The sequence below is a fragment of the Mesoplodon mirus genome (assembly GCF_964341445.2).
Source record: "Mesoplodon mirus genome assembly, chromosome: 3".
NCBI classification, from domain to species: domain Eukaryota; kingdom Metazoa; phylum Chordata; class Mammalia; order Artiodactyla; family Ziphiidae; genus Mesoplodon; species Mesoplodon mirus.
Window position 1 is genome coordinate 82,886,352 of NC_138978.1, and position 288,358 is coordinate 83,174,709.

Genomic DNA, 288,358 nt, shown 5'->3' on the forward strand with positions numbered 1-288,358 from the left:
TTTTAGGGGAAAAAATCCTCTTTCTAGGTCTATTCTACAACTGCTGGTTGTTTGGGGTCATGTGTTGCCACAGAAGTTGGATTTTTTTTTAAATAAATTTATTTATTTTATTTATTTATTTTTGGCTGTGTTGGGTCTTCGTTGCTGCACGTGGCTTTCTCTAGTTGTGGTGAGAGGGGGCTACTCTTCATTGCGTGTGTGGGCTTCTCATTGTAGGGCTTCTCTTGTTGCGGAGCATGAGCTCTAGGCACTCAGGCTCCAGTAGTTGTGGCACGTGGGCTCAGTAGTTGTGGGTCGCAGGTTCTAGAGCGCAGGCTCAGTAGTTGTGGCGCACGGGCTTAGTTGCTCCGCGGCATGCGGGATCTTCCCAGACCAGGGCTCGAACCGGTGTCCCCTGAATTGGCAGGCGGATTCTTAACCACTGCGCCACCAGGGAAGCCCAGAAGTTGGATTTCAAATGGTGTTTATCTCCTTCTTGTCACGGAGGAGAAGCAAGTACTCCCACGAGTCTTTGCCTTAGAGCAAGTGGTCCACAAGAGACTAAAACACTCACTTGAGGGCCTCCCTGGTGGCGCAGTGGTTGGGAGTCCGCCTGCCGATGCAGGGGATACGGGTTCGTGCCCCGGTCTGGGAGGATCCCATATGCCGCGGAGCGGCTGGGCCCGTGAGCCATGGCCGCTGGGCCTGCGCATCCGGAGCCTGTGCTCCGCAACGGGAGAGGCCACAACGGTGAGAGGCCCGCATACCGCAAAAAGAAAAAAAAAAAAAAAACAAAAAAAAACACTCACTTGAGTGACTGCAGGACAAAATGATCCCAGAGGCTGTCATCCACAAATGCTTACAACCCTATAGGAAGAGCTCTTACTCAGTCCATGTAAAAATGGGAGTGAGGGTTTGCTGTGTGGAGGGGAAGAACTGGATGTTTGTCAGGCCCAAATGTTCCTACTGAGGGAATTTATCGCCCTTCTTCGGAAATGACTTTGCTCTAAGGAGGATCTTATGCTCCTTAGATCAGGACTACTTACTCTATATTTTCTGACTAATTTTTTGCAGTTAGTCAGACTTTCCTGGGATTAAGCCGACTTATTTGAAAGCTGAACACTGCAGTCCTGATCTCAGAACATTAAGTGGAGCTCCTTCTGGCAAGTTGCAGATATTATAAGTGTCCACTTGAGTTTCAGTGTTCACTGAGCAACCAAATGTGTTAGGAGCAGCAAAGAACCTAACAGTCGACTATGTCTTTTCCTGAAAACTGAATGGATATCACCAGTGTGGGATATATTCAAACACTAAATTGTACAGAGTAAACTTGAAATGCCATCCCTGTTAGAAGAATGAGATTACCTTAATCAGTTTGGGCTGCTGTAACAAAGCATCCAGACTGGGTGGCCAAAAAACATAAGTTTATTTCTCACAGTCTGGAGGCTGAGAAGTCCAGGATCACCAGATTTGGTGTCTGGTGAGAGAGAGCTGGCTTCCTGGTTCACGGATGACGTCTTCTTGTGTCCTTACATGGATGAAGGGTTGAGAGCTCTCTTGGGGCTCTTCTATTTTTATTTATTTTTTAATTATTATTATTATTATTATTATTATTATTATTATTATTGTGTGGTATGCAGGCCTTTCACTGTTGTGGCCTCTCCCGTTGTGGAGTACAGGCTCCAGACGCGCAGGATCAGCGGCCATGGCTCACGGGCCCAGCCGCTCCGCGGCATGTGGGATCTTCCCAGACCAGGGCACGAACCCGTGTCCCCTGCATCGGCAGGCAGACTCTCAACCATTGCGCCACCAGGGAAGCCCAATGAAAGGGTTTTTGGCTAAGATGGTGTTTAAAAATTTTTCCACTGTGGTTGCTTTTACATGGAGTATGCCTTGTCTCTTTGCCAGAGTTCTTATCACTCCCTATTAATTATATCTGACCTTGTCGTTACCTGCCTGGCCCCTGCTGCCATTTGAATTCCTAACACTTGACAGAGAGGAGGGGCAATGAGGGACAACTTGCAGTATCTGTGGGGTAGGCAGAGGAGAGGTAACAATGAAGGTTAGAAGAGAACTAGGAAAAAGTGGTGTTTTGAAAGCAAAAGGTGTTCTAAGATGGAAGTGAAATCGGTACAGAAAGTTCAAATAGAATGAGAACAAGGAGTTAGCAATTAGATTACTGTTTGAGGTGGGACAAAACTAGATTATAGTTGGGTTAAGCAGTGCAAGGAATTGAACTAGGACTAGTAGCCAGTGTAGTTTTGACTAAAAAAATAATGATTCAGACTTAGAATCCAACCTTCTCACTGAAATGCAGCTATCATCACCAGACTTATGTTTCTAGAAAAAAAACAATCTTTCATTGAATCTTAGCTACATTGTCATACTGACTCCGAGACTGATTGAAGGATCTTAACTAAGTCATTGGGGGAAACGAAAGAGATGCCAAGAACTAAACAGGTTAATTTCTTGGCACAAGGAAGCGCATGAGGTCTTCTAGAAGCCACTAACGCATTTTACATGATTGCTTAATTTCAGGAAATCCTGACTCATTGCCCCTGTAGAGTAAGAAGCAAAGGCTGGTCTCAGTTTACAATCCTGTAAACCAGCTTTGAGTAGAGCAGAGGTTATTCTTGGCAGAAATCTGTCTGTTTAGTGCCTATTTTAATTTGCAAATGTCTTGGTATGTGTATGTTTTATTTTCTTTGAGGAAAAAACAGGCTTTATTTGGGATGTTCTGGGAATAGTTAAGACTAAATGGGCAAGGGAACACCTTCTGGCTTAACTTTTGAATGGGAAATGGGGATACCATCATCAAATCTATGCAGTCAGACAATGACTGCCTTGATAAATGGCCCAGGCAACAATTGAATAAAGAAAATGAGACGTTAGAATCAGTTTGCTAAACCAGGGTGCCAGTGTTGAGTAATGCAAGAACTGGAATGCTACTAATAGTGTCACTGAAAATTTAACCACTTTCTTATATAATCCTCATAATAATGTAGAGTGTTCACTGTAGCTGTTATTAACCCTATTTCACAGATGAGAATAACATGAAAAAGAATAATTAGAAACTTGAACCAAACTCACACAGTAGGTTAGCGAAGATCCAGGGCTAGACTCCAAACAGGAGGATCAGTGCCACTCTAGATCTGTCCTTCATCTACTTCCTCTTCTGCATTCCTCAGCAACTATTCCAAACCTTCTCTACTAATCCATTACTCATGCCTTTGTCTGCTTTCTCCAGTCCTGATGAATAACCTTGCCTCCTGTGTCACTGAGAAAGCAGAGGTCTCTAAACTGCCCATATTGTCCTCTTACCATGTTAAGCCCTTGCCCATCCTCATGCTTGTCCTCCACACTCTCCCTGCTGCTTGAAGCCGAGTCTCTCCACACATGTATTTGACCCAATGCCTTTCTCCTTCATTTTACTTCTTCATTGGCATCTTCCCCTCTGTTTATAAGACCCTCAAGTTTCTCTCCTTTGACTCTCAAATCCAGTCTAGTTCCTTCCTCTCTTATTCAAGTCTTTCCAAACAGTTGTCTCTACTTCCTACCTCCCAATTTCTCTTCAGCTCACTTCTCCCCTCACTGCCCTGAAATTTGGTTTCGGGCAGTGTTATGGGCTGAATTGAGTCCTCCCAAATTCATATGTTGAATTCCTAACCCTCATTGCCTCAGCATGTGATGAGGGCACAGAAGAGACAAAGCTCTAATGCACCCAGTGATCGTGAGAAATCAACATGAGGCAAAATACTAAGAAGAGAGGGCAGAGGGACTACCTTCACGGATGGCATCAGGGAGTGTGAGACTGAAGCAAATGTATCATCTATTCCAAGAGACATCTCATGAAGGGGAAACAAAAGTCAGATGCCGATGGGAAAAAATGACAGGGAGTAAGAGAATCCCCAATTGTCGGTACATTTTCCCCTCTTGGCTACTCACCAACAAGTGCCGTGATTCTAGCAAGTCATACATGATAGAAACCTGAAGATGTCACTTGCTTTGCTCTATGGTGATATGATCTATTGAAAATAACTGAGAACAAATACCTCAGCATTCTTAAACGCACCCACTCAAAAACTGAGGTGCTAGATCATATTTTTTCCTAGTTTACAAATAACTATGTAATGTCAGACAGGATAAAATACCTGGCTACACTGAGGACAGATTACATCCATTGTTTCCCCTTGTCCTAGCAGGCCAATAACTCTGCCAAAAAGATTACATTGATTTGACAAGAGGTTTTTTCTTCCAGAGCATGATAGTTTACTACCCAGTAACTTTTCCCCTTCCGTTTGCAAATCGGTTACAAAACATTTTTTTCTCAGTATTGTTTTGCCTTTCAGAAACTTCTGAACCAACTGACATCACTGTTTACACTCAAAAGATGACTTTCTTCTTTGTGACATCTGTTAAGTCTTTTCCTGTAAACAGTGTTAAATGACTCATTTAATCAGCTTTGATGGTATATACTGTGTACAGTCAAACATAAACACAATCTCATGTGTTACTGCTAATGAGGAAAACACCACCACCTTGACAAAGACATTGTGGCTTAGGTGGCTATGAGGAGGAGCCTGTCAAGATTCTGTTAAAATTGAAAAAATGTCAGTCTGACAATCTCTGAACATAGGTTGTATAAAGAGCCTATAATAGTCTAGACTTACGTTGAGCCTTTCCTTGCAAATCTTTGTAAGTGAAAGTTAATCATTAATGCACAGAGTATTGCAAGATGTATATTAGAGTTCTCTAGAGAAACAGAATCAATAGAATCCCTTTTTCCCTCTCTATTTGTTTATACAGATATACAAATATTGAAACCATTAAGTTTTGGGATGGTTTGTTATCCAGCAATGGAAACTAGACCAGAAGAGCTTGGCTGGGATCTGGGGCTGGGCCTTTGGGATAAGATCTTCCTGATTCTGAGTAGATATGCAAGGGGTAAGGCTGGACAACGATTTCACTCTATATGGGGAAAAATGAAAGAGTCCTGTATTGTTGGGCTAAGATGTAGAGATACGTGAGTTTAAAAGTAGATGAATTAGTCATTGCTCACAGGACTAGGTTAGGATCTGAAATCAGATCAGAGAGTCTGGGCTATAGGTCCAGATGTTCAAGCCAGGAAGGAAGAAATGGAAACACAATTCAGGCCAGAATAGATTTCAAAATCTGGAATGGCAGATAGAGCTGTCTAGTTGGGTCATATAGGTATTCAGGATGTGGGAGATCAGGTAACAGGAGCCAGGGACTTGGGTCAAAAGCCTGAATGTAGGTAGGAGGTAAAACCAGACCCAAGAACCCTGGTACTAGTTATAATAGAGGTGGCGACAGAAAGACTGTCATAGATATTGAGTCACATAGTTCCAAGGCTGGAGCTTCATGTTCTTTCCTTGGAGCTAGAATTGAGATTAGTGCTCAGCTTAAAGGTGGGGTGAGGACTGCCTGAGTGTGGTGTGGATTAATAGGCACCTCCTATGAGTCCACATAACTAGTGAATATTCTAAGAATCCTTTGAGCATAGAAACAAATGAACATTGGAATCTCATAAAACATTTTAGCTTAGGCTTGACTTTTTGTTCTCAAAGCAAGTTGATGAGTAGTTTTTTTTTTTTTTTTTTTTTTTTTTAAGAGTTAAATAACTTTATGGATGTGTATTTTTTTTTAATTTATTTATTTATTCTTGTCTGTGTTGGGTCTTCATTTCTGTGTGAGGGCTTTCTCTAGTTGTGGCAAGCGGAGGCCACTCTTCATCGCGGTGCGCGGGCCTCTCACTATTGCGGCCTCTCTCGTTGTGGAGCACAGGCTCCAGATGCGCAGGCTCAGTAGTTGTGGCTCATGGGCCCATTTGCTCTGCAGCATGTGGGATCTTCCCATACCAGGGCTCAAACCTGTGTCCCCTGCATTAGCAGGCAGGTTCTCAACCACTGCGCCACCAGGGAAGCCCGATGAGTAGTTTTAAAGAGTGAATTGTATACTAGATGCTCCCAAAGAGGTTATTAGTGCACTAGATAAAGCACTTATGTGTTTACGTAGGCATAACAATCGTTGCTGACTGTGACATTTAGAGTTGAACTTACTGGATTTTGTCCCTCCCCTGCTTGAGGTTTTTTCCTTTTCTGGTTTTATTCTAAAAGCAACTTAGAATGCAGCTAAATTCTTAAGACAGCACCAACTGGGTCCTCCTTGCCTACCTTCCCAACCTCATTTTCTACTATTCTCTCCTCAGGCTCACTAGTTTCCAGATGCATTGGATTCTTTCAGGTGTGTGGAAATGCCTGACTTTCTACTAAGTCTGGGTCTTTTCATGTGCTCTACCTTCTAATTGGAAGGCATTTCAATTTATTCTTTGCCTGAATAGCTTCTGTTCATATTTCAGGCCTTGGTTTAAATGTCACATCCTTCAGAAATCTCTGAACTCACTAGTCCCCTTTGTAACTCTCTTCTAGTAACTTTTTTCTTCATTGCTTTTACCATAATTGCAATGCTGTATTTGTTTAATGGTTGCCTCTCATTTGTTTAATGTGTCCTCTATTAGATATGGGAACACTAAAGTTTTTTTCATGACTGAAGCTGGGGAAGAGAAAAATGAATTAAAATCCAGTAAAGTGACAGAAGGCAGAAGAGGCAGGAAAAATTGAGAGAATAAAACATACCATCTAAAGAATTAAAAGAAATTGCAGTCTTAAGACTATTTAGTGGAGGGCACAGTGCTTATTAACACATCTCAATGGCCCCTGATGATAAGACTAAAATGAGTACCCTTAATGAGAGATGAAGAATACAGGATGGGCAGAAATTAGAATTCTTGTACATTGCTGATGGGAATGTAAAATGGTGTAGCCACTTTGGAAAAGTTTGTCAGTTCCTCAAAAAGTTAAACATTGATAGTATATTACTCAGGAATTCCACTCCTAGGTTATGTATCTAAGAGAAACGAAAACATTTGCACACAAAAACTTGTTTGTCAATGTATATAGCTGTGTTATTCACAGTTGCCAAAAAGTGGAAACAACCCAAATGTCTACCAAATAATGGATAAAATATGGTATATTTGTATAAAGGAATATTATTCAGCCACAAAAAAGAAATGAAGGACTGATACATGCTATAATATGGTTGAACCTTGAAGACATGCTAAGTGAAAGAAAACAGACACAAAAGGCACATATTGTGATCCTGCTTATATGAAATGTCCAGAATAGGCAAATCCATAGACAGAAATCCATAGAGACAACCTAGACAGGTTGTCGGGGACTGAGGGTAGGTGGGTGTGGGATTGATTGCCGATGCATATAGGATTTCTTTTTGGAGTGATGAAAATATTCTAAATTCAGATTGTAGTGATGGTTGGATAACTGTGAATATACTAAAAAACCACTGAATTGCATACTTCAAGTAGGTGAATTTCATATGTGAATTATGTCTCAATAAAAATGGTAAATTAGTCAATCCTCATTACTTACAGTAGTTATTATGTTCTATAAAGTCACTGCAAACACTGAATTGGCGAACACAGAACCATTGCTCTTAGGGGATACAAAGGGTTAGATTCCTGGAAGCCTCTGGTCACATTTTTGCCAACCTATCAATATATAACCTTGTTTTATGTGTTTCTGTTTAAAGGCACCTTTTAAAAAATAACTGATTTACTATCGATGAACTCATGGCCAACAGCACTGTAACTCATGCCTGAACAAAACATCTAAAACATGTATTTTTCCCACAAGGCACATCGCAGCTTTCTTGCACTTATTAGTAACACTAGACAGCACTTTAGTACTATGCTTGGGGGCCATTCTAAAGAGCGAAATCACCAACAAAAAGCACAAAAATGCAAAAAATGTGGCATTAAATAGACTGTGAAAAGGACGCTTGTTCACAGCATGAGCTGAAGCAAGGCAGTGTCACTTTGTCTGACCTTGGCTGGGAATGTGTGCACTGGGGCACTCAAATTTTTCACTGCCTTGCGCATATCCGCGGATGACTTCAAAAGTGCCAAGAGTATTGTGACTGTGGGGTTACAATTAAATTTGAACAAGTAGGTGAATTTGCAAATATAGAATTTGTGAATAAGGATCAACTCTTAGTTTTTCTACCAAAATTTTTTTTTTTTTTATGTTTTGGATTTTAAGGTCTAAACTTCAATCTCTTCGTAATGGTAGATAAAATGCTGCACATATTCATAGTCTGTTTCAAGAGTGGCTCACAGGAAAGAATTAGTTTTAGAGGTCTCAGACAATTCTTAGTTTTATTCCTTTCGTATTTCTAGGTAATGTTTCATGTTACTGATTCCTGGGCTAAGGACCAGTTTGAAGGTAAAATGTTTATTTTAATCAGCAAAAGTCTAATTTGAATTCTGGATCACAAACGCAGACCCTCTCCTCCCAGAAAAAAGTTCTCTGTCACCACAGGATATAATTAAAAGATACTTTAATTTTCAAGTAAAAGAAATACCTAGCTGTGCTCATATCTGTAGTCTGTACTCCTACTTCCCATATTTGTAGACATGCTTTCACATGCTAGCTACTGCCAATTTTAATTTCCAAAGTTTTGCAGTTTTGCTTTCAAAAATATTTTATGCATTTTATTAACTTTAATTTTAGACTGGCTTTCAAGTCTCAAATCCTCTTAAAACAGGAAATGTCAGTTCTTGCTCATAGCTCCTTGTAAGAGGCTTTTGCCAAATTCAGGAATTTAGAAACTCGTTAACTGTTTTAGGTTATAAGTAACATAATTCTGGCAGGGGGAGCAAATTTATAAATATCAACTATTACATATCCATATTTGTGAACTTGAATAAGCTTAATCAAATGTCAAAATTCGGCTATAAAATGGTACTTTTTTGCCTCAGTATTTATACACCCCTTTCTTGGTAATCAAGATTTGTTTCTTTAAAAAGGTTTTAGCTGTTGATTGGAATTGGTGAAAAACAGTTGGATTGGCTAATTAACTCAAACCTCCCAATTAAAATAGTGGAGCTTGGTAGATAACACATTTATTCATCAACTCAAGAACTTAAAGCTTCAAGTTCTTCAAAGTTTAAGGTTCTTCAGCCTCTTTTGATCTCTAATAATAACTTGAATATAATAGACTTTTCAGGCTTCTCGCTTTAAATCCCAGTGCCAGATACTCATTTGATTGGCTCTTCCTGCTCAGAGAATAGTCCAATTAGTTTTCTATGCCAATCCCAGAAGTTCTGAAGTTTCACGCCTTCTATCCAACTATTTTTCTGTATGTGGCAGCAACTCTTCTCGTGCTGTTTTTTTCCCACTGTTCATGATTGACTTCACCTCCCTTTTGCTCTGAAGTAATAACCACCATTAGGGATTAATACATCATCCAAGGCCTTGTACTATCAAAGTGATGGCCCTCTCCATTACTATGGATGACCAAAAATAGACCACAGTTTGTTTGCCAGGACTTCTCATAGTATTTTTTCATTCTCAAGCTGGCTTAAAAAATGTCTTAAAATTTAAAATGACATGACATAAAATGCCAGTAAAGATGAATAATGGACATTTGCTAAATATTCTACAAACATTTTCTGGTAGAGTTGTCTTTAAGGCTTTCAAATATCCTTCATCAAGATAGTTTAATTCAAAATAAAAAATAAAAGTTTCCAGATTATAAGAATTTATCCTAAGACTGAGCTGACATAATAGGATATTAGACCAATTTGTTAAGTTAGTAAGGTTTAAATGACCTAAAGTCATTTGGATGAATGCTGTTCTTAGTGAATCACCCTTTAAGAAGTCACTTTCATCACATAGAAAGTTAAGCAAAGAAAAATCATTTAAAAATTTTGTTTTAATTTTTTAAATTTATTTTTATTTATTTATCTTGGGCTGTGCTGTGTCTTCATTGCTGTGGGCAGGCTTTCTCTAGTTGTGGCGAGCAGGGGCTACTCTTCATTGTGGTGCGGTGCGTGGGCTTCTCATTGTGGTGGCTACTCCTGTTGCAGAGCACAGGTTCTAGGCGCACAGGCTTCTGTAGTTGTGGCACACAGGCTCAGTAGTTGTGGCTCGTGGGCTCTAGAGCGCAGGCTCAGTAGTTGTGGCGAATGGACTTAGTTGCTCTGCGGCATGTGGGATCCTCCCGGACCAGGGATCGAACCCGTGTCCCCTGCATTGGCAGGTGGATTCATAACCACTGCGCCATCAGGGAAGTGGAAAAATCATTTTTAATAGCTCCTAGAAAACTATATATATATATATATATATATATATATATATATTTTTTTTTTTTTTTGCTTGTACGCGGGCCTCTCACTGTTGTGGCCTCTCCCATTGTGGAGCACAGGCTCCGGACGCGCAGGCTCAGCAGCCATGGCTCACGGGCCCAGCCGCTCCGCGGCATGTGGGATCTTCCCAGACCGGGGGACGAACCTGCGTCCCCTGGATTGGCAGGCAGACTCTCAACCACTGCGCCACCAGGGAAGCCTCTAGAAAACTATATTTTAAGAGAAATTCCTTATATGATATAAATGAAAATGTGTTCATAAATGAAAACACTTTGACAAATAAAAAAATCATAGGCAAAATAGTATTACCCACAATAAGTTAAGACATTTTAAACAATGTAGACATTTTAGTGTTTTTAGCTAAAAAAAAAAGGCTTATATGAAAAGAAAATGCACTGAGAAATATGTCATTTTTAAACATGGAAGAACAAATAGATTTCAAATTCAGATAGATTTTTGAAACGTTTTATTTATATTCTGGTCTTACAAATGATAATTTTTAACTTTACTCTTCTGTAAGAATGTAAAGCACAAAAATTTGCTAAATATCAGATCCACACAAATCCACAAAAAGGTTTTCTGTGTAGTCTTCATTAATGCGAATCTTTGTGTGAATGTTTCACTCTTACCGTAAATCTTGAATCTGTTTTACAATAATGAAGCCATACAGTTTTTATGCAGTGCATTCATTATAAGCTATAATGTTTCTATTAAAAGGAAAGCTGGGTAATACAAAAATATGAGAGGATCTGAGAAGCAGGCAATCTGTTGAGGCTCGGTATATCTTATTTGCTTTGTAGTTTTCTGTCTTCACTTTCAAAAAGCACACAGCACATGAGGCACAGTAATCATCTCCCTTATTAACCTCCCTAATTAAAAAATCTGTTGTTCGTAAAACTGGACCAATTATCACAAATTATCATTTGCATAATTAACCACAAGACTATTACAAAGCATTTTGTTAGTGGTATCAACAAATGGAGGATGGAAACTTATAAAAAATGGGTTTTGTTAAGCTTGCCAACTCCTTACATAACATGGATTGTGCTGCCACTTCAACTTTTAATTAGATGTTTAATGCCTCACAGTAAAAGACTGATCAATGGAAAAAAAGCAAAACTAAATTATTTTCTAGGTGCTGCGATATTTCATTTGACAAGGTAACAAAAGGATAGGACAAAATTTAAGCAAGATTTATATGCGTTCCAACTTTTCACTCAGGAATTCTTCTACACTGTCTGTGTTCCATTTGAGGATGCTTAGTTCTTCAGCAATGTTCCCATTGTCGTCCAAAAGCTTTAGCACAGGGTCTGAACCGCGAACATACTACAAAAAAGGGGAATATCATATTCTGCTTAGAAAGAGCCTTTTCAGTTTCAACCAAAGTCCAAATCAATTCAATCCAGCTTAATTAAATTTAATAGTAATAAGCTTTTAGACATAACATCACAACAGCTCTTAAAGGAAGTCTTTTAGAAAAGAGTGTAATGGGATTTCATCAAAAATGACAATTTAAAAAAATCACATTTTACTTCTGAAGAGAAACACCTGTTGGTATGAAGCAGTTTACCTGGGATTTAAGCTTATTCTTGAATGCAACAAGTATTTACTGCATACTTGACACACTCCAACTCTCAAATGAGTTGAAAATCTAATGAAGGAGGCAGACAAGTTCAAAATATTGAATGAGAATGACTCTTAAGAGCCATGTTGAAATAGGCTGTGCATACAAACTATCAGACAATTCTGTATTGGACTTTCATTAGATTTCTTAAACCAAAGAAAATTTATTCTGTTGTAATTGGTTTATAATTCGGCTGGATTCCTGAATCTTCAGACCTACTAGTGGGTTCCAATATTTCACCAGAGAGCTCTGAGGAATTCTGACTCTGGGTAAATGCGATAACAAACCTGATCCCATTCGTTAAGTGATCAATCTTCAATGCTAAATTAAGGACCATGTAACTAAAAATGCAGCAGTGATGATGAAGGGAGCAGAGAAACTCAGCAATTATGCTTCAGTTTTTCTAGGTCTTCTAGAGTTGTGAACTTTAGAGATGGAGACAAGCTCTGCTGCGATTATTTGCATTTGGTATATTCTCAACCCATTTCTGGAATTTAGAAATTGGCCCCCTAAGCTAATAAATCAATAACATTACTACTAAAATCTTTTGGGTCAGTTTATCTACATAAATTATTCTTAAAAATTCAATTTTTTATTCAAAGACTCATTTTAGTCCAAAAATTAGAAACTACATAGCCCATAGGTGCAAAAATGTTCAAAATATTAAATCAAATCCAACAGTGTATAAAGAATTATATACCATGGCCAATTTGGATTTACTCCAAGTATGCAAAGCTGGTGCAAAATTTGAAAATGAATTAACGTCATCTATTACTACCAACAGGCTAAACAAGAAATCTTATACCAACAGATGCAGAAGAAGCATCCTGTCACCTGCTACAACATGGATGAACCTTGAGGACATCATGCTAAAGTGAAATAAGCCAATCATGAAAGGACAGATACTAAACGATTCCGCTCATATGAAGTATCTGAAGTAGTCAAAATCATAGAAATAAAGTAGATGGGTGGCTGCCACGGGCTGGAGGCAGGAGAGAGGGGGAATTACTGTTTAATGGGTATAGAGTTCCAGTTTTGTGAGACAAAAAAATTCTCCATCTGTTGCACAACAGTGTGAAAATACTTAACACTACTGAACTGCACCCATAACATTTAACTTACCAGTACTGAAATGCACCCTTAACATTTAACTTACCATCTTAACTATTTTTAAGTTTTTCTTTTTTTACCATAATTAAAATTTTTAAAAGTGAGCAAAAGATCTCAGATACACCAAAGAAGATATACAGATGGCAAATAAGCATGTGGAAAGATTCTCAATTAGGGAACTGCAAATGAAAACAACAATGAGATAACATCACACACTTATTAGAATGGCTAAAATCCAAAACACTGACAATAACTCATGCTGATGAATGTGAAGCAATAACTCTCATTCATTATTAGTGGGAATGCAACATGATATAAGCATTTTGGAAAATAGTTTAGCTTTGTAAGAAACTGCCCAACACTCTTACTATATGATTCAGTAATCGTGCTCCTAGGTAATTACCCAAATAAGTTAAACGTATGTCTACACAAAAATGTACATAGCACTGTTGCTCATAATTGCTAAAAATTGGAAGCGACCAACATGTCCTTCCATAGATGAATAGAAAAGCAAACCATGGTATAACAGAATACTATTCATATTATTCAGCATTAGAAAGAAATGAGCTATCCAGCTACAGAAAAGACACAAAAGAACTGTAAACGCATATTAAGTTAAATCTGAAATCTGAAAAGGCTACGTACTGTATGATTCCAACTATATGACAATCTGGAAGAGGCAAAACTACAGAGACAGTAAGAAGATCAGTGGTTCCCAGGAGTTTGGTGGGGTGTGGAGCACAGGGAATTTTGGGGGCAGTGAAACTTCTGTATGATACTGTAATGGTGGATACATGACATTTGGTAAAACTCCTAGAACTGTACAAAGTATAAGCTCTAATGCAAACTATGAAATTTAGTTAATAATAATGTATTAATATTGGTTCATCAATTGTAACAAATGTACATCAATGCAAGGTGTTAATAAGGGAACTGGAGGGTGGGGGGTGGGAGTACATGGGAACTCTCAAATCAATTTTTCTGTAAACCTAAAACTGCACTAAAAAATAAAGTCAATTAAAATATCTGAATAATTTTTAATTAAAAAAAGAAAATGCTGGAAAAAAGGATCACATTAAAATTGCATTACCTTGATTTGTAGTCCTCTGAATAGTCTGGGTTTATCACTCCTGACGAAAGCTTAAAAGAAAAAAAGATTCAAAGTGTTTACTTCCAAATCCAAGCTAGCTACAAAGATCAACACAAAAAGTAGAAATAAACTCAATAAATAAAAAATTAGATCCTATATGGAAAAACCAAGGAAACTAAAACACATATAAAATGGAAAGATATCCCATATTCTTCAACGGGAAGACTAAATATTTTAAGATGTTGATTTTTTCAAATTAATAAAAATCCCAAATTACAATGGGATTTTGAGGGCTTGACAAAATGACAGTAAAACTCAGCTATACAAATAAATGTTTGAGGGCTTCCGTGATGGCACAGTGGTTAAGAATCTGCCTGCCAATGCAGGGGACAGCGGTTTGTGCCCTGGTCTGGGAAGATCCCACATGCTGCGGAGCAACTAAGCCCATGCGCCACAACTACTGAGCCTGTGCTCTAGAGCCCACGAGCCACAACTACTGAAGCCCATGCTCCACAACAAGAGAAGCCACCGCAGTGAGAAGCCCACGCCCCACAACAAAGAGTAGCCCCCTCTCACCGCAACTAGAGAAAGCCCGCGCGCAGCAACAAAGACCCGATGCAGACAATAATAAATAAATTAAAAAAATAATAATAAAAGAATAAATGTTGGAGAATAGGGCAGTTTAGAAAAAGTAAAATACGGGAGGATTTGTTCAATTGTTTATTGAGATACTATGTGATACTTATACCAGAATGATAAAACAAAGAAACCGATTAGGAAATCTAGGGAGAGAAAAATACCTGGATTTTTAATATGGTAAAGCTAGCAAACCATAGAGAGAAAAGAGAGAGAGATTATGTGTGCGTGTGTTATTCAATAAATACTTTTGAATATCTATTGTATACCAGATAGCAGATATAAAGCTATATAAAACAGACAGAATTCCTGCTCTTTCGGAGTTTATAGTCTGATGAGGAGAAAGATGATAAACAAGCAATCACATCACTGATAATTTCAGTTGTGATAAGTGTTTTTTAAAAAAAGATTCAGAATACTACCACAGCATTTAACACAGACAGCTTGGAATATGGAATATAAAATTCTTCTCTTATGCATGATCCTAAAGAAAATGCTTTATAGATGTGCCTATATAAAAATGGACACTCAGTACAGCAAAACACTACTATAAACAAAGTTAAAAGTAAAAATGACATACTGGGAAAAATTATCTCTTACACAGTATGCAAGAGAGCTTCTATTAATAAGAAAAAAATAAATACTAGGTACTAGAGAAATGAACTAAGGAGAGGAACATGTAATATACAAATAAAATGGTCACTAAACATTTGAAATAAATGTTCAATCTCACAAATAATCAAAGAACTGTCAAAACAATGAGGTAACCTCATTTGGAGTGGCAAAAGTTAAAAAGAATATTTAAGGTTAGACAGGGGGGTAGAGAAGATTTTGCCTGGGCTTAGTTGTGGGAGAAATATAAATGGACACATCCTTCCTGAAAGGTATTTAGCAAAATGAACCAAAAGTCTTAAAATGTGCATACTCTTTAGATCTGCAAGTCTCTTTCTAGGGACTTCTTTATTCTGAGGAAATAATTACACTATAATGCAAAGATATATAAGATCCTGCTAACCAAGTCTGGAGATCTGAAAATAATCTAAGTGTGTAAAAGGCTATTGGTTAAATAAATTAACATGGACCACTATGAAGTGAATCCAATCATTAAAAAATTATATTCATCTGTATTTAGTGATATAGATGCAAACTCATATATAAAGGTTTATAGATCAGTTTGTTCCCCATGGTTGTTATAAAAAGATAGATATATTGTTTTTATATATTTACACTAATGTTTTTATATATTTATCCATAAATATATATTTGCAAAGGAAAAAGCCTAGAAGCATTGAACTAAATCTTTAAAAAAATTAAGTGAGAAAATATAAAATACTTAGCACAATATACCTAACAGTTCAAAACAATAACTATTATTTTAACAGGGGTTATATCTGGAGCATAGGATTTGGGGAAGTTTTAAATAAATGTTTTCCTTTTTGGGTGGTTGTTGATCTACATTTTACCAAGTTTTTAGTAATGATCACGTCTAACTGTCCAAGTTAAAATATTTTAGAATACATTAAAAAAGATAAATACAAGTGGGATGTTTCATTTGGATACCTTAAATGAGGACAGTTCTTAATTCCAGTTCTGTTATCATTTGCAACAGCCTCTAATTAGATTTTATAGTGACACACATGCTTTTGAGAACTTAGTTTTTAAACTTAGAATTAACTAGCAATAGCACTATAGACATGTTTCACTATGAAGATCTTTATATATGTGCATCTAGGACAACTAAACAAAGATTAGTAAATGCTTTTTCTTTTTAAGGTTTTGCAGGCTTGTTGGAAGACACTCAGATATCCCATCTAAACTTCCCCTACTAAATTTAGTTCAAAATAAAACTGATTATATTATTCTGGCTTATTAGAATATCTTCTCTATTAACTTCATCATTTAAGAGTTGTCCAATACTCCTGAATCCCCAAACAAAAATGAGCTTATGATATGCTGTTGCATTTTATAACCATTCCTTTGGCAAATGCTATATGCACATCTGTGCAAAGCATAATTTAATACACAGTGTGGTCACTACTACATAAGAAACTTCTCTGGAGCAAAGAACTATTCTCAAGTATTTTTTTTGTATTTATAACAGAACCTATAACCTTCTGTCATTCAGAAGATTTTTTAACAGGCCGGAATGAGGGAATAAATTGAAAAGAAATATTAAGATGAGTCACTAATGACTATTTTCATCAGTTCTTTTCTCTTCTCTCTGCTACGTATAAATCCACAAGCTCCTAATTTTGACTGAGGGGAATATCTATTAAATACCCTGCGGTAGCAAATCACATTTTACAGGCAGTAAATTCATCTTTTAAAATATATTTGAATACTTACTATATACACATGGCACTAGGATAGGCTATATGAGCATATAAGAGACTTGCAAAAAAGACCTCAGTAACTTATTTTACTAGTTTTCTTTCTGCTGTTTTAAAAATAACTAAGTGATATCAGTTTGGAGATTCCTAAAGAGATTAATTCAGTCACTCTATTTCAAGAAAATGTTCTCATGCTAATTTAATTATTTGTCAATTACTAACGCAGATTTGTAAATAACACTTCAAAACGATCAAATATGCAGAAATGATTAGAAAACATTAAGTGTTAACATTGAATGTTTCAGTTTTGTCCTCAAGATTCTTATCAGCATGTCATTTGTGTAGCTGCCTAGGAGACCTTAGAGCCAAGTTTTGCTATATACACTGCTTAGAAAGTCATGGTACTCTTCTTATAAATCAGAGGCTCTTCAAAGTTAACTATGAAGAGTATTAAAAAATAAAAATTTATCTTCCTCCTCATTCCAAAAAGAGGATAAGTGGGGATGAGGGATAACAGGAAGGATATGTCTTGAGGTCAAAGAAAAATGTTTGAACTATGTTATTTTCAAAATCATAAACAAGTGAAAATATAGAGGCAAAATACACTTGGCTAGATCTAACAATGTACCTTTGGTCGCATTACAAGTAGTCATACAATGTACTCTATTGGTTTTAAGATTTAATAAATAAGGGCTTATGGCAGGTACAATTAAGATTTGTGAATTGCCATATAAAATTACATGGAATGATAATTAGATGTTTTCCCCTTGAGTAGAAATAAGTATATTTGAATCAGAATATAAACAAAAATGTCATATCATACCCAGAAACAACAATACAAAGAGAAGAGCAGCAGCAACAATAAACAACAGAACTGAATTCTCAATTGTGCTCAGTGAAAACTACTGGGTATCGAAGAGTATTTCTAAAACAAGAATATTTACTTACAAACTATCTGGAGTGCAAAATCATGAGTCATTTGGGTCCTCCCAACAAGACAATTTAAAAGCACTTAAAAACGTTCAGAGAACGGCAATTTAAATAAGAGAATTTGGGGAGACTGGAGGTACAATAATGAAGACAAGACAAACTAAAAAGATTATGACTTTTCAGATCAGAATAATAAAGTCAGAAAAGGATTATTTGAAGACTATAAATTCATAAAGGCTATATAACCAATGTAAACACAGGCTTTTCACCAGTTTCCCATTTGTCAAAAGTGGAGCCACCTTTGAATTAGATAAATTTAGCAAATCCATTCATTCATTCAATAAATATTTGAATTCCTCTTAATGTGAGGTGCAGTGTTAGCAAGATTTGGGATACATTAGTGATTAAAAAAATTAAAAAATTCTGGGCTTTAAGGAGTTCCTAGTTTGGTAGAGGCAGAAGACCAGTAAATTAAATAAATACATTACAATATTATGTGGGAACTGCTATGGAACACAAAGGGGAGGGTCTAAAATTCTGTCCAAAGCCAATCCCAAAATAATACTTGAACTAAATTTGGAATGAATAGGGGTTCGTCACAAAAATGGGTAAAGGCGTAAGTCAGGAAGAACATGCAGTGTGTGCAAAGACTTAGAGGTCAGAGTTCAGAGAACTGCAAATAGTTCTGCACATAAACTAGATATGTGAACCTAGAAAAGAGAATCTATGTCATGATAGGTCTTGTATATGATGCTGAATTTGACATTTATATGTTATGGGGAACTACAGGTAATTTTAAACAAGAGGGTCACATAATCAAATCTGTCTTATGGAAAAGGTTTTTTTTTTTTTTTGTAGTTGTGTAGAAGAGAGAATAGAAGAAAAGGGAAAAGAGACAGGCAGGCCAGATAATAAGTAATTAATCCTTCCAGATAAAGATGCTAAAAGGCTGATTAAAATCATAGAGAAGGGCAAAGATATGAAGGTTTATTAAGGAGGGGGAAGAGACACAACTTGGTAACTAACTGGGTATAAAGTGTGAAAGAAATACTGATCATGACTCTCGGGTTTCATGCTTATACTTTGCTTGATGATACTGCCATTTGTGGAAACAGGGAAGAAGATGGTATACTTTTATCAGAGAAGAGGATTAATTTAGTTTTTGAACATGCTGGGTTTAACGCCTCTCTACTAAAAATGTAGGCCACAATCTACAGGACTGTTAGAAATGTAGAATCTCAGGATGCAAACCAAATTTACAAAATTACACTCTGCATTTTAACAAGATCCCCAGGTGACTTATATGTACATTGGTTTAAGATACTATGAGACCATGCAAGTGGAAACATCAATTTGCAGTCAGAAATATGGTATCTAAAAAAAGAAAGATTTAATTTAAAGATACAGATTGGGAGTCATCAGGTGAACACTGCAGTTGAAACTGAGGGAGTGGGACATCATTCAAAAGAGTAAGAAAATAAGAACACAGACCCCGACTAACACCAATATTTGAAGTGTGGGTGGCAGATGAGATGCCAGGAAAGGAGAATAAAAAGACCTGTTCATACAAGTGAAGGGAAGAGTTTCAAATGCTAGAGAGTCATGTTATCTCATTTATTCCTCAAAACAGTCCTATAAGGTAGATATTAACTGATTTTACACCACCTATTAACCCATTTTATAAATGAGAAAATTGATGAAGATAGTGCTAATGAATCAGTATTCCTTCCAGCAAAACTCCAAGATAGCATCATAATCCTAGGCATCACTACCAGTCAACCAAAGTGGGTACGAGAGGCAAAAAGCTATTTGCTCTCAGTTCTACATTATTTTAAAATTCCTTTCTGTGTCTGAAGGTTTATGATTCTAATACGGAGGCTGGCAAACTATGGTCCATAGGCCATATTGGGCCTCCCTGATTTTATAAATAAAGTTTTATTGGAACACAGACACATGTATTCATTTAAATATTTTCTATGGCTGCTTCCATACTACAAAAACAAAGATCAATAGCTGCAGTGGAGACCTTGTTGCCTATAAAGCTGAAAATCTTTACTATTTGGACTTTTACAGAAAAAGTTTGCCAAGACCTACAAAATTAGGGAAAATTTACATTTTTTGATAGAGACAGACTACAGATATATCCTTATCATGGTAAGACTCATGCTTGAGAAGGAAAACATACTTACTTAACATCATTACTTTTGATGTCACCACAAGTGATAAAACACTAGGTCCAATATACAATGAGATGTTTTTATACATACTGACTTTCCTACTTAACCATAACATGGAAAATGAAAGTATTTTAGGAGGTATACCTGGAATTAGCTAAAGCATATGATCTGGGACTTTTTTTTTTTCATAAACCCTGAGTTATTCAATGTGGATAACACATTTCAAATTTTAAATCCTTTTCTCTTCTGGAATAATTTAACATTTTTTTCTTCTGTTTTATGATGTGGCTAATTTAAATTAAGTAAACTTAAGAAAATGTATTACTTTCTCATGGGCTCTGAAAATACTGGTATTATACATAATTATATTAAATATGGTTATGGACTGTGGAATTAAACAATCTTTTTAATTTAAATAAGCTCGTACTAATTAAATATTTATACATAGAATAAAATCCAATGTTTCAAAAGGAAAAGACAGTATGACTACAAATACCCACCAGTTTGATAATTTAACTATACATAAGAAATATATATATAGTTAAGTTGTAATCCAAGGATTAATAAACTTCATTCAATCTTTTAAAGACTGAACTAGCAACTGTAGAAATTATTACCATGGACATAAGAAAACCTGATATCACAAACAGGAGGGCTAATTGCAAGCTACTCTTGATCTTGTGAAAATATGAGTCACAAAAGATTATTAATAAGACAAGTCAGTAAATATGAATAATGAATATAATTAAAAAGCAAATGCCAAAACTTTTTAGGAATAAGAATGATCACATTATCATTCAGAGAACTGATATTAAAAAAGCCAAAACAACTCTGGTACAATACTGAGTTTAAGTGTTTGAAGCAAAATAAATCATACAGAGTAAAGAATTTTCTCCCTAAGCAGAAGTGGATGTTATATTCTGTACTACATCAGAATATGAGCTTATTCTGACAAAGAATGTATTTAATTAGATGTGCATCTGCTCTGGGTCTCATATAAAATGTCCCCAAGTCCCCAAGTTGCAATCCAAGGATTACATTTCCATGCCAAATGAGCAATATTTTATGATAAACAATTCTAGGTCAGCAATAAAGGTAATGTGCTAATACAGGCAATTTTATAAAATACTAAATCCAAAAAATTCTCTTGCCATTAAGTAAACAAGGCAAAAAATCATGGACAAGCAGCAGAAACAAAAACAAAATAAGGTATATAAATAGAGCACTTATGTATTTTAGTTAAAAAAAAAAAAACCAAAAAACAAAAACACAACTTCATTACCTTCATAAAACTGATTTTCAGCTGACATGCAAGGATGGAATAGAAAAGCTTTAGTCTAAGTCTTTTTGGAGATACAGAGCTCCATTACTGTTTGTTGTCAACCAAAAGAATACACTTTCACAATTGTCCTTTCACATATTTATCTTTAATTCCTTTCACATATTTATCTTTAAGGTGAAGATACACCTGTATGACCTCCTCTCTTCTACACCTCAAGTTCTATGGTAATTAATTTTCTTCTTGATGGTTTGTTTTTTGTACACGTCTACTCTCACTTAATGCAATTGTTCCTTAGGAGTTTTATATAAATCAGTTTACATTAAAAATATTATTTAGAAGGATTACACTTCCACCTGGTAAAAGAAAGGCTCTCATAAAATTTGTACTTAGGAAAGTCTCTTTTTTTAAGAAAATAATCACCTCATCATGTGCTGTATTTAAATTTCATATTTTATGCTTGCTTAGAGTCAAGTAACTTAGTATTCAACAATTATTATAAAACTCCACTCCCATGAAGACAAATGTAGAGAAAATTCATATACTGTTGAGAAAGTATAACCTTAAATATTCTTATTCTTGGGAGTATTTAATGAAATTATTTTTGTGAAATGTTGATCTTAAATTATTAACTGAAATTTTACTAGAGTTGATTTTATATACCTTGGACTTGAGGGAACCTCCCCAATTTTCATCCACAGACTTCAAGAATAGCTCCTGCATACAGCTGCAAAAGGAAAAACAGGAGTTTAAAAAACTGGTTAAAATTTTAAAAATGTAGTTATAAAATAAAATTTCATAGCACAAACATTACAGTTAAGCAGATATACAGATCAAACAAATGTCAGAAGAGAAAATGGAGGGCTAAGGGTATTAAATAGTTGAGGAGTTCAAGCCCTACATGGAATATTCTCAAACTTAGCCAAAAAGATTGAAGAAGATACAGAGACTTGACAATGAACTTGAATAGGTAAGCTGTCCTAGGAAGTTCTTCACAAAATTTTAAAGACTTCCCACAGTTTTTTTAGGATGCTAAGCTGAACCCAGGTATGTATCCATCTATTCAACATAAATAATGAGAATTCTTTTTGGTTGCTTTTAAAATTAAGTGATCAATGTTTTAAAACTAAACAGTATAAAAACCCAATACCTTTAAAAAGTAATTAGAGTACTAAGTAAAGATATTACAGAAAAGCCAGTAAAATCTCATTATAAAGAACATAAATGCAAATATTTCCCTTAATGAAATTCAGCTGAAATGGTAAACACTGCTTCTCTAGCTATAGAACCTGCATGTTGTCTTTATAGTAAAAGCTCATTATAAAAAACTCAAATGCAATTATTTTATTGCAATGAACTTAGCTGAAACAGATTTAGTAGTAAACATCACTTTTTTTGTGTAGGTAGGGGAATGCTGTGACTCCGGGAAGGCAGACAATCATAAGAACATACTATATCCATTTTTATTTCTTCTTAGCTTTTAGACTTTAACTTGTAGGTCCAAGAGCTAAAGATGGATTTTACTTTTCAAGTTCTAAAATAGCACAAAAAATCACATGCACTATGCATGTTTATTTTAGATACTTTGGCAAACACAGAAAAGCACAAAATGGAAATTTAAAAATCACCTTAATTCTAACTCCTCTCAAAATAATGACTTTTAAAAAACATTTTGGTGATTGTGGGTAGGTCAGTAAAGTTCTTAAGTTTTTGAGGGGCACAGATACTGAGAGTCTGATGGAATTTGTTTTAATTCAGGCTACTCATGGACTCTGAAACCACTGATGGATTTCAGATTAAGAACTGTGATGATCTCTAAGATTTTTAAATAAGATTTGGTTAATCTTGGTTAGACACCCCCCCCCCACATCTTTAAAAGTATAAGGCCATATTACCAATGAGCTCATAAAAAGATGTTTCACATCTCTAATCATTAGGGAAATTAAATCAAAACCACAATGAGATACTACTTCACACTCATTAGAGACTATTATCAAAAAAAGAGAAAACAACAAGTGGTTGGCTAGGATGTAGAGAAAATTGAATCCTTGTGCACTGCTGTTGGGAATGTAAAGCGGTGCAGCCGCTGTGGAAAACAGAATGGTGGTTCCTTAAAAAATTTTTTTAAAAACAGAATTATATGATCCAGCAATTCCACTTCTAGGTATATGCCCAAAAGAACTGAAAGCAGGGACTGGAATAGTTATTCGTATACCAATTATTATTCCCAATAGCCAAAAGGTGGAAGCAACCCAAATGTCTATTGACAGATGAATGGCTAAACAAAATGTGGTATATACATACAATGGAATAGTATTATTCAACCTTAAAAAGGAAGGAAATTATTACACATGCTATAACAAGGATGACCCTTGAAAACATTATGCTGAGAAATAAGGCAGCCACAAAGGATAAATACTTTTTGATTCCACTTATTGAGGTATTTCGAGCAGTCAAATTCAGAGACAGAAAGTAGAATGATGGTTGTCAGGGATTGGGGGGTGAGGAGTGGGGAGTTATTGTTTAATAACTGTGTTTCAGCTTGGGAAGATGAAAAAGTTCTGGAGATAGATGGTGATGAAGGTTGGACAACAATGTGAATGTACTTAATGTCAATGAATTGAACACTCAAAAACAGTTAAAATATTTAATTTTATGTATATTTTACCAGAATTAAGAAAATAAAAAATATAAGGCCATATTAAAATTTGGTTATTAGATTTATCTTTTATTTCCAAGTTTATGATCCCTTGGAAACTCTAAGTGGAGATTCCATTACCTGGAAATACGATGGCATTTCTCTACACTACTGTTTCCCAAAATTCTTCATATCTTGACACACTGAAAACGGTAATAATTGTTTGGAGCACTAGGGTAAAAGGAGGTGGCTGCTTATAACTGGAGATGACTAGCCTGGGGCCCTTGCTCACCCCAGTCTCCATTTGGTTGTCCCAAGGACTGAAGGATTCAGTATCCTAGCATACTTGTAACCCATTCTCTGCACCACAAAACACGAACTGATTAATTAAAAATATTAGAAACCTATTCTTTTAATGAATAGGCAGCTCAGTTGTGAGCTTCTCAAGGAAAATTTCTGTTGACCTCCTACTCTGTTAGGGACTTTCCTAGTAAACTTCCACAGAATTCTGCTCTTATCATAATGTACTATAAATATCCTATAACTTGACTGTGGACAGGAAATGTCTTATAATTCCCCCCAGAACTGGACACAAAGCTGTTGTTCAATATGTGTGTGCTGAATGGACAGAACTGTTCATTTAACGGAATTAAATGACTCTTTTTTCATCGTGTAACTTTAAAAATATTTCAAGTTCCTTTCACATACTTTGTAGATTATGCTTAGTTCCAGTCTAGGGTAAACAAGAAGAAAATGTAACTCAAAGCTGCCTAACATCATTAAAGTCAAATTCTAAAAGCATTAATTTGTGATGCTAGTTCAGCATTTTATTTATGATTTGTAGTGTTCATAGGAAAACACTTGTTTTTCGCAGTGAATAAATATGGTAAATTAACTACAAATTGTGGTAAATTTTCAATGCCTTATAAAGTATTCATAAGCATCTTTGGCAACACATACATTCATACACAAGGAAATATATGCTACTTAGAATTTATCAAGGGCATGAAGTATGAAAGGATTAAAAAAGGTTAAAACTTGAAATTTCCTTGAATTTCACCTTTAGCATTTTTACTTTTTAAAGTAACATCACTGGCATACAAAAATGCTGACCTTCAAACATTTGCGGAAAAATAACAATAGAAGAAAAATCAAAGAAGCAACAAGTTATATAACTTTTATATAGCAAACTTATATTTTTGATACTAAGTTGGTAGGCCTCTTTTCTATATGCATTAGAGAAGCCTTATTCGTACAGACAATCTAACTCTTGGCACTATTCCATTAGGATCATATTATACTAGCCCAAATAATTTAAATGGAAATATACAGATACCTTTAGAAAAATATGAAAATGATGCACAAAACTGAATTTGCCCCTTGGGAATTCACACCTATTTCCATATTACTCATTACTGCTAGTTTTCCTAAACTTCTCATAGTGTCCTCTGGGTGGGAAGCAGAAATATCTAACTACCTCAGCTCTATAACTAATTTACCTTATTTGTAACAGGGTCTTTGAATATGCTAATTTCCCTCTCATTTAAAAATAAGTGATTTTTAATTTATTATTCTTAAAATAAATTTCAGGTTTGTAGTTAGCTAATATTTTTGCAATTAAAAAATATATTTTAAGCATTACCAAGATTATTATTTATACCTATCTTAATTTTAAATTCTGTACAATTCATATATTTTCCTAATATTTTGGGACAATGTACTCCCTTCATTGTTGAAAGACTTCCCTGATAATTTACTTTTGGAATATAATGATTCTTTCCCACCTGACCAACCTCTTGTTATAAAATTTTAGTAAGGCTTATAATGAGGTTTTCCCATATAGAAAAAGGCCAAAACCTTTATTTACTTTGTGGTGATAACTTTGCTATAAGTCTATGTTGCTATAAAATGGATCAGATTAACAGCAAGACAAAAAAACTGGTCTATGCTGTTTTCTACCAGATAGCTAGATTCCTAGATAAGCTAACTTATAACACCAAACAAAGGCAACACATGTGAGTTACGTATATTTTCTAAATAATTTTTTAAAAGTGTTGTATTTGTTAACTTTTACTGCCACCATCATACCACCACCATCACAACAAATCTGTAAACCTGGTCCAAGTCAGAAATATTCTACTACTTTCCAATACTGAGCACTTAATATATTTCTGTTGGTGATGACACCCATGGCTCTGAAGAAACATGACAGTAAGAAAACCTTGAAATAGCTAATTATTTGAACTAAGTCAAACTAAATATCAAATTTTCATACAGCATGGTATTGTTAAATTAAACAAGGAGGCCATCACACTGAGGTGGTTCTAGGGCATTAGCAGCCTATGTAACCAAACCGAAACCTAAGCCTATAAATGCTTCAAAGTTAAGAAATAAAACCTAAAATAAACAATCACAAATAGCCAACTAGGCTTTCCCAAAAAAGGCAACCACTTAAGCTATAGCCAATCAAAAATTTTCCTTGCTTTGTTTCTGCATCTTATCCATAAGTTTTGTCCCTAATTCCTGTTGGTGGGGCGCTCCTAACCACTTCTAGTTTGGTGTTACCCAATTTGAATTGATTTTTGCTCAAATTATTAAAAATGTTCATATACCTCAGTTTATCTTTTAAGGTACAGTGAAAAGAGCTTAAGTTATAAAATCAAATGTGCATGCGGGTCCAATTCTGGTTCTGTGACTTACAGGCAGCAAGTCATTCTCTTTGAGCTTCAGTTTACTGTCTGAACAAGAAATATTCCCTACCTTCCAGAGTTGCTAAATGGAGTTTAAAAAAAAAAAAAAAAAAAAAGACAAAAACATGCAAAAATCCTGGATTCTTTAGATGCTCAATAAGTAAGAATAGTGAATATTATAATATTTTCTTTCACACTATTGGTTATGTTTAAGGTATGCACCCATTTTCATAGAGCTTTAGGTAGCCCTGATAGCCTATTCAGGGCTATCATTCATTGTTCCTCTGTTATTAGAATAGCCACTTCAAAATTTCTCAAGCTTTCAAATTCAAATGACCTTAGAGCAGAGTTTTCAACCCTTACTGTATACTTGGATTACCTGAGAAGATTCTGAAAATTACTGATCCCTGGAACCCATCCCAGTCCAAGTAAATCAGGATAGTTGGGTTGAGATCTAGGCATCAGTATTTTAATTAATATTACTACTTTTAAAGCTACCCAAGTGATTGTAAAGGGCAGCCAGGGATGCCTTGGACTATACTCAACTATTAATGAGGCAAAAATTACAAAACAATCAAACAGTAGAGGCTTTTGCTCAAGAGACTAACCAAATTAATTCTAAAAGGTAAACCAGGTAAACACTGACCAGAGCAAGACAAATGCTGCAATACTCTTTTTCTTCTCATATGAAGTATTGCTTGCAGCCATACATTCTTATTTTTGAAATCCTCTTTTATTTAAAGCAAAACTTTAGAAAAAAAACTTTGAATATTAAGTAGCAATATGATGAAAATGATCTAATGTTAGGTGAACAAAAGGAAAAATTTTGACTGCTGAACGAATTCAGATCTGAGAAGTAACTATTTTATAGCTCTTCTGAAGGTTTGTTCTTAAATAAAATGTAGGAATTTAAAAATAAGTAAGTATGGCTATAACATGATGAAAGCTAGGTATTATTTAGAGATCTTAAATGAAAACCTATTATGATACGTTCAAGTATATGTGAGCCACTCTTTAAACATTAATTATATCCAGTGTAATTTCTTAAAGTCAACTTTACTCCTTTCACATACATCTGGTAGAGGAAAAATATCAACACATCATGCAGAAGCTATTTTTTTTTAGCAAAATTTAGTCAGTTAATTCTCAGGGAAAATGTTTCCAACTAAAACTACGTCTAGTGATCTGCTGATGTTTTAAATTTTAATTCATTATTTATCAAGGTCATTCCTGTATTTTGTGATTTTTTTTTAAAGTGCCTGTAGTGATAGAAACAAAAAGCTACAATTACACATGGACAAATAAGCAGGGTACTAAATAGTTTGTGATCTTACAGTAAGCTTTTGTCAAGATTTTAGTTTGTCACCTTAAGTGTATAAGGCAAATAGTGTATTTATTAACATTTTCATACACACACTGACTGATGGCATTCTTGCATAGGAACGATGAATGAATATGGAGGAATAGGGAAATAAGTTGGGTTTTACAATTTTAGCAAACTAAGCTGGTAAATAATGCTCTAATATTATACCCCTGAGATTAAACTATTCATTTTTAGGTACTTTCTACCAAACTCTGAAAAAATATAAAACAACAACTGTGCCTAAGGAAGATCCCTAAGTTTAAAACTTATTCTACTACACTATTAAATTGCTATTCTTCTTTGAATCTCGTGTCTGACTTAAGATTGAGAAAACTAGAAACAAGCAAGGTAACATCTACCTTAATTCAAATTAGGCTCTAAAGAAAGTAGGAGTACACTGGGGGAATCTTTCCATAAAGATACAATTACTGTTCCACTAAAAAGCTCAATGAAAATGTACAAAACTAAACTAAAATAAAAATGTTTCTCTGACATCACCACAATCTAAATTAGACCATTTCAACTATGAAATTTGAGAAAAAAAAAAAAGAACGAGGCTTCTTTCAATACTGTGATAAGAACTAGAATTTGTATATATACCTAAAACAAAGAGAATTTCATCAGCAAGAGGTTAAGACTGTAACTATTAGACTTTCACCTGGAAACAAATACACCCACAGATACAGACACACACACATTCCTATACATACTTCAGCTACAAGTATGAATAATTCAGGGTATCATTTGGGAACAATGTATTCAATCCTACTAATACCTAGGGAATATCACACAATATAAAGAAATAACTTGACACAATGCCACTATATTTCCTGAGGCCAAAATATCCAAAGAATGGTAAAAATGACCCTAAGCTTGACTATCTTAGTAAGCAGTTTTTAAAATAAAACCAATTAGCTACTTGGTAACATGTGTAAGTAAAGAAAATGGTAAAAAAAATTCAATGTATTTTTGCTCCTAAATGTTTGAAAATTATAACGTATATCCCTGTTAACTTGAAAAACTGAGATCCTGTTAAAATACAGTTCAATATCCAACCATTCAATAGCCTCAAAAAATGAACATGAAAGTGCCATATATGGCAGGAAAACCTGCTTTTCAAAAGAGAATTCAATTCTTTGTGTTAGTGTTCCCACTACCACTCCAATACTGAACACTGTCATAAAAAAAGGGGCAATTATTATTATCTTTAAGAAAGGTTACAAATATCTGAAATAAAAAACAAGAGTTGGCTCAAATGATTTTATTCTATTAAAATTAATCACCTAATACATTTTAAGAACATATACAAAAAAAGCCATAATAATCCAAAAGTTAAACAGTACACAAAAATTAAGAGCAACAATATGAAATTAGAACAAAAGAAACTAGGCCATTCCACACATTTTTATTTTTTGTGCACTCTCTGACAAGTATACTATCTATTTTAGAATTGACTATGGTACCAGATAAAATTCATGGCCTGCTAAATTAAAACTTAACACTTATTTCTTCAAAGAGAAAACTGAAAAGGCAGTTTGGAGCTAAGGGTTGTATGCTGTATTAAAAATTATCCTCTATTGCTGTCCCTTTTCCCATCCACCACCATCGTCTTAAGGGGCTACCTTGTAGTTAGATGGAAGTCCTTTGTAGACTTATGTTGGGATTAGCAGTTTCTCAAATAAGAACACTGGAAAGCATCCTCACTCATCCCTTCCCCATTCCAATCCAGTCAGTCAATAAATCCTGTAAGTTTTATTGCCTAAATCTCTTTCAGATCTGTCCCTTCTCCATTTTTACTACCAGTGTGTTAGCTTAAGCCCCTGTATCTTGCCTCTGGAAATTGGCAATCTAAGTTCTTTTTCTGGCAACAGTATTCCCCTCTGCCCTGTCAACTATCATTCACAACACCAACAAAAGTTATTAAAATACAAATCTGATGTCAATTCACCATTTATAATCCTTATATTTTGTCCCCTGACTATAGGATAGAGTCCAAACTTCTTATCAAGGTACACTGGCCCTACTTACTTACCTATGATTATCTCTCCTCACAATAAGCTATCTGATTTATTTTAGACAGCCATCTCTCTCATGATGACCCTGTATCCTTGCATTTACTTTTCCTTCTGCCAGAGACGACCTTCTCCTAATTATTTTCCACCTTATTATAAGCATCAACTTCTACATAAGCAAGTGGTAATATTTACCTGGCCTGTCAAATGGTTATACCCTTCTTTTTACGTGCTTTCATACCACATATTTTGTTTACAGCACACATCTCACTAAATCCTTGAAAGAAATCAATGCATCTGGAAAAATAATAAAAGGAAACAGTACAGAAGGGTATAAAAGAAGAAGTAAAAATTTTCCTTTGCCTCCTATCTCATTCAATAACTTTTAAATTGTTTTTAGTTCTTCTACTGGTCACTTCCATAGTGATTAATATGGTTCTATCTATAGTTCTTGATTATGCCAACTTTAAGAGATTTATTGATTCCTTCCTCCTTCCAACTTTTATTTATTTTTTATTTCTAATTTTTTAGCAGCTATAACATTGGATATTATGCTTTATCCCAACAGAATATCCTGCCAACTGCATTCTAGTAGTCCAATTTCCATGTCTATTTCTTCATCTCCTCCAGGACAGTGACTATTGTCTTATTTTGGCATTCTCAGAGCCTACAGTAAGAAGTAATATTCAATATATAAACAGAAAGTTTATTTTGACTCTGAGGTAGGTATGTCTAGGAAAGGCAGTGGTAAGACAGCCTGGAGATAGATTATGAATTACTTTAAGGATTTATTTCCCTTTTAAATATTACAATCTGCAAAGGTGACAGAATGTTTTAACATGGTTAGATAGAAGCTGATCCTGATTTGTAAATACCTAAAAAAAATGACTACATTTAGTTTTCATATTAAAGGCAGAGAAATGCCACATCTAGAAAATATAAAAAATAAATTTAAATAATATTTTCAGTCCACTGAATAACTGCACAAAAGAAACTTTAAAACGTTTGTTACACAAATATATGACACGTATGTTTATTGCTACTTGTTAGCTGTATGACTTTAGGCAAGATCTCCATGCCCCAGACTCAGCTATTAAATGGAGATGATAATGGTAGTTACCTCACAGAGTTGTTGTGAGGATTATACAAGTTAATTCATGTAAAGTCTTGGAACAGCACCTTGATATTGTAAGAACTTAATGAATGTTAGTAGCTATTATTATTAAGTAAATATTTGGTCATTATTTACTTCTGTTGCTACTCAGGAGTCTTACTTAGTGATTCTCACACTGAATTTTAACTGTTGCCAAACATTATTCAGATTTGTTTTTCTTTAAAGCTTCTTTCTGGACAATGTTTTTATATTATAATTAGAATAAACTGTTGAATTAAATTTGTTTCCTTTGAAGAAATCAATTCATGTATTTGATGCTACCGACACTACAAAACTGAAGCTATTTTAAGCAACTGTGAAATTTCTTTAGCAACTACAATTTCATGCAGTTAGCTTAACCTCCATTTCATCCTTCTATGTTTAGACACCAGTAGCATTCTGCTTTTGATAAAAATTTGCCACTGTTTTGCATAATGCTGTTTAAGCTGACTTAAATTACTCTAAAGCTGGCTACAGAATTTCCATGTAAATTGAAAATAACAAAATGTTTCAATGCTCTTTTATCAGAAATAAGAAAAATTATGTGACTTACTTAAAATGTTTGGTTGGGCCTTCAATAAAGCCAAACTCATTAACATATTCTTCAAAAACACCAAGTAATGGAAGCCATTAAAGTCTGTGGTAAACTGAGGAGTAAAGATTTGGTAACTTCAAACAGAAACTAGCAATGGGACTGTGTTATTAAATTTGTTAACTATAAATGCAAAAGGGGCAGACCTTCAGAAATCCTGTCTGGTGTTTTACATTTAACTCATTCATTTTCCTACAGTAACTCTGTGAAGTAGGTATTACTATTAACATTTTCAAGATGGGAGGCAAAACAGTGTCGATGTTTAAAAACTTGGGGCTCTGGAGTCAGAGAGACTTGAGATGAAGCCAGGTTCTGGCACCAGTTTGGTGGGTAACGTCGGGCAGATTACACCCTAGTTCCCTCTTCTGTTAAATAGGGGTAATAGTATTTACCTTATAGAACTGTTGTGAGGATTAAATAGATAACATAGGTAAACCACTTTAGTACATAACCAAGGTAAAATAAACACTTAAAGCTGAGCCAATGTAATTATTACAACAAAACTGAAGATTTTTAAGGGAAATAAAATCCTTTTATCAAATACCTGAACTGTTGAGGTATTTTACAGAACCAGTAATGGTATAATTTGGTGATCTGCAGCCTAGGTTTCTACTGATATTCTGTAAATAAGACCAAGATGTTCCAAAATTCAAATAAAAGAAATCTCTTCTCAATCTGTAGAGTTTAAAAAAAAAAATTCACTTCTAAGTTTTTCTCTTCGAAATTTTCTTAAACCTTTGAAATCTGTTACTAAGTATTAGATTAAAAATTGAGCTCCACTTTATCAATGGTTTTGAATATTTTTTAGTAGCAAAACCTTTTCTCTTCAAATGCAATCTTTCATATGGCATTTTAAAATGATCAAAATGCTACACATTTTTAAAGTACAAATTTGCAGTATTTTCCTTATTAAAAATGTGTCAACCAAGGACTCAAAAAGTTGAAATCTAGGGTTATGTTTGACATAATTTACTTCTGTATTTTGCTGCACATAAGCAAGTAATTACAAATGGTCAAAGTTTTCATACTACTAATTATTTTATCATAAGATATTTCTTCTTGATTCAACTGATCCAAGAGTTTGAAAGTGGAATAATAGAAAATTTTGTTCCAAATTTTTATTACTCGCAAATCTAATAGTTCATGTTATATCTCTTATCTATTTTCTTTTACCCTATTTTTCTAATAGCAATAATTATTACGCTATCCTCTGAGTTCTCCAAATTTGCTGTTTCTTTCTTGTTTTTTCTTCATCAGCAAATCAGATACTACTACTATTACTGTCATCACCACCAGCCCCAAGTATTTACCTGGTAATTATTACATGCCAGGCACTATTTTAAGCAGTGTATGTATATTAACTTATTTAATCCTCAAACCACCTTAGGAGATAGGAACTATTATTACCCCCAATTTATAAACGAGGAAACAGGCACAGAGTGATAAGTAATTAGTCCAAGTTACCAGCTTGAGTAGCAGGGGATCTGAACCTAGGTAGTTTGGTTTCAGAGCCTGTGCTCTTAAGTACTACTCTAAACTCCCCCCCCACCCCCCAATACAATCAAGACTGAATGAACAGCAAATTAAGTTGAAATAAGTTGGTTATTGGTTCGTATATATAAGTAATTCAGCTAACTGGATTCTTTTCTCCCAAAAGGTACTCTGGTTCAGTAAGTAGCCAAACTTTCAGAATAGTAGTTCAGAGATAAAGTAGGTGTGAACGCAAAAGAATAGAAAGTACTAAAAACCAATTAAATAAAAATAATCTGAAAGAAGAAAAAAGCATTGGGACTATAAGATCTTAAAAAGAACAGGTACTAGCTAAGGAAATAGGGGCATATAACTAAGGAGAAATACAGAAGTTCTACAGTAACAATGTCTGGAAGAAGCTGAAATCATTAAGATATGAAAAGTTAAATGAGACAGGAAAAAAAAAGCACCTAGCTGAAAACATCAAGTTCAAATTCACAGAACTGGGAAGATTATAAAAATATGAGAAAAATAACCCATTTATTGAAATACTACATTTAACCTTATAACCCTTAGAAAATAGAAGTTAAAAAATTCTTAACAGAATCAAAATGATTTGATTGTTTGTTCTCACAGGAAAATCCCAGGAAACTCTTTTAACTGGATGGTCATGTACTCCTTGAAAAAGTGTCTATTAATCCTTGTGATCAGACTGGGAACACTAAAAATTTGTGCTAAATAATTAACATCTTTTTTAGATAGATTTGGGAAGCTTATGGTATCCTTATAAATAAAATACAGAAATGAAAATTCTATATTTATAGTTAGATGAACAATTAGTGTTACTAATAGACGACTGATATCATGAAGACAAACTTTCTTATTTTTTATATATTTTATAAAAATATATAAAAAATATATTATATATATATATTTTATATATTTTATATTTTAGGATATATAAGTGAAATACATGAAAAAGGTATTTAACAAGCATCTACAAAGTTCAAGTATATTTTCAACATAATTAAAAAAATGACCTTTTAAAACTTGTTCTTAGTAAAAAGAGCCTTATTCAAGGAAAAAAACTTATGAAATACTGTAAGCTAAAGGCTGGGGATTCAGAAACATAAAACATAGTTCCAGACTTCAAAGAGCATGAAACATTGGGAGAGAAAAAAAGCCAAATAACAGATACAATATAGTGGTGGTAAGTGCAAATCAAGGGTATCCTCAGGTGCTTTGGGAATACAGAGGTGTAGCTAATATAACTTGGAAGGGCCAAGCGTAGTGGGTAAGGAGGAGAAATTGGGGAAGAGTTCCCAGAATAGGGGACACTTGAGCTAAATCTTTAAAATGGCTCAAGGAGAAGTGATTTACTCTAGTAATTGAGGAAAAAAAAAATAGCCTGTTCTTTACCTAAGAGCTGCTTCATCCACCTGCTCCCTAGTGCAACTTTCCACATAGGTAGTGTGACAGCTAAAGGTTCTTACATTATTCCATAATCCTAGCTAATAACTGGTTAGTGACCCAACTTGAGCTAGTAACAATCCTTGTCTAAAATACTTCAAAATTGTAGATGGGGAAGAATTAGTCCTTTTCTGGTGGGAAAAGCTATAAGATAGAAGACTTAGGAACTGGCTGTTATCAATACTATGTTTTCCCACCACAAGGAAAAAGTCAGTCAGTAGTGAAAAGAAGAATGGTCCCTCCCATTCCATCTTAAGATTCTATATATAAAAAGCTGAAGTCACTTATCCTACTTAGTAAATATTAATAGCACCAAGAATTAAATATTTTTTCTTTCATTAGTTTACCTTTTTTTACTTTAAGCTACAAATTAGAACGCTCCTCATAATTCAGTCAACATCCTTACTAATGTTTGTAAACTGTACCTAGGTATGTATTTATGAGCAAAACTAGTTAAAACAGTAGTAAAATAGCTTACAAAAAAAATCTCCTTCTAGGTAGTATTTGTGATGCTTACTTAGGTCTTTTATGATCAAAATGGGGGGTGGGGGGAGAGAAATAAGACCAAATAAAAATAATAAAGGAATATCTATTTGCAGAACAAGGGATTTTGAAGACATTTTCTGCATTTATTATGAATAAGGTTTTTTGGTTTTTTTTAACAGCAAATTTTGTGCTTCTGCCTATCAAAGGCTAAATTCAGCCTGTTGAATGAGTAAACATTCGAAAAATGATTAGCCTCATCCCTGGACAGACCTATAAAGCATGCAACTAAGCAAGAACTAAAATGAGTATTCAGGTAACATTTATTATAAATTGCGGAAACATTCCTGCATATAAACTACAATTTTTCTCTTCTAAAGAATTTATATTCCCAATGATTTACACACACACACGGCCATGTTTAAGTATTTTTAATATTTTTGATGTAAGGCACTAGTCTACATACTGCATATTTTTACTTTTATTAAAGTAGGACTAAATTAAACTATAATTTCAAAATTAAGCCTTAAGCCAGAGTTGAATGAGACAGAAAAACTATTATATATATTGTTACCTATAATTATGTACCAATAATCCAGACAGCAATACTGTACAGATTAAATCAAGTACCACTTCTATACTTGAATGCATTTTGCATCTAAATGGAGGCTTGCCTGACATGCCTTACTTTTATATTTCCAGTACTATTTTAAGTGTTCTAGTTCCACTAGGCTTATTAAAAAAAACCATTCATTTATTTTGTACAACACTGTGCTAGCAAATGCTTAATGAGAAGTACATCTTAACAGATTATGGGCAAGGACTTAAGAAAAAAACAATGGGTACAGTATAAAAGGTATATTAGGATACAGGCTCACTTGCACTGAGATATAATAATCATTTCAGTTTGTAATTAGTTAGGTATATATTAAATGGTGGACTACTTGCCTACTATTATTGCTGAAGAAGCAATAAATAGCTCAGTTAAAAATGAAAACTGAACAGGAATATAATGAATTTGCGAAGTGTGTGACTGAAGTTTGGTTCCACTAAAATTATACCACAGGGACTTCCCTGGCAGTCCAGTGGTTAAGACTCCATGCTTCCACTGCAGGGGGCTCGGGTTCCATCCCTGGTTAGGGAACTAAGATCCCTCATGCTACACGGCATGGCAAAAAAACAAAAAAATTATACCATAAAACTGGTAATATTATAAAGAATTACTAAAGGGGCAATTAGTAAAAGCTTTTATATGCACTTGGTTTACAGTTTAGGCACATCTGATATCAGTCAAAGGGTAGATTTTCTCAACTTACCCTTAATTACAAAGCGGGTGTGTGATAAAGATTATTTATTATAAAACACCCCTTGTTATTCAATCCCTGTAAGTTTGGTGTCTCACAAATAATCATTGTTAGTTGAGTAGTTGTACAGACCATAGAATAATAGCCTAAAGACGAGAGGATGAATCACACTTCAGCAATTTGTCCCATGTGAATATGTCATTGATAAAATGAAACAAGAAACAAGAGGGAAGGGTCCTACTAAACTAGTTAGGTCCTAGGTCTTAAATCTATTTAAAATCAAGTTTTAAAAACTTGTTTAGATTTTATTTATGTGCAATAAAGACTAACTTATATGTATGGAAATCTTCTAAACATTAAAATATATCATTGGTATATGTGAACCAAGAAAATGAAAAACATGGAAGACTTGGAAGCCATTTGTGGGACATAGGAATTTCAGGTTTACAACTGAGAAATCAAGTGTAAATTCTGGTTGAACACTAACATGGTGAAAGCTTGTCGGCTTGTTTTTCTTACAGAACTAGAAAACTGTACTCAGTGTTAGAAGTAAACCTTTACTATCTAATAATGAGAAGATACAATTACTGTTTGAAAGCTTTACAAACCATAAAGCCTCAAACAGGATTCAGTAAGTACAACTGAAAGAGAATATTAAAAGGAAACAAAGCAGAGAGATGCTAATATTTTTTCTCAAACACAGGGACCTCATTAATTCAGCTTTATTTGGATGATATAAATGACCTTTTCAGTCTACTTTATAAATTAAAGAAGTCTAAGGGTTTAATGAAAAGATTTAAAAATTGAGCAAGTTTACTATTATTTTGAACAGTGGGTAAAATAGTAGCAGATTTTATTGGACTGTTAGAACTACCTACTCTTGGCTGTTTTCAGGTGTTAAAGGTGAGAGCAACTAAGCCCGTGTGCCACTGATACTGAGCCTGCGCTCTAGAGCCCGTGAGCCACAACTACTGAGCCCGCGTGCCACAACTGCTGAAGCCCGTGCGCCTAGAACCCGTGCTCTGCAGCGGGAGAGGCCACTGCAATGGGAGGTCTGCGCACCGCGGCGAGGAGTGGCCCTCGCTGGCCGCAACTGGAGGGCCCGCGTGTAGTAGCAAAGACCCAACGCAGCCAAAAATAAATAAATTAAATAAATAAATTTATTAAAAAAAAAGAAAGTTATAATTTATTGTTGACAATTATGTGCCAGATAATAGGTGCTTTACTTTCATCTCAAATTTCATTATAAGACTGGGTTCTTATTACAAATGAATAAAAGCACCTAATTAATTATTCTTTGGCTTTATGTGGCCAGAAGTTAGGAAGACTGGATAGATTTACAATCTAGGCATGCTATAGTAATTCTGGTTCCCTTCTGCTGGACAACCATGGTAGGATGGTATATCAATCTGTAACCATACTTTTCCTCCCTATTTGCTTTGATTGATCTAATGGGTCTGCAAGAAATCAGTTGAGTTTCTAAAACTACAGAATGTAAAAGCTAAAGACTTCTTTATATTTAAGTTGATTAAGCAATTTAACATTTTACCTTATCTCAACTAAACCATATAATGGAAGAGAGATACTATAAAACAATACCTTTTTGGTTTCAAATTGTGCTTCTTCCTGACAGCATCCTCTACAGTCAGGATCCAGTTGAAGAAGGTTGAACTGTCCAAGTAGATCACAGGAGCTGCACAGCAAGTTGCTGGAGAAGCCTAACTCTCTGCAAGACTCTGATGAAAACTCTGCCCCGAACGCAGAGACCTGAAAACAAAAAATGAGAAAAAATAACCCCCTTAACTTCATGTTTACATTACAAAGCTTCCAAAAAAGAGAAACTAGGGTTGTCAAAATCTAACACACTACAGACAGTTCGTGAAATGCCTCATTTGGAGACAAATTCTTAATTATTTTTATACTTTATAACTTTATATGAGTCTTTGGTTCTTCCCACATCCCCAACAAATTTTTTTCTTAGAAATTTGTCATACTGCAGCTTGGCTAAAACATGGATTAACAAAAAAGATCATATATTATTTCTTTATGATATATATATATTACATATCTTTTGAAGAAAAATGAATGTCCATTTCATTTTAAGAACTTAGCACCTGTTCATATGATGTATGGAGTAACATTAACTTCTAGGTCCCTTCTACACCCTACAAACTTATCTTCATTCACATCTAGCAGGGGAAGGGTACAGAAAGGGATGAAGTGGGGGAGAGCGGGAGCACATCAAAAATAAAACTGTGGGGTTTAGGTGCCAGTTCCACCACTTACAAGATGTGTGACTCTGGGCAAGATAACCTCCCTGAGTTTTAATTTCCTCACCGATAAAGCAAGAAACTTCCCACATAAAATAGACTGCAGTAAAGATTAAATGAAATGACTTATGTAAAGTAACCAAACAGAATGACTGGCAAAAGCAGGTTTCCAAAACTATTCTCTTCCTTTATCCATTCTTCTCTCATGTCTCAGTGAGTGTGGTATACCTACATCTGTCTAAGGTCAATACCTGTACCTCTGCTTTAACTTCTGTCTTCTGCCATCTCCACAGGGATTTAATTTCATTGATAACTCATATCTTCAGTGTACCCAAGACCCATAGTTCTAACTGCTCTCCCCACATTCTGTTATTTCTGAATTGTTACTACAGTCTGGTTTCTGATCCCACCACACCACTCAGCTAAACTTGCCAAAAATCACTAAATGCAATGGCATTCAAAACTCTTCTGCTCCAGCTGCTTCTTCCATGGCTTTCCCTCTCCTTCTTCTGCTATGCATCTCTTAAATGCTGTTGTTTCCCATTTCTATTCTTGGCTCTCTCTTTGCTTTGCATACTTTCTATAGAGAATTGCATCTTCTCCATGGCTTCAAATACTCATTTATTGAAAACTCCCAAGTCTTTTTAAGTGTCAAGTTTCCAAAGCCAACAGCCTACCTGAGATCTCATTTAGATGTTGTACAGGCACTGTAAATTCAAACTCTCCAACAGTGAAACATCTTTTCTCCTTAAATCTATTCCTTCCAATGTATTAGTATCTTGGCAAAATGACGCCATTTTCCCTGACCGCCTAGTTGCCCCGGTCAGTTCATCTTAGACTCCACACTCTTCACCATTCTTACAATCAGTCAATTAACTTGTTTGTTAAAAAAACAAGTTTTGACAATTCTGTCTCTTAAAGAGCTCTCAAATCTTTTCCTGCCTCAGGGGATTAAATGGTCAGCTACTCCTATCTCTCATTACGTCTCCAATCCCACTCTACTTTTCAGCTATAATGAATTCCTATAGTACCTGAGAATATAAAGCCCCTACTCAAATGTACATTTGCTCATACTTTTCTACTCTAAGGCTCTTTTACACTTTTCCACCTTGTTAAATTCTACTTATTTCTAAGAACCCGACTGGTATACCAGTCTTCTTAGGAAGCCTTCTCTGAAAAAAATCAGATCCCAGTATTTAGCCATTGTCTTTTCTGAGAATGAAATTTATGCACAGCTGTAAAATAGCACCACTCATGACACTGTACTATGTAAATCTAGGATTGTCGGATTCCCCGGTAATACTGTGAACTCTTTCAAGGGCAAACATTAAGTTATTTCTCTGTATTTCCAGCACTTGTGCTAATTCTCCTGTGTGTTAAGCAAATGAATTGGTCAAAACCACAGCCTCAAATAGGGGGCATTTCAGATTGTTTGACTGTGACTGGTTGATCTTCTAGACCAAGGGTTTGCAAATTTTATGTAAAGGGCCCCGTAGCAATTATGTTAGGCTTGGGTGGCTATATAGTTTCTGTTGGAACTACTCAACTCAGCTACTGCAGCACAAAAGCAGTCACAGACAATAATAAATGAATGGGTGTCTGTGTTCCAATAACACTTTACAAAAACAAGGCTTGCTGGATTTGGCCCACCAGCTGACTAATCGTGCAGATTAAAACCCAATGGCATATCCCAATGTGAAAAACTTTAAGTACTGCTGGCATACTCTTCCAAAATGCTGATCATCCCATTGACCTAACAGTAAGTCAACATCCTAATTTGATACATACATCTTTTACCTTATCTCAGTAATAATGTGGACTGTATATCATAATATATCAAAATAGATCAAGTATCCCAGTCTAGTGGGAGGGACTTAAGACTCTTGCTACTATACTAGCACTTTGAGTAATTTATTTACTAGTAAAGTGATCTGCTTGATCAATTTCACAGGTTAATTTCTATTTTTTTCCCAAAGAAGGCCACACCAATATATACACATCATCCCACGTGTGACTGGCAGTCCTCCACTGAGGAGTGGGAGTCTATGTTCCCTCCCCTTCAACCTGCGCAGGGGCTTGTGACTGTTCTGACCAACAGAGTGTAAAGGAAGTGATACTACATGATTTCTGAGGGTAGGTCTTAAAAAAGGAAACAATCTCTGCTTGGCTAGTACTTGCAGGTGCTGTTATCTGTTTCTCTGTAATACTCGACTTTGGAATTTAGCCACCATGCTGTAAGGTAGCCTAAACTACAGAGAGAATGTAGAGAGGCCCATGTAGAGAGCACCTGAGGCCTCCAGCTGACAACCAGCATCAACTACTAGACATGTGCGTAAAAAGCCTTCACATTTTAGTCCTTCAGTCTCAGGCGGAGGTCTGAGACACCATGGAACACACAGCCATCCTGCTGTGCCCTGTCTGAATTGCTGACCCATAGAAATTTGAAAGCAAAATAAACAATGGTTTTACACCACTAAATTTTAGGGTGATTTGTAGCCATGGTAACTAAAACAGGCGATAAAAATGAAATAACTTTGAAACTGTGAAATGCTTAACAAACATAAGAAATTGTTACCAAAGCATGTTTCACAAAACAAGAATCTCAAATGAATAATCATGGGATCATAATACTTGGTTTTATTCTGGCATTTACTGAGCACCTACTGACAGGCAGCATGAACATGCAAAACATGTATTTGAGTCTGATGACATCTTGATTCAAATATCAGCACAGAGCAACCTTACTTCTTAACTTCTGAATAGGAATAATTACCACTTACTTCACAAAGTTTTGGGGATTAAAGGAGAAAAAGTACAGAAAGCATCTTGTATTCTGCCCAGTACACAGTGAGTACTTAATAAATTTTAGAATTATTCCCACCTTCCACTGTGAAAGCACACTTAAAAACTACAAAACACTACTTATTTTTAAGTCATTATATTAGACATGGGGTAGAGATAAGCGCAGGGGAGATATAATGTATCTTTTAAATTTTTTAAAATAAATTTATTATTTACGTTTTTTAAATTTTTGGCTGTGTTGGGTCTTCGTTGCTGTGCGCCGGCTTTCTCTAGCTGCAGTGAGCGGGGGCTACTCTTCGTTGCGGTGCGCAGGCTTCTCATTGTCGTGGCTTCTCTTGTTGCGGAGCACAGGCTCTAGGCACGCAGGCTTCAGTAGTTGTGGCTCATGGGCTCTAGAGCACAGGCTCAGTAGTTGTGGAGCACGGGCTTAGTTGCTCCACAGCATGTGGGATCTTCCCAGACCAGGGATCGAACCCGTGTCCCTGGCATTGGCAGGCGGATTCTTATCCACTGCGCCACCAGGGAAGCCCTAGAATGTATCTTGAGTTCCATGAGTGAACTACTTTTTTCTCTTATGTCATTGGTTTTGCAGACTTAAGGCTTTGAATCTAAGAACATCAGAACATATTTTTAAGCACTTCATAGGTAAGTACCAAATTCTAAATAATATAGAAGAGTTCAAAATTATAAATTATGCCCACCCACCTTTTTATTATCAAAAAGTAATGAACAGCATTTAAATGTGCACAGTAAGGCCAAATATTAAATTTTATTGTTGCTTTATTATTATTTTTGGCCACACCATGTGGCTTGTGGGATCTTAGTTCCCCGACCAGGGAACGCACCTGCACCCTCAGCAGCGAAAGCTTGGAGTCGTAACCACTAGACCGCCAGGAAATTCTCCTAAATTTTAAAATAATTAGCCACCCTTCTAAGAAAGACATAGATTTTGTTTTTTTTGGCGGTATGTGGGCCTCTCACTGTTGTGGCCTCTCCCATTGTGGGACACAGTCTCCTGACGTGCAGGCTCAACGGCCATGGCTCACGGGCCTAGCCACTCCGCGGCATGTGGGATCTTCCCGGACCGCGGCACGAACCCGTGTCCCCTGCATCGGCAGGCGTACTCTCAACCACTGCGCCACCAGGGAAGCCCGAAAGACATAGATTTTAAGGACTGGGTGGGATAACCCTGACTGGGATAACCACTTAACAGTTTATGACTTCTCCAATTCAAAGTAGGATTGACAGGCTAAGAGACTCCTTTGCATTAGTCACTGATTTATTTTTCTGATATTACTGAGTTCTTTATAAACATAAGGGTTGTTGGCTGGGAAGCTGTAATAACTATAATGTAACATCACCTTTTCAGGCAAAAGCCTGGTATAGCTATACATTTTATTACACTTATACATTCACATGATTATCTGTCTCTTAACCAGTCTTTACTCAGAAAACTCATAGGTTTCTCATGTAATAATTCTGAACGGATTTCAAATCTGAGACGAAATATATGGATTTACAGACGAACCCCGTGAAAACAAATACCAGAAACATAGCCTTTATGGCAAGCTCTTACAAAGCACCAGATACTTTGCTAAACACTTTACATCATTATTCTATTTAATCTTATCCCCCTATGAAAGGGGTATTATCCTCATTTTACAGGATAAAAGGGAGAGAAGGGAACAGAGGCTTAGGACAGTTGAGGTAATCTACCTTAAGACAATACAACAAACGTTAGATGGCAGCATCAAGATTCTAATCCTGGCCTGCCCTCAAAACCCTTAACCACTGTTATTAACTACCACCTTTCACAGAATCCATGATACACCATTATTGTATGCACCACTAAAAATAACAAAAATGCTGACACTTGCGCCACCCATTGAAATAAGACCAATCCAGATGTTAACTTGTGAAGAAAAGGGGGTAGGCGTAGGGGATGGGGTGTGGTGTCTCAGAATCAATCATACATAAAATCATTTTATACTGCTTCCAGTACAGTACAGTGCCTTTCTTTTTAAATTAATTAATTTGTTTATTTTTGGTTGCATTGGGTCTTCATTGCTACACGGGGGCTTTCTCCCATGTCCCTTGCATTGGCAGGTGGATTCTTAACCACTGGACCACTAGGGAAATCCCTACAGTGTCCTTCTGAAAGAAGTAATATGTATGAGCTGAATGAAGAACTGAGTACCACTTAGTTCTGGGACACTCTAAAAAACAGCTCCTTTAGGCCATACGAAAATATTTTTTTCTAATGCTTAAGCATACTCAGAATGTATTTTCAATTAAATCATTTATATCCTCCCCGTTGTCACCTCATTGGAATATTGGTAACTATGTGTTGCTACTAACTTTAATTTAGAGCTATTCAGAGGCACAGACAGTAATAAAAGCTCAACCTGTCTAGTCTGAGGACTCAGAGGTGTGAATTAACAAAGTAGGAGCTAAGTCTTCTGCCGATACCAGTAGCTCAACCTCAGGGCACCAAGAAAGTCTTCCTTCATTCCCTTTTTATTCATTTGTCAGGTTCCAAAGCTTTGGCTTATTTTTATTACTGCCAGCTACTTATTCCACCTGGCCTTTCTTCCTCCTCAGGCTAACTGTGAGATGCAGTTTTTCTAATTTCTTAAGAGTTTTTTCAACAGTCCTCTGTACTTCTCTTTTCATTTTCAAGATTTTATTGCCTTCTTTTCTTAAAAACACTAGTCATTACAGAAGAAAGAGACAGGAGTAAGCTTTAGAGAAGTTAAAACAGTTCAACAAAAAGGTGAATTGCTCAGACCACCCTTTCTAAATATTTTCAGAGTCATTATGTATTTGTTGGAGTGGGTGGGGTTCATCACTGTTCTACATAACCTACTACAGATATCTTAATGACTTTGATAGCAAGGAACAAACACTAATGAACTAGAAGGCCTTTCAAACCTCTGAAGGATCTAAATGTACATTGAGGCACAATAAAACAATATATAAAAGAAAAGTGGCCCCTGTATTCTCTTTGGCTACACTCGGCATGGGAATGGAGGGATACAAACCACACACAGAGCTTTGGTGCAGTTGTGAATCTGTAATACAGCATAATGTATGACGACAGAATATGTAAGGGAGAGGGTATGTAAGACTTTGCAAATCTGGAAATGGGATGTAAGTTAAGCCTTGCATTTTATCTAAACACCTTACTTTAGGTCTGGTGAGAGGGAACATGGTGTGTGAGAGGTACTAAAATGACCCCAATTTTCCACCTCTACCATTTTGCTCTCCCAGTAGAGGTAAATGCTGGGAATTAAGCCTGGAGAGACAAACAAGTAAGTATTAGGTCAAAGAGGCCCTGTTAAGGCATACTGAAGATAGACTTCAACTTAAAAGCAACTGAGAGCCATTGAGGAGTTTTAACAATGACCGACCTAAGTTTGAGAAAGATGACTTGGATGCACTGCAGAGACTGAATTAGGAAATGGGGGAAAATGAGATCAGGAGACCAGTTACAGAAGCTGTTGTGGCAATCCCAGGCAAGCAAAGATGGGGCCTGAATTTAGGTACTACCTGTGGAGGTAAAATTAAATGAACTGGCTTGGAGATTTTTAAGGGTTTAATGACTAACTGGGGTCAGAGAGTGAAAGGAAAGAATTTAAAATGAATAATTTCTGGCTTGGGCAATTGGGAAGCTGGCAAAAACAACAGTTTAGATTCTGATAATTAAAGGGCGAACTAGGAGGTTGTTATTTCTAAGGAGAGAGAGGTTGGTGGCCTAAATAAGGGATTAATAATAAGTGGATGAATCTGAGAGATATTAGGAAGTAAAATCAACAAGACTTGGTAATTACCTGGATGTGAGGTATGTAAGAAAAGGTAGGAGTCGAAGATGAGACCCAAGTTTCTGGCTTGAATTCTGTGGATGGTCACTTTGGTAGATTGTTTAATGGGCATAAATTCCTCCTACCTTGGTATGTACACTTCTTTGCAATGTGACTATGTCACTCTTCTCATGCAGAGATGGAGTCCATATCCCTAGCCCTGAAATCCAGGCTGGTCTTGTGACTTGCTTTGACAAATACTGTGATGTGAAAGTGATGTATGTGATTTCTGAGGCTAGGCTTTAGGAGGCATTGCAGCTTTTGCTCTGTAGGAGTGCTGCCTTGAGACTGCCACGAAAAGAAGTTGGTCTGGCCTATTGGAGAATGAGATGTCACATGGATGGGAACCTAGCTGACAGACAGCACCACTAAGAATGAAGCCATCCTGGACCCTTCAGTTCAGCTGACCTACCGGCTCAGGACAGCTGCGTAAATGAGGCCAGAGGAAACCAACAGAGAAAATGCTCAGCAGACACACAGAATTACAAGAAATCGTTATTTTAAGCTTTGGGGGTGGTTACACAGCCACAGATAATGAAACAGTTAAAGAGAGTGAAATCAGGAGAAGGCAACTTGAAATGTTATTCTTTTTTATATTTTCGAGGTGGTGAACGCAAATTGCCTAAGACTGACAATAAATTCTTGAGTACGAAGTTTAGAAAGGGGTCTTCCAGTAATTTCTAAGGCACCAAATGACTGAATAATGGAGTATTGTAAAGCTAATTATAGAAGTAAAGAATCCACCTTTTAGGCAAGGTTACAAAAGGAAACAGGCAGGATCTTTAAACTCCTTGATTAAAGAAAAGCCCAGGTGTTTGTAGGGGCTTTCGGTATAGACCCTCACTGCTCCAAACCTTGGATAAATTAATTAAACCAGGTCTCTAGGAGAATACTTCTCAGCAGGCTCAATACAGAGAACTCCTGAAAAATTAGGCTGATAAAAGACACTTGTAAAAACTCCAACCATAGTGTATATTAAACAGTTTTATTATTCACATAAACATGGACTAAAAACTTCTAAGGAGAAATTAACAAACAGTAAGTTGTTTGTGAGTGAATAGGAAAATAAGTAGAATTTAGCCCTTCCCCATTCAAAGATAAAAAACGCATCTGTTCTATTAATTGATAAAAACGAAATAAAAACTTGGTTAAACACCGTCCGATTTTAAACGACATGAAAGGTATCATTTTAGAATATCAATTTCAAAAAAATTATGCTTTCGTATGAAATAGCTCCTTTTATTGCAACAATGTTGTTTAAAATCACAAATGGCACTGAGGTGTACCCAGCAGCATATGAATTCCACAGAACAGAGATTAAAGGCTGTCTAAAAGTGACATACAGAGACCACAAACAACTGACAGAAAGAAGTAAAAAGGAAGTGCACCCTGGACCAAAGACCTCAGGGCTTTAAGATTTGGGAGCCTTGCCACAAGGAACGATAGTTCCTTGCATTTCTGCCAATTTAAAAACAATCTTCATTCCTGTGCAAAACTTAGTGCCCTTTATTTCGTTCACGGTGTGTCTTACAAATTGTACTCAAGATAGTCTAAAATCAGGAGAAAAAACCGCTAGAAACCCGGGACGGGGAAAGAAGTATCAAACGAGGAATTAAGCCACGTCGCACTCTGGCCGCAGCAATCGCTGAGGAAGCCCTATCCTCCCACCCTTTTCAACTGTGGCTCCCAAACGGGACCGAATGTTCTGTCTTCCTCGGCGCAATCCCTCCCACTCGCCCTGGGGCTGCAGCGGAGGTGACCTGCACTCACCGTTTGAAGCACAGTCACCAGCAGCAGCCGCAGCCCAAAAGCCGGCAAAAGCCACCCATCCAGCCCGGCCGCCATAGTTGCCATCTTCCGTAGATCTCCGGCTGCCCCGAGGACCCCTCTGCTCGGGGCGTCTACTCCAGAGCCTGATCCAAAACAGGATGCTAAAGGCCGTTAACGTCAAGTCTCTTATTCTGCAGAGACGGGTGTTAACTAAGGGCATATGGAAGCTTAAAGGTGAATAAATACGTTTACATTTGATATAAATATGAAGTCGCTGGGTCCTTTCGATAACCCATTTCAGGCATTTTCCTAGACTCCCCAAATCTGTGTTTCCCCGGGCTCTTTCATTCACGACATTTCCTCAAGCAGCCAAGAAGCCCCGCCTTCTCCAGTTTCGGCCTGCCTCCTTCTCCAAGTTTACCCAATCGAATGCCGCTTTCGTTGACACCTTAGGCAAAGGAAACCAACCGTGACACGGGCCAAGAGCTAAGCCCTGGGGTTCTTCGGTCCAATAAGCACAAGCGAACGGGAGCAGTGGGCGGAGCCTCTGGTTGCTGAGCAGCGTACGTGGATGCGTGCGCATGGTGGCCGAGGGGGATGGGCAGGGGGCGGGGCCGAGGGCGGCGCAGCCGCAGCCGCAACGTTGGCGGAGGAGCGCGCGGCGGCGAGCAAAGGAGGGAGGGAAGGAAGGAAGAGAGGGAGGCAGGCAGGCAGGCGGGCGCGGGGCTCGGGGGCTGAGGCGGTAGAGGGAGGCGAGAGCCCGGCAGCCGCTTCGCACTGTGTTCGCTGCGCGGGCTTTTGGAGGGGCGGCCGTGGAGTCGGCCGAGGAGAAGCGGACACCGGCGGCGTTGGTGCTGGCGCCTGGGGGCGGGGGACTGGGGAAGCGAGAAGGGGGGTCGCTGCGGTGCTTCTCTCGCTGTCGCGCTTTCCTTGCCTTTCTCCCGGCTCGGTGGGCTCCTCCGGGCGTCTCCTTTGCCTCCGGGGCCCCGATCCCCGCCCCCCGCGGTATGTCTTGATCCCGAGCGGCGGGTTTCATGGGGCTCCTCAGGATTATGATGCCGCCCAAGTTGCAGCTGCTGGCGGTGGTGGCCTTCGCAGTGGCAATGCTCTTCTTGGAGAACCAGATCCAGAAACTGGAGGAGTCCCGGTCGAAGCTAGGTGAGGAGCCGTGCCACTCTGGGCTGAGTGGTGTGTGGAAGCGGCCGGGCCAGGGAGGCAGTGCTACCCGAGCAAGTGGGCGTTTGTCTAACCTGAGATCTGGCTCCTCGGCAGGAGGCTGAAAGAGGTTGCAAAGAGAGATGGGACTGGGGCCATGGAGAACACAAGCTTCAAGAATGGTGTGAATTAAGCTTGGGTGGTATGCTGGGCTCGCGAGGTCACGGGGCAGAGGTTGCAAGGTTGGGCTTCCCGGAGCCAAAGAGTTACCCCGAAGTAGGCATTCCATGGGGAGAGAGCAAGATAAGAGCGAACTCGTTGGGGAGTGGGTACTGACTGTTGGAGGAGACAGAAACGCTCAGGCTTGCGTGTTCTCTTAGAAGTCGTACAGAAAGCCTCGGCAGTGTCAGGCGAGGGGTATTCTAATTTGAGATGTGGGCACCTGGTTACGGAATCTTTTGGGGATGGGGAGGTTCGCGAAGGGATAGATGCGCAGAAATGGAGGGAGATGCTGGAATGACGGTGAGTAAAAGAAATACACTGTAGTGAGTTGCACTCTTGTGCTGGGGGCAGCAAGGGACCGCACAACTGACGGGAGAAATAGGCTGTGCCCAGGTAGGACAGGAAAGCAACTAAAAAGCTTCCGTGAGGTACTGAAACGAGGCATCCAAGCATTTAAATTCTTTTTTAGCGGCGCTAAACTGCCATTATTTTGAGCTTAAGAATAGGGATGTGTGTGTACGTTACTTCGCGGCAATGTTGGTGTAGTGAATTTAGGAGGAAAGGTTGAAGGGGAATTGCTTTAGTGAGATTTAAGTTTATGAAAAGAAGAGTGCAAAAAGTTTACCATAGGTTAAGTACCTTAAAGAGTTAACAGTGCTTACTTTAATTACGGAAGAGGTCTGAAGTACAAAAAGTTGGAGTGTGATGTTGTGAAAGACCCGAAGAATGCACAGATAATAGGTACTTTCAGATTAGTAGGGAACTTCGGCATTTGGGAAGAGCTCGGTGTGGGGAGGGAGTATTAAAAGAATGTCAGCAGTACATTTTGATTTAAAAACGTACATGGCACTGAAAAATCAGCTCAGGAGGCTGTAATTTGAATGTGGAAAAGTAATGTGAAGTATTTTTATGCGTACACTTTCACCTCAAAATCATTTAAAATACTTTTCAAAATGCAAATAATAAAATACCAGCAGCACTATAATTTAGACTAAGAAGTAACAGATGCTGCTGTGGGTGATGATTAATATTTAGGAAAAATGTATCAGAAAATAATTGAAATACTACAAGTAGTAGCTGACTATTTGCAGTTTTGATAGACTTTGCAAAAAGCCTTGGAGACATTTTAAAGAGCAGTGTATCAAAGAGCATCAAATAAATCTAGCTGAAGTGCAAGTAAATTTGAAGAGGAGCTAGGAATAATTCCACTCCTCAACTGTAGGGTAGAACTTGCCCTGTACAGTTTCGAACAGATATCCAATTTATTTACTATGATTTTATTAATATGAGTCTTGTATGATGGAAAAAAATTCACTTTAAATATTGAAGGTTGGTCAATATACTCTTTTTGTTTGTATCTATTTAGCAGCTTTGAGGGTATTGTGGCCTGATGAATGATCCAGCTTTACAGAGAAAAAAATGACTCCTCTTAAAGAAAGTTGAAAGTTATATTAAATTAAAATTTGTATTAATTCTTTGTTGTGTTGCTCTTTGAATTTCTTAGACACATTACAGTAGGTTGGGATAATTCAAATGTTAATTTTCCTTTGTTGCCTAACATTTTTTTTCCATAATGCTTGAAAGTGTTTTCTGTAGGCACAACCTTAATGATTTTAAAAAGAGTTATCTGAGGATGTAGAAAGCCACAGGTAGTAGTGTTTTTTCATGATTTTTTACAGGAAAGGAACCTTTATATTCCATTAGAAATAGTAAATATGGATTAAACTAAATAATTCTCAAAAAGGAGCCTCAGATACAAAACACTAGAAGGAGCTAATAATGGAGATTCAAAATTATGGCAAATAAAATATATAACTTCGTATGAGCAGTGTTTTGATTAAAAATAAGTCTTATGAAACAGGCAGTACTAAAACAGATGTTGTCAGTAATCTTCCTTAGGAAAGGAACACAGAAGGAGGCATATTTTGACAATCAGACTCTGTACTAGACACTTTCATATTTGATATTCTTATTTAATCTTCCAAGAACACCATAGAAAGCCATTTTTACAGATGCGGGAACAGGTTCAGAGGTTATATAACTTGACCACATAGCTAGTAATTGGCAGAGCCAGGACTGGAACCCAGGTATGTGTGATTCCAAATCAAGTTCCCCTTTAATTATACCAGGCTGCTTGGGACTTTATATTGACATTACACTAAGATGTAGCAGTTTGAATAGAATTTTTAAACTGTAATACCAATGTTTAATTGCATTTATTGCTAAGAATGAATGTCATTCTTAGAAAATTCAATTTCTGACACAAAGGAATTAGTTTAGTGTAATGTCTGTTGCTTGTTTATACCCGTGTAACGAACATAATTATATTACCCAATGAAAGGACTGAAATAGATAGCTTATTTCTGCTACAGGGGAAAAAAAACTCTGTGGTGGTTTTCTGTAAGTGGTAAAATCACAACATTAAAAGCATTTTTGTTTTGACATCAGAAAAACTTAAACACATCACTTTTCAGAAACTTTTGTGGTGTCATCCGTCACACAGAATTTTGACTTACAGTGTAGTCAAATTTATTAAACTTTGCATTTATGGCTTAAAAAAAAAGAAAAAGTTAAACATTTTGCTCTTAAAAGTTTTCATTGTTTATCTTTTCTGTTATAGAAGATTCCAAAGGATTGCATTTTCTGATAATGCTTTGTATGCACCTTGGTTTCAGAATATTTTGATGGTGAGATCTCTAATAGAGCGATAGTTGTATTCAAAACTTAGGTGTATTCATTGACCACTTGGGACATTAAGTATATAAACAGGAATTCCTAAAAACCAATGTCACATAATAGAGTTTTCTTTTATCTTTTTTTTTTTCAACGAATATTGGATGGCAGTATACACGTTACTTTGCATCTTGCTTTTTTCATTTAATATCATAGAATATCTTTCCAGGTCAATAAATATAAATTTGACTTACTCATTCTAATAGCTGTATAATATTCCATAGTATACATGAATCATAAATTCTCCAGCCATTATGCCAATAATGAACATTCAGTTTATCTCTCCCCCCACCACTTAAAAAAATTTTTTTTTTACCATTTTCTTTCTTGGTATTATAAACAGTGTTACAAGAAACATCCTTATATAAGTTTATTTAAGTCCTTATTTGTTGGTACTGTTTTCAGTAGGATAAATTCTCATGTTAAGGGATTACTGGAACAAAAGATGTGTGTATTTTATAATTTAACAGATCTTAAAATCTGTTACTTTCCAAAAAATTTATTTCCCAAGGGTTACAATAACCTGCACTGTCAACACATACAAGCCCTGGATGGGATGCTGTCAGCTTTTAATTTTTGCCACTCTGAAGCTGTGAAATGGTATGTTGTTGCATTGATTTACATTTCCTCAACTTCTAATTAGGTTGAACATTTACTTGTTCATTTTCATTTGTCTGTTGGGTAGTAGTTTATCTTACCAATTTTTAGGGTTTTGAAAATATATTAGAAGTATTAATCTTTTATCTGTTTTATGTCTTGTATCTGTTTTTCTCCAGTTTTGTCATTTGTCCCTTGATTTTATGGTGTATTTTGCTTATACAGAAGTTAAAAAATTTATGCAGTCAAATCTATGAATTTAGGCAAGTAGGTGCCTTACATTGCTTGAGAAGACTTCTCCCAACCAAGATTATGTTCATTCTCTATATTTTATTAGTATTTTATAACTTTTATTGTTTACATTTAGCTCTTTAAAGCAGTCATATGTTTATTGTAGTTTCTCTCAGTGAATGGCCACTTATGGCAAATATTATATTAATAATTTATCTTTTTTCCCCACTGTATGTTACAGTTCTTCTTTTTGTCATATATTACATTTTCATATGTTCTTGGATTAATTTTGGACTCCATTTTTTTCCACTAATCAGAGATTCTTTAGATCTTAGGGACCCATATATAGGCTTCAAGGCATCCATGAATTCCCTGAAATTATATACATAGCTTTCATCAGATTTGCAAAGGAGTATGCAGTCTCCTTAATGGTAAGAATCACTGATTTGTAGTAGATGGTTTATATTTAATGGAGTGAGTGCATTTTTTGTTTTTAATATTAACGTATTACAACATGCAACTTGTGAGTTAAATTTAGGTTACAAGCACATTAGTTATGAACAATTTCTCTGGGGTGTTATACTGAAAAAACTTTGTTAAAATGTATACAAACTTAATTTTTCTAATGAGGTACAGTCTATAACATGGAGTCAAAATGAACACTGTCACTTAGGTTACTACTTAGTTGCTTAGCTGTTACTTAGAACTCTGCATGTCAGAATTTGTTGCTTTTACAAAGTAATTCTTTCTGAATCTTGAGAACACACTGTTGCTAATGCTGGCTGGTGGAACAGTCAGTGAAACCTTTGTTATATAAATGTAAGAATTATGTGCCTGATAACTTTATTTTCTATATGGCCTAAGCATTTAAAATAATATTTGTTGTTCATATGCTTATAACACAACTAAATAAATTTATGGATGCATTAGGACATAATGTTTTAAATGAGGACAGTAACTCAGAATGGATATGTAGGTATCTTCATTGGTCAAAATTATGTTAACCCCTATGTTCTTTTTTTTTTTTTTTTTAAATTTATTTATTTATTTATGGCTGTGTTGGGTCTTCGTTTCTGCGCGAGGGCTTTCTCTAGTTGTGGCAAGTGGGGGCCACTCTTCATCGCGGTGCGCAGGCCTCTCACTATCGTGGCCTCTCTTGTTGCGGAGCACAGGCTCCAGACGCGCAGGCTCAGTAATTGTGGCTCACGGGGCTAATTGCTCCGAGGCATGTGGGCTCTTCCCAGACCAGGGCTCGAACCCGTGTCCTCTGCATTGGCAGGCAGATTCTCAACCACTGCGCCACCAGGGAAGCCCCAACCCCTATGTTCTTAAAACCCTCCTAAACTAATGAACTAATTCCAGGGCCAAGGTTGAGACTGCTGTTTGGAATTTGGTAGTTTTTACAAGTGCCTGAAACCATACATACCTATAAAATATTCCCAAGAATGATAGATTTCTCTACTTATGAAATTGTTTGCAAACCTTACAGTAGTTACTGTTTAGAGGACTTATGGTTTAATTGGAATGCAGTTATTCTAGAATTGCTAATTGGTGTCTCACTTATGAGTCCTAGACAGGTTATCTAGTGCCATGGAGTAGTCAACTGCTACAGTTGATCTCAATTAAAGTAATCCTAGGATATCTCTCTACCACTCTGTTAAGCCTTCTAAGAGATTTTGGCACTTAGTGAAATTGAAATAGTAATGAATATTCAAACACTGCTCTCCAAAATGACCACTTTTGAAGGGTGTACTTATAGATGGACTTTATAATCAATGGTTCACTATAGCCTAATTATTTATAATTATCTGCCCACCTACTAGTAACTGCGTTTCTGTACTCTGCCTTTCTGCCTGTTAATTATAGATTAACTGCCTGTTGGACCACTTGTGCACCTGATTCTGTTCCCTCACCTACTTAGAGACGTGGTTCCAGAAGTTTTCCCTCATTCTCCTATAGTTATCATTTCTCCCTTTCTGCTGGATTCTTCTCATTAGCATGTGAACATGCTATTATTTCTCCCAACCAGAAACAAAATGGTATTTTTCTCTTGACTCCTCTTTCTCAGCCAACCTCTGTCTCATATTTCAGCTTCCTTTAGCAGTAAAACTTTAAAAAATTGTCTATTCTCACTGTCGCTGATTACCACAATCACCAGTAACTTCCCTAAATCCTACGGTCAATTCTTGGTCTTCATCTTACTTGACCAATCAGCAGAACTTGACACAGTTGATCACTTCCTCCTTTTTGGTAGACTTTCTTTACTTGGTTTCCAATATATCATACTCTTGGTTTTCTTCCCCCATCACTGGTCATTTCTCTGTCTCCTGTGTTTGATTCTTTTTTTTTTTCTCTTCAACCCCTTAACATAAGAATACTCCAGGGCTCAGTCCTTGGAACTCTTCTCTATTTACTCTTCCTTAGTTGGTGACTTATATGCTGACAGCTTCTAAATATGTATTTCTAATTGAGCCCTATTTCCTAAACATTAGATTCATGTAAGTGAGCTGCCTACTTGAAATTATCTTTGAGTAATTAATAGACTTCTCAAACTCAGTATGGCCAAAACAAACCTTCTGATATCTCTGTACACTGCCTCAACACCGCCACCCCTCAAACTCATTTTGTCTCTGACCTTCTTTATCTCAGTTGATAACAGCTCTATCCTTCCATTTGCTAGGGTTTTACTTTCCTTTTTCTCATGCCCTGCATCTAGTCTGTCAGAAATATCTTGTTAACTTTATCTTCAAAATATTTCTAGGATATGACTACTACTCAACACTTCTACTCCTATCACCCTAATTCTACTCTTATCACCCTAATTCAAGATACCATCATCTCTTCCCTGGATTACTGCCATGTCTTAACTAGTCTGTTTGATTCCACACTTGCCTCCCTACAGACTTTTTTTTTTTTTTTTTTTTTTTTTTGCGGTACGAGGGCTTCTCACTGTTGTGGCCTCTCCCGTTGTGGAGCACAGGCTCCGGACGCGCAGGCTCAGCGGCCATGGCTCATGGGCCCAGCCGCTCCGCGACATGTGGGATCTTCCCAGCCCGGGACACGAACCCGTGTGCCCTGCATTGGCAGGTGGACTCTCAACCACTGCACCACCAGGGAAGCCCCAGACTATTCTTAATATAACATTTCGGGTGGTCCTTCTAAAATGTAAAAAAAATCATGTCACGCCTCTGCATAAAACTCTTTAGAAGCTTCCTTAAGAATTAGAGTAATGCTAGCTGCTTTTAAAACAAAGTCCACAATTTTATTGGCTAAACAAAATAAATGACCCCTTTTTTCCCCCATGATGTTTTAGGTGATCATTTTGGTGGATGGTTTTCCTCTTCACAAGTTATTCAGGGTCTTGGGTACTTTCTGTCATGTAGTTATGCCATCCCCTCTGGCTTTGGAGCTCTCTGCTGTCAGCCTGGGGAAGAAGCAAGAGAAGGGTGAGGAGGTGCATACCCCTTTCTCAACTTCTTTGACTTCTTTTACCCTCAGTCTCTTGATGAGGACTAGTTACCATCTATCAATATATGCAAGGGGGGAGGCTGGGAAATGGGTTTTTTAGCTGGCAGTGACTTAGTTGCAGCTGTGTCCTATGGAAGGTGGGGGCATACATTTGAATTTTTTGAATCCTTTTGAATAAATCTTACAATTTATTTAGACTTGTTTTGTGACTCAGAATATAAACTGTCTTGATTAATGTTCTGTGTGAACATGAAAAATGTATATTCTGTTGTTACAGGGTAGAGAATGCTGTAACTGTCAGGTCGAGTTGTTCCAGTCTTCTGTATCCTTGATTTTCTTTCTGCCTACTTGTTCCATTAGTTATAGAGAGAGGGGTTTTGAAGTCTCTGGTTATGATTGTGGGTTTGTCTATTTCTCCTTAGAGTTCTGTTACTTTTTGCTTCATGTTTTTTTGAAGTACTGTGATTAGCTGTATGAATGTTTAGGGCTGTCATGTCTTCTTGATTAATTAACCCCTTTTTCATTATGAGATGACAGTGTTTGTCCTTGGTAATATTCTTTGCTTGAAACCTACCTGGTCTGTTATTAATAGAGTCACTTTTGATTAGTGTTAGCGTGGTGTATCTTTCCCATTCTTTTAGCATTAATCTATTTAAAGTGGATTTCTTGTAGGCAGCAAGTAGTTGGGGCTTGTATCCGATTTCACAATCTCTCTTATAGATGAGGGTGTTTAGAGCATTTACTTTTAATATAATTATTGATGTGGTTTGAGTCTGAGTTACTGTTTGTTTTCTTTTTGTTCCATCTGTTCCCCTTTTTCTGTTTTTCTGCCTTCTATAAAATTAACTGAGGATTTTGATTCTATTTCATCTCATTTGATGACCTATTAGCAGTGCTGTTTGTTGTGTTTTTTTAATGGTTGCTTTAGGGTTTATGGTATACATTATACTACTTAAGGTATAGTATAAGAACCTTAGTCATTGTACTTCCATTTTCTCTCTTCCGGTTTTTCACTATTGTTATATATTTTACTTGTACATATTAAGTCCTGTGATACATTGTTATTATTTTTGTTTCAAGCAATCAGTTATCTTTTAAAAAGATTAAACAAATTTTATAGTATTTTATATTTACTCATACTTGTATCATTCCCAGTGCTTTTCATTTCTTTGTGGAGATGCAGATTTCCATCTGGTACTCTTTTCCGTCATCCTCAAGGATATCTTTTAAAATTACTTGTACTGAAAATCTACTTGGTGATAAATTATTTTCACTTTTGTATGTCTAAAAAAGTCTTTGTCTTACTGTGTAAGAAATTTTTGTTGGGGATAGAATTCTAGGTTGACATTTTTTCTTTCAGTACTTTAAAGATGTTGCTCCCTTGTCTTTTGGCCTGCATTATGAGATGAGAAGACTGCCATTGTTCTTACCTTTGTTAAGCTGTACATAATGCCTTTTTTCCCTTTGACTGCCTTTAAGATTTTCACTAAGTTTTAAGTAGTTATAATGAACCTTGCTGTAGTTTCTTCACTTTTTTGTGACTGGGGTTTGTTGAGCTTCTTGGATTTGTGGGTTTATAGTTTTCATTAAATTTGGAAAGCTTTGGACATTATTACTTCATATAGTTTTTATGTACCATTTCTCTTCTTCAGGAACTCAGATCACACGTATATTGGCTACATTAGCTGTCATAACAGTTCAGTGATGTTTTACTGATTTTTCCCAGGCTTTTTTCTTTTTGTATTGTTTTAAATAGTTTTTTACTGCTATGCCTTCAATTCACCAATGCTTTCTTCTGTGGTATGTAATCTGCTTTTAATTCCATTCAGTGTATTTTTCATCTTAGGCATTTCTTTTCCATTTCTAGAATTTCATTTTCGACCTTAAAAAACAAACAAAAAAAGACTTCTGTTTCTCTTCTTAATATGCTTTTACTTTATTTTGTTGAACAAATGGAATATTATTATAATGACTCTTTTGATGTTCTTGTCTACTAATTCTGCTATCTGTGTCATTTTGGGATTGCTTTCTATTGATTTATTTTTTTCTTTATTATGGAACACATTTTCCTGCTTTTTTTTTACATGCTGGTAAGTTTTAATTTGATGCCAGACATTATGAATTGTACCCTTTTAGGTGCTGAATATTTTCAGATTCCTAAACATATTCTTAGGCTTTGTTTTGGGACACATTCAACTTACCTTGAAACAGTTGGATCCTTCTAGGTTTGCTTTTAAGTTTGTTAGATGGGATCAGGATAGCCTTTAGTCTACGATTAATTTTGCCCCACTGCTGAGGCAGTACCCTTGCAGTTCATTTCAGAGTACTCTACCCAGTGCCCTGTGTATTACAAGGTTTCCCCACCCTGGCTAGTGGGAATGATGGTTGAGTGAATCCCAGAAATTTTTCCACCTGCCCCTTTCGGGTGACCTCAGTTTCTTCACACATATGCACTGATTGGTACTCTGCTGAAAATTCTCTTTTTTTGCAGCTTTGTCTTCCTTATTACTCTGCCCAGCAAACTCCAGCTACCTTGGCCTCCCTGAACTCCCAATTCTGGCTCCTTAAGTTAGGGAGACTGTTGGGCTCTGAGTTCCCCCTCTCTGTACTGTAGCCTGGAAACTGTCTTCAAACAGTCATATGACTCACCTCATTTCTTTTCTCTCTCTTAAGGATCACCATCCTGTACTGATTTCCTGTCTAAAGTTCAGTGCCTGAAAACTGTTGTTACATATTTTATCTGTTCTTTTTCAGTTGTTTCAGGTGGGAGGATAAATCCCCTGTTGCTCCATCTTGGCTGGAAATGGAAGCCAGGTGGCCTAGTTATCTTTGATTGTATATCCCTAGGTTGACTTAGGGGAAAGTAGTGAAGTTGGATAATTTGAATTACGATTGACAACTAAAACTAATATTATAAACTTAGGGGCAAAATAATGTTTTATCCTTCTCTGTTTCCTTATAATTTCTAGCATGGTGTTGCACACAGGCCCTTAGTAAATTGTTTACTCAAAGTTAGAGGCAAGTCTTACCCACAATAGCCATATCTCCTTCCTTCCCCATTGAAGTTTCAAGAGGACTTCAGTTAATTCTTTTGCCTGTTACCAATTTTACTCTAACTTCAAGAAACCAGTTCTTATTTCATCCCTTTAGATGCAGCTGAGCCAAGTGAAGCTCTTTCAAACTGGGCAATGAAGTCTCTGGCTCTAGAAGAGGTTTCTGCTTTTCCTGTCAGTATGGTTCTTGAGCTAATTGATCACATCCTTGCTGGGATGGGTGAATGCATAGTCCTTTTCTTTCCTGTATTCCTTTTGTAACACCCCTATTGGAAGCAAAGTAGTAGAGAAGGAAATCATAAGGGATGTTGGTACCAGTAGTAGTTGTGATCATTATGTTGCATCAACAGAAAACATACCTAGTTTACCTTAAGGTGAACAATTTTATTATAGTTACCAGATCTTCAACTTTGCATGATATAATTCTTGCTAAAGATAGTTATATTGTAATGAATCCCTATGGGTACTATAAAGTGTCAGGGACAACCATTTTTAATTGAAATTGTTGGATTCTCCTTTTGGGAGATAGTGATTTGAAAAATTGCAAATTGATTTGGTACTTATATAAGAATTTAAAACTGGATTTAGAGGGAAAGAAATGCCCATTTTGCTAAATTCCAGTAGAATTTAGGAATCATCCATTGTCACCTTATCACATATCACCTTACATGTTTCTATTCTTTATTCCTAAGTTTGTGACATAGCTAAAAATAAGTGATTTGTACAGTAAAGCACACAAAAATGAATTTAGAGATTCATTAGATGGTGTCTGAGTTGGAAAATACCTTAAAATTTTGCTCAGTATGGTTATGGAATGAGGCTAAGGGGTTATGCAGGTACAGACTAGCTCTTGGCATATTTATTTCTAATCATAAATTATGCTTGAGTTGATTAATGAATATAATTTAGAGATGTTATTGGTTCATTGATAACATGCTCCTGGTATATATATTCCCTTTATGCTTTGAAGCAAAACAGTATGGGAAATGGCCTGATCAATCTAGTTGATTTTTTTCCTGATAAAATAAGTCAGTAGGTGTTGGTATCCGGCTCTCCATAGTTGTCTTTATACAATGAATTCTGTTCTGAGTTCTCTGTTACTGTTGTGCTTTCAAAATAATGCCTTGTTACAGTATACTTTTATTTTAGTTAATAGTAACTTAAAAAATATATAAAGTTAAAAAAAAAACTAGCTGCACAGCATAAACATTATAACTAAAATCCTACTGCAAAAAATGACTTTTTTTTGGTCTTCAATAAAGAGAGTTGTAAATTCTCCATACTGCTCTTTTTTCAAAGAGCTTGGTGATTAAGTAGGGCTGTTTATGGTTCTTTACATTTCTAAGGTATGACAGAAAAGGACAATATCTTAAGAATTTAGTGATAAGAAGAATATTTTGAATATTTGGAGGAATATTGGAGCTTTGAGCAAATTGAGTTGTTGGATTTAAATAAAATCAATAAAATCCTCCTTCAGCCTTGCATTTGTTAGTTATTTCAGCTTTGTCCATGTCAAACTGAAACTAGTTCAGCAATCAGATTTGATACTAAGATTCTTGATCAAATATGACTGAGAAATTTATGATTATTTTGTATTTGGATGTTAGAAAGCTGCTTTCAGTTGCCAGCGTTTTTTATTTCACCATAGTTCTATTGCTTTTGGACAAAATGCACCCATCTCTTTAATAAAGTGTTAACATGTTCCCAGTGTGTTATACATCTGGCAGAAAACCAACTTAGCTCTGTTGTTTCCTGCATAGAAGAGCTGATTAGAAAGACTGACTTGACATGATCTTAAGGTATGTTTTAATAGACAGCTTCTTCATTTTGTTGAAGAGGATAGAATAAAAACCATTCATTTTTGTCCTCTAGACTATAAATATCGTATTTTCCCTTCATGTTTTGAAGGTTAAAACAAAGAAAAAAGGCAAACTTGTGATGCTATTTTAGTGTCTCAAAATACGAGGAAAATTAGGGGTATGTATGACTTTTTGCTTCTGAACCTGGGTATAGTTAGTGATGATAGTTTCTGTTTGACTTGGGATGAGCCTGTCCAGGAATGTCTGATCAATGAGATGTAATTATGTGCCTTTTTTGCCTTTGCGCTTGGTTGGAACTCTCTGACTAATTAAGCCTGTGACTAGTTATAATCTAGTCTTCCTCATGACCACTTTGACTTCCCTTTGGTCTTTTTTTTTTTTACTTGTTTAGAATCTTTCCCTACTTTGCCCTTGGACCCATGTTTCTTAAATGGTTTTCTGCCTTTCCCACCAATGGCAAGCCATCATGACCTCTAAACCTTCTACTGTAACAGGCAGTGATAACCAACAGTTGTTGAATACTAATTGTGTACTGGGCATATTTTAGGTATTTTATAAATTTGTAACTTACTTAATATGAAGGATGCTTATTCTGCTGTCCTCAGAGTTACTGGGAAGATCACATAATCTTCAAATGGTATAAGGAATGTGAAAATGTTTGTAAGATATAAAAACTACAATTTTGAGTTGTTGTTAATAGTGATAATAATACACCTGCTTTCTCTTTGATGTTGTCTTTTGGTTTAACGTAGTTTAGACTTTACATTTCTTCCTGCTGTAGGCTTTCCGCAGGGCCCTACCTCATAGGATCACAGTTGTCTGATAAGTGTTCAGATAAATCAAATGACAATGTTACATGAGTTATAGATTTGACATTCAGATTAGCTATTCATTTCTTTCCTCTCTTAGGAAGGAGTAATAATCACTGTGAATTCATATTATTATTTGCTCTTAAAGATAGACATCTGTTTACTTTCATGTAGATTATAGAATAGCCCTTGCCTTTTATTTTTATTTTTTTTTATTTTTTTTTATTTTTTTTTGCGGTATGCGGGCCTCTCACTGTTGTGGCCTCTCCCGTTGCGGAGCACAGGCTCCGGACGCGCAGGCTCAGCGGCCACGGCTCACGGGCCCAGCCGCTCCACGGCATATGGGATCCTCCCGGACCGGGGCATGAACCCGTATCCCCTGCATCGGCAGGCGGACTCTCAACCACTGCGCCACCAGGGAGGCCCACCTTTTATTTTTTATTTTTTAAATTTTTGGCTGCGTTGGGCCTTCGTTGCTGCACGCGCGGACTTCCTATAGCTGTGGTGAGTGGGGGCCACTCTTCGTCACGGTGCGCAGGCTTCTCATTGCGGTGGCTTCGCTTGTTGCGGAGCACGGGTTCTAGCTGTGTGGGCTTCCGTAGTTGTGGCACATGGACTTATTTGCTCCATGGCATGTGGGATCTTCCCGGACCAGGGATCGAACTTGTGTCTCCTGCATTGTCAGGTGGTTTCTTAACCACTGTGCCACCAAGGAAGTTCCAGCCCTGGCCTTTGCCCTGGCCTTTTAACATGACCAAACTTTCTTCCCTCTTTCCTACTAATCCTCGCCAGCTTGGCCGTTTGAGGATACATTTTTTTAAAAAGGCAGATTAAATTTGGTTTGTGAAAGGAATTTCAGTGTGTGTGTGTATGCACATATATGTATTAAATAACTCCTTAGCTTCTAAGTACTTTTTAAAAAAAAAGCATTAATGATAGTCAAATTAGTGAAGAAAAAAACCCTGTTTCTCCACTATGGAAAAAGTTTTACGTGGTAGTTCCTTTATTGTCAGTTATCCCACAGTGATTCATTGTCATATTCTCAAATAGAGAGAAAACATGTGCTTTGTATCCTTAGTTTTAATTTAGGAATTTCAACTTTTTCTTATTTTTTCACTTGTACTTTTATATTAATTTCTGGGATCATGAGAATCCCAAAGACCAGAATTCTTGGCTTATACAGAGTTTCAAAGGTTTTTCGTTTTCTGGTTTTTTTTTAAGTCAGGTCAACAATTACTTGCCATTCTGCAATCAGAAAATTTGGTAGGCCAGAGTGATAGAGGCTTTGAGAAATAAACTGGTGTGATCACCTCTTTCATCATATATTACTGCTATTTGTTTTTTCTGGCATTAGAACGTTATTCTTAAGTACTGGTCAGCCATGCTGAAGGTTTAACATAAAATTGCTATACACAATTTCATGAATAAGCAATGATATGATTTGCATATTATAGTAACTTTTATGTTTATGAAACATAAAACTTTTAATTTTCCTAATTAGCAGTGAAAACATTTTGACCAAGATGCTGAATTTGTTGGGGGCTCTATTTACTTACATTTTAACTGCACATTTAAGATTTTTCTTAATTTATTTCTTAGTGAGTTTGCCAATCCAGAATTGAGGATGTTAGAATTGAAGAACTCTGTAAACCTTTTGCATTTCACCTAACCTTCCCCTATCCTCGTATGAAGTTACTGTCTTTTTTTTCCACATTTATTATTTATTTATCTTGTCCTGAAAAATTGTTGAGGAGATTTACAGATGTACATGTAATATAGAAAGAGAGAAGAAGGCAGACTGAAGTAGGAAAAGAAGTATTTGTGTAAATATTAACTGCCATTTTAGGTTTTTTAGCCCATTTTCTTTTGGACATTGAGGTATTAAAATACCAGAAAGTTTTCTATAGATTGTCTTTTCAACAACAATGAAATATAATCCTTACTTCAGACTCTGAGATAAATTTTGGAGTAATAGCATATCTGCTGCCTTTTTATTTAAGGAGCCAGGGAAAGCATTTTCCATACTTGCATTTTGGTCACAGAATAAAAGTGGGAAAGTCTTATTAATTTAGTAATAACAAGGATAGTTTGGGAAGATCAGGAAACTAATTATAAGAATTGAGTCTGGGATATTGTAGCATAAATGATTTGTGATGATGCTGTTCTTACTGGGATACCAGAGGCTCTGATTGTGATTTAAGGTTGTTTTCAATGTGAAGTCCATCAAGGTAGAAATTTATATATTGATTATTAATTACATTTTGACAGAATTTAAGATCATGTAATTTGTAATTTCAAATTTGTAATTTGAAAAAGAATTTATGATATGTAAGTAATCTTTTTCTTTGATGGTTTTTAAGAAAATCTGATGAAGTAGTTTATGGCTGATTAATATAAGAAAAATATGGATTGAGTTGACATTTCTAAGCTACAGTATTCATATATGATTTAAAATAAGTGCTGTTAGATTAACATTAAAGGCTAATATGAAATTGCCAAAGCTTAAATTAAAAATAGTTTCGAGGAGAGCTGTTGCCTTTCTTTTTTCTTAAACATTCCTCTGGTTGTCCATGGTATAGTACATAAAATTTCACATGGTTAATGTCATATACCCATTTATTTTGTATTCAAAGTAATTGATCCTTTATTCTCTCCCTTTCCAAACTTTGGATGCTTTGTTTAAAAAAAAATGTATTAAGACTATTTTCATAATTTTCCTTAGATAGTAGTTGGCTTTTTAATTTGGTTCATGGTATTTTTATGCATGCAATAGATTTTGATTTTGATATAGTCAAAATCATTTATCCTTTAGGTTTTTTGCCTTTGGTTACATGTCTTAAGTGAAGATTAAATAAAGCGTGTGTGTGTGTGTGTGTGTGTGTGTGTGTGTGTGTGTGTGTGTGTGTATGTATATAAAATCTTCTCTAAATATGTGGTAATGGTATGTGGTAATGGTATTTTACCTTAATTTATTCTTTCTGTAGGGCTCTTCCTTTCTTTATGTAAATCTGGTTTCTGACATACATCATTTTCTGTCTCTCTGAAGAACTTTTAACATTTCTTGCAGGGCAGGTCTACTGGTGACAAATTCTCTCAATTTATGTTTCTCTGAAAAAAATCTTGATTTGTCCTTTACCTTTGAAGGATCATTTTGCTGGATACAGAATTCTAGGTTGGTATTATTTTTGTTTTGTTTGTTTCTTTGTTTTTTCCCTTTCAAGACTCTCAGTATTTCACTTCAGCCTGTTCTTGCTTGCATGACTTCTGAAGAGGATACTGGTATAATGCTCAGTGTTGTTCCTCTTAGGTAAGGTGTTTTTTCCTCTGGCTTCTTTTAAGATTTTCTCTGTATTTGATTTTCTGCAGTTTGAATATGATATGCCTAAGTGTAGGGTTTTTTGTTTGTTTGTTTATTTGTTTTTTGGTATTTATCCTGCTACGTGGTCTCTGAGCTTCATGGATCTGTGGTTTTAATTTTTATTTATTTATTTATTTATTTATTTATTTATTTATTTATTTGGATCTGTGGTTTTTAATATCTATCATTTATTTTGGAAAATGCTCAGCTATTAGTAGTATTTCAAATATTTTTTCTGTTTTTCCTCTTCTTCTGATATTCCCATTATGCATAGTTACACCTGTTGTAGTTGTCCCACAGTTCTTGGACATTCTGTTCTGTGTTTTTGATTTTTTTTCCTCTTTGCTTTTCTTTTTGGGAGGTTTCTATTGATGTTTCTTCAAGCTTACTGATTCTTTTCTCAGCTGTGTCAGCCTATTGATGGACTGATCAGAAGCATTCTTCATTTCTGTTACAGTGTTACTGATTTTTGTCATTTCCTTTTGACTCTGTCATAGGGTTTTCATGTCTCTGCTTACATTGCTTACATTATCTACCAGTTTTTGCATGATGTCTACTTTTTCCATTAAAGTTCTTAGCATTAATTAAGCATAGTTATTAAATTCTCAGTGTGGCAATTCTAAAAATCTCTGTCAAATCTGAGTCTGGTTCTGATCCTTACTTTGTATCTTCAGACTATGTTTTTTTTGCATTTTAGCATGCCTTATAATTTTTTTGTTGATAGCCAGACATAGTGTATTGACTGAAAGGAACGGAGGTAGATTGGCCTTTAGTGTGAGGTTTTATGTTAAATGGCTAGGAGTTAATTGTTTGCTGTAACTGTGGTGTCAGAGGCTAAAATTTCCTCTTTTGTGCTTGTTGTCTTTGGGCTTCCTTAGTAATTCCTGAGGCTTGTAGTTCTTCCCGCTATACTCTCTTATATAGGAGCTTTATTGATGGTAGATGAGGTGTAGAGGAGAGGAAGCATTCTATAATCCTATGATTAGGTCTCAGTCTTTTAGTGAGCCTCTGTTTCTTGGCTGTGACTTTCCTGAGTAGTTCTTAGCGCTCCTGTCCTCCTCCAACATTTAGGTGAGTCAAGAAGGCTAGAGAGGAAATTAGGTATTTTCCTTCCCCCAGGTTGGTTAGTCTTCGGTAAAAAATTTCCTTTGAGGGCAGGACTTTGTTATGGAGAACAGAGGGAGTGCTGGGCTATTTTAAAATAGTTATTCCCCCCTCTGCTAAAAGTATGAGGGGATTTTTCTCAGATCTTCATAATGGAACCTGTTGGTGCACCTAGAGATAAAACTCAGGAAAGAGTGCCCATTCCCTGAGTTTTTAGCTCTCAAGCTAGTTCACACTGAACTTTCAGCAAGTTGTCAATTATAGTTTAAGTGTTCCTAAGGATACTGGCCCCAAACTGTGGGTTTCTGATCCCTGTAAGCTGTGATTCTCTGTCTCTCCAGTTTTAGGGCAGCGGTTTGCCTTGGACCTCAATTCTCTGATGGATCTAAGAAGAGTTGTTGATTTCCGTTTGTTCAGCTTTTTTCTTGTCGGGAGAATGGTAGTAATGACTTGTAAGCACTTTACATGTCAGACCAGAAACCCTTAATGATATTTTATAAATTGTCATGTAATTTTATTCTTTTAGTTTTTGGCTTTTATTTTTCAGTCCATTTGGAATTTAGTTTTGTGAGGATATAGGGAATAAGGTATGCTTGTGGGCCATCCTGTTTCACTGCTTTGTCTAATAATTCTTGTTAGGGTTATACTACTTTCAGTTCTTAACAGTTTATATTCTTTAGTGCCTGATATGGTTAATCATTCCTACATGATTCTTTGTTTTACATGTCTGTTTATTATTCTAGTTGAACCTCAGAATTGTTTTGTTAAATAAAAGAAAAAAAATTAATATTATAAATAGAACTGCTTAAGATTAGTAATATGATTAGAATGATACTGTTATGTTTGGACTTCCCCATCTGTAAACATATTTCTCTTTGTTTATTCAGGTCTTCTTTTACATTTTGGAAGTTTATAATTTACTTTGTCTCAGTCATGCAAGTTTCTTGTGAGATGTATTTTCTGCATTTTAAAAATCTTTTTATTTTGAAATAATTTTAGACTCTAATGGAAGTTGCACAAATATAGTACAGAGTTCTTGTGTACCTTGTACCTAGCTTCCTCCAGTGATAACATCTTATAAGACTATAGTACAATTATCAAAGCCAGGAAATTGACATTGGTATACTATTAACTATAGACTTTACTTGGATTTCATCAATTTTTACATCATTCTTTAAAAAAAAAAAATCTCTCTCTGATATTATTGGAATGGCCGTCCACTACACACTTCTTCCCATCCGCACTCCCACCTCCCTTTTCTATTTTTTTCTTTTCCTTCTCTTTGCTGGAGAGTGAGAATATTATTAATTTTCAGGGAGCTGCTTTTTAAATAGATTTTAAATTCTAAAGGTTTTTCAGTTGCTTTCATTCTTAGGATTGTAATCTTCTCATTTGCTAATAATGTTATTTTTGTTTCTATAGCATGCCATCTTGCATTGGCAGGGTTTCTAAATTTTACTTATTTTGTGCTTGATTTTTACATAATTTTCCTTGGGCTTTACCTTTAAGGAATATTAGCTACAAATGTATAATACTGATTTCACTAATATCTGGCATTAAAATTAATCATTGATAGGTAATGAGTGCTTTTACCATGTTTCAGGAATTCTGATCACCTTAAATGAATCATCTCATTTTATCATCACAATTTCCTAAGACAGATGTCAACATTTCCTTATTTACAGATGAGTAGTAATTGGCTTAGGTTAAATAATTTACTTGCTTAAGGTCACGTTAAGAGGGGACTCAAACCCAAGTTTTAAAATTTTGTATTCATTTTGCATTTAACCATTCTTTCATATTAACCCCTACGGCAGTAGAAAAGATGAATATTAAGGTACTCAGATGAATTTGATTCTAGGGCATGCATTTATTCTATGGAAGTGGCAGAGAATTGAATAAATTAAGTTTTCTAGAACTCAGATTAAACACTTTTTACAAACTGATATTTTAATGTTTAAGTAGACATCAAAAATATATGTTTGTTTTTTAAAGGATGGAAGTACTTAAGCCTGCTCTCCTCTCCCTCCCTTTCTTCCTTCCACAGGTATTTGTTGGGAGGTATAGCCAATATTGAGTATCTAAATATGTCAAAATGTTTTTAGTTAGATGGGTGTAGAATTAAGTGTGGTAGTCCACTGAAATTATTTTATACTTAATTATGAAGAACAGTGTGTAGTTACCTTTTGAGGAACATTAAAAGTTAATTCCTCTGCGGTTTAAATTTAGTATGCATTCTTATTTCTGATGACTTCAGTTGATGTCAAGGTTTTACTGTGACTTAGAGTGAATGAATCATAAAATAATAGTATCTTTTATTTGAAAGGAGCCATAAAGGACGTTCTACTTAGCTTCCTTCCCAGTGTAGGAATGCTTCCTTCACTGACATTTTTTAGCTGTTATTTGTGGGAAAAGGGTTAATTTTTTATTTATAGTTGCAGTCTTTAACAGTTTTCTTAATTCTTTGTCACTCTTGTATTTGTCCTTGTCAGATTGTGTTTTCTTATATCTTGTGCCTATATATTCCTTTCAAATCTGAGCTGATAAGTTTTAGTGTAGCTATATTGTTTCCTTTGGGTAGCTTTGTCTTCTGCACTGGCATTCATTGGTACCTTCTCTTCTACCTTTCTTACATTTATTTAAGTGACTTCATTAGGTAGAAGCTGTAAAAACCACACTTGTGCTTACAGATCTTAATGTCATAAATTCTTTAAAATGCATTTTACTTCTGTCATTAACCTTTGTTACATGTGTACTCAAACAACAGTCATTCTCTGAGATCTAACTAGATCATTTATTAAATGTTCTTAGCTTTGCATGCTTTACACTGAGTTGTTGCCATAGCATTAATACTCAGAAGTCCTCTGGAAGGAAAGGTAAGATTATATGTTAATTTCTTCTGGTCAAAGGAAAGATACAGGGCTTCCCTGGTGGCGCAGTGGTTGAGAGTCCGCCTGCTGATGCAGGGGACACGGGTTCGTGCCCCGGTCCAGGAAGATCCCACGTGCCACGGAGCGGCTGGGCCCATGAGCCATGGCTGCTGAGCCAGTGCATCCGGAGCCTATGCTCTGCAATGGGGGAGGCCATAACAGTGAGAGGCCCGCATACCACAAAAAAAAAAAAAAAAAAAAAAGGAAGGATACATTGGTAGAACAGAGTGTATAAAGTGTAATTCAGTTTTATGTTTGAAAATAGACTGTATGTAGAGACATCTTTTTTCTGGAAGTTCTGCACTAAGTTAATGAGAAACTGGGTGAGCTTATTTACTTAGTTGTAAACAGCTTGAAATTTGGAAATTAAAGTGTATATAGATTTTTCTGTATGGGAATGGGATATCTTCTAGACTTGATTAAAGCACTGTTGCTTAATTTTTTAATGAGAATCTTTTCCCCTAATGCTTAAAATATCAATCACTTTCAATTAAGTTGCTGTGAATAATTCTTCCTGTCCATTTCTCTTCAGTTTTTCATTCTCTGCCCAACTGAGTTCTTTATACTTGCTCTCTTTTGACAGGTTTTTGTTGTTTTTTTTTTTGGTAGGTGAGGACTCCCTACATAGATTTTGTGGTACCCCAGTTATGAAAAACAGTGGGATAAATGTTCACATGTTATAACTTCCCTTTTTTTGGCTGGGGTGGGGTGGATTAGTAAGACAGAACAACAAAACAGTGAATGTTGGCAAGTGTTCAAATATTTCTTTATTTGTCTCATTCACCTTGGCTCAGTTCAGTAACTGCTTATGAGTAAGTTTTTCAGTCTTAGAAATAAGGAGCTGAGAATAATGTGTGGGTAACTGATTAGTATCCACCTCACAGAGATGTTGGATGGATTGATTCTTAGAGAGCCTAGGAAATGTCAAAACAGTATAAATGCAAACTACCATTATGACAAAGTAAAGGCTACTTTGAAAAAAAATGTAATTCAACTTGTAAAAGAAACTTCCTTTAAGGGAGAAGACTGGATTTGAGTTTCTGTATGGTCTTTCCTTCTGAATACTAATTAGTACCTGAACATACGTAAAACTTAAGTGTTGTTTTTTAAAAATATATATATATATAATTGTGAAGTGTGTATGCAAATAGATTCAATTTAAATTTCTTGCTGTATAAAATGTGTAGGAGGGCTTCTTGAGGTTTGCTTTCAGATGAGGTGTTTTCTCATTGATAGTGATGAATTTTCATCATTACCATCTGGACTTTTATCAACATTTCCGTTAAGGACAAGAGTCAAATATAAGTCCTTAGGGAAAATAAATGTTTCATCTCACACTTATTACAGGGTACAGACTAGTTGCAAGTCTATACAGCCATCAGTTATATAGGAAGGTGTTTTCATTCCTCCTAGTTTTATGGCTTATCTCTTGTATCTGATGGATTTGCTGAGAGTTTGTTTCTGTGGTGGGAAAGTTCAAGTTCATATGAGCTGAAGTATGTCAGGCTCACATAGACAAAAGTTACTGTGTGTTGTCCTACAAAAAAAGCAGACTACTTAATTTTTTTACTGCATGTCATGTGTGTGTTTGTGATTTCTCGATACCGAAATCAGGTGTATACTGTTAGGATCTCAGAGCTGTGGTTCGCAACCTTAGTTACTTGTGGGAATCACCTTGGAAACTTTCAAAAGTTTGCTGGTGCTGTTGCCTGGGTCCCACCCTTCAAAGATTGATTTGATAGGTCTGGGGTGTGACCTGGGCCTCAGTTCCCTCAGTGAATCTCATGTGCACATAAGGTTGAAAACCTCTATTCTAGAGACTCATACTGGACCTACTTGATTAGAATGCGTGCTAACTTTTTTTTGTTTTTTTAAGCACCTGAAAATTCTTGTCATAGTTACAAGACTAATATATCATGAATATTTTAAATTATGTTTTTGAGTTTACCATAGTCACCTTAAAATAGGCGTTGTTAATGCTACCTATATTTTGAAAGTTGTTTACCAGATATGGTCAAAAGACCAAAAGGCTTAACAATTAACTGCCTTTAATAGTGAGCTGTTATTTCCTTCAAAATACAGAAAGTAACAAGATAGGCAGAAAAATAACTGTTTACTTGGTCAGCCCCCAAACTTACATAATTCAGGGAGATGAATAAAATCCCAGTTAGTCCATTTCTTGCTAGCACTGGTTTTTCACAAGGAGTTTTGTAAATCGACTATGTACATTCTAGTCCTGTTTCTCTCATTCTCAAAACCTGAACAGAGATATTTGAAGTTGTGTGTGCAAACGTTACTAGAAAAGCTTCATCATTCAAATACTTAATTACTGCTTACTAAACGTATACATTTAAAAGCTTCTATACGTAACTTCTCATATGTTATTTTCAAATTCAGTAGGCTATGGTAGGAAGTCCAATTAGATTGAAAGTTATATTTAATGTTCTATGCAGAGTAATTGATGTCACTTGGGGAAAGGCTGGTGGCTGTCTTCTTATTTCAGCATATTTGGGTATGAGAAAATTAATTACACTAAAATTCTCATGATTTTGGAAATTGATGACTATTAAAAACACATTGAGACTACAGTCCTGCAGCCTGTGGACCAAAAACCACATTCACAGAAAGATAGACAAGATGAAAAGGCAGAAGGCTATGTACCAGATGAAAGAACAAGATAAAACCCCAGAAAAGCAACTAAATGAAGTAGAGATAGGCAACCTTCTAGGAAAAGAATTCAGAATAATGATAGTGAAGATGATCCAGGACCTCGGAAAAAGAATGGAGGCAAAGATCGAGAGGATGCAAGAAATGATTAACAAAGATCTAGAAGAATTAAAGAACAAACAGGGTTTCTCTGGTGGTGCAGTGGTTGAGAATCTGACTGCCAATGCAGGGGACATGGGTTCGAGCCCTAGGCTGGGAAGATCCCACATGCCGCGGAGCAGCTAGGCCTGTGAGCCACAACTACTGAGCTTGCGCGTCTGGAGCCTGCGCATCTGGAGCCTGTGCTCCGCAGCAAGAGAGGCCGCGATAGTGAGAGGCCCGTGCATCGTGATGAAGAGTGAACCCCGCTTGCTGCAACTAGAGAAAGCCCTCACACAGAAATGAAGACTCAACACAGCCAAAAATAAATAATAAATAAATTTAAAAAAAGAACAAACAAACAGAGATGAACAGTACAAAAACTGAAATGAAAACCACACTAGAAGGAATCAATAGCAGAATAACTGAGACAGAAGAACAGATAAGTGACCTGGAAGACAGAATGGTGGAATTCACTGCTGCGGAACAGCATAAAGAAAAAAGAATGAAAAGAAAGGAAGACAGCCTAAGAGACCTCTGGGACAACATTAAATGCAACAACATTCGCATTATAGGGGTCCCAGAAGGAGAAGACAGAGAGAGAAAGGACCCAAGAAAATATTTGAGGAGATTATAGTCAAAAACTTGCCTAACATGGGAAAGGAAATAGCCACCTAAATCCAGGAAGTGCAGAGAGTCCCATACAGGATAAACCCAAGGAGAAACACGCTGAGACACATAGTAATCAAATTGGCAAAAATTAAAGACAAAAATTATTGAAAGCAGCAAGGGAAAAATGACAAATAACATGCAAGGGAACTCCCATAAGGTTAACAGCTGATTTCTCAGCAGAAACTCTACAAGCCAGAAGGGAGTGGCATGATATACTTAAAGTAATGAAAGGGAAGAAACTACAACCAAGATTACTGTACCAGGCAAGGATCTCATTCAGATTCGATGGAGAAATCAAAAGCTTTACAGACAAGCAAAAGCTAAGAGAATTCATCACCAGCAAACCAGCTCTACAAGAAATGCTAAAGGAACTTCTCTAAGTGGGAAACACAAGAGAAGAAAACGACGTACAAAAACAAACCCAAAACAATTAAGAAAATGGTAATAGGAACATACATATCAATAATTACCTTAAACGTGAATGGATTAAATGCTGTAACCAAAGGACACAGTCTTGCTGAATGGGTACAAAAACAAGACCCATCTATATGCTGTCTACAAGAGACCCACTTCAGACGGAGGGACACATACAGACTGAAAGTGAGGGGATGGAAAAAGCTATTGCATGCAAATGGAAATCAAAAGAAAGCTGGAGTAGCAATACTCAGATAAAATAGACTTTAAAATAAAGAATGTTACAAGAGACAAGGAAGGACACTACATAATGATCAAGGGATCAATCCAAAAGAAGATATAACAATTATATATGCACCCAACATAGGAGCACCTCAATACATAAGGCAAGTAACAGCTCTAAAAGAGGAAATCGACAGTGACACAATAATAGTGGGGGGCTTTAACACCTCACTTACACCAATGGACAGATCATCCAAACAGAAAATTAATAAGGAAACACACGTGTTAAATGACACAGTAGACCAGATAGTTTAATTGATATTTATAGGACATTCCATCCAAAAACAGCAGATTACACTTTCTTCTCAAGTGCGCACGGAACATTCTCCAGGATAGATCACATCTTGGTTCACAAATCAAGCCTCGGTAAATTTAAGAAAAGTGAAATCATATGAAGCATCTTTTCTGACCCCAATGCTATGAGATTAGAAATAAATTACAGGGAAAAAAACATAAAAAACACAAACACATGGAGGCTAAACAATAAGTTACTAAATAACCAAGAGATCACTGAAGAAATCAAAAAATACCTAGAGACAAATGACAATGAAAACACAACGATCCAAAACCTATGGGATGCGGCAAAAGCAGTTCTAAGAGGGAAGTTTATAGCTATACAAGCCTACCTCAAGAAACAAAAATCTCAAATAAGCAATCTAACCTTACACCTAAAGGAACTAGAGAAAGAAGAACAAACCAAACCCAAAGTTAGCAGAAAGAAAGAAACCATAAAGATCAGAGCAGAAATAAATGAAATAGAAACAAAGAAAACAGTAGCAAAGATCAATAAAGCTAAAAGCTGGTTCTTTGAGAAGATAAACAAAATTGATAAATCATTAGCCAGACTCATCAGGAAAAAGAGGGAGAGGACTCAAACCAATAAAATTAGAAATGAAATAGGAGAAGTTACAACAGACACTGCAGAAATACAAAGCATCCTTAGAGACTACTACAAGCAACTCTATGCCAATAAAATGGACAACCTGGAAGAAATGGACAAATTCTTAGAAAGGTATAGCCTTCCAAGACTGAACCAGGAAGAAACAAGATATGAACAGACCAATGATAAGTAATGAAACTTTGATTAAAAATCTTCCAAGAAACAAAAGTCCAGGCCCAGATGGCTTCACAGGTGAATTCTATCAAACATTTAGAGAAGAACCAACACCCATCCTTCTCAAACTCTTCCAAAAATTGCAGAGGAAGAAACACTCCCAAACCCATTCTATGAGGCCACCGTCACCCTGATACCCAAACCAGACAAAGACACTACAAAAAAAGAAAATTACAGACCAATATCACTGATGAATATTGTTGCAAAAATCCTCAGCAAAATACTAGCAAACAGAATCCAGCAACACGTTAAACAGATCATACACCATGATCAAGTGGGATTTATCCCAGGGATGCAAGGATTCTTCAATATATGCAAATCAATCAATGTGATACACCATATTAATAAATGGAAGAAGAAAAACCATATGATCATTTCAATAGATGCAGAAAAAGCTTTTGACAAAATTCAACACTGATTTATGATAAAAAACTCTTCAGAAAGTGGGCATAGAGGGAACCTACCTCAACATAATAAAGGCCATATACGACCAACCCACAAGCAACATCATTCTGAATGGTGAAAAACTGAAAGCATTTCCTCTTAGGTCAGGAACAAGACAAGCATGTTCACTCTCACCACTATTGTTCAACATAGTTTTGGAAGTCCTAGCCACGGCAATCAGAGAAGAAAAAGAGATTAAAGGAATACAAATTGGAAAAGAAGAAGTAAAACTGTCACTGTTTGCAGGTGACATGATACTATATAGAGAGAATCCTAAAGATGCTACCAGAAAACAACTAGAGCTAATCAATGAATTTGGTAAAGTTGCAGGATACAAAATTAATGCACAGAAATCTCTTGCATTCCTATACACTAATGATGAAAAATCTGAAAGAGAAATTAAGGAAACATTCCCATCTACCACTGCAATAAAAAGAATAAAATACCTAGGAATAAACTGACCTAGGGAGACAAAAGACCTGTATGCAGAAAACTGTAAGAGACTGATGAAAGAAATTAAAGATGCTACCAACAGATGGAGAGATATACCATGTTCTTGGATTGGAAGAATCAGTATTGTGAAAATGACAGTACTACCCAAAGCAATCTACAGATTCAATGAAATCCCTATGAAATTACGAATAGCATTTTTACGGAACTAGAACAAAATATCTTAAAATTTGTATGGAGATACAGAAGACCCCGAATAGCCAAAGCAGTATTGAGGGAAAGAATCGGAGCTGGAGGAATCAGACTCCCTGACTTCAGACTATACTATGAAGCTACAGTAATCAAGACAATATGGTACTGGCACCAAAACAGAAATATAGATCAATGGAAGAGGATAGAAAGCCTAGAGATAAATCCACTCACCTATGGTCAACTAATCTATGAGAAAGGAGGGAAGGATATACAATGGAGAAAAGACAGTCTCTTCAATAAGTGGTGCGGGGAAAACTGGACAGCTACATGTAAAAGAATGAAATTAGAACACTCCCTAACACCATACACAAAAATAAACTCAAGATGGATTAGAGACCTAAATGTAAGACCAGACACTATAAAATTCTTAGAGGAAAACATAGGAAGAACACTCTGACATAAATCACAGCAAGATCGTTTTTGATCCACCTCCTACAGTAATGGAAATAAAACCAAAAATAAACAAATGGGACCTAATGAAACTTAAAAGCTTTTGCACAGCAAAGGAAACCATAAACAAGATGAAAAGACAACTCTCAAAATGGGAGAAAATATTTGCAAATGAAACAACAAAGGATTAATCTCTAAAATATACAAACAGCTCTTGGAGATCAATATCAAAAAAACAAACAATCCAGTTTAGAAATGGGCAGAAGACCTAAATAGACATTTCACCAAGGAAGACATACAGATGACCAAGAGACACATGAAAAGATGCTCAACATTACTAATAATTAGAGAAATGCAAATCAAAACTACAGTGAGGTATCACCTCATACCAGTTAGAATGGGCATCATCAGTAAATCTATAAACAACAAATGCTGGAGAGGGTGTGGAGAAAAGGGAACCCTCTTGCACTGTTGGTGGGAATGTAAATTGATATAGCCACTACTGAGAACAATATGGAGGTTCCTTAAAAAACTAAAAATAGAATTACCACATGACCCAGCAATCCCACTACTGGGCTTATACCCAGAGAAGACCATAATTCAAAAAGACACATGCACCGCAATGTTCATTGCAGCACTATTTACAATAGGCAGGTCATGGAAGCAACCTAAATGCCCAACGACAGACGAATGGATAAAGAAGATGTGGTACATATATACAATGGAATGTTACTAAGCCATGAAAAGGAACGAAATTGGGTCATTTGTAGAGATGTGGATGCTTCTGGAGACTGTCATACAGAGTGAAATAAGTCAGAAAGAGAAAAACAAATATCATATATTAAGGCATATATGTGAAACCTAGAGAAATGGTACAGAAGAAACCGGTTTGCAGAGCAGAAATTGAGACACAGATGTAGAGAACAAACGTATGGACACCTAGGGGGGAAAGCGGCGGGGGGGGGTGGGGATGGTGGTGTGCTGAATTGGGTAGTTGGGATTGACATGTATACACTGATGTATATAAAATGGATGAGTAATAAGAGCCTGCTGTATAAAAAAATAAAATTTAAAAAAAACACATTGAAAGGTAGAAAAGCTGCTCCCACACTGATCAAAAGTGTGTTGCCCAAACGTGTAATTTGCTGTAGAACTGGAAAAAAATTAAGGATAATTTTAGAAGCACCTCCAAGGATAGTTACTGATACAGGTACTTATTGGCAAAATTATAATTTGTTTTTAGTACTTGCCTGTTTTCTGGAGTCTTTCCTACTCTGTATGCCCTGGATTTGTCTTCCTATGTAATGTATAACATTTCCAAACCATTTCTTCTTTCCCCTTGACCACAATTGCTCTTAGCTATAGATTGTTCCTTGGTGGGGTGGCGGTGAGGAGCAGGGGAAGTTAGGCGAGTGGGTTGAGAGACAAAGCAATTTTTATCATTTTTCCCTCAAGCATATACTTAATTTATGGCCTGTTTACCCACTACTTGGATTTATTAAATAGTAATATATTTTCACATTCGTAATAAAACATTACAGGTATGTCAAAGCCTCTGGTACTTCTCACTGAACCCATTTCCCTCTCTTCTTCTGCACAGGTAACCAGTGTGTGGGGTTTATCTTTTTCAGAAATATTTTCATAAACCAAATCAATCTCTTAAGTAATAAATCAAAACGAGTGAAATTTAGGAGGGAAATGTTTTTGAGCAGAAAGTTGATACCCCACTAAGGATTTAGTGATGAAACCAATTCTGCATCTAGCCTTTTTCATCTTTCTGTATATGCATGTTCAGTACTAATTGTTTAAAAACTTTCCTGTTAAAAAATTGTAGAAGCTTGAGAACCTAAGCTATAGGGAGACACAAAGGGTTAATTCTACTTTGTTAAAATTTACTAATGTGTGTCTAAATGTGATTATGGCTTGTTAACAAAGAACCATTGGATGAACAGAATCCAGTGTTTACGGTACTAGGTTGTTGGCAGGCACAGTTAACAGTGCCTGCACACCAAAACCAGCCAACTCTTTTTTCTTTAGTAAATTCTCTGTCAAATAAGAGATCAGTCCCTTTAAATTTTAGATAATGAATAGAATTCATTTAGACTTTAATTCACAGTGCACAGTTAAAATAGGTTATTGTTGATTAGATTATCTTGGTTCTACATTCTGTTCTGTTTGGTTCACATGAAAAGGGCTGAAGTAAAGCTGAAGAGGGTCGAACAAAGATCATAAATTTTTTTAGAGTTCAAAAATATGAGCAAAATTATTTCAGAAATAATGGAAATATTTAGTATCATTCATAAGAAAAATCCTTTTGGGAGGACTTGTCACTAATTTAGGTATTTATTTTGTGGGAAATGAAAAAGGATCAATGTATGGGCTAGAGGCAGAGATTTCCTACTTCAAGCTGGGGCAGTGATTAGCTTCCACCCCTTCCACCACTCCCCAGCCCTCCCATTCATCTAGGAAGAGTGAGCTTTTCTTCATTCAGAAGGTAAGATTAGTGTCACACTCTGTTTATTTAAAACATCAACAGCAAAACAACCTTTATCTTATTCCACTCTTCCTGCCCCCCAAATTAGTTTCCCTTCTAAACTCTACTGAGCAATTCCTTAATATTTCCATATCTCTTTGACTTGAAAACTAGGAGTCATCCTTGATTCTTTTTCCCTTTATATATAGTCAGTCACCAAACTTTATGGATTCTACCTCTTTGTCTTTTCTAGGCTTACTTTGAGCCTTACATTTCATAACAAGTACGAGATATTCAAGGTTTCTTCCAGCTTTAAAATACTATGATGACCTTTAAGATCTAAAATTAAATGTTGGAATGTAGGGCTTCCCTGGTGGCGCAGTGGTTGAGAGTCCGCCTGCCGATGCAGGGGACACGGGTTTGTGCCCCGGTCCGGGAAGATCCCACATGCCGCGGAGCGGCTGGTCCTGTGAGCCATGGCCGCTGAGCCTGCGCATCCGGAGCATGTGCTCTGCAACGGGAGAGGCCACAGCAGTGAGAGGCCCGCATACCGCCCAAAAAAACCAAAAAAAAAAAAAAAAAAAAATGTTGGAATGTAGTATTAAAACTTCGTTGAAGGAATATTAATAATAAACTGTGAACAAAAAGTACAGATTTTAGATCAGATTCCTTCAAATGTATCCTAAAAAGTTCAGAATAAGACATTTAGAAATTTGTACTTAGTGTGAAGTCTTAGTATTAATATTACATATGAATCATTGAGTATTTATTAATATGGCTTAAGTGTCTAATATTGAGGTTTACATCTAACTTTTGCTGAAGAAAAAGCTTAGTTCTTATTGAAGAAAGAAGAGTAAATTTGGTATCTTAATCAGTCAGCATCTGGGCAGGTGGGACTAGACTTTCCAGCTACAGATACTGAGAGAACCTGGTGTGTCCCTAATGATAAAAATTTTAATTTAAATTTTTTATTTCTGAAGGCTTCTTACAAAAGACTTCAGAGTCACTTGGAAAAATTTAATGTCTGTCAGTTCTTTGGGGGATCCTAAATTATGAAAAGACACTCTATTGATTGGCCTTAATGCAAATACTATAAAATTGAGAAAGAATTTGATAGTGGAAGGAGATGTCTGGGAGAGAGGATAGTAAACATAAAGTTTTGAAGACAGGTAGCTTTTGAGGATTTGACTTTTGAGGTAGAGTAGGAGGTAAATTTGAGCATATAAATCAGAAAATATTAAGTGCCAGAATGACATAAAAACTTTTGACCTAGTGATTTAAAAAATGAAACTTTAGTAAAAATTGACACGTTTTTCTAAATGGTACCTTGATATTTAGGATTTTTTTTTTAATGTGGAGAGCATATTTGCTTGAAGGCTATAGTGAGTCTTTTTCTTTGACATAGCTATCATGAATCATGAAAAATAATATTTTTAATTTCCCAGGCTTTTTTCTTATATTCATCAACTCAGATAGCCATGAAGCAACTCCTGTGTATACTGGACATTCTGCTGTCTTTGCTGTGCTTTCATTATAAGTTTAGCTTCACAATGAAGATTTATTCTTTTGGCCTATTTCTAATGTTCAAGCTTCTAGTTTCTACTTTCTACAAAAGCAGCACCTGTTATCTCTTACAGTCTTCTAAATTTTCTTGGGGGTTAATAATTTGTTTCCTTTTGAGCACCAGCTGCAAGCCCCAGGAGTCTGACTGACTTTCTGAAAGGAGTAGGTATTTGAAGTTCTCTTGAAGGAGAATGGGATTTGATCAAGGGTTCTAAGAATGGATAAGAATTGCCAGGGAAAATTCAGGCAGAGAGTATGACATGATCAAAGCCATGAACATGGGGCACGTAAGGTATATTTAATATATGAGATGTGATATGGCATGTTAAAAATGTACAGTATTGTTAGGAAATAGTGGGATACCATTGGGAAGATAGGGAAAAGATCATGGAATGTCATAAATTCCTGGTCAGTTAATAATATTACCTATCATTTATTTACCTATCATGGAATGTCATAAATTCCTGGTCAGTTAATAATATTACCTATCATTTATTGAACGTTTACTATGTGTCCAAGTCTGTGTTAGGCCCCTTATGAAATAGTCTCATTTAATTCTTACAAACAGTCCTGTGTTGTAGATATTATCCTCTGAAGAAACTGGGGCTTAGGGAGGTTAAATAGGTTAAAAAGACTCAAACAGCTAATAAGTTAGCTTTGAATCCACATCTCTCTTAAAATGTGCTGCCGTATTAGTCCTCTTTAGCTGTTTGGTGTTGCTTTGCAGTGACCTGTGTATTTTAGACAAGAAATTTGCAACAATCTTGAACAGCTTCTTACAGACTAGGTGATTGCTGTTATATTGGCCTGAGGGAAGAACCATGATTATTAATGTGCCAAGTTTCAGAAGAACTTCAAATATAAATACACTGCTACAGGAACATGAGCTGATGGCCCACAAAAGAAGACTGAATTTATTAATATTTTGGATAACAAAACACCCTCTTGGTATCCAAGGCTCTTTAAAAAAACAAAAAAACTAGAAAGTCTCTGGGACAAATGCTCAAACTGGTATGTTCAGGGAGACCCTCATTATCTAGGCCATAAATATTTGACAGTTTAGGTCTGGTGAAAAGCATCTGGTTTTAATAATATTGATAATATGGCTACCTACCTCTTGGCTCCTTGGATTTAGAAGCTGATTCATATGTGTTTGTTTTAATTGTATTCTAACCCAGAGGTAGCATTGTATCTTAATGGAATGTCGAACTGAAGTATTTTTGTTATTGTTGTAGTGGGTGAATGTCTTCCATTGAATCACAGCAATTTTAGTAACTGGTAGCCTATGAATTAAAGAAATTTAGACGTGAAGGCATCTTAGTAATCGTCCAATGGTCTTCTTTTACAGGTAAGGCAAATGAAGCATGAACAAGAAGATGTGGCTGTAGTTGCTTATTCATTTAAGGCTGTTAGAACTAGAACTAGGACTAGAACTCTTTTTACCAAACTGCACTACCTCCAGTTTTTATAAGAGAGTGTTAGGTAGACTGTCACCCTAATAGTAGAAGTCTCTTACTGTTTATGAGGCTGGAGTCCTAAAGCAATGGTCTTACCTGGGTGAGATATAGGTAGCTGTGTATCAGAATTTCTTGGGCATCTTTCACAAATACATACATTGACTGCCACTTGGCTAGAGAGCCCATCGTATCAAGAGCACCTTTAATCATTAAGCATAGGTCCTGTGGCTAGAAACATGCAAAATATTCTTGTTTTGGAAATAGGTGTCTAGAAAACAGGTAGCTTGATAATCTAACTAATGATTGCATTGCAGACGGATACCATAAGGTTATCCTTTCCAGTGCTCACAAAGACATTTGATTGGATTATCATATGTTCTGAAAAACTAAGTAAAAAAATTTGACTTGTGAGACCTCTGATATTTCAACATGATTATGTTTATGGATATACAGATTATGAGATTTTATTGCATACCAACAAATTAGCCTGCTGTAGTTTCATGGAAGCTGGTAAGAAGACATGAGTATCAGCATTTTTGCACCGGTTTCCTGGGCTCCACCTACCATAGGTGACATGAAGTGGGCTGGATGACATCTGCACCTAGAGTGGGGTGCATTACTGGAGAGCAGCCTTGAGTTAAGGGAGCACAAATTTTTGCTCTAGAAGGAGGCACAATCTCTATCTTCCAAGGCTATTGCTTTACAACCACCCTTGAAAAGATAGTCTGGAGCAAAGAGCAGTCAGTGCCTCTGCTTGCAGGGCATGCAGAAATATGAGAGGCCAATGGAGAATTGTCTCCCCAAAGACATCATATTATATGAGACAAACTAGCTTATTGTCTATTTTCAATATAAATGAAATATGTTAAAAAATAAATAGGGTTTCAGAAGTGTGACCTCTGTGCACTTTGTTTTTATTTGGAGAGAAACTTTTTTGTTTGCATGTTACATGCCCCTGTAACTAAAGTAACATGAAAGTTAACTTGCTTAGTTTTGATGAAGGGTGTTCTGGTCAACTGGATTTTCTTTTAAAATATTCAAATTCCTTTATGCCAAAAGAACACACCCTATTCCTTTTTATCTCTCCTCCCTCTTTTTTTTTTTTTTTTTTTTTGGCGGTACGTGGGCCTCTCACTGTTGTGGCCTCTCCCGTTGTGGAGCACAGGCTCCAGATGCGCAGGCTCAGCGGCCATGGCTCATGGGCCCAGCTGCTCCGCGGCATGTGGGGTCTTCCCGGACTGGGGCACGAACCCGCGTCCCCTGCATCGGCAGGCGGACTCTCAACCACTGCGCCACCAGGGAAGCCCTCTCCTCCCTCTTTTTATCTCGAAACGATTTTCCTCTGTGTTGTTTTATTTCAGCAAATGCCTAGAGTGTGCCTGTCATGGACCAGATACTGTATACTAGTAGGGTATATACATGATTGTGTGTCCTTTATTCAGAGTTGTTATAGGCCAGGCATTTTTATTTTTATTTCATCCTCACACCAATCCTGTGCCACTTGAGAGGAGGAGACAGCATAGGCTAAAGGTTAGAAGGGTTTTCCTGGGAGAGTGAAAAACATTTACAAAGGGTTTACAGAAGACAGATAATGACAGGCAGCAAAGGATATTTCAAGAAGAGCAATATATGTGAAGGTCCAGAAGAGAGAAGGCAAAATTGTGAGTACTTCATGATACTGATACTAACCTTTTTTTTTTTAATTAAAGTTTCAAATTTAAACCTGTTGAGGTCTTTGCAGATTGTATTCTATCAGGGAGTGAAGTTCTGCTTTTATGGATCTTGGTAGTTGTGCTTATCATATATGAAACCTTCCATGCAGACTTCTAAAATATCTTTTTTGGGAGGGGAGGGTGGAGGAGGGGGACAGATATTTCACTGTATATCTTTTAGTGTTAGAATGCTACTGTGTTAAAGGTAGCAGTTTTTGGAAGAGATGGCTTATGAGTTTGCTGTTGAAAGCATAGTTTTCATTCTGATATAGTTGTATATCAGTAACACAGTTTTCAAAATAGCTTTCTTTAACCAAGCCTCTATATTTGTCTGTTGACCAGAATTGTGGTTTGTTTTTCATTTGAAAAGCTTATCACTTGCTCCAGGCACAATATGGTTCATATTCTTAAGTTATCCATGACATTAGAAATTAAATGAAGTTTCCCCAGGCCATTTATTTTTAATCAGGATAGTAAAGGTGTTGCTAACTTTTAAACAAACCTCTAGCTATTAGAGGTTTTCATTAGCTATTGGTTTCTTCCAACAAATGCTTTAACTCTAGTATTAAAATTTTTAGCATATTAAAATATTGATTCAATTAACAGTTTAACCCTAGTTTTTCTAAATAAATTTTGCTGCTCTAATTATGTGGTTAATTTCATCACAAAACATTTCTCAAAAAGGTATACTCTTGATTAGAGGGTCATAGTGAGGATTAAATGAAAATGTATGTAAAGTACCTTATATAAAACTTGGCATATAAAAAGTTCTCAAGTGATAGTTACTATTCCTCTTACCATGTTATTGTTTTTAAAAGCTGATTAAGTTGGTGTTGCATGCATTTGCATTTAAGTGGCAAATATAAAAAGTTTAGAGTGGAGATTGTCTAAGCCTACGGTAATACAGTACCAGTAGCCTCATGTGGCCATTTAAATCTAAATTTAATTAAAACTCCTGTTTTTTGATCCTACTAGCCACATTTTAAGTGCTTGGTAGCTGCATGTGGCTGGTAGCCAATCTTGATGGTGTAGGACATTTTCATTGTTGCAGAAAGTTGTACTGGATAGTGCTGTTCTAACCTAGTGGTTTTTAGTATTTTTTTCTCCCAATCAGTAGAACATTTTATTCATGAGATTTTAACCAGAATCCCATACAAAAGGTAGTAAGATGCAGAGATGCTCTTCAGGAGATCCAAGAATCACTCCACTACTCCACTTAATCTCCCCATGGCCCTCACAACACAGGGCCCTTAGGTACATAGTTAGAAAGTGGTCATTTGCTCTTCTTTTAATCCAACTCATAGAAGTGGAAAGAATTCTAGAAATAGAAAAATCTGTAAATAGAATAAGCACTACAGAAATAATTGATTGAGATAAGATGCTGAAACCGTTGGGTGAAAGATTTTTGGGACAGGATATGGAGAAACTTAGTTACCCAAATGATCAAACTTAACATTGTAGCATGAACTGGTATTATATGCATCTTGATGTGATGCACCAAGAAGAATAAAACTTCACCTGTGTGGTATTTCAGCCAATTTTTAAAAAATGATAATGAAGAAAAAAATCAGATGAATCCAAGTAGGGGATCTTCTACAGAACAATTGGCTTAGACTTTTGAAAAAATATTGGTAATATGAAAGACTAAATAAATAGGGAAATTAAAGGAGACAAGAGACATGGCAATTAACTGTGTGTTGGATCTTTCATTGGATCTTGGATTGGAGGGTAAGCCATATAGGACATTATTGGAATGATTGGAGAAATTTGAGAATGAATGGTATTAATAATGATAATAGTAATAATAGATTTTTATATGGTAATTTTATTGTGGTTATGGAAGAAAATACCTGTGCTCTTAGGGGAGTACGTATTGACATATTTAGGAGTGAAATGTCATAATGGTGCAAGTAACTTTCAAATGGTTCAACCAAAAAAAAAAAGTGTGTATGTGTAAAGAGAGAAAGCAAATGTGGCAAAATATTAACAATTGGTCAGTCTACATTTCTCAACCTTTTTGTAATGTTCAAAGATTTTTTTCACTACCACCCCCCACCCATGAACCAATTTTGCCCTTTTGGAGGCCTTATTTCCCCCACTGAGACTGAATGATCTAGATAAAGGATGTAAGAGTGCTTATTGTACTTTCTTACAACCTTTTTTTAGGTTTGAATTTTTTCAAAATAAAAGGTTGGAGTAAAAGAAGTTGCTTCTTATTCTGTATGCTTAGCAGATAATTCCAGGAAATGTCCCTCCATCTTTTCTGCTTTATGATAGCAGTGGAATGGATTTGTGAGGTTTCTCAATAGTCCTTCAAGGGAAGGTGGTATTGACCTGAATCTCTGATGAAGAGTTGCAACTTGATTCAACCGATTAGTAGGAAGACAGGCATTTCAGGCAAGGAAACAATGTACATAAAAGCATCTTACTTTATATGTAACATATATGTTTCTATGTAGTTTATATGTTTCAGTGTTTCTTTCACCAGAATTTATTCACAGTAGATTATTCAGATTTGTTCTTTCCTTTTATGGCAAATTGCAGTGCATATAAGAAGTATTTGCACATCAATTCACTTAGCAGCGCTTTCCAGTGACACAGATAGAGCATCTGAGTCTCAACAGGTAGGTAACTACAGGTAGAATCAATTAGAGGTTGCCTGTTTCCGTCTTTTTAACATTTTGGTGACCACCTAGATTCAGAAATTTGTTATAATTTGTAACATAATATCTGGTTAAGGTTCTTGAATTGTAATTTTAAGATCAAAAGACATTTATTTCAGAATAATGTCTCCATGAATAAATGATTAATTTATTCATTTAATATTAATATTATATTTATTAATATTTATTAATATTAAATATTAATAAATATAACATTAATATTTTGCCACATTTGCTTTCTCTCTTTACACAGGGCTTACCAAATTGTTTAGTTATACATTATTCAACTAATATTGTAAATTAATTATAAATATCTTGTACACTTTAAGCAAACAGTATGAATTTTATTCCCCTTCTCTAGGAAATTGATGATAATTCACTGGTAGGATTGGCTACCAGTATCAAAGACCAGGTCTGTTTTGTTCTGCTTTCTTGTCACGTGTGTTGCAAGGTGTTTTCAGGCTTCCTCTGTGAGTATCTTAATGGAAAATAAAATAGATGAAAAAAGGAATAAAGTTTTAGGATCAGGGAAAAATATAAATTAGAAAGTCAAGACTACAGGAACAGTTAGAACACATGTTATGTTAGAATTCTTGATCTTTTACTAAAGTTGAGCTGGAAAAATTTTTTGAGTTATAATTTACCTACAGTAAAATGTATAAATCTTAAGTGTATAGCTTGATTATTTGGGGCTGGGAATTTGATTCTGAGAATTTCCTTCTGTCTAAAGCCAAAAATAAAATGCACAAGTTTCTTGGGGGTGGCAAAACTTTTCCTAGTGCATATTTTTTTCAATAAATTTGTTTATTTGTTTTTATTTTTGGCTGTGTTGGGTCTTCGTTGCTGTGCGTGGGCCCCCTCTAGTTGCAGCAAGTGGAGGCTACTACTCTCTGTGGCGTGCAGGCTTCTCATTGTCATGGCCTTTGCTGTTGAGCATGGGCTCTAGGCACGTGGGCTCAGCAGTTGTGGCTTGCAGATTCCAGAGTGCAGGCTCAGTAGTTGTGGCGCACAGGCCCAGCCGCTCTGCGGCATGTGGGATCCTTCCGGGCCAGGGCCTGAACCTGTGTCCCCTGCATTGGCAGGCAGACTCTTAACCACTGTGCCACCAGGGAAGCCCACCTAGTGCCTATTTCTGAAGAAAGTTCACTTGAATGGGGTCTCATAAAGGGAGTATTGAATGATGTAGTGGGTTTCACAAAGCTCTTTTCTTACATCATCCTAGGTGAAAGCTAATGTCATGATGCTTAGGTGCAATTTTTATTGGGGGTGAATGTTGGGGAGCTAAATAAGTAATTTTTATTCAAAAATAAAACCTAGAGTGTATCAAGAAATGGTTGATCTCTCTCTCTCTCTTTCTCTCTACATATATATAGATAGATAGATAGATATAGATATACACATTCTCTCACATAAAATATGTATGTATATATATAAAGGTATATATATGTATAAAGGTTTATATAATATTATATATGCATATATATACAATTTCTTTAAATCTCTGTTGATAAGAATTGGGCAAGGAAAGAGCTTGAGTACAGTTATTTTGGGTTATCAACTAGGAGTGGATTTATTGCTTTAAGAAATAAATATGCAAGTGATAATTTCCTTTTCTGGAAATTCAGAATTAAAAAATTTTCCTTTTGAATCCAAAGTTGTCCCACATTCAGAGGAAAGTAGGCCATAAGAGAATCTGCAGGTTAAGCTAGGATTCTTCTGAAGGAACAATTCTTTGTCTGATTTAAAGTTGAAAAGGAATCAGTCAAGTCCTCAAAGTTCTTTAAAACATAGATGGCCTAGATACTTTTAGCTGGAAGATAGTTTCAAACAAATATTCCCAGTTGGCCATCATGGCTGTAGAAAAATATCAGTAATGCTCCCATAAAAATCTGGTTTTGAGCAGTGTGAACCTGCTGAAAAGGAACTGATGGTAAAAGGAAATTTTTTTTTCCCTTCAGATTATCTCCTTGTGATGCCTTTACTTCCAGTCAGTTTCTATGATCTGACTTTTTGCTCTGTCATCTTGAGTTATAATTAAGAAAACAAACAAACAAACCTATCAGTTAGGTGGAAAGGATTGGTGTCTTTACAGGGTGCCACTAAGAAGATTTTCCCACCAGGAAAAATACCACCTTTACTCTGTGGTAATCATCTCCATTGTAAATTATCCTGCATTTAGAGAGGTTTAAACTGCTGCATGATTTTTTCTCTTTATACTTTGAATAACATTTTCTTGTTAGTTACACACAGATCCTTGCTAGTTGAATTTAAGGAATTAGAGAATGTATTTAGAAACTGTAGAATAGAACTTTTCTTCTCATCCCTGAATCTTTGGACATTAAAAATGCATTTTATTTAACATTGAAGTCATTTATGATATTGTCATTTGAAATTACAGATGAGTAATGCTGTGAAAAGATCTGCCACATTTTGTTATGTTATGGGGGGGGATATTAACCTAAATTAGCAAGAGTTGTGGACTACAAGTTGTCAGTATGTGCAAAGTGAATTTTTAGGTAATGAGCAAATTTATGAACATTTAGAGTCTAAATTTTTTGAATAAAATTTGTTATAAAAATCAGAGACAACTGTGAAAGAAAAAAATTCCTGACTTTTATTTAAATTCTTTCCATGGATTAGATTATTTAATTTGATGACTTAATCCCCACAAAAACTTTATGTGGGTAAGTAATTAATTAATCAGCCCATTTTACACAGAAGAAAACATGGCTCCCATAGCATAAATGGCCCACAGTCACACATCTAGCAAGTGATGGAATCAAGATTTAAACCTGGGCAGTCTTACTCTTAACCACTATGTTATGCTTCTCAAAATGAGTAGAGTTAACAGTATTGTGATATGTTGTCTCCCACCTTTCTCCTGAGGCTGAATTGCCAAGGTATCTGCTCTTTCATTTACTTTACTTCTCTGTTTACTTTTAACCCCAAATTTTCTCTTGTTTTAATAGTAATAAAATCTAGAGGAAATAGAAGAAATGTCAAGAGTTAAATATACTTGGGTTTAAATACCAAATGACAAAATTCTGATGAAGAAAATGCAAGGTTTAAATAAAGATATTCCATGTTCATGGATAGGAAGACTCAGTATGGTTAAGATATCATTTCTTCCCAACTTGATCTTTAGATTCAGTGTAATCCCAATCTAAATCCCATGAAGTTCTTTTGTGGATATTGACAAACTGATTCTAAGTTTATGTGGACAGGTAAAAGACCCAAAATAGCGAACACAGTATTAAAGATGAACAACGTTGGAGGACTGACAGACACTATGGGACTTCAAGACTTACTGTAAAGCTACAGAAACCAAGATGGTGTAGTATATGGTGAAAAAATAGACAAGTAGATCAATGAAACAAAATAGCCCAGAAACAGACTCACATAAATATAGTCAATTGATCTTTGAGAAAGGAGCTGAGACATTTCAATGAGAAAAGGATAGTCTTTTCAACAAATGGTGTTGGAACAACAGGACATCCTCATGCAAAAAAAAAAAAAAAAAATCTATACACAAATCTTACATCTTTCACAAAAATTACCTCAATGTCGACCTAAATGTTAGCAAAAAACTATAAAGCTCCCAGAAGATGATATAGGAGAAAATCTAGATTACCATAGGTTTGGTGATGCCTTTTTAGAAACAACACCAAAAGCATAATCTATGAAAGAAAAAATTGATAAATTGGGCTTAATTAAAATGAAAAACTAATGGTCTGTGAAAGATACTGTTAAGAGATTGAAAAAACAAGAAAGTTTTTGCAAAACACATATATGATAAAGGACTGGTACCCAAAATATACAAAGAACCCTTAAAACTCAACAATAAGAAAATGAACAACCCAATTAAAAATGAACCAAATATCTGAATGGACATCTTACCAAAGAAGACATTCAGATGACAAATAAGCATATGAAAAGATGCTCAGCATCATATGTCATTAGGGAATTGCAAGTTAAAACAAAAATTTACCACTGTACACATATTAGAATTGTGAAAATCCAGAACACTGACAGCACCAAATGCTGGTGAGGGTATGGAGCAACAGGAACTCTCATTTATCGCTGGTGGGAATGCAATATGGTACAGCCATTTTGAAGGGCACTTTGGCACTTCCTTTCAAAATTACAGTCACATACTCTTACCATGTGATCCAGTAATCACACTCTTTGATATTTACTCAAATGTGTTGAAAATTTATGTCTACACAAAAACCTGCACATGAATGTTTATAGCAACTTTATTCATAATCAAAACTAGAAGAACTAAGATGTCCTTCAGTAGGTGAATGGAAAAACAAACTGTGGTGCAGCTACACAATGGAATATTGTATAATATTCCATTATACAGTATAAAAAGAAATCAGCTATCAAGCCATGAGAAGATGTGGAGGAATTTTATATGCATAAAATCTATTAATTAAAAATCTCCCTAGACTATACAAGCAATACACTGAACTATGGTGTAAATCCAGCAATGTAAATGAATCTTAAAAATATAATGTTGATTGTAAGAAAGCAAGGCAAAAGGATTCATAAAGTATGATGAAATTGTACTGTTTAAGGGTGGGTATGTAGATGGTAAAGCTATAAAGAAAAGCTAGGAAATGATTATTAAAAATCAGGATACTTTTCATCTCTAGAGAAGGGAGGTTTAAGGAAGAACACTTGAGAGGATTCTTCAGTACTGAAGAGTTCTATTTCCCACTTTGGTCATGGCTTATACAGGTGTTCATTTTATAACTCTACATTACACATATGGTTTTTCTTGAAATATGTATTTTTTATTGAAGTGGAATTCACATAGTATACAGTTAACCATTTTAAAGTATACAATTCAGTGGTATTTAGTGTATTCATAATGTTGTGCAACCAACAGCTCTCTCTAGTTTCAAAATTTTTTTTTTATCATCCCATAAAGACACTCATATCCATTAGGTGATCTGATTTTTGTCTCTGTGGATTTGCCCATTCTGAATATATTATATAAAAGGAATCACACAGTATGTGACCTTTTCTGTCTGATTTCTTTCACTTATAATGTTTTGAGATTCATCCAAGTTGTGACATGTATCCACACTTCATTCCTTTTTATAGCTGAGTAATATTCCATTATATACATATACCACAATTTGTTCATCCATTTATTCATTGAGGAACATCTGGGTTTCTACCCAGATAATATTATATTTAATACATATATTTTATTAAGTTTATAATTCTCATATAAACATTTGGAACATTTAGTTGTATGCACTATAATGTATGTAAGGTATATATTACAATGAAAAAGTAGGGGAAGGAAAAAGATCTTGCTGGGATCATGTGCTGTATCACCAATGGCATTATAAATATTAAGAGATGCAAAGAAGCATCTCTTTATATAAAGCATGAACTTTACTTCCAAGAAATTTAGACATAATTAAGCCTTTCACATTTTATTGTGAAGAGTTGAGGCTCCCCATGGAGTAATTTTAAGGTAGTAGAGATTGAGTTAATACAGTTATAAAATATGAAATTTATACACAGGTGATTGATATTAAGCTCACCTGGATACTGTGGTCAGCTAGGCATTTGTGATTTTAAGTGAATTACAAATGAAAATCTGTGATAATGATTTCTTCTCTTCTAAGGTTGTGATTCTCCTCTACTCCACAACCTGTAGAAGAATGAGGTGGTATAGAAAAAGGTGATTTTGTTGTATTTATTTTTGAACAAACTAAAGGGTAGAGACTACGTTTTTTTTTTTAATTAATTTTTATTGGAGTATAGTTGCTTTACAGGGTTGTGTAGAGGCTAAGTTTTTAGCTTAAAATAATAAGTTCTGAGAAACTTTGAATACCTTTCTATATTTTTTTTCTGTCAGAACATCAGAAAAATTGTGTTAATTAAATCCTAAAGCTAAAATATCTTTTAAAATACTCTTCAATAATTCTTTGTATTTTTTTTAATAATGAAAAAGTGACCATTTGTTTGCCAGTGTGAGTGTTAAAGGTATATATTGAGTTCAATTTTTTAATCTTTTTTATTGAAGTATAAATGACATACAATATCATATTAGTTTCAGGTGTACCTCATAGTGATTTGATATTTATATACATTTCAAAATGGTCACCATGATAAATCTAGTTCCCACCTGTCACCATACAAAGTTATTACAATATTATTGACTGTATTCCTTATGGTGTACACCGTATTTCACTAATTTATTTGTTTTATAACTGCAGCTTTATACTTCTTAATCCCCTTCATCTATTTCACCCCTTCTCCACCTCCCTCTGCTCTGGTAACCAGCAGTTTGTTTTCTGTCTCTATGAGTCTGTTTCAGTTTTGTTTTGTTTTGTTTTTTAGATTACACATGTAAGTGAAATTATTCACTAATTGTCTTTGTCTGACTTATTTCACTTATTTCACTTAGAGTAATACCCTCTAGGTCCATCCATGTTGTCGCAGATGGCAAGGTTTCATTCTTTTATTTTTACGGCTGAATATTTCATTGTGTATATACCATATTTTCTTTACCCATTTATCAATGGACACTTAGATTGTCTTCATATCTTGGCTATTGTAAATAATGCTGCAGTGAACGTAGGGGTGCATATATCTTTTTGAGTTAGTGTTTTAGTTTTCTTCAGATAAATACTTAGAAGTGGGATTGCTGATCGTATGGTAGTTCGATTTTTAATTTTTTGAGGAACTTCCATGTTGTTTTCCATAGTGGCTACACCAATTTTTGATTCCATCAACAGTGCACAGGGTTCCCTTTTCTGCACATCCTTGCCTACACCTGTTATTTGTTGTCTTTTTGATGATAGCCATTCTGACAGATGTGAAGTCCTATCTCATTGTGGGTTTGATTTACATTTCCATGATAATTAGTGAGGTTGAGCATTTTTTTCATGTTCCTGTTGGCCATCTGTGTGTTGTCTTTGGAAAAATGTTCAGGTTTTCTGCTTATTTTTTAATCAGATTGTTTTTTGGATATTAACTTGTATAAGATCTATATATTTTTTGGATATTAACCCCTTATTTGATATCTGATTTGCAAATTTTCTATTCAGTAAGTTGCCTTTTTATTTTGTTGATGATTTCCTTTGGTGTGCAAAGAAAGCTGTTTAGTTTAATGTAGTCCAATTTGTTTATTTTTGCTTTGGTTTCCCTTGCCTGAAGAGATAGTCCAAAACTATATCATTAAGATTGATGTCAAAGAACTTAACGCCTATGTTTTCATCTAGAAGTATTGTGGTTTCAGGTCTTGCATTCAAGTCTTTAATCCATTTTTACTTTATTTTTGTATATGGTGTAAGATAGTGGTCCAGTTTTATTTTTCATTTTTTTGCATGTATCTGCCCAGTTTTCTCAACACCATCTGTTGAAGAGGTTGGCTTTTCCCCATTTTATATTCTGGCCTTCTTTGTCATAGATTAATTGTTTGTATATGTGTTGATTTATTTCTGGTCTCTCTGTTATATTCCATTGATCTTCGTGTCTTTTTTGTGCCGGTACTATGATGTTTTGGTTAGTATAGTTTGAAATCAGAGAGTATGATACTTCCAGTTTTTGTTTCTCAAGATCACTTTGGCTGTTCAGGATCTTTTGTGGTTCCATACAAATTTTAAGATTCTTCATTCTAGTTCTGTGAAAAATGCCATTGATATTTTGATAGGGATTTCATTGAATCTGTAGTTTGCTTTGGGTAGAATGGGCATTTTAACAATATTAATTCTTCCAGTCATGAGTATGGTATATCATTCTATTTATTTATGTCACTTTCAGTTTCTTTCATCAGTGTCTTATAGTTTTCTGAGTACAGGTCTTTCACCTCCTTAGTTAAATTCATTCCTAGGTATTTTATTCTTTTTGATGCAGTTGTATGTGTGATTCTTTTCTTAATTTCTCTTTGTGATAACTTGTTATTAGTGTGTAGAAATGCAACTGATTTCTGTATATTTATTTTGTATCCTGAAGCTTTACTGAATTCATTTATTAGTTCTAATAGTTTTTTGTTGGAGTTTTTAGGGTTTTCTTTATATCAATATATTGTATTATGTCATCTGCAAATAGAGACAGTTTTACCTCTTCATTTCCAATTTGGATGCCTTTTATTTCTTCTTCTTGCTTAATTGCTATGGCTAAGACTACCAGATCTATGTTGAATAGAAGTGGCAGGAGTGGCCATCCTTCTCTTGTTCTCAGTCTTAGAGGAAATGCTTTCAGCTTTTCAACGTTGAGTATGAAGTTAGCTGTGAGTTTGTCATATATGGCTTTTATTATGTTTTATGTTTTATTATGAGGTATGTTTCCTCCATACCTACTTTGTTGAGAATTTTTATCATGAATGGATGTTGAATTTTGTCAAAAGCATTTTTTTTTGCACGTATCAAGATGATAATATGAATTTTTCCCCTTGTTTTGTTAATGTGATGTATCACATTGATTGACTTGAGGATGTTGAGCCATCCTTGCATCCCTGGAATAAGTCCCACTTCATCATGGTATATGATTCTTTTACTGTATTGTTGAATTTGGTTTGCTAATATTTTGTTGAGGATTTTTGCTTCTATTTTTATCAGTGATACTGGTCTGTAATTTCCTTTTTTCATTGTGGCTTTGTCTGGTTTTGATAGTAGGGTAATACTGGCCTTCAAAAATGAGTTTGGAAGTGTTCCTTCCTCTTCAATTTTTTGGGAATAATTTTTAAAGGATACATATTAACTCTTCAAGTGTTTGGTAGAGTTCACCTGTGGAACTGTCTAGTCCTGAACTTTTTTGTTGGGAGTTTTTAAATTACTGATTAAATTTCATTACTAGTCATTGGTTTACTCAGATTTTATATTTTTCATGATTCAGTCTTGGAAGATTGTCTGTTTTTAGGCATTTATCCATTTCTTTTAGGTTGTCCAATTCACTGGCATATAGTTGTGAATAATAGTCTCTTATGAGTCTTTGTATTTCTGTGATATCAGTTGTAACTTCTCTTTCACTTCTGATTTTATTTATTTGGATCCTCTCTTTCCTCACTTGGGGAGGTGGGGAGTGCTGCGGCCACTGGTGCTCTCCAGTTTCAGCGATGTGGTGAGATAGTGCCACATCACTCCAGGGAGCATTTCTATCATCCCCCACCCCTCCAGCTGAAGTTTTTAGTTTTGAAAATGACTGTCCTTCACATATAGTCTTGGCACTTTTAAAAACTGCTGTTATTTCACTGGGTTTCAGGGCATGAGAGCCTTTTAAGTGAGGAGTCTCAGTTTCCTATTACACTTTGGGACCCTTGGATGTCAGCATCTGGTTTTCTGAGCCAGACATTTTGGGAGTTTGTCTATATGGTGTAGATCCCAGGGGCTGGGGTGCCTGATGTGGCGCACCAACCCTTCACGCCTCCAGGGGGAGTGCCTGTCTGATGAGATCCCTGTTGTGTGCAGCCACAGGTGTGAGGGTTTTGGCAAGTGTTTCTCTGCCTCCCCTACCCATCTCGATGTGGTCTTTTTTACCCTTTATTGTGGTGCAGGTGCTCAGCTGGTTCTCAGGTTCTTCTCTGAGAGCATTGATCCATATACAACTGTGTATTTGTTGTGTCTGTGGGAGGAAGTAAGTTTAGGCTCTTTGCATGCCACCATTTGAACCCCAGTTTATTGTTTTTATTATGTGGTTAGTAGTAGAGAGATTACTAGTAATAGATATATTATCTTAATATATAAAGAATGATAAACTCTCCTGGGTGCTTAGAGCTGCTTTTTTAAGTAGTCATGATGGATTTTTTACTGGTACATTCACACTAGACCCCTTGGGAGCATCATGTATTTGCAGTATTACTGATAGTGTTTATAAAGTACTAAATGAACTTTTAAAGGTTAGATGAGTCTGGGTCATATTTTAATTGATTCCCTTAATCTCAGTCTAATTTCAAAAAGCATTTTATGCATTTTTCAGTGATACAATAAGATAATGTAAATAGCTAAGGAAATCTGTTTAACTGGAAAATGAGCATAAGGAAGATAAGTAGTTGTAAGGATGATATGAATCCTCAAAAATGTATGCCATGACAGACACCTTAAAAGACTCAGAAAAAAAAAAAAAACTCTTAAAAGCCCTGAGTTTCCTAATGGCAAATGAAAAGAGGGATTAGTGTTTAAAAGAGTAGTGGTGGGGGTCTTTTTTTTGGCTTTTTGCCAAAACGTATTAGGGTTTTAAATAGCTGTAGATTAGTGCCTAAATTAGAAGAGCTAGTTGTTGTTTATTTCCAAGCATCCTGTAGACGGGGATTATGAAGTCATATACCCATTGCTAAAGGTCATATGTTTTGTAGTTTCAATTTTAAAATGAGAATATATTTTTATTGTGGGTCACTCTGACATCTCATATTGGTTTTTTATATTATGCTGTCCACGATTGTTTTTAAGTTGCTCGTTTTATGCTAAAGCTATTATATTTTTGTGAATGCCAAAACCACCTCTCAAGATTCACACTATTTTTCAGTTCATCTGGGATTGTTATTGTTGAAGAAGGAGGCTTCAAGAAACTGTTCTAACTTCTGCCTTCGTATTTTGGAGAATTTCCTTCTGCTTGCCAGTGACTCTAACCTCAGTCTCTTCATTCATTGAGTGGTCTTTTTTGTGCTAGGTGCTTCTTTAACATTTTCAGGCTTTCTCTTGTTCCTTCAAATCACTCTTTTTGCTGGCTTATCTCTGCTTGGTTCCTTACCATTCATTAGTTCCCACTTGAGGCATGGCATTTCTCCCAGAACACGTGAATCTCTGTGGGGTCTTTCCCTGAGGAAGGGTCCTTGTTTTTCCGCATGTGGCTTTCCAGAATAGCTCCTTGCTGCCCTCTTCTGGCTGTGCCTTTAGTGTGTCATTGAGCATATTTTAGTTTTTAATCCTTAGAATTCTAGCAATATCTCGGATAGACTAGTGGTTCTCAAGATTAGCTGCACATTAGAATCATTTAAGGAAGTTTTTAGAAAAAACTACCAGTGCCTGGGCTCCACTTTTGGAGATTGTGATTTAATTGGTCTGGTGCAGGGTTTGGTGGGGTTGGGTATTGGTGTATTTCGTTTTTGTTTTTAACTCTCTAGGTGATTAAAATCTCCAGCTAGTGATTAAAATCTAACCACTGGGTTGTATGACCCTTGGAATCCTGTATGGCTTGAACTACTTAGATATAGTCCTTATGCTTTTATGTATCATAATGGATTAAAACATTTAAATTGAGGAATACAAAACTGTTTCCACCCTCTCTGGAAAGGCATGATTTAGACAAGGATATGATGTGGATAAGGCCTTATAAAATATAGGGTCTGTATAATATCTACTGATACCAGAAGAGATTTTTGGGTATATTCTGTTTTATCATTTTCCTATTTGCTTTTAGCTTCATCTCTCAATTTTCACTTCCTTCTTTCTGTCTCAAGGGCTCAGCCCATAGACTTCTGCGAGGATTTGGCCATTGGAAGATATTCATACTAATGAGTATGGAGGGATCCCTTATACTATTATTTCTTAGTTGGGTTAGAAACCTGATGGGAGGGACTTCCTCGGCAGTTCAGTGGTTAAGATTCTGTGCTTCCACTGCAGGGGCCATGGGTTCAATCCCTGGTCAGTGATCTAGGATCCCGCATGCCACACAGCGTGGCCCAAAAAAAAGAAAAGGGGGGGCGACCTGATGGGAAATACATATTTATAATGACTTCTTTAATAAAATGTGTTGTTAAATACCTTTTGTAATTAGCATCATTTTAATATGTCTTGTCTGGTAATTATTTTGTTAAGAATACTTTTCATATCTCTTTTGTTTTTACATTTTAACCCATGGTACAAATCTCTCTTATTAAACTTAAATTTGGATTATTTTTTAAAATAATAGAATGTATTTCATTTTTAGGCATTTAGGATTAGAACTCTAGTGTAAAGGGGAGTTACTTGAACAAGAGCCTCTGTTTTTCGGAAGGAAAGTTAAAGTAAATTATATTGGCTGATTAGTTAAAGCGTATTACTGAGAATTTATCTAATTGATTCTCTTGATTTTTTTAAAAAAATCATTAGGGTTCTTGAAAATACAATACTAAAACAGCCTACACTTGTGACATTTGCTAAGTTTATTAATATAATCATAGTTCTTAACTTAGTCCTGAATGAGTTTTAGGATTTTTAGTTTTTTTAAGTCACATATTAACTAGTTCATAAATACATGGCCATTTCACGTATTTCTTTTGCTGTGGGATTCATTTATTCAGATGTAGGCTTTGCATGATATCCAAAGCAAATATATACATTTGGTAGCAGAGTTCTTGAAGTCCTGGCAAAAACACTAGGTATTTGTATGGTTTTGGCTTAGGTCATCTTCAGATTACCTATTTCTTTAGTCTTTGAAATATACGTGGTTTCTCTAACCTCTATTTCTGTGGGCTGGTTTTTTTTGAATTTTATTTATTTTTTATACATCAGGTTCTTATTAGTTATCTATTTTATACATATTGGTATATACATGTCAATCCCAATCTCCTAAGATCATTCTCCCCCCGCCCCCACTTGGTGACCATACGTTTGTTCTCTACATCTGTGTCTCTATTTCTGCCTTGCAAACCAGTTCATCTGTACCATTTTTCTAGGTTCCACATATGTGCATTAATATAAGATATTTGTTTTTCTCTTTCTGAATTACTTCACTCTGTATGACAGTCTCTGGGTCCATCCACGTCACTACAAATGACCCAATTTCATTCCTTCTTATGGCTGAGTAATATTCCAGTGTATATATGTACCACATCTTCTTTATCCATTTGTCTGTCGTTGGGCATTTAGGTTGCTTCCATGACCTGGGTGTTGTTAATAGTGCTGCAGTGAACATTGGGGTGCATGTGTCTTTTTGAATTATGGTTTTCTCTGGGTATATGCCCAGTAGTGGGATTGCTGGGTCATATGATAATTCTATTTTTAGTGTTTTAAGGAACCTCCATACTGTTCTCAGTAGTGGCTGTATCAATTTACATTCCCACCAACAGTTGAAGAGGGTTCCCTTTTCTCCACACCCTCTCCAGCATTTGTTGTTTGTAGATTTTCTGACGATGCCCATTCTAACTGGTGTGAGCTGATACCTCATTGTAGTTTTGATTTGCATTTCTCTAATAATTAGTGATGTTGAGCATCTTTTCATTGTCTCTTTGCCATCTGTATGTCTTCTTTGGAGGAATGTCTATTTAGGTCTTCTGCCCATTTTTGATTGGGTTGTTTGTTTTTTTGATATTGAGCTGTATGAGCTGTTAATATATTTTGGAGATTAATCCTTTGTCTGTTGATTCATTTGCAAATATTTTCTCCTGTTCTGAGGGATGTCTTTTCGTCTTGTTTATGGTTTCCTTTGCTATGCAAAAGCTTTTAAGTTTAATTAGGTCCCATTAGTTTATTTTTGTTTTTATTTCCATTACTCTAGGAGATGGGTCAAAAAAGATCTTGCTGTGATTTATGTCAAAGAGTGTTTTCCTTTAAGAGTTTTATAGTGTCTGGTCTTACATTTAGGTCTTTAATCCATTTAGATTTTATTTTTGTGTGTGGTGTTAGGGAGTGTTCTGATTTTATTCTTTTACATGTAGCTGTCCAGTTTTCCCAGCACCACTTATTGAAGAGACTGTCTTTATTCTATATCCTTGCCCCTTTGTCATAGTTTAGTTGACCATAGGTGCGTGGGTTTATCTCTGGGCTTTCTCTCCTCTTCCATTGATCTATTTCTGTTTTTATGCCAGTACCATACTATCTTGATTATTGTAGCTTTGTAGTATAGTCTCAAGCCATAGAGTCTGATTCCTCCAGCTCAATTCTTTTCCCTCAAGATTGCTTTGGCTGTTCGGGGTCTTTTGTGTCTCCCTACAAATTTTAAGATATTTTGTTCTAGTTCTATAAAAAGTGCCATTGGTAATTTAATAGGGATTGCATTGAATCTGTAGATTGCTTTGGGTAGTATAGTCATATACTATTCACAGTATTGATTCTTCCAATCAAAGAACATGGTATATCTCTCCATCTGTGTCATCTTTGATTTCTTTCATCAGGGTCTTATAGTTCTCTGAGTACAGGTCTTTTACTTCCTTTGTAGGTTTATTCCTAGATATTTTATTCTTTTTGTTGCAGTGGTGAATGGGATTGTTTCCTTAATTTCCCTTTCTAATATTTCATTGGTAGTGTATAGGAATGCAAGAGATTTCTGTGCATTAATTTTGTATCCTGCTACTTTACCAAATTCATTGATTAGCTCTAGTAGTTTTCTGGTGACATCTTTAGGATTTTCTATGTATAGTATCATGTCATCTTCAAACAGTGACAGTTTTACTTCTTCTTTTCCAATTTGTATTCTTTTTATTTCTTTTTCTTCTCTGATTACTGTGGCGAGAACTTCCAAAACGATGTTGAATAATAGTGGCAAGTGTGGACATCTTTGGTTTGTTTTTCACCATTGAGAATGATGTTTGCTGTGGGTTTGTCATATGTGGCCTTTATTATGTTGAGCTAAGTTCCCTCTATGCCCACTTTCTGGAGAGTTTTTTTTTTTTATCATAAATGGGTGTTGAATTTTGTCAAAAGCTTTTTCTGCATCTGTTGAGATGATCATATGGCTTTTATTCTTCAGTTTGTTAATATGGTGTATCACTTTGATTGATTTGCGTATATTGAAGAATCCTTGCATCCCTGGGACGAATCCCACTTGATCATGGTGTATGAACCTTTTAATGTGTTGTTGGATTCTGTTTGCTAGTATTTTGTTGAGGATTTTTGCATCTATATCATCAATAATATTGGTCTATAGTTTTTTTGTAGTATCTTTGTCTGGTTTTGGTATTAGGGTGATGGTGGCCTTGTAGAACGAGTTTGGGAGTGTTCCTTCCTCTGCAATATTTTGGAAGAGTTTGAGAAGGATGGGTGTTAGCTCTTCTCTAAATGTTTGTTAGAATTCACCTGTGAAGTCCTGAACTTATGTTTGTTGGAAGATTTTTAATCACATTTTCAATTTCATTACTTGTGATTGGTCTGTTCATATTTTCTATTTCTTCCTGGTTCAGTCTTGGAAGGTTATACCTCTCTAAGAATTTGTCCATTTCTTCCAGGTTGTCCATTTTATTGGCATAGAGTTGCTTGTAGTAGTCTCTTAGGGTGCTTTGTATTTTTGCAGTGTCTGTTGTAACTTCTCCGTTTTCATTTCTAATTTTATTGATTTGGGTCCTCTCCCTCTTTTTCTTGATGAGTCTGCCTAAAGGTTTATCAATTTTGTCTGTCTTCTCAAAGAACCAGCTTTTAGTTTATTGATCTTTGCTATTGTTTTCTTTGTTTCTATTTCATTTATTTTGCTATGATCTTTATTATTTTTTTCCTTCTACTATCTTTGGGTTTTGTTTGTTCTTCTTTCTCTAGTTCCTTTAAGTGTCAGGTTAGATTGTTTAAGTTTTTTCCTGTTTATTGAGGTAGTATTGTATTGCTATAAACTTCCCTCTCAGAACTGCTTCTGCTGCATCCCATAGGTTTTAGATCATCGTGTTTTCATTGTCATTTGTCTCTAGGTATTTTTTTATTTCTTCTTTGATTTCTTCAGTGATCTCTTGGTTATTTAGTATTTGGTTGTTTGGCCTGAGGTGACCCAGCACTGGAGGCTACAGGCTCTTTGGTGGGCTAATGGCAGACTCTGGGATGGCTCATGCCAAGGAGTACTTCCCAGAACTTCTGAGGCCAGTGTCCTTGTCCCTGCAGTAAGCCACAGCCACCCCCCCGCCTCTGCAGGAGACCCTCCAACACTAGCCGGTAGGTCTGCTTCAGTCTCCTCTGGCGTCACTGCTCCTTCCCCCTAGGTCCTGATGCACACACTACTTTGTGTGTGCCCTCCAAGAGTGGAGTCTCTATTTTCCCCAGCCCTGTCTAGGTTGTGCAATGAAATCCCGCTAGCCTTCAAAATCTGATTCTCTGGGAATTCCTCCTCCTGTTGTCGGACCCCCAGGTTGGGAGGCCTGACGTGGGCCTCAGAACCTTCACTCCAGTGGTATAATTGTTCTCCAGTTTGTGAGTCACCCACCCACCCAGTGGTTATGGGATTTGATTTTATTGTGATTGAGCCCCTCCTACCATCTCATTGCGGCTTCTCCTTTGTCTTTGGATGTGGGGTATCTTTTTTGGTGAGTTCCAGTGCCTTCCTGTCGATGATTGTTCAGCAGTAAGTTGTGAATCCAGTGGTCTCACAAGACGGAGTGAGCACGTGTCCTTCCACTCCGCCATCTTGAACCAGTCTCTCTGTGGGCTGTTTAAATGTCTTTGGTTTGCTTAAAACAAAAAACAAAAAAAACGAACTTCACGCTGCTACACGTTAAGATTTAAGATGTTAAGAAATCATATATTTGGAAATTTAATTTCAACCCTGTTAAAAATAAGTGTAAACTGATTTTAATATCTTGATTGCATAGAGGCATGAATACAAAGTCATTAGTACCTTTTAGCTGAGTAGTGTAGAAAACTAGTTTTTTTCCTGAAGAAATTGAATAAAGATATTATCATCAAATTATTCTTTGTACCAATTTCGCGTAACTGAGTTTGTTCCAAATATACGATTTCTTGATGTATGTTTATCCTTTAGGTAGGAATGTCTATTTCTCATTTCTCATGGTTGCTGACAGGAAATGCTGAAAACTCACGTAAATTATTTCCTCCACCAGACACTCACTATTTAAAGCTGTGATTCTCAACCCTATTTCCACCTAGGATAACGTAAGAAATTGGAAAAAAAAAATTATGCCTAAGCCCCATTCTCAGATATTCTCATTTAATTGGACTAGGATAAGGATGGCTTTTAAACTAGAATTCTGGGGTTGGGACTTGGGCATTGGTATTTTTAAAAGCTTTCCAGATGATTTTTACTATTCAGCCAAGATTAAGAGCTATTGACTTAAAGATTGTTATAGCCTTTGTTGGCCATATCAAAGTTCTATGTAAGACCTCTGTATATTACCTTTCTTTGTTTTGAGTGAACATTTGGAATGGATGTTGCAGGCAAAGATTAAAAACAAAGTACAAGCTCTCCAAAATATTGACTATATAGTCCAATCCAATCCAGATAGTAACCTAATTTTTTTGCAGTGTTAGTTGCATAGCCTAATGGTTAAGAGCTTTGGTCCTGGAACCACGTGGACTTAAATCTTGGTTCCTTCCCTTTCTAGCCATTTGATTTAGGGTAAGATATTTTATCACTTCATCTCTAAAATGGAGAAAATAAACCTATCTCCATTATAGAGTTGTGGATTAAATGAATTGAAATATGTGAAGCACTTAGAACACTGCCTGGAACTCAGTAAGCATTTGAAAATTATTACCCATGGTGATTGTGGTGGTAGTGATGGTGATAATCATTAGTTTTGATTACCAGTCCTTATTATTAGACATTTTTATTATTTCCAGTTTTTAAAAATTATAAATAATGCTATGATAAAAAAATTTTCATAAATTATTTATTTATTGAAGTATAATTGATTTACAGTGTTGTGTGCCAATCTCTGCTGTACAGCAAAGTGACTCAGTTATACACATGTATAAATTCTTATACATTCTTTTTTGAATATTCTTTCCCATTATGGTTTATCACAGGATATTGAATATAGTTCCCCGTGCTGTACATTAGGACCTTGTTGTTTATCCATTCTAAATGCAATAGTTTGCATCTACCCACCTGAAACTCCCAAACCATCCCTCTCTCTCCCCCTCTCCCCCTTGGCAACCACAAGTCTGTTCTTTATGAGTCTATTTCTGTTTTGTAGATAAGTTCATTTTGTGCCATGTTTTATTCCACATATAAGTGATATCATGTAGTATTTGTCTTTCCCTTTCTGACTTACTTCACTTAGTATGATAATCTCTAGTTGCATCCATGTTGCTGCAAATGACATTATTTTGTTCTTTTTATGGCTGAGTAGTATTCCATTGTACATATGTACCACATCTTCTTTATCCATTCATCTGTCAGTGGACATTTAGGTTGTTTCCATGTTTTGGCTATTGTGAACAGTGCTGCTGTGAACATAGGGGTGCATGTATCTTTTTTGAATTATAGTTTTGTCTGGGTATATTCCCAGGAGTGGGATTGCTGGATCATATGGTAATTCTAGTTTTAGTTTTCTATGGAACCTCCATACTGTTTTCTGTAGTGGCTATACCAACTTACATTCCCACCAACAGTGTAGGAGCGTTCCCTTTTCTCCATGTTCTCTCCAGCATTTGTTATTTGTAGACTTATTAATGATGGCCATTCTGACTGGTGTGAGGTAGTGCCTTATTGTAGTTTTGATTTGCATTTCTCTAATAATTAGCAGTGTTGAGCATCTTTTCATATGCCTACTGGCCATCTGTATGTCTTCTATACAGAAATGTCTATTAAGGTCTTCTGCCCATTTATCAGTTGGGTTGTTTGTTTTTTGTTGTTGTGTTGTATGAGCTGTTTGTATATTTTGGAGATTAAACCCTTGTTGCATCATTTGCAAATATTTTCTCCCATTTTGTAGGCTGTCTTATTTATTTATTTATTTATAATTTTTTTATGGTTTCCTTTGCTGTGCAAAAATTAGGTCCCATTTGTTTATTTTTGTGTTTATTTCTATTGCCTTGGGATACTGATGTAAGAAAACATTTGTATGATTTATGTCAGAGAATGTTTTGCCTGTTGTACCTCTTGGTTTTGTTGATTTTTTATTGTTTTTTAATCTCTATTTTATTTATTTCCTTCTGGTCTTTATTATTTTCTTCCTTCTGCTGACTTTAGGTTTTGTTTGTTCTTCTTTTTCTAATTCTTATAGGTGGTAGATTAGGTTGTTTAGTTGAGATTTTTCTTGTTCTTTGTTGAAGGCATGTATTGATATGAACTTCCCTCTAAGAACTGCTTTTGCTGTGTCCCATAGATTTTGTATGGTTGTGTTTTCATTGCTGTTTGTTTCAAGGTATTTTTTAATTTCCTTTTTGATCTCCTTGTTGACCCATTGGTCTTTCAGTAGCATGTTATTTTGTCTCCATGTAATCATTTTTTTCTCATTTCTTTTCCTGTGCTTAATTTCTGGTTTCATGCCATTGTGGTGAGAGAAGATGCTTGAAATAATTTCTGTACTCTTAAATTTGTTGAGGTTAGTTTTGTGCCCTAGGATGCGGTCAATCCTAGAGAATGTTCCGTGTGCACTTGAAAAGAATGTATATTCTGATTTTTTTCCGATGTACTGCACTGAAATATCAATTAAGTGTAACTGTTCTATTGTATCATTTAGAACCTCTGTTGCCTTATTGATTCTCTGTCTGGACGATCTGTCCATTGATGTGAGTGGGGTGTTAAAGTCTCCTTTTATTATATTCCTATTGATTTCTCCCTTCATGTCTATTAGTATTTGCTTTATGTATTTGGTGCTCCTGTATTAGGTGCATATATGTTGATGAGTGTACAATCCTCTTCTTGTATTGATCCTTTTATCATTATATAGTGTTCTTCTTTATCTTTCTTTATAGCCTTTGCTTCATCTTCATAAATTTTTATAAACCTCTCTGATTCCTAGAATAGTATTAGTTCATCAATCTTATTTGAAAAATTCGGGTTGGGAGTAGGCATTAAAAGGAGATTCTTAGAACTACCTCCCATGAGAATTATCTTGTTAAGTTGATGTGGTTATTGTTAATCCAGGTTTGAGCTTTATGTTGGGACAACTAATTGGTCCTTAGAAAAATGCCACAGCAGTGTCTTTAAATAATGTAAAAAAATTCCCCTTACTTTATCTACCAATTAAAAAAAAAATCACTAGCCTGTATTGAAGACCATGTGCCAAACACAGTTCTAAGCCTTTTGCATGTGTTATTACATTGATATTTACAACAAACCTAAGAAGTGTTTACAGAGGAGGAAACTGAGGTATAGAGAAGTGAAATAATTTTCTTCTAGATTATACAGCTGATAACAAGGTCAACCAGGACCTAAATGCAGTTTGATTTCACATTTTGTGCTCCCAAATCACAAGTATAAAGAGGGACTTTTCTTACTTGACTCACAACAATTTTATTTTGATCTATCTGAGGTTTTTCTCTTAAAAGCCTGTTCATAAACAAAGTTACATTTATCTGTCAGGTTTAAAATTCTATTTCTTAATTCTATACCCAGTTATAAGTATCTCGGTTTCTTCTGTAACCTTACTTAGGATTTCTCTTAAGAATGAATATTCCTTCTGTGCATTTTCTTTCTGAAGCAAACATCTTAATTTGTCTAATGGAGCCCATTTCTCTAATTCTGAATTGCTGTAGTAGCTTTATAAACAACTGTGTGTGTGTACAAAGATTGTAGGTTGAGGGAAGATTGCAGCTGCAAGTCATTCCTTCTTAGCTAATTTCATATAATTCTTCCCAATTCCAAGGTTGGGATGATTTAATGGTGTTTTTTTCTAAAGGCTAGACTTTTATAATAAGGTTATATTTAAAAACATATTGTAAACAGATACATTACTCTTATAGGTATTACCAAAATTTAGAATTATGATCATGTGAAGTAGAGGAGCTAATTTTATAAATTTATAAACACAATTTGATAAATTGTTCTTTGTTTAGTTGGCTTTTGATTTTTAACTGTAACGATTATTAAACTTGTTCATTAATAAGACTGACATATAAAATCTTTTAATTAAGTGTTTAGTTATGGACATGTAATGTACAGCAAAGGGAATATAATCAATATTGTAATAACTTTGTATGGTGACAGAGGTAACTAGACTTATCTTGGTGATCATTTTGTAATGTATAAAAATACTGAATCACTGTGTTGTACACCTGAAACTTATATAATATTGTAAGTCAAACTTCATTTTATTTGTTTTTTATTTTTTAAAAGCCATTGAGCTGGACACTTTATTTTTTATTATGTATGTATGTATGTATGTATGTATGGCTGCGTTGGGTCTTCCTTGCTGTGCAAGGGCTTTTCTCTAGTTGCGGTGAGCAGGAACTACTCTTTGTTGCAGTGCACGGGCTTCTCGTTGCAGTGGCTTCTCTTGGCGTGCGGGCTCTAGGGCTCTAGACGTGCGGGCTTCAGTAGTTGTGGCACATGGGCTCAGTAGTTGTGGCTCACGGGCTTAGTTGCTCCGTGGCATGTGGGATATTCCCAGACGAGGGCTCAAACCTGTGTCCCCTGCATTGGCAGGCAGATTCTTAACTACTGCACCACCAGGGAAGTCCCCAAACTTCATTTTAAAAAAAAAATACTCCAAAAAAAGAGAGAGTATTTAAAGAAACAACTTTAACATTTTGTAACAGAATGATTAAATCCTGTTTAGGTTATTTGTTCTACCAATGGACATTTTATAATTAATAATGTATTAATGAAGATAAACATGATTAATATAATTTCCTATGTAAGCAGTCTAAATACTGAGAAGAACTTGAAGGAAATATAGGTCAGTTATGAATCAAAAAACTGAATGAATAAGTCTGCCTAATGAAATCCAAATTAAAAGATTTTAAGCCTAATTTTAGCATTTATATTTTTTATTCGATTTTGCCAGTGATGGTATGGGTGTTCAAGTTTAAAGTTATTTTGGTTCTCACAGAGCTTTGCCTATTATTTATGAGGAAAAAAAAGCATAAGAAAATTATACAAGTAAATTAAGAGATGATACGTACATACAAATTTAGAGACCTTAAAATGTATATAAAATTGCCTTTCTTTGATGTGATAGAATACTTTACAGGTCAAATATCTTAATATTTGTATATTTAATAAGTGCCAATTAGTACTTACAAGTCTCTCTTTTATGGAAAATGTCCTAAATTGACTTCACTGGATCACTTTATTGATCGAGGGGTAGATACCTGAAGTAAACTGGACTAATTCCATTTTCTTACTCAGGGATTACTTTTAAAACTAATTTTATTTGCTCATTTAGTCAGCAAATGTTTATTGAGGGCCCATTATATGATAGACATTGTTTTAATTTCTAGAGATACAGTGGTTGAAAACCTCTTCCTGCCTTCCTGAAACAAATAAATTGTAGCTTGACATAGAGATAGTGGCATCCGAGAGCAGAGGCTCATATGCTACTAAAGTCTACAGAGCTCCCCTGGTTCTTCCATACTGAAGCCTGATGATTTAATTCTTCAGTTCTGGGAGCTACCCCAGTATCCTTCTAATCTTTCCAATAAAGCTGACTGCCTCCCTCCCACTCTTATTTTTAATTTATTCAATTTTTGAAACCAAAAGAGCTTAACTAATATATAAGTTGGACCGGGAGCAGGGTTTTATGATAGAATCAGCTTTGGTCAGATGTCTACTCCTAGACCCGCCAGAATCCTAACCATGAAGATGTGGGATTTTAATACAAATGATAGCTTCTTTTACAGCTTCAATCTAGGGAAATGCGCATTTCACAGCAGGAAATTTGCACCGTTTTGACCTCTATAGACAAAGCAATTGCCCTAACGGTGTATATTCATCATATATGTTGTGTTTGGTTATGACTTTGAAATTTTATTCCATGGTATCATGTTTTTATTAAGAGCTTGTGGAATTTTGTGCAAAGAGAAGATCTAGTACTTATATTTAACAGACTGTCTGGAGTTGAATACTTCATTCTTAAGAGACTAAAAAAGCAAAATATTCTGGTCTCAGAAGATATGAAAACTATTACTTTTCAGAATAACTGATTTTCTGTTTTGGACTAGCTCTTTCAAGATTTTGGCCTTCAACCTTTTGTATTTGTCATAGCTCATTTATTATATCATAAATAGCTTGAAGGCAGTCACCATGTCACCATATTCTTTACCAACTTATAGAGAGTTGATGTTCAGTAAATGTTGACATGATTTGAATTTAATAAAAATTGACCAAATATAGTTTCATCATAGGTTTGGTTTAAATGCATTCATTATTGCAAGGTTATGAAGTATGTTTGAGTTTGACAAACAGTAGTCATTATTGAGGCCTGCAAAGAACAAGAGAGCTTTATTTGGGGTCTTACGAATTGCAGTTTGAGGCATAGATTTGGGTAAAACTGAAAGTATGTTCTGGGGAAGAGAAAGAGTTGGGCTTATAAGGGCAAAAGCCCCAAGGTTGTTAAAGTTGCCTGGTGAGAATTGTGATTGGCTCTGATGCAAGTCAGGAAATATTTAACCTTAAGGAATAACGAGTTATTTTGGGGTAGAGATCTGACAAGTAGATAGGCTGTCATGAGTTATTTTAGGTTAAGGGTCTGCTAAGTATCTTGAGGGGGACAATGAACGGTTTAAGGTCAGATTCTGTCCAGGCTGAGATGTGCATAAGTCACACTTTCTCATGGCCTCCCAGCTCCATTGTAGAGAGCTCTTTTAACAATACTGACTCTTTTAGCAATTTTTTATTTTCCTTTCACAAGTTGCAGAAGAATATTCAAGGCCCCTCCTATGTTAACTTCTTATTTTGAACTAATTTCAGACTTACAGAAAAGTTGCAAAAACAGTACAGAGTTTCCATGTATCCCTTCCCAGCTTCATCTGATATAAACATCTTACATAAGCATTGTACAGTTATCAAAATTAGGAAATTAACCTTGGCACAATACTATTACCTAAACTACAGACCTTATTTGAATTTCACTTGTTTTTCCACTAATGCTCTTTTTCTGATCCGGATCCAATCCAAGACCCCACATTGAATTTAGTTGTTATTTCATCTTTATTCTCCTGCAGTCTGTAATAATTCCGTAGACTTTGTCTTTCATGACCTCTATTGGATTTGTCCAATGTTTTCTCACGATTAGACTAAAGTTATGCTTATTTGACAAGAATACAGAAGTGATTTGTGCCTTTTATCGTGGTGTTCATGAAGTCAGTATATCTTACTGGTGATGTCCATCTTGATCGCTTGGTTAAGGTGGTTTCTGCTGGGTTTCTCCACTGTAAAGCTACTGTCTTTCCCATTGTAGTTAATAAGTTTCCTGGGAGATACTTTGAGACTATGAAAATAACGTCCAAGGACCCTTTATCTTTCTCTGTTCCCTTTATTTTTATTTTTTTATTAATTTTTATTGGAGTAGATTTGCCTTGCAGTGTTGTGTTTCTGTTCCCTTTAAACAGTGACCAAGACCTACTGATTTATCATTCAAAATGGATCTTTCTTTTTCCCTGAGTCCCATCTAGTTTAGGTCAGTTTCCTTCAATTCATTTTTCAGAGGCCAGGTATGCAAAAACGCTAGGAATGCAAAAATGAAGAAGACCCAAGTCCTATAATATCACTTAATAGTAGGCTTTGGCATTGGACACACCTAATTTCAAATCCTCAATTCGAATCTTGGAGTTGTGTGAAATTGTGCAAGTTGCTTGACTTCACTGAGCCACACATTATCTCACAGGATTAATAATAGGAATAAATATGAAATTCTAGAAAAGGCAAAACTAATCTGTAAGGATAGTGCATCATTGATTGCCTGGGGCCAAGGATGGGAAATTAACCTCAGAGGGGACTGAGGTAGCTTTTTGAGATGGAGGAAATATCTTATATCTTAATTATTTTTCCAAAACTCATCCTACTGTACATTTGAAATTAATATATTTATTGTTTTAAATTATACCTCAATGAAGTTAATTAAAAAACCGAAGTTGTTCTCCTTGGTTTTTTATTTAATAGCACAAAATATTATTTGGAATCCATAAAAGTCTTTGGGTTTTGGAAATCATTTAGCTTTTCCATAGTTCAGGGGAGCCTTGTGACAGCTTAGCATTTGCAGAGTAAGAGTTAAGGCCTGTAGTCTTCATGTTTTACCATATCTTAGGTCTAAGGCTCTTAAGTTTCTTTTTTTTTAAGTGGATTCAAACCCTTGGGATCTTCTTTGGTCTCCTTAGACTCCAGAGCCTTTGGTCTTCTTAGAATCTTTCAGGTTGGTTATTCTGGCGGTGGGGCTGTTGTTAATTAGGGGGTCAAATTGAAGTCAACTTCTTGGGACTCTTAGAGTACAGAATCTTATCCTTCCCTTTGCAACTCCAGAACTACCTGGATCCTGACAAGCTCCTGGAACTTCTTGTTTGGTAATCTGTAGTTTTTAAGATTGATTTTGTTGGTGTACCTCTGTGTGTGTGTGTTTGTGTGTGTGTGTGTATATATTTACACATATGTATATATACATATGTATGTGTGTGTGTGTTTATGCCTTACATTTAATTTATTCTCTCCCAGAGTACTTAAGGACTTTGATAGAGAAGTAATTTTTATGTGTATTTTAAAATCTTCTTGCTTTCCATATAATTTAAAAATCATATCCTATGGAAAGGAGATTGGCGTTTTGTAATTCTGACTTTTCTTATTTTGATGCTGGGCAAAGGAAGGAGTGCTGTTGGGATTTGTGGTGTTCAAAATGCTAACTGGCAATGTAGAAAAGACAGCTTAACTTTGTTTTTCCTGACTGAAGTAAACTTAGTTGGTAGCTCTTCCCCTAGAAAGATCAAAGGTTGAAAGGATGAGCACAAACAATGACATACAGTTTTTTAGATAGTAATATATTTAAATAGATATTCTGTGTCTGTAGATAAGCTACTAAATGAGACTGCTTAAAGAAAAGGGCAGAGCTTTTGAATCAGACATATAGTGGGTGTTTAATAAAATTTTTTTTTTGATGATATGAAGATGACCTTGAATTGTGCTGGATAAATTACAAATATGTGTTCTACATAAATCTGAAGAAAAAAATCAGGATTGGATTTTTAACTGAGTTTTACCTGAGATTTAGTTTCATTTTAAGGTACTGTATATTTTATACCTTCTGCCAAAATTGTTAGTTTTTTCAATGTAACTGATGGCATTTAGTAAATCTTTATATATAAGCATTATTGATAGAGAAATCTTATTAATTTTGTTCCCAGTTATATTCCTATAGGAACCTAAATTTTTTAAAAATTTATTTTTATTTTATTTATCTTTGGCTGAATTGGGTCTTTGCCACTGCATGGGAGGTCTCTCTAGTTGCGGCGAGTGGGGGCCGCTTTTTGTTGCGGTGTGCGGGCTTCTCATTATGGTGGTTTCTCTTGTTGCAGAGCACGGGCTCTAGGCGCGTGGGCCTCAGTAGTTGTGGCTCGTGGGTTGTAGAGCGCAGACTTAGTAGTTATGGCGCATGGGCTTAGTTGCTCCGCAGCATGTGGGATCCTCCTGGACCAGGGCTCGAACCTGTGTCCCCTGCATTGGCAGGCGGATTCTTAACCACTGCGCCACCAGGGAAGCCCTGGAACCTAACTATTTTAGTATGTGATACAAAGGGCTAATAAATAAAAATCCCATCCTTCACTAACTGTTTCTACAGGCTATATACCTTTTGATCAAATACTTTGGAGGATTTAAATAGCTCCCATGAGATCTGGCTTTACAAACCCCAAATTAAAATGTGATGGCAAATTTTTTGTGTTGTCCTAATTCACTAGAATAAAACCAAAATACACTTTTATTAAACACATGATTAAAATTAGATTCTAATGCTGCAATTTAAATATCTGTAGTTGAAACACAGTTCGGAATGATATATTTTAAGCTTCTGTTTCTGTTCAGTAATGAATAATTGTTATACATTCTAAGTTGGAAACCCTCATGGTGATAGATTTTGAGTGAGAACTTGTCAGTCATAGTAGCAGCTGCTTTTGACCCCATTTATATTTAAATAGGAGAAAGTGACCTGTTTAGAATTTTAAAAGTTGTTGCCACGGCAAAGTAACTTGCTATCTCATCTTTTATCTTTGCCATTGAAGTGATCTATCTGGCTGCTCATTCCCAGGAGTGGAAAGGATGAACTGTTGTGTTGGAAAGCTTTCATTAGGATAATGCTGAATGCTTCCTAATGGGATATAAGTTAGAGAGACTAAAGTTTTCTGAAACCATTGGCTTTGTTAGGTATAATTAGAATTTATTCTTCTCAATTAAAAACAGGCAAGATAAAGCTAGAACGTTTTTAAAGGAGAAAAATGTGAGTCTAATTTAACATTACTTTTGACTAGTTCAATGAATAACTATCCAAATTATGTCATGAAAAGGGTTTTCTTCTATTTGAATAAGTGTCATTTTTAGAGCATGAGACAATGTGTAATTGCTCTTTTCTATATACAGTTGTATATCCATATTTTTTTAAAAGAAAGTGACAATGCCTCCTATGCCCCATGGCCTCTTATTTTTCCACCTGTTCTCTTGAAAACTGTGGCATTACAATCTGGCTGGTATAAGTGATTTTTGAAGACCAACTGAATATTTTGTTTTACATTAACTTATTTCTTATAGGAAGAATAGTAATTCAGCTCTTGCCAGACCAATTATCTACCCAAACCAAAACCTAGTCTTTTTCTTTACTTGTTCTTGTCATCAGACAATGTAGAATTGCTGGATAATCTCACTTCATTGTGCGCCTTTGAAAATCACATTTTTTTATTCAGGAGGCCTTTGTTGGCAAACGACTGTTTGCCATTTGCCATTACCTTCAATTTGTGTGATTTTGACTCAATATACACATTGAGCTGTGTGCAGTGTCTGAGTGCATTGTGAGGCTAACAGACATGTCTTTGATTAATATGAAATATTTTGCATCATATTGGCATAGCAGCTTTAAGACATACTACATATTGCCGCTATTGCGATGACATTTACTGAGACAGAATTATGATTCCTTGGTCATCTGAGCATGTGAAAGACCATCTAATAAAATATCAAAAGTCTTGTATTTAAATGAGGTTACTCACTTAATACTTAAAAAACCTTTCAAATAGGAAAGGCCTTTAATCTCAAGGCCAAAAGAAAGCCAAGACAGTGTCATCAATTTATCAAGTCTTGTCTCTGTATTCTCTGAGCTATTTGGTAATGTTTTTAAGGATAATTACTTGAGAGAATGAATACATTACCTGAAGGTAACACTTTATTTTCTGTTTTTGAGACACATGGAAATGTAGAGGTGTACATCAGAAATTAAAAAGTAACTGAAGAAAAGTTCAGAGTTGATTTGTGTGTTCATATACATATAAAAGCTAATAAAAATCTTTGAGAACTCTATATTTTAAAGTTTTTAGAGAATTTTAAGAATTTATCAACTATTATACACGTTATATGTTTTAATCAATAAATAATATTGGTCAGTGTCAAAAGATGGAGCAAACTCAAATGTATCCATACTAGATTTTACTCTGAAAGGTAAGGAATACCTAGATTAAAAGGCAATTTTCTATTCTGTTTTTTTTTAGGTCTAGAATATCAATTTTGAAATCCTTGAGAGATTTTCTTTTCCTTACGTCCTATATCCATATCTGGTGTTAAAAAGAAATGACAGGCCCCAAATGGAGTCACTTCTGTTAAGCCCCATGTTAGCAAGCCAAGACTTACCACCTAACCTAATTGCAGTTATAACCTCCCCCAGGAAGGTATTCTTAACTGGTCAGTCTGAATCTTCTGATCAGCACCAATGAGATAATCTGCCACATAGCCCTCTTTTGTTTCCCATAGGTAGATTACATAAGCCTGAAGTAATCCACTCTTTTCCTCTTCTGCCTTTTGTACACCTCCTTGGAGTACCTTTCTGCTTGCTAGATGGGATGCTGCCCAATTCATGAATTGTTCAATAAAGCCAATTAGATCTTCAGATTTACTTGGTTGAATTTTTGTTATTTAATAACAGTGGCTAAGAGTCAGAATCACTGTATTTAAATACACTGGCATCTCAATTATCAGATGCTATTGTAGTTGAATGTTTAATAAATCTCCGGTTATATAATTTGGCATGTTGCAGAAGACCTGAACATTGAGAATATGTATTTTGTCATAATTACTTTCCTAACTGAATAATTATTCATGTATAATAATAGAGATGGAATTGTTTTTAATTGAGAATATAATATATTGATAGTGGTAAAATAGATATTGAACCGTATCTCAGTTCATTTCAACAGTGCTTTACTTAAAATATTCTAATTGGAAAACACTGATTCCTAGTTGTTGTTTTTTTAATGAGTCTATATCCTTATTTGGTTTTATATTTTTATTTTTTATTGTGATAAGATATATATAATATAAAAGTTTATCATTTTAGCCATTTTTAAGTGTACACTTCAGTGGCATTAAATACATTCACACATCACCACTATCACCAGAACTTTTTCATTATCCCAAACTGAAACTCTACACCCATTAAACAATAATTTACCATTTCCCACTTCCCTCTAGTCCCTGGTAACCTCTGTTTTACTCTCTGTCTCTATGAATTTGACTCTTCCAGGTATCTCGTATAAGTGGAATCTTACAGTATTTGTGATTTTGTGCCTGATTTATTTCATTTAACATAATGTCTCAAGGTTCATACTTATAACGTGTCAGAATTTCATTGCTTTTTAAGGCTGAATATTATACCACTGTTATGTATGTACTATGTTTTGTTTATCCATTCATCCATCAGTGGACACTTGGGTTGCTCCCACCTTTTGACTATTGTGAATACTGCTGCTATGAACATGGGTGTACAAATATCTGTGCAGGTCCCTGATTTTACTTCTTTTGATTATATACCCAGAAGTGGAATTGCTAGATGATATGGTAATTCTGTGTTTAAATTTTGAGGAACCACCGTACCATTTTTCATAGCAGCTGCCCCATTTTACATTCCCACCAGCAATACACAGGTGTTACAGTTTCTCCACATCCTTTCTAACACTTGTTTTTGTTTGTTTTGATAGTAGCCATTCTAATGGATGTCAAGTGTCAAGTGTATCCTTGTTTGTCTTTATTTCTCCTTCAGATTATTCCTCTTTGCAGGATTTATTGTTTTCCTTAGAAAATCTTTCAATATAAAAGGCAAATTACTACACTATATAAGCTATGGCATGAAAACTCTAATATATTGTTGCTTTAAAGGAGAAGAACTATCTCTAACAATAGGAGAATTGCTAAATAAGTTCATTCATTCACTCATTCACTTATTCAAAAATATGTATTGAATACCTACTTAGTCCATGCTGGGCAGTGAATATACAGTGATAAGTAAGAAAATCATGGCTGCTTCCCTGAGGTTACTTGCAGTCTAATGGGAGAGACAGACAATAAATTAATGAACAAACAAAATATAATAACTGTCTGGAATATATCTATAAAACATTGTGATTCCTAAGACAATGTATACAGTACTTAGGGAAAATTGGTGGTAATTGTAAATAAAGCATGAATATTATATGTTGTATGTCTACCAGTTATAATCTCATTTTTAAAAATGCTTTTGAAAAGAGACTTAGATAATGTCAAAAAATGGAAGCAGTGATTCTAGGATGATGAGCCATTTCATTGCTTTTTTTCCCTCAATTTCCTAAAATTTCTACAGTGTGTGTATATTTTTACTTTAGAAATTATAATAATTACATAAAGGAGAGGGATGCTGTTTAATTCTACTTTCTCTAATGTCAGTGGTGACCAATTAGTGAACATTTTGTTTACCTTGAATGTATGCCAAGTAAATTCAAAGTTTATTGTGATCAAAGAAAAATGTTAATTTTAGCTCAAGGAAAGTAGTTTTTATCTTCAGGTCATTTCCATCCAGCACTATCAGAATATCTTAGCCTAAATAAGAAGTACCATTTTAAAAACAGCTTAATTTTTATTAACGAAAACTTGTCATTTTATCAGTAGGGAACGAAATAGTGGAAAATTCACTGTAGGCAGTTCTTTCTGGCTTAAAAAAAGACATTAATAATATATATGACCATAAGATATTACTGAATTTTGAATTACCCTATTTTTCTGAATTGATGTCACATTTTGATTTGAAGAGTACCTCTCAGCATAACAGGTATAGTGTTCGCCTAGTAATAAAGTAGTGCTTCAGGAAGGGGCCCTGGAGAGGGAGCAGGGTGTTGCTATGGCAGAGGAGCAGAAATTGAAGCTATGGCAAGAATTTAAGCTTCAGATGCCTTTCAAGGAAGAAAGGAGAGCCAACCGGTCAGCCTTGACCCTCGCCTTCTCACTCCCTTTCATCCTGGATCTGGCATTCTGACTGTTGAAGACCACCACTGCTAGAGAACTTTTCAGTGGCCTCGTCCCCTCAGTTTTCCTTGACCAATACAGAAAATGCCCCTTCTTTAGAAATATGATTTCAACTGAGTAATAACCATTTATTAGGCACCTGATAATTACCAGGTACTGTTTGAACATTTAGCAGGCAGTGTCTCAATAAAAAGTAGATATTAAAAGTAAAAGTAGATATTACAGATGAGAAAACTGGGGCCTAGCAATGTTATTCGGTTTCTCTGAAGTCACCAGTGAATATTATATGTTTCAGGTTTGAAAAAACAGTTACTAAGAAACCTAAAATAAAATTTACAGGACTTCCCTGGTGGTCCAGTGGTAAAGAATCTGCCTTCCAATGCAGGGGACACAGGTTCCATCCCTGGTGGGGGAACTAAGATCCCATATGCTGCGGGGCAACTAAGCCCACGCACCATAGCTGCAGAGCCCAAGTGCTCTGGAGCCTGTGAGCCACAACTACAGAGCCCACGTGTTCTGGAGTCCATGTGCCACAACTAGAGAGAGAAAACCTGCATACCACAAACTAGAGAGAAGCCTGCACTCCACAGCTAGAGAGAAGCCCGCGCGCCAAAACAAAGAGCCCGTGCAACACAGTGAAGAGCCCGCGTGCTGCAACGAAAGATCCCACATGCCACAACTAAGACCGATACAGGCAAAAAAAAAAAAAAAAAAAAAATTTCCAATAAGGCCTACAAATGGATGTATTCATAGATTTCTGATTCATTCATAGAATATTTAATTCAAAACTACCAGCTACATATTGATCTAACTTGCCTAGTTTATGTGATATCTGGCTTTGAATTGATTTTATTACCTCAGCTTTCTCTAAGAGGAAGCTTTTCTCAAAAGTCACTGTCCCCTGTTACTGCATCCTCCTCCCCTCCCATTGAAATCAGAGGAAATGGAAGTTAGGTGATTAATTAGAGCTTGAAAACAAAGGAAAATGAGAGATTTAAGATATGCTCAGCTTAATCCTATTTTCTAATGGGATTTTAGTAGCTTGATTTGAATTAAATGTTTAAAAGAAATATGTCATTTCTTACAGATAATAGTTTAATCCAGTTGAATACAATAAATTGTTAAGTATCCTATTGACATTTGGAGGAAATTAAAAGATGTATAAAATTTCCACAGTTTCCTGCATGTTGATATCCATTCACTCTGTCTTACTAGTATTCCTAATTACCAGTTAAATTATTTTACCTATATATTTTTTGTGTGGATATAGTTATTGAAAAGGTCATTGAAAGATTGGTATAGAGACTCCCCTGTCTTAGCTTTGTCCATTAATTAATATTGTAAATTGACATTCTGGTGTATAAATCAGGTTCCTCTGTGTTTGCTTAATAGGAATTAGTTCCTCAAAGTTGTTTATTAATTTATTTATTTATTTTTGGTGTGTTGGGTCTTCGTTTCTGTGCAAGGGCTTTCTCTAGTTGTGGCAAGCGGGGGCCGCTCTTCATCACGGTGCATGGGCCTCTCACTATCGCAGCCTCTCTTGTTGCGGAGCACAGGCTCCAGACGCGCAGGCTCAGTAGTTGTGGCTCACGGGCCTAGCTACTCCGCGGCATGTGGGATCCTCCCAGGCCAGGGCTCGAACCTGTGTCCCCTGCATTAGCAGGCAGATTCTCAACCACTGCCCCACCAGGGAAGCCCCTCAAAGTTGTTTATAAATCTGTGTAAAACCAGTTCTTGGTTCATCTTAAACCAGTTTTGTTTTTGCTCTGATGTTCTTTAGATAAAGTGCTGGAGTTCCTTCCTTTAAACCTGTTCTACAATGTTGCTTCTGGTATTTGCGGTCAAATAGTTTCTAAAAGTATATACATTTTAAATACATTTCTGACACCGAATAATCTCAACTCCAATCTTGGTAGACATTTACAGTTGATTTTTTAAATGTGTTTGAGGTTAAATTTCTTCAGAATAAATAAATAAAACATCCTACGTTGTTTGCTTGACAAAATATCTGATACTCTCAGTCACATTAGCTTAGGGAAATTTTATAGGGTCAAAGCTTCTAAAACATTTTATAATATTTTACTGCATGTTTGTTTCCCCTTCCACCTTAAGTCATACTACTACTGATTTTTTTTAACATCCATCATCACACATAGTGATACTTTATTTTCCCATGTGATAAGATCTACTGTTAGCAGCTTTCAAATGTACAATGAAGTATTATTAACTATAGTCAACGTTACTTCCCCAGGACTTCTTTATTTTATAACTGAAAGTTTGTACCTTTAGATTACCTTCATGCATTTCGCTAACCCCCCACCCTGACCTAATAATTTTGATGGACAGCAACCATACAAAGGAAACCAACCACTTCTATTTACCTAGAAGGCAGGAATTGACATCTGTTTTTGTTTGTTTTTCTTTTTCTTTTTCTTTTTTTTTTTTAAAGAAAGTAACACAGTTTATTCTACTTCAATGAAATCATCTTAAATTGATGGACTTTACCTGGTATGTTGAGGTGTTTACCTGTTTGCAGTGCATTATTGAGCTTGGCTATATTTCTTCAAAAATTAAAGCTCCCTCCCAGATTTTTCAGAACAGCCCTAATTTCATACAATCAAGGATTATTTTCTCTGACATATTGGCTAAATATTACTTCACTTCTAAACTTATTTCATTAAGAGTGGTTCTTTAAATATGTGATTGAGGGTTTATGTCATTTAGTGGGTTTTTAAAATAACTTTTATGTAAATATGTATGTAAATTCACAAAAAGCATTCTTGGCCCATGTTTGTTACAGTTATCTTAGCTACATACTTTGTCAATTTTAGAGTTGAATTAGTTTCACCAAGTTGTTGTCATACTGCTAAACAATTTTTCATCCTAAATACACTGTTATCCAGCTGGTCTTCTGATTCTCTTGCCTGTGGTAAGCATAATAATGGTCCCCCAAGGATGTTTATGTCCTAATCTCTGGAATTTGTTTACATGGCCTAGGAGAATTAAGGTAGCAGGTGAAATTAAGGTTGTTATCAACTGACTTTAAAATAGTGAGAGTGTCCTGGATTATCCAGGTGAGCCTAGTATAAACACAAAAATCCTTAAATGTGGAAGAAGGAGGCAGAAGTGTCAATGTCAGAATGGTGCCATGTGAGAAAGACTTAACGTCTATTGCTGGCTTTGAAGATGAAGCTGGGGCATGAGCCAAGGATTGAGAGAAACTTCTATAAACTGGAAAAGGCAAGAAAATGAATTCTCTGGAGCCTAGAGGCTCTAGGAAGAAACGCAGCCCTGCTGAAAGCTTGATTTTCGCCCAGTGAGACCCGTTTTGGACTTCTTATCTTCAGAGCTATAAGATAATAAATTTGTGTTGTCTTTTGCCACTAAATTTATGGTAATTTCTTATGGCATCTATAGAAAAGTAATACAGTCTGACTCCAATGACTTTTGCTTTTTGTTATTCACACTAGGCCTAGTTAGATACTCCCTCTTCCGCCTGGAACTGCTTTTTTTCCTGTCAACTTCAGAGCTACAGTCCTGCGGCTCTCCTCTGTTATTAGGGTTATATTGGCCAGGGTAGTTAGTCTCAGACAAGAGAATCCACTGTAGCCAATTTTAGCACAGATGGATTTTTAAAAGACTTTATAATATAGGTAGTTGTTGGAGGGCTAAAAGGAACAGGCTGAGCTTCCAGGAAGGGCTCTCAAATGCACACTGCAGAACTAGACAGCCTAAGGAGCTGCTACCTCTGTTTGATCTAGAAGCCCCAGAATTGGGAGGCTGCTAGCACAACTGTGGCATTTTGCCTGTGCCATGACCTAAATCTTTTTTTTTTAATTTTTAAATTTAATTTTATATATATTTTTTATACATCAGGTTCTTATTAATCATCCATTTTATACACATCAGTATATACATGTCAATCCCAATCGCCCAATTCATCACCCCCCCCCCCGCGGCTTTCCCCCTTAGGGTCCATACGTTTGTTCTCTACATCTGTGTTTCATTTTCTGCCCTGCAAACCGGTTCATCTGTACCATTTTTCTAGGTTCCACATATCATGACCTAAATCTTATTGTAATGCACATTGCCATCAACCATCTGACCCTGCCATTACCTTTCTGACCTCATCCCCTGTTCCTCTGTCCCCATTCATTTTGGTCTAGGAACATTGTCTTCTTGCTGTTCATAGACCATATCAGGCATGCTCCCGCTGTGGGACATTTGCTGTTCATTCCACCTGGAAACCTTTCCTCTGAAACCTGGATGATTTACTTCTTCACCTTCAACTCTTTGGTTAAATGACACTATTGTAGTAAGGCCTTCCCTTCCTATCCAGTTTAAAATTACAATGCTAACCCATCTGAGTACATCCAATCCTCTTAGCTATGTTTTTCTTCTTAGTATTAATCACCTTTTACTATACTATGTAATTTACTCACTTGGATTTTTTAAAAAATTATCTTGTTTCATCCCACTAGAGAAATTATTTTTCTTTGTTGATATATCTCTAAGAGTGTCTGTAACAGTGCTGAAACATTATGGGTGCTTAAATATTTGTTGAAGAAATGAGTACACGTTCCTGAAAACGCTTTTGTTTTTTGCAGGAACTGGAAAGACTAGAGGATCCATTATGTCCTTTTTTTGTCCCTTGAGTTTCTTTGATTCTAAATAAGATTTCTACTGAATGTAGCTTTAATAATCTTTAATCTCTAGATTAAATGATTATTATTGTGAAATATAGCTTACTGGAGTGTTCCTTTGCTACAGGAATTACTTTCAATTTTACTTATACTACTATATTTACTGTCACGTGCATGTTTCATGCACATCTAAATCTTTCGGTTTAGCAGAATATGAGGTAACTTCTCAATCTTTGCACACAGCTATTCATTAGTATAAATTCTGATGTTCATTTATGATAGAATAGGAATCTTTTTACTGACATGATTTGTTCAAAAACATCATAGAACAGTTGAACATAAATTTTAAAAGATACCTTTATTTTTGATTTTTGTAAAGGGACCATTATTATTAGATGCAGATATTTTTAAAAATTGTTTTGCTTAGCCCAGAGGGAAAAAAATAAACACTACTGACACTTATTTCATAGTAGACATGGGAAGTGAACTCACTGTTTACTCAAAGATTGATTATCCAGTTGTAGATATTTTAAAACACAGAACCTCTCTTTCATATTCCTGTTACCTGGCTTTATGTGCTTGTCAGCATTTCAGAGGTTAGCAATGAGAGGTAGTAAGACTTAGATCAATCTTAGAACTTCTTAGGAACTGAAGAAAAGTTTGTGAGTGCTAAATTAGAAGATAATGGTCAGGATTAGAGGGTTTTGTTTATCTGTATGTTTCAATTTTTCAATTATACTGTATTCTCACGGATAATTAATTGAGTAGATGGTAAGAATCCTTACTAATGCTTTCTCCTTAGTTCCATATTAAAATACAACTCTTGAATAAAAGTGACAAAAGTGGGCATCCTTGTCTTGTTCCTGATCTTAGAGTGCTTTCCGCTTTTCACCATTGAGTATCTATGACCACTTTCTGGAGAGTTTTTATCATAAGTGAATGTTGAATTTTATCAGAAGCTTTTCTGAGATGATCACATGGTTTTTATTCTTCAATTTGTTAGTGTGGTGTATCACATTGATTGATAGGTGGATATTGAAAAATCCTTGCATCTCTTGGGATAATCCCACTTGATCATGGTGTAAGATCCTTTTGATGTATTGTTGGATTTGGTTAGCTAGTACTTTATTGAGAATTTTTTGCATCTGTGGTCATCAGTGTTATTGGCTGTCCTAGCCACAGCAATCAAAGAAGAAAAAGAAAAGGAATACAAATTGGAAAGGAAGAAGTAAAATTGTCACTGTTTGTAGATGGCACGATTCTATATGTAGACAATCCTAAAGATGCCACCAGAAAACTACTAGGGCTCATTAATGAATTCAGTAAAGTTGCAGGATACAAAATTAATATATAGAAATCTGTTGCATTTCTATACACTAAAAACGAAATATCAGAAAGAGAAATTATGGAAACAATCTCACTTACCATCACATCAAAAAGAATAAAATACCTAGGAATAAACTTACCTAAGGAGGCAAAAGTCCTGTACTCTGAAAAGTATAAGACACTGATGAAAGAAATTGGAATGGACACAGAGAGATATACCATGTTCTTGGATTGGAAGAATCAATATTGTTAAAATTACCATACTACCCAAGGCACTTCTTCAGATTCAATGCAATCACTATTAAATTGCCAATGGCCTTTTTCACAGAACTAGAACAAAAAAATGTTTAAATTGATATGGAAACACAAAAGACCCCAAATGGCCAAAACAATCTTGAGAAAGCTACAGTAATCAAAACAGTACGGTACTGGCACAAAAACAGACACATAGATCAGTGAAACAGTATAGAAAGCCAGAAATAAACCCATGCATTTATGGTCAATTAATCTATGACAAAGGAGGCAAGAATATACAATGGAGAAAAGACAGTCTCTTCAATAAGTGGTACTGGGAAAACTGGACAGCTACATGTAAAAGAATGAAATTAGAACATTCTCTAGCACCATATACAAAAATAAATTCAAAATGGATTAAAGACCTAAGTGTAAGGCTGGATACTATAAAAGTCGTAGAGGAAAACAGGCAGAACACTCTGACATAAATTGCAGCAATATTTTTTTTGGATCTGTCTCCTAGAGAAATGGAAATAAAAGCAAAAATAAACAAATGGGGCCTAATTAAACTTAAAAGCTTCTGCACAGCAAAGGAAGCCATAAGCAAAACGAAAAGACAACCTACAAACTGGGAGAAAATATTTGCAAATGATGTGGTTGACAAGGGCTTAATTTCCAAAAGATGCAAATGCTCATACAGCTCAATATTAAAAAAAATTAACAACCCAATCAAAAAATGACCAGAAGACTTAAATAGACATTTCTCCAAATAAGACATACAGATAGCCAATAGGCACATGAAAAAATGCTCAGGACTTCCCTGGTGGCACAGTGGTTAAGAATCCGCCTGCCAATGCAGGGGACACGGCTTCAAGCCCTGGTCTGGGAAGATCCCACATGCCGTGGAGCAACTAAGCCTGTGTGCCACAACGACTGAGCCTGAGCTCTAGCCTGTGAGCAACAACTACTGAGCCCATGTGCCACAACTACTGAGCCTGTGCACCTAGAGCCTGCGCTCTGCAACAAGAGAAGCCACTGCAATGAGAAGCCCATGCACCTCAACGAAGAGTAGCCCCCGCTCGCTGCAACTAGAGAAAGCCCACGCACAGCAATGAAGACCCAATGCAGCCAAAAATAAATAAATAAATTTATTTAAAAAAAAGAAAAAATGCTCAACACTGCTAATTATTAGAGAAATGCAAATCAAAACTACAATGAGGTATCACTTTGCACCAGTCAGAATGGCCATCATCCAAAAGTCTACAAATAATAAATGCTGGAGAGGGTGTAGAGAAAAGGGAACCCTCTTGTACTGTTGGTGGGAATGTAAATTGGTGCAGCCACTATAGAGAACAGTATGGAGATTCCTTAAAAAACTAAAAATAGAGTTGCCATTTGATCCAGCAATCCCACTCTTAGGTATATATCTGGAAAAGACATACACCCCAATGTTTATTGCAGCAGTATTTACAGCAACCAAGACATGGAAGCAACCTAAATGTCCATCAACAGATGACTGGATAAAGAAGATGTGGTGTGTATGTATGTATGTGTATACACACACATACATACCTACATACATACAATGGAATACTACTCGGCCATAAAAAAGAATGAAATAAGGCCATCTGCAGCAGCTTGAATGGACCTAGATATTATAATAGTGAAGTAAGAAAGCCAAATATATCACTTATATGTGGAATCTAAAAAAATGATACAAATGAATATATTTACAAAACAGAAGTAGACTCACAGACTTAGAAAATAAACTTATGGTTACCAAAAGGGAAAGGGGGGGGGATAAATTAGGAGTTTGGGATTGACATATACACACTACTATATATAAAATAAACAATAAGGACCTACTATATAGTACACGGAGGTATATTCAATATCTTGTAATAACCTATAATGGAAAAGAATCTGTAAAAGAATAGAAAATATCAATAACTGAATCACTTTGCTGTACACCTGAAACTAAACACTGTTAGTCAACTATACTTAAATTTTTAAAAAATTCAACTTTTTGTCCTTTATGTATTCTCTGGTAGAAGGAGCAGTCTGGTTTATCCTATTTGTTTTGCTAAATGTGTCTGCCCTGTAAGTGATGTTGATTTTTATAAACCAGGAGAATTAATGGTAGGGAACAGTTTTATTCCACTTCTCCCTAAACAACCTACATGGACCAAATAATTAAGCATTCAATATCAAGAGCTTTGTATTTCCCATACTAGTAACGAAAGGAAAGAGCACCAAGTGTTCTTTCCCTTGTTCCCATCACTGTTTTCAAGGCTAGATAATATTAACCTGAAGATTATCTCCTTTGTGGATATGGCTAATGGTGGATATATTGTTTAGAAAGCTTGGATCATGATTTGACTGCATCAAGGCTCCTGTGAGGGATCATAGGTGATCTCAGGCATTATTCATACAATATGTATTCAAATTGGTAGACCTACTTCATATTACTTGCAGTCCATAGATTAACCTCTGTGATAAAAGGTCCTGTTGGTAATTTATGCAACCATACTTAGAAATTTAGTAACCAAGAAGAGTCTTTGAGGGATGGGGAACGGGGGGAGTGATGTTCACCCCTGTATCTACTATACATGCATATCTAGTACTTAGACCAAAATTATTTTCCCTTGGTAAAAATACAGCAGTGTTTTTTTGTTTTTTGTTTTGCTTCTGTTTATATGTCTGCTAGAACATGCTATTTTAAAGTTTTGTTGTCTTTATTTCTAGATAATTTAAAAGTTGGTTACATACCCTCTTCTTAGGGGCTTATAAATGCAGTTTTACCACTAAGATATACATGCTTACTGTTTGACCCATCTAGATTCTACGTAGATGTCCTTTTATCTTAACAGTACTTAAACACACACAACTACATTGACACTTATAGTTTATAAATGTAGTGTTTTAAGAAGTATGTTAAAGAAGGGACCATTTATGGGACCTTTGTCCCATTTATGTCTGAATTACATTACTTGTGAAGCATCATTGCACATTTACATAAATGCACATTTTCCAAATTACACCAAGTGGGAAAACAATATAATCATTTCATAATCATATAATCTATTCAATATGATTGCATTTTCTCGATGCAATTTGGTAAAGTGTTTGTATAGATACAAAGTAATGTTCCACAGAATATGCAGTTTCATACATTTTGTTTTTCAGTGCTTTTCATTTGGGTGTGTGTGAATGGTGTGTAGAGAAATTGGATGAGGTACATGTTTTCTCTTCAATATGGGCAACAAAATTCCTTTGCTTTATTACATCCTAATAGGTCCCATAGTGACAACAGCTCCAAGTTGACTTTTGGCTAATTCTAGAGCAGCGGTCCGCAACCTTTTTGGCACCAGGGACTGGTTTCATGGAAGACAATTTTTCCACAGACCGGTCGGGGGAGGGATAGTTTTGGGATGATTCAAGCGCATTACATTTATTGTGCACTTTATTTCTATTATTATTACATTGTAATGTATAATGAAATAGTAATACAACTCACCGTAATGCAGAATCAGTGGGAGCCCTGAGCTCGTTTTCACTTGCCACTCACTGATAGGGTTTTGATATGAGTCTGCAAACAGTTGGTTTATTATGATCTCTGTGCAGTCAGACCTCTCTGCTAATGATAATCTGTATTTATAGCCACTCCTCAGTGCTAGTAGCATCACTGCCTCAGCTCCACTTCAGATCCTCAGGCATTAGATTCTCATAAGGAGCGTGCAACCTAGATCCCTCGCATGCGCAGTTCACAGTAGGGTTCGCACTTCTATGACAATCTAACGCTGCCGCTGATCTGACAGGAGGTGGAGCTCAGGCAGTAATGCGAGCAATGGGGAGCGGCTGTAAATACAGATGAAGGTTCGCTCGCTCGCCCGCTGCTGACCTCCTGCTGTGCAGCCCAGTTTCTACCAGGCCACAGACCAGTAGTGGTCCATGGCCCAGGGGTTGGGAAACTCTGTTCTAGAGTACTAAAGTACCTGTGATGATTAGAACTATAATGTGAGATTGAAATTTTCAAAACAAAGTTTCCCCCACACACTTCTTTGAGGATTCAGTTTCTTTAAAAATAATTTAATAATAGTGGTGGTTTCAGAGGAAAAGTGTGAAAGTGCACTGTAATCTTTGACTGTGAGATGTAAGAGTTTGCAGTGGGGTTGCAGTGATTAAGCCTAATGCTAGGACAAGTAAAGCTAATATTTTAGGCTCTTTTATTACAAAATGGAAGCTGTATTGTTTCTTGAAGAATTAAACTAAAAATGCATGCTTAAGAATTCTTAACACTTTGATTTGCAATATTTTGCTCAAATATCTTCAAATAATGTAAAGTACATACTTCTGTTAAATAATAAAGTTTTCTGGAATTCTTTTAACTGAGTAAGGGTACTTAGAATAGGAATGTGAATATTTCAGATTTCTAACTTTTTTTCTTTTTTCGGACATAACTTTCTTTGTAGCATTAACCATACTAATTCAGAATAAAGAATAAAGCTAGTTATTGCTTACATTTTAAAAAAATAAAAGGTGCTATATGTGTTAAAAATAGTAAGTTTCAATTTGAAACTCACTCAAACAAACAGTTGTAGGAAGTTTTTCTCCTTCTTAATTCTGGCATCTTATTATTACTCTTGGAGATGAAAGAGTCCAAACCTGTATGGGTATTTAACTGTTGGAGTTCTTGTTTCTTGATTGGAAATTTAAAAAAAAAAATTATAGTTGATTTTATAATTGACCTGTTTATTTTTAAAAGTATACATTTAAGTATAAAAATTTAAATCCATTGTAAACCTTTTACCCTAAGCATTAACATCTCTATATAAAAATCGCTACTCTTATTGCATGTGTGATTACCTTAGTGTTTAAGAGTTCCAGTGAGTATTAATCTGTTTACCAGGATATGATCTACAGTTATTCACAGTCTGATACTTGAAAGCTTTTAAAAACACCAACATTATATTTTATTTCTCTCTGTATTTAGCAGTTCCTTGGCAAACATAGAGATGACATGGAGAGTAAGATAAAGGGGATTAGGTTTGGCCACTAGAGACCAAGCTGTTAGAAATTAGTTTGTCTAAAGAGAGAAGTGAAATGGTTTCCCTAATCTAGATGATTGATTTAACATGTTCCTCTAATGAATGTTAGAACAACTATACTATATCAGTAACTGTGCTAGATAAATTCTGGAGATACAGTACTAAAGAGAATAACAAGTTTACTGCTTTGTTGTAGCTTACATTCTATTCAAGGGTAGCAAAAAAAAAAAGTAAACGAGATAATTTCATAGAGTAATAAGCACTATGAAGGAAACAGTAGAGGATGGAGTGATAAAGAATGATTGGGGGAGCTATTTTAGATTCAGTGCTCATGGATGGTCTCACTGAAAAGATGATAATTAAGATGATGAGAGGACATCAATGATGTCTGGTTTCTTAAAATGGTAAGCTAAATTATTTAGATCAACTTTTTCACTGAAATTAAAGAAATATGCTGGATAAAAAGTATTTTTAAATGCTTTAGAAATACTTGAGCTCTAAAAATATAGCCACTTTTTGCATAACAGCCTATAACTTAACAGGGACTGGATGCTGAGCAGAATAGGAGAATAAAACGGAAAGAGATTTTTTAAAGAAGTAACTGAGAAGTGTGGCCATAGACTGCCTTTCATACATATTTGTGTTGCAGGTACATGTAGCCCAATTTAGCTGGAGATGGTCCAATCTGGTCGTGTCTCCCAAAGCAAAATAAAGCTTCTGTAGCTGAAGCACGTTATCTTACAGTGAAACCCTGCAAATACATTGTCAAGCAAGTAGCCAAAGGTAAGGCACACGAAGAAACAGACAACTGAACAGAACCAGTGAGAATAAACAGCAGAATCAGAAGTCCATAGACTTCAGATATTGAAATTATTAGACACAGATTTAAAACAACTGTGCTTACAAGTTATGACACACGTAAAAATGTCTGCAAGGAAACCATAAAAAACAACACAGCATATTTGTAAAGGAACCAGACTAAATTTTTAGAAATGAAAAACACAAAAATTCAGTGAGCCTTCTGGTTCAGGCTTTGTTGATTAGTTTGTATCAAGTGAACCCTGCTACTGAAACCATTATAAAAGTTGAGCCATGTATATAAAACAACCAGTCGAAGGCCTTGGAGAGCAACCAGTGTAGGCTGGACTTGGGGGACTATGATTCTTGAGAAAAGGAAAGCTCATGAAGTGATCTTATTTATTCTGTTTTTTTCCTTGGGGAAATTTCCCAATTCTTAGTGCCGGATAGAGCTCAAGCAGAAAGTGGCAGTTTTACTGCCACAAAGAATCTGGGGACTGAGGCCAAATCCTGGATATGAGAGAAGTACAGAGAATTGAACATGCTACATATAATGTCCACATATAAACTCTCCCTCAAGTGTAGTCTTTAATAACAACCAGACCTAGAGCAGGACTTCAGACATCAGACAACATTGACTGTGAGGATAAAGAGCTGAGCAGAAGTTTTAGCAACTTTGGGCGAGACATATTTGGGTTCAAGTACGTCAAAAACTAGTAAGAAGCATACTTAAGCCATTAGCTTACAAAAATACACACACACGCACACACACACACACACCTCCAGGATATATTCACCTGTGTATATTAATAGTTCCTTTGTTTTTAAGAGCTAACAATGAAAGAATCTGTTTAAAGTAATACAGTAATAGGCCAGACACTATGATCTTTTATCTTATAAAATATGGAAGAGTTAGGCTGTGTCCCAAATGCAAATACTGCTTTGAGTATTTAGACTATGAAACAATAGATCTTTGGGTCCTAACTGTACATTATCTGAACAGTACTATCAATGTATGATTCTTACTAAATTTCCTTGCTATATGCGATTGCTACAGGAGGTAAGAAGTAATCAGAGGTCAAGAATACCATTGTGTTGGTCTATACATAAATCTTTAAGTCATTTTTTTAAATTAAGTTTCCAATTTATCTTTGCTTCTTGTATACAACCTACTTTTAAATGCTTAGGGAAATTTGATGTAAGCACTAAAATGTCCTCGGGATTGAACAGCGCAGTTAATGCATGACCAAATGCATTCAGTGTTCACAGGAACATACAGCCCTCAGGAGCATGCTTTTTGTAGGTCAATGAATTTTCTACAGAGCTATTGCTGAGAATTATTTTTAAATTACCTTCTCAAGTATGCTTGTCTAAGTCAATAAGCCTATTGTACTAGAAAGTTTCCAGGCGATACATAAAGCAAAACACTAAGTAAATTGTTATTCTCTCAAGTGACATAATGTCTCTATTTTACTTACTGTTCACAATAATTTTACCACAGAAGCACAAAAGTCATTCCAGTTTTCTTCTGAGTGGGAATTATTAATTTGTTGGGTTTTTTTTTAATAAGATTGATTTAATTAATTGGGTCTTGAGGTCTTGAATTCTCTTAGGTTTCTTTTTCCATACATACACTCACAAATTTAATACAGCTTTTAAAAAGTGTTCTTTCCATCAGAATTTATTTTTAACATGTTTCAAGCATCTTGTATTGAACTTTAAAGTGAAATTCACTAAGTATTTTGTTACTTTCTCAAAAATCTAATAGCTGATTTTTGGAAATTTACCTAAAACTTTGCTACTTAAACTGTGGTCCTTGGAATAGCATGTTGTGGCCATCACCTGGGAGCTTATTAGAAATGCAGAATCTTGGGCCTTATCCTAGGTTTACCGATTTATAATCTGTATTTTAATAAGCTCAAGTGATTCCTGTACACATCAAAGTTTGAGAAGCACTGATCTAAAAGCTTGTTTCCTAGTGTTTATATTTAATCTACCTAACCCTTAAAAGGAAAGACCCCTGTACAAAGCCCAATAAAAAATCAAGGTGTTCTAAAAGCTTTCAGGGGATATCTCAGAGGCTGATGTAATCTGTACTTTTTAGAAAATAATAATGTTTATTTTGTTCCTAGTGATTGTACCATGTCATTTATTATACCCTCTTCCTTTCTTTTTGCTTGTCTAATCTAGTCTGGCATCTTTAGCTCTCAGCTCTTTGCTGTACTTTTTAAACTAATATCAGCCCTAACTTCTTCACCTGGGCACTTATCTTACATTTCTGACATTCATCGTGTCCCAAATAGTTATATCATCACCCTTTTCAGACTATGCTTTCTTTCCTAACTTCCTTTTGTTAATTATATATCTGTTGTAGATCCAGTAAAGTCTCACATCTTCTGAAGCTTTTCACAGTTTTTCTTGTATACAGTGATTTCCTCCTTGCTTTATTCCTGTAACCCCTTTTATCCCTTCTATAAGAGATGGAGATGGAATTCATGTCTTCAACACAACTCCCTATTTCTGTATTACTTCTTCTGTAAATAAAGTTTCTGGCAGAAAGCAGTATTTGGAATGCACCTTTTTAAATTAAAAAAATTACTCTAGAACATTAAGTTGAAAATAGCCTGCCAGCAAGTCCATCTTGCCAATTGGCTGACTGTGGATATTAGTTTTTAAGTTTCTGTGTTTTACAGTTAACAAGGTTTCCATATTATGTGGTAACCAACTCAACAAATTTTGACTCATCAAAAAACAAAACTAACTGAAAACCCCCAAAATGGAATGGTTCTTATGAAGCAAATAATCAGTGTCCTCACCCTTAAGTACATAAGAAGAGTAATTAATATTTACATATGATTTCTTAGCATAAAGTGGACAGGCAGTTATTATGGTTGAATTAGATTATACAGAAATTAGAAACTAATAGATACTAACTTAAACACAATTTTAGGATGGAAGAAAGTTAAAGATCCTGACCCCCTTATTTTATATTAAAGGAAACTGAGACAGAACTTAAATGTTTGCTTCTACTTCATGCCAAAATAGTATGCAGAGCCCACCCCTCAGCTTTTGGGTTTCAGTCTAAAGTCCAGAAGCTTGAAGATATAAAATTTCCAAATTATGTTCACTTTCAATTTGGAATAAAAGGTCAGCTCTTGGATCAAATGACAGCCTTTGGCATCAGACTGTGCATATGACTAGTTTTAACACAAAGACTTCATGTTCTAAAAAATGGTCCAAGGGTAGGAGATATTTAGTAGTTTGAGGTTAATGGATTATTGGGGACATCTAAAATTTGTGTGTTTAAAAGCTCATAAGATTTTGCCAAGTTTGACTCTATGCATTTTTTCAATTGTCTTTTTTCTTTATGTATGGCAAGCATTGTACCTTTTATAGCTTTTGTATACCTCAGCTATATAGCACAGTGGGAATGTATTCAATTTTGCCTTGCGAAAATACTCCCCTCTTTTCTGGGTTATAGCTGCTGAAACAGTTTTAGCAATTTTACCCTCAGTTGTTTTTATTGAAGATTAGCCACATACTACTACTATTTTAAAGATATTAGTGGTAAAGATATTACCACTAACTCAGAATCAAAATTAATGTCTGCAATATATTGGTTTCCAGGGTTTGTTTCCTTTGTTGTTGCTGTTTTTTTGATGAGGTGGGTCAGTCTTTATTAGTGGGGGGGTGGTGAGGGGGGCAGTACCCATATGAGCCTAGGACACTGTGAAGAGGAAGAGAAGCCTCAGTCCCATCTGGGGAGGGGGTTTCTGTAGTCGACATGAGCAAAGGCCTGAGTCACAGTAACTCCACTTGGAGATGGTCATCCAGACCCTCCACCACCTAGGCATATGGAGGGCCGGGGTAGTGAGAGGTACCCAGTGGAGCAGATATGATAGAAGCTCGGTTTTAATTATAGTGGGGGGAAATTTTTGTTTTTGTTCAAATGAGCATAACCCTGATAATCTTAACTATATTAATTTGGGGAATAGGAAAAATAGATGAAAAGCTGGAGCAAAAATATTTTTTAAAAACTTGTTTTCTTGAAATGCTAAAATGTTTAGAGAGGACAGTCAGGAGAAGAGTGGTGCTGTATACGAATACCTTTGGATTTAGTGTAAATAGGCTGTTTCTCGTAATCTGTTCATCTTTTTTGAACCAAGTTCCTATCTCTAAAACATATCCATATAATCTCTGAGTTAAATTTTGTTAGTATCAGGAGATTCAAATCTTTATTTCCTTTTGGGAAAAAAAGTCTGTTTAGTGGTGGTTTTATAAATCTTCCTTGCTGTTCATTTATTGATTCAAAAAATATTTATTGAGTGTCAGCCATATATCTCGAACATTTAACTTTAGAATCTAAACTATGATTATATGTCATTATTGACTGAGGAGATGCTTCTCTGTCAGAGTAGTACATCTTATAGAAAATATTGTTTACAAGCTTTTATAAAGGAATATTTACTTCTGTATTGGAGTCACTATCATCTGAAGAATGACAAAATAAAATTTTATGTACCAATTTGAGTATGTTCCCTGAACTAATTTATACAGAGTTTGACATGAGAACATACAAGAAAACAATATCCCATCTAGGAATCCCCCTAGCAGGGAATTCATGATGAACACTAAGGTGCTGTAGAGCTTCAAGTTTTTCAAAGAATATCAAGAGTTGGAATGAGAGTTAAAAGTCACATATAGTTTACCCTCTCAATCAGTGTAGAAATCGACTCCATATTGTTTCTGATAGGCCAGCATCAGTCTTCTACTTAAAATTTCTAGAAACAGTAACATAAGTAAAGGATAATCAATTTCATTTTTTAGTAACTCTCATGATTGGAAAATTCTTTGTCAGTTGAACGAAAGGTGCCTCTTATTTTCCATTCTTCGGTCTCAGTTTTGACCTCTGTAATTAGCAGTTTAAGCCTAATCTAATCTGTCCTTCCATACATGGCAGTTGATAAGTTTAAAGATAGTTATCATGTTCCTTCAAGTAAGCTTTTTCAAAAAAATACCTAAGTGTATGTCTTTTGCTGTAAAACTCAAATTCAGAAGAATCATTTATCATGAATGAATTCTCTTTTGCCCACTTAGAGGCAGAATCCTCTTCTGTATATGTTGGCTTTGTCATTTTTCTTGAGCTTTTCATGTTTTATGCCTTCATAGTTTGAGAACTTTTAGGAAGTATCTGATCCTATAATTTTTCTCAATGTTCAAATAAATCAATCCTGATAACTTTTTAGGTAAACAAAATATTTTAATCTCTTCATGTATTTTAAAAAACTGACCCTTAAGAGCTATTACATTTAATGATACAGTGAATAATAAGGTATAATCTTTAAAAAATTAGCGACAATAAAAGTCAAAATTGAATGATATTAGAAGCTCTGTGTTTAAATAGATGTCAGTGATTTATACCAATTGGCAAAATAACTCTCTGTAGCAGTCCTTATATTCAATAATTAAAGATTAAATGAAAGAATATTTTTGTTACCGTTCATTAATGGAGAAAACTAGGGAGAAAAAAGATTCTAGGAAGATGCAGAGTAGCTATAAAGAGAAGAATCTTAAGAAAAAAAATAGTAACAAAGTTAATTGTGTTGAGGCATTAATGGCAAAATTCTGTACATTTGCCTTTGATGTTTTTCCAGCCCACTCAATCATAGGTTGTACAACAGGAGTGAGATAAATATTTTTAATGTTCTTCCATTATATTATATATTATTACTTGCTGGGTATGTGAGATTTAGATTATTTTTGTTGCGTGTTTAAGAGATTCTCTTTTTCTAGAAGAACCGAGACACTCCTGAAATTTAGTGAATGATATCACATGACAATCTTTGTTCTCCTCTAATCAGATTACCAAAATTTAGTGTATTTGGAAGAATTCTCCTCTAGTGAAATACATTTTTATAATAATGCATTAGGATGAGTATAACTGCAGAAAAGGATGGATTTCTAATAGGAACTTTGTGAGCAGTGGAAAATTACATGAACTTTGCCTCTACTTCTTTCCATGTAAAGAAAATATCCTCTTTCATTTTTAATTGAGGGAAGGGAAAGATGTATTTCTAGAGTTATATTATTTTGTATAAAAATATGGTTTTTCATAATATTTTAAATATTAGGTAAAACAAATTTTTGTCTAATCTGTTATTAAAACAAAACTTTAGATAAATATTTTTATAAAATTCTTGAAAATGCTGGCAAGTTTTGTAATAGGCTATTCAGTGTCCCAGTGAGATTTGGGGAAATGCTTACTGTTTTTCTCATATTGTTTTCCATTACCTTAAAATGCACCACTAATGCCTAGGGATAATAGTGAATTAATGAAAAATTTTAGCATTGACCTAACCCACTCAGCTTAGTTTTTGCTGCCAAAATATCCAAGAGAAGACATTTAGTAATGCTGTGAGCCACAGGAGTTGCTGAGGTAGTTCACTGTTATGGCACTACCCAAATATGCAGGGAATCCTTCTTAAACAAAGGGCATCAAAGTAAATAATGCACACAGAGCGCTTAGTGGTCAGCAGAGGCTGGTTTGCATATATAGACAATGCCTGCCTACTGATTGATGAGGCCTATTACCATGAGACTATATTTATTAAAGACAACACTTCAGTAATTCTATGCACAAATGATTAATAGCTAAATGATTATTGATTTTAGTTAATTAGAAAGGTCAAGATGAAAATTCCGAATGAAATAGAATCATTTCATTATATTGACTTATTCTACTTGAAATTATTAAAGCTTAAAATTACTAAAAGTTAAGTCACGCTATGAATGTTCTAAGTAAAGTTTGAATGATTTTAGTTCTAATATTAACATATTATGATTAATCTGAAATGAATTTTCAAATATTTGCTAACATAAGATATTGGCTTAATGTCTTCATAAGCAAAAGTTTTGCTCACTAGCAACTGCTGAGTTAAAGACAAGTCAAAATTATTAACATTCTGTTGTATAATTTCTCTAGTCCTTTTATTATGTTGTTACTAGTATTTTTTAACTTAAAACATTTTCCCCCTCTACAATGAAATAGCAATCTTATAAAAGGGAAAGGATTTTACAGTAGGGCTTTTCAGCTAAGTGAGTAATGCTGTCCACTGCAGTTAGGAGGGTTAAATTCTTTTCTAACAATAACATAAGAGCTTGTTGGTCAACGAAAATTCTGTATGGATTGTACCTAAATAATCTCTTAATCTCCTTCCTTCAGCGCCACGGGCACACCAGAAGCTGATGGAAATCATTTAGGAACTTGGATTTATCGGAGTTTGAGACTATTTTGTTCTAGTTTAAAAAAAAAAAGCTATATTCTCGAATTCAGTTTCATACACATACCCTTACACACATGTATTCATGTAAAATCCTAAGAGATACAAATTTATGTAGGTGGATCTTTCCATCTACTCCAGATTTTCTGGTCCTTGGTTTCCTAGCACATGATAAAGAGGTCTACCAAATGTTTAATTTGAAGATCCTGCCAAGATTCCCACAATGATTGACTTGTGCGTCTGGGTATTATAAAGAATAAACAGAAGGACATGAACTCGAGAAGTATGAGACAGTGTTACTGGTACTCTGCACTGCTGTCATAGCACGGCTGGTTAGTATGTGATAGAAGAAACCATCTCTTCTGTTTGACTTCTCGCGTGTTATTTTTTACTCAAAATTTTTTTCACCTCAAAATACTTGGCACTCGTCTGACATCTCCAGTGACATGCAACTATACAGTATTTTTTCCATTCTAAGCCTACTGCACAATACATGGCTTTTTAGTGTTTTTTGAGCAGTATGTTATAGTGTGGCATAGTTTATCATTTATGCACAATGTTAACACATAATACCATACTCTTGGTGCCCACGTTCTTGCTTCTCTTTCACTTAAACTTGATGGCATAGAATTCTTCTTTAAATGCTATACTTAGGATTTTTTGTGTACTCCTGTGCATCTATTTTTAAAACTGCCAACAATCTTAACTATGTTATCTTTATTTTCGGTAACATAAAATGGTATAAATCATTCTACCTCCTAACCTTATTTGCAAAATTAATCTGAAAGTAAAAGTTGCTTCTTTAAATTGTAGCATGTAATGACTAAAAAAAGTACTCAGATTTCTGAATTGTGGAGAGAGGAAAATAATACTGTATCAGAAAGAGGGTTACTTAAATCGGGCATTCTTGGGCACTGCTTTAAGTCTAGTCTTCCTGACAAGTGGTTTAAATCAAAGGTCTCCTGCATTAAATCTCAGAGAAGCCAAGTCCACTTACCTAAAATCGTCCCTAGGTAGAATCAACATATACGGGGTGACTAAAAAATAGTTAAAGTTCATGTCTTACAGGGAAATCTGTTTCATTATTTTTCTTTTCATAACTCATGTTCTTAGGACAAAATAATGATGACACATTATAGGACGTATACCATTTGTTAATGGCTCATAGTTGAAAATTGATAATTAAGTCATATCTAGCACTTTAAAAATGAATACGATTGCTTGTGCCATGTTTTGGCAAAGCATTTATTCACTGTAATATTTTGAAATACAATTGCTGAGCAAGAATGACACGTGAATGCCTTGTTTAATTGCATTTACTCCACTATCAGTTATCTATAAACTTCAACACAATTCTTCAGTGAACTTTCTAAATTCATCAGTTAGTAACCTTTTTAGCCCAGTGCATAAAGTAATGTTTTGACAAGCCTTTTAAAAAGGCAAGTAGGTGAATTTATTAGGAAACAATGCAGAGTAAAATTAAAAAGATTTTGAATAGATGTAATTTATATTTGGCTGGCTCTGCCTGAACAAGGTTAGGCAACTCACATTATATTAAAAATTCCTCATAACTAATATTAATCTAGGTGCTAATTCTATAACTACCCAAATGCAAAATGCAGAAGGAGTTTGAGATTAGGAAACAACTGTGTTCAATATTGCTAATGTCCAGCTGACTGGTACTACCGGCCAGTTTTGTACAATGTGTATTATGTGTCTACCTTTCCCCATCCTCTTACTCTGTATCTAGTATAATAAGTGTGATTGTTGCCCTTCTGTAGTCTTTGGAAAGTAGTGGAAAGAAAAGGTAAGCAGGCTCAAATTAAATGCAATCATAGGCATCAGAGGGCTATCCAAGAACATGGGAGCAACTGGCCTTTTTATGCTAGCCTCCTGACATTCAATTAGGCTAGTACTTATGGTCACAAAAGGGCTTCATGTTGCCATGGATAGGTACCATTTGTCAATTTAATGTCTATATTTATAATATTGGGTACCTCTCTCACGCCATAGATAGGGTGTACTGGATAGCTTTCGTTAAACTGTAACAGCAAAAAACTCCAGAAGCTCAAGTGGCTTATTTATTCTATTCTCATTTATACTTTGCAGATCTGCTGTGGCTTTGCTCTATGCCCTCTTCCTGAGACGTATGAAGGAGAGGGAAAAAGAGTGATGGAACTTGTATGATGGCTCCTAAAACTTCTGCTTGGAACTGGCAGATGCCACTTTCACATTTCATTGGTAGAAACAGCTCAAATGGAAGCAGGAAATATAACTCTCCTCTAGAGATAGGCCTGGTAAAGGAGGGGCAGCTAATATTAGGCTGGTAATAAAATCTATCACATAGGTGTTAACATTTCTGTCTCCCTACCCTCACCAACCACTGTCCCTATCCCTACTGTTTATGGTAGAGAGGTACAGAAATTTTTTTTAGCTTTTATAGATTGATTGTTTTTCTTAGTTACTATTTATATATTATAGAACCAAAATTAGGAAGTAACAGTAAAATCAGTGACACTGGTGAATGTAGAGAGATTAATTTAGAGAGCATATCCTGTTATTCATATTCATACTGGTGACCTCTTCTGAGTTACTACAAAAATAAAAAGTTGACAGTAATGCAGAAAAAATTACCTTTTCCTCCTCTTTCCTTTTTGATAGAGTACCTTTCAGGAGATTAAGGAACCAGTAGAGAAATTTAGATGAACAAATTACTTTGTATTATACATTTGTATATCTCATGTTAGATATTTTCTTAAGTAGACTAAAAGTAGATGTTCTGCTTTTGTATTCATATGGATATAAATTTGAAATATTTTGAAGTTCCAAAGCTTTTAAAGTAAGGTTTCTTATTTGCTATTTAAAATGAAATAAAAGCACATAAAAATGAAAATAGACTTCCGTGCTTTCACTTTGGTAAAAGTAATATACATTTTCTTATTTTTACTGTTAGGTATTTGGTTTTTGTATTGCCCTCCATAAGCCAACTTGCATTCTGCTTAATACTTAGTTATTACTGTAGAATGTTATTGTGGTAATGTGAACTGACTTCAGTGTATTGCGTACATATTTTAATGAAATATTCTGCCTGGTCCTGATCAGAAAGGAGGTATATTTACATAATGTTAATCAAGCATTTGTTGCAGCATCTGGAAAGGGCAGTACTGTAATTTTAGTGGCTACATGTATTATCTGTCACACAAATTTAGCAACCAACTGTCTAAAATACAAATCACTGTATCCTGGAAATTGTCAAGGTTAATTATAAGTCCTATTGCCTTTTTATAAAAAGCATACCTTATGATACATCTTAGTATATTTTGGGTCCCATTTCATTTGTAGATTGTGGAGTATTGTTTTTTGATATACTAGAATAGTTCTCTGCATTGTTTGTTCAGTCATTTCCTGCACCTGGTTTGTATATGTTGAATTTATTTTTAATTTAAAAATTATTTTTGAATTTTGCTTGGTTTGCATTTTTTGGTTTAAAACCAACTGTACATTTTGGAAAGTAGACCCTTTCAAAAGTGTTTTAAAAAGCAAAACCATTCATTCATTCAGCAGACTACTGACTGATTACAGTCTTTTAGGTCATGGGATGTTCTCTTGAGAAAGACTGATAATAAATATACAATATAGGTTCTAGAGTGGAGGTTTGTACTAGTGATTTTATATGTTATAAAGCCAGGTTCCGTTTCATTTATTAAACTGTTTCTGGGGATTTGGTAACATTATAATGGTCTTATACTTCTGCATGGGCTTCTTGAGACCCAGTCTTTAGACTAACTCATTAAGAACTTACCAACACCAGATCTGAAACAGTATTCTTGCATACAAGTTTTCAGTACATTTCCCTCCCCACTGTAAATGGAAAAAGTGATTCTTTTATCCATACAGATTAATGGGATTGTTGAGCTGAACATTATCTCATTGGAACAAAGTCCAACAAAGCCTAAAGGTTACTCCTTCCTTATATAGTGACAGGGACTTGGTATTGATATTTTTTCAGGCTCCTCTCCTGCTCATCCTTTACTAAAACAGATAGAAAATAGTGCTTAATTAGTTTTTCAGGCAGTTTACTAAGATTAGAAAATTGGTCTCTAGGTACTAGGTATAGACAGAAGACAAGGTGGGAAATTTGGTGTTGTCAGAGTGAACCTTAATAAACCACATATTAAATAGATGGCTTCATAGTGGCTGTGCTCTATTTACAATAGCCAGGACACGGAAGCAACCTAAGTGTCCATCGACAGATGAATGGATAAAGAAGATGTGGCACATATATACAATAGAATATTACTCAGCCATAAAAAGAAACGAAATTAAGTTATTTGCAGTGAGGTGGATGGACCTAGAGTCTGTCATACAGAGTGAAGTAAGTCAGAAAGAGAAAAACAAATACCATATGCTAACACATGTATGTGGAATCTAAAAAAAAAAAAAATGGTTCTGAAGAACATAGGGGCAGGACAGGAATAAAGATGCAGACATAGAGAATGGACTTGAGGACACGGGGAGGGGGAAGGGTAAGCTGGAACGAAGTGAGAGAGTGGCATGGATATATATACACTACCAAATGTAAAATAGATAGCTAGTGGGAAGCAGCCGCATAGTACAGGGAGATCAGCTTGGTGCTTTGTGACCACCTAGAGGGGTGGGATAGGGAGGGTGGGAGGGAGACGTTAGAGGGAGGAGATACGGAAATATATGTATATGTATAGCTTATTCACTTTGTTATAAATCAGAAACTAACACACCATGGTAAAGCAATCATACTCCAATAAAAATGTTAAAAAAGATGGCTTTTTTCCTTTTTAAAAAAATCCTTGATGATTTCTAAGTTGTCAGCACATTTCAGATGTTATGATTGTAATAATAAATGCTGTGTTTAGTTGCTAGAGTGATTGAAACAGAATTGTTAGTTTACTCTATGCAGTCTTCTCTCCAAAATTAAATCATTAAATTCCAACTCTCATTTTGCATCACTGCAGAATATCATCCAATTAATCCAAAATATTTGTGGAAATTTAAAAAATGTTTGAGTAATTGTATTTAATTTGTTTTGCTTTTTAACTGTTATTTTTAAATAGTTATTTATAATTTCCCTGAATATACAGAATTTGAGGCAGCTTACAGTGGGTAAAACATTCTGGACTATAAAAAAACATTAATTAGAGTAAGAGATAAAGGGAAAAGAAAAGACTGAACGTGTATGTAAACCGTAAAGGCCACATTATTTATTATATAGAGCTTTTAAGAAAATTAAAAACGGGGGTCTAGCAATTTTAAAATTGCTTTCGTATTAATATGTTAAGTGTTATATGCTCTATTATTAACAATGCTGGATTTTCTGCTTAGAATTAGAAACCTATCATTAACAAATATTTGCCACCTAATGAATGTAAGGGACTTTGGATGACAGGATGTGGAATTACAAAGTGATATTGAGACAATGACAGGATGTGCCTGTGTGTGTATGTGTGCATGTGTGTGTCTGTCTAGTATCATGTGTCTAGTGTTAGCTACATTGGGGAGGATTGGTACAGAAGATTGGTGCTAGGTAGGAAAAAATAATGAAATGCTAGCTAAATAGAATGTTAGTTCAACTAGAACATAATATTCTAAAGACTGATAATTCTCACCTTTTCTATTAAGTAAACAAAAAATAACTATAATTGTATTACCGTTTGTTGGCGTGATACTAAAGCTATCCACATGGCTGAGATTATCTGTGTCATAAAATAATGGAACTAACAGGTTACACCAGAAATTAATAATATATGAATATTGCTATGTGAATATTACTAAACTATTAATTATGTGTGACTATATAAATCTATATAACTGTAACTAACATATCTGTCTTTATAGTTTACAGTGCACTTTTATATGTGCTATTTTATTTAAGAGAATGTTGGATTTAGGATAGAGTTTGATAGTTTGTGTATGGTCCCAAGTTACTTATTCTTCTCTGTTAGAGAATCCATGCCAGCACTAAAGAATTGATATCCTCAAGCTTGATGATGGTTACACTGTTCTCACTAAATCAAATTTCTTAGTAATTTTTGGCTTAGATACTAAAATAGGGTTTGTTTCTAAAAATTCCACGAGGACTTTGACCCTTCTCACTTAAATACCCTCCAGAATGTGGGATATTAGTTCCTATCTCCTGCCTCTCACCCTCCCCTCACCCCTGCCTTATATATGGTTTCTTTCTTTGTGGTTACTGCACGGTGAAAATGAGCCTCAGGCTCCTCTCAAGTGGATAGGTCTATCAATCAAAATAAATTTTCCTTTCTAGTTTCTGTCTGCTCAGATTTTAAGTATGCTTCCTTATGTTTACATATCCTAACTTACCTTAATAGTAACTTGACAAAGTCTTCATTCTGGTTAGTATTTCTGCTCTGGAAGTTGTGTCTGCTTACACTTTTTCTTCTGATAAAATTATACACTTCAGTTCCAGCAACCTTGAACCACCTAGAGCAAGCTCTTTGCCTTTTCCTGAGATAGTCTGTATGTACTCCAACAGAGACGTCATGAACATTGTAGTTGGTTTTTCTGTTTGTTTTTGTGATAAAAAACATAACATGAGAGCTACTCTCTTAACAAACTTTTAAATGTGCAGTACAATATTTATAGCTATAAGGACAATGTTGTATAGTAGAGCTCTAGAACTTTTTTATCTTGCATAACTGAAATTCTATACCCAATTGAACAGCAGCTCCCCATTTCCTCCTCCCCCCAGTCCCTGGCATCCACCATTCTACTTTGTGCTTTTATGAGTTTTACTACTTTAGATACCTCATATGAGTGGAATCATGAAGTATTTGTCCTCCTGTGACTGGCTTATTTCATAGAGCATAATTTCCTTCAAGTTCAGCCATTTTGTTGTATATGCAGGATTTCCTTTTTTTTTTTTAAGGCTAAATAATATTTCATTATATATATCACATTTCCTTTGTCTGTTCATCCATTAGCGGAATCAATGGATATTTAGGTTGTTTCCACCTCTTGGATATTGTGAATCGTACTACAATGAACATGGGAGTGCTATTATCTCTTTGAGATCCTTATTTCATTTCTTTTGGATAAATACTCAGAAGTAGGATTGCTGGACCATATGGTACTTCTGTATTTAATTTTCTGAGGAATCTTCATACTGTTTTACATAGCAGTTGCACCATTTTACGTTCTCACCAACGGTGCCAAGGGGTTCCAATTTCTCCACATCTTCACCAGCATTTAAAAGAAAATAATAGCCGTACAAACAGGTGTGAGGTAACATCTTATTGTGGTTTTTGATTTGCATTTCCCTGATGATGGGTGATGTTGAATATGTTTTCCAATACATGTATGTCTTTTGTATGCCATTTGCATGTCTTTTTTGGTGAAGTGTGTATTCAAGTCCCTTGCCTATTTTTGAATTGAGTTATATTTTTGCATTGAGTTGTAGGATATTCTTATATATTTCGGGTATTGACCCCTTATCAGACATATGATTTGTAAATATCTTCTTCCATTCTGTAGGTTGCCTTTCACTTTTTAAATTTTCCTTATGCTATGCAGATTCTTTTTAGTTTGGTTTAGCCCTTGTCTATTTTTGCTTTTGTTGCCTGTCTTTTGGTGTCATATCCAGGAAATCATTGCCAAGATCATTGTCATGAAACTTTTTCCCCTATGTTTTCTTCTAGGAGTTTTATAGTTTCATGTTTCACATTTAAGTCTTTAATACATTTTGAATTGAGTTTTGTGTATGTGTAAGGTAAAGGTCCAATTTCATTCTTTTGCATGTGGATATCCAGTTTTCCTGGCACAGTTTGTTAAAGAAACTATCCTTTCCCTATTCTGTAATTCTGGCACTCTTAGATCATTTGGCTCTATATGTGCACATTTATTTCTGGGCTCTCTGTTCTGTTCCATTGGTCTATATGTCTGTCTTTATGCCAATACCATACTGTTCTAATTACTGTAGTTTTATAATATGTTTTGAAATTGGGAGGTGTGAGACCTCCAGCTTTGTTCTTTCTCATGGTTGTTTTGGCTATTGGGGGCCCTTTGAGATTCCATATGAGTTTTAGGATTGTTTTTTCTATTTCTGTAAAAAATGCCATTGAGATTTTGACAGGGATTGCCTTGAATCTGTAAATCACTTTGAGAGATTTTAACAATATTAAATTTTCCAATCCATGAATGTGGGATGTCTCTTCATTTATTTGTCTTCTCTAATTTTTTTTAAAGGACTGTTATTATTTCCAATTTTTATTTTTTTTAATTTTTTTAAACCCACATTTGTTTATTTATTTATTTTTGGCTATGTTGGTTCTTCACTTCTGTGCGAGGGCTTTCTCTAGTTGTGGCAAGCGGGGGGGTCACTCTTCATCGCAGTGCGCGGGCCTCTCACTATCGAGGCCTCTCCCGTTGCTGGAGCACAGGCTCCAGATGCGCGGGCTCAGCAGCCATGGCTCACGGGCCCAGTCGTTCCGCGGCATGTGGGATCCTCCCAGACCAGGGCTCGAACCCGTGTCCCCTGCATTAGCAGGCAGACTCTCAACCACTGCGCCACCAGGGAAGCCCCACTTCTCTAATTTTTTTCAACACTGTTTTGTAGTTGTCAATGTACAAGTCGTTTTCCTTCTCGGTTAAGAGTTAGGCAAGACAGAAATGAGTCCCTCAGGTGTTCTTTCCAAAAAGCCAGAACCTTGGATGCACTTCTGTCTCCCACCCCTGCCCCCGACCAGGAGAAGTTCCAAGACAGGGTGTTCTCCTGGGCTGATCTGTTCTGCCTTGATGGAGGAACTGTTGCTGGTATAGTGAAACTTTCTTCTTACCCATTTCGCTGCAACTCTTCTTGGCTTTGTGCTGCCTGGGGTACTGCAACTTCTTAACTGGAATCTGGAAATCTTTTAAAGGTATTTTGGTCTTTATGTTGTTGTTAAATTGGTGTTTCCATGGGGAAATGAGAGCTGGGATATCTTGTTCTACTGCCTGGCTAATGTCACTCCAACATTGTACTCTTAACCTTATAAACAATGAACACTAATCAAGTACCGACTATATGCCAGGCTCTCGTTTAGAGTTTGGGTTATAAAGATGAACTAGCTGTGCTTGTTATCCTTAAGGACCACCTCTGGTTTGGAAGACAGACATGTAAATAGTGAATAACTGTAAAATGTTTTCTGCTATCATCTAGCAGAAAACTAGATGTAACTTAATGTAACTTAATGTCTAGAGGATGGATGTTTTCAAGGAAGGTGGGATTTTAACTGGACCTTGAAATTTGAGCAGGAAGTTTAGAAAGGCATTCCAGGGAGAAGGAACAGTAGTTAAGAGTAGCGGGAACCATATATGACTGTGTAAAACAGGGAATAGGGAGAAATCCACCAAGGAGAAGGAAATGGGCATAAAAAACTGGAAGTTGTTGTTTGGGGCTTGATTTACTAAGAGCTTTGTTTGCGAACCTAAGGAGTTTGGACTCGGCATTGAGAAATTTTTTATAAATTGGATAAAATAATAACCTCCCTCACTCTCTCTGTTCATAAAATTCTATCTCCCTTGTGGAACATGAACAACAATTAACAGTTAATGCATACTGCATTTAGGGGAACCAGTTGCAGCATCCAAGTTAGAGATGAAAAAAAAGTGAGACCATGACATTGGCCTTATAGATGGAAAGACAGGCTTTCACAGAGATTTCTGGGATGAAGCCAAGAATTAATAGTCAGATGAAAGTAGGAAGCAAGAGAGGTATTAAAAAGGTACCTTATAGAGTCATAGGCAATTAGTAGAGGCAGGAAAATGCAGGATAAGAAAGCGACAAAGTAAAAAACAGATTTTAAAATATCAGAGATAGACACATTAGAAAAAACTCAAAGTTTTGTTGCTTACTCTAATTCTCGAATTTTGTAGAGTCTTCAGAGTGAAAGAAAACAGAAGGAGGTGAATTGTGAATTAGTATTTGAGCCAAACTTAATTGAGTTATGTGCCTGCTAAGCTCAAAAGCATTTATTTTACTACAATGCCATCCTGCCTGGCCCCGCTTTTTAAATTTCCTGCAGACATCTACCTGTGTTTTACTCCCCACAATTATGCATCTAAGACAGTAGATGTGATGAAATATAGAATGAGTTTCCAAATTACAAAAAAAGGTTTTGTTCTGTGAAATTCATTATTTATTTGTAATTCGGAGTTCGTTTTCATGTGGAAATTACATTTAATGAACAATATCAACTCACCCAGAAAACTAACTGCTGTTGACATTAATTACATGGCATAGATAGAAACCAGACACTTTTTATCTTAGGCTTATGTCTTAGCTCTGTTCCTTACCAGCTTTGTCATCTTGAACAACTTTCTAAACCTCTCCATGGTATAATTTCCTCATCTGTAAGAACAGTACCTACTTTGTAGTGTTATTGTTAATATCTTTGAGCAAATTTTTAGACAGGATACTGTCCTGGTGATGACCAAGTGAAATAAAAAATTACCTTGCATAAAAATATATTAGGATATGTGGGAATAGTGACAGTATGATAATCTAGATTTATTTTCAGGCTTCTTCAAATCTGTTATAGAGAAATATTAATGAACAGCAAATTATTCTGAACATGAAATAGAGATCCTGAACTTCTTTTCTGTCAAGTCAACAGGGCACCAGTTCCATTATATTTTTGTTCAGTTAGTTATTAACATTTACTTTGACAAAAATTGTATCCCTAGTATTCTTAATACCATTTGAAAGGTTTAATTCCGTAAACATGTTCTTGTTTCTTTTCATTCCTCAATTCATTCAACAATAATAGAATTACGGCATTAATTTATAGGACAGCCATCTGTCTTATCTAGCAAACTCAGCATAATTTAAATCTTAATATGATATTAAGCACCTCTATCAGGGTAGACAAGAATTTTCTTATTTGATAACAGTACCGTCCAAAGCCAAAAGTAGGTTGTCAGAATGACAGATTTAGGTCTCAGGTATGTGCTTGGAGGAGCTGATGCTGTAACTTTCCTCTTTATACCTGATTTTGGAGGTGCAAGTAACATACCTAGGACATATGAATTTATATTTTTTTGTGGCTGAGGAAAGTTGACTTGAATTCTTACTCAGTTCATGTTTTGTATTTGCATAGTAACATAATTATCAAGGTGTTCCTTCAGTATATGTGCAATGCATTTATTCATAACTAATTGATTCACACCTCTGCACAACGTTGTCTTGCAGTGCTTTCAGGGAATAGAAACTGCCAGTAATGTTTGGAAGTTTCCCACATTTCTTTTCTTCATTTGGGGATTTCTTCCCCATCAGTATTCTACCTTTTTATTGGCACTTGTATTCAAATGATAAATTTTTCTATCACTGTCAACATGTTTTAACTCAGCAATACCTTCCTTTGGTATCACATTTTTGTTAGGTGTTTTCTAGAAGGACATTCGGAAGAAAATGCCGTAAGGCGGCCCATCTTACTCACTGCCTGGTTTAGAGTGATACAGTTTTTTTTGTTTTTGTTTTTATTTTTTTGTGGTACGCGGGCTTCTCACTGTTGTGGCCTCTCCCGTTGCGGAGCACAGGCTCCGGACGCGCAGGCCCAGCGGCCATGGCTTACAGGCCCAGCCGCTCCGCGGCATGTGGGATCCTCCCGGACTGGGGCACGAACCTGTGTCCCCTGCATCGGCAGGCGGACCCCCAACCACTTGCGCCACCAGGGAAGCCCAGTGATACAGTTTTGAATTCGAAAATTCAAACCCATGAAAAGTCATTTAGCTCTTTTTCTCAGTGAGAATGCAGGTTTTTCTAGTTATTATATCTTCATTTAATTCAGAATTTAAAGCCAAATGTGCCAACCCACTCTGGATAGACCCAGTTAAAAACAGAAGGCACAGCTTTTGGAAATCTTAGCTTCTCATTGGTGATATTTAATCTTAAGGTCGTTACCTTTCATCTCCCATTAGAAACCTGGATGGGAGATGTCAGTTTTAGGGAAGTTGGTATATTGCAATTGTTTTCCAAATTAATCAGTCAGACAGTTAATTCATTAACCAATTCATCATTCTTACCCTCTTTTTCTTCTTTTCTGTCCCCCTCACTTCCTCTCTTTTTTTTCTTTCCTCCTCCCCACTTTCCTCTTTTCAGTAGAGTTCTTTTTCAAATAAAATACAGAAACACAGCACAATGTATTCTATTACAGTGTCCATTTCAGAGAATAATTTGGCTTATACACTATTGGCACTTAAGGGAATGATGTCAGTACAATATGGAAGTAGAATTGGTTTATAGTGGTATTTCCCAGCACCTCCAAATTGTAGCAGGTGGTTACAAAACAGACTGAACATTGAGCCTGAATGCCTGCAGCCCATTCACTGCACATCCTGCCTTTTCGTTCTCTTTGACTACACACTGTATCTTAGAAGTATTTATTCTCTGTGCTTCACAATTTTCATTCACTTTGCCCTTTTCTCCATAATCCAGCTGTTTCTTATATCCCCTTCTGTCAAACTCTCTTTACTTCTATTTTAAAAACAATGCTCTATATTTACTAAATATATTTATAGTGTGTGACTTTGCAGAACGCAAGGCTTGTTTGTAGGAAATACAATCGGCCCTCCTTATCTGTGGGTTCTGCATCTGTGCATTCAACCAACCAAGGATGGAAAATTTTCAGAAAAAAAAAATTCCAGAAAATTCCAAAAAGCAAACTTGAATTTGAAGCATGCTGGCAACTATTTACATGGTATTTACATTGTACTAGGTATTATAAGTAATCTAGAGATGATTTAAGGTATATAGGAGGATGTACATAGGTTATATGCAAATGCTATGCCATTTTACACGATGGACTTGAACATCCTAGGATTTTGATATCTGTGGGAGTCCTGGAACCAATCCACCGAGAATATTGAGGGAAGACTGTAATACCTTATAACTTAAATGCCTGTATTTATTTATTTAAATTTATTTGTTTTTATTTTTGGCTGTGTTGGGTCTTCGTTGCTGTGCACGGGCTTTCTCTAGCTTTGGTGAGTGGGGACTACTCTTCGTTGCGGTGCACGGGCTTCTCATTGTTGTGCCTTCTCTTGTTGCGGAGCACAGGCTCTAGGTGCGCGGGCTTCAGTAGTTGTGGCTCGCAAGCTCTAGAGCACAGGCTCAGTAGTTGTGGAGCACGGGCTTAGTTGCTCTGCGGCATGTGGGATCTTCCTGGGCCAGGGATCGAACCCCTGTCCCCTGCATTGGCAGGCAGATTCTTAACCACTGTGCCACCAGGGAAGCCCTGTAGATGTCTTTTTAAATAAGCTTTCTCTTTGGGAAGAGAGGAAGTGTATAAAAACATTCAGTACCTAAAAGTAAAGGAGTTGGAGACAGAGAGACTCATTTTTAGATTCTTTAATAATCTGGGCATGAGATGACAAGGGTCTGTTTTGGGGCAAGGAATCAAATAGAGAGCCATTGTATTTCTATTCTAGTAACAGAAGCACTGTGGAGCTATGATCAAGAGGAATTGGATGACAGAAAAGTGAGGAAAAGTGGAAAGTTCACAAAGATCTATATAGAAGTTTACATGTATATATCTGATTACCTGAAACACAGGAGGAGGAATAAAATTGAAGACAAAACTACTAAATTTGGTTTTAGATAAACTAAGCTTTTGGCATGCATTGAAATGGTAACTTGGTTTTTTCCTTTAGTCTGTTATTGTAATAAATTACACTGAGAAGTTTTCGAATTAATAAACTATCCCATTATTTCTAGGATAAACCCTTCCTAGTCTTTTTTCCAGCCTTATTGAGATATAATTGACATATAACATTGTATTAATTTACATTATAGCATAATGATTTGATGTATGTATATCTTGTGAAATGATCACCACAGTAAGTTTAGTTAACGTTCATCACGTCACAGTTACAGTTTTTTGCCTTAACTTACAAGTTATGAGAACTAAGATTTACTCTCTCAGCAACTTTCAAATATACAGTATTGTTAATGCTAGTCACCATGCTGTATATTACATCCCCAGAGCTTATTCATCTTATAACTGGAAATTTGTTCCTAAAGTATCATTCTTTATCAGCTAGAATCATATCCTACAGGTAGATCAAAATAAGTGGTGATATGGTTTGAAAAAGCATATTGTTTCTAAATCTTAACTACTGTAACCCTTCTTAGTCTGTACTAGTGCTACTACTATCAACATTACATTTAAAATCTTCTAATGCTTTGAATTTTTTACGTCTGTGCTTATAAGGTATATTGGTCTATAAGATTCTTTTATTGTACTACGTGTGTCCAGTTTTATTATTAAAATTGGTATAAAGGTATCAAATGCTTCATGGCATTTCTTCTTCCTTCTATAATTTGACTCATTTTAAAAGACAGAGTTTGTAAAACTCACTGGAGAACGATCTGGATTGGATGACTTTTGAGACAAGGTATGTGTTGATGTAAAGATGGTGGAGATTTTTGACTACCAGTTAAGTTTCTTTCATGGTTATTAGTTTGTTTTTTTTTTTTTTTTTCAGGTTTTCTTTCTTTGACAGGGGAGGTGGGGATGTCAGTTTTTATCACATATTTTCTTGGTACTTGGTCATTTCACATGGTATGTTGTGTTTAAGGTGTCTGAGAGTCTGGAATTTAGGAAAGTTAGCCTGGAGATAAGAATTTAGTCATCAATGTGGGAGTGAATAAAGTTTCTAGGCCAAGACTCTAAAATTAAGAGTGAAGGGAACCAAGAATAAAATTTGCATTAGTAGCTTCTATGTCTTTCTCTCTTTTTTAAATTACCGTTTTCTTCACTTTTATTGTGTTCTATAGTTTAACCATTATAACCAATATGTTATACCTACTTGGCAAGGAGAATATTCTAAATATTAACTCCTCTTGCTTGGCAGTGCTTGGCAAGCATGATAGCAAAAGGGAATGGTGGGCTTCCCTGGTGGTGCAGTGGTTGAGAGTCCGCCTGCCGATGCAGGGGACACGGGTTCGTGCCCCGGTCCGGGAAGATCCCGCATGCCGCAGAGCGGCTGGGCCCGTGAGCCATGGCCGCTGAGCCTGCGTATCCGGAGCCTGTGCTCCCCAACGGAAGAGGCCACAACAGTGAGAGGCCCGCGTACCGCAAAGCAAAAAAAAAAAAAAGGAAACAGTCATTAGGTCAACAAGAGGTTTCAGTGAGAGTAGACTTGATGAAAATAGTTCTTTGCGTATTACAGTATAAGGTACATGTTTTTGTTTTTGTTTTTTTAGCCAGTGTATCCTTTCCCCCGTCTTATCCTAAGTTTCAGAGGGAAATCAGACCCCAAATCTGAAATCTGTATTTTATTAATCTGTCCCACTCAAATGAGACAAATATGAATGGTTGTTCCTTCATTATTAGGGAGACTGAGGTTCAAGGAATGAATTTTATCTAAGGTTTTTCCATCCTTGACTCTTTCACTTATACTTTTATTTTTAGTTTTCAAGGTAAAATGTACAGTGGTTTGGAATTCTAGCTGAGTGTTCCAGTCATCATTTTATTACGTCTCAACTCTGTAGGTACCCTTCATTGGCTGATCTGGACAAAGGGAGATGAACCCTTTAAATGTTTTTCCTTTGCCTGCTGGCACAGCGTCAGATCTTATCAGGTGAGGGTGCTGGCACAGTCTCACTGAAGGAGGAAGGGGTCTTCTTTCATGGTCCTGGAGTGCTTGCAGCTTCCCTGGCTCCTGCCGTGCATGATGGTCAGCAACACCTAATAACCAGGAGCTTCCTTCTGTACCCTGTACCACTCCCGCCTCCACACACCTGACAGTTTTGTAGCAGAGTGCCTCTGCTGCTACCACTGTTGCAGCAGCAGTGTTTGGCTTCTGCAGTATATGGCAACCAGCAGCTTCTGGGTGGTTTCATAATGGACTACTTGCTGTAAGGCACCTCCCCATGAATGGCTTTCCTTAGCACCCTAGAGAATAGATCTTCAGCAAGTTGTGCTGGTGCAGCACCACAGGAACTTCTTTACCATCCAGCGAGTCATGTGACCTTTCCAACAATATCTGGATCTTAGCGAGGCATGGGATGTGGAGTTCTTTTTTGGTCACTCTATTTCAGTCCTAGGGGTAGTGGTTGCTCCTTGTATCTGCTACTTTTATATTCATTAGTGTTTTCTTTACTTCTTAATAATCAGTCTCTTATGTGATCTTATGTCATGTTGTTAATAAATCAGATGTCCTTCTACTAGTAATGAGTTTTAAAAAACCCTCCGTGGAATTAAAATCACTTTGCAGTATATAGTACTGGGCATAAATTTATTAATTTCTTTAGTAATTTTATGAAGTAGGTTGTAAGTATCATCACCCTATTTTCTATAGGAAGAAATTAAAGCTCTAAAGTTCAAAGAGTATTCCTTAATACCTTTGGCTATTTCTTAACTCAGTGGTAGGTTCACTAGCACATATATCACTTGATCTGTTGAAACTGTTATGCACAATGCCAGGCATATCTTTCATAGATATCTTACGTATCATCCCTTCCCCGAGCCCTGCTCCCACACCTCACTATCTTGACTAACTTTGTGAGGTATCATCAAAAACCACCGTACATTAAGTTGAAGGCATTTATATTCCTATGTCACATTAGCATCACTTTAGCTTACTAGATAGTATTTTGTTTTTAGTTGATTGCAAATGTTGATTTCTCTTTTTTTCAGTTTGCAAAGCTATATGACAGGAAATCGGTAGCTAAATATCACTTTATGATTTCCATCTGTTCAAGTACAATAGTGTTTATAGCACAGTCCAGATTGCAGTATGATAGAAATGTCCTATTATAGCAGAGAGAATTTAAAATAATCATTGTATATTCTAATGAGAAAACATTTTTAAACAAGTATTTCCCTTAATTTCAAAGCAGAGTAACTGAATGCTACAATTTGATGACAGCATCTGCTCTTCAGTGTGTGTCTTTGCTGTCAACAATAAAAACTTTTTTCTGACTCCCATAGAAATTGATCAGTTTCCTCACATGTATACTAATAATGGAAGCTGAGCAGTCAGGGAGATTGTGTTAAGTCCATTTGACTATCTTAAAAATTTTTTTTTCTATTACCATGGAGAATATCGTCCATTATTTTGTGTGGCTTAACTATGGGGGTGGGATGGGGCTGTGATTTTGAGTTTCTTATTATATAACAATATAGTTTTTGCTAAATTTTATTCTGAGAGTATGTTCACATTTACTAAATAGAAATAATTTTCCTTATCACATGGAACTCTAGCCATTTCAAATCTCTTTGGCTCTAAAGTTGAGGGATAGAAGAAAGGAGATAAAAATGATGATGGTCCTTGGAGTGTCATAAAGTGTTGAATAATTCCATCGTTTTTAGTTCTCACGATGTGTGTTTGCCTCTATTCCACTGTTACAAATGCGTCTCTCCTTCTCAGGTCTGATCAGCCGCAATCTGGTCATTTATGTATTTTTTTCCTACTCCAGTAGATGCAGTGCTAAAGTGAATCAATGTGCTACAGCACTCTTAATCACAAAGCAGCACTATGTTTCCTGAGTTTTGAACAGATTTTAGATACTGCAGTTCTTAATTTGATTAATTATTTTTATTGTCCCTTTTCTTTAGGTCTGTTTTAGTTTGCTAGGGCTGCCATGACAAATTACCTCAATATGGGTGGCTTAAACAACATGAATTTATTTTCTTACAGTTCTGGAGCCTAGAGGTCTGAGATAAAGGTGTTGGCAGCATCGATTTTTTTTTTTTTTCCTGAGGCCTCTCCCCTCATCTTTACGATGTCTGTCTTCTCCCTCTGTATTCATGAAGTGCTTGTCTGTGTCCTAATCTCCTCTTTTTAAAGAGACACCCGTCACCTTGGGTTAGGACCAACTCAAATGACCTCATTTTACCTTAATTACCTCTTTAAAGACTCTATCTCCAAATCCAGTCACGTTCTGAACTACTGGAGGTTAGGACTTTAACATATGAATTTGGGGGCTGTAAGCAGACAACTCTTAGGCTTTCTGTGCTCTTCCACACTACAGAACTGATTCCAGGTGTGTGAGTTTGTTCACACCAACCAGTTTTCTAACTCCAGACACCAGCTGGGTGTTGTAAAATTCAGTTATGAAACTAGTTTCCTGGAGTTAGCATCAGTCCCACAAGTCTGTTCCCACCCACCTCCCCCATGCCAGTCAAAAGTTCACTTGTCACCTATGCTTCTGACCAAACAGCTATAGATTAGAAGTTGCCACACCCCCTCCTCAGGTTTGATAATTTGCTGGAATGGCTCACAGAACTCAGAAGAAGTTGACTTACTAGATTACTGGTTTATTATAAAAAGATACAATTCAGGAACAGCCAGATGGAAGAGATACATAGGACAAGGTATAGGGGAAGGCATATGGAGCTTCCATGCCCTCTCCAGGTGTGCCACCCTCCCAGCACCTCCATGTGTTCAGCAATCTGGCAGCTGTCCAAAACTCCTTTGGTTAGGGTTTTTTTTTTTTTTTTTCAAAAAATGTAGGCTTCATTACATAAGTATGAGTGATTAAATCACTGGCAGTTACCTCCAGCCCAGCCCTCCCCAGATTCCCCTAACCAGGCATCCGTCCTGAGGTTGTCTAGGGGCTTTCCAAAAATTACCTCGTTAACAAATACTCAAATGTGGTTAAAAAGGCCTTGTTATGAATAACATAAGACACTCTTTTCACCTTTATGGCTCTGGAGCTGTTTCAGAAACAAAGGACAAAAGATCAAATATAACAAAAGATGCTCCTTTCATTCTGTTCACTTAGGAAATTACAAGGGTTTTAGGAGCTCTCACCAGGAGCTGGGGTGAAGACCAAATATATACAGTTGACCCTTGAACAACATGGGTTTGAACTGAGCGAGTCCACTTATATGCAAATTGTTTTCAAAACGAAATGATACAGCACTACATAATTTGTGGTTGGTTGAACCCATGGATGCAGAACTGTGAATACAGAGGAACACAGATAAGGAAGGCCGACTTTAAGTTATGTGTGCATTTCAACTGCACGAAGGTTCAGTGCCCCTAACCCCCACGTTGTCCAAGGGTCAATTGTATTTAAATTTATCATATTTAAATTACATTATCACAGGGAGGACACAATTCAGCCCATAACAGGATCTTTAGACTTCATACAAATGAAGTGTGACCATAAGCACTTTTGAGCATCATTCTATAAAGAGGCAACAAAGAGTCTTCTCCCCTAGCTTTAATACTAAGTTCCTTTGTGTCCTAGCTGCAGCTCGCCTCCCAATTAGGGTGCCTTTTTCCCCCTATCCCAGATACTGGCTAAGAAGTTAGTTAAGGGATAATTTAAGGGATTTAGTGGAGAGAGCTTATCTGAAGGATTCCACTGATTTGCCTTTAGTAGCATGTTCTTTCATTACATACAAATAGATTCCTCATAGGCCCATCCCACCAGCCTTACAGATATTCCCTCCCCCCATTCCTGGCATACTTTTTTTGAGTTTGCAAGAAGCACACAATTTAGACCTCGTTCAGAGACTACATGATACTGAGTCCTCCTTTCAGCCAATAATTGCATGCTCTACAAGGATTCCATCTTCTTTGATGAATCCCTTTTTGGGGATAATGAAGAATTATAGCCTTATAAGCCAGAGTACTCAGCTTGCTTGTCAAATTCATAATTTTCAAACAAAATAAGTCTTATCTGAAAGTTGGTAGTTGGCATATTTTTTTTTGTATAAATGGTGGTACTACAGATCCATCAACTCTATATTTCAACCAAAATTTCTCATTTATTTTATACCAATTAGAAGATGGTGTCCTGCTTCTTATGTGGAGTTCAAGATCACAGAACTGTCTGTTAGTAACAGTTTTGTGCTTTGAGATAATTTATATGTATGGAGGGAGCAAGTATGCTGTTTTGGCACAGGATTTCCAAAATTCTTAAGTAGAATTCATTAAGTAGTTTCACAAAGTAGAAAAATAGATATTTTTCTTTTTTGAAGGTAATCTTTCTTCATATTGAAATTATAATTTAAATGCAAGCTAACCCTAAAGTACATTTTACCTATCATGTTAATAAGATTTAAAATATTTCCAACACACAGTTTTAAGGGGTATGGGAAAATAGACATGCTCATACATTGTTATGAGACAGTACAGTCAATTTTGCCATGATTTGACATGTATTCCTAAAAATCACTGCACTAGGCAAACAAAGGGCTTGTAAGAAAAATGAGGTTAGAAGCACAACGCTCAAAAACTTCATCAGTGGCACACATAAAATATAAAAGATTCTAGTAAAATTGTAACACAGCATTGCACATGTTAAACAGTTAAACTACAATAAATATGGCACTTTATGTTGAAAAAGACATGACGCTTGCTTGTGAAAGTGGGTCTTGGAAGAGTTGCACCTTGTGAGTCATTGTGAAGTGGTGGAAGGAAGGTTATCTGAAATGGGATGGAAATTTGTAACGTCAGGTATAGATGGGTGTGGCTTATGACACAGGCAGTAAACTGAGGTAGCTGGTTGATGTTTAAGGTATGTGTGATTTGTGTATTCCTACCCTGCTTGGTTTAGCTGGATGTATTTTCCTGCATTTATCTAGAGCTTCTTGGGGATGAAAGGGCATAAGCAAATGCAAAATCTGTGTTGTGCTCAGATTGTTCCCAATATATCAGTTGTGTTGGAACAAATTCACATTTCAAAGTGAACTTTACAGCAGAACTGATAAATTGGTGTAACTTTTATGGAGAGTAACTTTAGAATATATATCAAATTTTAAATGTACATACCCTTGTACCCACAAATTCTAGTTATCCTAGAGATAAATAAATACTTATGCAAAATGATCTATTTACAAGGATATTCATTGCAGCAATTGTTTGTCATAAAAGAGATTATAAATGTCATTATATGACATTTAATCTCCTTTAAATGTCATTAACAGATCAGTGGTTAAATAAGTTATAGTTCATGCATTCTGAGGAATACTGTGCTGCTGTTAAGGACAACCACTTATACAAACTGATGTGTAATGTTTTCAAGCTATGTTTTAAAAGTGGGGTTTAGAACAGTATGCATAATGTGCTATCACTTGCATAAAAAATAATATATGTGTGCTTACATGAACAGAATGAAACTGAGGCACATGCTAATACATTGATAATGCCAGACTTTGAGTTTCTTAAGGGCAAGAACTTGTTTTAATTATATCTCTCTCCTTAACAGGCTACATAGTCCCTCATTCTTACTAGGTGCAAACTAAGGATACGTTGAATGGGATAAATGAATACGTCTCTTAACATACGCGTCTGTAAGAAAATTTGATACACAAAATTCCAAATGTGAAACAGACTGAGGATGATTGAATCGCAAAGTTATTCATTTGTGTTACTGTTTTCTTCAAGCAGTGAGCTTTTTCCTATACTACTTAGAACATTATTCTGTTTCCAGGATTTTGATTTAAATGTATCTTTTGGGGTCATGCTACAGGAACATGTCCATCTTGGAGAAACTAAGTGATGAAGAGGCACTGGAGAAATTAGAGGAGGGGGAAAACAGGACAAAGGGCAGACATGTTAAGTCTTTAATATTTGAAGAGCTGTCATTAGGAGGCGTTAATTTAAGTTAGTTCTGTGTTTCTCCAGAGGAAAAAAAATAAGGCTAATGGATACAGAAGATACAGGGAGACAGATTTCAGCCCAACATGCTAATAGCTATTAACAGTTGAAAGAGCATTGTCATAAAGGCATTTGGTAGCAATAGTTTGTACAGAGATTCCTGTCAGGCTTAATGGTGAAATGAAGAGATTTGTAGTCCTTTTTTAGAATCAAGTAGATCTGGATTTGAATGCTCTGCTACTTAGGGAGTGTTGTGACCTTGAGCAAGAAACAACTTAAAAAATTCCTTGACTATGAAACAAGTATAATGTATCTTATAATATTGCTGTGAGGATTTAGAAAAAGTAAAGTACCCAACACCATGTTATATTAGACTCTCAATTAATGGTCACTGTTGCCATTGAAATAGGAACTTTTTTCAGTACAGTGTTATATAATACTATTTGGTTTCTAAGTTTCATTCTAAAGCTGATATTTTGTAAGTTTTATTTTACATATTTTAAGTATACATTTGTATATGTCTGATTGAATTATCATAGCAAAAATGTAATTTTGAGTTGTGAGAAATTATTTAGTAAATGTCCCAATAGTGTGCTAATCATGCTTAATGTATATGTTAATAATGAAAAGATATATTTTGCAGTTATGGTAATTACCTAAGGTTAAACGGCAACAAATATCACAGTAGAGATGGTATCAGCCAGGGTTCCGTTAATAAAACAGAAAGTCACTATGCATTTTAACAGAGGGAATTTAATATAGGTAATTGGTTACATAGGTATTAGAGGGTTGAATGAGCAAATGTCATTTGCAGATCTCCAGCCCGAGGATCACAGGGCAGAGTATAGAAGGGTAAATTTGGAATTAAGAGACAATAGCCTAAGAAATGGCACAGAGATCTGTAGATTATCTCTATTATTGTATTTTAATACCACATTTATATATTTTTTTCATGCTGAAACTTGCATTTTTGAAATGCTTTTGTCTCTAGAAGGGACTTAGCTGTACATGTACTTTTCATCAGTGATTTAAGATGTGTTCTTTTCAGAAAGGATGACTGTGTTCACTAAAAATTCCACACAACTTACGATCCCCCACCTCAACTCTTTGTTAAAAATTTGACGTAAAGTTTCATGAGTCTCTAGAAAACCTTTCCCTTCTTTATTAAATGGGATTCTTCCAGGTATTTAAGATTTTCAGAATGTAACCTGAATTAAAAATTATGACCTGAAATATGACTTCGTTTTTGCAATCCCAAACTTATGACTTGAGTAAAATTACTAGTGTGGGTTTTTTTGTTTCTTGCAGTTAGAGCAGGGTGGACTTGTAGAGATAAGGCTGTCTTTATGATTTAAAAGATAATGTGTTTACTCTATGACATAAATCACAATTTAAAAGATAATGTGTTTACTCTATGACATAAATCACAGCAAGATCCTTTTGGACCCACCTCCTAGAGAAATGGAAATAAAAACACAGATAAACAAATGGGACCTAATGAAACTTCAAAGCTTTTGCACAGCAAAGGAAACCATAAAGAAGACCAAAAGACAACCCTCAGAATGGGAGAAAATATTTGCAAATGAAGCAACTGACAAAGGATTAATCTCCAAAATTTATAAACAGCTCATGCAGCTCAATAGCAAAAAAACAACCCAATCCAAAAATGGGCAGAAGACTTAAACAGGCACTTCTCCAAAGAAGATATACAGACTGCCAACAAACACATGAAAGAATGCTCAACATCATTAATCATTAGAGAAATGCAAATCAAAACTACAATGAGATATCATCTCACACCAGTCAGAATGGCCATCATCAAGAAATCTAGAAACAATAAATGCTGGAGAGGGTGTGGAGAAAAGGGAACACTCTTGCACTGCTGGTGGGAATGTGAATTGGTACAGCCACTATGGAGAACAGTATGGAGGTTCCTTAAAAAACTAAAAATAGAACTACCATATGACCCAGCAATCCCACTACTAGGCATATACCCTGAGAAAACCATAATTCAAAAAGAGACATATACCAAAATGTTCATTGCAGCTCTATTCACAATAGCCCAGAGCTGGAAACAACCTAAGTGTCCATCATCGGACGAATGGATAAAGAAGATGTGGCACGTATATACAATGGAATATTACTCAGCCATAAAAAGAAACGAAACTGAGCTATTTGTAATGAGGTGGATAGACCTAGAGTCTGTCATACAGAGTGAAGTAAGTCAGAAAGAGAAAGACAAATACCATATGCTAACACGTATATATGGAATTTAAAAAAAAATGTCATGAAGAACCTAGGGGTAAAACGGGAATAAAGACACAGACCTAATTGAGAATGGACCTGAGGATATGGGGAGGAGGAAGGGTAAGCTCTGACAAAGCGAAAGTGAGGCATGGACATATATACACTACCAAACGTAAGGTAGATAGATAGTGGGAAGCAGCCGCAGAGCACAGGGAGATCAGCTCGGTGCTTTGTGACCGCCTGGAGGGGTGGGATGGGGAGGGTGGGAGGGAGGGAGATGCATGAGGGAAGGGATGTGGGAACAGATGTATATGTATGACTGATTCACTTTGTTATAAAGCAGAAACTAATAAAAAAAAATTTTTTTTTAATAAAAATAAAAAGAAAAGAATAAATAAATAAATAAAAGATAATGTGTTTAAAAAAGATATGTCCTTATCCTCCTTTTCAAAAGTGAGCTAATAGATTACGGATTGCAATTTTATTAAGAATAGTTTGGGGGGCTTCCCTGGTAGCGCAGTGGTTGAGAGTCCGCCTGCCGATGCAGGGGACATGGTTCGTGCCCCGGTCTGGGAAGATCCCACATGCCGCGGAGCGGCTGGGCCCGTGAGCCATGGCCGCTGACCCTGCGCGTCCGGAGCCTGTGCTCCGCCACGGGAGAGGCCACAACAGTGAGAGGCCCGCGTACCACAAAAAAAAAAAAAAAAAAAAAAAAAAAGAATAGTTTGGTATTTTTGAAGAAAGTAATTTTTTTTTCCAGATACTGGTATCCATAGTAGGTGTGCTGATATAATTAAGACACGCAGCTCTGTTACAACTAGACATGTCCATTAAATTTCAATTAGTTATACAGTTTCCACTGAAGCCACAATTGTTTGTTGGCCCTTGCTTTCACTGAGATATGTTCTTGTTTTCTAAAGAGGAATACTTGTAGTTGTTCTAAAAGCATGCTTTAGCATGCAGCTTTTGTAAAAATATGGTAGGACCATACTTTTAAAACACCTTTTCTTTTGCCTGAGGGCAGGCATTGGGTGAATGATTGGTCACACACAGCACTGTAGTGATGTATAGTTGTTAAGTAAATGTTCGTAAATAGTCTTAATACTTTTTAAATACCTTAATACCTTTATTTAAGGAGGTAAGGTGTTACATTATTAAGACAAATATTCTAAGCTTTTTACAAAATTATTCAAAATTTATAGTCTTCATTAAATAAGGAATATCTTATTAAATTAAAAAAACCCACACAAAAAACATATTGACAGAGTTTCTGAGAAGTCCTTTTTGATGGTCCTTTCTAATTCCCTGATAACCTCAGTGGCATTTCAGGTGTGGAGTTTAGGGGATGTTTGGCAGCTTTAGATGTGTGAAGCCTGCACTACAACCTCTGGATGAATGGCAACATGAAACTAGAGTCTTCAATTACCAGCTTAAAAGAAAAAAAAAAAAGATATTAGGGATAAAAATCAGAAAATTCTTGATTAAAGTATCCTGAAATTTAATGGAACCCATTCATTAATATGCTGATTTTAATAGTGAAATATAATGTCAACTTATTTTTCTGATTTATGTTAATCATAGTGAATCCTCCACAACAATATTACATATGTTGATAATAGTCTGAAACAGACTGAAATGTGTATAGAAACATTTTTCTTCATATTTCTAACATCGGTGAAGATGAGGAAAGTCAATTATGTAACACTAGTTGAGAGCAGTGCAGATTCTTCGTTATGGAATGCCATCAGAATGCCAGTGTCAGTATCAAGCACTGTATAGCTCCCTATGCTAACCCTTTCTTCAACTGGAATTCTGTCTAACTAATTGGTATTTATTCCCATGAGCTGCTTCCACACCCTTTATATGCTGTCTACTTTTTTTGATCAAATAAGGACAATTGCATTATTAAATTATTGTGGTTTTATATACTAACTTACTCAACAACGTCTTGGAGATTTGTAAGAAAAACACTATAATTAAATCACTTTACTACCGATCAGGATATAGTAGACAACACGTTTGAAAATTATAGGAAAGAGGCATGATTTTGGAAACATGAATGGGGACTCAACATATAAAGCTTAGATCATTCTTTATCAACTAGAATCATATCCTAGAGATAGATCAAAATAAGTGGTGATATGGTTTGAAAAAGCATATTTAACATGATAGCATAATTTTATATTGGGAAAATGAAAATAAAAGATATTGTTTATAATACAGTCCACAGGAGTAATGTTCAGTAACTGGTGGTGATAAAATGTTATAGATCCTCAACTGAGAAAGGTGGCAAAAAAATTTTTTTTAATGTTTATCAGAATAAGACATCAGTTTTGGGGTTTTTTTGGTTTTTTTTTTTTTAATGTTTATCAGAATAGGACATAAGTGTTAAGAAATATTGCCTTAGATTATATCCGGATGTTCCTGGCATTAACTGTTACCTCCTACTTCTGCCAGGTCTGGTAAGATTCCTTTGAAAGGCCAAACAATAGAGAATAACAACAGAGAATATCTACTTTAAGTAGAACATTCAGACATCTCTCTTAGGCAAGTGATTTTCATGTCAGGAGAAGTCCAGATTGAAACTCCCAGCTGATGTAAATCTGGGCAGTGATTTCTAAACAGTACACCAGGGAACTTCAGAGTCCCACAAAGGTGCTTCAGGGCCAACTCTGAGAGCCAGGGGACAAGCCTACTGGGCTTTGAATCACCCTTCAAATCAGAGCACTTTCACATTTTTGTTTTTGACTTACTTGATTTATTTGCAAAAGACTTTACTAGGGGAAGAAAATAATTCCACTGTCTTTAAAAAACTAATACGTTGTATAAGTTTATCTTTATAAAGCAAGTGTTTATAGCTGAAATTGTACAGTGTTGCTGTCTTTAAGCTTATTTTCTATTCTTTTCCTTACTATTGTTTTTTTTTTCTACTGCACCAGTGTTTTGTAAATTGGGAAAAAAATCATCCTGATATAGCCCACATGTTGTTAAGTCACTGTAGACAGTAGTAGATTTTGCTTCATGTTGGCCTTAAAACCATATGCAATATTGTTATGTATTAAAATATATATTTTTTTGATCATTCAAAAGATAATAATAATTTGGGTAACCACCGATGAGCATCCCCACAGATAACACCATTTTGCCTTTTATGGTTGGCACACTCAGTTTGGGAAAATTTATTTTTCTAAAGAGCTTTCACTTTCTGTTCTTCCACGTGGAACTGACAGCATTGTTTTACTTACCATCCTGTAAATAAATTGTGGGAAAATTAGAAAGTGAAATAAAACCTCTCATTTTTGATATTTTAATATGGATATATGCTATATATATATATTGGATACACACACACTTGCAGAGACTAGCAACATATTCTTAAAGAAATTTCTAAAGAGTGGGTACTCTATTTGAGTGGAACAGACTATGACTACCGTTATTGCTGTTCTTTCCCCAGGGCTAAAGTGATACTGGCCCACCAGTTTTACACTGGGTGGTTGAAATGGATTATATGAAACAAACCAGTGAAACAGGAAAACTGACATTTCTGAAGTTTACTGCCACCATTTGTTTAACAAACCAGTGAAACAGGAAAACTGACATTTCTGAAGTTTACTGCCACCATTTGTTTATTTTTCTACTGAAAAATGTTTTCTCTGAAAAGTACAGTTTGGGGTTTTTTTTAACCTCTACTGAAATCAGAGGCTATTTTTTACAAAAGTAACAAAACAAAATTTGCCCTAGTGTTTTATTCCTGGATGAAATAACCGTATATCCTTAGTTTGGACATGAGAAAGAAACCTTCCTAAACGTTTGGGTTTTTTTAAGATTGAATTCGTTGTGGCGGTAGTGGTGCAGGGGGTGCTTGTAGGTTTTTTTTGTATTTTGTTTTGATGGTGTGATAGGATGAAGATGATGTTTGAGAGAAGTCAATCAAAAACAAGTCTTGCCTGTGAAACAATAAATTATCCAAAGAGTTCCTGACCCTGATTTTCTACCTTGAGATTATTCTATAATTTCCTTGACATCTGATAGAAAATTATGGGTTACAGTGTGCTTTACATCTCAGTTCATACTTTTCCCTAGGCCACCTGAACTCTAGGGTCTCTAGGGTCCCTGTGTACAGAGTTAACTATGGGCACACGTTGGTTTAAAATTGTTATTTGGGTTTTTTTTGGTTTTGTTTTTTTTTTTTTTTTTTTTGGTAACACTTTTGCAAGCCGTGCTGCACAGTTTTGCCACACTAATCTTAAGAATGTTTTCCTGGGCCTCCCTGGTGGCGCAGTGGTTGAGAGTCCGCCTGCCGATGCAGGGGATACGGGTTCGTGCCCCGGTCTGGGAGGATCCCATATGCCGCGGAGCGGCTGGGCCCGTGAGCCATGGCCGCTGGGCCTGCGCATCCGGAGCCTGTGCTCCGCAACGGGGGAGGCCACAACAGTGAGAGGCCCGCATACCGCAAAAAAAAAAAAAAAAAAAAAAAAAAAAAAAAAAAAAAAGAATGTTTTCCTTTTATCACTGCTCTCCTCTGTAACATTTGCTATTTCCTTATTTCCTGCCTAATCAAATCTTAAACTAGGCTTCTAGACCTTTCATAATCCTTCCCATTCTTTTTATCCCCTGAATTTTCTATTGTATTCCAAGATTTATTGGCTCTAAAGAAGCAGGTCTCTGCCTAATTCCACTGACATGCCATATTCATTACCACCCCAATGCTTTCACTACTGTTATTCCTCTGTTCTGAAATGCCCTGTGCTATGGACTGAATTGTGTGCCCCCCACACACATTCATACACTGAAACCCTAACTTCCAGTGTGTTGGTTTTTAGAGCTGGGACCTTTAGGATGATTAGGTTTATATGAGGTCATGAGGTCATTAGGTTTATGTGAGGTCATGAGGTGGCGCCTTCATGATGGGATTTAGTGCCTTTTTAAGAGAAAGAGACACCAGAGCCTTCTCTCCACCATGTGGGGACACAGTGAGAAGGTGGCCACCTTCAAGCCAGGAAAAGAGTTCTCACCAGGAACCAAGTTGGCAGCACTTTGAATTTGGATTTCCCAGCCTCTGGAACCATGAGAAATAAATGTTGTTGAAGCCACCCAGTCCATAACATTTTGTAATAGCATCCTTAGCAGACTAATAACCCTGCTGAATTGCTTTCCTCCATCTTAAAATTCTACTCATTTTTCAAAGCCCAGCTCAATCTTAACTTCTATATAAAAGCAATCCAAGGTCTCATTTATCCCCCTTTCTTCTGAAATGTATAGTTTTGTTATCTGAGCCATACAGTTGTATACTTGGTTATATGCTGCTTTATATTTTTAATGATTCCTTGTACCCTTCTTATTAAAATGGGACATCCCTCTGTATATTGGAGGCTAAAATAACAAAAAGGAGAGGGACCCAATTCAGCAGAGGCACTACAGACAGAAAGATGATATTAGGGAAAAGTGGCTGGAAGATCTATCTAGATGAGGAAGCTGAAGCTCCAAAAGGTGAAGAAACATTTCAAAGCATGCATACAAATGGGTATTGATGAGGTTTAAATGTATTGGTCTTATAAATAGAATTGAGTTTGACTTATAATAATAGGCACTCTACATTTTGGTTTCATTTTAGAAAAAATGAAAACAAATTAGTGCACACTTTTTCTTTCAAATGAGGGGGAAGAAAAACTCTCCGGTAGTTACAAATGTTAGTCCTACCTTGTTCCCATCTATGCTTTTGCTGGTTTATAGGGCTTACAGAAAGAATTACAAATCCCTGGGCTCCTTATTTAACAAGTCCCTATCACTGACCAGGATGACTGATTAACTGTTTTGCAGTGAGCATTAAATCAGAAGAGAAATACACAAAAGTCCATTTGGCTTTTATGCTCACAGAATCTTTCCAAATTCAGAAAAAAAAAAATATATATATATATATATATACACACACACACCTTTCCACTTGATATTAAAACAGTCAAGTTAATTTGCTAATAGCTTATTCAAAAATTGATAAATCAATATTTTGAAGTAAGTCACAGAGTATTTAACTTATCAATATCTCTTTTTGAATTTTTCCTAAGTAACAGAAATTAATTTATTTGTATCTTAAGGAAGATATTAATCCTTAAGTAACCTAAATTTAACCATGCAATACTTACACTTTACTATTCCTTACTTTATTAATAAGAAAACAAAAAGTTTGTGTTTTTGTTCCCCAGTATCCTGAATATAAAATAGTGCTGTAATAACTGTAACTGATCTTATGTGTGGGGTATAGTGGGAAGTGTATTGTATTGAAAGTCAGTTCTTTGATTCTCAAGTCTCATAAACTGAGAATAAGTTGTTTGTTTCTCTAAGCCTCTGTTTTCACCTGCAGAATGAAATACGCCTAGATCAGGAGAAATACTTATGCCCCAGCCCTTACCAAGACCCATTAAGTCAGAATCTCTGAAGGTGAAGCCCAGGTGTTCACATATTCTAAAGCTTCCCAGATGATTCTCATGTGGAGCCAGGGTTGAGATCTACTGAACTAGATGATCTGGAAGACAGTGCTAATCAGAGTGTGGTTCATAGACTGCCTGCCAATCTTTGAAGTATTTATTTCCAGTCCACAAGGATATGTGGAGCTTGTGCCAGAATGCAAATCAACTAAAGCACTAGTACACTATTTAATTTGGCTGAATTTTTTTTTTTTTTTGTAGCAAGACTTGATTAAAGAAGTAGTGAATTTAATTTACACTCATGCACAAGGTCCTTATTCTCAAATGAGCGCTTTGAGTAGCACTTCTTTAAGATCTTTACTAGTTCTTAATTCTGTGACTGAATACTTAGTATAAATTTGTTTAAAAATTACTGATTTAACTTGTTATTGCAGTATTATTTAAGATGATAATGAACAGAAGAATGTTACTTAGTGGAAATGGCAAAGTTTGAAAGGCTAAAAATGTTGTGTGACCATTTTTGAAAGAAGAAATTAGAAAGTTTAGGTGTCAGCCTTCTAAGATGGAGAGTGTTCCACTCTGTGACCATGATATAATTCTAATATTTTATGGCATAATTTACTGCTTCAATGCACCATTTTTTCTTCATGGTCACAAGAGATAATTGAATTTCACATGGTTAATTATTAAAAATGATTGCAAAGCAGTTTTAAAATGTAAAAAATTCTGTGATGTATTTAAATAGGACTCCAATAATGATAGCTGGAGAAAATTAAGAAAATAATTGCTCTTAAATGTATTAATCAATAAATATTGTTCTGCAAATAGCTCATACCAAAAGGTTTGTTCGTGAGTGGACTGAGAATACCAGGCTCATGAGAAAGTTTTCAGTATTATAGAGAAACCTTTAAATTGATTGTATGATGTGAAGCTTATAAATTTATAAACTTCTTTGTATTTGAAGATAGTTTAATAAACAGTATTGGATGAAAATCAATCTATTTTGGAATAACTGTGGTATGTCGGTTCTCTTCCCCAGCCCTGCATAATTTTGTACGTTAAAGCTCAAAAATGGGTCTGAATATTAAAATGCTAATTTAATTGAAGGTCTAATTTGAGCCATTAACTTTAAGACAAAGTTAAGGTCATATTTATTTCTGTTATTGATACATTTGAGACTTTCTTTTTTGTTGTTTTGATTCATTTATAGATTATTATAATGTTATTTTATCTCAGATCAAATATTCATAGATTATTCTATATTGGTAGTGACAGCTTTTTAGTGGCAGAGGTTAATTTCCAAAGTAATCAGGATTCTTTTTATCCATGGTCCTGCTTACTACTTATCTACTCTGAGTCCTTGTTTTTAATAAAAATGCATTTGGCTTTTCTTTTCCTTTTATTGCCTTTTTTTCAATTATTTTGACAGTGAAAGCAGTCTCAATAACAGATATTCTTGGCCTAAAGAGCTATGAAATGTATATATGAAAGACCAGTGTAATTTAAAAGTTTTGAATAGGCTCCATATTAACTCCCACAGATTTTCTGGATGAACAGCTGGTTCAATTTGACTGTCTATGATTACTGCCCTTTATAAAAATAATTTCCTTCCTTTCTTCATTCCCAATCTTTGGTTTTTTCTAATCCATTTAGTGTGTTGTAAACCCAGTCCTAATCATGATGAGCCTCTGGGTTGAAAAATAATGATAAATGCCATTATTTCAAAGTTTTAATAAATTGTGGAACCTGAGATTATATATATTTTTGAGTAACTAGGGACGATATACATAGCTAGGATAGTAAAATGAACCCCTATACCACCAAGCTACAGCAGCTAATCAGCTCACATACAATTTTACTTCATCTATACCTCCCCCCACTGTAGCAAGTCTCTAGACGTCATATCATTTTAACCATAAATATTCCTCTGATGCCTGACACATAATTGGTGAGCTAGAATGGATGAAAGTCCAAGAACCCCACTGGATACTCAGAAGTAATAAGTAATGAAAAATCTTTGCTAAAAGGAAATATGAGTTTTCTGCTGGAGTTCAAAGACTTTGTCACATGGTAACTACTAAGACTCTTCAGTGTGAGTATGAAATGCCCTCACAGCAGCTCCACAGTAAACCTCTGAAATTATCTTCTTTCTCTGACTCTTCAGTGCAAATTTTAATTTAAAATGGTAAATTTTTTAGTTTGTATAATGCCATTACTGTGTTGATTGGACTTAAAATTCCTTATAATGAATAACAATATTCAGTACCACAGTGAGCAATTATGAGCTTAATCATGACAAAGGAATGGAAAAGTGGTAGTTGAAAGATTGCATTACCTATCTAGTAAGTAATATTTGGCAAATATGAAAGGATTAACTTTCAAAGATAAAAAAATAGTTCTTAATCTTGATCAAAGCTGAAAATTGAGTAAACCACCTACCCTTTAATTTGTTTCAAAGTGTTGAAAAAAAATTGAATTTGTGGTAAGAACAGCTTAATGAGATATCAGTGAAGGTCATAGTAAGTTATGCCATGATAAATGAAAATGTGAACTCTTTAGATTGCAAATATTAGTATTACAAGAAAGTAGCCAATATACAGTATATACTGGGAGAATCATTATTCAGGAGCAATTGGGCATTGTTTTCCTTCAGTTTCTGTGATCTATGTTCCCCAGGGTAACTATTATGGTCTTCCCAGATTCTGAAAGGGAGAAAATAAATTAATAATGGGTTGATAATTTTATTCTTCAAGCTGTTGTAATTCTTCTTCTTAAGAGGTTTTAAATTATTCACTAAAATTATCCTCAAGTTGTAAATGTGCTAAGTGTGACTATTTAATGAACTAGTTTTCAAAAATGCAAATACAGTGTGTTAGGCTAGTAGAACGAGGCTCTAAGAAATCAAAATCTCATTTTGAAAAAATCTTGAAGTTTCAAAACCTTTGAAATCCTATCAGTTGAGAAACTATTACTTATTTTACTTTGTATTTATGGTAAGCTTTTCCTTTTAAAAGATTATTTAAAATTGGATCAGAGAGTTGAAGTGTCAGTAATCTTTGCAAAATTAAAGAGATAAAAATACCCATTGTGGTAAGCTGAATAATGGTCTCCCAGAACCAGAGAATATGTGACTTTATGAGACAGAAGGGACTTTGCAGATGTGATTAAGTTAAGGATCTTGAGATGGGGGGATTAACCTGGATTATCTAGGTAGTCCCAGTGTGATCTCAGGGGTCTTTGTAAGAGGGAGGAAGGAGTGTCAGAGTCAGAAAAAGAGATGTGATGATAGAAGCTGGGGTCATAATCAGAAGGAGATTTGTAGATGCTATGATACTGGCTTTGAAGGTAGAAGTAGAGGCCATGAGCCAAGGAATGCATACAGCCCTTCGAAGGTGGAAGATGCGTCTAGGGAATGGATTTTACCGTAGAGCCTCCAGAAGGAATGCAGCTTTGCTAACATCTTAATTTTAGGACTTCTCATATCCAGAACTATAAGATAATGAGTTTGTGTTCTTATGAGCCACTAAGTTTTGTGGTAATTTGCTACAGGAGCAATAGCAAACTAATATACCCATGAACAATTTTCAACAGTGACACTGACCTCTTGGTATTATAAACATTCTTCTAAAACTTTTTAAAAAATATCTTTCCTTAAAAAACGTATTCTCCTTTGAGATTCAGACTTTTCATGTACTCAAGGAAAATAAATGAGTCCTGTTCCAAATTATTTTTTTCTCTTAGGGGTAGCACACATTTGAGTTCCATGGCCCAGAAGATTTTCTGATGTTCGTTCCTACATGACCGTGAAAGAATGATATTATCGTGATAATTTGGCAAGTGGCTTCTTGGCTTGGTCTACTTTTAGTGTAGATCATAATATTTATTAATTTTTCATGCATCTACTCTGTATCTATCATTGCTGTAGATACCTTATATACTACTCTGAGTTCCACAATAACCTTGCAAGTTTGATGCTATCTATATTTTACGAGTGAGTATCATGAGTATGACCCTGTTACTCATTAGTTTGGAATCAATTAATATTTGTTGTGTAAATCTTCACCTCCCAGCAGGATTTAAAATTCAACTTCCAGTACTATTGTAAAACAGGTTGCTCAGGAAAGTGAATATCTTACATTTTTAGTACAGTTGATTTAAATGGGAAGATAAGAAATACCATTCACAATATAGTTGAGATTTGAGATGGGCTTTGAAGGATGAGTAGGTTTCTGACAGTAGTTGGAGGGAGGATATTCCAAGTGGAGTGAATACAGAGCAAAGGCTTGAAGATGTGAAAACATAGACTAGGTTATGGAGACAAAATAGTTTGGCTAGAAGATTTATTTAGGGAGAAAGTGGGAGATAATACAGGGATGAAGTGCTTAGATATTTTCATTTTTTGGTAGAATTTTATTTTTAATTCAGTTGGTGAACTAATTGTAAAATTATCTTAATCAGACTATTTAATCTAGAATATCTGGATTGCAAGCTCTTTGAAGACAAGTCTAATTTGCTGAATGAGTGAGTGAATGAATGAATGCTGGCCTAGAGTTTTCAGGGAAAACCTTGGATATGTTCGACATGTGTTTTAAACCACAGTGACGTATGTGATTTTTGAGAGATTTTCATCTGAATGGTTAAATTAAAAGGTTTTGATTTTAAAAAGATAAGCTCCAGTTATCTAGAAAATTCTCTTGTATATGTCACTTCATTTCCCAACAATATTTGTTAAATGAAGTATTACTCATTTGGTAATTGAAGTGTTTTTTCTTGTTCCAGTGAAATGAATACTATAATGCATTTGTTTCCCTGATTGTCTAATTTATCACATTCATGGATACTGACATTTTCTTTATGTGCTCCAAACTTCTGCTTTTTTGTCATTTGAATGTGCTCATTTTCTGGTTGTAACAGAAGTACCTGAATGTTTACTAATTATATAATATTGTGAATTGTGAATATCTTGGAGATAATTCTCTTTTGCTTCAAAAATGAAAAATATCTCTCTGTGATGTGAGATAGCCGTTGAAGGTTGCTAAGTTGGCTTGAGTTGGGTAACTGTTATAATTACTCAGTGTATCTTGCCGTTGAAAAGTACAGGTTAAAATAACTTCTATTCATTCCATTTATTCTGCATGTTTGTAATTATAATACAAAATAAAATTCTCTGGCCCAATAAGACTGCATAAGTTGTCCTCAATATTTTTCTCTTAAAGACATTTTAGAAATTAAAAGAATACAGAAAAGTACAAAGAACGAGATAAATCACTCCTGTCAGAATTATCAAATATTAGCACTCAAGCATATTTACTTCCAGACTTTTAGACATAGCTACATTTTAAAAAATTATTTCTTAAAATACAGATAATTTCAAATAAAGCTAAAGTTCCTTTTGACACCATCCCAATCTCTCTTATAGAGATCTCCTTTGTCTCTTTCAGAAGTAACATAACTATTGTATATTGGATGTGTATTTATCTAGTTTTTTTTGGTAAATATTTTTATTCACATGTATGTAACCATAGAAAAAATATTTTTATTTATTTGCAGAGATGTTTATCATAATGTATGTGTGATTCTATAGTTTACATATTTCACTCAATTTTAACAGCTAGCCATGTTGATATTTATAAATCTAGTTCTTTTAACTACTATGTTATATATATGCACTTTCATTTATTCTGCTGATGAACTTTTACTTTCTATCCAGTTTTTTAAAAAAAACAAATTCTAAGCAATTCACCTGTCAATATTATTGTTCGTGTTTCTTTGTATGCACGAGCAAAGGCTTTTCTAGTAGGTGCCTAGAAATAAAATTGCTTCCCACAGGACACGCATCTTTATGTTGCCAAAATGCCCTCAGTGATTGTACCAATTTTCACTCACAACATGTTGTATGTGTTTGTGTGTATGTGTATAATTTTTATTTTGAGTAGAATTGAGATCCTACTATCTGTATACTTTTGTGTCTCCACTTAACATTTGATTGGGAATTTGTTTCTTGGTCAGTGTTGTATTCATTCATCTAGTAGCATTTGACTTGGGATACTTTTAATGGGAGAAGAATGCAATGAAAAGCTTTATAGAATTAGTGATTAATATACTTTATTTTCACCAATGGAATTTTAGTTATAAATAGCCATAGACTTAACTATACTCCCTCTTAATATTACAGTTTAAAAAATTGTCAGATTATGTTTGGTTAGGTCATGATCATCCATTTGATCAAGATGGCTTTGGTCTGTTCTTTGACAATATGCTGTGTTCTTAACACTCAGCAGTTATCTCATATTGAGTCTTTTACTACTGTGGAAAATAGTGAAATATATCAACGAATGTACAGATGAGCAAAGTCCATCACTATCAATGAAATAATTATTTTAAGTACATGAGATATTTAATAGTCCATGCATTTTCTTTTGAGTTTGGAGTCCCATCCTGGAATCTCAACATACATGTATGTAATTTACTACTCTTATTTATTAATTGAACATCTATCTACCTTTAGGGTTACTGTCATGAGGACGTTTCAAAATTAAATGTCAAATGAAAAACATAAGTTCAATAAAGGTAATGGAAAGGTTACAAGACTAAAGCTAAGAATATTGTATGTGACGTTTTCTGGAAAATCCAGTAAAAATTATGGTTAGAAGAGACCATAGAGATAATCCAACTGTAACCCTCCATTTTATAGGTAAGGAAAAATTCTGTTGAAGGGTGTCAGCCAAATCTGTTGGAAAAAAAGGTTTCAGTGAAGGCTTCTGCACTCTTACTCTTGTTCTTGAGGATCCAAAAAGTTCCATAACTTAATGTATGTACCAGGTTTATCAGAATATATTTTTATGGCCAAAGAAAAGAAACCAGCTAAATGTCCATCAGTAGGATTGATTAAATAAACTATGGTACATCTACACTGTGAAGTGCCTTGCTGCTTAAAGAACGAGGAAGGTCTTTATGTTTCGATAAGGAAAAACCTTTAAGATATATTTACGTTAAAAAGAAATAAAGGCAAGGTGAAGAAAGTATATATTATCTGAATATTAGTGTCAAAAAAAGAGGTATTTAGTTGTTTTAGCTCATATATGCATAAAATGATCTCTGAAGGGGTAACTAATAACAGTGGTTACATATTGTGAAGGGTGGAAATTGGGTAGATGGATACAGGACCTTTTAAGACTTTTTGTTGCATAGTCTTTTAAAAGTACTTCTTCATGTTTGAAGCTTTTTTCCTTTCAAAGTAATCTGTAAATTTAACATAATCTCAGGTACATACAGTTGTAAATTGCTTTTAATTTTCTGATGGAAAAAGTAAATTGGTAAAAATAATCATGAACCTTTTTTTAACCCTCATGGTGAAAAAGTATGCAGTACATTATTGTTAACTATAAGCATAATTGTTGTACATCTCATGTCCAGAACTTTTTTATCTTGCATAACTGAAACTCTGGACCCATTGAACAGCAGCTCCCCATTTCCCCTCCCCCCATTTCCCTGGCAACCACCATTCTATTTTCTGTTTCTATCAGTTTCACTATTTTAGATACCTCATATGAGTGGAATCATGCAGTATCTGTCCTTTTGTGACTGGTTTATTTTATTTAGCGTAACATCCTCCAGGTTCATCCATATTGTCACATATGACAGGATTTCTTTTTGTTCAAGGCTAAGTAATATTTGTGTGTGTGTGTGCATGTGTGTGTGTGTGTGTGTGTGTGTGTGGTGTATATAACACATTATCCATTTTTTCTGTCTTTGGGCATTCAGGTTGTTTCCACCTCTTGGGTATTGTGAATCATGCTATAATGATCATGGGAGTGCAGATATCTTTTTTTGATCCTGACTTCAATTCCTTTGGATAAATACCCAGAAGTAGGATTGCGGTATCATATGGTGCTTCTATATTTAATTTTTTGAGGAACCTCAGTACTGTTTTCCATAGTGACTGTACTGTTCTACGTTCCCAGCAACAGAGCACGAGGGTTCCATTTTCTCTACATCCTCATCAACACTTGTTATTTTCTGGTTTTGTTTGTTTGTTTGTTTTCCATAATGTTCATCCTAACAGGTGTGAGGTGATAGCTCATTGTGGCTTTGATTTGCATTTCCCTGATGATGAGTAATGTTGTGCATCTTTTCCTATACTTGCTGTTTACTTGTATGTCTTTTTTGGAGAAGTGTCTTCAAGTTCTTTGCCCATTTTTAAATGGGCTTTTGTATTTTTGGTTTTGAATTATAGGAGTCCCTTATATATTATGGATAATAATTCCTTATCAGATATATGGTTGGCACATACTTCCCCTGATTCCATAGGATGTGTTTTTACTCTATTGGTTTCCTTTGCTGTGTGAAAGCTTTTTAACTTGATATAGTCCTACTTGTCTATTTTTGTTTTTGTTGCCTGAGCTTTTGATGTTATATCCAAGAAGTCATTGCCAAGATCAATGTCATGAAGATTTTCCCCTATGTTTATTTCTAGGAGTTCTGTGGTTTTAATTCTTACATTGAAGTCTTTAATCCATTTTGAGTTGCTATTTATTTTTATAGCACTTATTTTAAAAATAAACATGGAAAGCCCATTTTCAATTTATGCTCTTCTTAGTATTTTTGGATAGATAGATTTTAGCTGTGTTAAATAGAGAGGAAGTGCTCTCTTGCATTGCCCACCAAACATGCCTAAACACATAAACCTTTTTCCTTCAAAACAAATTAACTTCCTAATAAAGAGAGCCTACATAGTATTTAGTTTTGCCAGAGAATCAAGATGATAAATATATCCTTGGAGATTATGTATTTACATAGTCATCATTGAATAGATTCTAATGGGCTATATTTTGTAGTACTATATGTTTGAGAATATGTTAAATAAAATACTGTGTAAAAAATATATGATTCATAGGAATTTCCTTCTCAGATTTTTTTTAAAGCTTAATGTCACATGGAAAATTAAATGACTACATGTTTGCTAAAAGCAAGTCCGAAACCCTGCTGTCTTCACTGTGGCCATTTAAAATGAAGGTGAAGGGATTCCCTGGCGGTCCAGTGGTTAGGCCTCCAAACTTCCACTGCCAGGTGGAGAGTGGGGGGTTCCGTACCTGGTCAGGGAACTAAGATCCCACAAGCTGCATGGCGTGGCCAAAAAAAAAAAAAAAAAAAGGTGAAGAAGAATCATGTTATTATTTTATTCTCCCTCTTTTTCCCCCTTTCAATATTAAATTTTTCCCATGGAATAACAGACACATTTGTATGAGGGGATGCATATAACAAATCTTTCCATATAGAAAACAGTTCCATTAATTATACCTTCAATTCAAACTATGTTAAAGGGGAAAGAAGTGTTGGAAGGCAGGATCTCCATGATAATTTAAGTACTGTTTTGTGGGGAGAGGGGCTGATGGGAAGGGTTAATAACCTAGATCTTTATCCTCAGAATTAATCCTATTTCCCATTGATGATTCTGGGTAGAAAGCAAGAAATTTTGAAAAATCTAAGAGCTGTTAAACTTTTAAGTTTAGCATTGTATATGTTCTATGTGGTTACGTTATAGGTAGCTCTAAGTTAAGCCTTTAGCTTGAACTACTTTATGAGATCAAATAAAACTGTTTAAATAACTGACTTAATAATCAATAAAAAATTTCATCCTAAATATATTGTAAAGCAAAACAGGTACTGGATTTATTTATTTTTCCTATCTCAGAGAACCAACTGATGGCAATTTGGTGCTTACTATATCCTAAAGTAGTTAGACGTATAAGTAAATAAAGACATATTCTGCATTGATAGTCTGTGCCCTGCTTTGAGTGTGGTCACTTGGAACCAAAATGATATCTTTCTCATTGAAAAAAAGTGGATGTGTATGTTTTTATGTGCATAAAAACTGCTTTTAAAATAGGACTTTACCAAATGCATCAAGTCTTTGTTTCTATATATCAGCTTTAGTATTTATCAACAAATGTGTATATGTAGCCACAAAATGCATGTATAGAAATGTATTTTTTTAAATTTTAGTTGGGTGACTATATTTGTGCTATAACACATTCTGTGAGACTAAATATTCTTCGGATTCCAAAAGTAATATTTATTTTAGAAAACTTGGAGATAACTGAAAAGCACCCTTATATTTTTAAGTCTCAGAGCAATTAAGGTAAAATGCTTTATATGTAGAACCATTGAAAGCTGGGCTTAGAACAAATCTTTGGTAAATAATCAACAGGCAAAAACACTCAGCAAGGGAAGCGTTCTGTGGCATTAATAACACTATTCAGTCATATAATTTTGAAATGTGGCATTACTTTTGTTATGTGGAACTAGAAAATAAGATAAAGGCCAACAAGAAAAGAGCAGTTACAGTCAATGCCCACATTTTTGGACATTACAGCTCTACTCGTTCTTAGCTTCCTAGTTGGCACCATTATTACTTCTGTCATCTTTATTATATATATTTTATTGATTCCCTAGAATGAAAACATAGGAAAGCAGCAGCTAGATACCAGGCATGAAATATCAGGATATACTTCTGTCGTACACAAGCGAATGATGTTTTTGAAACTCCATATAAAAAACTCCACATAGGTAATTGGTTTTACTGTTCTCCTTTGAAGTGTGAAGTACTTTGATAATTACCACAGGTTGTTATTTGAGTTAGCAGCAATTTTCTGGTTGTCTTAGTCTCTCTGAGAAGCTATTCTTAAAGATTTGAATAAACTGAGATAATAAATGAGACTAAAGGGGAGAAATAATAGGTCGGGCCTTTTTTTTAAGGAAGGTAGCAATTATTTATTGCCTATGATGTCTTCATCGGGAATCCAATTTTTAGCTCTTCTTAATCCATATTATCTTTGATTCCTACTTTTCAATTCAAGAAGGGAAATGAATGACATTTTTTGTACCTCAGTATAGACATCAATATGTATATACTTGGCTTTTGTACTTTTAAAAGCCTGTACCAGCTGCAACTATTCAAAAAAAAAAATGTTTTCAATAATACGGGAGAACTAGCAAGTTTGTAAAGTTAAGGGGAAAAGGCAATATACAAAAGTGTTCTCATTATGATTACTGTTCTTAAAAAGTGTAGGGAAAAAAAAAAAAAACAGTAAAGAAATATTCCCAGATATCCCCAGTGGTTACATTTGGATGGTGAGATTATATGTTATTTTTCCTCTTCTTTCTGGTTCTGTAAATCCATCTTTTCCAGGAGTTTATTAGCTTTTACATTAGAAAAAAAAAAAAAGTGAATTCAAAAGACCCTAGGAATCCTTCTTATTCAATGGGATTAAGCTCCTGTTTTGTTGTTTGATGCATGTGGGAATTGTACCTTAAATATTTTAAGTCAAAATATATGTGTGCATTCATTCATGCACATATCAAAAGTGTAAAATAATTCTTTTCCTTAAGGATGGGTCTACCTATAAGAGTTTTAGAAAGCCCACCCATAATACTTAATCTGTATTCACTTTGGGCTTCTTTAAAATGTAACAAAGAAAATTAAGACCTTTGCAAAGCAATCCTGATCTCCAGATTTTTTTCTTCAAGTCTTTTGGGTTGTTTTGTCCATATCTGATCCAAGAACAATTTTTACTGGGTCTTCCCAATCTTCCAATTTGATTTTTACAAAAGCAGCAACCCTCTTACTTCTGGTATTCATGTATCATTGATTTATGCAATTACACTATTAAATATAACTAGTGTAAACCAGTTTGGGAACAAACAGTTGGCTGAACTTTATGAAACTAGCACCTTTGTGGTTCATTACTCTATATATTACACGGTGTATACTCTTTGAGGGGGAGAGAGTCAGAGTCTGGTTTCTTAGTGTGATGATTTTGAGATTCATACATGGTATATATATATGAACAGGTCTTTCCTTTTATTGAGTAGTAATCCATTGTATAAATATACCTCCATTTGTTTAGTCATTTACTTGCTGATGGACATATTGGTGTTTCCCATTTGGGGCTGTTAAAAATAAAAGTGAATGGGCACAAGACTTAAGGGGATATGTGTCTTATTTATTTTTCTTGGGTAAATACCCAGGAGTGGAATGACTGGGTTTTATTATTAGATGTATGTTTAACTTTTTAAGAAACTGTCAAACTTTTCTAGAGTGGTGGTCCTCTTTTATATTCCCACCAGCAGTTCATGAGAATTCCAGTTCCTTCACATCCTTGTGGAAGTGTCATATGGTCAGTCTTTAATTTTTGCCATTCTGTAAGTATGTGTGGTATCTCATTGTGCTTTTAATTTTCTTTTCCCTAATGACTAAGAATTTTGAACATCTTTTCACATTCTTATCTGCCTTCTGTATCTCTTTTTTTGGAAAGTGTCCAAATCTTTTGTCCATTAAAAAAATTATATTGATTTTCTCTATATACTAGGTGCAGATCTTTTCTTGGCCATATATTTTGCAAATATGATCTCCCATTCTGTGGCTTTCTTTTTGATTTTTGTGTCTTTTCATTTCAGTGAAGTTGAATGTATTGATTTTTGCTTTTGTAGTTCTTGTGTTGCTTTCAAGAAATTTTTGCCAAACCTAGGATTACTAGAATTATGTTTCTTCTAGAAGTTTTATTATTTTAGTTCCTACACTTAGGTCTATGATCCATTTTGAATTCATTTTTGTATATGATATAGAGTAAGAAGGAAGGTTCTTTTTAATTTTAAAAAATATATGGCTATCAAGTTCTTCCTATACCTTTTTTTAAAAAAAGTGATCAGTTCTTCTATTAAATTGCCATGCAAACTTTGTTAAAAATCAATTGATCATATATGTGTGGTTGTATTTCTGGATTCACTGTTCTGTTCCTTTGATTTTGATGTCTGTCTTTATACCAATATCACACTATCTTGATTACTGTAACTTGGTTATAAGTCTTGAGATGAAGTAGTATAGGTCCTCCAGTTCTGTTCTTTATTAAAATTGTTTTGGCTATTTTAGATCATTTGCATTTGTAGATAGGTTTTAGAATTATACCAGATATTTATACCAAAAAGTCTGCTGGGTTTTGAACGGAATTGCATGACATTTATGTATACATTTGGGGAAAATTGACATCTTAACAATAGTCTTTAAACGGTGAACATGGTATGTATACTTCTCTAGGTCTTATTTAATTTTTCTCAGTAATGGTTTATAATTTTTACTGTAGAGGTCTTGCATATCTTTTTGAGAATTTATCCTTGTTAAAATACTATTTCAAATGGTATTTAAATTTCTAAAATTTCTGATTATTAGTATATAGAAATAAGTTAATTTGTGTATATTGATTTTTGTATTCTGCAGTCTTGCTTAAACTCACTTATTAACTCCAGTAGCTTTTCTGTAGACTTAGGAATTTCTACACAATCATGCTGTCTGTGATAAAAGACAGTTTTACTTCTTGCTCCCTAATCTATATGCCTTTATTCATTAGTTTACTTTTTCTTACCTTACTGAACTGACTGGAGTTTCTAGGACAGTGTTGCACAAAAGTGGTGAGAGATGTTGCACAAAACATCACCTGATTTCCAATCTTCAGGTGAAAATATGCAGTCTTTCAATAAAGTATGATGTTAACTGTGTTGTTTTTTTTTAAAGATACTCTTTTATCAGTTTGAGGAATTTTCTCCTATTCCTAGTTTGCTGAGATTTTTATCATGAATGGATGTTGGATTTTGTCGAATGCTTTCTCTGCGTATATTAAGATGATTACATGGTTTTTCTTTTTTAGATGGTTAATATGGTGAATTTCATTGACTTGAATGTTAAACCGACCATATGTTTCTGGGAAAAACTATATGGATGATAATTATCCTATATATATTGTGTTCACTTCACTAAATTTTGTTAATTTTTGCCTCTATGTTCATAAGGGATTTGGTCTCTAGTGTTGTAATATGTCTCATTTTGATATCAGAGTAATGCTGGCTTCATAGAATAGGCTGGGAAGTGTTCTCAGTTTTCTTTAAGAGTGTGTGTCAATTGGTGTTTTTCTTTAATGTTTGGTAAAATTTCCTAGGGAAGCCACCTGGGCCTATTGTTTTATCTGTGGGAAGTTTTGTTACTTTGTTTTGTGGGAAGGTTTTTATCTATGAATTTAATTTCTTTAGTAGATAAAAGGTTATTCAGTTTAGTTATCTATTCTTGAGTGAGCTTTGTTAAGTTTTGATTTTCAAGGGATTAGGCCATTTTTCTAAGTTGTCAAATGTATTGGCACAGAGTTGTTTATATAATATTCCCTCATTTTCTATACTGCCTTCTCCTTATTCCTGATATTCATAATTTCTGTCGTTTCTCTTTTTTCTGTATTAGTCTAACTAGAGGTTTATCAATTTTTATTGTATTTATTCAATCAATAGATTTACTCAATATGACCCAGCTTTGGTTTTATTGATTTTTCTGTATTGTTTTTCTGTTTTCTATTTCAATGATTTCTGCTTTTGTTTACTCTTTTTCTGTTTTCTTAGGGTGGAGCTTAATCCATTGATATTAGATCTTCCTTCTTTTCTAATATAATCATATCATGGTATTAGTTTTCCTCTAAGCACTGCTTTAGGTACGTCTTACAAATTTTGGTATGTTTCATTTTTGTTAGGTTCAAAATGCTTTTCTAATTTCCTTTTAGGTTTTTCCTTTGTCCTGTGGGTTACTTGAAGCATATTATTTAGTCCAAATATTTGTGGGCTTTTAAAATGTCTTTTCTGTTATTGATCATTTAATTCTGGTGTAGTCAGGGAAGATACTTTGTATGATTTGAATCTTTCAAATTTATTGAGCCTTGTTTTATGATTCATAAAGTTTCAGGTGCACTTGAAAAGAGTATGTATCTGTATTCTCTATTAGTCTATAAAAGCCAATTGGCCAATTAATTGATAGTATTGTTCAAGTTTTCTATATCTTTACTGATTTTCTGGCTATGTATTCAATTAGTTATTGAGAGAATAATGATGAAATCACTGATTTTACTTGTGGATTTGTCTATTTTATTTTTAGTTTTTTGTGTAGTTTGAAACTCTCTTAGATGCACAGATAGTTAGGATTGTTATTCCACTGACTTCTTTATTATTATGAAATAACCTTTTTTATCCCTAGAAATATTTTTTGCTCTGAAATCCATTTTGTTATTAACATGGTCACTCTAGTTTTCTTTTGAATTTTGTTAACATGATACATTTTTTCCATCTTTTTAGCTCATTTATTCCTGTCATCTTAAAGTGAGTTTCTTGTAGGCAGGATATAGTTGAATCTTACTTTTTTTTGTCCAGTTTGACAATCTCTGTCTTTTCATTGGGTTGTGTGCACATTTACTCTTAATGTGCAAATATCAATTTTTGTAATTATAAATGATTTAAGAATTATAATAATTGTTACATCTTATTAGGTAACCTTGTTCCTAAATTTTAATTTTCCTTAAAACCACTTTGTTGGGGCTTCCCCTGGTGGCGCAGTGGTTGAGAGTCTGCCTGCCAATGCAGGGGACACGGGTTCGTGCCCCGGTCCGGGAAGATCCCACGTGCCGCGGAGCGGCTGGGCCCGTGAGCCATGGCCGCTGAGCCTGCGCGTCCGGAGCCTGTGCTCCGCAACGGGAGAGGCCACAACAGTGAGAGGCCTGCGTACCGCAAAAAAAAAAAAAAAAAAAAAAAAAAAAAAAAAAAAAACCACTTTGTTTTATTTAGACTTATTATTTCCAGTTTATCTTAACCCACTAAAAAAAAAAAAAAAAAAAAAGCCAAAATGGAGAAACAAACTGGAACTCAATAAGAAATACAGTGGCCTCCAAAGATGAGAAATTATGCTATGCAGAATTCTTCCATAATATCTTAGTTATGTATGAAATGGAGAATGATACCTCTAGGGTCATAAACCAGAGTTAACAAAAATGTATTTGCTAGGTTCCAGTGTTGTTCTAGTATGCCTTGTACTGTCTCCATTTGGTACAGTTTTCAGGTCACTCAGACTCATATCACCTTGGGAGCTTTTGAAAAATACTCATTCATAGTACTTTCCCAGACCTTCAGAATCTATTATGCCCTAGAATCTTTTTTTTTTTTTAATGTATTTATTTATTTATTTTTGTCTGTGTTGGGTCTTCGTTGCTGCGTGCGGGCTTTCTCTAGTTGTGACGAGCAGGGGCTGCTCTTCGTTGTGGTGCGCGGGCTTCTCACTGCAGTGGCTTCTTTGTTGCAGAGCACAGGCTCTAGCTGTGTGGGCTTCAATAGTTGTGACACACTGTCTTAGTAGTTGTGGCTAGTGGGCTCTAGAGCGCAGACTCAGTAGTTGTGGTGCACGGGCTTAGTTGCTCTGCGGCATGTGGGATCTTCCCGGACCAGGGCTTGAACCCGTGTCCCCTGCATTGGCAAGCAGATTCTTAACCACTGCACCACCAGGGAAGTCCCTAGAATCTATTTTAAGATAACATAACTCTCCTTATGACTTGTGGGTTCATCTCAACTTGGAAATCATGGTTCTACTTGTTATTTGACTCCTTTAATCTTCAACTTCTCTGCTCCTTATCTTCTCTCACACAGTCTTGGCACCATTAGAGGAAAAAAACTCTGAGGGTAAGCTTTGACCATGCCATGTGTGACACTGATTCCTAGGTTAGTAGGGCTCAAATCATATCACACATTCATTTCTTTTTTAAAATAGTTCTTTCTTGGATTGCTCAGTGAGGAACTCTATCTTCTGTATGCATTAATTTAGTAATACCATATTGTTTTCATTAAGCAAATTTATTTCATACCTACTCTATGCTGGGTAATGGTCATCACCATTCTTTTTGAAAAAGAAGGTAGCTTTTTAAAAACTTGTGCTACCCCCTTTCCCCATTTAAAAAAAGTCACATTAAATCTACTGTGATTTTTCAGTTTTCTACAATTTCACTGATCCCAGTGTGGAATTAGAATGTACTTATTTTTGTTACCTGTTTGAAATAGATTAACAAGGTTATAGAATAAACAGTTTTGAGTACTTGTGTGTGTTGCCTCATCTCCATTAATTTCATCAGCTCATACCTTTACATAATGAATATAGTTTTATTTTTGGCATAGGAAAATAAACCCCTCCCCCACATTAGTGAACTGGAAAACTAATATGGGATAGGTGCAGATTGTTTTACAATAACTTATTTTAAAGTACATATTAAAATGACCATTAACAGTATTGTGTAGTAAATGTTGAGTTGTTGGCAAGGTAAAGAATGTTCTACTTAATTGAGAATTTTATCTATATGATACTTGGATTATCAGTGTTTCACATAATTAAAATACAGTAAAACACACTTAAGATCCAAGTGATCAAATGTTAGTCTTTATCGATTGATATTACTGTCTAGAACTGTCCTGTATCTCAGATCGTTACTGAGAATACCAATCATCATTACACTATGGGCACGTGGAATACAGCAGAAACTAACACAACGTTGTAAAGCAATTATACTCCAATAAAGATGTTTAAATAAACAAGTAAATAAATAAATGAGTGTATAAATGGGGGAAAAAAGAATTATAGTTAACAGGTTGCTGGATAATGACTGTTTTTTGTTACTTAAGACATAATGCAAAAAAGAAGAATTTTGGAAATTGGCATTTAAAGATGAACTTCTCTAGAATCTTAAAACCTGTAACTAATTTTTAAAGACCCATGAAAAGCATGAATCCAACTAAAAAGCTATAATGTAACACAGTTTCTCAGAAGATATAAAACTCCAAAACACAAAAATTACTGTTAAATTTTTTTCAGTCTTGACAATGGGTAATGTGTATTCTACCTGAACTTAATTAATATTTTTGCAAGTTAATACTGGAAACTGTAGTCTGATCAGAATTTCTTCATGCACAGTAGAATGCTGCAAAATGAATACCTATGGTTCTTGAATTAGTGGTTGTATCCAAAAGTAATGGTATCAGACTAAAAGGGTAGGAAGCAGTGAAGGTCAGTCAGAATTAATAAATGCTGCATATCAAAGAGTTACATAACAGTTTATTCTCAAGAACAATTTAAACATTTCATTTGTGCATCTATAATGATGGTTATAGCATCCTTGAAGGAGGAACTGCCACCCTTAGGAGAATGGTTGGTAGAGAGCCATGAAGGCAATGGCACACCCACCTAGCCCAGCAGAATCAGTGCCATGAGTTAAAGGGTAATGTATGTCTTGAGTAGAACCCTCTCACAACTAGTTTATATCAAGAAATTGAGTAGCATTGTTTTCTACCTATCTAAACTATATTTAAAATTACTGTAAATTCCAAATTAATAGGGATACTAATTAATTAGTTACCTAGAAAAGAGAATATTCTCTGCCTATCTTGTTAATAAACCAATAGAAATATTCTCTAGAATACTCATTCTCAAAGTGTTCCCGGACTATCATGTCAGCATCACCTGGGAACTTGATAGAAAATTATTGGACCCTGAATTAACAACTGGAGAAGGTGGGAAGTCAGGAATCTGTATTTCAACAAACTCTGCAAGTCATTCTGATGCATGCTCAAATTGAAAACCACTGCTCTAGAATATGGCATATATCAAGCTCCAGTGAAGTAATGGCAAGTTTTCAGCATCAGTAATTCTCATTTTCAAACAGCTGCTGCATAGGTTTTAGTTAATGATCTCCAAACCCAGCTGGAGTTGATTCATAGTTACTCCATATTCTTTTTGCTTACTAGTCAACGGAGCACTAGGTGCAGTTGTTGAAGTGTGAAAATAATTCAGCTTTGCAGAAAATATTGGCATTTCTTTTTTGATTTTGAAAATGCTTTAATCTTTTTGATATGGTATTTATTTCAACAATCAAAGCACATCTTTTTTTTTTTTTTTTTTTTTTTTTTTGCAGTACGTGGGCCTCTCACTGTTGTGGCCTCTCCCGTTGCGGAGCACAGGCTCCAGACGGGCAGGCTCAGCGGCCATGGCTCATGGGCCCAGCCGCTCCGCGGCATGTGGGATCTTCCCAGACCGGGGCACGAACCCGTGTCCTCTGCATCGGCAGGCGGACCCTCAACCACTGCGCCACCAGGGAAGCCCAAAGCACATATATTTTAATGGCAGTTTGAACCTCTGTTAAAAGTTGAGGAAGTCTCTGAACCTTCCTGCCAGTTTAATATCAAAATTAATGTCTTAGCTGGATTACAAAGCTTACGTATAATTAGTCCTGCTTATTGTATTTTTCCTCTGGTGTTTACATTTTAAGAACAATTTTTAAGTCTCTTCTGTGAATAACCTTCTACCTTCTTCACATCTTCTACATTAACACATCTTCATTTTTACTTTAAAGAAGAATTCTAGCAGAGATTTATTTTAGTTAAATGTATTCTATAGTAGTAAGGCTCAAATATGTGCTTTGTAAATTACAAAACTCATCAAGCTCTCAAGAAGCATTCCAAAGGGGGAAAGGGGGAGAGGGATAAATTGGGAAACTGGGATTAACATATACACACTACTATATATAAAATAGATAACTAGTAAAACCTACCGTATAGTACAGGGAATTCTACTCAATACTCTGTAATGATCTATATGGGAAAAGAATCTAAAAAAGAGTAGATACATGTATATGTATAAATGGTTCACTTTGCTGTATACCTGAAACTGACACAACATTGTAAATCAACTATACTCCAATACAAATTAACTTTTTTAAAAAAAGCATTCCAAAGGCATATCAGTAAGATGTGAAGGAAGGATATATATGTCTTACAACTGCTTTACATGTTGAAGTGTACTAAATATGGGTATTTAAAAATGGACAACGTGGCCAAAAAAAAACACCTAAAATGTTCATTAGTAGGTAAGTTCATGATCTTGTAGTGTATTGCAGAATTGTTTTTGGTTCTATTGCACATGTATTATAGGTAAAAGAGATCTTTAGATCAAAGGATGGTGGTCTCAAAATCCTGTTTCGATGTTCTTGATTTTTAACTCTGTAGTTTGCCTTCATGATCTCATTCACTCCTTTGACATCAGCTGCTGCCTTTGTGTTATGATTCCTAAATTTCTATCTTTAGTTCAGGACTTTTTCCTGAGATGTATGTCTTCAGCAACTTATATATTACTACCTGGATGTTCCATAGGCATCTTAAAACTCACTATGTCCGAAAACTGATGATCCAAGTTTCCCTCACAACAAACCTGTAGATGTATATGGAATCAGAGTTACATAATAACCTGTTTTTCACTTGGTCTTGATCCCATATGTTCGCCCAGTACCTCATTCTCCATTAATGCCATTCTGATATTTGTATCATTGTATCATTATATACTTTACCACCTTGCACTCACAGTTACCAAAAAGCAAAAGAAAACAAAAACACTATTTTCATATGAGAATGTCCTTTATAAAGCAGGCAAATCAATTAGCTTTATTAAGTCTTGACTATTTAGTGATGTCTTTTTAATATTCTGTGAAAAAATGGAAAGTACATCAAGTGCTTCTGCAAACCAAAGTACAACGGTTGTTTTGAGGAAAAGCACTTGTGTTGTTTGAGTTGCAAGCCCAATAAGCCACTTTTCCACATAGAACACTGTTTTAACTTGAAAGAATGGCCAACAGATAAACTGTTCCATTTATTCAGTCTTGGGTAGTTTGCAGACATTTTCTCAGAAATAAACAAAATGAATATGTCACATAGAGGAAAACAACTGATAATATGTGTTGCCAATTAGAGAATCTGAGAAAACTTGTATTTGTTACCAATATTGAAAAGACTATTTTGATGAGATTGGTGATGATATAATGAATGTGATTTTTTTTTGGAATTGTATAATTAAACATGTTAACATTTGGAGGATCTGCTAAACTTCATAAACTAGTATTTTTCAAATGATGGTACAAGATAGATCAATATAACAATGTATAAAATGTTTACTAATATTGTTTTATATTATATATCATATTACAACTAGCCTTTAAGAAATAACACTTATTGAGTTTTAGTGTAGTGTCAAAAACTTATGTGAAAAGATTATTAAAATATTCCTTTTTCCAGCTGTGCATCTGTATAAAATCTGTGTAAGTCTGATTTCTTCATAGACTCCAACCCAAATAATATATGGTAACATTTTGAATGGAAAACAGTTATGAGAATCCAGTTAACTTCCATTAAGCAAGACATTTAGAAATATATGCAAAAATGTTAAAAAGTTATTCTTTTTACTAAATTTTCTTTGTGAAAATAGTATTTTCACAAAACTGTCATTTATGCTAACATGTTTTATTATATTATTATTTTTGAATCAATTAAATATTTTTTAAGTGTTACAGTTTTCATTTCTAATATGACATTGGTAGATATAACCCACATGAATGAAAGCTCTTTGGAGTCCCTAATTTTTAAGTGTATAAAGAGAGAGGTTCTGAGACTAATAAGTTTGAGAACCGCTGACTTACAAGATACAGTTCATATCCCAGTATGATGATTAAGACGCTGTGTCTCAGCCTCTACCCACTTGTCTGCCTCATGTTTTACTTTGCCCTTACCCATTCTGTCATATTCTGAGCTTATCAAGAACCACATTTAGGGTCTAAATGCACCATGCAAGCACAGGGAGGTCAGCTCGGTGCTTTGTGACCACCTAGGTGGGGGGGATAGGGAGAGTGGGAAGGAGGGAGACTCAAGAAGGAAGAGATATGGAGATGTATGTATATGTATAGCTGATTCACTTTGTTATAAAGCAGAAACTAACACGTCATTTTAAAGCAATTATACTCCAATAAAGATGTTAAAAAATAATAAATAAATAAATAAATGCACCATGCAGTATTATGCCTCCAAGGGTTTTGCTCAGGCTTTCCCCTCTGCCTAGAATGACTTTCTTTTTCTACTCAGAAGATACTTTCTTTCTCAATCATCTCCTCTATGAGTCCTTTCCTAACTATCCCATTTACGGGACCTCCACTGCATCTTATAAAATTTTATTATAATGCCACGCCACCAAACTCTCCAAGATTAGGCTTATCTCCAGGACATGGTGCAATAACTATAAATTAATAGATTCTCAGTGAGTGTTTATGGAATTAGTTAATGAATCCAGTGTGAAGAACTTCATTATAAATTATCACAACATTCTCATTACTTAAAGCTACATAGTATAGTATGAATCTGCTCATTATTTGAATTTTTGCTGTAATCATAAGAGATATATTCTTTGTCTTTCTCAAGGTAAACAAGATATACCTGTGTGTCACTGAATAAGACAGGATTATGGGAAGAGTATGTAAGCATTCCACGCCCTGTTCTTGCTTAATTGTCACCGGCCTGCTTCTGTCTTTATTTCTGCTCTTTCCTACATTGTTAGAGGCTAGGTGGAGAGAATCCTTCAAAACAATCTATACGCTAGCAGAGAAATTGATATCATAGCTTTACAGAATTTACCTAGTGGTAACTGACCCCAGAGGTCCTGTGGCTTCAGCTCTCATCAGTGCAGAAATCCTTTCTACATCATCTTTTGATGGGTCCTCATTGCAGCCTCTAGATGAGTATCTCTATAGAGACTGATAGCTTACCTCCCCCTAAACTGCATATATCTTTTCTTCGCACTACTAATTATTTAAAAGCCCGTTCTCTCTTGAGCCATAGTCTATCTTGTCTTCTGGAGTAATTCTATAGAAAGGGTGCCTCTTTTTCACAATAACTTTTCAAATATTTCAAGATAACTTTTAGTACTTTTATGGAATTTCTCCTCTAGCTAAGTGCACTGGGTTTTTTAAAGCAGTTCTTTGTGTGGCATGGTCCATCCAGCTCATTCCCATTCTGAATGTATTCTATTCTGTGTGTATGCCAGAAATGATACATAATATTCCCTGTGTGACAAATATAGATTCCCTAGGAACTGTGCCTTCCAGTGGTTTAAAACAGTAATTACTATGTTTTGGTTAGGAATATACACTTTGGTATCAGATTGACGGTTTGGATTCCGACTTTGTTCCTAAAAACTCTGTAACTAATCTGAGTCTATATTTCCATATTATTACCTTATAGGTAATAGGTATAGGGTTACTGTAGGAATTAAATGAAATAATATATGTTTAAACACACAGCAGCATTGCTTCTGGCCCATAATAAAGGCTCAATAAGTGGAACAGTTATTACTATGATAATTATATGCTTATCAGTATAGCTACAATTGTCATAGATTTTTTTAGCTGTTTCACACTACTGTTGTTAAATAATTTTATAATCAAATTATACTAGTGTATTTGTTATTTATCAGCTTAGTCACTCTGCAGGCTTTCATGGCTTCCCCAATGACCCATCTCCATATTTTGAAACCCAGCCCCATCTTTTCAAGGCTCAGTTTATCCAGTGTATCTTTCTCGATAAGTTTTTTACCCCAATTCTTGGCTTCAAAAGTGTTTTGCTCTCTGTTATGGCATTTATTACAATGGCATTTGTTTGATTTTGTATGATGGAAATTTAAAATACGAATAGATTACTTGAGAAGTATGTATTGATAAAAAAGGTGTGAGGGATGTTTTGAGATGTCTTATCTTGGTAAAGCCTGAGACAAGGGAGAAGTATATTGGTTGGAATTCCCATTTTCTATCAGAGTATTCAAGTGATTGAGATATGTAAAGAATGAAGTCTTAAAGTCAGCTCACCTATGATTTTTAACTATAATACTCTGTATTTTAAAAACAGGTACTAGCAAAAAAAAAAAAAAAAGGTACTTCTATAATATCATCATGCCGTATTTAACTGTGCAGCTCTTCTCCTTCCTCATATAGAAGTGGACTAAATCTCAGTTGACAAGTATAAAGTGGTGCACAGGCTCTGGAGTCAGATTGACCTTGGACAGTATCCTGACCTTAGTATTCAGCTGGTGATCATTTAACTTCTTTGAGGCTCAGTTTCCTCATTTAGATGAGAATAATAATAGTGCCTCTTAGGGTTTTTTTTAAAAATCAAAACTTGAGATAATGCATATAAAACGCTGAACACAGAGCATGCATATAATAGATGATACATTTAAAATACACAGTGAGAACTCACTGTTAGCTATTAGCAATATTATTATTTCATATAGGTGATGAATACATTTCTCAGATTGGTAACAAAGGAAGGCTGTTATAAGAATTTCACGTTTTAAAATTTGTGTAATAACTGTACAAAACTGTAATCAAGTTTGAAAAGTATATTAAGTAAAATATAATGCATATTCCTTTAACTTAGTAACCTTAGCAATAAAAAGAAAAGAATTATATTGGTGGTTATTGGATCAATGGGATATTTAACAGCTACTTTAATATTCTTACCTAATAGATCCTCTTAAGAGCATTAACCAATATATTTTTAGTAATAATTCATTAGTGAAATGAAATTTGGAAAGAAAGTTTTATTTCTACTTTGCGATACATTTTCATTTATGTTAATAATCAGTGTATAATTAATGCCCAAACATAATGTATATGTAAAACATGTATCTACAAGGGTCTAGAAAATTCATTGCACATGGGGTCACAGGTCTTTTACCTCCTTATATAAGGTTATTCCTAAGTAGTTTATTCTTTTCAATGTAATTGTAAGTGGGATTGTTTCTTTAAATTTTTCTTTCTGATAGTTCATTGTTGTATAGAAATGCAACAGATTTCTGTATATTAATTTTGTATTTTGCAACTTTACTGAATTCATTAATGAGCTCAAGTAGTTTTTTGGTAGCATCTTTAGGATTTTCTATGTATAGTATCATGTCATCTGCAATGAATGACAGTGTTATTTTTTCCTTCCCAATTTGAATTCATTTTATTTCTTTTTCTTGTCTGGTTGCTGTGGCTAGGACTTTCAACACGATGTTGAATAAAAGTGCAGAGAGTGGGCATCCTTGTCTTGTTCCTAATGTGAGAGGAAACGCTTTCAGCTTTTCACCATTGCATATGATGTTAGTTTTGGGCTTATCATATATGGCCTTTATTATGTTGAGGTATGTTCCCTCTATATCTACTTTCTGGGGAGTTTTTTTAATCATAAATGGATGTTGAATTTTGTCAAAAGCTTTTTCTGCATCTATTGAGATCATCAGATGGTTTTTGTTCTTCAATTTGTTAATGTTGTGTATCATATTAATTCATTTGTGGCTATTGAACCATCCTTGCATCCCTGATATAAATTCCATTTGATTATGATGTATGATACTTTTAATGTATTTTTGTATTCAGCTTGCCAATATTTTGTTGAGAATTTTGCATCTATGTTCATCAGTGATATTGGCCTATAATTTTCTTTTTTGTGGTATATTTGTCTGGTTTTGGTATCAGGGTGATGTTGGCCTCATAGAATGTTTGGAAGCATTCCTTCCTCTGCAGTTTCTTGGGATAGTTTAAGAAGGATAAATGAGGCGGGTCCAGTGACTAGAGCAGGCTCGCTGGTGGGTGGGGCTGAGTCTCAGGGGATTCTGGGGCTATTGTCTGCCTACTGGTGGGCAGAGCTGGTTTCCTGTGTCTCTGGCTGCAGGGCTCTGGGAGTTCTGGGTCTAGTGCCTGCACACTGGTGTGTGCAGCTGGGCCCTGGGCCCTCTGGTGGGTAGGGCCATGTCCAGGGGCTGCTGTGGGCTCATGGGTGTTAAGGTACCCTGTCTGCTGGTGGGTGGGGCTGTGTCCCCACCTAGTTAGTTGCTTGGCCTGAGGAGTCCCAGTACTGGTGGGTGGGGGTGGGGGGAGCTGGGTCCTGACATTAATAAGCTAGAGGGAGGATTCCAGAATGGCTCTTGTTAACACCAGTGTCCACATGGTAGAACAAGCTCCCCAAAATGGCTGCCACCAGTGTCTTTGCCCCAGGGTGATCTCCAGTTGCCTTCTATCTCTCTTGGAGACTCTCCAAGATCAGCAGGTGGGTCTGACCCAGGTTCCTTTCAATTTACTGCTTCTGCCCTGGGTCCCGGAGCAGGTGAGATTTTGTATGTGTCCTTTCAGAGTGGAGTCTCTATTTCCCACAGTCCTCTGGGTCTCCAGAAAGTAAGCACCACTGGTCTTAAAAGTCAGATGCTCTGGGGGCTCATCTTCCTGGTACAGGACCCCTGGGCTGCAAAGCCCATTGTGGGGCTCAGACCCCTCATTCCTTGGGGATAACCTCTGCAGTTGTAATAATTCTCCCATTTGTGGGTCACCCAACCCAAGGGTATGGGCCTTGACTATACCACAACTCCACCTCTCCTGTCCATCTCATTTTGGTTCCTTCTTTATACCTTTAGTTGTAGAAGATCTTTTCTGGTAGGTTCTGGTCTTTTTCATCAATAGTTGTTCTGTAAATAGTTGTAATTTTGATGTGCTCATGAGGGAAGGTAGGCTTAGGGTCTTTGTACTCTGCCATCTTGAGAATTCCTCTTGCTTTATTTTCATTTTCATTCACTTCAATGTATTTTTTTATTTCCCTTGATACTTCTTTTGTTTTCTGTTTTTCTCTTTTCTTTTTTCTGCATTCCTGTGAATTAGTTTTATATTAAAAATTACCTTTTGATTTATCCATAGTGTTTTTGAGTTTAATGTCTTTGTATAGCTTTTTACATGGTTGCTTTATGTATTACATCATATAAATATCACTTTTCACAGTTTACTGGTGTCATCAGTTTACCAATTCAAGTGAAGTACAGAAACTTTACTTTCATTTACATCCCTTTACTATCTGCCACTTACAGTATAATTGTATTAAATATTTACACTGCATACATTTAAAATCACATCACATCATGTTACAATTTTTGCTTTGTCTGTCAAACATATTTTTGAAAACTTGAAGGGAAGGAATGTTTATTGTATTTACCCATGTGTTTATTCTTTCCTTTTTTTTTTTCTGGTGTTTTAAGATTTCTTCTTTTGTCTTTTTTTTTTTTTTTTCCTGTCTAGAGAACTTCCTTTAATCAATCTTAGGGTAGATCTAGTGGCAGTAAATTACTATAGCTTTCTTTTGTATAAGAATATCTTATTTTCCCCTTCATTCTTAAAGGTGATTTTCTTTGGGTATAGGATTCTTTTATTTAACCACCTGAAAAACGTTGTGCCACTTCGTTCTGGCTCCATGACTTCTGATGAGAAATCTGCTGTTATTCCAGTTTTTTCTATAGTAGGCTTCATTTTCTCTGGCTGATTTCAAGATTTTTTCTTTATTTTTAGTTTTCAGAAGCTTAATTATGATGTATCTTGCTATGGATGTCTTTGGTTTATCTCATTTGGAGTTCGTTCAGCATCTTAAATCTTTATGTCTCTTGTCAAATGTCAAGTTTTCAGCCATGATTTCTTTGAGAACTCTTTCAGCCCTGCTTTCTTTCCCCTTTCCTTCCAAGACTCTGTGACACCAATGTTAGATCCTTTGTTATATCCCACAGTTCCCCAAGGCTCTGTTCCTTTTTTTCCTCCCAGTATATTCTCTCATTGTTATTCTGATTGGGTAATTTCTTTTATTCAACATTCTAGTTCACTAAATTTCTCTCCTTCCTTTCCATTCTGCTATTGATCCTATTCACTGAGCTTTTCATCTTGATTATTTTGTTTTTGAGTTCTAAAATTTCTATTTAGTTCTTCTTTATGTATTCTATTTCATTAATGAGCTTATTTGCTGAGGCTTTCTATTTTTTCATTTGGTTCAAGCTTATTTGTAATTGTTCATGAAAGCATTTGTATCACGAATGCTTTAAATCTTTGATAATTCTAACATCTCTGTACCCTTGATATTGTCGTTTCTTGATTATCTCTATTCATTGAGTTTGAGATCCTCTTGGTTCTTGATACGTTGAGTACAATTTGATTGAAACCTGGATGTTTTTATATTATGTTGTGAGACTCTGGATCTTTTTTTTCTTTTAAATTGAATGAAAGATTCTTTAAATTCTGTAGTGCTTTATGGTTTTCAAAAGTTTCACACACATGATTTCATATAATCCCATAAGAACTCTTTTTTCCCCCTTACCCCTATACTGCCCCTCCCCCTTTCCCTCTCTCCACTGCTAACCACTAGTTTGTTCTCTATATTTGTGGAGACTCTGAATTTTATTTAAACCTTCTGTTTTAGTTGACTTTTTCCAGTACTGCTCTGGCAAGGGAAGGGGTGCTGCTTTGTTACTGCCAAGTGGTGATAGAAGTCCAGGTTCCCTTGTTGGCCTCCATCAACACCTGGTGAGCTCATTGTTACCGCTGGGCAGGCATGGGAGTGGCCTCCTTATGCTGGGGGATGGTGAAAGTCCTGATTCTCCACTAGTTCTCCTCTGACACCACCAAGTGGGGAGGGGCGGGGGCCTCTCATCACTGCCATGTGGAGGCAGGCTTTCTGATTCCTTGCTTGGTCTTCCCTGACACTGCAGACGTGCCTTGTTACCCGCTGCCTGGGATGAAAGTCCTGGCTCCCTACTTCGTCTTCCCTGGCACCACTCCATCAGGGATATTGGGCATCTGATCACACCCTTGTGAGGGTGGAAGTCTAGGCTACCCACTGGGCCTGTGCGAATGGAAGTGGGACCACAGTCTTTTTCTGTGGAGTTTGACTAAAGTAGAGTGATTATTATCTAAAGTTTTCTGTCTTACTATACTGTCTCTTGGTGCTTTGGCAAGAGAGAGCAGGCTTTTGTTGGGTTTCTTTTTGTTTATGCCTGCTCCTCGGTTGCTCGCTTCTACTGCTCCAAGTCTGGGATATATGAGGCTAAAAAAACTTAGGGAACTCACCACTGTGTCATTCCTTGGGTCCCAAGGGCCCTAAGTAGTCTGTTTTCTTCTCTCCAGCTTTTAAGTCTTATGTTTGTCTTATATATAATGTCCAGGGTTTTTAGTTGTACTTCATGGGAGGAATAGCAAAACATAGGTTTACACTATCTTCCTTGAAGTGGAAGGTGCTCTCAACTCCTTTTTATAGGATGACCCACTTAAACATACTTATAAGTTTTAATGATAACACATGCACCCTTGCTGACTGCCTGGAAACCACACAAGAAAGCATTTGCCAGTGTTGGGAGTCCAGCCTTTAGTCATCCATATAGAAATTTATTTTGTCAGTCTCCATGGTGATTGACTTCAAGGAGACTGACTCAAGCTAAAAATATTCATAAGAAAGTGATGTATATAATCAGGCAACCAATTTATTTAATTCATAATGATTACAAAGTGCTACTTCCATGAGGATCAGATAGTGTCTGGCTAGAAAGTACATTCACAGTAAGTGGTGCTGCAAAAGGAATCAGTTAACCTTATAATAGCTTTCTTTTGGTGCAACTTTGTTGCTTCCTACTTCTCATTATAAACACAGTTTATGGGGAATAAATTATACTTCAGAACAGTATTTGGGGATTTACACAACTCAGGATTTATCCCTAGAAAGTGCTAAGGATCCACTTTAATTCAGATATTTGATGGCTCCAAGCTCTTAGAGCCCAAATTATCTAGCTCTGCAATAGGCACACTTGCCAGGGAGTCCTATCAGGTCAAGTTTTGTGCCAAGGCACCCTCTCCATAGACATTTTTTCAGTAGATGCTGCCAGTTTCCTCTGTTATTTCTCTTTGCCTGAAATTCTTACTTGTGAGTAACCTCTTTTTTCAATATACATACTAATGCTTCTAGGCAGTTTACTATCAGGCCTTACTGTCCAAGAGCCATTTTTTTTTTTAGAAGTAATTAAACTGGGGTCATGGAGCCCCCTGCCGATATTTGGGCTCTAAGAGGAAGCCCTGAAATGCACAAGTCACCCGTACTGGAGACAGGGTCCATAGTTTTCATAATATTCTCAAAGAGGTCTGTGACCCAAAATATCATTATGAGCCACTAATGAATATTTTTGCTCTGTTCTATTATACGTATGTAGTGTAAATCTGTTACAAACCACCTTTATTAACTACTGAAATCTTAATATTGTTATTGTCAACTCCTATGTTTTCTTTCTATAATTATATATAATAAAAATTTTGTCTTTTTTTCTTTATGTTCTTTGCCTTTTATTTATTATTTATTACCTATTATCTAATTATATATTTTTTACTTTAACATGCAGAAGTTTCAGTATTTGAAAGCAAGGCAATTTACTGGTCTTTCCATTTGCGTTTTTTTTTTTTTTAATCCCTATAATCCTAAAATGTTACCCACTATACAGATATACTACACATTTTGAACATTTGTAAAATGTTTATTTTCTGCTGAGACCATTGCACAATTGAGCTTTGGTGGGGGCAGAAGATTATACTCATGGGTCCTTTAATTTGTGCAGAATACAAAACATTTCTCTAAATTATTTAATACATTGAACATTTATTTAAATGTTCAAAGAGAAAAGGTGTTTCCCCAAATAATGACCTTAATGTTAAAAAAAAACTAGTCAAAGAATATGTTGCAATTTTTAAAAAAATCTTTTCTTCAGTTATTTTTCTTTTTTCTGTAGTCTAATATATACATCTTTGTGACTTTAATCCTTTGTAAGACTTAGGTTGGTATATTTAATGCAGTGTTTTATACTTAGCTTGATCATTATGTTCTTTCAATAAATAAGCCTTTAATGCCCTGTCAATGCAGAAATAGGTAATTATTGCTATTATGAATGGCCTTTTAAAAGACTTGTGTTTGTTGGTAGTCTGCCGTGTGGAAAGGTCACTGAACTGAGATGTATGCCACCTTCAATCGGAGCCTAGAGGAACTAGAAGTGCCATGAAGTTCAGTGTCCATCTTCAGTGTTTGGAATATTAGTGCCAGTTGTGCTTGGCCTGCCTGTAATATCATGACTCAGACTGCACTCCATGTTATTTGCAGGCTGTACATTTTGTGGTAGTTCTGAAATAACTTGCATAGCAGATTCTCTATAATTCATTACTCAAACATGAAAAAAGCATTACTTCAAAATGCATCTTTAGTATTTTAAATATGCTGCCTACATTCTCTAAGTGTACTCCAAATGTGCTGTAACTAATAAAGTTCCCCACTGATTTAAGAGAGTCTCAGAAGTTATACTAACTAGGTAAAGAGCTTCTTTGATTAAAAAAAAAAAAAAAAAAAAAGGAACTATTGAGTACTTACTAAGTAAAGAAAATGGCCATATTGCAAACATCCTTACTGGTTTTAAGTATTGTCACAGGAGAAAAGAGATAGTAGTTCACCATTAACAGTAGTTACTGTTATTTTTCAACTAAGTGAGATTTGATTTTATAGACTAATATTACTAGCAAAAATTATATTAATATTCCACACTATTTTTATCTTTTTATGTAGTTTTAGGCATAACACTACATTAGTAATTATCTTGTTTGCTTAAGCAAAGTAAAAACATTTGAAAAATAGAAAATGCATATAAATGTATTATTTGAATAAGGAAAATAGTTACCTGAATTTGCATCTTTTCATAATTTAAGAAACGTTTTAAAATTGTGTGAAATATACAGTTCATATGCTTTAATACACATAGTGAACCAAGAACAATGATTAATTTTTAAAACATGCTAGTTTCATGCTCCAGCTAGAGTTTTAGCACCTTAAAAAATAAAAAATCCATAGACTAAATAATAACTTCTTTTAAAAAAAATAACAAAATTGTTTCTTTTCCAAATGCTTGATTTCAAAAAACTAGTGAAAGTAAATTCAGCATTGTTGGTTGTAGGTGTAGCCATTAAAAGTATAGGTAATTTCATGTATGTCTGGCGTGCTGTAGGAAACCTCTCACACTTCTGTCAGCCCTTAAATGACAACAGTACTGTTTTATTTCCCTTAGTAGAAAAAGGAGGGTGTATGGACGTAATAATACCATAATAGTTTTGGACTGTGGTGACAGTTTGAGGTTGTTTGGAAGATAAAATTCCTTTAAAATTATTGAATATAATATGCTTAGGCTCTCCATAAATACATGTTGAATTTAATGAGACAGCTTCCATATCCTATGGAGATGCTTGAGCAGCATACATTACCTTGATTATAGATTCATTTGCAAAGTACTGTCAATCTGAAAAATATTATGCTTTCTAAACATGTGGTATATGTTTCTTAAAAGTCTGTCCAGATTTCTTTTTCTTTCTATTTCTTCTTTGTGTTTTTCTATACATTGTCTTTTTTTCTTGGCCCTTAAATGTTGGTATTTCCTAAGATTCTGTTCTAAGATTACTGTCTCTTTCCATGCTGTGTATTCTACATTATCTAGGTAGTTTCATCCATTCCTATGGTTTTCCCAGATGTCTTTCTTCTGCATGAACCTTTATTCTCAGCACTTGACCTATGTGCCCAATTATCTTTATCTCCTGTGTGTCCCGGACAATCCAACAGTATGTTCAACATTAAGCTCATCTCTTTTTCTCCACATTCCCAACTAACTCTCCCCCATGAAAATGGATACACTTGTATCCATATATGTGCTTCTCTTCCTGCTTTGGAAAGCACACTGCTAGTAAGCAGCAGGCCTGAAACTTTAATTCAAGTCTTCTGAATGTGAATCCTCAGCTCAGAGCATACTGTATTAACATAGTGGCCATATCTTCTGAACCAAAATTTAAGATGCATAGTCAGACAATATTTGAAGCCTGAACTTGTTATTGTAATTATACCACATTGCTTTTTCATGTCACTCTACTAAATTGTCACCAGTATGGTAGGTAGATGCTAACACACATATAATGTAAAATTGCAATTATGTATGAGACATGCAGTATGAGGTATGTACACATATTGTGTGTGTGTGTGTGTGTGTGTGTGTGTGTGTGTGTGATTTGACCTAGTTAGGGAGATTAGATGATGCTTCCCTTGCAAGTGATGATTAAATTCAATGTGAAGTTTGAGGAGTTCACTAGGTAGGGTCGAGGTTGAGGGAGAATGGATGAGGGTTCAAGGCAGGTAAGACAGCTTGCACAGAGATCTGGTGGTAGGAGGGTGCATGCTGTGTGTGAACAGTTGTCTTTGTGCAAAGTAACTTACAATCTTGTTATTTTTTTCCCCTCATTTCTTCCCCTTTTCTTTCTTTATTTGAAGCTGAAGTTTTCGAAAGCAAAATGTTACTGCTTTTCAAACTGCTTGGTGGACAGTGATTTGAATTAGAGGAACCATGGAATTTAAGGAATAAACATAACCAGGACTTATCTGTAATGCAACACCAAAAAGAAAAAGGTTTTATTATGGTGTTGTTTCTACTGTTGTTACCTAAAAATCACACCAGCATTTATAATCACTGTCCTGCTACATTTTGATAAAGCAGGCAGTAACTACATCCTAAGTAATAAATTTCAAAATCATTGCCTAAATTATAAGTAATTTATTTTCTAAGTGTATTTTTTACTGTGAAGTTTAGTATTCTATTCATTCTGTCTTTATGTGTTTGAAAATTAGTCCAGGCTGTAGAAATTCTATTGGAATGAAAAGTGTCTTTTGAACTACACTGAAGAACTGTCTGGTCTGTGGAGTTCTAAACTTGATGACTGTTTATTCTTTCATTCTTCATATGCATATGTATTATCCTTCAGAGGTAATTCTGAACTTTTGGCCCTCAAAACATTTTTTCAGCTGCTCTTAACCCAGTTCTTGAATAGGAAAACTATGTTCCAGGAATAGGAAATTATTTTCAGTGTTTACAACTTCCTTATAGTGTCTTTTAAAACTAAGTTCATAATCTGTTTTTCTTTGCAGAAAGGGCTATTGCAAGACATGAAGTTCGAGAGATTGAGCAGCGACATACGATGGATAGCCCTCGGCAAGATGCAGCTTTAGATGAGGAAGAAGACATGGTGATCATTTATAACAGAGTCCCCAAAACTGCAAGCACCTCTTTTACCAATATTGCCTATGACCTATGTGCAAAGAATAAATACCATGTTCTTCACATCAACACTACCAAAAATAATCCAGTAATGTCACTGCAAGATCAGGTAAATACCACGTAGGGGATGCGTAATATTTTCTGACACTTCCTAACTCAAATTTTTTATCTCAAGGAGATAAAGCATTTTAAGGGATATATATGCTGAGCCCAGTGGATTGTAAGTTTCTTGGGGGAAAGGACCAACCGAACTTACCTATAATTTTACATTCTTCACATTCTTGAATTTTTGAAGAGAATATTGATGCTCTTCAGTATGGTATCCTTTTAAAAGTGTGAGATATTTTTAGCAGATGCCCCGCAATAAAAATCATTATATTGTCTCCACTTATGATTGAGAAATCTTTATTTGATGAATACCTATATTCTATATGGTTCAGTTTTGTGACTCCTGCATTTCATCTTATCTTTACTATAATTTATGTAAGTATTAGCTATAAACGCCTGACAAACAGGGATTGCGGCTCATATTTTTAACATAATCTTGCCTTTCAAGTTGTTAAGAATCTTTAGATAAACAGGTAGATAGATAATTTTATGAAATGGTTTTAAGAAAAGTGGAGCAAGTTATCATGAAATGAAATTGACTCCCCTCTTTAGCAATAGTTTCAGATATTTTCTTCACACCTGGAATTCTGACTATAATTATAAAGTTCTCTCTACAAATACTGAAGGGAATGGGAATTGGGCCCCATGAGACGAAAAGATAATATTTGAAAAGACTATGTAGTATCAAATACCATATTGAGGTAACTTATTAAAAAGGCATTTGTGATAGTCATATAGTTAGAATGTATTTATCTGTTTGAAGATAGCTGAACTTGTTTTATTGTCACAGAATTGATTGTTGTCCCACTATTTAGCATACCTATAATCCTCGCACTGAAGCAAGAGAATAACATTGATACACAAGGTTAGGGTCACTTTCTTGCTAGAGAGCTATTTTTAAAGGCTAATTGTATATGGCATATCATCTGCCCATGTAATTCTTGGCTCTCTGAATTATCCCTAATTACTCTTTTTTATAAAACCAAAAATCTACATTCATCAGCCAAATCAAATAACTCTTCTGTAAATGAGAAGAAACATGAGCTTATTTAGCTAAGTGGGTCATAAAAACTATTCATTATGTAATATTGTATATCTCAAGGGCAAGTATCTTAAATCATCAGGTTTTATACAGTGTGTAGTAGATTTTAAGTGTATTTGCATGATTGCTTTTCAGAATATATCTTGGTTTAAAAGGAACATTTCTTAGCACTCACATAATAATTTTAGATTTCTTCAGTAGTATTGTTTAGAAAAATAAAGTCAGCTTGTTTGTTCAGATTTTTAGAATTGGTGTCCAAATTTTCTGTCCAGCATTACAAAGTTGTCTGGCAGCTATGAGATTTCTGAAAATGACGTTGACCTTTTTTTTTTTTCCTCATGAAATATAAATCTACAGAAGCTCACCACATAAGACATTTATAGGCATCATGTAGTGGTACATTTCCCCGGTTGCATTTGGATGAGATAAAAGTTCTGTTTTTTTTTTTTTTTTTTTTTTTTTTTTTTTTTTTTTTTTCCTTTTTGCTGTATGCGGGCCTCTCACTGTTGTGGCCTCTCCCGTTGCGGAGCACAGGCTCCGGATGCGCAGGCCCAGCAGCCATGGCTCACGGGCCCAGCCGCTCCGCGGCATATGGGATCCTCCCAGACCGGGGCACGAACCCGTATCCCCTGCATCGGCAGGCGGACTCTCAACCACTGCGCCACCAGGGAGGCCCAAAAGTTCTGTTTTTCTTTCAATAGCTTGTCATGTTTGTTTGTGTGTGTGTGTGTGTGTGTGTGTATGTGTGTAAATATATGCAGCAAAAGAGAAGCGTAAACACTATCTTAAAGGCAACTGGATTACATAATGAACAACACTTAAAACATGTTTGGGCAGAGTAGAAGAATAGTCTTAATCACTAGCTGGCATACTTCAAAATGTCAGCTGGTAGTTCAACACCTGGTCTTAATTAGGAATAGCTTATATACCAAATGTTCTCTAATATACCATATCTAAATTATTTGCTGGTCTCTTGTTCTGTGTAGAAGCAGTTCTTCAAACAACTCATAGGTATCGCTTCCCTTCCCTTTGCATGACATATTAGATAGTGTTTTAATTTCACTTTCAATCTAGTAAGTTTCATTTAGATGTGAAGTTTTGAATTACTAGATGCCTTGAAAATAATTTTAAAAATATCCCCTGAACCCCATCTTGTATAACACACTTGATTTTAATACCATATTTTTATTGTCCTTGTGAACTGTTCTCAACTGCCCTATTATTTATATAGGAATTAATAAATGACCTATTTTGCTCTTCTTTCTTCTCTGAGAAATAGTTTCTAATCTGTATCTAACTCAAGTGAGACTTAAAAGATGAGATTTTTATTAAATCTGCTGTTGTCCCAATCTTCCATGTAAAGCCCAGTTTACTCATAAAAATATTTTGGGATGTAATAGGTGATTACACCCTTTATTCCCTCACCTTCCAACCTCAGCAGTCCAGTCTGCTCAATATCTATCTGCCTTTAGCCCCAGCTCTTTCCTAGATGTATTTTGTACTGGGGACTGTGCTAAACTGTTTACATGCTTAATTATTTCTCACAAAAATTTTAGAGGCGAAGCCCAAATGTTTCTAGTCTGGTATAAAAGTATTCAATGTGTAACAGTTATGGGTATTCTTAGAAACAGTTCTCAACCCTGCTTGCAAGTTTTCATTTATTTATTGCGTATGTAATGTATACAGAGATTATGCTACATTCTTTGAGGAATTGCCAAAGAAATAAAAAGCAAGGCTGTGTCTTTCAAGGAGCTTATTTATAATTTACTAGGGAATGTAAAACATAATCGCAGGAACTATGAGTACTATTCAAAGAAAACATCAATTTATGGTGTTCTCACCAAAATGTTTAACCTGGACCTCATCTTGAGAAAACAGGCAAATCCATATTGTAGAACATTCTCTAGAACAACTGTCCTGAACTCTTCTAAAGTGTCAATGTCATGACAACCAAAAAAAAGGGGTAGGGGGAGATGGACTAGAGGAGACTAAAGAGACATGAAAACCAAATGTAGTTTGTGACCCATGATTGGATCCTTGATCAAAAATGTCTGCTACTTCGATTCAGAAACAGATAAGTGTGCGTGTGCATAGAGAAAAAGGGGGAAAGAAGGAGATAAACAGAAGTGACAAAACGTTAACAGTTACCCTTGGTGAAGAGTGTACAGATGTTGACTACTATTCTTTCAACTTTTCCGTAGTTTAGGAATTTTTCAAAATTAAGGAGTTTGAGGAACAGTTAGAACAAGGAGATTTGAGAATATAAGGCATGAGAAGACTAAGTGATAAGAATGAGGTGGACTCAGTCATGAAAGTTATATTTTTGAGATACGGGCTTTACTCCATTAATAGACAGGAATTGGCAGGAGACAGGTAATCAGCTCTTCTAGTTGGAACATGAAGTTTACTCTGCTATCACAAAATATCTCTGTATTACAGAACATCTTGCCTTTAAAGTAACTATGCAAATAGGTGTAAGTGGCAGCATCTTTTATGATCTTTCTTAATTCTTTTCTGCTCTCACATATTTAGGTCTGATCATATTTAAGATCTTTCTAAGAAACTGGAAATATCCAGAATTTGCATTCTCTGTAGAACAGTGTAGTAATTTTTTTTTCTTTTTAATTTACTGTTAAACCAACTTCTGGTCATTTGCAGTAGCGCATATGGTTTGATATTAGTTGCAGATACTGACTTTTCAGAACAACACTTTAGATGAATGCTTCTCAACCTATAATGTGTATACTGAACACCAGTTAAAATACAGATTCCTATTCAGAAGGACTAAGATAAAGCCTGATATTCTGAATTTCTAAAAAGCTTCCTGTTAGTGCCAAAACTGATGCTTCTGGTCCTTGAACCAAAGTTTGAGTAGCAAAAATATAGAATAGGATTCTCAGTGAAGTGATGGGAAGATGCATATTATAATCTTCACAGGATGGTGAGTTACTTATCTTTAAATTCGTATTCCTACCTCCACAGGAAAATCCAAATTCCTTATCTAGGCCAACAGGTCCTTCTTAATCAAGCCCTTGTCCATTGTCCCTTGCTTCAACCTCTAATTTACTAGCCACACTGGCTTTTTGGTTCTCTGAATGCACCAAGCCTTTCCCGCTTCAAGGCCACTATACTCGTTTCCTCTTAGAACACACTTCTCCTGGCTTCTCACAATTGGCTTCGTGTTATCCATTTAAGGTTTCAGCTTAGTGACCTCTTCATAGCAAAACCTTACTTGGCCATCCTATATATTAAATACCTCTTCCAAGTTACTGTGTACCATCATTCTTTCAGTATCTTTCCTATTACTTATTGCTTTATTTGTTTACTGTCTTTTTCTCTATTATAACTTAAGCTCCTTAAGGGCAGGAACCTTGCCTTGTTCACCTTGTATCTCTGTGCTTAGAACCGTGCCTGAGACATAGTAGATACATAAATTTTTTGTTGAATGAATGAATGAACAAATGAACCCATTTAGATTCTGAAGGCAGTTCTTAGCTGAGCATGATGCCATGATGATAACTGCTGGCAGAGGTAGCCCCTCTGACTGATAGCAGTATGAGCATGAACTCTCCTTACCTCAGGTGATTTGGGACACATACACCCCCTCCCACAAAAAAAAAAAGTGATTGAACAACAGTTCTGAATTTTAGTGAAGACAGTATATTATGTTCTATTGCTGCTGAACCTTTCTTATATTTTATCCAACTAATACTCAGTTTTTCTCTTTGCATAGAAAACTTTCTGTCTAGTGTAGTCTCATAAAACTACCCACAGCTGTACAATGAATGTTTACTTTAAGTATATGCATGAGTAGGAGTTTGGTATGTATAATTACCCAAGTTAATAGTAGTGTTCACTCAATAGGTAGTAATTACAAAGATGGAATTTGGCCAGGATGTTTGGGATGACATTCCTACTTGTAGATAGTGAAAACAAGTTATTTTGTGATCACAGATAATCATAATGTTGAGATTAATCTCATTAAGAATATAAGTCTAGATATAGTGTTAGTGCGATGGTGCTTTCTCAGCTTTTCCTACAGCACTGGTTCAGGTCTGGTTCAACTAGCAAATAAATCACAACACCACTCCCTGCGTTGTTGCTTGTGTTTTCCCTAAAGGCATCTTGTGGTTACTTGCTAGCCTGACTCTGCTTGAGTTATAAAATCTGACAAAAATCACAGTTTAGAATCTGCTCCAGGCTAACCATAAAAACATCTCTTTTCCTGTACTATATCTAACTACTACTTCTGAAACATCTTCTTGATAGCCTTGTGCAATCAGAGTATGGAAATTCTCTTTGGATAAGGTCACTATGGTGACTTTATTTCTTTTCCCCAAGAGTTTTCAGTGTCTTCAGACTCAACCTCATTTGATACTATTAGCTTTGCTCCTTTTTGCCTCTCACTTTATCGTTCATTAGGGCCAATTATCCTAGTCAGTAAGAATCTATAAAATGAACTGAGTAAAAGCTTGCTCACCTGATCTGCATTTTCCCCTACTCCTCTCTATTCCAGAGCTTTATCTCAAGGCCTTGGGCAGAATGCTCCACTGTAGAGGAAAACCAGTAGAAAAACTGAGAGACAAGTGGTACAGAAGAGGCGAAAAGGCAGAAAATGACAGGGCAGGAACTGCAGCTAGACTGGTGAAAGGGAACAAGCGAAGATGAAGAGAGGAGGGCAGGGAAAACTATGGAGATAGTTTTATTAAACTATGTTTATTAAACATGGCTAAAAGGAGTAGTGGCTAAATTAATACTTTGAAAGGAAAATTTTAAAAAATACTATTCTTCAAAGGATTAATTAGATCGTTATGTCCTTGGAGATCACTTTTGAAGAGATTAGGATGGTGTAGAATTTCAGTTGTATGTAAATCACACTTCTAAATGCTCAGACCATTCTCCAGATTAGTGTGAACCACCACTTTAACCTTATTGACAGCATTTGTTTGCTTAGCACTTTTTTCTTTCCTGTGAAGGGAAGGTAAATCTCAGCTCAGCATCTTTTGATTTATTGCAAATTGTAAATCAGCCACAGCTTTATTAATGAGACTTTAACAGATTGCCTGAGTTAAATGTTGATGAGATGAAAGAAAAAAAATACATATACGTATATATTAAGTACGTAGCCTTCAGTATTCTCTTAGTTGGAGATTAGAGAAAGATTCTGTGGGCTTTGGAGACTTAGCAATAATATAGTGTAGAGAATTTAAAAGCAATAATAACCCACCTGAATTTATGTCAGAATTAATTTAGTAAAATAAAATTCAAAATCCTACAGAGGGGCTTCCCTGGTGGCGCAGTGGTTGAGAATCTGCCTGCCAATGCAGGGGACGTGGGTTCGAGCCGTGGTCTGGGAGGATCCCACATGCCGCGGAGCGGCTAGGCCCGTGAGCCACAACTACTGAGCCTGCGCATCTGGAGCCTGTGCTCTGCAACAAGAGAGTCCACGACAGTGAGAGGCCCACGCACCGTGATGAAGAGTGGCCCCCGCTTGCCACAACTAGAGATAGCCCTCGCACAGAAACGAAGACCCAACACAGCAAAAATTAATTAATTAATTAATTAACTCCTACCCCCAACATCTTCTTTAAAAAAAAAAAAAAAGTTAGAGCCTCCTGACTTTAAAAAAAAAAAAAAATGGTCCTACAGAGGCATTTAGACTGGATCTCTTAGTTTTGACCAGATGTGTTCAACCCCTGAGGTTACCCAAGACAATAAAAAGGCAAGAGTAAGTCAGCGGCCATTGTTGAAAAATGGTTATTCAGTATGAGCAATATGAGAGTAGTGAACAGGGTGGATTGGAAGTTGAGATTATAATGAATGTAATGAGGAAAATAAACAATTGAGAGAGATATATCAACAGAGCTTTGAGATCTTGGAGGTTGAGGAGTTTTGAATGACTGGATCTCAGGGGTTTCCTGAGCAGTGGATAAAGCCTGAAATTCTCAGTGTCCAAGTTTGTTGATCAGAATTATAGTACAAACGATATCTGTCTGCTCTTCTTTCAAATCCTTCTGGTTCCCCCCTCCCTTGTTTAAATTGGACAATAATAGATTAAAGAAATTAGCTAGTGGTATAGAAGGATGATTGGACCAAAATCTGAGGTATGTGGTTCTTGGGCTTCAGTTTCTTTATCTATAAAATAACAAGTACAGGATATCCTGGGCCCTTTCACCTCTAAAATGCTGATTCTATAAACAAGAGAGTTTGAGTTTGGTGACAGCAGTAGAAGATTCATGCCTTGTTCTGTTCTGTTCCCTGAGTCCACCTGGAGGCATAACCCTTTTACTTATTTTGTTACTTTTTATACTGTGTTTCTTGGCATGCTTTGGTTCTGATGTGCTTCAGGCATCACTGTGTGTGGGTAGATGAAGAAGACTGAGTAGCAGGGTCATTCTGCTCCCATCCCCCATTCTTTTTTATATATTGTGGTAGCTTATAAGATAATCTTTAAAAAATTGTTCTATTTCAGTATACTTTTTTCCATATCACAAAAGCAGTGACTATGAGAATATATCCTTGCTAAAGAGCTTCTGTAGACCTCAAGCCTCCTTTGCAGATGCTGCGGAAACAAGCTTCACGTTGATAAAACCAAGAGCTAGGTCCTGGGCCCACACACGCTAAAGTCTTGTTCCTTGGTGTGGCCCATTGACCTGGCCATCACGTGGAAACTTGTTAGAAGTCCAGAAACTTGGGCCCCACTCCAGACCTTCTGAATCAGAATCTGTGTTTTAACAAGAGTCCCACATGACTCATTTGCACGTTGAGTTTGGGAAGCCCGGCAGCAGTCCAGATCTCATCCAGCTTCCTGGGCTCTTCACCTCACATCGAAGGACACGTGGCAGATGAAGTGTGTCTTTAGGAGGATTTAGTTTGATCTTGACTGTTCTTTGGAAGGGTGGAGGAAAAAAGGATACTTGAAGTTTACACCTAAGTCTTTCATCACAGTGTACTATGATCCTCTAACATTTGGCTTATATAGCACAGTTTTGTCAGACTTCAATCTGGCATCTCCTTTCATTTCCCTCTTACACCATCACATCCATATTAAATCACCTTCTGGAAAATAGAGCTGAGTTGTAAGTATGTCTTAAGCACCGTTGAACCATCACCTACCATTCCTATTCTCTTTGCCTTCTATTTCTCCCTCATTTGGTGCTGAAATACTGAAACTGATTTTCATAGAATCAAAATCTTGTTTAATTTACCATTAAGTGAAAATTATAAGGATTTTTCATATTCAACATGTAAAATTTTTTAAGGATTCAGTTTATGGGTTATATAATTTTTTATTTTCTGTTTCTTTTTCACTTGTCACTTGATATTTTTATTCTATTTGATGCCTAACTTGAAGAAGAAATAAGAAAGAACCTGGGAATCTCAAATCACACATTTGTTTGGCTCTTCTGTTTTGGTGGGGAAAAACTGCAAATATCTGCAAAAATATAATTGTGTATTCTCTAATGCAAAATAATTTTGTTATCTACATCCAATTTTCAGATGTTAAGGATGTGTGTGTGTAAGATAATAACATAAGGTTCATTTCATTTCCCTTCTAAAAACTCTATTATTTTTCGTAGTATATGAGTTATTGATGCTTCCCCTGAAAAATAAATTCTACTTCCAGAATCTTCCATTTTTCCTTAGTTCACATCCTCCGATATAAGGTTGCTTCTGCACTGTTTCCCTTCTCTGTCCTTACCAATGGGCCTTATCCAGGAGGTAGCCATTATTCATGGCTATTAACTTATTGACTGACCTGGTAAGAAGTGCTCCAGAATATCTCCATGTGACTAACTCTATTCTAAAATGTAAATGAAAGATTGATAAATTGTCAAAAGTATGTGATTGACAGTCCTGTGTGTTAGAGGCTGAGGTCACAGCTTGCAGATGCTTTCAGTGCAGCAGGGGACACTGGGCCCCCAAACCCTCACCCATCCCCACCCTGTCTTTAGTCTCCAGAAGAGATTCTCAACCACCTACTGTTGATCATGCAGAGATTTTCTTATCAGAAATTTATACCATTTTTCTTTGAGAAATTATGTATCACTGCCTTGCAGCTGGTTTATAAAGTTCTGTATTAACCAGTTTTTAACATTTTTATAATATATTTACAGTTAAATAATTTTTATATTAACTAATCTTTTGTATACATTTCATTCCAATAGATTAAAATAGTAATATTTAGATATTTTTAAAATTTTATGTGTATCACACCCCTAATTTTATTAAGCTTTTTTATCAAGTTAATGATATCAGCTCAAGCTTATTATATCTGCTCTTAGCTCTTTAAAGTCTTCTGTTTTTCATCCTTTCTTTAGCCATTTGGATTAAGGATTAGTTGATATTTGTTATTTGTGAGTTATTAATAAATGAGAATTTTTATGAATAACAAGTCTCTGAGAAGAATACAGATTTGCATAGACTATCCCCATACTGAAGTGCTGCCTGCTTCAGCTTAGGTGTTGGTACCCACCCTCCCTTCCCTTCCCTTCCCTTCCCCTCCCCTCCCTTCCCCTCCCCTCCCTTCCCCTTCCCTCCCCTCCCTTCCCCTCCCCATATAAATGTACTCACTATACAGTGTCGTAAATGGTTGCCTTGTGCAGTTTTGTTTTCAGGATCCTCTTTCATTCTTTTCTGAGTGTGGTGATAGTAGCTTCTCTATGATGAATTAGCAATTACAGGTCACACTATGCTTTCCTTAGTTGAAGCCTGTATTTCAAGCTCTGTAATCGTCAGAGTGGTGTGATTGCTTTTGAATGTCTAAATGAAAAGTATTTTGCTATCACCAAACTTCATTTTCTTTAAATTGTACTTAAATAATGAGTATGTTCTCCTTTTTTAGGTGCGCTTTGTAAAGAATATAACTTCCTGGAAAGAGATGAAACCAGGGTTTTATCATGGGCACATTTCTTATTTGGATTTTGCAAAGTAAGTCATATCTAAAATGATACACGAAAGAATGCTTTGTACTATAGCAACCTAAAAAGGAATCAATTTATTAAATTATTATGATTTTGATATTAAAAAAACCTGGCTTGTGTTTGCTACTTTTAGATATGTAATTTAAATATACCTTCTAGTGTTTTACTGCCCTCTAGTGTTCATAAATTGATAATTGTCATATTAATTTTAGAAATTCAAGGTAGATTAAATTTAGGTAATGCCCGTTAAAGTTATTTATTATTATTATGTTTCTGCTTCCTGTACAGTCAAATGACACTATTTTAGGAGAGTCCCAAGTTTTAAGCTAGAGGCCAATCAGAGTATGACTTACCACGTCACTAACTGAGAACAGAGAAAGCAAAGGAGCCATTACTCAGTTATTGGTGCCCTAAAGTGTCTGCTTCTCAGCCAAGACACATTTCCCCTTGGGCTACCTTGTTTTAGCTTTTAAAATGAGATATATTCTAAGGAAACTTTTTTCTTTTCCTGAGTGAATGGCGTTTTTGGTTTTTTTTTAACATCTTTATTGGAGTATAATTGCTTTACAATGATGTGTTAGTTTCTGCTTTATAACAAAGTGAATCAGCTATACATATACATATATCCCCATACCTCCTCCCTCTTGCATCTCCCTCCCACTTTCCCTATCCCACCCCTCTAGGTGGTCACAAAGCACCAAGCTGATCTCCTTATGCTATGCAGCTGCTTCCTACTAGGTATCTATTTTACATTTGGTAGTGTATATATGTCCATGCCACTCTCTCACTTCATCCCAGCTTACTGTTCCCCCTCCCCGTGTCCTCAAGTCCATTTTCTAGGTCCTGTCCTGCCCCTAGTTTCTTCAGAACCATTTTTTTTTTTAGATTCCTTATATATGTGTTAGCATACAGTATTTATTTTTCTCTTTCTGACTTACTGTATGACAGTCAGACTAACTCTGTATGACAGTCTCCAGGTCCATCCACCTCACTACAAATAACTCAATTTTGTCTCTTTTTATGGCCAAGTAATATTCCATTGTATATATGTGCCACATCTTCTTTATCCATTCATCTGTCAGTGGACACTTAGGTTGCTTCCATGTCCTGGCTATTGTAAACAGAGCTGAAATGAACATTGTGGTACAATAATTTTTGAATTATGGTTTTCTCAGGGTATATGCCCAGTAGTGGGATTGCTGGTTTGTATGGTAGTCATATTTTTAGTTTTGTAAGTAACCTCCATACTGTTCTCCATAGTGGCTGTATCCATTTACATTCCCACCAACAGTGCAAGAGGGTTCCCTCTTCTCCACACCCTCTCCAGCATTTATTGTTTGCAGATGTTTTGATGATGGCCATTCTGACTGGTGTGAGGTGATACCTCATTGTAGTTTTGATTTGTATTTCTCTGATTAGTGATGTTGAGCATCCTTTCATGTGTTTGTTGGCAATCTGTACATCTTCTTTGGAGAAATGTCTATTTAGGTCTTCTGCCCATTTTTGGATTGGGTTGTTTGTTTTTTTGAAGTTGAGCTGCATGAGCTGTTTATAAATTTTGGAGATTAATCCTTTGTCAGTTGCTTCATTTGCAAATATTTTCTCCCATTCTTAGGGTTGTCCTTTCGTCTTGTTTATGGTTTCCTTTGCTGTGCAAAAGCTTTTATGTTTCATTAGGTCCCGTTTGTTTATTTTTATTGTTATTTCCATTACTCTAGGAGGTGGGTCAAAAAGGATCTTGCTGTGATTTATGTAATAAAGTGTTCTGTGTTTTCCTCTAAGAGTTTTATAGTGCCTGGCCTGACATTTAGGTCTTTATCCATTTTGAGTTTATTTTTGTATATGGTGTTAGGGAGTGTTCTAATTTCATTCTTTTACATGTAGCTGTCCAGTTTTCCCAGCACCACTTATTGAAGAGGCTGTCTTTTCTCCATTGTATACTCTTGACTCCTTTATCAAAGATAAAGTGCCCATATGTGCGTGGGTTCATCTCTGGGCTTTCTATCCTGTTTCATTGATCTATATTTCTGTTTGGGTACCAGTACCATACTGTCTTGATTACTATAGCTTTGTAGTATAGTCTGAAGTCAGGGAATCTGCTTCCTCCAGCTACATTTTTCTTTCTCAAGATTGCTTTGGCTATTTGGGGTCTTTTGTGTTTCCACACAAATTGTGAAATTTTTTGTTCTAGTTCTGTGAAAAATGCCAGTGGTAGTTTGATAGGGATTGCAGTGAATCTGTAGATTGTTTTGGGTAGTATAGTCATTTTCACAATGTTAATTCTTCCAATCCAAGAACATGGTATATCTCTCCATCTGTTTGTGTCATCTTCAATTTCTTTCATCAGTGTCTTATAGTTTTCTGCATACAGGTAGTTTGTCTCCTTAGGTAGGTTTATTCCTAGGTATTTTATTCTTTTTGTTGCAATGGCAAATGGGAGTGCTTCCTTAATTTCTGTTTCAGATTTTTCATCATTAGTGTATAGGAATGCAAGCGATTTCTGTGCATTAATTTTGTATTCCGCTACTTTACCAAATTCATTGATTAGCTCTAGTAGTTTTCTAGTAGCATCTTTACGATTCTCTATGTATAGTGTCATGTCATCAGCAAACAGTGACAGTTTTACTTCTTCTTTTCCAATTTGGATTCCTTTTATTTCGTTTTCTTCTCTGATTGTTGTGGCTAAAACTTCCAAAACTATGTTGAATAATAGTGGTGAGAGTGGACACCGTTGTCTTGTTCCTGATCTTAGAGGAAATGCTTTCAGTTTTTCACCATTGAGAATGATGTTGGCTGTGGGTTTGTCATATATGGCCTTTATTATGTTGAGGTAAATTCCCTCTATGCCTACTTTCTGGAGGGTTTTTATCATAAATGGGTGTTGAATTTTGTCCAAAGCTTTTTCTGCATCTATTGAGATGATCATATGGTTTTTATTCTTCAATTTGTTAATACGGTGTATCACATTGATTGATTTTCATATATTGAAGAGTCCTTGCATTCTTGGGATAAACCCCACTTGATCATGGTGTAGGATCCTTTTAAGGTGCTGTTGGATTCTGTTTGCTAGTATTTTGTTGAGGATTTTTGCATCCCTGTTCATCAGTGATATTGGCCTGTAGTTTTCTGTTTTTGTGACATCTTTGTCTGGTTTTGGTCAGGGTGATGGTGGCCTTGTAGAATGAGTTTGGGAGTGTTCCTCCTTCTGCTATATTTTGGAAGAGTTTGAGGAGGATAGGTGTTAGGCCTTCTCTAAATGTTTGATAGAATTCGCCTGTGAAGCCATCTGGTCCTGGGCTTTTGTTTGTTGGAAGATTTTTAATCATAGTCTCAATTTCAGTGCTTGTGATTGGTCTGTTTAAATGTTCTATTTCTTCCTGGTTCAGTCTCGGAAGGTTGTGCTTTTCTAAGAATTTGTCTGTTTCTTCCAGGTTGTCCATTTTATTGGCATATAGTTGCTTGTAGTAATCTCTCATGATCCTTTGTATTTCTACAGTGTCAGTTGTACTTCTCCCTTTTCATTTCTAATTCTCTTGATTTGAATCTTCTCCTTTTTTTTCTCGATGGGTCTGGCTAATGGTTTATCAATTTTGTTTATCTTCTCAAAGAACCAGGTTTTAGTTTTATTGATCTTTGTTATTGTTTCCTTCATTTTTTTTTCATTTATTTCTGCTCTGATCTTTATGATTTCTTTCTTTCTGCTAACTTTGGGGGTTTTTTGTTCTTCTTTCTATAATTGCTTTAGGTGTAAGTTTAGGTTGTTTGCGATGTTTCTTGTTTCTTGAGGTAGGATTGTATTGCTATAAACTTCCCTCTTAGAACTGCTTTTGCTGCATCCCATAGGTTTGGGGTCATTGTGTTTTCATTGTCATTTGTTTCTAAGTATTTTTTGATTTCCTTAAAGGCACTTTTTTTTTAAGTGAATTTCCTTTATAGTGATTTGCCTGAATCTGGACATAACTAACTCTCATTTTCCATGTTTTTGGGGAGGCATGGGATCAAGTTATTCCTATCATAATTCTATGAAGAAAAGTTCATAAAACAGGCTTACATACAGTATCCAAGCACTATGGGGCTCCCCCTAGAGTCTGTGCCGCATTAAGTACTAATCAGAAAATTGGTCAAAAGGAATATTTTGTAAACATATGTGGCTTGGTGAATCCATTTAAACGTTTTATGTAACACATTGAGTATCATTATAGGAAAACCTCAAATGCAGATCTTTTCCCTAAGAAAACTCTGCACTAACTTCAGAAACATTAAAAATAGATTTTTAAATTATTTAAGCTTAGACATGTTTGCTCAGTCATTGCATTAGCAGTCATGACTTCAAAGTAATACATCCTCATGTATTCGTCAACTTGAATGAGCATTCTGTGTAAAATCCAAAAATTTAATTGATATCCCACTGTCATTTTAACTTCTCAATTTTGAAAAGGACTTGAATGAAATATTACTGATTCACATTGATAATAAATCCGAACTTTTTTGAAGAGCCCATAATTAAAAGGAATCTCCCAAATATTACATACATAGAACAATATATTCTTATTGCTAGTTTCTTCCACAGCACTCAACATCTTACAGTAAAGTGGTTGCTTTAAAGTTAGATATACATTTTTCTTTAAATAATTCATACAGCAATATTGAAAACATTTTATAGGCAGCTTTAAAATAAACTAATTATTTTTTTTTACAGAGGCATTGGACCAATTTCATAAACTTCATTCATATGCATATTTTCCCTCAGGGCTGCATTATCCTTCAATTGAATGTTTGTTACCTTTTCACCTAAATGATTTATTTTTTCCACACACAGCTTGGTTTCTCATACTTGAGGTTTTCATTATTAAAATAATATATTGAGTGCTTTTGCTTTGGGCAAAAGTCTTATACTTAGAATGAAGCTCTGGTGTATGCTAGGGTTTTTGCAGTTAAAAAAATATAAAGGTTCTTGGAAAGATTAATCTCATTTTTTAAATATTAACATGAACATTTAAGGGTTTGAATATTTTCCTAATGTGTTTGATTTTATTGGAAGCAATATGTATTGTGAAAAACTTTAATAGACCTTTACAAGATGTTAAACAAATACCTTAAAAAAATCAACAGGCGGAAATGTATTTTGATGTATATAGTCACAAACTATTTTAGATGTAACTGCTATCTTTTAAAATAATTTTTAGTTTGTCATACTCACCACGAATGAGTAAGGAAGAGGAAAGGAACATCACTTTACCAATGTTTTAAATATTTTATTCTTTAAAATATATCCTTGACTGGTGTAGTACTTTGTGGAGTCCATTAAAATACTTGCCGTCAAATTTGATGAAAGAGATATTTAGTCACATAGCTTTTCAATTGCCTTAGCAGAAACACTAAAGAGAGTACAAACTCAGGATACCCCAGGAAACCCAGGCAGTAAGATAAAGTATTAAAAGTGGTTTCTAATTTAGACTGATTACTAAGAAGCACACATTTTATTTGCAAGCTTATATCTGCTCAAGCTGTGTTTTGGTTACAGTTATCTGTTTTGGTTTATCTGTTTTTATTCAGAACTTTAGAATAATAACAAAAATATCTTCTTGTTACATATTTGCATTCCTGTCCTGTCTTATTCCTTTTTGTCTTAACTCTATCCTTATTTTTTTAAGCACATTTCTTAGTTCTTCCTTCCATTTTTCCCTTTAGTGTTTAATTACTGTTTTTTTTAAATTGGTGAACAAACCATTTTAAAATAATGCAGATATGCTAACATCATAAATTCAGAAATTTTCCAGTGGAAAAAACTTGTGTAGGTTAGACATTTTCAAATTGTCCTAGGGTGCAGGCAATATAAAGTTGAATAACTTGCAGTTCTTGTCCTCAGTGAGGTCACTGAAACCCTCTTTTTTTACTATTATTATCACTTCATTATGGTTCATTATAAACAATGAAAATATTACAGATTATTCTCCCTTTTAAATTTATACCACTCATTTATCAGCAGCATCTGTCACTCCCATTTTGATTTTCTTCAAATTTTATACAAAAGAAAAACATTTGAACATCTCTTACAAAAACCTTTTTCAGAACATTTTCCTTTATAAAGGATAATGTCCAGCTAAAAGAAAACTATTTTAATGCTGTTTTTGATCAGACTCTGCTGAGTTTTTTTAATGATCTAGCTACCTAGGGTCATATGTCAGCATCCGGTCTTAGAAAGATATTTGGAAATTATTCTTGATCCAACAGTCGGTTTTATTCAGGTCCACGTCAGGTGTGTACCTTTGTGGTCATCCCCAGGAATGAGTATGGGTTTTCATCACCATCATTTTGGTTTCTCTGTATCACCCCTGTTGTCTTTTTCAGAACAATTGAGGTAAATCAGTAAGGAAACAGATATGTCAGGACAAGTTTGGTAGTATGTAGATTCATGTGAGATTGTCCCTTTTGCCTTGTACTTATCTTCTGAACCAGTTGAAGTTTGCACCACTTTCTACAACTTTCAACAAATATGTCACAAATACTGTAGAAACATTTTTAAAATTATTTTAATAATTGCAAGTAATATGCGAGAGTTGGCTTTTTATTGATTTGTATTACTAGCTCTTTCTGTAGCATTGATCCTGTAGATGCTAAGGAGTAATCTCTCAAGTCAGATTTCTAGTTAAATCCCCCTCAGTTCCTTCCCAGCTCAGCAGTCTCAGCCACATGACTTCGGATCTTCAGTTTCCCCATTTGTAAAATGAGGATAATTAAAGTAACTACTTCATGGGTGATTGTGAGGATTAAATATGATAACGTATGTGAAGCAGTTAGTTTGTGACTCACACAGAGCCGTGTTAGGCTCTTTTAAAACTCTGTCTTCATTCAGTTACCATGTTGTCTTACTGGTGTTTTCTTCTCCCTGTCTGAGCCTGTGCTGGCCCTCCTTATTCCCAAGTCCTAATAAGGCATTGCTCAAGATTCTCTCTTTGCCTCCAATGTTCTCTTTTGGGAAGTTTACCCATTTTTATTTATCAAGACATCCAAGCAAGAAACTTTAGAGTCATCTTGAACAATGCTTTTCTTTGCCACATATATCTAGTCAGTCACCAAGTCTTCTGAACCTGGCTTCTTTCACTTAGCATAATGCTTTTGACATTCATCCAATTTGATGCATGTATCAGTAGTTAGTTCCTTACTGAGTAGTAAGGATGGAGGCACCACCATCCTTACTGTCCATCTACCAGTTCCTGGATACTTGGGTTGTTTCCAGCTTTTGGTGATTATGAATAAAGTTGTCAGAACATTTGCATACAGGTTTTGTGTGGACACAATGTCTTCATTTCTTTTGGGGAGAACCTAGAAGTGGGATTGCTGGATTGTATGGTAGCTCTGTAAGACACGGCTAAGCTGTTTTCCCAAGTGGCTTTATTATTTTGCAGTCTCACCAAAAGTGCACGAGAGTTCCCGTTGCTGTGTATCCTTATCAGCCTTTGGTATTGTTGGACCACAGTCCCCCCTTTTTAAAATTTGGGCCACTTTAATAGATGAATGCTCTTTTTAAGAGATAAATAATTATTTTAAAAATCTTTTATTCTTAACATCGTTATCAGTGGGACCAATAAATACCAACAGGTCATTCACTGTTTTTGAAACAAGACAATAGGAACTTACCACTAGAAGGATTTGAAGCTTTCTATGAACACTTTAGGGATAAGAGAGTCCAGAATAAATATGTACAGTCCTCCCTTGTTATTTGCAGGTTCCGCATCCACAGATTCATCCAACCACAGGTTGACTATATAAGATATCTTTGTTCCCCCTGTGAGACTGCTGATTAACTAGAAGTGTTAAATCTGGTATGAAGCAGAAATCTCAAAGCGTTAATGCTTCCCAAAGGCTATTCAGCCCTCCTTCAGCTTCATCATCTTCCATTTAGGCTTTGTCTAGCCAGTTGACAAGGTTCCTTTCAAAAGTTCTGAGTGTGCACTTATTCTTTTAGCTATTCTTGCTGTTCATTCATCTATCTAGGCTATACAGAGTGTGGGTGTAAGGAAATGTGCCTGGTTTGTCTCTGTTGCTGTCGTACATGTATACTGACATGGCAAGAATAAGGTTTCTTACCAACCTGCTGCTCAGATTATATCTTTTCCCTTTTGATCGCCATATAACATTGCAGATTCCTACCAAATCTGCTGTTCTCTTCCTAGGAAGATTATGTTCTAATGGGTCAATGATAGTTTAGTTTCCTGGAGGGAAAATGGCTTTTCTAACTCTTCCATCTGAGCCCTCCTGAGGAACAGCTCAGATGACTGACCAGGGTTAAAGCTGGAGTCTGCAACTACAGAACGTATTTTTCCACTGGTACAAAACTACCTGTTTGGCAAAAGTTTTAAACATACAAACTTAAGAGGATGCTTGTTTCCTAACTAGCTGAGCTGAATGGCCTGATGCTCTTTTATCAGGCCTATTTTCAGTTATAATTCCTTGCCTTTATGTCTATACAGCCATACCCTAACTTATAAATAATAGTTCTTATCCATTTTCAGAATAAGTTCACATAGGTTATCTCATTAAAATCATGTTTCATACATATAAGCACCACCCAAAGCCATGCCCCAGAAAGTCATATCCCAGACAGCAGCAAGAGTTTTGTCAAGTGCCATATCCCCCTTTCACTTCTACTTGGTAAGAATTGCTATCTGTTCCACATGTCAGGGACTAGCAGAAAGCAAAAAAGAAGAGGCATTGGTAGGAGATGTTCTGGGACGAGGTAATTCCCAAGGGAATAGTTAACGTGGATCAGTGGCTAATAATGGAGATGATAAAGGAGGTTCCCAGGGAATCCCACAGTCTTAAGAATGGAGTCATTGCCCCACTGCCCTGTGCTTCCCCCTTTTAGATTCCTCTTACAAGACTCAGCTCTAGCAGTTAAGGTAGCAACTATGTATCCCTGATACCTCCCTACCTACCCTCTTCTCACTAGTGGGTGCACTGTCCCACAAAAAGGCTTTTTTTTTTTTTTTTTTTTTTGCGGTACGCAGGCCTCTCACTGTTGCGACCTCTCCCGTTGCGGAGCACAGGCTCCGGACGCGCAGGCCCAGCGGCCATGGCTCACGGACCCAGCCGCTCCGCGGCATGTGGGATCCTCCCGGACCGGGGCACGAACCCGTGTCCCCTGCATCAGCAGGCGGACTCTCAACCACTGCGCCACCAGGGAAGCCCCAGAAAGGCTTTTGTAAGTGGCCAATTAACAACGGTCTATTCAACCTAATTTTAATATCCAACACCTATGTTTCTGACACCTTACTGAACACTAGTGATAAAACCAAGAACAAGAGAGAAACAATCCTCTGCCCTCATGGAGCTTCTACCCTGATACCTAATTTAACAGTGCCGTATATTTGCAACCATACTGTTTCTTCCATTAAAAATTTGTGAAAAAAATTTTTTACTGAATTGTTGGTTTTATAGGTTTATGAGTTGTTCAGTGAAAAAAAAATGTCCCAAGTTCTAATAAACCAACTCACAAATTTAATATAATAATGTTTTACCAAAAAGTTCTGTGTAGTTGTCAGTATTTCCATATGTACAAAGGATTTTAGTGACTTAGACTTACACTTACTTAATGGTGAGAAAAGGACTAGAATTCAGGAGAGTTGACCCCTTTTTACACACAAAGCAATTTTATAGAATACAGCCTGTTTGTAAGTTAGGACTTCCTGTTCAGTTAATTTACAATAATTCAGAAGCTAAAAGAATCGAGATATATCTAGGCACCTTGCTCTTCTCTCTTCTGTGGTCTCTTTTCACTACTCATTTGCTTAAGCATTTAGTATAAAACATTTATAGAATGCCTGCTGTGCGTAAGACATTCATTGTAACAGGCAGAAGTAAGGGGAAAATGTGAAACTAGTTAGGTTAGCTGTGTGCTTTTTAGTGCCTTTGAAAAAATATTTTAGTAAGAATGGAAATTTGTTATAAGCAGTTAGCTAAATTGAGGGTTTCTGTGGACAGACGAGTAAACATATCAAGATTGTCAAGAGAATAAGCAACTTTCACTATCTCTTAATGAGTCATACAACTTAAGCTTACTTTTCTCATTTCTCACTGTGATTCCCAGTTTTAGAGAGATTGCTGATATTTTTTTAATCTTTCAAATAGTACTAACCAGCGGGCAAGTATTTATGTATACCAGGCCCTGTGAAATATATAAAGGAAGTGTGAAGCACTGTGCCTACCCTCAGGTGGCTTATAATGCTATTGGGGAGGAAAGAGTTATAAGAGAAACACTAGCAGGACAAGCCAAGAGTAAAACTGCCTGATAGCAATAGCTCCTGGGTGCAGGTGTCAAATGAAAGCAGATAGTACTGTATGCTGGAGTCATCAGAAAGACTTCCTAGACTTCACAAGATTTTGTTATTGCCTGCTTCAGTTTATTCCAAAACAACAGCCAATAACCTTTTTTCCCCCAGCTTTATTGACACATAATTGACATATAACATGGTGTAAATTTAAGGTGTACGATGTGATGATTTGCTATACACATATATTGTGAGATGTTTACCACAGTAAGGTTAGTTAACACATCCTCACCTCACATGAGTACCATTTTGTTGTTGCTGCTGTCGTGATGAGAACATTTAAAACCTACTGACATAGCAACTTTCAAGTATACAGTATGTACAGTATTGTTCATTATAGTCACCATGCTGTACATCAGATTCCATATCATGACACTTCTCTGCTGACTCAGGAAGGCCTCCCTCCTGATACTTAACATGCTCTACAAGGTCCACGTGATCTGCACGTCCTCTACCACCACCCCCATCTCTCCACTCCCATTCTCTGTTACTGTCCTCTTCCTGATTCTGCTGCAGCCAGATTGACCTCCTTGCTGGTTCTCACAAATGCCTGGCACTTAGTTGCTTTGGGGCCTTCATACTTTGAAGTCTTATCTTCCTGAAACACTTTCTCCTAGACATCTACATGGCTCTCTTCTCATCACATAATAATAGTGCTGCCTCCCTGGAAAACCCTGTTTTGAATTGTACTCTCCCCACTTCTCCCTATTGCATGCACTGCATCATTTCTCTCCTTAGTATTTTTACCATCTAACATATTTACTTATTTATTGGTTTATGTTCTGTCTCTCCCAAGGAGAATGTTAACTCCAGAAGGACGAGGAATTTTGTCCTTTTTTTTCACTGCTGTTTTCCTAATATTAGAATAGTTCCTGGCATATACTGGATACACAAAAAGGTACTTTTTGAATGAATGCATGTAGTAGAAAGAATAGGAAAATGAGAAAGGCATTCTAGTTAAGGAAGATAGAATGAGCAAAGGCATGTAAGGAGAAATAGGAGTTGTTGGGAAGCAGAAGAGGTGGGCCTAACTGTAACAGATAGATGTTTCTTGTTTGAGGAGAGTTGAAAATAAAGTTAGATAAGTAAGGTGGAACCCAAGACATAAGGCAAGCAGACATTAACAACCAAACAAAGGAGTTTGGGTTTGAAGTCAACATAAACAGTAGGGGTATTTCAGGTTGCTAAGAAGAGTGATCTAATAAATGAGGAAATATCAGTTGAGAATTGGTATGAAGGTAGACTGAAAGGGAGAGAGACTGGATGCAAGAAAACCAATTCTTATTATTATAAAACCATCAATTATTGCAGTAATCCAAGCAAGAGGCCTACAAAGAGGGCAGTTGTGACAAGAAAGGAAGTGAGGAAGACAGGTCAAATCTCTGAGAGAGCCTACAAAAGAAAAAATCAGAAGGACTTGGTAACCGTGCTAAAGAAGAATAAAGGAGAGTCAGGATAATGCTAAGGTTTAAGGCTGGGATAAGTGAGGATATTAGAACAGGAATCAGCTAGACAATTCTAGGATCTGCAAGGGTGGCTAAAGTATACTCCTTCTGTGTTCCTCCAACTCTCTATCATTCCCTAAGGAAATAATGCTGAAGACTTAATGTTTTTCACTTCTATCTTGTCTTTAAAATTAGCGTCACAGAAGTTAGGCTCAAATGATCGCGCTTGTGTGGACTTCTGCTGTATCCATTGACAATGTTTATCTAGTTTGGTGGGTCAGAAGTGAGAAGTCATTGCTATGTGAAATTGAAATGCTTTATGTAATTCTTGCTAGTAAAATTTAAAATTATTTGTCACTCAATTTTCCCTTCTCTCCTTTATCTTCAGCTGTAATTTTAAAATTCTTATTTCTTATTTACTTTATTGTAATATAATCTTAAAATATGTTCTAATCTCCACATACTGTATTTTATTTAAATTAACTCATGTTTTTTACCATATAGAATTAATACCTCAAACTTCAATTTCAGGACGCCCCAAACAGAATGAAAGGGTTGATTTCACCTTCTAAATTTTTCTCTATTTCAGATTTGGTGTGAAGAAGAAGCCAATTTACATTAATGTCATAAGGGATCCTATTGAGAGGCTAGTTTCTTACTATTACTTTCTGAGATTTGGAGATGATTATAGACCAGGGTTAAGAAGACGAAAACAAGGGGACAAAAAGGTAATATTTTAGTTTTAGAATTTTTATAAAGCTAATTGTTTATGAAATGCAATGAACAGTGAATGCTTTTAAAATTTATTAATGATTGTAAATATATTCCTTGCTTATTGTGGAAAATTTCAAAAGAACCCAAAAGTATGAAGAAGTAAAAATAAAACTACTTTGTAGTTGATATTTTGGAGTATATATAATATTTTGTCCTTTTAAAAAATATTTTACTTTTGTTCTGGAGCTGAATATTTGTTTTATTATAGCCCTATTAATAATTTTCTATGAGATCACTATAATAATTCATTAATATGATATATTTGTGTACATAGTTTGGTTCTCTTAATCTTGATGATGGCAGTTTACGTTGATTTGTGATCATCTGTTTAGGGACACTATTTTGTTAAAGTAGCTTATTTTTTCAGGCAAGATGAGAATAATAGCTTAACAGGGTTCTTACTTAGCAGGTTCAGATTTGAGTTGTCTTCTATTTAAGTGCGTCCTCCAGAGTAGCCCCAGACTTGTTTTTCTAAGAAACCAAACTTTGTCACTTTTCTGGTGGAATACCTTTACCAGGACCTCATTGCTCACAGGATTGCCCAAGGCACAGGAGACGCAGTCTGACATAGCCTGAAACCTCCTTCTCCTGCCTCATTTTCCCCTCAGGCACCTAGTGCATCACTGGGTGCCTTACCTGAAATGTCACCGTCCTCCAAACTTATTACTTCATACTTTTGCACACGTCTTGTTCCCTATATTTAGAATGTCTCTCCTTCACTCTGAAAACTCTTTGTTCACCTTTAATATCCAGCTCAAATGTTACCTCTTTCATAAAGTCTTTTCTGGCAGTGAGCCATGTCCCTTTCAAAGTTCCCAGAGCACTCCATTCAAATCGCTATTTTTAAAATATTTATTTTGTGGTATTTGAATTATTTGTTTACATATATGTCTACTCCAAAAGGCTGTGAACGTCCTGAAGCAGGCGCTATATTTCCTTCACCTTTGTCTCCTCCATATCTAGTACGAGTACGGTGCCTAGTTCATCTGTAAGCATTCAGCAAATGGCTCAGTGAGGGAATTCTGCACCTTTTAAACCAAAAGTGTTGCGTAGTGGTGATGCTAGATACTTGATGTATTATAGTAATTAACACCCAACAATTAATCTTTTTCTAAGTTGGATGTGCCCTCTGTCACATGAGAAGGCAATGGTCCTGTTGTTTTATTTACCTGTTTATGTTTTCTAGAAATTGCTGTTTTATTCCTTAGTCTCAAGGCTTTAGACAGAAGGTACTGATCCAAACAGTACCCTTTTTTTTCAGCATCTACTCATCTCTTAGTATTATATAATCTTCTAGAAAAAATATATATAATTATATTATTATGGAGGGTCTGTAAAATTTTGTAAAATCTGTAATATAATGCTTTTGTGACCTAGTGCTTTAAAATTTATTGTTAGTTATTTCTAAATTCACTTCAATGCTAACTACTTTCTTTTTTAATTTTAGCCCTATCATTTATACTAGCTCTTATTCAGTAATTGTTAGTATCCATCTCCCTCCTTCAGCTAAAGGAATGTTAGTGTTGGTAAGGAAAAGATTCACAGTCACGTAGGTTCCTACATCTGTCACGTCACGTCAGCCCTGGATACCGTGGTTTTGTGGTTGCTATCCTATATAGTTTAGGGAAATAGGTAAAAATAATACTTAATATAACAACAATAATAGCTCACATCTATTGAGTGCTTCTTGTTTATCAAGCTCTGTTTTAAGTCACATATTATGTATTTTTTCAGGTGGCCTGTACAACAATTTTATGGGATAGTTGCTGTTGTTGTGTCCATTTTACAGATAAGGAAACTGGGGCACAGAAAGGTTAAGTACCTTGCCCAGTGTTATACTACCAGTAAATGGTGGTGCAGGAATTTAAACCCAAGCACTCCAATTCCAGAGCTCACAGTCTTAACCTCTCTATACCCTTGAAAAAGGAGGGAGGGAAAGCAACATGTCACTCGATATTTTTGTATGAGAGATGTTCCAAAGTTGTATATTCAATGCTCACAGAAAAACCCAGGCAGATATTTTAACATAGTCTCCCTTTCATCTTTGAAAGCTTTAGGTAGGTATGCCCTCTCCAGCCTGGAGATTTAACCATTCTTCACCCTAATGATGATAGGTCTTGGTTTGTTTTTTTTATGTCATTATAAAGTACATATTAATACACCTGTTTATTTAGATGTAGTATTAGTAACATCAGCAAAATACTATTGTATTACCTTAATTCTCATGAGGACAGGGCCATCTTCAAATGCTTTATCAAAGTAAAGAATTACTTTGTTTTGTGATAGGCAAAATAGACCTTTTCAGTCTTGAAACATATTGAAACACACGTTTTTAATAATTTGGTTTGTTTCTCATGATATAAATGTTGGTAACATTCTGGCACCTAATAAGTTAAATAAGGTTGTTATATTGCAAATAATTCCATAATATCTTTAACTGGCAAGAGTTTTCTTTAATAAACTCATAATCTGTAAAGTTGGTAAGACTTCATGGCATATAACATTTTGGAAGATGGCAGGGTATTTGAAGATAACAGGGATTAAAAAGTGGCTATGATGATGCAGGGAATACCTGGCAAAGACTAAGCCTGGAAATACTTTACAATGGCTTCATTTCCAATTTCTGGTTACACTGTCAATAATTTCAAAGCCATTTTAGTCATATGTATATGCCTGTGATAGCTTTCAGTTGATCTTGTAAAGAACATAAGCTTTGTTTTATTTGGGAGATTTCAAATACTGTTTTTCAAACTTTATACCTAGAGTTTTGCGTAATTTAATCTCTGTCCCAGTACCTGGAAAATAGGGATATTTAGTAATCCAAAGGTCAGCATTCAAGAACTACAATATATAAATCAGTGGTTCTCAAACTTTTTAATCTCAGAACTCCTTTTACTCTTTTTATTGAGGACTGCCAAGGAGCTTTTATCTATGTGGGTTATATCTATTTCTGTTAATATTTACCAATATCAGTAAATTTGCCAATTGACTGAGAAAAATTTAAAATAGTAACTAATTTAATAGTAACAGTAGGAGACCATAATATGGTAACATAAATAATATATTTTAATGCAAATAACCATTTTCAGAAAAAGGTATAAATAGTGGCATTTTACATTTTTACAAATTTTTTAAACACCTGATTTAATATAATATAGACAGCTGGATTTTCATATCTGCTGCTGAATCAGTCTATTTAATACATTCTTTTGGTGAAGTGTATGAATAAAATTCAGCTTTACACAGATATGTAACTAGAAAAGGCAGTATTTTAATAGCCTTTTCAGAAAATTGTGGAAATTCTTCTTTAATATTACACTAAAACTTAACTAGTAGTAGTTTCTTAAAGTTATTGAAGTGTGGAATCTGAAACCATAGCAGTTAACCTTTTATGTTCTGTTGCATTAAAATCCACTGATATATTTTATACTTTGAATGGATTTTTTAACCAAGCATAATTTTTTAACCTCATGTATTGGTCATTTGGAACACATTAGTTCACTGAGTTATGTGGATCTTCCAAGTGTTGGCACATTTTATTATACAATATCAAAAATTCACATTCGTTAATGTCACCACTTATCTCAACAGAAAAGTCTTTAAGTATTGGGAAACTGTCAGGCTTATGGTGACAGATGAAGTAAAAATAAATTTAAATTTTTATATTTTTTAATTTGAAAGCTTAGCTTTTATCACTGGCACCCACAGGATTTCTCCACCTTGACACTATTGTTGCTTTTGGCCAGAGAATTCCTTGTTGTGAGGGCTGCCTACACATTGTAGGACGTTTAGCAGCATCTCTGACCTCTACCTAGTAGCATCTCCCCTACACCCCCCAGGTGTGAGAACGAAGAAGGTCTCCAAACATTGCCAGATGTCACCTGGGGGTCAAAACAGCGCCAGTTGAGAACCGCTGGGCTACTAAGACTGTCAGTTATTTTCTTTCAAGTGGCAGGCCCACTTTGTTCATTTTGAGAAAACATTAACCAAATACCCAAGTTTGAATAGTTTGTCTCTCAGGCCTTCTTTCAGCATAGGCCTTCTTATAGCTTCCAAATAACTACACCTATAATTCTCATCACTCACATTTTCTAAATATGTAAATATTTATCTTATGAATATTTCAGTTTTGTACTATCCTATAGATTATTAAGCATTTTTATTAATTATTGTTTTATTAGCAGAACACCAAGGGGGTTATACTTATGGAAAGAGTGTATAGTTACATGCTGTAAATAACAATCTAAAGGAGAATCAGTTTTTGCTTAAGAAATACTCATTGATCTCAGAGATCACAATTCCTACCCCAATTTGCTTTTCGTATTTCTTACTCTAAACTAACTAGACTTATTGACAGCTGTAGGAATTATAATGAATTCAGAATATTATACCTAAAAATATGTATTAGTTTATAAAAGATATTAATGAGGTTAGAAGAATTCCATACTTAGCCACTACCTGATCCTACTACTGGCTTACAAAATACTGCTTCAGTAGTCCTTTGCAATTCATAATCCCCTGACTGTGGTTTGCTTATGGAACATGGATTTTACACAAAAGCATTTGAGAACTTATTACTGTTTGCTTAGAAAGTGTTTTATATGTAAAAAGCACCACAGGAAAGCAATATATATCTTTTCAGTTCATATTTAAAGGTTTGATAACTCTTTGTTGTAGACCAGTTTCTTTATCTCAGTAAAAGGTACAATCCAGAGTCAGCCTTGACCTGTCATCTTCCCAGGCTTCTGATCAAACTACTATATATGTGGTTCCTTTCACCAAAAGAGAGAAAATGGAAAGAAAAGTTCGTTGTAATGAAGTTGAAGAAAGAGATGATGAGTTCAAATTGGACATTATTTTTAGTCATGTATAAGCAGGTGGAAATATCCACTAGAAATGTATTTGTGTCTCAAGAAATAAATCTGAACTTAATCATAGATTTGGGAGTCATCAGAATTAGGTGGGAGTTGAAACAAGGGATTGAATGAAATTGCACTTGGGAGACATATAGAGTATGAAGAGAGGACCAAACGAAAAAGGAAGAAGAAGAAGAGGGGGTGCAAATATGTAGCTCTGGGGAATGACAACATTTAAGGGGTAGGCAAAGGGAGGGAAGCACACCAAGAAGACTGAGGTTGGAGAATCAGAAGACAAACCTGGCGAGTCCTTGAAATGCATGGAAAAATAATTTCAATCACGAAGAGGTTAGTGAATTGAGAACTTAAAACTTTCCCTTAGACTTGTCAATGGGGAGGTCAGAGAAGGTGTTTATGTGGAATCCAAAGAGTTGAGGAGTAACCGTGAGAAGTTAAGACTGAGAGGAAAGACTACTCTTGAGATAGAAGTTTGGCTTTGAAGGGAGCAAAAAACATGAGAAATGTTTTACTAAAGAAGACAGATACTTGGGCATATTAATATACCTGAAGAGAGCAAGGGGTGATGATGGAAGAAACTGGAGGAAAATTGGTGAAGCAGGGTCTCAGAAGGGAGTGAGAAAGGGTATTTAAAGATAGGAGGAAATACTTTTTTACAGATGAGGGCAGTAGGGGCTGCAGATGCAGATAAGCTTTTATCTGAGCAGGAATCAAGGGAGCTCACTCTCAGCTTCAGTTTTCTGTATAAAATATGAAGCAAGGTCATTTGTAGAAAAGGGTTTGAATGTAAATATAATTGCCATCACTATCAAGCATCAAATTTTGTTTATTTTAACCTACAATTCTAGGAATTAAATATTTAAACTAATAATCTAAATAGTCTAAAGAATATTTTGATATTTCCTGTTTTTAAAAACATTTGTATGTAGTTCACAAAACATTGCTCTTTCTAAGCATAGATGGTGTTTAAGTGAAAAAGCTGATCATAACTTTTTGTTTCTCTGGTGTACTGAACTGAGTTTTGTTTTTGCTTTTTATTTTAAGAAGAAATTTTATAAGAGAAAAACATTTATTTATAGAAAATTCTATTTCTGAAATGTGGTCAGAATGTTTAGGAGAAGGTGAATAGAAGTTAGCAAATGAGTGGGAAAGTTCTGGTGGTCAGCACTTGATTGACAATTGTCTTCTGTGCTGTGAGTAGAGAAGCCCAAGGGCTGATGTCACTGTTGGAGTCAGTGGAGAAGTTCATCTTGATTAAGACGCCAGTGGATTGATTCATTGAGCTGTATGCGGTCAAGATGGTATTGAGTTTCATTAACTTGATTTCACTCACTAGGAAATGCTTGGTTTACTTTATGCATCACATATTTATAGAGAAAAAGAGGGACTTCCCTGGTGGCGCAGTGGTTAAGAATCCGCCTGCCAATGCAGAGGACACGGGTTTGAGCCCTGGTCCAGGAAGATCCCACATGCTGCTGAGCAGCTAAGCCCATGCACCACAACTACTGAGCCCATGTGCCACAACTACTGAAGCCCTTGAGCCTAGAGCCTGTGCTCTGCAACAAGAGAAGCCACCGCGATGAGAGAAGCCCGCGCACCGCAATGAAGAGTAACCCCTGCTTGCTGCAACTAGAGAAGGCCCGCACGCAGCAACGAAGACCAAACGCAGCCAAAAATAATAATAAATAAATAAAATAATAAAGTATGAAAAAATTTTTAAAAAGGAGAATTTCTGTTTTACATTAAGATCTAGCACACTCATGTATGTTTGCCAATTTTTTGATTATTTGTATTTGTTTTTTTTTTTCTTTACATCTTCCTTGCTATGGCCTATCTTTGGGTTGTTTCTTTTAAGTTGATAGGAGTGAAACACCTCTGCCAAATGATAAGAAGGAACTATAAAGGAGGCAAAACCCAAACTATTTTTCCACTTTTATATTATCTAATAAAATGCTTGGTAGGTGAATTAGGGTAGATGCTTCTGAAACAAAGAAATTAAAATGCTTAGGTAGATTTTTTCTGTCATACATAAAAGCCTAAAGGTGAGGGGCCCAGGATTTTAGAGCAGCTTTGTTGCACACAGTCATTCAGGGAGCTGGGTTCCTGCCATATGGTTACTCTGCTACCCTTCAGGGGCTTGCCCTTGTGTGCTCGGTTTAATTTGGGTCACCACGACATCTGCCTTCCAGCTCATGGGAAGGAGGGAAGTTAGAGGCCCACCAATTTCCTTTTAACCAAGTGACCCAGAACTTGCTCACATCACTTTTGCCCCCAGTCTCCTGGCAAGAACTTAGTCATATGGCCATACCTAACTGCAAGAGAGGCTAAACTCTATGACTGTGGAAGAAGGGAAGAATGGATTTTGGTGGTAACTCTTATACTGCCAGAGTAGGCTAGCAGATTTTAAACTACTGGCCAAAAATAAACTTGAAGATTATCTGCAGATTTTGTTTGAAATACTAAAATACTTTTAGTATTTTAGAACACAGGAAGAAGGAGTTGGCTAACTAGAGAACTTGGGTCAAAATAGCCATCCTGCATGCTTATTCATTAACCAGTTTTAATTCCAATAGTGGGTATTTAAATTTCCAAATTTTTCCATATAGTGACTCTATGGAAACTTTTAATACTGAAGCCTCTTTCAATGTCCTATTTTCTTATTGGGTTGGCCAAAAAGTTCCTTCGGTTTTTAAGTAAAAATATTAGACACATTTTTCATTTTCACTGAGAACTTTATTGAACAATGTATTCACCCTTTTGTTCCACTACCTTCTGCCATTTTTCAGGCAACTTCATAATTCCATCTTCCCAAAACTTTTTAAAGAACCATTCTAGGTGCCTTTTACAGTCTTCCAGGGAATTGAAATTTTTTGCATTAAGAGAATTTTGTAAACACCAGAATAAATGGGAATCCAAAGGTGCAATGTGTGGTGAATACGGTGGGTGAATCAGAACTTCCCAGCCAAGCTGTAACAGTTTTTTGCCTGGTCATCAAAGAAACGTGGCCTTGCCATATTCTGATGGAAGATTATGTGTCTTCTGTTGACTAATTCCAGACGCTTTTCGTCGAGTGCTGCTTTCAGTTGGTCTAATTGGGAGCAGTACTTGTTGGACTTAATTGTTTGGTGTTCCGAAAGGAGCTCATAATAGAGGACTCCCTTCCATCCCACCATATACACATCACCTTCTTTAGTTGAAGACCGGCCTTTGGTGAGGTTGGTGGTGGTTCATTTCACTTGCTGCATGATCTCTTCCTTCCATATTATTGTACAGTATTCACTTTTCATCGCCCATCACAATTTGTTTTAAAGACAGAACATTTTCTTTACGTTTAAGTACCAAATAGCATGAGAAAATATAGTCAAGAAGGTTTTTTTTCGCTTAACTTATGTGGAACCCTAACATCAAAGCGATTCACATAACCAAGCTGGTGCAAATGATTTTCAGCGCTTGATTAGGATATTTTGAGTATGTCGGCTATCTCCTGCGTGGTATAACCTTGATTGTTCTCAATTAATGTCTCGATTTGATCACTATCAACTTCAACTGGTCTACCTGACCGTGGAGCACTGTCCAGCGAGAAATCTCCAGCACAAAACTTCGCAAACCACTTTGGACACATTCGATCAGTCACAGCACCTTCTCCATACACTGCACAAATCTTTTCTTGCATTTCAGTTGCGTTTTTACCTTTCTTGAAATAATAAAGCATAATATGCTGAAAATGTTGCTTTTTTTCTTCCATCTTCAATATTAAAATGACTACACAAAAATTCACCAATTTTGATGTTTTTTAAAAATGCACGCTGATATGACAGCAGTCACAATACAATTTAACAAAATTGTTTTGAATGAAGTTAAAGACAACTAAGCACTACTAGAGCCATCTTATGGAAAAAAACGAACAAACCTTTTGGCCAACCCAATACATTTAAGCAAAATCTTTTTAATGTCTTTGAATCTTACACGCACACATACACACACACAGTGGTGGTACAGTTTATGAGTTCACTCACAATCACCTTAGTAATTCATTTCTTTTTCATCTGATACTCTATTCAGATGGAGGTATAATGAAGCAGAGCACCTCTTCTGAACTTCAGAAGCACTGTACTGTGATTTAGGATTTGTTTGAAATTGATTAGGCGTGAAATCAGAAACCTTCTGATATATCACCACAGGGTTTATTGGAACCTGAGATACGGTAGAGATAGATACATAGGTTGTTTTCTTTTTATGAGCTGCAAGGTGGCATAAATGATAATAAAACCACTTTTTAGAAAGTGACTTAGACCAGCAAATCTAAATCAGACCATCTAGTAAATTTCAGACATACTGTAATGGCCATTGCAATGGGGTGGATTGAGTGTTAAGTGTAAACTGAGATGTTTTCACTTAAAAAAATAGATAGATTGATATGGATGTGTGTGTGTGTATATATATATTGGGGGGTGGGGTGAGGGGGAATCCTAAGAGAATTTGAGACAACTCTAAGGAACTGTCAAAATGCTTCATGAAAAAATTTTACTGCCCCTGTCTTCATCTCAACTAGAATTGTACCTTTAATGCTCATGCAAAATCTCCGAAGTGCGGTCTTTCCAGCCATTTACAAATATTGATTATGCAAACAATTGATATAACAATGTATTGTATGCTATGGAGGACACAATGATTGTGCAAACAGTTGGTATAGCAATATATTGTATGCTGTGGAGGACATAAATGCATACTATACTGCATGATCCCTACAATAAGTGTTTCTATAGTTCAGGAGAGAACATAATACAATTTTTTTTCCGAAGTACATGAAGCAAGTTATATAAATAACATACCTGGGTCCTAAGAGCTGGCTATTACAAGGCAGTATTTAATTCATTTATATGAGTTAAAAAAAAATGAGTGACTTTAGGCCAGAGTAGTCATTGGAAAGCTAGTCTTCATGTAAACTAGATTGGTGGAGGGAAGCACTTTCAGAGGAAGAAAATGTAGTCAGCAAAATATATGGATTTGCAGGTACATATGACATGCTTGAGAAACTGTAAAACAGGTTAACCTGGTAAAGATGGAAGTTATACATGGAGATAAGGCTAGACTTGCACACTGAGGTCAGATTATGAAGCATTCTTTAAAGCCAGGATAAAGAGTTTGTATTTCTCTTTTTAAAAAGATATTGGAAGCTATTGAAGTTTTCTGAGTAGAGGATGTTAGAAGTGACTACTTAGACTAATCTGGTAGTCTAAGAGCAGATTGAAGGAAGGGAGGGAAGGGAGCCCAATTAGGAAGTGATTGTAAGAATGGAAACATGACATGGTAAGATCCTGATGGAAGTAAGATTGGGAAAAAAAAAAAAAGATGCATTGGAAAGACATTACCTCAAGGATGTTAAGTGAGGGAGAGGAAAAATAAAGAAATGTTCTGAGATCTTGAGTCTGAATTACAAGGGGCAATGTCATCCTGTTGCCAGAAATATTGAATATGAGGTAATACTGGAAATTCAAATGAAAAGGCATACTAGGTATCAGAAGATAGGTAACAGGTGATGGATCTAGGGGTACAGATTTGGAAGTCTTTTGCCTAGAAATTATAAATGAAGCCAAGGAAGTGTGAATAAGCTACGGAAGGGAGTGGGTAAAGAGAAGACAGCTGAGTTTCCATACTTGGTAGAAGGACCAAAACATGCCTTAAAAGAAGATAGTGATAGTACATTCAGAAAGGTACAGAGAACCAACAAAAAGCCAAAAAGGGGAGTGTTCAAAGAAATAGACAACGCTGTGGAGGTCAAGGAGAACAAGAACCAACAAAATATTGTATTTGACTATTAGGGAGGAGTGGTGGGGAGAGAAAGACAGACGTAGACACATCCCATTTATTGAGTGCCTACAGTGAACCACTCTTTGTGGTAGATTCTTTTATATCCATGATTTTATTTCTTCCTCAAAGTAAGATTATGTCCTCCTTTTTCAGATGAGGAAACTAACACAGAACTTACATTTTTCTGGGTTCAAGATTCAAACCCAAGTCATAAATCTTTTTCCTATATCATGGTGAAGGTCATCTGTAAAAGAAATGGGCAAATCAATTGTGGGCTGCAGTTTGCTGTTGCCTCTTAAATGTTGCCAGAATAAAGATAATTATTCCACTATACCTCTAGCCATAGTCAGATCTAAGGGTTTGGGGTCCTATTCTTACTAGATTTTTGGTTGAAAGGGACCTTTGAATTTATCTAATTTTATAGATTAGAAAGTGAGGTTTGGAGGCCATAAAGACTTACTCAAGATAGGGTCACACCTGGTTCTAGAAACTCAGGAGTCTGGACTCTGGATGCATTCTCTTTCTACTTTTATGTACCCCCTCTTCTCAGAAATAACAGGTGGTATTTATAGATGTCTACTCCAACAGCCTGAGCTCTTAAGTTTGTTCTCTAGCATCTTAATATCATTTCAAATAGATAACGCCTACTGTAAAAATGCCTGTGACAGACAGTAAGTACTAAAGAAAGTGAAGTTGATTTAATTTTAGATCCATAACCTGTGAGTCTCTTTCCCTTTTAATTAATTTAGTTAGATGCATTTGGAGAGGAGGGCATGCAAGTCATAAGTATCCAGGGTCACTTTTGCTTTGTACAATGATTTTTTTGTTTGTTTTAATGAGAAAAGGGGAAAAGACTTAAGTGTAGTCCTACCTTACATTCTTTTCAAATAATTGTTTCACAAAGAGTATCTTTAACCTTGTTTTTATTTAATTTACTTCAGTAAGGGGGTAGAAAATATAAATACACAAATTCAACATAAACCAGTACTTAATTTCAAGGATAAGTTGTTATCTGGGGGATGTTCCATTCATATAGTAAAAGAATCTTATAAACACTGGTATAAAACAAAGATGAGAGAATAACCCATGTTTGACTTTGCTCAGTATCTCAAGTATGTTTTTGTAACCTATCACTTTAATTCACTACTCGTCCCATCCACTGCCATTTATTTAATAACTTACCACATTAAGATATTTGGTAGGTGAGACTCGGGTTTATGGCTCACATGTGCTGCTTTGTCTTTTTTCCAGACCTTTGATGAATGTGTAGCTGAGGGCGGCTCAGACTGTGCTCCAGAGAAGCTTTGGCTTCAAATCCCATTCTTCTGTGGCCACAGCTCGGAATGCTGGTAGGGAGATAAAGCTAGCTTCAATCAGTAATCTATTTATTATCTCTATAATCTGTATTTCACAAGGGTGAGGGCTAGGTGTAAGGAAGTTCGTGAAAGACCAGACCAAAAATAACATGTAATTAAGTAATACCTAGTTTTTAGTTACCTTTAAGTGCGTTGAAAGATTCTTCATGTAAAACATGCTTGCAATGATTTCTCAGATGCTGGTTTTTAAATTTTTTTGTTTTTGGTGTTATGTGTCTTGCTATGTTCTAACAGTGGTCTTAATTAGAGGTCAGGGGTCCTTTCATAAACCTCATTTTCTCCTAAGCTTATTGTTTGAGCCATCCATTTTAGATCAAGAAGAGGCTTAGTGGGTAAATTATTCACCTGGATTTCCTGTTACACTGATTTGACTTTGAGAGAAGCCAAGGTAAAATAAAGATATTTTATCTTTAATAGAGTTCATTTCCTCAGAATGTGCTGAGTTTTCAGTTTAAAAAAATAATGGTATGTATTTGTTCTAATCAATCATTTTAATAGGAAAAGTAGAGAAAAACAGGAACACATTCAAAGTTAGTGTCTTCCTTAAAACCATGAGCGATATAAGGAATGCCTTCTGTTCTTTCCATCATTATTTGAGATATAGTATTAGATTACTGTGAACCTTAAGGTCCTACTTAATAGATTATATCAACGCATAATACAGTTGACCCTTTGAACAGCACAGGTTTGAACTTCGCGGGTCCACTTACATGCAGATTTTTTAAAATAAAGATGTATTACAGTACTACATGATCCGTGGTTGGCTGAATCCTCGGATGTGGAGCTGGGGATATGGCGGGCTGACTGTAAAGTTATATGCAGATTTTCAAGTGGGGAATGGGGGATCGGGTCTGGTTGGCACCCCTAGATGCTCGTGTTGTTCAAAGGTCAACTGTAATAACGTAACAATTGGAAGCTTAGAAAGAATGTCTTCTCAATTTTTAATCATTTCCTTACAACAGGGATCAGTAGATTACAACCCGGACACCAAATTTGGCCCATCACCTGCTTTTATAAATAGTTTTATTGGAAGACAACCACATCTATTTATTTACTTATTGTCTGTAGCTGTTTTCACACTGCAAGAGCAGAGTTAAGTAACCAAGTGACCAAGACTATATGACCTGCAGATCCATCTCTGGCTTTACTCTCTGGCTCTTTAGAGGACAGGTTGCCACCCCTACCTTAGAGCAGTAGAGAGTATATCTCTCCATTGGGCATTACTGAGGAGATTTTAATCACACTTCTTTAGTATGCCTCCTCGATTCATAGAACTGGGAGGCACCTGAGAAATCAACTCATTTGCTTCCCCAGCTTCCCACCGCCCACGCCAGCTTTTTAATGGCTGAGAAAACAAGCTCAGAAAGGTGAAGTCATCAGCTCAATATCACACTGCTTAAAGGCAGAGCTTGGCATTAGGGTTAGGGAATGTCAGTGCTAAAAAGAACCCAAAGGCATAGTTTATTTAGGGCCAAATCTCTATTAACAGCCATTAGCTAAAAACATGAAAAATAAAAATAAAAGATTCTTAGCAGAGCCATTTCTTATCTTATTTCTATTTTTAAGAAATATCAGAAAAACCTAAACTCATAAATTAAATGAAGATAATCGCTACACAAAATTGCTTAGAACTTCCTAGAGAGCTCTTAAAAATGAACGAAGTTTAGAGTACAGTTGACCCTGGAACAAGGCGGGGGTTAATCCCGGTATAATTTATAGTTGGTCCTTTGTATCCACGATTCCTTCGATCTGCGGATTCAACCAACCATGGTCCATGTAGTGCTGTAGTATCTACTATTGAAAGATATTTGTGCAGGTCAAGCCCATGTTGTTCAAGGGACAGCTGTAGTTAACAAAAATTAAATGCACTCATACTAAATCAAATGGGAGGATATGTATACACATTTCTTAACTGTTCAAATTAAGTGTCCTCTACTAAAATCTGAGTTAGCCCTGCATAGTTGAGCAGAAACTGGGGACAGAGGCAAAGGAAATCAGAAACAGGTGTACCTCCCAAAGGACATTAATAAAAAGGCATTAAGGCTTTGGATGGACATGTGTTTATCTGTTTTTTCCATAATATACAGTGTCAAAGGCATCAAAAGTATTTAGCAGATTTCACAACCAATTTTTTTATTCCTTTTTTTGGTTTTAGGAATGTAGGAAGCAGGTGGGCTATGGATCAAGCCAAATATAACCTAGTTAATGAGTACTTTCTGGTGGGAGTTACTGAAGAGCTTGAAGATTTTATCATGTTATTGGAGGCAGCTTTGCCCCGGTTCTTCAGGGGTGCTACAGAGCTCTATCGTACAGGTATATAAGGATGGGTTTCTTTTTCAAGCTGTCCTTAACTTTGTTTGCCACTTGCAAAATATGTGTGATTTGAAGTTTGTTGAATAAAACTCCAGAAAGGCAGGTACGTTGTCTGTTTCTCCTCACCATTTTCAATACAAAACAGTACATGGCACACAGATGGTATTCATTAAATATTTTTTAATGAATAAACATGCATGAGATTATAATTAAAAGGCATTGTAGGTATAGTGGAAAGATACAAACTACAGGGCCAGCCTTAGAAATGTGTGATATTCAGTAATGCCAGCCATACATTCCACCCTTTAGACATGTCTAGTGCTATTTAGGTAGGGGTAGGATGGGGAGACTGAGTCACATTGATAATGATCCTGTGCTATGTCACAGTGCTCCTAAAAAAATGCTTCAGCAGCCGTGACAGTATTACATATCTGAAAGTGACCGTGCTGGTCCAATCTAATTCTGATTTTTTTTTTTTTTCTGTTCTTTGGTAAGATACAATCAGAGGAACTCTTTTACTGGAGTATGCATGTGCCCTAGCTTTTAACACATAGGTAGGTATAGAGAATAGGTTATGATAAATCAGCACTAAGTTTGAAAATGGGTATTTTATCATGTCTTTAAAAACAAACTAGTCAGAGCACCAAGCATTTGAAAATACATCATGTAAGGTGACAGCCTACACTTTACCAAGTGGCCATTCTTACTTTTTTTAAAAATAAATTTATTTATTTTTGGCTACATTGGGTCTTCGTTGCTGTGCGCGGGCTTTCTCTAGTTGCAGCGAGCGGTGGCTGCTCTTCGTTGCGGTGCGCGGGCTTCTCATTGCAGTGGCTTCTCTTGTTGCGGAGCATGGGCTCTAGATGCACGGGCTTCAGTAGTTGTGGAGCATGGGCTTAGTTGCTCTGCAGCATGTGGGATCTTTCCGGACCAGGGCTCGAACTTGTGTCCCCTCCATTGGCAGGCAGATTCCCAACCACTGCGCCACCAGGGAAGTCCACGATTCTTACTTTTATTATTTGACATCTCATTAAGTCTTTAACAAGGGTAAGGATTTGCATTACAAAGGAATAAATCACAGTTCTAGTATGATTAGGGCACTGTTTTTGCCTGAATGATATTAATACAAAACAATTATGCTCTTCCATGTGTCATATTAACTTAAACCATCTCTTCAAATAAACAGGCATTGATCTTTTGTGTGTTCTCAGAATTTATTTACCTTTTCTCTTTTTCATTTGTAAGTAGGAAAGAAATCTCATCTTAGGAAAACCACAGAGAAGAAACTCCCTACTAAACAAACCATTGCAAAACTACAGCAATCTGACATTTGGAAAATGGAGAATGAGTTCTATGAGTTTGCACTAGAGCAGTTCCAATTCATCAGAGCCCATGCTGTACGAGAAAAAGATGGAGACCTCTACATCCTTGCACAGAACTTTTTCTATGAAAAGATTTACCCTAAATCGAACTGAGTACAAGGTGTGGCAGTTAGATTCTTGAACTACAACTTTGACCCTGTCTTCACCTTAGTTCTCAGCTCCACAACTTGGATTGCTGATGGGTGTGTAAGATAATTTGTATTGAACTGAGTTAGGATACAGATAGTGACGTCAAGGAAGTAGATTCTGGCTGATATGTCAGTGGTCTAGGAAGTTTAAGTTTCAGCCTTTTTTTTTTTTTTTTTCTGGTTAAATTTTGGTGGGAGTTATAACCTCCTGCCTGGACAAAACCTACACATCACCTAAAATAAACACATAGCAGGTCTAATTGAAGGCTAAATAATGAAATACAATTTCAGAAAAAGTTCTGATACTCTGTTTTTGATAAAGCATTTTTTTTTCAACTAACCATGAATGAAGATGAATCCATTTGCTACTTCCACCTTCACCTGGAGGTTTGGGTTATACACCTCTACTGGATAGTGTTATTAACTGTTTGGCAGTGTGTACTTTGTTTTTGTGGATCACGTCCCATGAAATTTATTGAAATGTTTGGTCACGTTTGCTAAGACTGTATCTGCTGTAGTTGGAACTGCCCATATTTATGTAGGTCATTTTAATTTTCTTAAAAAATGATTATTAGTGTTAAAAATCAATTTAAATCATTATTAATACTGTAAAAAGAATCAAAGCAGTATTTCTCATTCCTGTCTCCCCAGTATCTAAGATTGGGGAAACACTTCAAAGAATATTGACATTGCCTGAAGTTTTGGTTAAGGCTTCCACACATTAATATCAAAAAAGTAAGTTTAGTATTTGTTTCTCCATGGGTTATTTGTAAAGGTGTAAACTGAGGTATTGGTGAGTCCATATTATAACTCCATTTAGTGAGCTGTGGTATGGGTAGGATTTTCCTACTTCTTCTGTACTTTGACTTGTAGACTATTTTTACTAAGGTGCTTTATAATGTGTTTTAAAGCATTGCATTTACAAAAAGAAAAAAATGGAAAATGCTGTAAATATTGCATATTTTATGTATTTGGACCAAAAGATTATAAGTAATTAGACAAAAGTGGTTTTGCACCAATTTTATTATGTCAAGTAAAACCATCAGACCTACTGTTCTTGTATTTCTCATTTAACTTCACTGTTAAGACATCACTGCAATGAACTTCAATAACCTTTCAATTTTGATACACAGTACATTATTCATAATTGGGGGCAGTAGTTATAGTGGAAAGAGTACTGAATGAGGAGTCAGAAAACTTGATTTCTTGTCCTGGCTCTGCCACTTACCAGCTGTGTGATCTTGGGCAAGTCACTTAATCTCTCTCTGCCTCAGCTTCCTCATCCTGCAGTGAGGATGATAATACCTGTCCTACCTACCTCACAGGGGTGTTGTGAGGATTAAATGAGATGGCATGTGAAAGCACTTTGAAAACTGTAAGACGGTATATAAATGTAAGGTATTATGGAAACATCTTTAACATATAGTTTCATACCATTCGTTTTTTAACAAAGAAAGAGAAGAGTCCACCTATAAGCTAGTTGAAAAAACAGTTAATCTCTTGATATAAATTTGTGTTTAATAAATATCTTCTCAGTGTTTTATCTTCCCTGTTTCAACAACTATTGAAATATTGAAACACCTGTGAACTCTTACAGTTTCCTGAGCAGCTGCTTGAGTTCAGGAGGTTCCCTGTTTGAAAAAAGATTTCATTAGCTGACTCAGGGCAAGGGAAAATTTGCTCTTCAAATTTGGAAGATTTTTCTGTTTTTATTTTACATTACCGTTCAGAAAGGGTAGCTATTTTATACCTCTGTTTTTTAAGGTATACTTTGCAGAGTTTGATTTCCCTGTGCATTCTTTACCTTCTTCCACTTCTTAGAGTAGCAGAGATAAAGAATTTTAGAGACATTTTCTAAAAGGATAATCTTTAATATGTTTACTTTAAATAAATATCCCCAAACAAGGCCTCACCAAACTATGTAAGCATTTTAGTCAGGTGGCTTTAAAGGTTATTAATTGCATAGAAGGAGGAGGGAGCACTACTTATCAAAAGACATTTATAGACAAATTTAAAGAAAAGCTGAAGGAAGTTGACAGAAAGAGTCATTGTAGCACCCTTTCCCCCCAATAATAGGACAATATTAAGGGAATATCAACAGGCATACTTTTCTTACTTGGCTTTCTTTTTGGTGTATTTAATACCTTTTATAGGTGTTTGTTGAGAATATATACAAATGATTTCCTTGCCCAAAGTAAAGCACCACCTCAGGATGGGGCATCTGACATTTGTCTGCTAAGGAACCCTAGTATGCAGGTTATTCTTGGAGTCCAGCTAAAATCCTCTTGAGGTGCATCAACTCTTTTAGGTAACTGGAGTAGCACATAGTACACTAGATCTGGGGTCAGTGAACTTTTCCTATAAAGGTTCAGGGAGTAAATACTATTTTAGGCTTTGCACACCATTGGTCTCCATCACAACTACTCAACTCTGCCATGCTAGTACAAAAGCAGTCATAGACAACACATAAATGAATGAGCATGTCTGTGTCCCAATAAAACTTTATTACTGAAACAGGTGACATGCCAGATATGGACCATGGGTTGTACTTTACAAACCCCTGTAACAGATTATTATTTATGGAGAAATCACTTTTGAATCTGTACTCTAGTGGCCTAAAAGAGTTTATATACTTCCAAAAAAAGCTCCTAACTTCTATCCAAAGAATAGCTTTCTGATTCAGGCAGTTTCTCCCACAGTTTCATAAACTTTTATGACTTCGATTGCTTCCAGGTGGGCGTGTTTTCTTTCCCGGTTTAACAGTTCAGAATAGGGGCATTTATGCTATCATCTTTTAGGGTGGGTTAAAAGTATCCTTCCTGGAGACTGAGGAAGGGTTAGATTTAATTCCATGTGGTCCAGTACAGTCCTAGGAATCTGACAAGTGCAGAGTCCTTATAATACCTAACATTATAATCAAATAAATAGAACCACTGAAACAATAATGTATTTTTTTAAAGTGGCAAATGTGGTTTTCTTTTTTCAGCCTTTGTGCTTTTTCAGTATTTTGAGCATAGGGGAAAATTTTTTTTTCTATAATACAAAAGCAAATTAACCACTTTGAATTTTAAAAGATAATGTTATATGTGTATGTGTACATATATATATATATCTATATATGTTTATTTCCTAAAAGAGGAAAAAGTACCTTTTTGTTCAACTTGTATCAACTCCTATTTTCTAATTGCTGTGAAATGGCAACTGTTGATAAATTATTGTGACTGTTTTAAAATGTAATGGGGAGGATATATTTTCATTTTACCCAACTTTAATCTGTAAAGTATCACTTAAATATATCTGATAGCAACACTTAAAATATTGCATGGGGATTACTTTTCTATCATCCATACGCATTTGTGCAACTTTGAACATATTGGGTGATTCTGAATTCCTGATGATTGGATTTAAATTACTGAAAATCAGAGAAAAACTTACTGACTTTTAAACTTTGCATTTTATTTTTTATTCTTAAAATTCAATTAATGCCTATAATTTGAAGTCCGCTGTTGCTCTTTCTCAATATTATGTCCTATCAGAGATTCCTAAAATTGTTAGTGCCATCAGTGATTTACAAACAGTATTTTGATATTGCAGATTATTTGCTCATTGTATTTGCATAGTTAGAAAGAAAATAGTTTGTAGACAATAATTCTCTTTTTCTAATAAAATGAAATAAAAATTCTAAAAGCACTAAAGAATTTAACTAAAGGCTGGTTCCCAAATGCATAGCTGGTATTTTAATTTACATTCAAATTCTACATAGAGAACATCTGTGTAAACCATCTCTCTGGGTTTTCCCATTGATCATTCTCAAACACACCTACGGTCCTGGAATCCTTTATTATGAGAAGCACCCGGTATTGTAACCTTTTATGAAGTTTGTCTTTAAGAGGCCCAGGTGCTTCTACTTCATGAGTTGAAAATTCGACTCTTCATAAATTAGTGCTATTTGCTCTGAGAGGAAGCAAGGCAATTGCTGTTAAATTTTTGCATCCATTTATGCAATGCAAAGCTGCTGGATGATGCCAACTAAACTGCTGCTCAGGCAGCCTTTTGAGGGAAAAAGCAACCCTGTTTCAGATGCACTGCCAATTCAGCTCCTCTGGAGTGGAGCTTGCTTTCTGATTTCCTGGAGTGGGAATTTTAAAGAATGAAATGGGCGATCAGTTAGATTTATTCTACAGTTTAAGTTCATGCAACTTTTTGACCTTTCCAGTACTATTTATAAAAGGACTCTGATGGTGATGATCTCTTTAAAACACATCACTGGTAAGCCTATGGTTTAGACACACTGGTGCTGTCTTATTTTTCAGACAGCTTCTTTAGCTTTCTATTGAGAGTCAGGTGTATGAGCATCTCTAAAGCAGTGTCAAATTTAATTTTGACAAACATGGATTGTATATTTTGACTTTTATTTTATAAGTACACAGACAGCTGAAGAGTGCCTTTTTTCCTCACAATCCATGTTGGAAGATGCTCACCCCTTCCTCTGTCTCTGCTTTCTCTTCTCTCCCCTTCCCCTGTTCAGTTGATTCATTTATGCAATACTGTTTCCAACTTGAAACCATTTTGTCACATCTGTTGGAGAGATAATCACTCCTTTTCCTTAACATTCTGCCAGCTTTCTGTTGTTGAAGTGTTTCAATTGATTACCTGATGCAAAAGCTATAAAATAAACACTCAGTGGGAAGGGCAAAAATGGTTTGGTGTCCTGTTTTAATATTTCTTCCGCAGCCTTGTCGCTGAAGGATATTTTCCAAGTGGACTCAGTGTTCAGCGTCATCAACTTAACCCTCAGATATCACCGCCACCAGAGAGGTACGCATCGTCACTGATCTGTCGTGGTTTTCTGGCTTATTTGCGGACTGACAGGTCTTTGCTGCTTTTTGCTTTGTACTCCACCATTGGCAGTGAAATTTCAGATAGAAGATTTACAAGGTATACTTAGGATATACTCTTAATTAGAATTTAAAAGGAAATGAGGAAAGGGCTATCGACTTAGAATAAAAAGGAAATTTGAAAGAAAAAAAGTTAATCTGATTAACATTTATTGCACAGTTTAGACACGTCCATAATATTTCTTTGAGAATACACATTTCTGATAATTATGCTTTTCACCCTTAAAGGAGGAACTCTCAACATAGATTTCCAGTTCTCAGCCACTGACTCATTGTTCTAAGCAAGTATCGTATGATATTGGGTTGAATAAAATACCAGTTCAGTGGTACATTGTCTAAACGGAATTTGGTCTGTACCCACAGAGGCAGAACAGAGAGCATGGATTTGAGAGTCAAATGGACCTGCATTTAGCAGTGTGACTTCAGTCAGTGGAGAGAACAGTATCGTTGTAAAGGTTGGACAAGGTAGATACAAAGTGCTGGCCCAGGGTAGACTAATAACTGGTAGCTTTTATAGTCTGGGTTAGACTATTGTCAGGAAGCTGACCTGCCCTTCTGACCCTGCTGAATACTGGTTGTCGCTTTAGAGAAGATGTTTTTATAAATATTTTTGAATACCACTGAATTTTACTTTTTTACTGATAACCTACCAGTGCCTTTTACTTACGTCAAGAATAGCATAGCTATTCTTGATTCTGATACCTGCTGTTGTTTCCACCTACAAATTTTCTGTGAGAAAAGGGGGCGTGGCTGATTGTTCTAAAGGAGAGCTTGCTTGTTCCAGAAGTGGCTGTGTCCACATATTATTATACTTGAACGCTGTGGACTGCAAAGTAGCACATACATAAAATCAGGATACCTGGAATAAAATGATTTGCATTCTTTCAACTCTGTGAGAAAAGAGGACATTTGCCTTAGTTATAAATTAATTAATCATGTTAGAATTCCAAGTTTTGGGGATATCTGAAAAATAAACTTAGTACATAATCATTGTTGCCTATGCATATGCATATTTTCACTGTACTCTTATCATCACTAGCTCTTTTTTAAAGCAGCAGTTGAACTTTCTGAATTTTCTTCCAGTAGTAACTAGTGCAAAATGCATATTCCGAATCACTGTCCCCTTGTTTTCTTTCTCTGAAGGCACCTGCCCACCCGTTACCTAGCCTTGCCTCCGTTATACCCTGTCTCACCTTTGTTACCACAGAGCACAGGGTGGCACCCTGCAACAAAATAAAAAAATAATAACAGCATCACAGCAAAATTGACTTCAAAATGCAAGTTTTTCCCCTTTCTACTTCAGGAATAACCAGTCAAACAAATAAGAAAACTTTATAAAGTCACTATTTGTGGTTTGCTGTATTTCTTCTAGTAGCATGAGACTAAAAGTTAAAAATATTTCAAGGGTCTATTTAAGGTAAAATGGATTTCTTGATAATATATTTAGTTCCTAAGACCCGTGAGGGGGAAACAAAAGGAAAAATGTCCGAGGATTTTTTTTTTTCCTTTCACCTGTTTCATTCTATGAGAGAGAATACTAAGTCCCTTGAATAGATTATTTTTTGGTCTGAAAACAAGGACAATGGGAATTCATGAAAAGATCATCCCTAAGAGTTGGCTAGTTGTTACTCCTTTCTTCCCACCTTTTGGTCCTATGTTTATTCAAAACCAGATGACCAGCTTGGTGAGATCACCATACCCATTTTTGTAAACCTTTGTTCTCTTTGCGTTTTACCTTGAAAACTGAGGTCTCAGACTTTATTTGATTTCCCGTATTTCCATAAGAGTCAGTACTTGCCTCCTTTTCCCCCAGTCCTTCACCATATGCATATCGCTTCTGGAGATTCTCGTAACTGGACAACTGAAAGTCACTTGAAAGATGCAATCACAAGGTATAGAGAGTTCTATGACTGGCTGTGAGAAACGGGCAGTTTGTATGGTGGTTAGAATAAGGGCTCTGGAGCACCACCACTTACTAGCTATTTGATCTTGAGCAAATTAACCGTCCCCACGTCTGAATTGTCTCATCTGCAAAATGGGAATAACACATATCAACAGTAAGCGTGAGGACTGAGATAATATATATGTAAACGTAGTACTTACTTGGTTCCTGTTATATAGTAAGTGTTAAAGAAGTGCTAACATTTAAATAAGAAAGCAAAAGATGAGGAACCACCTATTTGGACCTACTGTGTTGCATTGTGTATCCACTCAGTCACTCATTAACATAGGCCAGGTGTGAGGAATAGGAAAGATGAACAAAAGAGGCATGGCCTTTGTTGAGAAGAGAGGGTGTAAAGAAGAAATACAAAGCATCGTGCAAAAATCTCATTCTTACCTTACTGATAAACCACCTCTTTTTGTGGTTGAGGATACGTAACCTGCACCAACCCCCAGTCCCCTGGACCTTTTAAAACACTTAAGAGCTTCATCTCTTAGTTATAACCTTGCAATAGCAGAAAAACCAATCTCACCCAGGTAATCAAGGTCTAGACGCCTAGTACCTATTACTTTGCTCTAAAATGTAGATTTCCATCTTCATCTCTACGACAGGCTTCATTTCATGACAAATGAATCTGTCCTCCCACTTCTCTAGACGCCTAATTGGGTTCATAGGTTAAAATGATAAGGTTTTACTGAGAGGCATTGTTGATCTTCAGACATAATTTTTAATTCTATTACGTTTTAATTCCAAAGTCATTTAAACAATGAGAAAGACAAATAAAACAATGCTTTATTTGTGGTCCCAATCTAACAAATGGGTTGTATTCTCAGAATTCATTATAAGCTGGTTGTTTGAAATCCATGTGGAACCAACATACATGTGGGCCAACCTAACCCACAAAAGTTAGTATAATCTAAACATTCAAGGATTTATCCCTTCCTTAGAGCAGAGGAACCTGAGGGCTGTGTCCTTTGGGGAGATTACTGTGTTTTTCTGCCGTTTTCCCCAAGGAGATTTTTCAGTCTTGAGTCCTAAAGATAAGTAGTTCATATTTTAACCTGTGCGGGCTGTAAGCAGAGGATGAGGTAGTCACTTTTGAGTTTTGTTTTGTTTTGTTTTGTTTTTTATAAATTTATTTATTTTATTTATTTATTTTTGGCTGTGTTGGGTCTTTGTTGCTGTGTGCGGGCTTTCTCTAGTTGCAGCGACCGGGGGCTACTCTTTGTTGCGGTGCACGGGCTTCTCACTGCAGTGGCTTCTCTTGTTGTGGAGCACTGGCTCTAGGTGTGCGGGCTTTGGTAGTTGTGGTGCACGGGCTCAGCAGTTGTGGCTCGCAAGCTCTAGAGCACAGGCTCAGCAGTTGTGGTGCACGGGCTTAGTTGCTCCGCGGCATGTAGGATCTTCCCGGACCAGGGCTCGAACCCGTGTCCCCTGCATTGGCAGGCGGATTCTTAACCACTGCGCCACCAGCAAAGCCCGACTATTGAGTTTTGAAAGATCGTTGCAGCAGTGTAGAGAACGTGCTCTCGGGCTGAAAGCTGGGGACATGAGAACCTCTAAGGAGTTTACTGCAGTTGTCAAGGAAGTGTTGATAAGGTTGGGGAGAAGCAGTGCAAAACAGCGTCTGTACAGATGCTCAACATCCTTTGCCTGTGCCCCAATTATGCAATGGTGATTGTTTTCCAGGTGAAAGTTTATAAAACAGACCAGTGTCTGCCCAGAGAACCTTGCACCACAAAGACAGATTCACTGTCTCACTGTTAAATGCTTCATTCCCATGCCTCTTTTTGCTCATTCAGATTTTGTGACCTGGGTTAGGGTTTGGCAAAGAATTTCCCTAAAAGTACCCGTACTGCCCTGCGGTTTGATGTCAAAGGCATCTAGTGAAACACACCAATCAACTTTAGCCTCTCCCTTATCTGTGTGACTTCCCTAAAGCTGAAGCTTCAAAATTAAAGTCATGCCTGGAAATGTTTCACATCATTATCACTGAGAGAGTTTGTAGGGAAATAGAGAAAACCTGGTTGGATTGATTTTCATTTTAGGGTTTCAGTCAAAGGTTTGGGCAACTAGATTACTAGAGCTGTCAGCCTAACAGTGATGCTGGAAAAGAAACAGAATGAGCTCTAAGCACAGTAAGACTGACTGTCCAGATTTTTTGCTAAGTACTACCCCTCCTCCCCGCCAATAAGCAGGAAACATAATGACACATATTTTGAACTATAAGAATGTTAAGAAATTCCTCTCCCTGAGCAGTCCACTGAGAGGCTGGAGTCAGGCAGATCCAAGACTGATTATCCTGGGATTCTAGAACCACAGTTCCGTTCTTTCTCCCTCTCCCTCTCCCTCTCCTTCTTTCTTCCCTTTTTCCAATTTAAATCATTCTGTCTCTTAGTAGAAACTTGACATCAAAGAATTTCTTGACACTTAAACACTCAATTTGTGATTTTTGAAAAGATTGTACCTTCTTAAAGTAGAAAATTAAAGCTTTAACCTGTATCTAATTGAGTGTTAGAATCTGGCATAGGTAGACCTACAGTACCCAAGTGATCTGGCATCAGACCTCTGGTTTTACTTCGCAAATATGAACCAATTTGGCCTACATCAGGGTATTTCACATAGCATCCCTAGAGATTTATTTATAGTGTTTGTGGCAATAACATTCAATTTGTATCTGTTTTACTGATTCTGGGTGTTCCCTTAATAACACAGCCAGACTGAGATATAAAAAAAAAACCAATGCAGAGTGTTTTCAGAGTCTTATGTGTTAGAAACTGATATTTTTTAAGCATCTCTCAAAACTGACTGGCTGAAGTGTACCTTTTCTGGGTAACAGAGCTCACCAGTAATTCCATTTGAAGTGAGCAGAGCCTTTCTGAAAATGGCTGAGGGGAAATAAGTAACATTTTATTCAACCAAGAGTAACCAGAGACTTTTTTCTTTTTTTCCTTTAAAAGTAATTTAAATTCTCCAGAGGACTGGTAATTAGGTCTCTTGGCAGAGCATGCTTATCTGATCAGACTGTCATGCCCGTAAAACAGTGAAAATGCAAGATGTTGATTCTTTCGTATGTGTTTTTAAAGGAGGCGATGGACTTTAAACTCCCTTCTTGCTCTTTCTCACTCGTGCTCTGTTTCTGTCTCTCATATGCGGGCTTTTCAAAGAAAACTTTAGACAAGAACAATGTTTAAAAAGTGGGCCAGTTATATTTTTGCTTCTCTATTTCTACCATGCTGATGGTCCCCTACTTGATTATTTAAACACTGGTCCAAATCCAGATGGAATTAGATGCCCCTTACTGCAGTCAGACAGTCTGTAATGTTTGATACGGATCTTCTGAGTGGACAAGATGAGATTAGATTGGTCTCTCTGGGAGCCAGCCCTATTCATTTTGTAAGAAAGTTATCCTGGAGGCCTGAGGACTGCCAAGAGCAAAGTGGAAACAGAGCCCAGTCTTTTCCTCTTATCAAGATCCACAGTTGGTTCCACATTAAGCAGTGGAGCACTCGATGGTAAAAGGATTTGAATAATGAATTGGATCAGAAGCCAAGAAGGAGGTCTCCGCCACCCACGACTGGAATATGAATTTCATGTGTTGTAACTTTATTACCATTTTTTGTTTAACGTATGACAGAGACCTAAATCTCTGGCATGGAGTCAGTGGCTATTTTTAGGTATTGGGTTTTTTTCATTTAATTGATATTTATTGAGCCCCACTATGTGCCAGTCACTGCACTACAGACCTCTCCGTGCACTATGAGCTTTAACTCTTAGAATAATCCTCATATTTAATTCATCCTTTACAATTGTAGAGCATGTTATACTTTATGAGGCACTTGCATATTTATCTTCCCATTATACTCTCACCTGAAAGGTGGGTATCATTGTCCTCATTTTACAACTGAGAAAACTGACACAGCTAGTAAGAGGAAGAGGGGCTAACCCAGCCCTCATGATTCTTGCCCACCAAACTCTGATGTCTTTCCTGCTACGTTCCTGTCTCTCCCAAGTGAGCAAAGGCTCTGATACAGATTAACAGTTAGTTGCAGTGGTTCTCGAAGTGTACTCCTATCTCTGGACCAGTAGCATCAGCATCACCTGGGAACTTGTTGAAAAGCTGATGCTTAGGCACCAGACCTTCTGAGTAGGGTCAGCAATCTGCGTGTTAACAAGTCCTCCAGGTGGTTCTGACACAGACTAAAGTTCAAGACCCACCGGGCTAGAGCACTGGTCTAAAGATGAGAGGACAAGCTCACCTAGGTTAAGTGACCTGTGAAAGGCCTCTCATAATAAGTTGTAAGCTAAGATTTGAACCCAGGTCTGTCTGGCTCCAACATCACCTGCTTCCTATTTTGGGTTCCTTACTATAGTCTTAGATTTTCCATGTTGGTAAATTCCTTTCTGAAATATCCTTTGGGGGAGGGGAGAGGTGGCTGATAAGAAGACAAAGGTCTCTGGATGTGTTCTTCTGGAGAAAGGCACAAATTCTGCCCCATCTAATGAGTTTCTGCTTTCTGGGTGAGATGAACAGGAGGGGTGGTCCTCAAAATGGCAACTAGAATGTCCAAGTCAGGAAATCCGGGAATACAGCTGAGGGTCCAAAATAGCTATCTAGAGTAAGCACATGGCACCCAGATCGTTCCTGGCCCAAGTTCTTTGTTCACTCTTGATATTTCACTGTGATGGAGTTAATGGCAGGGGGGCTCCTTGTTCCCTGCCTTGCAATACTTGTGCAGCCATGGCTTGAGGCAGAGTGGGAATACCTGCAGTTCCTTGGAAATCCCTAGTGCTCTCCTCACTGGCCGAGATCCATAGCCTGTGGTCACCCATGGACTCTTCCAGCTGTGTGGAGTAAACAAAAGTGCCCACGTGTTTCTCATGAATTTTGTCTGCGTTTTTTTTTTTTTTTTTTTTCTTTCCTCCTTGAAGCAAGAGCCCAAACCAAGGTTTAGTCCATAGCTCAGAGGTCTTCCAGGGAAATCAGAACTTGTCCCCATCCTGCGTAGCAAGGCCTTCCTTCCACAGGCTCTAGAGATCAGCAAAGCAGCAGAATGAGCCCTTGGGTACAATGTGTTTGTTCTCTTCAACACATTCTTTTTGAAAGAAGGAAACTGCTGCCCATGTACAGAACACTTCCTATATGCTGGCACTGTGCTAAGTGCTTTGTGTATGTTATTTCATCCTATTAAAACTCCAAGGAAGATACTACTATTAGCCCCATTTTACAGATGAGGAAAATGAGGCTTACAGAGGTCCAGTTGTTTTCCCACGATCGCATGGCTGGGAAGTGGTGAAGTAGGATTCAAATCCAGGTCTGAGTGCAAATTTCTAGCTCTCGACCACTGTGGGACACAAGCTCTAACAGCTGTGAGGTTGGCGGAGAAGGTCTGTTTTGAAAGTCTTGCCACATTCTATTTCAGCCTCTTTCCTCCAGCCCCACAGGGCTTGGCAACAGGAGAAGTGGGACCCTGGAGCTATGGCACTCATCCATGTGGGCCACAGCTGTGGTTGTAACTCAGCAAAGGCCTCCACCGGGAAGGCTTGCAACTAGAAGTTGGGAGGGGCATGCTTAGGCCATTTTGGTTTTTTGAAATGCTTCCTCCAAGTCTCTATTTCTTACTTCATACCTCGTACCCCAGTAGATAAACAGTAGTTTGTTGTTGTTACTGTCTAAAGAGTAACCAGATTCAGTGTTTGGAAAATCACTGTAGGTGCTTTGGGTCTGCTTTCAGTGTGCAGGCCAGTCCGAGTCCTGGGCTCCTGGGCCAGCAAGGGCGTCTTAGGAGTTCTCCCAGGGCACTCCGGTTCTGGTAGGGACACCAGGGGCAAACCTTGCCTTTGCACAACAGACATCATGGCAGGAGGTGGTCCAGGCTGCTCTGGGGAGGTGGAAGGTTCAAAGCCTCCCTCCAGGTGCTGCTTGGAGCAGACTTGGCCCCGACCCAAAGTGGGGACGCAGGAAAGTCTAGTTGTCTCCCAGCGTCTGTGCCCTCTCCCACACTCTCTCCCTCTACGTACCGAGGGCCTTTCTGCAAAGAAGGGTTTGGAGATATCCAGGGCTAGTGAATCTAACCACCCTTCCCCTACCAGGGTGGGGAAGCAGAGCTGGAAATTTGCAGTGTATACATAGCCCGAAGCCAAAGGACTAAAACCTCTGCCTCATGGGGTGGGAGTCCGGCACCCTGGGGCAGGGAGGAGCGGCACCTTGGCAAGTGAGTAGGAGGGCCTCCTGCCCCCAGAGTTCACTTTGTAGGTGGTACCTGCTTTGAACTGTCCAGAGACCTATGAAGCTGGTTATATCCCCTGTTACCGCCTCTCCGCTACCGCTGCAACACACCTCCCCTGCCCCCAGCATTCCCTGTGTGTGTCGGGGAGGTTTCTCAGCACCTCCCTCGCTGACAGATCAGACCCATCCGAGTCAGATGGAGCCTCCCATTTAGTCACTTAGGCCTCTGGAGTCTGGGTGGCCCAGGCCTCATGCCAAGCCCACTACTGCTAATAGCAATACGATTATAATGGCTTTTATTCTTAAATTTCCTCTCTTCCAGGAGCCCCAAGGTCTTTAACAAACGGAAGAATTATGCTGCAGGCCAAAAAATAGAAACTGAGAGAAAACATACACCTTATTCCAATTCTACTCCTCCTTCGCGGCCTTGCACGGATGCTTTGAAGGGTGGATGTTAAAGATTTATAAATTTGGGTGGGTATGGATGGGGAAAGGGGACCTGAGGCTTCTTATGGCCTCAGACCCCACCAGCTTTTCCATCTTCTTTCTCTGGTTTGGCAGCTCCAAGACCTTGGAACTCTATGTGGGTAGTCTAACAGACTTGTGTCTTGGAAGAAGACATGAAGTTCAGTATGATTACATTTGCCTCTCATGCCTCAGAGGTGCCTCTGGAGCCCAGCTTATTGCTGTACAGCTTAAGGCAGGCAAGAAACGAGGAGCTGGACAACATCACATCCAGTTCCGACCGCCCCTTTTCTCACCAGGGGTTCGGGCAGTGTCTACCAGGTTTTGTTTTCTCCCTGTTGGAGGAGAGAATACTATCTATCAAGATTTGATCTTCTGGTTGAAACTTATTCTTCACACTGATGACAGAATTGTCTTCCATAGAGAATTTGCTCCCTCCCTCAAAAAGTCTCAGTGGCTTCCCACCACTGTGGGAAGGGGTTTCAGCTCCTTTAAGGAAGCATTCAAAACCTTCTATGATATGCCCCTACCTCTTTCTCAGCCTTCTTTAGCCCTATAGATCTCTTGTAACCTGGGGACACCAGACCACTCACATATACTTTCATGCCTTTGCCCAGTTTCTTTTCCCAATTCTCTATGGAAATCCTTCTCACCATTCAAGGCCTGGATCAAACAGCATTCCTCTGGGACAGTTTCTTTAATCCTGAGGGTCAGAATCTATTGTTCCTGCCACTATACCCACATAACCCACTGCTTGCGCCTATGTTCAATAACAGTGACGTGTGAAGCACATGCTTTGGAATGAGACAGACCTGAATCCAAGTCCTGGCTCTGTCAGTTACCTGCTGTTTGACTTTCGGAAAATCACCAATCTCTAAGTTTTCCTGTGCTACAGAGAGTAAAACCAAAGCCTACAGAGGATTAAATGAGGTCATATCTATAAAATTCTTGGGAGAAGAAAATTGTGGGCAAGCTGAAGGCCTTGATGTTTCCCAATGCTGCATTCTAGGTGCCGTCATTAACACCTGCCTGTCCCCCACACTGTGTGGTCAGCTCTAGGTCAGGCCCTGCTGGCTATCTTGACACTTACCCCACCCAACTCCAACGCCATGTCTTGTGCAGAGTGGGCATTCAACAGACATTTCAGACATTTGTAAAGCACTTAATTCCTTTGTTCCTCAGTTTCTCTCTCTGAACAGTAGTGACAAAGAGTAGCGAAAGGAACATTCTGGGCTCTAAAGAAAACCTCCCCAAGCACTCCTCCCAAGACCAGAGCCTGTTGTTAATTGGAAAATAAATGGCTCTCAGCTGAGCAGCCTTCGCCTTTCATGGGGCCTCCTGCAAGGCAGTGGCTGCTAGGGAGAGTTACACCTCCTCTGAGGATAATAATGACTGCTCTACACTCCTTTGGAAGAATGTTGGAAGATAAATGAGGTAATCCACCTGACAGCTTTCTGAGCTCTTATGAAAAAGATACCCTTGAAATATAGGATACAGGTGTGCCTTGCTTCGGTTTGTGAATTGGGAGGATTTTATGAAAATCTGCACCTACAAAACAGACAAATTAAGGGGTGAAAATTAGCATCACAAACAGCCTCTTGGCTTGACAAAAAGATTCACAGCGGGATCCCTTTAAATAGCTAGCTCCCCTAGTGCATTTAAAATATGACTCAATTTATAAAGAATTTGATTTACATATACCCAGCGAGGAACATGTCTACTGCAGAAGGGGAGACACATATGTTTTTTATAATAAAGATTGATAACTGTGGGGTTTTAGAAATATAAAATATTTCTTTCTTCTCATGATCTTTAATCATGCAGTTAACACTTCCACTGCTAGGAAGCAGCTCTGAAAACTGCAGATGTGTCTGCGGGGAGTTGGGGCAGACCCTCCGGAGTACAGCTCCAGGAGAGAGCAGGCAGGATGGGCTCTGCTCGGCTGATATCGATGGGAATAAAGAAAGAACTGGCTTGAGATCACATCTGAATGCGACGTGCTGTTCCTAATTGGGTTAAAGCCTTTCCAACTTAATATAAGATTAAAAATCACCAAGCAGTGAATCTTTAATGTCTGAAAAAGTAAAAATCAGCCTTATTTAGAGGAGGGACCATATGTAACAGATGCAGAAGCCAGTAGATATGAGTGAGTTCATTGTTCAAATTTCCTCTTTAGGAGTATTTAGGTATGTTGTGTGTGCGTGTGTGCGTGTGTGTGCGTGTGTGTGTGTGTGTGTGCACACGCGCACGTGCGTGCCAGCTGCTGCTTAGCAAGGTTGAGGGGAGTGCGCTAGTGGGAATAATGACCTCCCAAAGATGTCCATGCCCTAATCCCCAGAACCTGTGAATGTGTGATGCTACACAACAAGGGAGAATTAAGGTTGCAGATGGAATCAAGTTTACTAATTAGCTGACCTTAAAATCAGGAAAGTAGCCTGGATTATCGGGGTGGGGGTGGGGGCCCAGGCCCAGGCCCAGTGTAATCACAAGCGTTCTTAAAAGATGGAAGAGGAAGAAAAATCAGTGTCAGGTGATGCAATGCGAAAAAGCCTCGACTTGTTGTTTCTGGCTTTGAAGTCAGAAGGGGGCCATGAGCCAAGGAATATGGGCAGTTTCTAGAAGCTGACAAAGTAAGAAAATGGATTCCAGAAAGGAACACAGCTCTGATGACACCTTGATTTTAGCCCAGTGAGACTCATTTTGGCTATCTGACCTCAAGGACTATAACATGATTAATCTGTGTTATGTCACTACGTTTATGGCAACTGGTTGCAGCAGCCATACAGGGCTGGGGTTGAGGGTGCGGCGGTTCTCTAGCTCACTGGGCCTCTGCTGAAGAGGCAGGAGATGTGCAGGACCTCTGAGTGCTTCCGTGAACATGGATGCAACTTCACATTCAATGGCTACCAGTCCCTGTGCCTCATACCACATTCTAACCAAGAGGTAAGGGGCAGTAGAAAATGGGAACACTGTGGCCTGACCCTTTGTCGACTTAAAAAAAATGCACAATGTGAGAGTTGTGAGTCAAGTTTTTGTTGTTGTTTTTTTTTGCGGTACGCGGGCCTCTCACTGTTGTGGCCTCTCCCGTTGCGGAGCACAGGCTCCGGATGTGCAGGCTCAGTGGCCATGGCTCACGGGCCCAGCCGCTCTGCAGCATGTGGGATCTTCCCAGACCGGGGCACGAGCCCGCGTCCCCTGCATCGGCAGGCAGACTCAACCACTGCGCCACCAGGGAAGCCCATGAGTCAAGTTTTATTTGGGGCAAAATGAGGACTATAGCCCGGGAGGCAGCATTTCACAGAGTTCTGAGAAACTGCTCCTAAGAGACAGGGATGAAGGTCGGTGTATAGGAGATTTTGGAGAAGGGGGAGTACATACAATCAAGCACACATTTTTTTGCAGAAAGTTTCTGCTAAGTCACGAGGAGCAGTCGTCACCATGAAGGATTTTAGTGCTTTTCTAGATCTGAGGATATACAAGAATTGGGCTCACAATATTGACTCCTGAAAATATCTAACTATCTGAAGACCCATTCTGCCAGTTTTTCCAGAGCACAGAGGGCCTCATTTCTGCTCTCCGCCCTGAACTTCTTTCAGAGGGTGTTGAAAATCACCAGCTGCAGCAGCACATGATTTAATCCTTATAGAGGTAGTTGGCAAGCGCCAATGGCAAGTGCCAATTTGCTGTTGACACCTTGCATCATCCTACATGTCACATAAGCAAGGAAAAGTCCTAGACTTCCTTCTGCTGCTGCTGACTCTTCTACTTCCTATTTGTAGGCCAGCCCCTTACAGCCAATGGCACATACATGAACAATTCCGAGTTCTTCCCTTGTTTCTAGGCCCATCCTGACCTCAGAATCCTCCTCTCTAAGCAGAGACCCGGTTCTAGGACACCAACCCTCTTGGAACTCCTCATGTCTCTCAGCCCCTCCCTTTGTCCTCCCAGAGCAGGCAGATGTGACTGGCTGGCCTGACAACCTGGAAAGCCTGGAAAGTGATTTCTATTGGAGGGGCAATGGAACACGTGTCTGCCTTTGAGATCTGCTGAACCCCAGGGGGACTGCCCTCCCCTCTGTGCATGCATCCCCCCACCCCCCATGGCACGCGCACTTGGGGGGGCTCCATTAGTGAGCATCTGACTGGTGGGCGTGGAGGGTGTGAAGGGGAGTAAGATCAAGTCAGAGGAGAAGGAGCAGGAAGCCTTGTTTGGTTATAAGTTCAGCTGCATCTCCCCCACCCAGCTTTTCCAGCAACAGAGCAGATGCTTTGATCCCTCAGCTGGTCCCAAACCTACCACACGGAGTGAGTGTGTGATTAATTGGCCCCGACAGTTTTCATAAGTAGAGTCTCCTTGAGAGAGTCAAAGTTCTGAATTCCAAAATCCTCTGTGGTGAGAGAGATATGAGTGTGAATCTCTCCTCTTACCACCTGTGTGATGTGCAGTAAATTAACTTCTCTCTCATTTTCTTCATCTCTAAAATATGGCTAATAATAGTACCTACCTCATGGAATTGTTGTAAGGATTAAATGAGATGACCCTATAAGCCCTTAGCACAGTCAGTCGTTTATAGGAACAGGAGGGGAGGACAACTACTATTGCTATCGTTATTTGTGTTGTTATAAAAGGACGGTAAAATGGACCCTTTCTGTTGTAGTTTCAGCTTAAGACAAGTGCCAATTTCTTCCCTTTTTTTTTTGTGGTACGAGGGCCTCTCACTGTTGTGGCCTCTCACGTTGTGGAGCACAGGCTCCGGATGCGCAGGCTCAGAGGCCATGGCTCACAGGCCCAGCCGCTCCGAGGCAGGTGGGATCCTCCCAGACCGGGGCATGAACCCGCATCCCCTGCATTGGCAGGTGGACTCCCAACCACTGCGCCACCAGGGAAGCCCTCTTCCATTTTTTGGAGTGAGATGCAGGCCACCACAGCGGGATGTGCAGAGGAGCCGGCCTAGAGCTGGTGTTCCAACCATTAGCTGACTGACCATCAGAAGATTCAGAGGCCAAAACAGTGGCAAAGATTGGAGAGAAAATTTCTTTCAAAAGAATTTTTTGTGTGTTTGATGGCACCCCTCCCTCACCAGCAGTCCGTGAGCATGTTTCCCTAGGACCTGAGGGTTCCAATGGGAGGGAGGCTTGGAGTTGTCTTCCAGGTCGAAGAGGACTTTCTGTAGGGTCAGTGGGACCCCAAAACGGGTGGGGAATGGTCTGCAGAACTCCAGAGGCTGAAGGGGGTTGTAAGCATCTGGGTGGAGGAGGACACAAGAGCCCCTCTTTCTTTTTTTTGTAACTACCCTTTTTTTTTTTTTTTTTTTTTTTTTTTTTTTGCGGCACGCGGGCCTCTCACTGCTGTGGCCTCTCCCGTTGCGGAGCACAGGCTCCGGACGCGCAGGCCCAGCGGCCATGGCTCACGGGCCCAACCGCTCCGCGGCATATGGGATCCTCCCAGACCGGGGCACGAACCCGTATCCCCTGCATCGGCAGGCGGACTCTCAACCACTGCGCCACCAGGGAGGCCCGTAACTACCCTTTTTAAAAAATATATACATATTCCTTTCTCTTTTTTTTGCCATGCCACGCAGCTTGTGGGATCTTAGCTCACTGACCAGGGATTGAACTGGGGCCCTTGGCAGTGAAAGAACAGAGTCCTAACCACTGGACTGCCAGGGGATTTTCCAGATCTCCTCTTTCTGCTTCCACTCTCTAAGGTGTCCGGGCTTCGACAAGAAATTACAGAACCTCGCTCTGCCAAGGTCCAAGATAACCATGCCCAACCCAGGGGCAGTCATTCGCACCCCACCCCCCTTCAGTCTCAAAGAGCCCTTAAGTTCCATCCCCTGGAGCTCAACCTCCATCCTCTGCCTTCCACGATGGAAGCAGGAGGGAGAAGTGAGTTGGTCTTTTGAATTGTTACGTGGAACTGGACATGTTAGTTCCTGAACTGTGTCTGTTCTTGTGATTAGAAGTGACCAGAGGGCTTCCCTGGTGGCGCAGTGGTTGAGACCACGCCTGCTGGTGCAGGGGAAACGGGTTCATGCCGCGGCCTGGGAAGATCCCACATGCCGCAGAGCGGCTGGGCCCGTGAGCCATGGCCGCTGGGCCTGTGCGTCCGGAGCCTGTGCTCTGCAACGGGAGAGGCCACAACAGTGAGAGGCCCGCGTACCGCAAAAAAAAAAAAAAAAAAAAAAAAAAAAGGAAGTGACCAGAGACGTAATTATCTCAACTGAAAGGATAAGTTCTAGGGTGCCTGAGATTTCACAGGAATGCAGGGCACAATAGCTCACAGGGTTGGCCTACACGGGCAGCAGGGCAGGGAACAAAAAAAGTATTTTCTAATGACACCCTTTATTTCTTACTTGTTAGAGATACCAATTATGTTATTTCTGTTGTCATTCTCACTGTTTTCATTTCTGGCTCCATGGACACCCAGGCAAGCAAACACTCTTTTCAGCTAGAGCCTCAGCCTCCCATCATTGTTCAAGCTCCTACTTGGTGAACTTCCATGAACCTCATGCAAACGCTTGGGAATTATTCCAAACTGCCAATTTAAGGCCTAGACTAGACTAGAGGCTGATGTCACTGGATGTCCTCCTCTAAAAGGCCAGGAGAGGAAGGAGTGGGGAAAGGGAAGAGTTTAAACCACAAAATAGCATCTCTTCCTGTAGAGATGTCGTGCTTTTCCCCTTATTTTAATAAACAGAATTAGAGAGATTATTCAAATATTCATTATTGGAGTCCCTGTAGTTACAAGGTTGTGTAGGGAAATGAAAGTCATGATAACACAAAAATATTTATTCATGGGCAGCCACCATGGCCTATCCCCCACCCATCTTACGAAGCCCTTTTTGGCTCAGTCTACTGATGTCTGTGGGTTGTTATAAACATCTGATAGGACAATGCAAGCTAAGCAAATCTATTTCAGAGTCAAATTTCAAATCTTGCAAAAGATCGAGGAGAATGAAGTTGGAGAACTGCTCAAATCATAGCAATTAGAAATAGGGGTGTGCCAGTTAACAACAGGAGAAATTAAGAATCGGCAGAAATAGTGACCCCAGAGGCACCTCAAAAGGAAAAATATATCTATCAAACCACTATGAGAAGTCTTTGGGAAAACTCATAAAGCTCTTGCATACTTTTGTAAAAATGGCCCATCAAGTAAGATTGGCTATGAAAGTAAAATACAAAGCAAAGGACACAGTGCTACTGTACAAATATTTGGAAATTTTTTTCCTAAAATAAAGGGCTCATTTTTTTTTGGCCTAAGAATGTGTATATGTAATTATAATTGAAATTGTGTTCAATATAAGCTTTTTCAAAGCTTAATTTCATAATTTTGAGTTTTCTTTTTCAAGTTCAAGCCCCAATCACCTTTTTCCCCCTCCTATTTATTATAAAAGAGCCCCTTAAGTAGTTTCCTATTAAGTGGCTGTCTGGAATTATTCAATAACGAAGACTTTCTGCTTCTAACACCCTGATCTGAAGTACATTCTTTGCATACAGAGAACTTCACCAAGGCCAGAACCAGAGAAGGCACTTGACTTGACTGACACCTGTACAACCCAGAGAGTCACTATAGGGAACCCCCAGAAGGAGGAAAACCTCTGCCCTAAGGACAAATTCCAGCTTCTGCCTATCGGACAAAGGAGGCCAATTTTCTGTTCATTTTTTGAGTGGCCAGTTTGTCCCTACTTCCAATCACCAACATGCAGAATTCCCCAAACCCCGTGTCAGCAATCCCCACTATGGGATTTTAAGTGACACACGCACACAAAGTTTATGTCCCCTGTATTTTTTATTGCTCTTGTTTGCATTTTCTCTGCCTGGAAACCCAACTCCCACCCTGTTCAGTGAAATACCAGGCGCTGATCTTCCCTGCTGGAGGCACCTGCCTGGCCTCCCAGCCCCTGGCCTGTGCCCCTGCCCAGCCTTAGCCCTGAGGGCCTCTGAAGGCAGAAGGAAGATTCCAGCCTCAATGAGGTGAGGAAAAAAGAGAGGCCCAGCTTCTCAGCCTCACTGGGTATTGCGGGAGTAGGCGGGCTTGCTTCCAGGCCCTCTCTTGGAGGAGGGGGGTGGAGGGTGGGAAGAGGTGTTGTTCTCCTTTCTCTGGACCTCGCCTCCCTCCATCAGTTGCTCAGAGGCTTGGGATTCCGTGAGGAGAGAAATGATGGAAGGGGGTTTCCCACATGCTCCAGTTCTGCTCCAGTCCCTTCCTCCGCTGACACCTGCGCCCTCTCCCACCCGCTCCGCCCCGCTGAGGACCCCGATGAGTCCGTTTTCTTTCCTCCTTGGGATGGAGTGAGGTAGGAGAAGCTTTGACCGCCTTCTAGAGGTCAGGGTGGGTTCTGCACAGTCCAAAGGGCACGCTGCCTCTGACCAATTTTGTCACCTCACCCACCAGGGGAGAGGGCATGAATCTAGGACCACAGCTCTAGTGTGCAAGAAACGTGACTTTTGGTTCAAATCAATGCCAGTTCCATTTCAAATCCCATTCTGCTGGGTGCCGGACAATTTCGGTTACTGCTGGATCGTTTTCTATCCCTGGGGATTGGGTCCCCCTTCCGGATGGCTCATTACTGCCACAGCACTAGTGGACGTGGGAGGCTGGGGGAGGTGGCAGGGACTGTAGAGAGGGGACCTCTGACCCGGTCAAGCATTCACAGCAGCCTCCCACGTCTGCATCCCCCCGGCCATTCCCGTCAGTCTCTGACCGACACAGGGTTGCAGCTGCGCTAGCTCACTCCCTGTGGCAAGACCTGAACTGAACTGACTCTTTTCTGCTACTTCCCGCCTCCCTGGAGGGCCTGGGGGGGACTCTCCCTCCCTCTTACAGGGCCTCTGGGTTGTGGGAACTCCAGGGGTGCGGGGAGGGCAGGGTGCTGTCACAGGACTCTCCATCTGGGGCCTCCAGGAGTCCCTCCCACTCCGCTGCTCCTGCGCATGCGAGGTCGGCGTGGGCAGTCCCCTGGCTGTTGCTGTTCTGGGGGCGTAGGGGGAAGGGCAGAGGTGTCCTTTGTTCTTCCGCCCCCGAACCTCTGTGGTTTCCCTCATTCCCCTCGGTCCTGAGAGGCGGGACCCTCGTCAGAGTCTTCTGATTTTCCCTCTGCTCTCCTTGTCCCCCATCCAGTCTGGGGACTTGATCCCATCTCAGGGCGGGGTCCACCGAATCTTGTATAGCTTCACGTTTGAGTCTGAAAACCTAAATATTTGGATCTTGGGTGCCCTGATTCCACTGGGGCAACCTTCCTTCCAGACAGAAATGCCTCCTGGCTCCCTGCCACATGTGGGAGAGTCACCATGCAACAGAGGTACTACAGTATTTATCAACACATTGTCCACATACACAGCAAATGGACACATACCACCAGTCGTGGGAAGGCAGACCCGGGCTGGGGAAAAGCAGAGCCAGTGCTCCATGAATATGCAATTATAGGCTAGAAAGCCTAGACGATTCCATTTTGTTGCTAGTTTAAGCGTGTAGGTATATCTCCTTGGCCCAACTCAAGACGTAGATGTTTATTCCATTTTGTGAGCAGGTCACTGGGCAGTTTCAGCTTTCTTTTCATTTGGAAAAGAATCTCAGCTTCTTGTGAGTAGTTAAGTTTATTCAACATATAAATCTCTTAAAACCCATGCACTTAAATGCTTGTGGTTGTGTGGGGTATTCTCAGTGTCAGGGATGAGCAGAGTTGAAGGCATTTGGGGTCAGTCTACTTTCTTTAAATCTTCTCCAAACATTTTAGGTTTGGCAAAACTTGAATTGCATTTTGCTAACCCCCTGCGCCTGTAATTTGTAAACCCCTGTGTATTTTCAGGGAAATGTAGTCCATATGTTTCTGATTGATTTACACTTAACTCATCTAAATGTTGTTTTGCTAGTGTTATTTGATGTCCAAAGGGCCTCAGAGCCTGTTTCTGTCTGTCTAAGCTGCTTTTTCCCTCATGAGACTTGGGAAGATCTGTTTTGCCAAGAGTAAACTAAGTCGAACATGGCAGCTCCCCTTCCTGCCCCCATCCTCCACATTTGGATCAGACTTGGGTTGTGTCTGAAACACTGATCTGAGGGAGTTGCATGCAGCTTTGAAGTTGACCAAACACTCTACACCGAATTTCACTATGAGGAATCAGAACCCAAAGCCTCCCCCTTGGGGACCATGACCAATAACACCAGCACAGAGACCAGTAGCCAGGCCAGGCCAACTTTCCAGCCTGGCCTGTCCCTAATGGCACTGGCACTCCGCTGCCACCAGCCAACCACCCCATCTCGATGGCCCCTTCCATTAGGACACGTCCATCAAAGCTTCACTGGGAGGAGTAGAATACAGTGAATAAAAGCTATCGGCCCTCTTGCTAGATCTTGCAGAGCAAGACTGTGGTTTTCAAACAAAACAAACAAAAGAAATCCTCAGCTAGCGCCCGACGTCACTGAACCTTAATTTTAATAGTCTGCATTTGCTTTGCAAATGAGTCCAAAAATTACCAAGCCACAAACCCTGGAAGCAATCTTCCCCACTGCCAGAAGGAGTGGGCAGAAGGAATCAGGCCGGCCCCTTCTGCTCCACTGCGGTAGAAGTGGGGTGAGGGTGTTGCTGGAATCTAGATGGCGCCCACAGTTTTGGACACATGATAACTAGAAATGGGGACATACTCATTGCAACTCTTTGATTCATCATTGAGGGAAATAGAGCTTCATTTCAGAGGAAACGCTGTAATGGGCATTCGATCATGTTCAAGTACAGCCTATTCGGAATGAAGATATTTGAGATAAAGAGGAAGCAGGTGGCTCCGTAAAACACCATGAGGGGTTGTCTCCTCTAGATGAAGAGTTACATCTCTGAGATTACTATGGCATTGACTTAGAGGCCAGCCTGAGATGCTTCTGTTTCTTGTTGGACCCTGAAAGGAACTGGGGAACCTAGGTTCTAGGTGAAGGGGACACAGACACAGCATTTAATTGGGGGAAAGTAGGCTGGCCCTGAAACGTGGGGCAAGTTAGGGGCTAAGGACAAAGATAGCTCAGACTCCCTACCTCCAAGGTTTAAGCTTTTTGTTTCTATTTTGTGCTACCTTTAAGCTCTCAGAAAATCTTGATCACTGTTATAGGTTGGTCTTGATTATGTTCTGCTGTAGGGGAGGGGGCCTGTGTTTATGCTGGGGGGGTCCAGCGGGACTGAGAAGGAATGGAACACAGTCCAGGGCAATATGACAAGTGACAAACAGAACTGAACTCTAGAATGTGAACATATTCTTGGGGCATTTACCTGGGTTGGGAGGGACACACTGAAGACTGGCTTTCCTGCAGCCTCCGGGCATGGATGCTGAGTTAAGGGCAGAGTTCAGCCTTGATGGCTGCAGAACCTAGGGACACCAGCCTCACATTAGTGTTAACTCGAGTGGGTGGTCTAGTGGCATTATTTGCAAATCTTACTTACCCTGGGCAACCGTGGTGCTGCCACAGGTCCCCCATGCTGGAGCCACGCAGGACACAGCCACATGGGCCACACAGCTTCTCCGGCCTCCCTGAGCCAACAGTGTGCCTGTCTGGACTGCATGCTATCCCCCGACCCTATTGTATATGAACTGCATTTTACTGTGAAGCCGTCAACCCACACTGAATGCTGGGAAGTGCATCTCCTGTTAGCATGTTGTGAGGCCATCTCTTACAATCTTACAGTCTCCCTTGGTGACTCTCTAAGGAGAAACTTCTTCCTGATCTTAGTACCAGAAGTAGTTTAGCTTCTCCTGAGGGTGTGGTTGTATTTTGTTTGTGTGTTTACTTCTTTTTTCATTTTTAAGTTATAAATTTTAAAAATTGTGGTAAAATACACATGACATAGAATTTACCATCTTAACCATTTTTAGGTTTACAGTTCAATGGCATTAGGCACACTCACCATATTATGCAACCACCACCACTGTCCATCTCCTGAACTCTTTTCATCTTCCCAAACTGAAACCCTGTACCTGTTAGACGTTAACTCCCCATTTCCTTCTCCCCTAGCCCCTGGAAACCGCCATTCTACATTCTGTCTTGATGAATCTGACTACTAGAGGTACCTCATAAGTGGAATCATATACAGTAAGTCCCCTACATATGAACCTTCAAGTTGCAAACTTTCAAAGATGCGAACTTGCATGCCAGCCTCTGTATGCCAGCCGTTGTACTGTACTACTGTACTTTTCAAGGTACTGTACTGTAAAATTAAAAATGTTTTCTTTATTTTGTGTGTGTGTTTGTTTTTTAGGTATTACTTGTGTGAAAAGCATTATAAACCTGTTACAGTACAGTACTATATAGCCGATTGTGTTCGTTGTGTACCTGGGCTAACTTTGTTGGACTTATGAACAAATTGGACTCATGAATGCGCTCTTGGAACAGAACTCGTGTGTAGGGGACTTACGGTAGTATTTGTCCTCTTGTGACTGGCTCATTTCACAGGCCTGGTTTGTTCTGCTCTTTTTTTTTTTTTTTTTTGCGGTACGCGGGCCTCTCACTGTTGTGGCCTCTCCCGTTGCGGAGCACAGGCTCCGGACGCGCAGGCTCAGCGGCCATGGCTCACGGGCCCAGCCGCTCCGCGGCACATGGGATCCTCCCGGACCGGGGCACGAACCCGTGTCCCCTGTATTGGCAGGCGGACTCTCAACCACTGCGCCACCAGGGAAGCCCTCTGCTCTTTTTATGGTCACTGAATTCTCAAATAAATCTTATCCTCTTCATGCCCACCCTCAACCTTTTGTTTGGCCATGGCAGCTAGAAAACAAAGCCAAATCTATGCCTGATGCACAATAAGCATATGTGATTGGGATTTTTGTTGTAGTCACATCTTTTATTCCATTTTCTCTTTATTTCTAACCTACCTGTAGTTTATTGTATAGGTGTTTCTGCTGTTAGGTGTCTCCAATCCCCTTTGTAACAAGGAAGGGTGCACATTTAAAAATACCCACAGTAGGTGATGGCAGGGTTTAGGGGGTTGGGCCATGCACTCAGTGAAGTGGGGTCTCCAGGCCAGCAGGATGCCAGTCCGTGTGGTCAGGTCCATCCTTGCTGGGATGCACATGGTGCCATGGCCTTGGTGAGTTTGTCAGGGCGCTGCTGGTCTTTTCTGCGCTGACTTCCTCACTCTGAAGGCAGTGCATTCAGCCCATGGCTTAGAAGCCCAGGGACTTTTCTTATAACCAGATGCACACACACTAGCAATACCTCCCTCCCTCAGGGACCCCACTTAGCACTGTCTCTCAGACGTACGTGCTTTGCATGCTGGTGTGGGCTAGCCACGCTGACCAGGGCACAGAGGAATTTAGGGGATAGCATTGGGGCTGAGGCCAGGGTTGGAGTATTTAAAGCTAATGCTACCAAGCTAGGATCTGAGTTGTCTTTACTGGAGTTATGTTTCCACATGAGAAATTTGTTGGTGGCCATTAGGCCCTGAGGGGTCCATTTCTTTTGGCTCATTCTGAGCTGTCCTCAAAGCCTGAGCCAGTGCTGGTTGGGGCCCATAGGGCTTCTCCTAATAACCATCACCACCTTCAAACCTCCTCATTATACGTCGTCTAACTGCAAGGAGGTGATCCATGCAGGCCGTAAGCAGGACCGATCTACACAGGCTATAAGGGTTGAGGGGGGAATCTGTATTCAGAAGACCCCCAAACCCATCCCCGCTGTTTACCAGCAGTGTGGCCAGTCACTTCACCTCTCTGAGACTCCATCTCCTCTTCTGTAAACTGGGGACGGTAACTCCCTTCTCTCCAGATTGTTGTCAGATTGAGGGGGGTAACCACACCCTAATAACATGTTATTATACAGAATCACCTGAATCCTCAGATGCTACCCAGCTCTTCTGCACCAATTTTGTGTTTCCTCTATTGACCTAATTTTTTAAAATCTCAGAGTTAGAGCTGATCCTTGAAAGGTCTTCTGGACCACTGGTTCCCAAACTTGGTTGCACATGCAGAGCTTTGAGAGGCATTTAATGTGGAAGCCAAGGAATCTGTATTTTTAAGTTGCTTTCCTAGTGGTTCGGTTTTGTCCGCAGATGGGGGTTTGAGTTCCTCTTACCCAGACCCTCCCTTGGACACTAGGCAAAAATTCCTTTTTTTGATTCCAAGTGGGTGGAAACCTGTCCCACTTTACAGACTTTAACAAGCAAGACTCCATCCCTCTGGGGGCCCTGCCAGTGACTGATATCCTTTCACTGCCCCATTTTCCCATCACATTCTCTGCTTATTTCTCTAAAGATCTTGAATAGCTTGTGATTACCAGGCACCAATTCCTTTGTCTCCCGGTCTCTTACTCTCCCCTCCTCTCCTTCGGGAAGTGAGTTCAGCCCTTTACCTCCTTATGATTCTCTGAGGCTCCACTCCAACTCCGGTCCTTCCTTCCTTCCCCACACTTTCTCCTGTCTGGAATTTGGGTTTATTTTTCTTCCTGCCTAACTACTTCTAATATACTAAGTCAATAAACAGATTCTCTGTGGTTACATATGGCAAACAGCTGAAATTTACAGTTGAGAGTAAAATTTCCTCATTTGGGGGAAAAAAGTCATTTCACAGATTTAGAAAGCAGTCATTCTGATCTTCAGGGCAAATAAAAGTGTTTTATAACCTTCCACGAAAGCTTATGCCTTGATTAAATTTTTATTATGAATTATTAATTAGAGCAAGGAAGCACGGTGTCCTAAACTTTTGCTTAAATTTGCTCCAGATTGAGACACAAACCAAAGGTGGCAAGAAACCCTGAAGGGGAGGTTTAATGAGGAGCAACACATATACACTATCCGAGCACTTTCATCTGCCAAAGGCTCCAAACCAGCCATGCAAATGAGACCATGTGGCCAGGCCCAAACAGAGGCCAGCAATGGGCCTGGAAGAAGTAGGACCTCTTCAGCCTCCCTCCTGGGTTCTGTGTTTGGGTTTCATGGGGTGATGGGAATTTGGACACACATGCTATTCACTTCACAAGAGGCTGTGATTAGGTGGAGAGTGGTGGGAAGCAGAGTAGAAAGGCAGCCTGGTATCTCAGAGCCTGAGCCAGAGGTCGGGGGAAGTCGTCACTATGCTCATGGTTGAGTGATGGGCTCAGCCAGGGCCGCCCAGTACAGTTGTCCAGGTTGCCTGGAGAAAGGGGCCTGGGGAGACAGAAGTCCAGCTCATGGTCTCCTTGCCAAGCCTCGCCCCTTGCTGTAGGGCCATGTCCACTAGGAGGAAGGAGCATCTTTTTCTGATTTGAACAAGGGAGTCATACGCTGGTCAAGCCTTGCTTGGAGGCAGTTAGTATAATATGGGGTGGGTAGGAGGGATGGGCCTGCCTTCTTCCAGAAAGGCATCTTTTTCTTAGAATACAGAGGGGTGGTTTGGGCACATGGTGGCCTAGAATTCAACCAATAGATGCTAGGGATGCAAACATGAACCAGACTCTGTCTTCAGAGAGTTCACAGTAACATGGGGAAGAGAAAAACAAGCAGAGTATTACAACACAGTGGTGACAATTGTGGTCCAAGAGGTCTATGCATGTGGCTGCCCTACCAGACTGAATTGGACAGGAGAGAATCAGGGAAGCTTTCTTGAGGATGATGTCTAAACGAGTCTTGAAAAGAGGAAGTGGGTTGAGAATGAGGGTGTGGAGCGTGGAAAGGCACTGCAGGCAAGGGGATGGCATGATGGAAGTAACAGAGGATGAAGAGAGGTCTACCTGACCAGAAGAAAGGGATGCTCTCAGAGGGACGCTCTCCCCACTATATGTGGTTGTGGTTCAAGCCATTTTCAAATATGAGCATTTATTCAAACATGAAAAAAGAGGCGATGCCCATTCCCCTTCCCCACTGGCCAATGTTGGAGGGCTTGGGCAGAATGCCAAGTTCCCAACACTGTGCTGGGCACTTGACGTGTCCCAAGGCTAGTTACTTCCCCTTCCTGTTTCCTCCTGCCTATTTTCAATATGAAAACAGGGATAAAAGACATATATGTGTCTTTTACAACACAAAAAAGAACTCACAGAAACATGAAGTAGAGGGTAATGACTTGGCTCTTTGGCAATGGGCAGCCCCCCGTGATTCTGTGTCCCCACCTCTGAGTTGGTGTCTGAGAGCATACTGAGTTTGTGCCCCAGCAAGCAGCTGGCATCCCTGGATTAATCACTCCAGAGGAGGAGAGGAAAGGAGAGCTCTTCAACTGCGCAGGAAGCAAAAGTTGCCGTTATCTGATTATCTTTAGGGGTTCCCTATCTCTGTGTGTGCATATCCAGGCTCCCAGTCATGCATAGAGAAGAGTCTGCATGGAGACTCTGTGGCATTTATTCGGCTCTTATTTATACTGAATTCAGTGCTCATGGAAAGTGGCATGTTGACAACACTGCTTCCTAGCATGACATCACATAAATAAGTCTGAAGATACTGCTTAATAAAAACTCTGTAAAGATAAGAGAAATGGCAGAAGGAATTGCAGGATGCTGTTTTCTCCCTAATATCTGCCATGAATCATTGCTCAGAAGGAAGGCGGAGAACAGAGGCACCCCGACAGCACACTGGCCCTGGAGGGTAGGAGAGCGGCTTCCTTAGAGGGCACATCCTAGCTTCCTCCCATCGCTTTGGTGTGAGGCTGGGCTGAGAGGGTGGAGGAGGGCTGCGGGTTGGCCTGAAGGGTGAGGTAGCCGTTGCTGGCATCTAGTTTTGTAATCCTCTATACTGAGTAAATCCATCAGAATGCTGCCTCCACTCATTAACTAGCATGTGATACATGCTTATTGCGAGGCCAGCGTGGTGGGGGAAGTCTGAGAGAAGGAGATCATTCTGTCACCACAAAGATGACAGAATGTTTGTTCTGTTCTCAACCCTCTGGGATTTCTCTTTCCAGAAAAAGGCAGTACAGTCGTCCCTCAGTATCCTGGGGGATTGGTTCCAGGATCCCCTGTGGATAACAAATCCGTGAATACCCAAATCCTCGGTTGCTCAAGTCTCATATAAAACGGAGTAGTATTTGTATAGAACCTACACACTTCCTCCTGTATAATTTAAGTCATCTCTAGATTACTTATGATACCTAGTACAATGTAAATGCTATGTACATGGTTGCTGGAGTGCGGCAAATTCAAATTTTGCTTTTCAAAACTTTCTGGAATTTGTTTTTTCCTGAATGTTTTTGATCCATGGTTGGTTGAATCCGTGGTTGCAGAGGACCGACTGCACTCTTTCCCTGTCTCCCCCACAACCCCAGGGAAAATAAGGTGCAAGATTAGGGAGAAAAGGCTCTTGGGAAAACAATGCTTTATTCCTTTCTTATACAAGATTTTTCCTGGAATATAGCTCAATTATGGGTCTCCAGGAGGCCACCCTCCACAGGATTTTTTTTTTTTTTTTAAAGAGATGGTGTCAGGCCAGGGCTTCAGGGCAGGTGACAAAGACTTTGAGTTGCTGCCCCGCTGAGCCTATTGCTTTCCTAAAGGGAGCCCCTGCTTCAGGGCTGGGTGTGAGGGAGGGAGGTGGGTCTGAGGGCAGCTGGTTCAGTATCTGACCCCAAGTGGTCTTGTTTGAGGAAGACTCCAGCCATCCCCCAACAGAACATTGTAGAAGCTGAAGAGTCTGCTGGTGGGAAGGAAGAAGAGTGGGAGGAGGGAATGGGCAATGGGTGGCCTCACTTCTTGATGACAGATGGAAAATAAAAGGTGTGTCTGCCACCCATGGAAAGTGCTCCTCAGCTGCCTGGTAGAGCCAGTCAGAAGGAGCTTGAGGATGGAAGCATGTGACTGGGGAATGAGAGGGGAATGCCAGGAAACGAGAGGAGTTTAGACTGGGACAGGAACTGAGGAAGAACGTAAGTGAGGGAGATGGTACTTCAGTGAAGCCTGTGGCCTCTGAAACCTTAAAGGGCAGGGTTTGATTCTGGTCCACGGAATGCCTCAATGGGGTCTTAGGCATTATTTAGCTTTAAGCCCTGAGTTAGAGTTGAGGAAACAGATCCAGAGAAGTCTGAACATGCCGTTGGTCACATGGTAAGTTTGTGGCCAAGTAGGGTCCAAGATCTAAGCTGCAGTTCCTGGTCTTATCTTTGCTGGGGACATTTGAAGTTCCTTTAGCTTGCCCCTCTGAGGTAGGGGAAGAGCCTGTGAAGAAAACTTTGACCTCGGAGTCAGGTAACCTTGGCTTTGGGGTGGCTACTTCACCCACATGTTTCCCCAGGCTTTCCAGACAAGGGCAGAGCCCCATCCCCTGGCTCCCAGGCTAGTGACCCACCGAGGGTCAGTGGGAAGAGAGGGTTCCTAGCTGATTTGGAGCCTTTTGGTGTGTCTCTCCCTTTGTTCTTTTGGTGTTGGTAGTTACTGGGCAACACAACACAACACAACACAACCCTTGAGGAGGAGATAAACTGCCTCAGATAGGAAGGGTTTATCTCTGAGGTTATTGCAAATATGCCTGACTCTTTAATCTAGTTCTGTCCAGAGCTGAACTGGTAGCCAGATAAACTGTTTGCTGCCTGATTTCATGTATTTATCAAGTCTAAACTGTGATCAGAAGGCAATTATCCCCTGGGAGGCCAGTGGCTCAAGAGATAAGCAGTGCCCAGCAGGTCTGTTTCTGCCACAGGTCCATAAGTTGTCACTCCAGCCCCCATAGAGTTTCTTCACTTTCCCCACCATCCTAAATTTCAGAGGAGGTTCGATGTTCCAACATGTCTGTTTTGGTGTTCTCTTGCCCATAACTGAAAATAAAATCCAATGGTTTTTATAGATGGATGAATCCTTTTTAAAGGCCCTTTTGTTATCACCACAGGGTTTGTGAGCACTAAAAGCGGGTTTTAAGGGACTAGAGAGACCTTAGATCAGAATTTGCTGATTGTGGAAGGGACCAAGTGACCACCTGACACAGCCCCTTCGTACTGTAGATGGGTAAGCCAAAGCACAGAGGGATTCAAGGTCTTAGGTGAAAGGAATGTGCTCTTCAGAGTTGAGCAGACCTGGGTTTGAAGCTTGGCTTTGATGCTGACCTGCTCTCTGACCTTGAGTAACCTCCAGGAGCCCGTATTGACTCATCTATCATGTGGAGATAACAATTTGGATCTCAGAGCGTGGTTGTGAGAGGTAAAAACTGGTTGCCCTTGGTCAAGATCACACAGATACTTGGGGGCAGAGCCAACGTCAGAACCCTGGTATCCTGGAGCCCAGATCTCTCTTGTTTCCATTACACTGCAGGATCTTTCTCTCTGGAGGCCTTCAATTTACCATTAAATAAAAAGTAAAAAGTCATCTTTGTCCCACCCAACGTTAAAATTCAGTGTTTCTCAGAGGTAGCCCCTCCAGAGGGTCTGAGGTTCCGTTCTGCTCTGGACTCATATTTATACGATGACAGCGTCTATATTTTTTCGGGATGAATTAATAATCGACTTGCCATTGTATTTAGGAAAAACCAGACATCACCTCATGGATGTCTCATCCAGAGGAAGCGTCATTTATTCCACTCATTCTGGAAAATTTTCTATTTATTTTCTGTTTGGTAGCAGCAGGAACAGGAGTCTTGGGAGACTTTTTGCTCAGCCAAAGGGTATTACTGGTTCACAGGACGACAAGGTCGGGGGCTGAGTCTGAGGTCTCAGGACTGGAGTCAGCCTGCCCTTGCAGCCCTCGCCAGGGCGTTGTCTCCGCCTCGGACACTAGGTGGCGCCAAAGGAACATCCTCGCGGCCCCAGGCGCGGTCGCAGCCGGGGAGAACTCGCCTGGGCGCCGCGGAATTCTCGGGGTTTCCACCCAGGGTCAGGCTGGCCACCTCTCGCCACACTGTCCTCCCACTAAAAGGACGACTCCTCTCTGGGGGAAGGCCTGGTATTGTCCTGCCTGGCGATGGGAGTCATGCTCCATCTGGTGTTAGGATTCTCCAATTCAGCATTTTAAACACCGAAGGGGCTAAGCTTGTTTGTTCCTCATCCGTCGTCTCCCCTCCCACCCCCTTCCTATGTCATTAACGGTACATTTGCTTTGAGTGGCATCGTTTCGAGGGTTTGGGGGCGCTAAATATACCTCCCCATCTTTCTATTTTTAAAAGGCTACAGACGTGATACAAATTACGCTTGCATGACGGGCGCCTCCGAATCGGCCTAGAGAGGTTGCCGTGGGGACCGTGGAGTAGGAGGGAGTCTCTGCCTGCCGAAGGTGTCACGATGCTTTTCAGCCCGGCGCGTCCCGGACCAGTGTCTCCTCCGGCCCTGCCGCCGCGAGCGCCCCCTGGAGGCGGGCAGGGAGCGGGGCCCGGGCGCGGCCGCCGCAGCCCAGGGCCCGCCTCCGCTTTTCGGTTCCTCTCCTCGGGATCCCCTACGGATGCCCAGCTGCCTCTCAAATCACAATAAAGCTTCCCCACTTCAAAGTCAGTTGCTGTCCTCTCACGTCCCTGTCTGCATCGCCCTTTCCACCTCGCCCGTTTCCTCTGCCCCATCTGCACAAATGGCTTCCCAGCCCCACTGGTTTCTCCAGTGGTCCCAGCTCCCGCTCGCTCCTCCAGTTCTCGGCTCCTTCCTCCAAGGACCCCTCACGGGTCTTGATCCCGCGGGGCACTGATCTAGGCCGGATCCCGGGCTCCTCCCCACACCACGGCGTCCCTCCACTCCCCGATTCTGGAGAATCAGGAAATAAGGCAAGTCTGGTCTCTTTCCTTCCTTCTCAGGGCGGAAAGCACACTTCAGGTATCCTTCTTTTCCTGTTTACTAGGGCCATCAGATCTGGAAGGGATTTGAGGATAAGGGCAGTTTCTTTTCTCCTTCCTCCCTCTCTCCCTCCCTCCCTTCCTTCCCCAGAAGTTGCCTTTTTACTAGTAAGTACAATGTCCTAGGAGTGCAGGCCTGGCAAGTTGACGGAAATTTCAACTACATTAAGCCTCAGCTGTGAGGCCAAATGGACACTAGGTAGAGCATGATGAGTTGGCAGAAGAAAAAGGGAAAGGGAGGACAAGGAAGGGTTACAAGAACCAGGGCCTTGTGTTTGTGGGTCTTGCGATGTCTGAATTCTGTCTCTGGGTCTGAGAGCTCTGGGATTGTGGGTAAGTTACTTCACTTCCTGAGCCTCGGTTTCCTGTTCTGTAAAATGGGAATACTACTGCCTATGTCATAGGGTTGTGGTGAGGATTATGAACTAATATGTATGTGAAGTGCTCTCTGGGCAGATAAGGAAGGCTAAACTATGATAGCTGTTAGCATGATCAAATAGAAGCCATTGCTGTAGTCTCTCACCAAACTGATTTTACAGACATCCAGAAGTACCTGCTTTTCCCCCCTTGTTTGGGGTTAGGAGTAACTTTCTCTGAATTATGAGTGTTTGCCTTTGTTTTATGGGCTATGATGTCCTCTCCTTGCTATAAAGGAGAAGAGGGTAACTGGCATTTTTTTTTTTTTTTCCTTCCCAGGACTCTTGAAGAGGGATTCCTGATGTAGCCACGCCACTGGAGATAAATGGTGTAACTCAGGGGCATGTCAGCTTCCTCAAGTGTACCACGGGGATTTCACACAGGCCCCTCCCTTTCAAAAAATATTTTGGGACACCAGATATTGCTGTACCATCTCATTGGAATGGACCTGCACGTGGCAGCAAGTCCATCGCTTAGCTTCTGGTGAAAGTCAGAGTTTGTAAACTGAGCTCATTTATGAATAAATACTACAAACGTGACTGTTACAGCTAGCCATCCTCTTGTACATGTGACTCAATTTATTCATGCTCTGCAAAAGATGGCTCCTTTGCTTGCCAGCAGCCTTAAACAGTATTTCATTAAAACTGGCTTAATTACTATTAAAAGAGGGTCCAATCAAAACTATACATTCCTCCTATATGTGTATGTATACATGGAGCAGTATATACAACATACATTGCTAAGTGTGTGTATGTATGTGCATGTCTGTGCATGTGTATATATGAATGTGTGGGGGTATATATATATACATATATGCTTAGTAATTTACTTACATGGTGTAAATTGTTGGGAAAAATACCCAGGATCCAGCTGCCTTTCTGTTGCTAGATCAGAGTAGAGGCCACCTCCTGAGGGTGTGGTATTGGTGGCTTCTCACTGATTCCACAGTGGAAGTCCCAGCTGCACAGAGCTGCAGTGTCGGGAGCCACCGTCTAGGGAGAGGCAGATTCTGACCCCTGCTCTGCTCTCAGGATGTCCCTTTTCCTTCTCAGCAATGCTGAGATGCTTGAGCTGGCAAGTGTTGGGGGAAAGTGTCCTTGCAAAAAGAGATGTGGCCTTCGGACTTTTGTTTCTGGGGCTGGCTGTCTAGCTTTCCTAATGAGCAAATGTGTTCTCTTTAAGGAAACAAACAAAGCAAAAACATCAACTCATCTGGATTTTATTCATTTGTTTTAAATACAAACAAAAGGAGAGAGAAGTGGTTATTTCTGTACCAACTATTTCGAATTCAAGTTACCCCATCGCTTGGGATGTTTGGATGGTGTTTGTCACCATAGGACACACAGAGCTAGTTCCCACTGTTATTCGGCAAGGCTTTTTTTCTTTCCAAAATTCCCAGCATTCCTTTAAGGCCCATTTAGCTGCGGGTTTTGTTTATTCTCTCGGCAATCAGCATTTAAAATAAGACAAACAAGCATTTTTCCTGGTCTGTGAATCCCCACCGGCCAGCCTCCACCTGCATACCTGAAGCCAGTGTGTCCAATTGAATTTCTCTGTAACCCATATCCCCTTCAGAGACCTGCCCGCTTCGTATACCAAGCTGGAAATAGAGAACTTAAGCAGGGCAAATGTAATTTTAAGAATTGCTAATGATGCTAGAAATCTGCAATGCAATTAGCATCATTGGATTTGGCGCTCCTCCGAAGGCACAAAACTCCTTGTCATCCTGCGGTGGCAGCAGTGGCAAGCGCCTCCTCGCGTGCCTGGGCGGCCTGGGGTGCTGGCAGCCGCTTTGCACCGAAATAGGAGCATTTGGTTAGGCTTCCTCTCTTTCTCTGTCTCTCTGACTTCTTTGTCTCTTTTCTGAGTTGCAGAGGGATGGACCTGTGCATAGATTATATCCATCGCCTTCAGTCCCCCAGTGGAGTCACTCCATTTTCTAGGTAATTGGGGCCCCTGCTTTGTGCACTCACTTTTCTCCCTTGGATTTCAGTGCTCCAGTTCAACCAATGTTCCCCTGTCCTGGAACTCCAGTAATTCTGGAGCTGTTAACTGGCCCCTCACACCCCAGGAATTGTAGCGCCCTCTGACCCCGCATTACCCACTATAAGATATACTTTCCTTTCTCTTTCTTTCCTTCTCTAACTTCCCTTTCTTTGCTGCTCTCTGTGGTTCAGATGTAGTATGAAGAGTTAAACATAGGGATGTGAAGGGAGCCAGAGGGAGAGAGGGAGTGAGAAAGCAAAAAAGAGAAAATGAATGATTGGATTCAAAATAAACCTTTACTTTTTCATAAGAAAATTATTTTTGCTCTCGGGAAAAATAACGTGGGCCAGGCATGGAAACCATGTTAGCTGGCTAAAAGGCTGCCAAATCCAGAATTTGATCTTGATGGGTCTGTTCAATTTAGCAAAGGTTTTGACTCTGGGGATCCTCTTTCAGATACAGAGGTCCAAATCAGAAGCTTGTAGAGGGGAGCTATTCTTCCCAGATTCCAGATGTGTCTGTGAGACAACACGTTCTGGGGCAAATTGATTTCACCCCTGGGAAACTGGAGATTTTTCAAAGTTTTAGTCTGCAAAGCCAGCTAATGCAATTCCCCATTAGAGCATTAAAGTGTGCCCTTATTAATTCAAACATAAAGGCAACAAAATAAGCTGTTAAATTTAAAATATAATACATATATAATGAGGAGAATGTGTGAAAGCCTTATTCAAATGAAAATACAGGAGTGTTTGAACTACTGAGGTATCTTTTGTATTGAATTATGAGCATATGTAATAGATTTAATTATTAATTTCCCCATTGTTCTATGCACACAGACAGGGTTCAAGGCACAGTCATTCTCTGGCTTTCATAGATCTAATTTGTATAATTATTGCCTGAATAAAGAATTGCTCCAATTCCTAGCTCTCTTTCTTTTTCTCCCCCTTCTAAATACTATTTCAATGCCGCATTCCAAAAGGGGAGCACCTGCCACTTCTTCAAAGTCAGCTGATCATTTGGAATGATGGACGGCACTGCTGCCGATGACGTTCCCCTTTCAAGTCTCTTTGTCTAAGTGAATTATCGTGCATCCTTTTAATTTTATTGAACAAATTACATTTGTCAAGGTCTATCTTTGTAAATAAATGATAACTAGAGACACATGGATGCGTATTTCTGCTGTTCAAGGGCTCTTGTTCCATTTCTGGAAGCCAGATGAACATGGAACAAAGGAGAAACTTTCCTCTAAAAGCAATTATCTTTCTGCATTCCCATCAGTATAATTATATTGCAGGGAATTTTAAGAAGCTGTAGAAGTAGAATTGAATGCTTAAAACTGTGTTTGCTGAATTGCTATGCAAAAGTTGAGCAGGCTGTATGGCATCACATAAAACAGTCTAACTGTCTCCTGACCACGTTTCTCCAAGTTTAGAGTGTGCCTGAAGAATGGAGACACTGTGGAGAGGGGGTGGCGAGGAGGTGGGTCAGATTTAGGGGTTCGTGTGTTTCTTGAAGGGAATATTTAATGACATTTCTGAAATCTGAGGGCTATAAGCAAGGTGACTGGGGATGTATACAATAAACTACCCATCTCCAGTCTATTTGGAAAGCTTCTGATTTGTGGATTGCTCTCTGCCTGGAACAGAAACCTACAAGCTTAGTAACTAATCCATTAACGTGGTGGAATAAGGAGGGGATTCTTCATGAAATCATGATAGAAGCAATTACATTGCCCCCAAAAGCAAGTGAGCAGCTGCTTTAGAGAGATATTGAATGTGGTTTGTGTGGCTGCCGTGTCAATGCTCCATGTCAACAAGGATCGTTTCTTCATCACGGGCTCCCCCATATTTTAGTGAAGTAAACTGTATTATCTTATCACGGATGGTTATCAGTACTCTCATCCCTCCCCTTCCCAATTTTTACCAAACCATCTGGTGGACGTTCAGGGGAAATAAAAGCACCGGTGTGAAATGACAATGGAGAATGCCAGAATCAGGGGTTAGCTTAGCACTGGCTGGTAGGTTTTGAGTTACTAGACAACTGAATGTATAACATCTTAGAGATACTGAAAAAAAGAAACCCAGAAGCAGGGATGACCTTGTATTCTCAAAGAGAGATGGGTACTGTAATGGCCTATATGGGAAAAGAATTTTCAAAAGAATGGGTATATATATATGTAAAACTGATTCCCTTTGCTGTACCTGAAACTAACACAACATTGCAAATCAACTATACTCCAATAAAAAGTAAAACAAAAACGAAAACAGAGAGATGGGTAAAAGAGTGAGTTAAAAGCCAGGAAATAATATTCCCCGTTCACAAGAGACTGTGGAGCTGTGGAAGGAGCATGGGCCCAGGCATTGGAATCAGGAGCGGCTACTTGGCCTCCTGCAACTGTAGGAGGGGGTCTGGACCAAATGATCGAATAGCCTATGTTGAGATTCTGGGTCCAAGACCATGAATCCCGTTATGTGGGGCATTGATCTCCATAGGAAAGTAGTGGAGGGAAGAGCCAAGTACTGGGCTTGAGTTGCTAGAGCTCTATAAATATGCTGAAAAGCAAAAATGATTTATTTGCTTAACAGTATGAGTCTAGTGTTTTCTATCTCCCAATTTCTGTGGCTGAGGTTTGTTTGCTTCAGTAATAGCTGAAATCCAAGGGTTCATTGAAGATAACATGATCAGAAAGTGGTAGGTCTATAAAATAGGCTAAAAATTGTGCCTTGGACACCTTTGTGATGGAAAAGACTCCTCTCTCTGGAGAAAGTGGCCGATAAGACTGACTTGTGTGATTCAGACCGTCTCACTAAGCAGGCAGTGAAGGGAATGGGCAGAGAGGGCCAGCATGTCTGGCTTAGTATTGAATTCACCTCCCTCCCCCAAAAGTGCCTGGTGCTGGGAACAGAAGGTCACATAAGACATGGTCCCTGTTATCGGACCACGTTGCCTGAGTCTGATGTAGAAGTCAGGTAGGAACATCAGTGATTGTAGGACAGAGTGGTAAGGGCCATGACAAGGTTCTTGGGGCTGAGGAGGAGGTTTGCTGGGGGAGCACAGTGGAGGAGCACCCAACTCAGCCTGGGGGGCTGGAGGTGGTCAGCAAAAGTCACGGAAGAAAGTGAAGCTTGAGTGGACATGGTCAGATTAAAGTGGGGGGGAGGGCCTCCCTGGTGGCGCAGTGGTTGAGAGTCCGCCTGCCGATGCAGGGGATACGGGTTCGTGCCCCGGTCTGGGAGGATCCCATATGCCGCGGAGCGGCTGGGCCCGTGAGCCATGGCCGCTGGGCCTGCGCATCCGGAGCCTGTGCTCCGCAACGGGAGAGGCCACAACAGTGAGAGGCCCGCATACCGCAAAAAGAAAAAAAAAGAAAAAAAAAAAGTGGGGGGGAGGGGAGCAGTAATGGAGAGAAGGCTATGTGAAGACCGGTGACATAAAGCAGCCAGGCACGTTCAGGAAGCTGCTAATATTTCAAGATGACCAAGAAGGAGGGTGAGAATGGAAGAGTGGAAGGAGATGAAGCTAAGGAAATCAGCATATGTCAGATGAGGAAGAGTAGGGGGCCTTGCCAGGAGGCTTAAATTTGATGCTGCATGTTATGGGAAAGCGTTGAAGGAGTCTCACAGGTGAGTGAGATGATCAAGCTTTGGAAGGCTCATACCAGGAGCCAGGACCAACAAAAAATAGTGCTGCCAAAGATATTGAAATATAGAGCTTTTCCCTTTATTCTTCAGTCTCTCAACCTGTCGTGGTGTTTTTTAAAATTTGCCATTTAATGTCACCCTCCTCAGGCACAGGGACACTCGTGGGACAAGTGCAGACCCTTACAGGAGCCTGGGGTTCTACCCCCAAGACTTGGGATACTAGTGGCCCACTGGTGGCTGGGCTTCTCCCCCAGGGGCTGCCAGACCAATGGGCTGTGGCCACCTAGGGGTGGGAAAGTAGAGGCGGCATCTCTCCTTCCCAGAGGTCCGGTGCCCCCAAGGGTATTGCAGTGTCTGTGTCAGGATGCAATAGGTATCTGGGTCTGGGGTGGTCCCAAGGCTCGCCTGCATTATGTCTCCTGCCAAATGCACCGGGACACTATCAGCCTAGGGTGGAGATAGCCACGACCCCGTCTACCCCTAGACACCATGAGGTGTGCTCACCCAATCCTGACCCTCCTCACATCTGTGCCTGGGCCCCTGCTGGTGGTGGAGTTGGCAGTGGTCACTGGGAGGGCTTAGAAAGAAGGGAGGTGGGGCAGAGCCCAGGGTGCCAGAGCTCAGGTGAGTGAGTGGCTGAGAACCTGTCCCAGGAGGTGGGAGGTGGCAGAAGGCCTGGCCCGGATGAACCAAGGCCCTAAGCCCCCAGTGCATGGTCTGTTGTCCCACGGACTTCACTTCCAAAACACTAAGTTGTTAAGAATTTCAAGATGGCAACCACAGAACTTTAAAGCTCAAGTGGGGGGCCCTTCTCTGCATCTGTAGTGGTCACTTACCTGTGAAGCTTATTGGCAGCAGGGGGCTATAGAAAGCCTCAAGGCAGGAAACCCATTAGGGAGGAACCAGAGCCACCTGGGTGATGAGTCATGAGAACCACAGCCAAGGCGGTGGTGGTGGGAATGGAGAGGAAGTGGAGATGGGAAATAATAGGAGCATGGAGGTGGGCAAGTCAGTGGGATACAGTGGGTGACTTCCAGATTTCAAGTGTGTGCACTGGTACTTTATGAAATACATTCCCACGACTTTTCTCATTTAATCCATAAAAGAGTCCTGTGGGATATATATTTTTGTTCTTTCCATTTTATGGTGGGGAAATAGCTCAGAGAAATAAGGTAATTTCCCCAAGTGCCTCCAGTCAGAAGACTTGGCATTCAACCCAAGGAATTTTATTTCAATTGCATATTCTATCCACTGTGACATTTGGCCTCTCTGCTGCTCTGGATAACTCTGGCCTGGGTTTTTAGTTCGTTTTTTTCGTTTGTTCATTCATTGCTTCATTGAGCAAATATTTATTAAGTGACCACAATGTGCCAGGTGCTCATCTAGGAGCTGGAGATACATTGGTAAGCAATCCAGACAAGGCCTCTGCTCTCATGGAGTGCACGTTCTAGCATGGCCCAGGTGCCAAATTTAATCAGCAATTCCCATGGGGCTTTGAAGGCTGGTAGAAGCCATTATTTGTTTTCCTCTTCTGTTTCGTGTCCCGGTTTCTAGTGAATTAGAGTTTGATTAGCTGCAACAGAGCAATCGTGACAACAGGGAGGGGAATAAAGTGTCCTTTCAACCACCCCTATCCAAAAGCCTGTGTAATTAGAAAAATCAAACCCTAGTGCCTGTCCTCTCTACCTGGATTGGCAGAGGTCTGTCCCATTCTACAGGTAAATAATTATGTTGTTTTGTTCTTTCATTAAAAAAAGTATTTTATCTGTCTCAAAGAGCATTATAAATCTCAGGCTAGGAGACTGGATAATCCTGTTGAAGGATAAATTTCATATAGTATTAAATTGTTGCTGAGCCAACAGCAACGGTTCTGAATAGTGTTAAGTTGACTCAACAGTATGGATCAGGAAGGCACCTAACTGGCTGGTGACTCAGCCCTTCCCTATGCCTTGCACTGTAGAAGACCGCAGGAAGGCGTGTGGTAGATGGTGTTAGGATGAGCCAGTTTTCTGCCTTGGTGCACAGCCCCTGAACTAGAATGTCTGCCAGATGGCACAGGTGCTGGGACATGAGCATTCAGAGTATGATGCAACTACGGGAAGTTTGGAGACTGAAATCCTTTTACGGGCAATGCTTAATTTGACAGGAAACAACATTATAAAAAGATTAATCACCAAGCAGTAGTCATGGGGAACAGAAATCATACTCTGGCAGGAGAACTTTCTGAGCTTGATGATGTCTCTCTGGCTTGTGAGAGGCTCTAGGGGAAATGTAACATGAAAATCTGTGGTCCCAGTAGATGCAAACAGTCTATCCACTCCAGAATGTCTCGGCCTGGCCCTTGGATTCTGAGTTGATGGCCAAGAGGGGGTTGGAGGAATAAGTATAGGGGTTGTTTCTAGAAAGTCGGGTTGATAGTAGGTCTGGGGAGAGTGATGAATCAAGAAGCCTGATTCAAACCAAGAGGCATGAAGGGATCTGAAGACCATCTGGGTACTAAGCGGACCTCTCTTGGGCGCGCCATCATCCTTCTGGGCTGGATTGGTGGCCATGCTGTGCAGGAGGCCTTCTTATGTACCTGCTGAGTGAGGCGTGCCTCTTCCTTTCCTGCCCCTCAACATTGTTCTGCTCTCTCATAGCTCCTCTCCATAGGGACAGAAGCTTCCACTGACTTAACACATCAACATATGAAGTTCAAGTGCTTTTCAAAACATTTTATTATTGCCTGAGGGTTTGTGAAGCAGCTTACCTTAGACTCCAACTGGCTTCAAGAGGTTTGTGCCTGCCTTGTTTTCCAGAAGAATCACGCCACGGGCCCAGCACATTCCTCACACACATCCCCACCCTTCCTCTGCCTCCCTCTCCAAGGAGTGTGATGACGCTCATGGGAAGGCCATGAGGAATCTTAATTTCAGCCTTTATACCGTTGCATGGCCAGTTTAGAGAGGGACATCATCTCCTTTAAAAATTTGTTTTAAATTGTATGTTACATGGGTGGACTCTGCCCACCAGGGTCATGCAATGAGCACATAACTAGGTGAGTGAAGCTTCCCCTGCTGCTCTATCAAGTGAGAAACCTCATGGACCACATTCTGGGTCCTTCCTGAGAGCCTTCCAGATATCAAGTTCTTAACTTCTGTCAGCAGCCAGGCCTCTGTGTCTACAATCATGTTGCGATCATGACGTGATAGTTTGGCCATCCCAAGGAAATAATATTCATTTATTAACATCTTGTTAAAATTATTTAAATAGGTATACCAGTGTTGAGTAGTAGTATTATGTAAAAATCATGAATCTTGAGCAAATTTGACCCATTTATGATGTATCTTCAGAGACCCATATTAGTTTGTGTGTATGCATAAGAGGGCAGGTTGGATATTAAACATCAAAAGGACTTGATATGCAACAAATAATAATAATAGTAATAATAACAGAACCATGACAGGTTCTGTTGCCATTTTCTTTCTGTACCTAGCGTAGGACTTGCAATATAAAAACTGATGCATATAATAAACTGGATAGGTAGATTAAGCAAATACTAGAATAAAGAACTCTATGATAACAAACCACAGCACATAGTCAAAACGAGTGAGATAAATTTCATTCATGAAGAGATTTTGATTTTAGCCCCTTATAAGAGAACTGTAAGATAGGGGAAGCATGTAATCTTGAGGCAGGTAGATAGTGGCGAGCTGGCAAATCATGAATAATTTTCAAATCAGCCTGTGGCTACACGTGGTGATCTTCAAGTCACCTTACTGCTTGGGGCGGCAGGGGTGGCTGAAGCCATTGTGGTGAAATAGACTAAAAACCAGAAGATGCAAAGCTCTTGCATTCCTTCCTCCCATCCCATTTCTGCTCTTCAATTGCTCTGAGACCTAAGATTCCTCTCCTGAAGTTTCTTAGAGCTACAAAGTCCCACGTCTTCCCAGAGCTGAGTCCTGCCACCCTCCTCACTCAGCAGGTGAAGCTGGCCGCCTACTTTCTGCTGGAGCGGATTCTGGGAGAGGCCTGGCTGCCACCCTCTCAGACATCCCTGATGACCTGTGGTCCAGTGACAGTGAGGCCCAGCGACAAGGTGGCTGTCATCTTGGCAGCCGGGCTTCTCTGAGGCCCTGTGGCTTTGGAGACACAGCAGCCAAGAAGAGAACAGCCACCCTAGGTTTCTGGAGGGTCCTTGAACTGTGGCATGATGAGAAAACCCACGTTAGGAGGAGCTGTCAAGGAGGGAAGAGTGGTCCTGGCCACAGCAGGACTCAAGGAGTGGTGCCGGGCTGCAGGTGTGTTTCTACCTAATTGGAGTGGAGGGTTTGTGGTGAGAGTTGGTGGGCAAGGCAGTGTTTGTATTTTGCAAATCAGACACTCTTCTGAAATCCCTTCTCCCACAGCCCCCTACCCTCAAATGTGGCCTTGACTGTGTGAATCTAAAATATTCCAACAGTATATTAATGGCACTAAATTGTCATGGCACAGCACCATGTGTATTTTGAGCACTGCCTTTCAGCCATCCCATGGATTCTCTGTATTTGCTGCAAAATGTTTTCCTACAAGCACAAAGGTTGTCCAAATGTTGTAGAAATTTGTGTCAGCCATAAGGTATTCCTATACTTGCATGGATGCATTTAGACATCTATCGACCCCCTACCACCTGCCAGACCACCATGCTGAGGATAAGACCAAGAAAGACATGAGGTTACCATCTTTCTGAAAAGTCAACAAATTCATCAAGAATCACAGTGATGTGATGTGAAGGTTATGCTCAGTGAAGTATAAAATAACAGTAGGTAATATTTATTCAGTATTTTGCTATGTATTGCTAGGCAATGTTCTCAGTGTTTCTGAAGACTCTCTCATTGAATCCTGACTGCAACCATATGAGGTAAGTTCTATTTTATCCACATTTTAAATGAGGAAATGGAGGTGCAGCAAGGTTCTGTAGCTTCTGAGCCATACAGCTATTTAACGGTGGAACCAAGACCGCAGGAGAACATATCTGGAGGGAAACCAAGCCTAGGAATTAGAGAGCTTGGTTCTAGTCAGCTGGTGAGCAGTACTGATTGAGGTAACCCCAAATGGGAGGACCTCCATTCATTCATTCATTCAAAAGTATTTATCAGGCATCTTCATAGGCGAAACATCAAGGGATGGGGTGATAGCTGGTGGAACAAGAGATGGTTAATGTAGAGTGTTTGCAGTTAGGAAGATGCAATCCAGTAGCCAACACTGTATTAAGTAGTTAAGCATATAAAAGATCAGAATTGTTCCTTGGTCTCAAATTGGTTCGCATTGTAAGAGAGGTTTGGAGGCAGACAAGTTGGCTTATGCTTGCACGTGCACATGCAGTGTGATGTTGTGGAGGGTAGCCTTAAGAAGGGAGGGAGCTGTACCTCTGGCCCAGATCTCAGTACACTTGAGCTGTGTGACTATAAGCAAGCTGCAGACTTCTAGAACATTAGAAGTGAAGGCCCAGATCCCTCATTTTACGGATGAAAGTTGTCATAGCTAGAGAAATGTTTGAAGAACTGACAGATTCTGTGATTCACGTGTCCTTTCCAGCCTGGAATATTGTATGAATCTTGGAAATGATTGTTGAAGTTTTCAATACATAAATAACATACAAGGCAGGGGCTTTGGTGATCTGCTAGTTTGGAAATTGAGTACAGTTGTTCTCCATATTCACGGGTTCCAGAGGGCTGGCTGTACTACACCATTTTATATAAGGGACTCGAGCATCTGTGGGTTTTGGTATCTGCAGAGAGGTGGGGGGGCCTTGGAACCAACCCTCCACAGATATGGAAGGACAACTGTACCACGAAGTCTTCCTAGAGTCAGTAAGAGGAACCTTCAAAGAAAGACAGGAAAGCAGCACAGAAAACACAAAGGAGACGCTCCCAGCACTTAGGGAAACTTGTGCAGGAGCTTGGAGGTGACATGGAAGAAAATGGTGGGACTGCTAGAAGCTATTATTGGCTGGGATGAAGGAGGGCTGCAAGAAATAGTGCGGGGCCAAAGGGTAGCATTTGGAAGGTTTGGGAAAGAAGAGGAGGAAGAACAGGAGGAATGTTTCCCTAAGCTTAAACATTTTTCTTGTTCATTAACACCAGACTCATGTCTTATGCCAATTATCTGCATAAAGGTGCCTTGGGCTTTCGGTACTATGCTTGGTTGCTTCAGGAAGTGGATAAGGAGCGTCTAGTACAGGCAGACCTCGGAGATATTGTGGGTTCAGCTTCACACCACCTCAATAAAGTGAATATTGCAATAAAATAAGTCACACGAATTTTTTGGTTTCCCAGAGCATATAAAAATTAGGTTTATACTATATCGTAGTCTATTAAATGTGCAATAGCATTATGTCTAAAAATAAGTACATACCTTAATTTTAAAAGTTTATTGTTAAAAATGTTAACCATCATCTGACAACGCAGGGTTTCCACAAACCTTCAATTTGTAAAAACCGCAATATCGGCAAAGCGCAATAAAGCAAAGCACAATAAAATGCCTGCCTCATTCTGCCTCATGGTTCAGGAAACCGTGGTAGAGACAAGGCCTCCAACCTCCTACATGGACCGGAATTTTTATAATCTACTTGCACAACCAACTTTTAACATTCATCTGGAGCCTTTATTTCTTCATCCAGAACCCACTTTAAATTGGGTCCTGCTCACCCGCTAGAGCTGGGGGCAAGAATGAGGAGAGAGGAGGGTTTCCTTTTAGACATGACTGTATGCTGAGCATCATCAATAGTGGAGCCAGAATAAAGAGGAAGAAATGGGGGAAGGAAGGTGAAGATTCACATAGAGGGCACTCCTCGGCAGCTCCACTCCCTTTGGGCCAGCTGCCCCCCCTGGTTGATGCTGCTTTAAAAGCCATGCTGGTCATTTATTATGATCGTTTTGTCTGTCATTCAAGTCTGGACATGATTTTTTTCTCATGTTCTTCTTTCGACACAAAAGCAACTATGGCCCTGATTCCAAGCACAGTCAATGAGCAGGTGTGGGGCGCAGGGTCCTAGAAGTCACCTGTCCTAATAGTGTTATCTTGGCAACACTGTTCTGTCTGTCTTAGTCAGGGAGGAATAAAGGCAGAAGGCCCATCACATACACTTTAAATATAGACCTATTCTGAGATAAGGAGAGGATGCTTTCTTCTGGAGAACTTTGCCTCAAGCCTTAAATATATTCTCTCAAGAGTAGAACCTAGCTATTCCCTCAGGCTGCCAGAGCATTTAAGTGTTACCTGTGTAGTACATAAAAGCTATTTGCTGTAAAAAATAATTACACCAAGCTTGGAATCTGAAGAGTTAGGTCTGAGATCTGGCTCTTTTACTTCCTAGCTATGGTTAAGTTGCATTCTTCACGGTGTAGTAATGAAGGACAAATGAGAAACGTTATGACATCACTTTAGAAACTGTAAAGCTGTGCAAATATTAGTTGCTTTGTTATCTTACCTAGCAATACTCAGGGATTGTCCTTGTCTAGGTTCCAGGTAAGTAGCCAGGATCTGTGTAACTGAAGTCTTGGCAGGTTAGATTTCAACTGAAGGGTGAAATCAGATGATAGAGGCTCTAGTATGGGCTTCATTGGGAAGACCTACAATAACACGGTGGGTGAACCACGTACACTGCTGTTGAACAGTTGCTTTGGGTGGTAACTATTCATTCCTTCTCACCAGGGATTAGGTGAGAAGGATTGTATTTTATACCAGAGACTGTATTTAATTCCTCCTCCCACCCCAGCATCTTGCCTTGGGTGTTCCTGGAGGCTTGGCCCCCTAACAATTCCTTCTTCTCCCAGGGGTTCAGCCGCAGGTACTCCTTAAGACTCTCCCCTCCTCGGAGATCTCTCACCTCTGTCTTCCAAGCCTGGTCCCAGTGACTGGCCCTTTGTTCAGTTTCGGTTCCTGTCTCCATGTCCTCCTTGGATTCCATGCTTCAGAGTCTCCCTGGCTTCCCAGGGCCCCCTCCCCTCACATTTTCCTCACCTGAGCAGGGGTGTGGGCTACTCGTGTCCCACCTTCCCACCTTGGGGCAGGCCGCCTTCTGTGGCAGCGCATCTTTAGAAGCATTTGGACAGAAGGTCTTCTCGTGGTCCTGAGCATTTGTCACCCGCACTTTCTGATGTGCAGGGCACTCCACTCCCCGTGGCTACCCTTTGGCTCCGGGGACTCTTCCATGGTTCGCTAGTTAGTTACACTGAAGGCCCCCCAGGTGCCTGTTACATTTTGCTGAGAACAGGGAGTCGCTTCTTTCTGTCTGGGGGGCGACCTCTGAGCCTCAGTTCTGGGTGCTTTTCCTAGGCTGCTACTCACTGCTGGGTCTCACCAACTCTACACCACCTTCTTAACGCGGTCTTCTGCATCTTCCTAAGATTTCCCTACGTCCACTTGGGCCTAAGGGACAGTTTTAAGCCCCCAGATCCTCCGAGGAAACTCCCCTTGACTTCAAGGATAAATTTCTACATGCTAGGCTACATCAACCTTCCACCTGGCCTCCGTTTATGATCCCTTTGGTCTCTGCTGAGCCTTGGGGCTGTGGATCCCATTTCAGGGCTCACTTGACCAGTTCCAGGGATCCTTTGCTTCCAGTGCTGGGGGCTGCTCTGCCTATCCGGTCTCTCGTCCCCATGGTTGGAGCTGTACAGAAAGAGCTTCTGGGCAAGATGCCACTAGCAAGCCTGTGTCCCTAAGAACAACAGACCCCTTTTCTCTCTGGTCATTCAGAAACCTACCACTTCTCTCACAGCTGTGTGAAAAGAAGCCAAATGCCCATTCTTAATGTGTAACAACTGAGGCTCACATGCAAACTGCTGTTATCTCAGCAGGAGAGCAATTTGCAACCATTTAAAATCCTTTCACTCTTCCCTTCTCCTCAGTGTATGGTTATACACACACCAGTCCATATTTATTAGTGCAGATGGTGAGAGACTTGTCATTGAAAGGGCTTAGAGCACAGAGGGAAATGGATTTTTGGCCTCACTTTGGCCTTATAAACAAGAAGGCTTGAATGATTTTAGGTTCCTGATTCTTGCCTCAAAAGAGCACAGTTTGCTTCTCTCCAAACACAAGAGGTTGTAAATTGGTAATTCATCTCAACCAAAGGCCACATGATGAGCAATTGTAGAAGTATTTTTTTCCTTGTTGTGCAAAAGAGGAACCGACATCTGAATGCGGGTTCCAGCTGGTATTTGCCTTTGACCGTTTGCAGCCCAAAGGCACCGTCTTGGCCAGCCCCAGACCCCCTGCACCTCCTGCCCTTCACCTGCATCACCGCCAGGGCTACCACAGGGGAGAAGTCAGCTCAGCATTTCCATGTGACTTTTTTCAGCTAAAAAATATATCAGTTCTAATAGAAACCTTTATACTGTATCCTTTATTGTCAGCTAATTCTGCCCGAACTCATTAAATGGCAGTGTGTGGGTTATTTGCTGTCACTGAAATTATCAAAGGCATTTTTCAGCTGGGGCACCAGGAAAACATATGCTTCAATGCCAACTAAAACAATAACTAGGAAATGTTATGATCAGTCTTGACCAGATGACCCTGCCCATTTTAGATTAGTTCTTAATTTCAGCACAAGGGTCATCCTGTGAATTCTTACAATAAGTCGCTGCTCACCACTCACATGAAAAAGATGTGACTTATTAGAAAACTCACTGTACTCATTGCAGTTAATGAGATGTGGAAAGCTTTGTAATTTGATTTGCTGGGCCATATGCTGTAAAGGGATACTGCTGATTTCATTCCTCCGTATTTAATTTAAGCAGTATGCAATACCTTCTTCATATAGCTACTTATATAATAAAAATTAACTTGGAGTATAAAAAATACACCATTGTGGGGTTTATTACTTGGTGTGGTTCAGTTTCAAGTGTTTTTCATGGAAACATCTGTAAGTAATGT

The 288,358-nt window shown here is 37.3% G+C and overlaps 2 protein-coding genes across 5 annotated transcripts; one reads left to right on the top strand and one right to left on the bottom strand.

Moving 5' to 3' along the window:
• Positions 1-10,671: 10,671 nt before the first annotated feature.
• Positions 10,672-47,403, bottom strand: SELENOF (selenoprotein F). Of its 2 annotated transcripts, XM_082615935.1 has the most exons (5): positions 47,276-47,401; positions 38,173-38,340; positions 22,062-22,125; positions 14,047-14,096; positions 10,672-11,548 (listed from the first exon to the last, which is right to left on the bottom strand). In XM_082615935.1, exons 1-5 carry the CDS (start codon positions 47,357-47,359, stop codon positions 11,417-11,419), a joined length of 498 nt encoding a protein of 165 aa, XP_082472061.1. In that variant the 5' UTR covers positions 47,360-47,401; the 3' UTR covers positions 10,672-11,416. The 2 variants fall into 2 exon arrangements, with proteins under 2 accessions (XP_082472061.1, XP_082472062.1); XM_082615936.1 differs by lacking the exon at positions 14,047-14,096 and having other exon boundaries at positions 47,276-47,403.
• Positions 47,404-47,955: 552 nt separating this feature from the next.
• Positions 47,956-239,728, top strand: HS2ST1 (heparan sulfate 2-O-sulfotransferase 1). 3 transcript variants are annotated; one of them, XM_082615932.1, is made up of 7 exons: positions 47,956-48,433; positions 199,566-199,804; positions 209,691-209,776; positions 222,135-222,273; positions 234,256-234,353; positions 236,536-236,693; positions 237,939-239,728. In XM_082615932.1, exons 1-7 carry the CDS (start codon positions 48,310-48,312, stop codon positions 238,166-238,168), a joined length of 1,074 nt encoding a protein of 357 aa, XP_082472058.1. In that variant the 5' UTR covers positions 47,956-48,309; the 3' UTR covers positions 238,169-239,728. The 3 variants fall into 3 exon arrangements, with proteins under 3 accessions (XP_082472058.1, XP_082472060.1, XP_082472059.1); XM_082615934.1 differs by lacking the exon at positions 237,939-239,728 and adding an exon at positions 237,189-237,301; XM_082615933.1 differs by having other exon boundaries at positions 47,958-48,433; positions 237,942-239,728.
• Positions 239,729-288,358: the final 48,630 nt, after the last annotated feature.

Coding starts and splice junctions, on each gene's coding strand:
- HS2ST1 (XM_082615932.1), top strand. CDS start 48,310: ATGGGGCTCCTCAGGATTATGATGCCGCCCAAGTTGCAGCTGCTGGCG. Junction 209,777..222,134: donor TCTTATTTGGATTTTGCAAA/GTAAGTCATATC, acceptor TCTCTATTTCAG/ATTTGGTGTGAAGAAGAAGC. Junction 234,354..236,535: donor GGCCACAGCTCGGAATGCTG/GTAGGGAGATAA, acceptor TTTTGGTTTTAG/GAATGTAGGAAGCAGGTGGG.